Here is a 263100-nt window from a genome sequence, read left to right on the forward strand (position 1 = left end):
ATTTATTAACAACTGAACATTCTCATGCTATTAAAATCCTGTTACAAGCCTGATAACAATGCTAGGGGGGGGAAAGGGTGCCTGTATTTCTGGCAGCAGCTTCCACAGTGACCCTCAAGGTCCGGACTGGCTACCCAGACTGGCAACTGCTCTCCAAAGAGGTTTCACATCACCTACTGCCTGGTTTTTTTCAACTGGAGATACTGGAGATTGAACCTGGGACCTTCTGCATGTCAGGCAGATGCTTCACCTCTGTGTGGAATTGTTTTCTGTGGCCCCAGAAGGTAGGACCAGAACCAATGGGTTGAAATTAACTCTGAATAGTTTCCGGCTCAAAATTAGAAGAACTTCCTGACTGTTAGAATGGTTCCTCAGTGGAACAGGCTTCCTCGGGAGGTGGTGGGCTCTCCTTCCTTGGAGGTTTTTCAACAGAGGCTAGATGGCCATCTGACAGCAATGAAGATCTTGTGAATTTAGGGGGTTGGACTAGATGACCCTGGAGGTCCCTTCCAACTCTCTGATTCTATGCGCCACAGCCTCACCCCTTGTCCACAGCTTCTGCCTCACGCACAAGCAAGCAAGCCAGAAGAACCACAGCACCCTGACAGACGTCCTTGATGAAGAACTCAGAAGGAGGCAAGAGCAGAAGTAACTATAAGCAATAAACTTACTTAAACTCACAGCCCCAAGCAGCCGGCTCATCACAAGGCTTCCTCCAAAGGTAAAGCCAAAACTACCAAAGAGAGGAAGGACTGAACTCCACTTCATTCAGGGTTGCCAACCTCCAGGCGGGGCCTGGAGTGCTCCCAGAATTCCATTAGATCTCCAGCCTACAGAAAGCAGTCACCCTCCCCTTGGTATTTCAGTTACTAAATTTTTAATGGATCCTAGGCCAGCAAAAAGACTTTTTAAAGCTACATTTCTTGTTCAGGCCACAAGAGTTCAGGCAACTTCTGACAAGATATCTTCTCTGATATAGTATAGCCTGTCCTTTCTGGCATGAATTCTTCCTCTTTTCCTTTTCTCCTTAGCTAGGATTGATTGTGCTGTTCAAGACCTGTAGAAGGAAGGGAGGGAGGGAGGGAGGGAGGGATGGAGGAAGGAAGGAAGGAATCAATCAGTTCCTTGGAGAAAATGGCAACTTTCTAGTGTGGAAAAACTCATGTCCATTCCCAAACACTGCCCCCAAATCTCTAGGAATTTCCCAAGCCAAAACAGCCTTTGGCTTGCTTAATCAGCCAGTGGTGCACAGTGGACAGCCAATAGGCAGCAAACAGACTGAGAGGAGAGCTCAGCTGACCTTAGGATACCAGATCCAAGGCAGAACTGGTTTGGATTTAGCAACGTGAGAGTGGAAACATACAGAGACCTGGCACGTTTCTGCTTGTGCAAGATCTTGTGCAACAACTCGCACTTTTCTTCCTGGATCCATAAAAACTACAGAAGATCAAAAAGATATTGGAAGATGAAGATATTGGATTTATATCCCGCTCTCCACTCCGAAGAGTCTCAGAGCGGGTCACAATCTTCTCTACCTTTCTCCCCCACAACAGACACCCTGTGAGGTGGGTGGGGCTGGAGAGGGCTCTCACAGCAGCTGCCCTTTCAAGGACAACCTCTGCCAGAGCTATGGCTGACCCAAGGCCATGCTAGCAGGTGCAAGTGGAGGAGTGGGGAATCAAACCCGGTTCTCCCAGATAAGAGTCCGCACACTTAACCACTACACCAAACTGGCTCTCCCAAGCCAAAAATTTAACCATCAAATTTTCAATTTGGATTACAATATGATATCATTGTTCACCTGGAAGAGATGAGCCATCAACTATACAAGAACATTCTTGGCTTTAAAAATATATGACTATAGGCAAATAAGATTTAGCAGAAGTCCAGTGGGACCTTAAAGCAGATATCAAACTTACTTGTTCCAAGAACCAGATCTGGCATACATGTCACTTTGGCAGCAGAAGAGATACAATCTTTATAAAGGACTCAGGCAAACCCAATTAACGATATATATATTTTTTACTCAAAATACAAACATGTTTACAGTATTTCCTTAAGGTAACTCCATGTTGCCTGCTCTATAACTAAGGTTGCCAATCCCCAGGTGGGGGCAGGAGATCCCCCGGTTTGGAGGCCCTCCCCCCGCTTCAGCGTCATCAGAAAGCGGGGGAAGGAGAGGGAAATGTCTGCTGGGAACTCTATTATTCCCTAGGGAGATTTATTCCCATAGAAAATAATGGAGAATTGATCCGCGGGTATCTGGGGCTCTGGGGGGGGCTATTTTTTGAGGTAGAGGCACCAAATTTCCAGTATAGCATCTAGTGCCGCTCCCCAAAATACCCCCCAAGTTTCAAAAAGATTGGGCCAGGGGGTCCAATTCTATGAGTCCCAAATGAAGGTGCCCCAAAGAAGGAGTCCCAAAAGAAGGTTGAAACGCTTGGGACTCTTTAGCTTGGAGAAACGTCGACTGCGGGGTGACATGATAGAGGTTTACAAGATAATGCATGGGATGGAGAAAGTAGAGAAAGAAGTACTTTTCTCCCTTTCTCACAATACAAGAACTCGTGGGCATTCGATGAAATTGCTGAGCAGACAGGTTAGAACGGATAAAAGGAAGTACTTCTTCACCCAAAGGGTGATTAACATGTGGAATTCACTGCCATAGGAGGTGGTGGCGGCCACAAGTATAGCCACCTTCAAGAGGGGTTTAGATAAAAATATGGAGCACAGGTCCATCAGTGGCTATTAGCCACAGTGTATGTGTGTATATAAAATTTTTTGCCACTGTGTGACACAGAGTGTTGGACTTGATGGGCCGTTGGCCTGATCCAACATGGTTTCTCTTATGTTCTTATGTTCTTATGTGCCCGTATCCTTCATTATTTCGTATGGAAGGAAGGCATTGAAAAGGTGTGCCTTCCCTTTAAATGTGATGGCCCGAACTCCCTTTGGAGTTCAGTTATGCTTGTCGCAGCCTTGATCTTGGCTCCACCCCTAATGTCTCCTGGCTCCACCCCCAAAGTCCCCAGATATTTCTTAAATTGGACTTGGCAACCCTATCTTTAACTTCCACTGCCAATTACTAAATTAGCACTTGGGTAGCAGTATACAGGGACATAAAACACAGCCTCTGTCATTTGGCAACAAAGGTAATGACCCAGGTGCTCTTGGACCGGCTGGTTCTGGCCCATGGGGTGTATGTTTGATACCCTTTCCTTAAAGACATCAAAACACCCGGATCTATAAAAAGGTAGTCCCCTGTGCAAGCACCAGCCATTTCCGACTCTGGGGTGACGTCACATCACAATGTTTTCACGGCAGACTTTTGATGGGGTGGTTTGTCATTGCCTTCCCCTGTCATCTACACTTTCCCCCCAGCAAGCTGGGTCCTCATTTGACCGACCTCGGAAGGATGGAAGGCTGAGTCAACCTGGAGCTGGCTACCTGAACTCAGCTTCTGCTGGGATCGAACTCAGGTTGTGAACAGAACTTGGACTGCAGTACTGCAGCTTTACCACTCTGCGCTCCGGGGCTCTACCAGGATCTATACCTTCTCTTATATATGTAGGTGTGAGTGTATGTGCACATTGCAATTAGGGTTGCCAATCCCCAGGTGGAAGCAGGAGATTCTCCGGTTTGGAGGTCCTCCACCTGTTTCAGAGTCATCAGGAAGTGTGGAGGGGAGGGCAATGTATGCTGGGCACTCCATTATTCCCTATGGAGACCAATTACCATAGGGTAGAATGGAGAATTGATCCACGGCTAACTGGGTCTCTGGGAGGGGCGCTGTTTTTTGAGGTAGAGGCACCAAATTTTCAGCATAGCAGCCAGTGCTGCTCCTCAAAACACCCTCCAAGTTTAAAAAGGATTGGACCAGGGGGTCCGATTCTAAGAGCCTCCAAAGAAGGTGCCCCTATCCTTCATTATTTCTAATGAAGGCATTTAAAAGAAGAAGAAGAAGAAGATATTGGATTTATATCCTGCCCTCCACTCCGAAGAGTCTGAGAGCGGCTCACAATCTCCTTTATCTTCCTCCCCCACAACAGACACCCTGTGAGGTAGATGAAGATGTTGGATTTATATCCCGCCCTCCACTCTGAAGAGTCTCAGAGCTGCTCACAGTCTCCTTTCCCTTCCTCCCCCACAACAGACACCCTGTGAGGTAGATGAAGATATTGGATTTATATCCCGCCCTCCACTCTGAAGAGTCTCAGAGCTGCTCACAGTCTCCTTTCCCTTCCTCCCCCACAACAGACACCCTGTGAGGTAGATGAAGATATTGGATTTATATCCCGCCCTCCACTCCGAAGAATCTCAGAGCGGCTCACAATCTCCTTTCCCTTCCTCCCCCACAACAGACACCCTGTGAGGTAGATGAAGATATTGGATTTATATCCCGCCCTCCACTCCGAAGAGTCTCAGAGCGGCTCACAATCTCCTTTCCCTTCCTCCCCCACAACAGGCACCCTGTGAGGTGGGTGGGGCTGGAGAGGGCTCTCACAGCAGCTGCCCTTTCAAGGACAACCTCTGCCAGAGCTATGGCTGACCCAAGGCCATTCCAGCAGGTGCAAGTGGAGGAGTGGGGAATCAAACCCGGTTCTCCCGGATAAGAGTCCGCACACTTAACCACTACACCAGACTGGCTCTCCCTTTAAATTTGATGGCCAGAACCCCTTTAGAGTGCAATTATGCTTGTCTCAGCCTTGCCCCGAAGTCCCCAGAGATTTCTTGAATTGGACTTGGCAACCCTAATTGTAATAGTGTTACAGTTCTGTTATAAAGCATTCCATCTGGAGTAATGCTACAAAGAAGGCAAGCGAGATCTGGTTTTGGAACTGTTAACCCGCTGCTTTAGATTTTTCTGATCACTTTCAGCTGCGCTATCACTTGAATTTGTAAAGCAGCTATTACAGATTACCCCTGGCAAACAAGTCTTCTCTTATCACCTTGGCCAACTATCTAATGCAGCGTGTAGGGTGGGAAATGATACATTTATCACACTGTTTCTGGTTGAAGGTGAGGGATCTGAGAATAAAAACGTTCGTACTAAATGCACAGCCTTCGCTACGTGTTTTACAAAGAACATGATGATGTCCACGGGTGGAATTCTAGCAGGAGCTCCTTTGCATTTTAGGCCACACACCCCTGATGTAGCCAAAAGAGCCTCGTAAGCTCTTGGAGGATTGGCTACATCAGGGGTGTGTGGCCTAAAATGCAAAGGAGCTCCTGCTAGAATTCCACCCCTGATGACGTCAGTCACTTCCATGTGACGTCATCATGCCGGAGACATCGCTCCGCCCCCCATTCCTGGAAAGCCCCCTTCCACCCCCTGCCACTGAGAGCCAAGGACCTGGCAGCCCCAAGTATACCTTAGAGACCAACAAGAGTTTCAGGGGATGAGCATTCGAGAGTCCAAACTCCCTTCCTCAGGCTACATAAAACCCTGTAGAGCACAATAGTTTTGTTGTGCTCTACAGTTTTGATGGTGGCCCAGCATAGCATCCTGGGCCACCATCAAATACCAGCAGTAAAGAAATCCACCAGCTTCCCATGCAATACGCTAAACATTTATACAGTGGTGATACTTTGCGAGGTTTTGAGCTAAGCTCTTTTTTCCCTTTTGGGGTCCTCCCCTTTGTCTGGGGCTGCCAATTCCCAGGTGGGGGCAGGGGATCCCTCGGTTTGGAGGCCCTCCCCCCGCTTCAGGGTCATTAGAGAGCGGGGGGTGGGGGAGGAAATGTCTGCTGGGCGCTCCATTATTCCCTTTGGAGACCGATTCCCATAGGAATAATTGAGAATTGATCCACGGGTATCTGGGGCTCTGGGGAGGCTGTTGTTTGAGACAGAGGCACCACATTTGCAGCATAACATCTGGTACCTCTCCTCCAAACACCCTCCAAGTTTCAAAATGATTGGACCAGGGGGTCCAATTCTATGAGCCCCAAAAGAAGGTGCCCTTATCCTTCATTATTTCCAACAGAGGGAAGGGATTGAAAAGGTGTGCGGTCCCTTTAAATGTGATGGCCACAACTCCCTTCAGAGTTCAATTATGCTTGCCACACCCTTGCTCCTGGCCCCACCCCCAAAGTCTCCAGATATTTCTTGAATTGGACTCGGCAACCCTACCTTTGCCCAATGCCCACTGGAGCATTGTTGGAGAGATATCCTAGGAAGATCCAGCCAAACATCCAGATTGGTGCATCGCCTCCAATAATGGAAAAGATAATAGAAATATTTATAAGGGAGAAGACTGCAGTTCAGTTAAGGCTGTGATTTAGTGAGGGGCCGGTCAGCACGGAGCAGTTAAATGAAGATCACGTATGATAAATGTATTAGGGTCATTCCGGCGTATTACTGCATGGAAAAAGATGAAACCATCAATATAATTCATCCCGATTTTAGGAAAGCATTTGTTTTTTTAAAAAATGACTGCGCCCCGAGATGGATTTACAAGGTCAGGCTGCCGAAGCGCAGGGACACCGTCCAAAACGGAAAACAAATTGGTCGAGGCACGAGAAGCAGATGGCGTCAGTAAGACGTAACAATTCATGGTACAGAAAGGTAGGCTCCGCATGAATAAAAAACACCCAGCGCCCAATGATTCATCTGTTGTGCTGGGAAAGGGGAAGCAGACAGAGCTTTGCGTAAATGGGACCGAGCACTTTGCAAACGTTTCGCCGGGTGACGGATTGGAAGCTGGGGTGGCGATGCAAATCTGTCAGCCAGGAATCCCAGGTAGTCAACATGCGCTCGCCTTCTGTGGGCAAGAGGAAATTGCCTAAACTTCACAGGTTATTAACCACTTCTTCCTGTTCTTGGGCACCATCTGTGCACCCAAATTACAGACCAAATGGAAACAAATGGATGGAGACGTGGGTCAGGATGAGAGGGTAGAGCTATACCGCAAGGGCAGGTGGCAATAGGCGGCCTATAAATAGTATTGATTGCCTATAAGAAATCTGTGCTCAATTATGGCAGCATCGAATGGAGCAGGGCAGGTCTTCATGACGCTGCATTATGACACATTCCTTACAATAGCCCTGTAAGGCGGGCTACGTGTTAGCTCTGCTGTGAAGATGAGGGAGATCTGGAATCCAGTGCTCCCCATAAGGTAAAAGTAAAGGTAGTCCCCTGTGCAAACACCAAGTTGTTACTGATCCATGGGCTGACGTCACATCACGACATTAAAAAAAAAAAATCTTACTTCAAGAGTGTCAGTGTTCTCGCCTTCCACAGTGGGGGAGGGGGTGGGGGAGAAAGTATGATTTCCCTCACTACAGGGATCCCACTGTTCTACAGTCATTGAAATAAAGCCTTAAATAAGCTCCATAGAATGCCTCTTTGAAAAGGGAGAGAGAAGTTTTAATATAATAAGCCGAAGTTCTCTTGAAGGTGTAGGTGGCTGTCACAGGAGCCCAAAAAAGGTAAAAGTGCAAGCACCAGTCGTTTCCGACTCTGGGGTGACGTCACATCATGACGTTTTCACAGCAGACTTTTTATGGGGCGGTTTGCCATTGGCTTCCCCAGTCCTCTACGCTTTCCCCCCAGCGAGCTGGGTACTCATTTGACCGATCTCAGAAGGATGGAAGGCTGAGTCAACCTCGAGCCGGCTACCTGAACCTAGCTTCCACTCAGGGATCAAACTCAACTCACGAGCAGGCAGAGAGCTCGGACTGCAGTACTGCAGCTTACCGCTCTACTCCACATTGTCGTGAGAATTTTGGATTTGGGTCCTAAAAATTGTATTCTTATGCTCTATACACAATGAATGTATTAGACCAACTTTAAGTGAACCAAATTCCCAAAATGCTTTTCAGGTTTTTGACCTCGCAGTGACTGCAGCTGCCAAAAGTTGTGCGTAATTCTCCGTTCCCAGGAAAAGCTAAGGAATGACATCTAAGGGTAACAAAACGGTAACATTGAGGCATCCCTCGGAAATGCAAGAATTTAAAGTATTCGTGTTACCAAATGGCCTGAACTTGTCAACATGTAAACCACTGAAGGTATGGCAACAAGTGTCTTGTCAGGATGGACCTGTTGTTACCAAAGCAAACAATGGCCAGCAAAATTTACACATGTAACAGGGTTTTCAGATCCTTTGACGGCTTTGATGTTAGACCTATATAAGCTGTGCTTTTCAGAGAATCGGGACCGCTTGGCCAGATCAGCAGAGAGGATTACTCTAGCTCCCTGGTTCGAGAATTCTCATGGAGGGGGAGATTTCTGTTACTTTGTCTCTTGCGTTATTGCCAGTATAGCTAAGAAAGAAGGGCTACTGTATAAGTGTTTTGTTGAATCGGCTGGGCACCAGAGGGCTGCCCACCTCGAAATTCTGTCCTGTGTTAAAGGTTAACTTTATTTCCAAATAAAGTTTACATCATTGCATGAGCTTAGCCTTGCTTGTTGCACAAGCACCAGTGTGACTGTCTGAGTCTGGTAAGGGGCCGTATTAGAGACAAAGGACTGAAACCAAGACTGGTGGAAAGTTGCCAGCATTGGGAACTCCTCCAACACACATAAGGCGCAGACAAAAGGGTAGTGCAGACCAAAGTATGTTTCCTTGATCATAAGAACAGAAGAAGAAGAGCCAGTTTGGTGTAGTGGTTAAGTGCGTGGACTCTTATCTGGGAGAACCGGGCTTGATTCCCCACACCTCCCCTTGCACCTGCTAGCATGGCCTTGGGTCAGCCATAGCTCTGGCAGAGGTTGTCCTTGAAAGGGCAGCTGCTGTGAGAGCCCTCTCAGCCCCACCCACCTCACAGGATGTCTGTTGTGTGGGGGAGGAAGGTAAAGGAGATTGTGAGCCTCTCTGAGACTCTTCGGAGTGGAGGGCGGGATATAAATCCAATATCTTCATCTACCTCACAGGGTGTCTGTTGTGGGGGAGGAAGGTAAAGGAGATTGTGAGTCGCTCTGAGACTCTTCGGAGTGGAGGGCGGGATATAAATCCAATATCTTCATCTACCTCACAGGGTGTCTGTTGTGGGGGAGGAAGGTAAAGGAGATTGTGAGCCGCTCTGAGACTCTTCGGAGTGGAGGGCGGGATATAAATCCAATATCTTCATCTACCTCACAGGGTGTCTGTTGTGGGGGAGGAAGGGAAAGGAGATTGTGAGCCGCTCTGAGACTCTTCGGAGTGGAGGGCGGGATATAAATCCAATATCTTCATCTACCTCACAGGGTGTCTGTTGTGGGGGAGGAAGGGAAAGGAGATTGTGAGCCGCTCTGAGACTCTTCGGAGTGGAGGGCGGGATATAAATCCAATATCTTCATCTACCTCACAGGGTGTCTGTTGTGGGGGAGGAAGGGAAAGGAGATTGTGAGCCGCTCTGAGACTCTTCGGAGTGGAGGGCAGGATATAAATCCAATATCTTCTTCTTCTTCTACCGCCTTTGAACTGGGAGGTTCCATTTAGTCATCATGGCTTGTAGTCATTGCTAGACTATGAATCTGTCTGATCCCCTTTTAAAGCTGCCCATGTATGTGGCCATCACTATATTCCTTGGCACCAAATTCCACCTTTTAATCACTTGTTGTGCAAAGATGTATTCCCTCTTGTCTGTCCTGAATCTGTTGCCCAGCAACTTCACTGGATGCCCTCAAGTTGTAGCATTTCATTCTGCCCCTCCTTCCAGTGGCTCCCTCGGCTCTTGCATGCTCTTCCCCTGCTCTAGGTCTCCAGGTGACCTCTGTGGTGGAGGAATAGAGCTTCAAGCCTGCCTATTTTCTCCTCCTCCCCCACTTCAGACATGGGGAAGAGTAAGCCTGCATTAAGGAGGGGTTGCAAACACAGAAGAAGACAGAAACAGGATCCAGGATGATCTTGACAGGCTGGAAAACGGGGCTAAAGCCAATCAAATGAATTTTAACAGGGAGAAATGTGAAGTTCTGCATTTAGGTAGGAAAAATCCAATGCATTGTTGTAGGATGGGGGAGACTTGTCTTAGCAGTAGTCTGTGTGAAAAGGACCTAGGGGTCTTAGTGGATCGTACGCTGAACGTGAGTCAACAGTGTGGTGCGGTGGCTAAAAAGGTAAGTGCAATTTTGGGCTGTATCAACAAAAGTACAGTGTCCAGATCATGTGAAGTGGTGGTAGTGGTTTACTCTGCACTGGTAAGACCTCACCTGGAGGATTGCGTTCAGCTTTGGCCACCACATTTTAAGAAGGATATAGACAAGCTGGAACGGGTCCAGAGGAGGGTGACAAAGATGGTGAGGAGTGTGGAGACCAAGTCCTATGAAGAAAAGTTGAAAGAGCTGGGGATGTTTAGCCTGGAGAGGTGGCAGCTGAGAGGTGATATGATCACCATCTTCAAGTACTTGAAGGGCTGTCATATAGAAGAGGGTGTGGAATTGTTTTCTGCGGCCCCGGAAGGTAGGACCAGAACCAGTGGGTTGAAATTAAATCAAAAGAGTTTCCGGCTCAACATTAGGAAGAACTTCCTGACCGTTAGAGCGGTTCCTCAGTGGAACAGGCTTCCTCAGGAGGTGGTGGGCTCTCTTTCCTTGGAGGTTTTTCAACAGAGGCTAGATGGCCACCTGACAGCAATGAAGATCCTGTGAATTTAGGGGGAGGTGTTTGTGGGTTTCTTTCATTGTGCAGGGGGTTGGACTAGATGACCCTGGAGGTCCCTTCCAATCCTATGATTCCATGATTCTAAGCTCTTCCTTAGCTTCCTGGAACTGCATAATATGTGTGAAAGAGCCACATGTGGCTCGTGAGCTGCAGTTTACCTGCTGTAAGGTAAGTTTCAAGTGTTCATCAGCTCTCCATCTGTATATTAAGGAGCTTTGAGGTACTTCAGAAGAGAGCTAGTTCAAACACATACACACACGTTTTACTGAACTCTCTCTCTCTCTCTCTCTCTCTCTCTCTCTCTCTCTTTCTCTCTCTCTCTCAGCTACGGAAGTGACAGTGGCTATTAGAACTGTGGCAGTTTCCATGTGGGGCTTCCCTCCACTTCTGGCATCAAACTGGAGCTTCCTAACATACATATAAAGGAGTAGCCGTGGGGTTGCATAAACCTGGCATACATGAATTTAAGATGTGAAGGGCACCAAAGTAGCACAATTGAGGTTGATTGAATGTGTGCAAAAGAGTTGTGTCTCTAGATCCTGAGTGGCTTCTGTGAGTCACTTTGGCAGCTGCTTAGACTACATTACATCTTTTAGGTCTGGGAATGCTACTTGGTGGATGAGTCAACTCAAGTTTTACAGGCTGAAGCGACCCAGGCTTTCTCTCACAAAAGTCCCTCTAAGTAACCTGAAGCATTTACAAGTAATTGTGCACAGGACTGGAGCTTAGATTGATTCATCAAAGATGGGAGGAGGTAGGGCATGAAGGAGGTCCAAGGTTCAGTCTCCAGTATCTCCAGGTACAAGGATGAGGTTGTAGGTGGTGTGGAAGACCTCAGCCTGAGACCCTGGAGCGATGCTGCCAGTTTGTGTAGACAATTGATGGACCGATTCAGCCTAAGATAGCTTCATACATCTTCACGTGGGCCAAAGATCAGTGGATTGCTATGGGCTATGAACCAGTCATTGATTTAACAAAGGATGTTCTTCCAGTATCTCAAAGATCCCTTTCCTTACAAAGGCCTGGCCACCATGGCGAGATAGTTTAAATGAGTTGTGGTGGCTCTTGATTCCCTGAAGGAAAGACCATTAGACAGGCTTCAGAGTTTCACAATGCTCAAGACAAGGCGTGCTTGGCTATTTATGTATTTTCCTGGAAGGATCCATCAGAATCCCCATCACCAGTAAATGCTGTTGTTCCTTCTGAACGAAACTATCTCCTAAACCATCAACTAGACCATCAACCACACACAAGAAGACTATGTTTATCCCTTAGTGCTGATTAATTACCAGGCTCAATTTAAAAACGTTTCTAGCAGACACAAAGCACCTCATGGTCTGGGTTCCCCATATCTGTGAGACTGTCTCTAAGCTCTGAGCAGGGCTTTCTGCAGGTGCCAGTCTGCAAAAGGGGGAAATTAACAACTGCCTGCGCACACTGCCTTCTCTGTTGTGGCCCCCACCTTGTGAAACAGCTTGCCTGAAGAGGTCAGGAATGCTCCCCCTCTCCTGGTTTCCCATGATGACAACCCTCATCTACGGCTCCGAATCGTGGGTTTTATACCGTCATCACCTGCGACTCCTTGAGCGCTTTCATCAGCGCTGCCTTCGCACCATCCTCAACATCCACTGGAGTGACTTTGTGACCAACACTGAAGTCCTCAAGCGGGCAGAGGTTACCAGCATCGAGGCACTGCTGTTGAAGACGCAGCTGCGCTGGGCAGGGCATATTTCTAGGATGGAAAACCACCGCCTTCCCAAGATTGCCCTGTATGGCGAACTCTCCACCGGCCATCGAAATAGAGGGGCACCAAAGAAGAGGTACAAGGACTCCTTGAAGAAATCCCTTAGCACCTGTCACATCAACCATCACCAGTGGTCTGACCTAGCCTCAGATCGCAAAGCATGGAGGCACACCATCCACCAGGCTGTCTCTTCCTTTGAGAACGCACGCATAGCTGGTCTTGAGGACAAAAGGAGATTGAGGAAGAATCGCACTGCTACAGGACCAACCCTAAATCAGACTTTTCCCTGCAGCCGCTGTGGCCGGACCTGCCTGTCCCACATTGGTCTTGTCAGCCACCAGCGAGCCTGCAGCAAACGTGGACTATTGCACCCTTCTTAAATCTTCGTTCGCGAAGCCAAGCCGAGAGGTACTCTATGGTACCTTTTGTACCATAAAGTTTCCCCTCCCAAATCGCTAGAGCGTCCTGGAATACCATGGAGTTTTCCCGCAAACGCCTGGAGCGGCTGGCAAGCGACGTCGGCGACATGATGACGTCACTTCCGGGTGACGTCATCGCGCTGTGCGTGCAAAAAAAAGTCCCCTGCTGGCCCAATGAGGGCCTGCAGATTGGGAACCTCCAGGGTGGGCGAACCCCCGCCTGGCCCGGGGGCTTGGCAGCCCTAAGTAGGAGCTCCTTTGCATATTAGGCCACACACCCCTGATGTAGCCAATCCTCCAAGAGCTTACAGAAAAGAGCCTTGTAAGCTATCAGAGGATTGGCTACATCAGATGGGTGTGGCCTAATATGCAAAGGAGCTCCTGTTAGAATTCCACTCCTGCTCATCACCACCAATGGGCTTAGAGAGGGGCAATGCTGCTTCGGATGACACTGTACACGAGTTTGGTTTGGGCCTCTGCCATCTTCAGGCCAGACTCATGAGCGCTTTCTGCTCCGGGCTCTTCCCTTCCCGATGAAGGATGCCTCCCTTCCGTTGTACATGAAATGCTCAACCAAGTTGCCTGCTGGGAATGGGGGCTCCATTAAGGAATTTTATGCTAATAGCATCTCCATTCTTCATTTGACGGCTGAGCAAACAACGCAGGTCCTGGCAGAATGCTGAGTTCAGCAGCCTCCCTATGCAAATGCCTGGCCATCAATCTCAGGGCTTTAAAATAATCAAAACCAACGACAGGGAAAACTTTGTCACACAACTGTGAGAAGAGTTTTGTTCCAGATCTACTTAATGGGTCTCAGCTGGAATGGATTGATGGGTCCCCAATGAAATCAATGGTGCCGAGAAGCTGCGGGATTTGAAGAACGCCTGCAAAGCCACAGGCAGCCCCCGTATCTGGATTCCAGCTGCTGTTTGCAGAAGTCTTCAACCTTCTGAAGAACTTGAGGACTGCCTGGCTGGATCCGTCCAAAGGTCCATGGCCTAGCCTGCTGCTCTGCTCCTAATGGCAATTGGTCCAACGTCCCTTGGTGATTCACAGGCCTCATTTTGGGCAGGCAGAAATCTGGAACTCTAAATTTTATTGTGCTCTTTCTTTCTTACTCACCTCCACTTGCTTCTGGGCTCCATTGTTTAAACCCCCAGTGAGAATTTTGCTGAACTCTTAAGATTTGACAAACTCTTTAATATCCCCCCCCCCCCCCCAAAAAAAATGGGGAAATCACCAAAACATATAAAACAGACATGGAGATCTTCATCATGTCACTGTGGCCACATAAGAGAAAGTAATTGAAAAAGTATGATGGGAGTAAGGCAGGGGTGTCACACATGCAGCCCGGGGGCCGAATAAGGTCCCTAGGGGGCTCCTATCAAGCCCCCGAGCAACTGGCTGTTCTCTGCTTCCTTGTCCATCTCTCTTGCTTCCTTCTGAATCACAGTTTGCTTTTCAAGGGTTGCTCAATTGCACAGCAGCTACAGAGCAAAGCCGCTGCTTTCTCCATTGGCTGAGGCTCCTCCCTTGGGAAGGAAGGCGGGGGGAAGGCAGAGCTTGCTTTGCTAGGCAATTGCACAGCAGAGCTACTAAGCCAAGCCTCTCTTTCCTCTATTGGTTGAGGCTTCTTCCCCTTCTGGTCCCCTGGGGAAGGAAGGAAAGAGCCAGAGCTTCCTTTGCCCAGTTCCCTGGATCCCATGAGAGAAATACAATGAGAGCACCTTTAAGACCAAGGAATGCTAATGTTTTAAGGATGTTTTAAGGTGTTTTTTTTAATTTGTGCTTGTCTGTGTCCTTTATAAAGTTTATATCTCTGCTACCTAATCATATATAGGGTCACACATGACCGGCCCAACCTGACATGGCCTGGCCCAACAAAGTCTCATTCGTGTCAGATTCAGCCTTCATGACAAATGAGTTCAGCATCCCTGGAGCAAGGTTTTCTGATGGCAATTATAATTCAAGAAGAAGCATTTGAAGGTGGATGGTGAGCTGATCTAATTTAGTGCACCTTCCGGTGATGTCGGGGGTGTGCGGCATATGCAAATGAGTTGTGCTAATGAGCTCCAGCACCTCTTTTTCTATGAAATGACCCCTGTTGATTCAAGAAGGACATTTCCATTTCCCCAGCCTTTTTTTTCAGCCACAACCCCTCCCCCCCTCACAAGAGCCAATATTAAAGCCATCCTACAAACAAAACCCTGAGGAAGCCTGTTCCACTGAGGAATTGCTCTAACGGTCAGGAAGTTCTTCCTAATGTTGAACTTGAAACGCTTCTGATTTAATTTCAACCCACTGGTTCTGGGCCTACTTCTGGGGCCGCAGAAAACAAATCCACACCATCCTCTATGTGACAGCCCTTCAAGTACTTGAAGATGGTGATCATATCACCTCTCAGCTGCCTCCTCTCCAGGCCAAACAGCTCCTTCAACTATTCTTCATAGGACTTGGTCTCCACACCCCTCACCGTCTTTGTTGCCCTCCTCTGGACCCTGGAGTTTAGTCTAGAGACTAATTGGTAGCCAGTAAATTTAATGGAAAACAAAAGTGTTACATTCTCTTTGCTGCTAGCACCAGATAGAAGGCCATGTCTGGTATTCTGGACACAGCTACAGCTTACCTACAGTCTTCAAGGGTTGCCACCATTCATGTTTTATTACAGTAGTCAAGCTGAGAAGCTACCGAAACATGGTGCCATTGGTATACAAGCTTAAGCTTATTGAAACACATTCCTGGCCATAACCAGTGGTTGGATAGCCAAAAGTGGGGTTAAATCTAGGAGTAATCCCAAGCCACAATTCTGATTCCTAAGGGAAACTGTAACCACATCCAGAATATCCATCCCCACCAGATAAGAGCTGAAAGAGTCTTCTACTGTGAGCATCTCAGGATCCAACTTCATTCCTATTCAGTCCATTACTAACCTCAATTTGACATTCATCAGGGAGGGGGGGAGGTGAGGAAAGGAATGGCCTGAAGTATATAGTATGCAGTGGGACACCCCTTCTGAACACAATCGTTCCATTTAGCTGTCATGCCTAATGGCCGCTGATAGATCACCCTTTCTTGATCTGGCAAGAGCCTACCTCAGGAAATGAGTTCACCGCTCTGTTTTTCACAGGATCAATTCGTGCCGTCTGCACCCCGTGCTGTGGTATTTCTTTCCCATTTGCTATTCCGTACCCACTTGACTGCAACCAGCAATCTATACTTTCATCTGTAGACAAATGGTTCGCATCTCTTCCTGCCAAGCAGGGTTTCACTCTAACCCTCATAAACATGGTGTCTCTGTATTCATTCCTCGATGAGATATGATTGCGGGATCAGCCACATAGTCACCGGTCTCCACTTCAGCTAGGACCACTCCCGCACAAAGAGCTTGCATAGGATGTGTTGTCATTCCACATTGTTTTCTTTCCAGGTTCTCTTAATCTTTAATATGCCCATTCCAAACCCTGCTTCACCCTCTCTTTTAAGGAAAGGAAAGGAAAGGGAAGGGAAGGAAGGAAGGAAAAAGAGGAAGGAAGGAAGGAAGGAAGGAAGGAAGGAAGGAAGGAAGGAAGGAAGGAAGGAAGGAAGGAAAAAAGAAAGGAAGGAAGGAAAAAAGAAAGGAAGGAAGGAAAAAAGAAAGAAAGGAAGGAAGGAAAAAAGAAAGAAAGGAAGGAAGGAAAAAAGAAAGAAAGAAAGAAAGAAAGAAAGAAAGAAAGAAAGAAAGAAAGAAAGAAAGAAAGAAAGAAAGAAAGAAAGAAAGAAAGAAAGAAAGCTGTCCAAGGGCATAATCTTGTAGTCTGGGACAAATGGTGCATGATTTCATGCACTGCAAAGGTCCCACACATACCAGTAGCATTTTCCCACTGTCATCTTCTCAGGACTGCCATCTCCCCTGCTGCAATACTGTACGGATTTTTTAAACAGAGTAGTCACTACGGCAAATTAGTGCAATAATGCTATAGCAAACCATTGCCACTCATCTATTTTCATTTCAAACCTTAGTCCCTCATGATTAAAAAAGTGAAAATAAGAGATTCAGATTCTCCAGTCGCTTTTTGTTGTGGAGATATAAGGGGAAAGATGCAGGCAGTTTCCCCCAGACTGTCCAGAAAAGAATGGGAAGGGAAGCTGATTTTGACTTTACCTGCCCGTTTTGCGTTCTCCTCCCCCACACACTATGGACACGTAGTTTTCTTTAACTGTTTGTGTACCCCAGTCAATTTAGCACTTCACAAAAGGGGGACACTGATTGTTGTGTATGTTTTTTGATCAAATGAACCAGTCTTCTTTGGTGGATCCCTTGTTTTCTGTGCCTCTCACATCCTCCCCTTTATGTTGTCCCCCAAACTGCTGTCTCACTGGAGGGTCATACACTCTTAGGTGACTAGGTCGTTCTTCTGGCCTTTGTTATTTATGACACCCATATGCTGTTAACCCTGCATACATAACCAAGCTGATCTTCTGTGCTGTAAACAGCGTATGATGCACAAAGCTCACCTAGTGCATTGTTAACCATGTTAAGTGAAAGAGTTGTTGCAACAGGGTGTGATAATGTAGGCACCTCTCCAGCTTCTTCTGTGCGTGAGTACCATGCCTCAAGCTTGAGCAGTGACTTGGCTAGAAAGTAGGTGAAGAGAAGAAGATTATGGACTTTCACCTGGAAGAAGGCTTACTGCTGGAACCTGATCCTGAAGGATCCTGAATGTTAAACTTGCACAGAATCCATGTTCGAATTGCCTGGGACTCCTTGCTACTCCATACCTTCATGACAGAAATGAACAGATTTGTTTAGAACAGGGGTGTCAAATGTGCGGCCCATGGGCCAGATCAGGCTCTCAGTGGGCTCCTATCAAGCCCATTAGCAACTCACTGTTGCCTGCTTTCTTCTCCCTTTCTCGCTTCCTTCTGCATCACAGCTTGCTTTGCCAGGCTTGTTCAATCGCACAAGAGCTACAGAGCTGTCAAGTCAAGTTTAATACAGTAAGACATCCATCCAAAAAAGAAAGAAAAATAAGTAACAAGTGGCATTTAAAACCCCCCCAGAGTATACAATTCAGAGAAGAGCCCGATGGCGCAGAGTGGTAAAGCTGCAGTACTGCAGTCGGAGCCCTCTGCTCATGACCTGAGTTCAATCCCAGCGGAAGCTGGTTCAGGTAGCCGGCTCCAGGTTGACTCAGCCTTCCCTCCTTCTGAGGTCAGTAAAATGAGTACCCAGCTTGCTGGGGGGAAAGTGTAATGACTGGGAAAGGCAATGGCAAACCACCCCGTAAAAAGTCTGCTGTGAAAACGTTGTGAAAGCAACGTCACCCCAGAGTCGGAAACGACTGGTGCTTGCACATGGGACTACCTTTACCTTTATACAATTCAGCTTGGGCACAATATAAAATACTATACATTTCAATTTCCATTTCTAATTTTAAAACCAAGTAAATTGAAATATTTCATAGACTTTTAAATATTTTTTTCAATTAGGGATGGAATGGGGTGGGAAGAGCGAAACAGGAGGGGAAGGCACTGCTAAGGCAAGGGAAAGAAAAAGTAAGGTAGAAAAGGAGGGGGTGTATCGGGGAGGTGTATGGGGAGGCGGGGAAAAGCAAAGGCTGCCAGGAGGAGAAAGGAGGGTGGATAAAGTGGTTGAAAGGAGGGAGCAGGAGGGATACAAGGGCCACTAGGGGAACACAGGGAAGGAGTGTGGAAGGGGCAACGAGGCCTCCTCTCAATCCCTTCTTAATCCAGCACAAAACAAGGAACAAACCCGTAAAGGCTGCACACCAGAGCAGCAGGACTAGTTATCAAAAATCATTATCCACTCTCCCACAGGAAAACTTCACGCCACCTGCATTGAAAACACACACAAAGGACAACGCCCGAAACCGACAAACAATACAAATATGTGAATGAGAGCAAATCTGAAAGCAGCAATACCAATGTAGAGCCATCTAGCATTCGGGAAGGATCACCAAACGCCTCTATTTTCTCCGCTGGCTGACCGGCACATGAAGCAACTTATGCACAAAAGCTCGCAACGCCCAGCCGTTTCATGTATCAGTTATCAGAGAGTGTTAAATGAACAAAATATTGTAAGAGTGCTAATGTTTTAAGCATGTTTTATTTTTATTTTTTAAATCTTTAATTGTGTTTGTCTGTGTTCTTTATAAAGTTTATATCTCTGCTACCTGGCGTTACATTTCATGACGCACGTGGCCTGGCCCGGCAAGGTCTCCTTTATGTGAAATCCAGCCCTCATAACAAATGAGTTTGACACCCCTGGCTTAGAAGTTGCAGAGGATTGTAGGTTTTCAGTACTATAAAGCACAGCAGGGCCCCAAATGAGACCTGACTACCCTCTGGAGCAGGGGTGTCAAACATGCGGCCTGGGGGGGCCAAATCAGGCCCCCGGAGGGCTCCTATCAGGCCCCCGAGCAACTGGCTGTCATCTCCTTCCTTCTCCCTCTCTCTTCCTTCCTTCTGCATCACAGCTTGCTTTGCAAGGCTCGCTTAATCGCACAGAGCAAAGCCACTATTTTCTCCATTGGCTGAGGCTCCTCCCTTGGGGAGGAAGGGGCAAAGGCAGAGCTTGTTTTTCCAGGCTCTCTCAATTGCACAATAGAGCTACTGAGCTAAGCCTCTCTTCCTTCTATTGGCTGAGGCTCCTCCCCCTCCTGGTCCCCTGGGGAAGGAAGGAAAGAGCCAGAGCTTCCTTTGCCCAGGTCCCTGGATCCCATGGGAGAGATACCAAGAAAACACCTGTAAATTAAGATCAACGAGTGCTAATGTTTAAGGATGTTTTTAAGTTTTTGTTTAAAAAAACCCTTTAATTGTGTTTGTCTGCATCCTTTATAAAGTTTATATCTCTGCTACCTAATCTTAAATAGGTACACAGACGGCCTGGACCAAAATGGCCTGGCCCGACAAGGTTTCATTTATGTCAGATCTGGCCCTCATAGCAAATGAGTTCGACACCCCTGCTCTGGAGGTTTTGGAGAATAATCAGAGCTTGCGGTCAGATGCAAGGCTTTCGTTCCACGCTCTGGCTTTTTGGATGAATGATCCACGGCCTCCTGGAGCTGTCCAAGGTACTGAGGATATATGCTGCGATGGGAGAGGCCTCTGGTTCTGTATTCTCCAACACCGTCCGCCCAATAACACCACCCGAGCTTCCATTCGCTATGTGACTTCTGTGAGTTCATGGAGCCACGCATTCTCAAACATGCAGGTGAGGAAAATAATTTAGGTAAGAGAACATTTACGTTTAATGTAGGTAAGAGAACCAGTTTGGTGTAGTGGTTAAGTGTGTGGACTCTTATCTGGGAGAACCGGGTTTGATTCCCCACTCCTCCACTTGCACCTGCTGGCATGGCCTTGGGTCAGCCATAGCCCTGGCAGAGGTTGTCCTTGAAAGGGCAGCTGCTGTGAGAGCCCTCTCAGCCCCACCCACCTCACAGGGTGTGTGTTGTGGGGGAAGAAGCTATAGGAGATTGTAAGCCGCTCTGAGTCTCTGTTTCAGAGAGAAGGGTGAGGTATAAATCTGCAGTCTTCTTCTTCTTACATATTTATTTACTTCATATAGAGCAGGGGTGGCCAAACTGTGGCTCGGGAGCCACATGTGGTTCTTTCACACATGTTGTGTGGCTCTCAAAGCCCCCACCATCCCGTCAGCCAGCTTGGAGAAGGCATTTATTTCTTTAAATAACTTCTCCCAGCCAAACCAGCCAGCAGCTTGGAGAATGCATTTAAAGCTAAAGTTGCTTTCTTTCCACCTCTCTCTCCCCATCTATTTTCCTTCCTTCCTTCCTTCCTTTGGTGTAGGTGGTTAAGTGTGGGGACTCTTATCTGGGAGAACCGGGTTTGATTCCCCACTCTTCCACTTGCACCTGTTGGAATGACCTTGGGTTAGCCATAGCTCTGGCAGAGGTTGTCCTTGAAAGGGCAGCTGCTGTGACAGCCCTCTCAGCCTCACCCACCTCACAGGGTGTCTGCTGTGGGGGGAGGGGGAGAAAGATATAGGAAATTGTAAGCCACTCTGAGTCTCTGGTTCAGAGAGAAGGGTGGGGTATAAATCTGCAAAATCCTTCCTTCCTTCCTTCCTTCCTTCCTTCCTTCCTTCCTTCCTTCCTTCCTTCCTTCCTTCCTTCCTTCCTTCCTTCCTGCCTGCCTGCCTGCCTTGCGGCTCTTAAACATCTGATGTTTATTCTATGTGGCTCTTCTGTTAAGAAACCCCTTATTTGTTATATTTGTTATGTCAGTTAAGTTTTTCAAAATTCAATAAAATTTAAATGGGTGGAAAAATAAAGGAACAGGCAAGTACATAAATGAACCACAATAGCATCGGATTAGGGAGCACATAAAAAGAAATGTAGATAAAAGGGTGGGAAACAGGAGAATTGCTTAACATTATCACAACCAGCATAGAATACCTTCAGCTGACTGTGGGCCTCATGCTCAGAGAAGCATTTATCTCCTAACAGATTGACAGAAAGTATAGAAGGGCCATAAAAGCACATATATAAACTCCAGCTCCCGGATTGCTATCAATTGTAGGTGATCTCTTCATTGGAACGCTCTTCGTTTCACTTCCGACCAAGTAATGGAATCTTCAGTTGACTGAATGAATCATTCCTTGTCTGAAGCAAACTCAGAATCTATGCTTCCAATGCAATGATAAACCTGATTAAAACTTTGGAATTTACATCCGAAGTTTACCTATTTTCCCCACACATAACTACTGAAGGGCAAAGTCATGTAGCAGATAGTACTACAGATATGAGGAGGGGAGAGAGGAGAAAACTGTAGACTTTTTTTTTTTTAAAAAATACCCAACTGGTAGAAATTTCTCAGTTAATTACTCTTAACATCCCACAAGTAAGAAAGGTACATCTGTCCGTCAATCCCTAATTTTGATATATTTATTTCCTTCTCTAGGTTTTCCCCTGGAATCAAACCCAAACAAACAGTGACCATATAAACTAAACCCATTACTTCAGTTTCGTCTTTGCATCTATCAAACACCTGCATTATGCTGTATGCTGATTTGCTGCTCACCATCTACGTAGGGAGCCAGTTTGATGTAGTGGTTAAGTGCCTGGACTCTTATCTGGGAGAACTGGGTTTGATTCCCCACTCCTCCACTTGCACCTGCTGGAATGGCCTTGGGTCAGCCATAGCTCTCCTAGGAGTTGTCCTTGAACGGGCAGCTTCTGTGAGAGCTCTCTCAGCCTCACCTACCTCACAGGGTGTCTGTTGGGGGTAGGGAGGTAAAGGAGATTGTGACCACTCTGAGACTCAGATGGCCTGTTCAGACGCACAGTATAATCAGATGTCGCTGCTGCTTCCTTCCGGATTTAAAGTGGCTGATCAGACAGCAACATCTGCCTCCCGGTATTAACTCATGGTAGCCCCCCCAATCCTTCTCAGAACCGGATTATTTTGTTACCAGCTCCTTTGCGGTGTTTTTTATGTTCTCCATTCTGCTGCGATATTAACCAACTTCCGGATGTCTGAAGGCTGTCCCAGAGCAAAAGGAGCCTCAGACATCTGGTTTATGGTTGCCATTTTTTTCACTACTTAGCAATATGCGCATAACCACACAATGTTTTAACCTATGCGCATGCGTGCATGTGCGCATATCCATGCATGCACGTAGTGCATGCGTGCACATAGTGAGCACATGCACATAACAGCGGAGAAAAAAAGAACTGCCTGGTGCCATCGTGTGGACAACGGAAGATGGTTTCACTGTGGAGTGATTCGAATTGCAGTATGGCAGTCTGATTGATAATATCCGGAACAAAGATATTCGGAACAGAACCGGGTCAGTTTAACGCGGACTCAACATGCTGTGTGAACAGGGCCAGAATATAGGGAAGGACAGGGTTCTTCTTCTAGCAGGAGTTCCTCTGCCTATTAGGCCACACCCCTTGATTTAGCCAATCCTCCAAGAGCTTAGAGGGCTCTTAGTACAGAGTCTACTGTAAGCTCCAGGAGGATTGGATACATCAGGGAATGTGGCCTAATATGCAGAGAAGTTCCTGCTAGAAAAAGAGCCCTGGGGAGGGATATAAATTCAATATCATCTTCATCATTGTCTTCTTCTTCTTCTTTATGTATGAACTGGTCACTTCCATTTCAATCTATCTGAAGAAGTGCGTGCACACAAAAGCTTATACCTTGAATAAAACTTGGTTGATCTTACAGGTCCCCCAGAGTCACACTTTGTTCTGTTGCTTCAGACCAACATGGCAGGAGTAGAATTCTAGCAGAAGCTCCTTTGCATATTAGGCAAATTACCCCCTGGTGTAGCCAACCCTCCAAGAGCTGACATGGCTCTCTTTTGTAAGCTCTTGGGAGGATTGGCTACATCAGGGGTGTGTGGCCTAATATGCAAAGGAGCTCCTGCTAGAATTCCACCCCTGCCAACATGGCTACTCCACCTGAATGAAGAACTGTAAAAACAAACAGCTACTTACTCTCATGGCCATCTCTCGATATCACACATGAAATTTCTCAAGGGATTATGTTTTATTTCAGAAACACAAACACGCAACAGAACTTGGAGCCAGAGGGGAAGTTGAGAGGAGCAGAGCAGGAGAGGAGATTCAGGAGGCAGGCGAGGGGAGAGGCTGGAATAATCAGGGTGAGACCCAAGAAAAGGTGTCCAGTAGGCAAAACAGAGCAGAAAAAGGGTGGGAAGCCTGTAAAGCGTATGGGAAAGGAGCCTTATTGTCTTTCCTTCCTTCTCCTCTTTCACACATATTGTATGGCTCTTTAAACCTTCATCACCCCACTGGCCAACTTTGAGAAAGCATTTGTTCTTTCAAATCACTTCTCCAAGCCAAGCCAGCTGGAGGCTTGGAGATTATATTTAAAGTTGCTTTCTTTCCCCCTCCCCCCTCTATTTTCCTTCCTTCCTTCCCTTCCTTCCCTCCCTCAAAACATCTGAAGTTCATGTCTTGTGGCTCTCAAACATCTGGCATTTATTCTATGTGGCTCTTACATTAAACAAGTTTGGCCACCCCTGCCATAGATAGGCTGCCAAAATGGCTGCCATAGAGTGAGGCCAATGGCAAAATATTGGGAGTTTTCCACAAAACTTTGGGTGGGGGGTTCCATGCCAAGGATCCTTTAAAGACGGTTGCAACAGCTTTTAAATGGGAGAAGGCAAAAATACCTCCTCCTGGACTTTTCTGAAGCACCTTACGCTCCAAGGAGATGGAAGGAAGCTGGGATAGCCTCTTTGGCTTAGAGAAGAGATTAGGGCCATTGAGTTTGAGTTTCCAGAGGATGTGGAGGATTTACTTCCTGGGAGGCCACAGGAAGTTTTCCAAGTCCAGAGACAAGAAAATCTGTGCCTGTGGCGAAGCTGAGGGCCCATGAGTATAATTCACCTCCCTGGGATGTACCTGCTTTGGCTTTTGAGCCAGTTTGGGGTAGTGGTGAAGTGTGTGGACTCTTAACTGGGAGAACTGGGTTTGATTCCCCACTCCTCCATTTGTTGCTGCTGGAATGGCCTTGAGTTATCCATAGCTTTGGCAGGAGTTGTCCTTGAAAGGGCAGGTTCTGGGAGAGCCCTCTTAGCCCCACCTACCTCACAGGGTGTCTGTTGTGGGGGGAGAAGATATAGGAGATTGTGAGACACAGTTTGGCTCACAAACTGAGCGAGTATCCTATTCCTGATATGCACACAAGGGGCTTTTTTGTTGTAGCAGGAACTGCATTACATATCAGGCCACACACCTCTGAGGTAGCCAGTCCTCCTGGAGCGTCTAGTGCGCCCTGCACAAAGAGCCTTGCAAACCCTTGAAGGATTGGCTATATCTGGGGGATACCCAGTTTGGTGTAGTAGTCAAGTGTGCGGACTCTTATCCGGGAGAACCGGGTTTGATTCCCCACTCCTCCACTTGCAGCTGCTAGAATGGCCTTGGGTCAGCCAGAGCTCTCGCAGAGTTGTCATTGAAAGGGCAGTTTCTGTATGAGCTCTCTCACCCCTGCCCACCTCACAGGGTGTCTGTTGTGGGGGAGGAAGATATAGGAGATTGTAAGTCGCTCTGAGTCTCTGATTCAGAGAGAAGGGTGGGGTACAAATCTGTGGTCTTCTTCTTCTAATATGCAAAAGAGTTCCTGCTACAAAAAAAGCCCTGTGCCCACAAAAAGGAACATTGGAAGCATTCAATTCACGCGAGCACTAGGAAGCACATCGCCGGGTGCCATGTTGGGGGTCACTGAGAAGAAGACGACGAAGATGACTTTGGATTTATATTCCATCCTCCACTCAAGAGTCTCAGAGCGGCTCACAATCTCCTTTATCTTCCTCCCCCACAACAGATGCCCTGTGAGGTGGGTGGGGCAGAGAGGGCTCTCACAGCAGCTGCCCTTTCAAGGACAACCTCTGCCAGAGCTATGGCTGACTCAAGGCCATTACAGCAGGTGCAAGTGGAGGAGTGGGGAATCAAGCCTGGTTCTCCCAGATAAGAGTCCACATACTTAACCACTACACCAAACTGAGCGAAACAAAATATTTGAGATGAGGCCATTTCCATGTTTGAGGGCCTTGATAATATTTGCAGAGGCAGCCTGTGGCTTTCGTTTGAAAAGACACATTTGTAAACAGGAATAACACATTTTTGTCCACATACAGTTCTCTGAGCCAGTTTGGTGTAGTGGTTTTGAGGACTCTTATCTGGGAGAACCGGGTTTGATTCTACACTCATCCACTTGCAGCTGCTGGAATGGCTTTGGGTCAGCCATAGCTCTGGCAGAGGTTGTCCTTGAAAGGGCAGCTTCTGTGAGAGCTCTCTTAGCCCCACCCACCTCACAGGGTGTCTGTTGTGGGGGAGGAAGATAAAGGAGATTGTGAGTCGCTCTGGAGTGGAGGGAGGAACATAAATCCAATGTCGTTGTCTTCTTCTTCCCTGGAGTATCTTACCATAGCAGGCACTATTCTGGGCCCTTCAAGACCAGTATAATTTTTCACAACCCTACACTGCATAGCGTTACGTCAGTAACGCTGTCCAGCCATCGCATCTTTTGCCGTCCCCTTCTTCATTTGCCTTCTGTCTTTCCCGGCATCAGGATCTTCTCCAGGGAGTGCTCCCTTCTCATTGGGTGGCCAAAGTCTTTGAGCTTCAGCTTCAGCATCTGACCTTCCAGGGAACAGTCAGTGCTGATTTCCTTTAGGACTGACTGATTGGATCTTCTTGCAGTCCAAGGGACTCTCAAGATTCTTCTCCAGCACCACAGCTCAAAAGTACTCAGCTTTCCTTATGGTCCTCTTCTGCTTTCCTCCTCTGCACTCAGCTTTCCTTATGGTCCAGCTCTCACAGCCATACATGACTACTGGGAATACCGTCGCTTTGACTATACGGACTTTTATTGGCAGGGTGAGGCTGTCTCTGCTTTTTATTATACTGCCCAGGTTCGCCATAGCTTATCCTATTGAAAAGAATACTCCATGAGAATTCATTGCCAGTGGATGCAATGATAACCACAATCATAGACAACTTTAAAGGGAGATCACATGAACACATGAAACTGCCTTGTATTTCACCAGCCCTGGGTCCAACAAAGTCAGTATTGTCTACTCAGACTGGCAGCAGCTCTCCAGGGTCTCAGGGTGAAGTCTTTCCCATCACCTACTACCTGATCCTTTTACCTGGAGGTGCCGGAGCTAGAACCTGGGACCTTCTGCACGCCAAGCAGATGCTCGGCCAGTGATGGGTCTCTTTGATGGGCCTGCTCATGAAGAGTAGGTCCATCAGTGACTACTAGCCAGGGAGTCTGAAAAGAACCTCCTCCATAGTCAGAGGCAGTAAGCCTCTAAATGCAGTGTTTGGGAATGGCATCAGAGGAAGGCCTTGACCTCTGTGCTTAATTTGGTGACCCTTCCAGAGTGGCTCAGTGGCTTGACAACAGGCTGGCAAAGGCAAACCGTGCCTTTGGCCGACTGCACAAAAGAGTGTGGAGCAACAAGCATCTGAAAAAAGGCACAAAGATCAATGTTTATAAAGCGGTTGTGATGACAACCCTCATCTACGGCTCCGAATCGTGGGTTTTATACCGTCATCACCTGCGACTCCTTGAGCGCTTTCATCAGTGCTGCCTTCGCACCATCCTCAACATCCACTGGAGTGACTTTGTGACCAACACTGAAGTTCTCAAGTGGGCGGAGGTTACCAGCATCGAGGCACTGCTGTTGAAGACGCAGCTGCGCTGGGCAGGGCATATTTCTAGGATGGAAAACCACCGCCTTCCCAAGATTGCTCTGTATGGCGAACTCTCCACCGGCCATCGAAATAGAGGGGCACCAAAGAAGAGGTACAAGGACTCCTTGAAGAAATCCCTTGGCACCTGTCGCATCAACCATCACCAGTGGTCTGACCTAGCCTCAGATCGCAAAGCATGGAGGCACACCGTCCACCAGGCTGTCTTTTCTTTTGAGAACGCACGCATAGCTGGTCTTGAGGACAAAAGGAGATTGAGGAAGAATCGCACTGCTACAGCACCAACCCTAAATCAGACTTTTCCCTGCAGCCACTGTGGCCGGACCTGCCTGCCCCGCATTGGTCTTGTCAGCCACCAGCGAGCCTGCAGCAGACGTGGACTATTGCACCCTTCTTAAATCTTCGTTCACGAAGCCAAGCCGAGAGGGGCTCAGTGGCTGCTGTGTAAGACAGCACACTGGTGGCCCACTGGTCTGATCCAGCAGGTGCTTCCAACATTTTAATGCAATACTAAAACGAATGTAATTGCAAGATATGTTGGGTGCTCCTGTAAGCTATCATTGCATTTTATACTCTTGATCACCAACCCACGAATCCGGGGCTTTTTAAAAAGCAGGAATGCACAGGAATACAGTTCCAGCTGACTTGGCATCAGAGGGTGTGGCCTAATATGCAAAAGCCCTGCGCGAAACAATGGTGACATCGAGGAGGAAAGGAAAGGTCCCCTGTGCAAGCACCAGTTGTTTCCGACTCTGGGGTGACGTTGCTTTCACAACATTTTCACAGCAGACTTTTTACGGGGCAGTTTGCCACTGCCTTCCCCAGTCATCTCCACTCCCCCAACCAGCAAGCTGGGTACTCATTTTACTGATCTCGGAAGGATGGGAGACGGAGTCAACCTAGAGCCGGCTACCTGAACCCAGCTTCCGCCAGGATCGAACTCAGGTCGTGAGCAGAGAGCTCGGACTGCAGTACTGCAGTACTGCTGCTGTGCTGAGGTCCGAACTCTTTGCTCACGACCCGAGTTTGATTCCGGCAGAAGCTGGATTCAAGTAGCCGGCCCAAGGTTGACTCAGCCTTCCATCCTTCTGAGGTCAGTAAAATGAGTACCCAGCTTTCTGGGGGGGGGGAAGTGTAAAAGACTGGGGAAGGCAATGGCAAACCACCCCGTAAAAAAGTCTGCCGTGAAAACGTTGTGAAAGCAACGTCACCCCAGAGTCAGAAACGACTGGTGCTTGCACAGGGGACCGTTCGTTTCCTCCTTGATGTCACCATCGGGTGTGGCCTGATACGTAAATCAGTTCCCTGTGCGAAACAATGAGGACATCAGGGGTGTGGCATAATATGCAAATGAGTTCCTGCCGGGCCTTTTCTACAAAACACGACTCTATCTTTATTTCTCAGGTATACATGTTTAATACTCAAGCAAAGAAGGTCAACAAATTTGTGCGCAGCATAGATAACAGGATTAAAATGAGCTACCTATCTTCAACTGAAGGGTGCTGAGGCGGGAAGGGGAGCCTTAGAGAATAAAGATAATTGAAAGCGATCATAAATCAAGATAACAGGGTAGAAATTACAGCCTCACCAGTAGGCCAGGAAAACAAGGTTAGAGTGTGGTGTGTGGCCTTTAGCAGGGCCGGATCCAGAGAGGGGCAGAGTGGGTTGCTTGCCCCGGAAGAAACCAGAGGGAAGGGGCTCAAATTGGGTATGGAGTCCATTGTATTCTATGAGCCCATAAGATTGAATGGGTCCATAAGGGGGCATCATTTTTTAATTTTGCCCCCCCTCAAAAAACATGTAGATCTGGTTTTGGCCTTTAGAGATGCTATATGCCTTTTGGAAGCTGTGGAGTTAGAGAAACTTCTAGAACCAGAAATCATGGATGCTGAATTCTACATTTTACAATCTGGTCCTGTATCAAAAGAAGAGGAGGAATGTTTTTTTTTACCCTGCTTTTCTCTACTCAAGGAGTCTTGAAGTGGCTTACAATTGCCTTTCTCTTCCTTTTCCCACAACAGATGCTCTGTGAAGTAGGTGGGGCTGAGAGAGTTCAGAGAGAGCTGTGACTGGCCCAAGATCACCCAGCTGTCTGCCTGTGGAGGAGCGGAGAATCAAACCCGGCTCTCCAGCTTAGAGTCCACTGCTCTTAATCACTACACCAGCGGTACCCAACCTTTTTGGCACCAGGGATCGGTTTTGTGGAAGACAGTTTTTCCACGGACTGGGGCTGGGGTGATGGTTTCAGGATGATACAATTGTGCACTTTATTTCTATTAGTTTGGTGTGGTGGTTAAGTGTGAGGACTCTTCTCTGGGAGAACCACTCCTCAACTTGCAGATTCCCCACTCCTCAACTTGCAGCTGCTGGAATGGCCTTGGATCAGCCATAGCTCTCGCAGGAGTTGTCCTTGAAAGGGAAGCTTCTGGGAGAGCTCTCTCAGCCCCACCCACCTCACAGGGTGTCTGTTGTGTGGGGGTGGGGGGGGGAAGGTAAAGGAGATTGTGACCACTCTGAGATTCAGAGCAAAGGGCAGGAAATAAATCCAATATCTTCTTCTACTTCTACACAATTCTTTTTTTCTGTGGGGCAAGAGCATGTGAACACACTAGTGAGAGAATGCAGGACATACATTTTGAGCTGATATTGAGGGGGTTAATTTCATGAGAGAAGAACCCCATGCTGCAAAGTGGTAAGCTTTGCTCATGACCCAAGTTGTATCCCAGCGGAAGCTGGGTTCAGGTAGCCATCTTGAGGTTGACTCAGCCTTCCATCCTTCCGAGGTGGGTAAAATGAGTACCCAGCTTGCTGGAAGTAAAGTGTAGATGACTGGGGAAGGCAAGGGCAAACCACCCCGTAAAAAGTCTGCCGTGAAAACATTGTGATGCGATGTCAACCCAGAGTCAGCAATGACTGGTGCTTGCACAGGGGACTACCTTTACCTTTATTCCATGAGAGTCGGGGTGGGGAATTCAATTGATGATCCTGCACGCCGACTGGAAAGGCATAGCATAACCCGGCTTCATGTGTGAACCATGCACCGTCTTTTAAACCAGCACTGCGGCAATGAAAATGAGCACATTTATAACACTTAAGCATGCAAATATGCTCTCTGGAATGCTGGAAAGGGTAGATTTTTTAAAAAATTAATATCCCTAGCACTTATTTTGGAGAGCACACTTACTGCCAGCACATGGAATTAATTTGCTCGTTTGCTTGCTCTTCTTCAGCCCTCTCTGGTGTGATCTGTAAGAGGGGACTCTCAAAGGCCTGAAGGTTTACTGAGGAGGTTCTGCTGACTGGATTCCATTGGCAGTACAAACCACACCCCGTTTCACCCAGAATAACACTGTTTTACAAAGCTGTTATGGAGAAGGAAGCGAAAGAGAGTGAAAAAGAAGCAAGCGACATATAAGGTTGATATAAGGTTACCAAGTTCCCAGTGTCCCGCAGCGGGGGAGTTTTGCGCACACGCAAAGTGTGCAGGTGACACAATGATGTCACGTGGAAGCGATGTCATCGCAATGGTGATGCACGCGGTGCCACTCTAGGCGTTTCTGGGAAAACTCTATGGTACCTGTTGTACCATAGAGCAGCGGTGGCCAACGGTAGTTCTCCAGATGTTTTTTGCCTACAACTCCCATCAGCCCCAGCCAGCATGGCTGATGGCTGGGGCTGATGGGAGTTGTAGGCAAAAAACATCTGAAGAACTACCGTTGGCCACCCCTGCCATAGAGTTTTCCCTCCCAAATGGCTAGAGTGTCCGAGAAAACGATAGAGTTTTCCCGGAAACGCCTAGAGCGGCTGCTGCACAACGTAGCCGTCGTGACGACATCACTTCCGCATGACATCATCATGCCAGTGACATAGGCCGGTGGGTTGGGAACCCCCCGGGAGGGGAAACCCCTGCCCGGATCGGGAGCTTGACAAAAAAGGGGAAAAAACACGGAAAGCTGGAGACTAGGGGAAAACCGTGTTGGAAGTGTCAAATCTGCCAACACATATAACTGTTACTCACAAGTAATACTAGTTTGCTATAATGCTTATTTTTGTTTACTCCTAAAAACCGATCACTTTGCACTTATATCATGAACGTACATACACAGAAGTATACATTACATGTCTGAAGATACATTCAAATTACAATAAATTCCACGTATAGTCCACTGGTACAAAAATAACAATTTATACATGAAAACTTATATAAAGGTGCCAGAGTTTCTCATCCAGAAAACGAATTGTTTGTGACACGTTTCTGGTAATATACGTGTTTCGAATACGATTCTTCGTCCAACAAAAGAGATTAATTCCTCTGGAACTAAATATGAAAATAAAGCAAAAATACAATTGATGTAATACACTCCAAAAAAGTTGCAACAGCAACCATTTTCAAAAAATCAAGACGCACAGCTTGGCAGTCCTAGCCTGATAGGGGCATTCCAGGGGCCTGATTTGGCCCCCGGGCCACATGTTTGACACCCCTGTGTAGACAATACTGACCCTGATGGACCCAGGATCTGATTCAGTATAAGCCAAGCGGAAGGGGCATTGGCTCAGTGGTAGAGCACCTGCTTGGCACGCAGAAGGTCCCAGGTTCCATCCCTGGCATCTCCAGTTGAAAGGACCAGGCAGGAGATGATGTGGAAGACCCTCCACCTCAGCCTCTAAAGAGCTGCTGCCAGTGCCCCTGAGCATGTGCAAAGCCCATACACACACAGAGCAGACAATTACTGACTTAGGGTCTGACTCAGTAAAGGTAGTCCCCTGTGCAAGCACCATTTGTTTCCAACTGGGATGATGTCCCTTTTCAACGCAGACTTTTTAATGGGATGGTTTGTCATTGCCTTCCCCAGTCATCTACACGTTTTACCGACCTTGGAAGGATGGGTCAACCTTGAGCCGGCTACCTGAACCAGCTTCTGCTGAGATTGAACTCAGGTTGCGAGTAGAGAGCTCAGACTGCAGCCTTATTGCTCTGCACCATGGGGCTACCTACAAGGCAAGTACTATATATGTAGATACACACACACAAAGAAGAACTGCAGATTTATACCCCGCCCTTCTCTCTAAATCAGAGATTAAGAGCGGTTTACAATCTCCTTTCCCTTCTTCCCCCACAACAGACACCCTGTGAGGTGGGTGGGGCTGAGAGGGCTCTCACAGCAGCTACCCTTTCAAGGACTGGCAGAGACTGACCAAGAGAGATCTTGGGGTCGCGGTAGATAACTCACTGAAAATGTCAAGACAATGTGCGATTGCAATAAAAAAGGTCAACGCCATGCTGGGAATTATTAGGAAGGGAATTGAAAACAAATCAGCCAGTATCATAATGTCCCTGTATAAATCGATGGTGCAGTCTCACTTGGAATACTGTGTACAATTCTGGTCACCACACCTCAAAAAGGATATTATAGCATTGGACAAAAGTGCAGAAACGGGCAACTAGAATGATTAAAGGTTTGGAACACTTTCCCTATGAAGAAAGGTTAAAACGCTTGGGGCTCTTTAGCTTGGAGAAACGTTTCTGCTGTGACATGATAGAGGTTTACAAGATCATGCATGGGATGGAGAAAGTAGAGAAAGAAGTACTTTTCTCCCTTTCTCACAATACAAGAACTCGTGGGCATTCAGTGAAATTGCTGAGCAGTTGGGTTAGAACGGATAAAAGGAAGTACTTCTTCACCCAAAGGGTGATTAACATGTGGAATTCACTGCCACAGGAGGTGGTGGCGGCTACAAGCATAGCCAGCTTCCAGAGGGGATTGGATAAAAATATGGAGTAGAGGTCCATCGGTGGCTATTAGCCACAGTATATATGTATGTATGTATATGGGTGTGTGTGTGTGTATGTATATATACACCCACATATTGGCCACTGTGTGACACAGAGTGTTGGACTGGATGGGCCATTGACCTGATCCAACATGGCTTCTCTTATGTTCTTAAGGACAACTCCTGTGAGAGCTATGGCTAACCCAAGGCCATTCCAGCAGGTGCAGGTGGAGGAGTGGGGAATCAAACCCGGTTCTCCCAGATAAGAGTCCACACCCTTAACCACCTACACCATATATACATACATACATAAACACACGGAAGCTACTATATGTATGGGGTTTGCACCTACATAGAGGTATGCATTTGGCACATGTTCGGGGGCACTCCTCGAAGCCATCGTTTCCCTCTGCACCATAGGGCTACCTACAAGGCAAGTACTATATACATACACACATATATGCACACACACACGGCAGCTACTATATGTATGGGGTTTGCACCTACGTGGGTGTATGCACTTTGCACATTCTCAGGTGCGCTCCTCGAAGCAGCCGTTTCCCTCTGCACCATGAGGCTACCTACAAGGCAGATACTATACACCGGGGCTTTTTGGGTAGAAAAACTCTAGCAGGAACTCATTTGCATATTAGGCCACATCCCCTGATATCACCATTGTTTCACATAGGATTTTTTGGTAGAAAAAGCCCAGAAAAACTCATCTGCCTATTAGGCCACACCTCCTGACACCAAGACAGCCGGAACTGCGTTCCTGCTAAAAAAGCCCTGCTACACACACACACATATATACAAGGCTTTTTTGAGCAGGAAAGCACAGGAATGCAACTCCGGCTGGCCTGGCATCAAGGGCTGTGGCCTAGGCTTCCCGATCCCCAGGTCCCAGCGGGGGATCCCCGGTTTTACAGGCTTCCCCCCTCCCCCAGCCAGCTGGCCGGCGGGGGAAGCCCCTCCCCCACAGCCATTATGCACCTCCATGAACAATTCCCATAGGGAATGATGGGGAATTGATCTGCGGGTATCAGGGGCTCTGGGGGGGGGGCTGTTTTTTGAGGTAGAGGTGCCAAATTTTCAGTATAGCATCTAGTGCCTCTCCCCAAAATACCCCCCAAGTTTCAAAAGGATTGGACCAGGGGGTCCAATTCTACGAGCCCCAAAAGAAGGTGCCCCTATCCTTCATTATTTTCTATGGAAGGAAGGCATTTTAAAAAAGTGTGCTGTCCCTTTAAATGTGATGGCCAGAACTCCCTTGGAGTTCAATTCTGCTTATCCCATCCTTGCTCCTAGCTCCGCCTCAACGTCTCCTGGCTCCACCCCCAAAGTCTCCTGGCTCCACCCCCAAAGTCCCCAGATATTTCTTGAATTGGACTTGGCAACCCTAGTGTGGCCTAATATGCAAATGAGTTCCTACTGGGCCTTTTCTACAACAAAAGCCCTCCACACCCACAGCAGCTACTGCACGTCTGCGGTTGGCGCCTGCACGGGTGTCTACGCTTTGCACATGCTCAGGGGCCCTCCTCGACGCGCCTGTTGGGAAGGCCAGGGGCGAGCCAATGCTCCTGGCTTCCGGCGGGGCCGAGGCCGGCCGGCAGCAGGCGCGACAGGTGGCGACGAGGGAGGCCGCGGCTGCTGGGGCTCCGCCTCTGTCTCCTCCTCGGCCGAAGCCCACGTCGCGCCAAGAGCCGCCGGAGAAGGAGGAGCCGCGGCGGCGGCGGCGAGCGGGAGAGGCCGGGGGCTGCGCGCCATGAACGCCAAGCGCACCGAGAGCGACTGGCAGGGGCTGGTGAGCGAGGTGAGCCCCGGCGGCGCCCACCAGGGGGAAGCGGCGCCAGGAGGCCGCAGCCCGGGTGGGGAGGGAGGCTGCGGCCCGGCTCCTCCTCCTCCTCCTCTCCCCCGGGCTTGGCGAGGCGGTGCCGGCCTCTGGTGCGCGCTGGGAGGGAGGGAGCCCGGCCTGCAGCTGGAGAGGCCGGGATGTGCGCTCTGCGGGGAGCCCCTCCTTGCCGGCGTCTCCAGCGCGGGAGCGAGGGGTTGGTGCGCTTTTACGCACGGGCAGGCCCCGCCGGGCGTTCCAGGGGGACCCCGCCGGGCTCCCGTGGCAGTTCTCTGCGCCTTTGCTGCAGCGGGAGGGAAACTCCCGAAGGCTTCGCTGTTGTGTTGCTTCCGAGGCTTCTTTGCTGAGGCCGCTGAATGCAAACGGGGGCTTTAGGGTTGCCAAGTCCAATTCGAGAAACATCTGGGGACTTTGGGGGTGGAGCCAGGAGACTTTGGGGGTGGAGCCAGGAGACTTTGGGGGGGGGTGGAGCCAAGATCAAGGCTGTGACAAGCATCATTGAACTCCAAAGGGAGTTCTGGCCATCACATTTAAAGGGACGGCACACCTTTCCAAGTCCTTCCTTCCATAGGAAATAATGAAGGATAGGGGCACCTTCTTTTGGGGCTCGTAGAATTGGACCCCCTGGTCCAATCTTTTTGAAACTTGGGGGGTATTTTGGGGAGAGGCACTAGATGCTCTACTGAAAATTTGGTGCCTTTACCCCAAAAAACAGCCCCCCCAGAACCCCAGATACCCGCGGGTCAATTCTCCATGATTTTCTATGGGAATAAATCTCCATAGGGAATAATAGAGTTCCCAGCAGACATTTCCTTCCCCTCCCCCCGCTTTCTGATGACCCTGAAGCGGGGGGAGGGCCTCCAAACCGGGGGATCCCCTGCCCCCCCCTGGGGATTGGCAACCCTAGGGGGCTTCCCCAAGTTAGGGCACAGGGGCGGCCAGACTGAGGCTCAGGAGCCCTCTGTGGCTCTTTCGCACGGATCGTGCGGCTTGGCGAAGAAGGCGTTTCTCTTTAAATCGCTTCTCCGAGCCGAGCCAGCCGGTGGCTTGGAGAATGCATTTAAAGTTAGAGTTGCTTTCTTCCCAGCTCTCCCTCCCTCCTCCCTGCCCTCCGTCTATTTCCTCCCTCCCTCCAGCCTCTGATGTTCGTGTCTTGTGGCTCTCAAACATCTGACATTGATTCTGTGGGGCTCTTACGTTAAGCAAGTTTGCCCACCCCTGGCCTAGGGTTTCTTGGCTCAGCATTCAGCTGCACGAACTCCTTGGGCTGGGATGCTCCCTCGAAGCTGGGGGGTCTTGTGAGCAAGAATTCCACTTTGTGAGCGACTGGCATTAAGGTGGCGAGCGGCTGCATCAGTGGGCGTGCTCTGGGGCCTTTCTTCCTGAGCGAAGACAAAAATGTATGAGTTGGAGGCTGAAAAACCATGAGCTAGCTCACACTAACTCGGTTTAGAGCAGGACTGTTGAACATGCAGCCTGGGGGCCGAATCAGGCCCCTGGAGGGCTCCTATCAGGCCCCCAAGCCACTGGCTGTTGTCTACTTTCTTTTCCCTCTCTCTTGCTTCCTTCTGCATCACAGCTTGCTTTGCCAGGCTTAGTCAATCACACAGGAGCTACAGAGCAAAAACTATTTTCTCCATTGGATGAGTCTTCTCCCTTGGGGAGGAAGGGGGAGGGAGAGCTTGCTTTGCCAGGCTCTCTCAATTGCGCAGCAGAGCTACTGAGCCAAGCCTCTCTTCCCTTCTATTGGCTGAGGCTCCTCCCCTCCCGGTCCCTGGGGAAGGAAAGAGCCTTCCTTTGCCCAGTTCCCTGGATCGCATGGGAAAGATACAAAGAAGGCGCCTTTGGGGCCAATGGGTGCTGATGTTTTAAAGTTTTAAAAATCGTTGTGTTTGTGTCCTTTATAAAGTTTATATCACCACTACCTGGCATTATATTTTATAGTGCTCCTGACCTGGCTCAACAAGGTCACATTTATGTTGGATCCGGCCCTCATAACAAATGAGTTCTGGCAGCCCTTTGCCCAGTTCCCTGGATCCCATGGGAGAAATACAAAGAAAGCACCTGTAAATCAAAATCAACGAGTGCTAATGCTTAAGGATGTTTTAAGTTTTTTTTTTAAACCCCCTTTAGTTGTGTTTGTCTGCATCCTTTATAAAGTTTATATCTCTGCTACTAATCTTAAATAGGTACACCTATGGCCCGGACTAAAATGGCCGAGCTCGACAAGGCTTCGTTTATGTCAGATTTGACCCTCATAACAAATGAGTTTGACACCCCTGGCTTAGAGGGGACACTATAGAATCATAGAGTTGGAAGGGACCTCTAGGGTCATCTAGTCCATCCCCCTGCACAATGCAGGAAACTCACAAACACCTCCCCCTAAATTCACAGGATCCTCATTGCTGTCAGATGGCCATCTAGCCTCTGCTTAAAAACCTCCAAGGAAGGAGAGCCCACCACCTCCTGAGGAAGCCTGTTCCACTGAGGGATCACTCTTAATGGTCAGGAAGTTCTTCCTAATGTTGAGCTGGAAACTCTTTTCATTTAATTTCAACCCACTGGTTCTGGTCCTACCTTCTGGGGCCACAGAAAACAATTCCACACCATCCTCTATATGACAGCCCTTCAAGTACTTGAAGATGGTGATCATATCACCTCTCAGCCGCTGCCCCTCCAGGCTAAACATGCCCATCCCCTTTAACCTTTCCTCATAGGACTTGGTCTCCAGACCCCTCATCATCTTCGTCGCCCTCCTCTGGACCCCTTCCAACTCGTCTATATCCTTCTTAAAATGTGGTGCCCAAAACTGAACACAATACTCCAGGCGAGGTCTTACCAGAGCAGAGTAAAGCGATACCATCACGTCACGTGATCTGGACACTATACTTCTGTTGATACAGCCCACAATTGCACTTGCCTTTTTAGCCACCGCATCACACTGCTGACTCATGTTCAGCGTATGATCTACTAAGACCCCTAGATCCTTTTCGCACATACTACTGCTAAGACAAGTCTCCCCCATCCTATAACCATGCATTGGATTTTTCCTACCTAAATGCAGAACTTTACATTTATCCCTGTTAAAATTCATTTTGATTTTAGCCCAGTTTTCCGGCCTGTCAAGGTCATCCTGTATCCTGTTTTTGTCTTCTTCTGTGATTGCAACTCCTCCCAATTTAGTATCATCGGCAAACTTAATAAGCATTCCCTCTGTTCCTTCATCCAAATCATTGATAAAGATGTTGAACAAAACAGGTCCCAGGACAGATCCTTGAGGCACTCCGCTGGTCACTCCTCTCCAAGGGGAACCATTCACAAGCACTCTTTGGGTGCGACCTGTCAACCAGTTACAGATCCACCTAGCGGTAACAGGATCCAAACCACATTTTACCAACTTGTCAACAAGGATAGTATGTGGAACTTTATCAAAGGACTTACTGAAATCAAGATAAACTAGTAGTGAGCACCTGTTGTCTTGTCCGTGACCAAATGCCATCTGTGCAGTGCTAGTGGCAGGATAGACCCGTAAGCCCTGCCCGGGAGCCACACATGTTCTGGAGGAGGTGGCATTTCTGGAGCATATGTTTCAATGTGTCATAGCGAAGTATATGAGTGTTTCTGCTTAGAAGAGCTGACATCTGAAGAGCGAAACGGAGGCCGTGGGGAGGTTGGTGAGGAACATTAGCCAGGCTAGCTGAAGGCTTGCGGAGGCTAGAGTTGGTTCAGTTCAGTTTATTGTTACAGTCATTGACCAGAACATTTTAGTCACCTAGGATAGTGGTCCCCAACCTTTTTGGCACCAGGGACCGGTTTTGTGGAAGACAGTTTTTCCATGGACTGGGGGAGGAGGGGTGATGGTTTTGGGATGATACAATTGTGCACTTTATTTTGTTGTTGTGGCTAAGTGTGCAGATTCTTATCTGGGGAAACCGGGTTTGATTTCCTACTCCTCCACTTGCAGCTGCTGGAATGGCCTTGGGTCAGCCGTAGCTCTCGCAGAGTTGTCCTTGAAAGGGCAGCTTCTCGGAGAACTGTCTCAGCCCCGCCTCACAGGGTGTCTGTTGTGGGGGAGGAAGGTACAGGAGATTGTGAGCCACTCTTGAGATTCGGAGTGGAGGGCAGGATATAAATCCAATGTCGTCTTATTGTTATTATTACTACATTGTAATATATAACAAAATAATTATACAACTCACAGCCCGGTTGCTAACAGGACACAGACCAGTACCGTACCGGTCCACGGACCAGGGGTTGGGGACCTCTGATCTAGAACAACCTTAAAAGTACCTTATAAAAAGTCCCACAAAGAATCTGCATGTTAAAATTTGATGACTTGAGGGTTGTAACTGTAAAAAAAAGAATGTAAAAGATGATTATTTAACCCTTTAAACCATTTTAAAAAGTCATTTTAAAATTTGTTAGAAGATTTACAGTTTGGCCTATTTGTCTTGCTTTTTGCGTTCTTTATAAACCTGGGGACAGAACCTAGCCACCTGTCTAGAGTCACCAGGTCTTCCCTGGTCACAAATGGGGGAGGACCAGGCTGGGAAACTGTTGGGTATTCTTAGAGAAAAATATTATTTATAGCAGAGTTAGAAATGAGTAGCACAGCAGAGAATACACAGAGATCATGTGTGCGTTTAAAAGAATATGATTGCTTTACTTAAAACTACAGAGAAGAGTAAACTGGGGAAAAAATAACAGGCACTAACTTCCTACATGTTCACAGCTTGAGAACAAAGCTAGGAATGGCTTCTCTTCTCCAAACTTAGAGAAAGGGAAGAAGAGATGCCATAAAATGCAGAATAGGCAATACATCGATTTCCGATCACAACACTTAATTACTGGTCATTTAACTAAGATCTCTTATAGACTTGGGGGGGGGGGGCGCTTTCTCTCTAGCTAACAGATAGGTTACAGTAAACACGTGACTTCCTGTTGACTAACAATAACAACAGGATTAACTCTATAATTACTGAAGTGTTGCAGATTTGCTAATCCCAACAGAAACTCCTGGAGATTTGGGGATGGGGCCTGGGGAGGTCAGGGGGGTACAAAACCATATAGGCCACCCTCTAAAACACCAATTATCTCCAGAGAAACTGAGCTCTGTAGTCTGGAGATGAGCTATAAGTCCAGGGGATCTCCACAGCTCCCCCCCAGGTCAGTAATTATTACTAATTATTTTGCTTAGCGGCTGTTCATAGTCTGAGACCCTAAACTGTAGTTTTGCGTGTAACTCAGGCAGAGGAAAGATATGGCAAACAGTGAAACAAAGAAAGTTTGGATTAAGAGTCAAAAGGACCTACAAATTTGCAGTGAAACGGGGGCCATTGTGGATGTGATGTGCGTCTTGTGGGGTGGCCTTTGCTTCACACAGCTAAAAACTTGTAATCTTTTTTGAGTGCGTTGCCATATTGCAGGGCTTGGCCTGAAGCTTTAGGGCAGGGGTGTTGAAATCATTTATTATGAGGGCCGAATCTGACATAAAGGACCAGGCCATGTGTGCACCTATTTAAAATTAGATAGCAGAGACATAAACTTTATATAGGACACAGACGACGAAGACATTGGGTTTATATTCTGCCCTCCACTCAAGAGTCTCAGAGAGGCTCACAATCTCCTTCTTCTTCCTCCCCCACAACAAGCACCCTGCGAGGTAGTTGGAGCTGAGAGAGCTGCCCTGGAAGCTGCCCTTTTAAGGACAACCTCTTTGATAGTTATGGCTAACCCAGGGCCATTCCAGCAGCTGCAAGTGAAGAACTGAGGGATCAAACCAGTTTCTTCCACACACTTAAGCACTACACCAAACTGGCTCTCACAATTATAAGATTTTTTTAAAAAGAAAAACCTTAAAACGTTAGCACTTGGTTTTAAAGGCACTTTCTTTGTATTTCTCCCATGGGATCCAGGGCACTGGGCAAAGAAAGCTCTGGCTCTTTCCTTCCTTCTCCAGGGGAGCAGGAGGGGGAGGAGCCTCAGCCAATAGAAGGAAGAGAGGCCTGGCTCAGTAGCTCTGCTGTGCAATTGAGAGAGCCTGGCAAAGCAAGCTAGTCCTCTCCCCCCCTTCCTCCCTAAGGGAGGAGCCTCAGCCAGTGGAGAAAATAGAGGCTTTGCTCTGCAGCTCCTGTGCAATTGAGCAAGCCTTGCAAAGCAAGCTGTGATACAGAAGGAAGCAAGAGAGAGGGAGAAGGAAGCAGATGACAACCAGTTGCTCGGGAGCCTAATATGAGCCCTTCGGGGGCCTGATTTGGCCCCTGGGTCGCATGTTTGACACCCCTGCTTTAGAAGCTGCATTCCCTTTCTAGGGTCTTCAGGGAACAGTTCAAGTTCAAGTTTATTTATATCCCGCCTTTCCCACCGAAGTGGCTCAGGGCGGCTCACAACACATAAAAATCTAACAGAATTTGAATTTAAAACATCTTACATAATTAAAACAGTAGAATAATAAAACATATAAAACATATAACGCCGGTCTATCAGAACTACACTCAGCTTCCAATGCCAGTTAATTATAAGCCAGCCGGAAGAGGGCTGTCTTACAGGCCCCGCGGAACCGACCAAGGTCTCGCAGGGCCTCACCTCTTCCGGCAGTTGGTTCCACCAGAAAGGAGCCGTTATGGAGAAGGCCCTGTCCCTGGTGGACTGCAGGCAGGCCTCCTTTGGCCCGGGGATAACAAGCAGATTTTGAGATCCCGATCTCAGTACTCTCTGGGGAACATGTGGGGAGAGACGGTCCCTAAGGTAGGCAGGTCCTAGGCCATATAGGGCTTTAAAGGTAATAACCAGCACCTTGTACCGAACTCGGTATATTATTGGCAGCCAGTGCAGAGTCCGGATCCCTATATGGGACAAACCACTCAGAGGAAGTGCAAAAAGGCTTCTCTCTGTGTTTGGGGTCTTGTCTCTCATTTGGCCTCTCAGACCAGCTGATCCCCCCTGCTGCATGGTCCTGGACCCCAAACTCCCCTTGAGTCTTCTGGTGGGGTCTTCCAGAGGCCTGCCAACCCTGTCCCTCCATCTGGCAGCTATGGCCCACCCTTGACCTGATGCTCAGCTTTCCTTGCTAACCTGAGCAGTCTAAAGCCAGAGTGTTCTGCCTTGGGTCCGTATTGAGCTTTTGCGAATGCAAGAAGTCTTCATTTTGATGTCAAAAGATTGAATTTGCAGAATGGCTCTGTGATCAAGCATCTCTGCGAAATGCGACCCATAACGTCGACAGGCACGTCAGGAGAAGAAGGGAGCCTTTGGAGCCGTTACTCTAGGTTAGGGGTGTCAAACATGTGGCCCGGGAACTGAATCAGGCCCCCGGAGGGCTCCTATCAGGCCCACAAGCAACTCACTGTCATTTGCTTCCTTCTCCCTCTCTCTTGCTTCCTTCCACATCTCAGCTTGCTTTTTCAGGCTTTTCAGGCTTGCTCAGTCACACAGGAGGTACAGAGCAAAGCTCCTCTCTTGGGGAAGAAGTGGGCGAAGCTCCTCTCTTGGGGAAGAAGAGAGCTAGCTTTGTTAGGCTCTCTCAATCACACAGCAGAGCTACTGAGCCAAGCCTCTCTTCCGTTGGTTGAGGCTCAGCAAGCCAGTGAGGTGGATTAGGCTCTCTGTGTGTGTTTGTCTGTGTCCTTTAAAAAATGTATATTTCCCTGACCTGGCATTACATTTTATGACACACACGACCCGGCCCGACAAGGTCAAGATCTGGCCCTCATAGCAAATGAGTTCGACACCCCTGCTCTAAACTGCAGAGTCTTCTGAGCGACTTGGTGAGCTCCTGGCATTAAAGTTGTGAGCTACTGCAGAAATTATTGTGCTCTAGGGTTATTCTTCCTGAGCTAAGACAAAAATGTGTGAGCCGGAGGCTAAAAATTTGTGAGCTAGCTCCTGCTAACTCAGCGTAGAGGGAACACTGATGAAGGCCAACCCCCTGCTTCTAGAGGGAACATTGGCCTTCATCCCTTCTGCTTGTTTAGAAAATGCCTGTGTTGCCCACTTCGTTTGTGAAATCACAGATTCAGGACCCTGACAGAATTCCCGTTACCTGCAACTGCCATTCACACCAGCGTTGCTCTTGCCATATTCTGTCTGCGCAGGTGAACTCCTTCTAGGCCTACGGAGCTTTTCAACATGGAAAATTCTGGTTCTCCGCTCCGCTTTTTGTCAGTGGTGAAAGTGAGCGGTCTTGGAGTGACAGCGTATGCTTGTTGACGGAGTTCAGCAGTGTGCTTTGGAGGTTTCCGGATGCCTTTTGTTTGTTTTGGCCTGTGTTCACAGAACGCTTTCACCTCCTGTGAAAGCATTTCTGCGTTTGTTTGCCGTGGGTGGAACCCCCGTCCCTTCATGCTGAGTGCGCAGCAACAGGCTGTAGTTCCTGCGTTATGGATTACAGTAGTTTATTTCTCTGGTTTCCGAGGGTAGCTGGTGTGTATAGAACAGTTAGATTCATGCCCAGGTGCACTTTAGAGACCCACCAGACTCCTGGGGTGTAAGCTTTTTGAGAGTTGCGTAGTTTGAATTCGTGCAACAAAACAGCTTTATCTGCTGATCTGGTTCTTGTCCGACTGGTTTTCTTGAGTATATTGTGTCTGTCGGACGGTGGCAAAGTCAGCTAACAGAGACGGATGCTGAAGTCTTTGAAGGACTTCAAGGTTCAGTGTGACTTTGCTGAGTGTATTGTGTCTGTCGGACGGTGGCAAAGTCAGCTAACAGAGACAGATGCTGAAGTCTTTGAAGGACTTCAAGGTTCAGTAGAACAAAACAGTAGACAAGTTCACCTTTAAGACCAGCTAAGTTTTATTTAGAATGTAAGCTTTCGTATGCTCTTCAGCAGACTTCATCAGACAGAATGGGAATGGAAGCGGCAATACTTAATATAAGTGGGCAGTGTGGAATCATGGGAATGTTTTTAGCAGATTAAAAGAATCCCAAATAGGGATCTGCTAAAAACATTCCCATGATTCCACACTGCCCACTTATATTAAGAATTGCTGCTTGCCATTCTCATTTTGTCTGACGAAGTCTGCTGAAGAGCATACGAAAGCTTACATTCTAAATAAAACTTAGTTGGTCTTAAAGGGGCATTTGTCCACTTCTTTGTTCTGTTGCTTCAAACCAACACGGCTGCCTACGGGGATCTATCTTCAAGTTTCAGTGTGGCTTTGCTGGTCTTTTTTGCACCCACCATCTTTCTGTTTTTAAGTTAATGATTGCCGGGGGGGGGGGGGGGAGTTGTTTGGCAAGCGTTTATTTATTTATTTAGATTTCTAGTCTAAATTTATTTATTTAGATTTCTACCTTTCCCGTAAAACAGGCTCAGGGCGGGTTACATCATAAAAACAATCAAAGTCAAAAAACCAGTTTAAAATATATAAAATCTAAGATTGCAGAGTAACGGTAGAGACTAAGATGGCGTTCTTGTCTGACTGGTTTTCTTGAGCATATTGTGCCTGTCGGACGGTGGCAAAGTCAGCTAACAGAGGCAGATGCTGAAGTCTTCGAAGAACCTCAAGTCTCCGTGTAGCTTTGCTGGTCTTTTTTTTGCACCCACCTTAATCTTTCGGCTTTTGTCAGTGATGGGGCGGGGGGAGTTGTTTGGCAAATGGAGACAGAACTACACCTGGACTTGGGTGCCAACTGCTAGGAGCAGGGTTGTTGGGGTTTTGTGGGTTTTTTTTGACAAATCAAAATTTATAGCCATTTCTCTTTATAACACAGCATTACATCTACCAGAACTGTTTGTACTGTGTGCTCTGCCAAATGACTCCAGAACTCATTGGCCCTGGAAACCGCCGATTTGTTCTTCTGGTACCTGTTTGAGTGGCCCATTTGGTTGAGGGTGGTGGGGAAGGTAAATCAAGGAGAGGAAGGGTGAGGAATAGAAAGGGAGCGGGTTTTCCCCTTCCTCTCCCTGTGCAGTCTTTGTGGGTTCCTGTTTGGAGCAATATAAATTGTATTGCGTGCTCTCTTTCCCACATGCTCAAGTTACCCCTGATTTTCCTGGCAGTTGATCCACAGGCACTGGACTTAGTTTGTGCCAGGGGTGGAATTCTAGCAGGAACTCCTTTGCATATTAGGCCACACACCCCTGATGTAGCCAATCTTCCTGGAGCTTACGAAGAAGAGCCTTGTCAGCTCTTGGAGGATTGGCTACATCAGGGGTGTGTGGCCTAATATGCAAAGGAGCTCCTGCTAGAATTCCACCCCTGCTTTGAGCACAGTTCTTCTGCACCTCTGTCTTCCCCCTGCATTTTCACAATGGTGGAGTCAGTCTGTTTTATTCTGCTTGTACCTTCAATAATGAGGTTTTGCAAGGGAGACTGCTGTTGTCATTGGCGGCATCAGCGTTGTCACAGCACCCTTCCCCTTTTTAATAAAGCAACACAAAAATATTGATATGTCACTAGACTGTTGTAACAGTAGGCTTAGCAGGTTCTCTAAAATTCCCAGGTTTCATATTAAAAAGTCCCTTGCAGAGACATGCCTTTTTCCTTCTGTCTCCAAAAGAGGAGAGGATAGAGACTTACTTTTAAAAAAATGAAATTTGGGAATTCAGAAAACCAACTAAGCCTGTTGTTAAAATGGTCTACTAATACTTTGATATTTTAGCACTTTAAAAAAAATGGAACCAACTTCTGGAAAAAGATCAGAGTAAAAGTGGTATAAAAAGAATCAGAAAAAAACTGCAGGGAAAGGAACAAAATTAAAAACCAAAGGCACCAAAATGTGTGTAGAAATCAGAGGATAAACTGAAGAAGTATAGTGCCATAAAGGGGGGAGAGGGGGGGAGAGAAACATATGCAGAAAAGGTCTTTCTCTCTTGTGCAAACTCCTTGTGCAAAACACCCTAGCTAAACTATAGATCTACAGAATTCTAAATGGTAAACAATTTACCTCTTGCAGTCAGGTAATCAGAGAAAAGTGTAGCTGGGGATGTGGGATGGAAGGCAAGAACTGCATCCTTTGGTTTTCTTTGCTCCTGTAGGCATCTGCAACTAGGGTGGGGATCACGTTCAGATCCTGACCATGTTTTCTTGAAAATATGTTTTGTTGTGTTCACTGGGGCTTACTCCCAAGTAAATGTGCCTAGGCTGCATGTACCTCCTAAAGGCATTTATAAGAACATAAGAGAAGCCAAGTTGGATCAGGCCAGTGGCCCGTACAGTCCAACACTCTGTGTCACACAGTGGCCCAAAAATCCCAGGAACCATCAAGAGGTCAACCAGTGGGGCCAAGACACTGGAAGCCCTCCCACTGTTGTTCCCCCCCGCCCAAGCACCAAGAATACAGAGCATCACTGCCCCAGACATAAGAGCATAAGAGAAGCCATGTTGGATCAGGCCAATGGCCCATCTAATCCAACGCTCTGTGTAACATAGGCCAAAAAACCCCAGGTGCCATCAGGAGGTCCACCGGCGGGGCCAGGACACTAGAAGCCCTCCCACTTTTGCCCCTCCCAAGCACCAAGAATACAGAGCATCACTGCCCCAGACAGAGTTCCAACAGTACGCTGTGGCTAAGAACCCCATGGCGCATAGTGGTAAAGCTGCAGTACTGCAGTCTGAACTCTCTGCTCAACACCTGAGTTTGATCCTGGCAGAAACTGGTTTCAGGTAGCCGGCTCAGATTGACTCAGCCTTCCATCCCTCCGAGGTCGGTAAAATGAGTACCCAGCTTGCTGCGGGGAAAGTGTAGATGACTGGGGAAGGCAATGGCAAACCACTCCGCTAAAAGTCTGCAGTGAAAACATTGTGAAAGCAACATCACTGCAGAGTCAGAAACGACTGGTGCTTGCATGGGGGACTACCTTTACTTTTTTAATAGCCACTGATGGACCTCTGCTCCGTATAGAAACCTAATTTATTGAGATTTACTTCTGAGTGGTGCCTAAGTTGTTCTCTGGGTTTCTTTCCAGTGGTTGCGTTCCTCTAACAGTTCTGCTAGCTTAAAGAGCCGGCACTTGATGTCACTGTGATAAAACTTAACCTCAGAATGCAGGAGCCCTGGTTTCAAACTTGTTTTGCATTAGATGATTTAACTTTATGAGCTCTTCGGGGAAATGGTTCTTGTTTGAAGGCTTGGGTCTGTAGCTGCCGCTTAAGAAAGTTGGCATATAAGTTTTCCTTTTCAATTAATTCACTACAGCGTTAAAACCGAAAGGTCAAGTTATTAAATGTAACAGTAGTTGTGTAACAGCCAGAAAGGTAGTGTGTATTGGAATATTTGGTTAATGAAGCAGAGTTTGCCCAATTATAGAAAAGGGTAAACTTACGTTTATTCAGGTAGATCCAGTTCACATTCAGGTTGTAGTCGAAAGAAGAGAAAGAAACCTAATCGAAAGAATGCTTTGCCTATCTCAACTGGCCAGTTAATCTGGCGTCACGCGTGTGGGATGTTTGTGTCTCCATGGAAGGCCATGTGAATAGAGAGTGAGAAGACAAAGAGAGAAAGGAATGGGCAGCTCCCAGGTTAAGACAAAGAGAGGCATCCTGTTTAGGGAGACAGCACTATACACATAGAACAAAAAGGTAAAGGTGCAAGCACCGGTCGTTTCCAACTCTGGGGTGACGTTGCTTTCACAACGTTTTCACGGCAGACTTTTTACGGGGTGGTTTGCCATTGCCTTCCCCAGTCATCTACACTTTCTCCCCAGCAAGCTGGGGACTCATTTTACTGACTTTGGAAGGATGGAAGGCTGAGTCAACCTGGAGCCGGCTACCTGAACCAGCTTCCGCTGGGATCGAACTCAGGTCATGAGCAGAGGGCTTTGACTGCAGTACTGCAGCTTTACCACTCTGTGCCACGGGGCTCATGCATATAGAACAGGGGTGGCCAAACTTGCTTAGTGTAAGAGTCACATAAAATAAACATCAGATGTTTGAGAACTGAGGGAGGGAGGAAGGAAAATTAATGGAGGGGAGAAGAGGAAAGAAAGCCACTTTAAATGTATTTTCCAGGCTGCCGGCTGGCTTGGCTTGGAGAAGTGATTTAAGGAGACAAAAGTCTTCTCCAAGCAGGCTGACAAGGTGGTGGGGGCTTCGAGAGCTGCACAATATGTGTGAAAGAGCCACATGTGGCTCCCGAGCCACATTTTAGCTGACATAGAGTGATGTAGCACCCCCCAGTGTCCGGGCACGCTGAGCTGCTCACTCCAACATTTATCCCTTCAGCTGAGCTGCATCTTGTAGCAAAAAACTCACGTTTGCCACCAACATCCACAGAACAGGGAGATGCAGCCGGACTCGGCCATCTCTGCTGAGATCCATGTTTGTAATTTTTTGCTTTAGTCAGACTCACGCATTATGTTTCAATATGATGATGTTGATGTAGGTCAGGAGTGTAGAACTCATTTGTTATGAGAGCCGGATCTGACATAAATGAGACCTTGTCGGGCCGGGCCATGTACGTCACAAAATGTAATGCCAGGTAGCGGAGATATAAGCTTTATAAAGGACACAGATAAGCACAAAGATGTTTTTTGAAAGTTTAAAAGAAAACATGCTTCAGATGTTAGCACTCGTTGGCCTTACAGGTGCTTTCTTTGCATCTCTCCCATGGGATCCAGGGAACCGGGCAAAGGAATCTCTGGTTCTTTCCCTCCTTCCGCAGGGGACGGAGCTGCAGCCAATAGAAGGAAGAGAGACTTGGCTCGGTAGCTCTGCTGTGCAACTGAGAGAGCCTGGCAAAGCAAGCTATCCCTCCCTCCCCAAGGGAGGAGCCTCAGCCAATGGAGAAAATAGAGGCTTTGCTCTGTAGCTCCTGTGTGATTGAGGAAGCCTGGCAAGGCAAGTTGAGACACAGAAGGAAGCAAGAGAGAGGGAGAAGGAAGCAGATGACAACAGTTGCTTGGGGGCATAGGAGCCCTCCAAAGGCCTGATTTGGCCCCTGGGCCGCATGTTTGACACTCCTGACAGCCCAAAAAAGGAAGAAAGTTTTGGGACCAAGTTGCTGCCGTACTAGTTCTAAACAGCCTGTGATGCACTTGTCTCTTTCATTTATTACAGGGAAAGCATTTAAAACCTTGACGAATGTCCTGGCTTCATCAGATTATGAGGTCATTTCTACCCGGGAGTTAATGAGTTTTAAGCAGATCTGTCCCTAAAAATAGCCACGGGCAAATAGCGACTGTTTGAACATGGAGAGGAGGGAATTTGCCCTCCTGTAAAAAAACAACAACACTTTCTCACTCTCTGCGGTTTAAAGCAGTTAGTGGCCTGAGAGGCAGTTCAAGCAAGTAGCATAATAAATCTGTCTTTACTGATTATGGGGCTTGTAGCAATTACTGTCTGCTTATTGTTGAGAAAATTGGTGGTGGATGCGAGTTTAGAGGCCGCTGTGGGAAACGATTTCTTTCGCACGGACTGAAAGAAAGCGCGCAACCCTCTGTGTTTAAAAATACAAATAAAAATGATAAACTTGGGTTTGAAAGCTATTTAATGAGCCTCCGGAACTTTTGCTGTTGGTGCGTCCCACAAACAGAATAGGCAGCAGTTAAACCGTGCGTCATTATTTTTGTCCAGGACAAGCGGTCCTCTGCGTTAAGTGCTTGGAGACTGAACATTAGAAAGTAAACAAACTTAAAACCAAAACCCCGACAAAATGCCACAATGTCGCAGTGTGCCATTGTGCGCAATAACGCCTCGCTTGTTCTCGTACCGCTTTCTGAAATATTTAGAGGGCCCCTCTCTGCAACGTTACTCAATCATCTATTTATCAGCAGTGTTAAGTGTCTGCTCATGATGGTTGAAGATGTGAAACTGGGCAGGGCAGGAAAGGATAATATCAATGGTAGAGTCCCTGCTCTTAGAATAAAAAAATCATTCTTCTTGTAAAGCCAGCTCTGAATCAACCAAGAACACTTTATTGCAAGAAGAAGCAGTCACAAACAGCGCAAGCATATAACTCATCATATACACTCTGGCCATGGTTAACCATGCCCCCCTAGCAGGGGACAGTTACTCCTATTGGCTCACTCCAGAATCCTTCATTTACATCTCTTTGTTACAAGTTGTTACATGCCTAGCATCCTGATTGGCCAGTTCTTCCACGCTTCAAGATCCTGGTTTGCAAGGAGTGCCTGTCTCAAGCTCAGGCAACAAGACCCCAGTACAACGCAATACATAACAATTCCAGTCCTGGGGAGTAGCATGATCTTCCTGCCCAGCTCTCCATAGCAATTCCCACTCCGCACTGAACTACTTCTCCTTTTGCAGGCTTCTTGCATACTTTGTCTTGGGGGTATTGGTCCATTCTTGGGGAGCCGAGGTGACTTTACTGCCCTGCTCTCCATGCATATTTAAACCCCCTCCCCCCGTGCTGAGCTGCTTCTCCTTTTGGGGTCATCTCTCTGCCTGACTGCCTGCCATTTTCTGCTTTTGCAACATTCCCAAGACCCTGACCCATTTAGAATCCTAATAGAATCATATGAGTTGGTAGGGACCTCTAGGGTCATCTAGTCCAACCCCCTGCACAATATAGGAAACTCACAAACACCTCCCCCTAAACTCATAGGATCCTCATTGCTGTCCGATGGCCATCTAGCCTCTGTTTAAAAACCTCCAAGGAAGGAGAGCCCACCACCTCCCGAGGAAGCCTGTTTCACTGAGGAACAGCTCTAACTGGCAGGAAGTTCTTCCTGATGTTGAGCCGGAAACTCTTTGGATTTAATTTCAACCTGCTGGTTCTGGTCCTAACTTCACACAATGGCCAAAAAAACCAGGCTCCATAGGAGGTCCGTCAGTGGGGCCAGGACACTAGAAGCTCTCCCACTGTGCCCCCCCCAAGCACCAAAAATACAGAGCATCACTGCCCCAGATCAAGAATTCCAACAATACGCTGTGGCTAATAGCCACTGATGTACCTCTGCTCCATATTTTTATCCAATCCCCTCTTGAAGCTGGCTATGCTTGCAGCTGCCACCGCCTCCTGTGGCAGTGAATTCCATGTGTTAATCACTTTTTGAGTGAAGAAGTACTTCCTTTCATCTGTTCTAACCCGACTGCTCAGGAATTTCATTGAGTGCCCACGAGTTCTTGTATTGTGAGAAAGGGAGAAAAGTCCTTCTTTCTCTGCCGTCTCTATCCCGTGCATCATCTTGTAGACCTCTATCATGTCACCCCTCGTGGCCTTGTTTGGGAGGTTTCTCCTTCCCCTTCTTCCCCAAGGCTTAAGGTTTCGGGGGCTTTGCTTGATGGCTCCCTTGCACCTGCACCGCTGGCACAGTAACTGCAGTGCAGGGTCAGCAAACGTTCCAAGGGGAGTAGTAGAAGAAGATGATATTGGATTTATATCCCGCCCTCCACTCCGAAGAGTCTCAGAGGGGCTCACAATCTCCTTTACCTTCCTCCCCCACAACAGACACCCTGTGAGGTAGATGAAGATATTGGATTTATATCCCACCCTCCACTCCAAAGAGTCTCAGAGCGGCTCACAATCTCCTTTCCCTTCCTCCCCCACAACAGACACCCTGTGAGGTAGATGAAGATATTGGATTTATATCCCGCCCTCCACTCCGAAGAGTCTCAGAGCGGCTCACAGTCTCCTTTCCCTTCCTCCCCCACAACAGACACCCTGTGAGGTAGATGAAGATACTGGATTTATATCACACCCTCAGCTCTGAAGAGTCTCAGAGCAGCTCACAGTCTCCTTTCCCTTCCTCCCCCACAACAGACACCCTGTGAGGTAGATGAAGATACTGGATTTATATCCCACCCTCCACTCCGAAGAGTCTCAGAGCGACTCACAATCTCCTTTACCTTCCTCCCCCACAACAGACACCCTGTGAGGTAGATGAAGATATTGGATTTATATCCCACCCTCCGCTCTGAAGAGTCTCAGAGCAGCTCACAATCTCCTTCATCTTCCTCCCCCACAACAGACACCCTGTGAGGTAGATGAAGTTATTGGATTTATATCCCGCCCTCCACTCCGAAGAGTCTCAGAGGAGCTCACAGTCTCCTTTATCTTCCTCCCCCACAACAGACGCCCTGTGAGGTAGATGAAGGTATTGGATTTATATCCTGCCCTCCACTCCGAAGAGTATCAGAGCGGCTCACAATCTCCTTTACCTTCCTCCCCCACAACAGACACCCTGCGAGGTAGATGAAGATATTGGATTTATATCCTGCCGTCCACTCCGAAGAATCTCAGAGCAGCTCACAATCTCCTTTCCCTTCCTCCCCCACAACAGACACCCTGCGAGGTAGATGAAGATATTGGATTTATATCCTGCCGTCCACTCCGAAGAATCTCAGAGCAGCTCACAATCTCCTTTCCCTTCCTCCCCCACAACAGACACCCTGTGAGGTAGATGAAGATATTGGATTTATATCCTGCCCTCCACTCCGAAGAGTCTCAGAGCGGCTCACAATCTCCTTTCCCTTCCTCCCCCACAACAGACACCTTGTGAGGTAGATGAAGATATTGGATTTATATCCTGCCCTCCACTCCGAAGAGTCTCAGAGCGGCTCACAATCTCCTTTCCCTTCCTTCCCCACAACAGACACCCTGTGAGGTAGATGAAGATATTGGATTTATATCCCGCCCTCCATTCCGAAGAGTCTCAGAGCGGCTCACAATCTCCTTTCCCTTCCTCCCCCACAACAGACACCTTGTGAGGTAGATGAAGATACTGGATTTATATCCCACCCTCCACTCCGAAGAGTCTCAGAGCGGCTCATAATCTCCTTTCTCTTCCTCCCCCACAACAGACACCCTGTGAGGTGGGTCGGGCTGGTGACAGCTCTCCCAGCAGCTGCCCTTTCAAGGACCACCTCTGCTAGAGCTATGGCTGACCCAAGGCCATTCCAGCAGGTGCAAGTGAAGGAGTGGGGAATCAAACCCGGTTCTCCCAGATAAGAGTCCGCGCACTTAACCACTACATTAGACTACACTAGAGTAGTAGCCAGGTCCTTGTTCTCGCAAAGCAGCAAGTCTTTTCCTGGCTCCATTCCGAAGTCCCAGCCGTGGCCTTTCGGTCTGCCTGCTGGCCGAGGTACAGGGTGGGGAGGGTATTGCCAGGAAGGGCTAATCAGAGTCAAGATACAGAAGTAACTGAGCAATAAATATAGCTAAGATTGGATTAAGGCACCGGGTAGGTCCTGTGAATAGAAGCAAATTAGCATACAGCATAATAAGTTGCTTCTGCATCTCGGCTCTAATTAGTGCTTGCTGGCAAGCCCTCCCCATCACTCTGCCTGTATGCAGTGGTTGAGGAAATTCTTTTTCAATGTATCGGAAGAAGTGCACTTCCTCCTGAAAGCTTGCACCCAGAATCGGGGCTTTTTTTTGAGCAGGAACACAAGGGTATGCAGTTCCGGCTGGCTTGGTGTCAGGGGGTGTGGCCTCAGGGGTGGAATTCTAGCAGGAGCTCCTTGGCATATTAGGCCACACACCCCTGATGTAGCCAGTCCTCCGAGAGCTTCCAAAAAAAGAGCTTTGTAATCTCTCGGAGGATTGGCTACATTAGGGGGTGTGGCCTAATATTGCCAAGGAGCTCCTGCTAGAACCTCACCCCTGTGTGACCTGATATGTAAATGAGTTCCTGCTGGGCTTTTTCTACAAAAGAAAAGCCCTGCCCAGAATTAAGCGTTGTCGGTCTTAAAGGCGCTGCTGAACTCGAACTCAGGCCAGCATAGCAACTCAACAGAGACTAGCTTCAGGCAGAACAGCCCTCAGTGGTGATGAGGACTCATAAGCTTGCATTCGGGCAAAGTGTTATCGCCCACCTCCTCTTTTGATGGGGAAGGCAGGAATGCATGGCTCTGCCACTAGGCAAACTAGGTGATTGTCTAGGGCGCCGGCCTTCTGAAGGCACAAGATTGGACGCCCCCTGTGTGACTCAGTGACATTATCAGTATGGGGGGCAGCAGAAGTTAGCCTTGCCTAAGATGCCAGACAGTCTAGGATCAGCCCGGTGGTTCCGGTTTCGTGGCAATTGCTCCGGCTGCCCCCTGCACTTGCTGGTTCTTACCTTTTATTTTCAGGCACATTCAGAGCCCTTGTGCTTTGGAAATCTTTTCCCACAGGTGGTGCCTACAGTGGAGGTCAGGAGCAAGAAGCAAGGCCTTTGCTCAGCTTGTTTTTGGCCTGCGTGACAATCAGGGGTGGAATTCTGGCAGGAGCTCCTTTGCATATTAGGCCACAACCCCCTGATGTAGCCAATCCTCTGGGAGCTTACAAGGCTCTTTTTCTTTTTTTGTAAGCTCCAGGAGGATTGGCTACATCAGGGATGTGTGGCCTAATAGGCAAAGGAGCGCCTGCTAGAATTCCACCCCGGTGACAGAAGGACAAGGTAGGAGTCAAGGGCACCTTTAAGACCAAAGTTTTATTCAGAACTGTACGGCCCCAAAGGGTGTTGTACTTCTGGTTTTCTGGGAGGAGGCAAGCTCTGAAGCTTTCAAGAGGCCTCCAGCTGCTGCGTGGGTGTTTTGTGGTCCTCTAACATTGCAGCTTGGAGTTGCGCTATTTTTAATCCCTGCTGCTTTATACGCTTGATTTATTTTAAAGGAGGCTTTATGGTTTTGGGAATCTTCTTGTTGGCTTTCTTGGAAGCCACCCTGAAGCTTTGGAGGGAGGACCAGAGAGGGAGTGCATAAATACTTTTAAGTAAATTAAATGCGTTCATTACACAGACAGCTCCACCATTTTGTATAGTCCAGGGGAGAAAAAAAGCTTTGCCGCTTGATAATTGCTGATAGCATAAATTGTTTTGGTTGTCTAGAATATGTTTTCAAAGAACGACTCCAGTTATGTGGCATAAAGACAGACAGACGATAGATAGATAGATAGATAGATAGATAGATAGATAGATAGATAGATAGATAGATAGATAGATAGATAGATAGATAGATAGATAGATAGATAGATAGATGATAGATAGATAGATAGATGGCTTTTTTTGTAGCAGGAACTCCTTTACGTATTAGACCATACACCCCTGATGTAGCCAATTCTCCAAGAGCTTAGTACAGGACCTACTGTAAGCTGCAGGATGATTGGTTACACCAGGGGTGTGTGGCCTTTTATGCAAAGGAGTTCATGCTATTAAAAAAGCCCTGGATAGATAGGCTGACAGACATTTCAAATGCTGAAGGATTGGCAGTGGTGTTCCAGAAAAAAATTAAAAATTTGGAAAGCCAGGAGATGTATTATGGCACTTCAACTCTACTGAACCTATGAGTGCAAAAGACGGTCCCTTGAAGAAAGATACTTCCGAAACGAAATTGGACTGGTTCTTTTATCATTTGTTGGACTACAGATAAAAATGGCATGGTTCTTTGGACAGTAGTTGCGTCATGCATAGGATGGTTTATTGTCTGTATCACTGAATTGTTTATGAGTTTACAAAAAACCACTTCTGGTGGATTATACTGAGTATTTTCTACACAGAGTGAAGTGTGTTGTTTTTCTCCCCTTCTGTTTATCTCCATGGTCCTGATCTCTGCTGATGTATAACACAATTCTATTGATGGCGTTATCTCACATCCAGTGATATTAGATGCTCTGTACCAGAGAACCATAAAGGTGAATATTCTGATGTGTGGGTGAAATCTTCAGGGCTACCCAGCTGTGACTCACTTTATATAATTTCAAGTAACCACACATCATATAAGAAGCAACAGTGGGCTTTCTGTCATTTTTATTCCTGGATGTGTGTCTTTGTACATTTTATATATTGACCATTTTATATATTGACCACCTTAGAGGCCGAAACATGTATGGCTATTGTGGTGGTTGGAAGTCCATCAAATGTATATGCGGAATTGTATATGATTTGCAAATTGTATGCAATCTGGTATCCAGACAATATGTTTTAATGTGATACATTTTAATGAATTGTGTTATAGGCAGCTTGATCCTCTATTACTGGGGTGTCGAACATGCAGCCTGGGGGCCAAATAAGGCCCCCGGAGGGCTCCTATCAGGCTCCCGAGCAACTGGCTGTCATCTGCTTCCTTCTCCCTCTCTCTTTCTTCCTTCTGCAGCACAGCTTGCTTTGCCAGGCTTGCTCAATCGCACAGGAGCTACAAAGCAAAGCCTCTATTTTCTCCATTGGCTGAGGCTCCTTTCTTGAGGGGGAAGCAGAGCCGCTTTTGCTAGACTTTCTCAATTACACAGCAGAGCTACTGAGCCAGGCCTCTCTTCCTTCTATTGGCTGAGGCTCCTTCCCCTCCTGGTCCCCTGGGGAGGGAAGGAAAGAAAGAGCCAGAGCTTCCTTTGCCCCGTTCCCTGGATCCCATGGGAGAAATACAAAGAAAACACCTGTATATTAAGATCAACAAGTGCTAACGTTTAAGCAAGTTTTAAGCTTTTTTTAAAAATCCCTTTAATTGTGTTTGTCTGCATCCTTTATAAAGTTTATATCTCTGCTGCCTAATCTTAGATAGGTGCACAGATGGCCCGGACGAATATGGCCTGGCCTGACAAGGTTTCATGGATGTCAGATTGGCCCTCATAACAAATGAGTGTGACACCCCTGCTCTATTACATTATTTAGATTTGGGCTGAATTTTTTCCACTTCCCCCTTTCTTTGTTCCTTGAATGGCAGCAAGGAGACAGCCGCTCGAACCTGTGGTCCCTTTCTTGTCCTGTAAACCGCAGAGCAAAGGTCCTCAACCTTTTGGAGCCTGCGGGCACCTTTGAAATTCTGACAAGCATAGTGGTCACGGCAACAAAATGGCTGCCTCAGGAGGCGGAGCCAGCTGCAGAACGATTGCAACGGCTTAACTTCAGTCACACAGTGTAGGTCAGGGGTGTCAAACATGCGGCCTGGGGGCCGAATCAGGCCCCTGGAGGGCTCCTATCAGGTCCCTGAGCAACTGACAGTCATTTGCTTCCTTCTCTCTCTCTCTCACTTCTTTCTGCATCACAGCTTGCCTTGCCAGGCTTGTTCAATTGCACAGGAGCTACAGAGCTCCTGTTTTCTCCATTGGCTGAGGCTCCTCCCTTGGGGAGGAAGGGGGAGAGAGATAGCTTGCTTTGCCAGGCTCTCTCAATTGCACAGCAGAGCTATAAACCAAGCCTCCCTTCCTCCTATTGGCTGAGGCTCCTCCTCCTCTTGGTCCCCTGGGGAAGGAAGGAAAGAGCCAGAGCTTCCTTTGTCCAGTTCCCTGGATCACATGGGAGAGATACAAGGAAAGCACCTTTAAGACCAACGAGTGCTCATGTTTTAAGCATATCTTTAAGTTTTTTAAATCTTTACTTGTGTTTGTGTCTTTTCTAAAGTGTATATCTCTTCTCCCTGGCATTACATTTGATGATGCTAATGGCCTGGCTCGACAAGGTCATATTTATGTCAGATCCGGCCCTCATAACAAATGAGTTCGACACCCCTGTTGCTGTGGTGGCAGTGGCTGCTAAAGCAACATTTTAAAGAATCTTCCCAGCCACTCAGAAGCCCTGCTGGGCAAGAGCCCTACTTGGCCCCACCCCCTTCCTAAAAATCCCTGGCAAGCTCCAGGAAAGAGTATCAGCTGATGCCATGGTACCAGTGGCTGATATCCCTGCCGCAGAGCGTTGTATGAGATATATTATTCCTCCTCCCTGTGTAACAGATACAGGATATAAGTATAAGAGCAATAGCTTTGCCAAGGCCACTCGGTTAGTGGATATGGTGAAATCTGGACGGGGGGCAAGCCTTGGATTCAGCAGGAGCTCACAGGAGTGCAGCTCCTGAACCTTTCTGAAGGCTCCCTCTCCTCCTCCTCCTCCTCTATCTTGTCCCTTGAATAGTAGGTGCAGCTGCAGAACAATCCCTGGATTAGGAGAGTGGGAAGCCAGCCAGCCACCAGGAGCTTTGCCACGCCCCCAGCAGCCCTCATTAACCTCTGGAGAAGCCCACGCCACCCTTTCTCAAAGTCTTATGTGATTTTGGGCAGCAGGTGGCTTGCTGGCTTTTTGACTGGGGGTGGGGCAGCCCAGGAGAGCCCCAGGTGAGTGAGGCCTGCTTGGGCTGGCTGGATCTCTAAGAAGGCCTCGCTTGCCTGGGGCTCTCCTTTCTTGCGTTGGGTTGCTTTTGGCTGGTGGTGGTGGTATATGCTAATAAGTTATGCTAATGAGCTCCACCACCTATTTTTCTACAGTGGCTCAGTGGTAGAGCATCTGCTTGGGAAGCAGAAGGTTCCAGGTTCAATCCCTGGCATCTCCAAAAAAGGGTCCAGGCAAATAGGTGTGAAAAACCTCAGCTTGAGACCCTGGAGAGCTGCTGCCAGTCTGAGAAGACAATACTGACTTTGATGGACCAAGGGTCTGATTCAGTATAAGGCAGCTTCATATGTTCATATGTTCAAAACGACCCCTGAATGGTGGCATTATAGTTATAATTCTTTCAACATTTTGGTGTGCAGCCTCTTTTTGTCGGCTATGTATTCCAAGTTACAAAGTCGGCTATGTATTCCAAGTTACATGTATTTGTCGGCTATGTATTCCAAGTTACAAAGTCACTTCAATGGCACGTTCATAGGTTCTGCTTCTGGGTTCATTTTTAATCGGAGAGTTGGCCATTCTTAAAGCTGTCACTAAAGAGTCCAGGACAATGGGTGTCACTTTCTTGAGTTTAGTGCCAAGGTATTGTAACTCAGGACATTAATGGCAGGAATTCAACGTTCGCCGCTGCCAGTAATAAAATTAACTCAAGGTGAAAGTCTTCTCTTGGAAGTTCGTTTCCTTAGGATGGATCTGTTTCATAACCTTTTTGCAGCTAGATGTTTGTGACTCTTGGATCACACCGGCATTGCTGTTTCTTTGCGACCGGCTGGAATAAGGAATTTTCTCTGCAGGTTTTGGTAGTGTGGAAATTCCTGTAAAAGGCAACAAGACAAGGGGAATCTTGGCATACTCATTTGCTATGAGGGCCGGATCTGACATAAATGCAGGCTCGGCCCTGCCACTAGACAAACTAGGCGGTTGCCTAGGGCGCCGGGAGTTGGGGTCGCGCCGAATTGGGCTCCCCCCCTCCCTCCCTTGGCAAACGCCAAGTTTGCCTCCTCCTGCCCGCACTCCCCAGCGGGCCATCTAAAGCTGACTTTGAGTGAGTCTTTCGCATTGTTGTTAGCCGCCCTGAGCCTGCTTCGGCGGGGAGGGCGGGATATAAATATGAGGAAGAAATAAATAAATTTGCAGTCTTTATCAGGTGTTCAGCGGTGGCAGCGGAGAGGGGCGGCTTTAGGTGGCCCGCCGGGGAGTGCGGCGCTTGAGCGCCAGTTCCCCGGCACTGAATTTGACCAGGGAGGAAAGGGCGGAAGGAGGAGGCGCGGCCGCAGCGAAAAAAAAAAGCCATGCAAAAAGGCTTTTATATCACGCTGTAACGTTTCTCCACTATCACCATATAGAACAAGGGGAACTGGAGAACACACACAATGCAATGTCACAAGAAGTAAGAGATATTACCACACATTATAGGGAAGGCTGAAGGAAACAATGCGGTGGTGCTGCCCTCACCGCGGCCCCAAGTTGCGCACCATGCAATTCTGCACATTCTGGGGTGGCAAATCCATGTTTGCCACCAAATATAGAATATAATTAAGAGCTGCCGCTTAGCCCCGTCTCTACTTTTATGAAAACTTGCATTTCAAATGCAATCGTCTCATTTACATACCAGCCTGTAATAAAAAGCTCAGTGTAACTAGAACACAAAATATGGGAAGAGTCTCTCCTATTAAATCTCAGGGCTGGAGTATATCTGACGCTGCAAAATGTTATTTCTGCTCGTGCTTCTATTCATGCTTCTTCATATCTCTAAAACACGGGTGTCAAACATGTGGCCCAGAGGCCTGAGGGTTCCTATCAGGCCCCCGAGCAACTGGCTCTTGTCTGCTCCCTTCTCCCTTTCTCTCGCTTCCTTCTGCATCTCAGCTTGCTTTACAAGGCTTGCTCAATCACACAGGAGTTACAGAGCAAAACCTCAATTTTCTCCATTGGTTGAGGCTCCTCCCCCACCTGGTCCCCTGGGGAATGAGGGAAAGAGCCTTTGCCCAGTCCCCTGGATCCCATGGAAGAAATACAAAGAAAGCACCTTTATGACCAACAAGTGCTAATGTTTAAGCATGTTTTTTTAAAAAAAAAATTAGTCACATTTGTCTGTGTCCTTTAAAAAGTTTATATCTCTGCTACCTAACCTTAAATAGCTACACACGTTAAAAATGTTTTTATTGTATTTTATTGTTTTATTATATGTTGTACTCCGCCCTGAGCCATATGGGGAATGGGTGGAATAGAAATTTACTAAAATAGAAATAAAATAAACATGGCCCAGCCCGACATAGCCCAGCCCAACAAGCCAACAAGATTTCATTTATGCAGGGGTGACCCAAGGGCGAATGGTGCCCTAGGCAAACTCCCGCCCCCCCCCCACAGTGCCCTCCCTCAGCGGGGCTGCTGCACCCCGCCTCCCCCCAGCTTGTTGGGCCGGGCTATGTCGGGCTGGGCCATGTTTATTTTATTTCTATTTTAGTAAATTTCTATTCCACCCATTCCCCATAGGACTCAGGGCGGAGTACAACATATAATAAAACAATAAAGTACAATAAAAACATTTTTAACGTGTGTAGCTATTTAAGATTAGGTAGCAGAGATATAAACTTTTTAAAGGACACAGACAAACGTGACTAATTTTTTTTTAAACATGCTTAAACATTAGCACTTGTTAGTCATAAAGGTGCTTTCTTTGTATTTCTTCCATGGGATCCAGGGGACTGGGCAAAGGCTCTTTCCCTCATTCCCCAGGGGACCAGGTGGGGGAGAAGCCTCAACCAATGGAGAAAATTGAGGTTTTGCTCTGTAACTCCTGTGCGATTGAGCAAGCCTTGTAAAGCAAGCTGAGATGCAGAAGGAAGCGAGAGAGAGGGAGAAGGGAGCAGACAAGAGCCAGTTGCTCGGGGGCCTGATAGGAACCCTCAGGCTCTGGGCCGCATGTTTGACACCCGTGTTTTAGAGCTATGAAGAAGCATGAATAGAAGCATGAGCAGAAATAACATTTTGCAGCGTCAGATATACTCTAGCCCTGAGATTTAATAGGAGAGACTCTTCCCATATTTTGTGTTCTAGTTACACTGAGCTTTTTATTACAGGCTGGTATGTAAATGAGACGATTGCATTTGAAATGCAAGTTTTCATAAAAGTAGAGACGGGGCTAAGCGGCAGCTCTTAATTATATTCTATATTTGGTGGCAAACATGGATTTGCCGCCCCAGAATGTGCAGAATTGCATGGTGCGCAACTTGGGGCCGCGGTGAGGGCAGCACCACCGCATTGTTTCCTTCAGCCTTCCCTATAATGTGTGGTAATATCTCTTACTTCTTGTGACATTGCACTGTGTGTGTTCTCCAGTTCCCCTTGTTCTATCTGGTGATAGTGGAGAAACGTTACAGCGTGATATAAAAGCATTTTCGCGTGGCCTTTCTGAACCTGATGGTATTAATTATTGGCCTGTCATCAAGTAAACTGGTACAGGGATGGGGGTTTTCCACAGCGGTTTTCCTTCCAAAAGGAGCCATCTCTGAAGTGCTGTGCCATTTCAAACTGCACCATTTTCTTTTCCCGCCCTTTTTTTGTCCCACGTGTGACCTTAACCACTACACCAGTTTGGTGTAGTGGTTAAGTGTGCGGACTCTTATCTGGGAGAACCGGGTTTGATTCCCCACTCCTCCACTTGCACCTGCTGGGATGGCCTTGGGTCAGCCATAGCTCTGGCAGAGGTTGTCCTTGAAAGGGCAGCTGCTGTGAGAGCCCTCTCTAGCCCCACCCACCTCACAGGGTGTCTGTTGTGGGGGAGGAAGGGAAAGGGGATTGCGGCGCTTGAGCTCTGAGACTCTTCGGCGCTCTGAGACTCTTTGGAGTGGAGGGCGGGATATAAATCCAATATCTTCATCTACCTCACAGGGTGTCTGTTGCGGGGGAGGAAGGGAAAGGAGATTGTGAGCCGCTCTGAGACTCTTTGGAGTGGAGGGCGGGATATAAATCCAATATCTTCATCTACCTCACAGGGTGTCTGTTGTGGGGGAGGAAGGGAAAGGAGATTGTGAGCCGCTCTGAGACTCTTTGGAGTGGAGGGCGGGATATAAATCCAATATCTTCATCTACCTCACAGGGTGTCTGTTGCGGGGGAGGAAGGGAAAGGAGATTGTGAGCCGCTCTGAGACTCTTTGGAGTGGAGGGCGGGATATAAATCCAATATCTTCATCTACCTCACAGGGTGTCTGTTGTGGGGGAGGAAGGGAAAGGAGATTGTGAGCCGCTCTGAGACTCTTTGGAGTGGAGGGCGGGATATAAATCCAATATCTTCATCTACCTCACAGGGTGTCTGTTGCGGGGGAGGAAGGGAAAGGAGATTGTGAGCCGCTCTGAGACTCTTTGGAGTGGAGGGCGGGATATAAATCCAATATCTTCATCTACCTCACAGGGTGTCTGTTGCGGGGGAGGAAGGGAAAGGAGATTGTGAGCCGCTCTGAGACTCTTTGGAGTGGAGGGCGGGATATAAATCCAATATCTTCATCTACCTCACAGGGTGTCTGTTGCGGGGGAGGAAGGGAAAGGAGATTGTGAGCCGCTCTGAGACTCTTCGGAGTGGAGGGCGGGATATAAATCCAATATCATCATCATCATCATCTTCTTCTTCTTCTTCTTCTCCTTCTTCTTCTTCTTCTTTTTTTGACCTTCTATTGGGAGTGTTCTAGGCTGATCCTGCATTGAGCAGGGGTTAGACTAGACAAGGGTGGCCAAACTTGCTTAACAGAAGAGTAGGGTTGCCAAGTCCAATTCAAGAAATATCTGGGGACTTTGGGGGTGGAGCCAGGAGACTTTGGGGGTGGAGCCAGGAGCAAGGTTGTGACAAGCACAATTGAACTCCAAGGGAGTTCTGGCCATCACATTTCAAGGGACTGAACACCTTTTAAATGCCTTCCTTCCATAGGAAATAATGAATAATGATAGGGGCACTTTCTTTTGGGGCTCATAGAATTGGACCCCATGGTCCAATCTTTTTGAAACTTGGGAGGTATTTTGGGGAGCGGCACTAGATGCTATGCTGAAAATTTGGTGCCTCTATCTCAAAAAACAGCTCCCCCAGAGCCCCCGATACCCACGGATCAATTCCCCATCATTCCCTATGGGAATCGTTCATGGAGGTGCATGATGGCTCTGGGGGCGGGGCTTCCCCCGCCGGCCAGCTGGCTGGGGGAGGGAGGAAGTCTGTAAAACCGGGGGATCCCCCTCTGGGACCTGGGGATTGGGAAGCCTACATAAGAGCCACACAGAATAAATGTCAAACGTTTGAGAGCCACAAGGCATGAATGTCAAATGTTTGAGAACCAGGAAGGAAGGAAGGCAAACAGATGGGGGGGGGGAGGTGGAAAGAGAGCAACTTTAATTTTAAATTCATTTCCCAAGCCACCAGTTGGCTTGGCTTTGTGACGTGAGTTAAAGCAAGAAATGCCTTTCCCAAGTCGGCCGATAGGGCAGTGGGGGCTTCGAGAGCCACAATGTGTGTGAAACAGCCACATACAGCTCCACAGCCACAGTTTGGCCACCCCCAGAGCAGGTGGCCTACGTGGTCCTTTATAGCTCTGTGATTCTGTATCCCTCCCTCCCTCATGTGTTATTTGTGTCTCAATTATAAAAATGAGCTTGCCTGTCCCTGTCAGCTGTATTGAACATTCTTAGGTCTGGAAAAAAATATTTTCTAACATCCCTACTGCCTTTAACGATCATCGTAATATTATCCCAGAAGCTGTCTCAGTTCATAGTTTTTTTTAAACCTAATTAAATGCGTCTTCCTCCCTACCCTTCAGCCTTTTTTTTTTAAATGACCTTTTTTGTTTGTTTTTGTGCTTCAAGTGACCTGTACACCAGTTCTGCCTTTTCTTTTTGCAGTACCTAATATGTAAAAGGAAGCTAGAAAGTAAGAAGGAAGCCCTGCTAATCCTTTCCAAGGAACTGGACACGTGTCAACAGGAAAGGGACCAATACAAGCTGATGGCAAATCAACTCCGGGAAAAGCACCAGTCCCTGAAAAAGAAGTACCGGGAACTGATTGTATGTAGCCGGCTTGAAAACGCTGCATTCATTTTTGCCAGTATAAAACCCAGGGAACGTTGTGAAATGGTTCCTCATAGCTCTGTGTTCCTAATACCATTATTGTCCATTTTGATTAAGGATCACTAATCCGGATACTGCGTTGCTTCGCTAAATGTAATTCTTCATGCAAGCCGGGTTTGTTTATGAAGTAGGTCTAGCCGCAGTAATCTGTTCTAATAATAACCTCCATATTAGATTTCTGCGGTGCTTTCTGTGGGGCAGTTTCTTTGAAATCATTTGGGACGCTCCCACAACTTCAGAGCGTGGACTGCCTATTGATGGGATGCGTCCACTTACTGTCACTATATCCCCCCCCCTGAAAAATCATTATTGACTTGTGCCTGGAAACAGACTGGCAGCCAGAGAGCTGGCCTTTGACCTAGGCGTCGTGCTTTGGGATGAGGGTGCTCAGGGGTGGAATTCTAGCAGGAGCTTCTTTGCATATCAGGCCACACCCCTCTGTCGTAGCCAATCCTCCAAGAGCTTACAAAAAAGAGCCTTGTAAGCTCTCGGAGTATTGGCTACATCAGGGGTGTGTGTCCTAATACGCAAAGGAGCTCCTGCTAGAATTCCACCCCTGAGGGTACTTAAAGGACCTCTTCCTCCCATCTGCTAGTTGTCCCCAGCCTGAAGGACATCTGTCTTATCTTGATTAGGGCCAGGGCAGAAAAAGCCTGGTAGAATATGCTTCCGTTAGAGATTAGGGTCCTACCTGATTTACTACCTTTTCGTAGGGCCTGCAAAACGGAGCTGTTCCACCAGGCCTTTGAGTGAGGCAGCAGACACCCATAGTACATCAAGTCTGGCCTCCCTTGTCGTAGCGTTTCACTGTCTGTCGGGCCTACTGAAATATCATCGGTTCCAGCTCTGTTTGCACTCTGGCCTGATCAGTTGTCTTCCACCTGAAATGGAGTCATTTTATTGCTCTGTTTAATTTACTTCTAATTTTGTTGCTTGTTGTTGTTTAAGTTTGTTGTAATCCGCCCTGAGCCTGCTCCCAGGATAGGGTGGACTAGAAATTAACAGTAAATAAATAAATATCCTGTCAGGACACTGAGATTGCCATAGCAGTCTTCCTCATTTTCCTCCTCTGAGGGGAATTGGGGGGGTGGTCATGACAAAAGAGCAGGAGACCTTTCTTTCCTCTCCCTCCCAATTTCTGCAGCACATGTTCATCTGGTCTAATGCATGTCCCCTTCCCTGGTCTAATCAGTATTAGATTATGACAGGGAAGACTCAAGTCAAAATCCCTCTTTGTCATGACCAATACTCCCTCTAAGCTGTGGAGTCTTGTGAGCAAAATTTCTATGTTGTAAGCTACTGACATTAAAAGTTATGAGCTACTGGCAGAAATTAGTGTGCTCTGGGGCTATTTTTTCCTGAGCTAAGACAAAAATGTGTGAGCCAGAGGCTAAAAAACTGTGAGCTAGCTCACACTAACTCAGCTTAGAGGGAACACTAGTCGTGACAGATGACTTTGAATCACCTGTCTCTCTCTCTCTCTGCCTAATTTACATGGTATGAAGAAGAAATATTGTACATTGAACTCCTTGTGAAAAAGGGTGGGGAAAAATATGACAGATAGGTAGACAGCACTGAAGGTTCAATACTCCCTCTAAGCTGTGGGGTCTTGTGAGCAAAAGTTCTACTTTGTGAGTGGCTGGCATTAAAGTTGTGAGCCACTGCATAAATGAGTTTGCTCTGGGGCCATTTTTCCTGTGCTAAGACAAAAATGTGTGAGCCGAAGGCTAAAAAGCTGTGAGCCAGCTCACACTAGCTCAGCTTAGAGGGAACGCCCCTCTCACATCTAGCCCCATTCCAGAGCCATCCACATGCGTATCGTGATTGCCTCCCTGCCACCCTCAGTGGAGCGTCTTGAGTTTCTCTTTGGGTTTTTGCGTGCTGTGAACGTGTGGCACGGCTGAGATCTTTTGCTGATGACTGCGGTTTTGTTGATGGCGTTTTACTGCTTAACTGGATTGTAAGCCTCACTGGGGACGGGCGAGATATCAAGAGTTTAAATAAATGACTACAGGAAATCTTATTATTCTTCTAATGACATGTGCATTTATTCCTTCCTATAGGATGGGGACCCAGCTCTTCCTCCGGAAAAAAGGAAACAGGTAAGCTGCTCCACTTCCTCTTTTTTTGTTGAAATGCATGTGTAAATTAACTACAGATGTGGGTGGGTGCAGGGGGGGGCACAAAATGATTTGACACATTAAGAAGCCTGACCAGGAGCTCACCGGAGCGGAGCTCTGGAACCTCTAAATTTTATTGTGCCCTTTCTTTCTCAACCCCTCTCCCAGATACTTGCTTCTGGGCTCCATTGTTCAAACCGCTTGTAAGAATTTTGCTGAGATTTGACAAACTTTCTAATATTTCCCCCCCACACACACACACAAAAAAAGGGAAAAGAACCAAAACATATCAAGCAGGCTGATGGAAATCTTCATCGTGCCACTATGGCCACATAGGAGAAAGTAATTTTAAAAGTATGATGGGATGGAACGACGGTTTTAGTAGGACAATTCTAATTCAAGAAGCATTTTAAGATAGATGCCAAGCTGGTATAATTGAGTACCACTTCCAGTGCTGTCAGGGGTGTGTGGCGTAGCTAATGAGTTCTGGCACCTCTTTTTCTACAAAATGACCCCTGGTGATGGAAGACCTGCCAATAGCAATTGGGTTAAGGAAGCCGTGCAGTCAACGGCATGATGTTAGCTGGATGAATTCCTGGAAGGCTATTCTTCATGAGGATAAAGGGTCCGGAGTGATCAGTGGATGTTTCATCAATGAGAGCTAATGAGAGCTGTGCTCTTGATTTTGGGGGTGGGGGAGGGTGGAGCTCCTTTTGGAAAGCAACACCCAGACCTCAGATTCAACAGGAGCTCACAGGAGCACAACTCCTGAATCTTTCTGAGGGTTCCCCCTCCTCCTCCCCACCTACCTTGTCCATTGAATAGGAGGTGCAGCTTCAGAACAATCCCTGGATTAGCAGAGCAGGCAGCCAGCCAGCCACCAGGGGCTTGGCCACGCCCCCAGCAGCCCTCATTAACCCCTGGAGAAGCCCACCCCACCCTTTCTCCACTTCTTATGTGATTTTGGGCAGTGGGTGACTTGCTGGCCTTCTGACTAGGTGGGGAGGCCCAGGAGAGCCCCAAGAGAGCAAGGCCTGCTTGGGCTGGCTGGATCTCTAGCCAGCCCAAGCAGGCCTCGCTTGCTCAGGGCTCTCCTTTCTTGCATTGGGTTGCTTTTGGCTAGGGGGGGTGGCAGCATATGCTAATGAGTTATGCTAATGAGCTCCGCCACCTGTTTTTCTACAAAACAAACCCTGGAGAAATCTAAGCCACAACGAGAAAAATCAAGTACATGTAAAGCAGGAGGCCCCAACATTTTTGTAGGGGGCACCTTTGGCGTCTGAGAGAGGATGGTGAGCGCCATCCCAAGATGGCTGCCGCAGGAAGCAGAGCCAAATGCAATATCTCCAGGGCTTTTTTTGTAGCAGGAACTCCTTTGCATATTAGGCCGCACCCCCCTGATGTAGCCAATCCTCCTGGAGCTGACAGTAGGCCCTGTAAGAAGAGCCCTGTAAGGAATTCTAGCAGGACCTCCTTTGCATATTAGGCCACACACCCCTGATGTAGCTAATCCTCCTGGAGCTTACAGCGGGCCCTGTAAGAAGAGCCCTGTAAGGAATTCTAGCAGGACTCCTTTGCCTATTAGGCCACACACCCCTGATGTAGCCAATCCTCCTGGAGCTGACAGCAGGCCCTGTGAGAAGAGCCCTGTAAGGAATTCTAGCAGGACCTCCTTTGCCTATTAGGCCACACACCCCTGATGCAGCCAATCCTCCTGGAGCTTACAGTAGGCCCTGTACGAAGAGCCCTGTAAGGAATTCTAGCAGGACCTCCTTTGCATATTAGGCCGCACCCCCCTGATGTAGCCAATCCTCCTGGAGCTGACAGTAGGCCCTGTAAGAAGAGCCCTGTAAGGAATTCTAGCAGGACCTCCTTTGCATATTAGGCCACACACCCCTGATGTAGCTAATCCTCCTGGAGCTTACAGCGGGCCCTGTAAGAAGAGCCCTGTAAGGAATTCTAGCAGGACTCCTTTGCCTATTAGGCCACACACCCCTGATGTAGCCAATCCTCCTGGAGCTGACAGCAGGCCCTGTGAGAAGAGCCCTGTAAGGAATTCTAGCAGGACCTCCTTTGCCTATTAGGCCACACACCCCTGATGCAGCCAATCCTCCTGGAGCTTACAGTAGGCCCTGTACGAAGAGCCCTGTAAGGAATTCTAGCAGGACCTCCTTTGCATATTAGGCCACACCCCCTGATGCAGCCAATCCTCCTGGAGCTCTCAGTAGGCCCTGTACGAAGAGCCCTGTAAGGAATTCTAGCAGGACCTCCTTTGTCTATTAGGCCACACACCCTTGATGTAGCCAATCCTCCTGGAGCTCTCAGTAGGCCCTGTACGAAGAGCCCTGTAAGGAATTCTAGCAGGACCTCCTTTGCATATTAGGCCGCACCCCCCAGATGTAGCCAATCCTCCTGGAGCTGACAGTAGGCCCTGTACGAAGAGCCCTGTAAGCTCTTGGAGGATTGGCTACATCAGGGGTGTGCGGCCTAGTATGCAAAGGAGTTCCTGCTACAAAAAAAAGCCATGAATATCTCCCTCCTTGTTTTGCAAATGAATCACAGAAGAGGAATAAAAAGAAATGAAGGAAAGGTCAAGGGAGAGCAAGGGGAGGGATTAAAGGAAGGAAAGCCTAAAGGAGGAATGGGACCACACACTGACTAAGGGAAGCAGATGGCTGCTTAGCAGTCCCTCTCTTCCTCCAGTGGCCGAGGCTGCTATTTTTGTGGAACCCCCTTTCATTCTAAAGAGGGCAGCCTTGAAGTAGCCCTGCCCAGTTTGGTGTAGTGGTTAAGTGTGTGGACTCTTATCTGGGAGAACCAGGTTTGATTCCCCACTCCTCCACTTGCACCTGCTGGCGTGGTCTTGGGTCAGCCATACCTCTTGCAGGCGTTGTCCTTGAAAGGGCAGCTGCTGGGAGAGCTCTCTCAGCCCTACCCACCTCACAGGGTGTCTGTTGTGGGGGGAGAAGATATAGGAGATTGTAAGCCACTCTGAGTCTCTGATTCAGAGAAGAAGAAGATATTGGATTTATATCCCACCCTCCACTCCTAAGAGTCTCAGAGCGGCTGAGAAGGGCGGGGTATAAATCTGCAGTCATCGTCTTCTTTTTCTTCCGATAAGGTCAGCAAGTCCTGTCATGTGTCATGGTACCCGCAGGTGCTGTGTTGGGGACTCCCACCCAAATACCTCGTGTAATCTTCTTGCCTTCGCTCCGCTTTGAGCTGTGATCTTTAAATGTCCTCCGAGGGGTTCCGAACAGCCAATTTTAACAGACCTTTAGCTCTGCAAGCCCCGTCTTTCCTTCCTTCCGAGTGGTTGTTAAGGCTCTTTTGTTGGGGAACCTTGTCAAATGAAGGCTTAATACCCCTTTGGAAGCCGAGTTGCGTTTTCATCCGGCATCTGACGATTGCCACGGAGCTTATTTTCGTCTGCGGCACGCATCGCTTTTGATAATGAATTTTGTTGTGAAGATCTCTCTGGCTGGAGCTTGAAGAAGCATATTATTTGTGTGGCAGGACTGTGACAAGCAGCTTTCATCGCTTGAAAATTAATGCAGGGAAGTTTGTTTTGACAACAAAAATGTGGTGCTGGCAGAGATCATCAATTTGGGTGCTTGCCGTCGAGCGCGCGGGTCTCTTACTAAGCAAAGCTGGTTTTACTGTATTAAGTTGGGTGCCACAATCATACAAAACCGTTGAAGTAGAAATTGCAATAAAATTGCTATCAATCACACTTCTCAAATATACTTGATGTTTCATCAGATTTTTCTACCTGTTCTCTTTTATTCCACTTGTTTAACTTGAGATCTGCCGGAAAAATAATTTCAACTTCCATCAGCTTTGATCATAATTCAGACGCTTCTGTATAAATATTTTCCACACTGTCATCTCTCTCATTCCCCCTCTGTTGGCCCTCCTTTTCTGCCACCTGAACCCACTTTACAGGACTCTGGTGAGGTGGGGGCAGGCCTCTTTTTGGGCAGGAGCTCACAGGAGCAGAGCTCCAGAACCTCTAAATTTTATTGTGCGCTTTCTTTCTTACACCCCCCCCTTGTCCCCAATACTTGTTCTGGGCTCCATTGTTCAAACCCCCTGAGAGAATTTTGCTGAACTCAAAGATTTGACAAACTTTCTAATATTTTTCCCCCACAAGAAATGGGGAAATAACCAAAACCTATAAAGCAGACAGATGGAAATCTTCCTCATGCCACTGTGGCCACATAGAAGAAAGTCATTTAAAAAGTATGATGGGAGTAAGGTTTTAGAGAGTAAGGTTGAGAGCCAGTTTGGTGTAGTGCGCGGACTTTTATCTGGGAGAACCGGGTTTCATTCCCCACTCCTCCACTTGCAGCTGCTTGAATGGCCTTGGGTCAGCCATAGCTCTTGCAGAGCTGCCCTTGAAAGGTCTGCTTTTGGGAGAGCTCTCTCAGCCTCACCCACGTCACAGGGTGTCTGTTGTGGGGGGGAGGGGGAAGGTAAAGGAGATTGTGACCACTCAAACTCTGAGATTCAGAGTATAGAGCGGGATATAAATCCAATATCTTCTTCTTAGTAGGACAGTTATTCAAGAAGCATTTAAAGGTAGATGCAAAAATGCCCCCTGGGTTGGGGTGTAGGATGACAACATCTTGTGTGTGCCAGCTGAGATATATGTGCCAGGGACTGAGGGGAGCATTAATTTCGGGTTGCTATCCATCACGCTCACAGGAGTGGAAAGCAAAATAACTTTAGTGGCTCGAGTTCAGAAACCGTGTTAAAGGAATCGAATCTTTGGGTTAGAGATGGGTTTAGAGAGGAAATGTTACCAGGGATACCAGTCTTCTGTTCTCACTGGTTAAGATTCTCCGTGGGTCGCTTAACGAGAGAATGAATCAAATTGTCGTGCGGCAGCTGTACTTTAGCCTGAGCTTCCCCTCCCTTCAAGAGCCAGTTTTCCCTTACAGAAAACAGTTTGGTGTCGTGGTTAAGCGCGCGGACTCATATCTGGGAGAACCGGGTTTGATTCCCCACTCCTCCACTTCGGTCAGCCATAGTTCTCATAGGAGTTGTCCTTGAAAGAGCAGCTGCTGCCAGAGCTCTCTCAGCCCCACATGCCTCACAGGGTGTCTGTTGTGAAGGGGGGGGGGAGGTAAAAGGAGATTGTGGCCGCTCTGAGATTCAGGGTATAGGGTGGGTTATAAATCCAATATCAATCATCATCAGTCAATCATCATCAATCTTCTTCTTCTTCTTTAGTTAAAGACTCCTCCCTTGATGGAACTTGAGGGCCCTTCAGGTCAAGCCACAGAATATTTCTCAGGAGGAATCTGCCACTATTTCGTGTGCAGATGTTTCCAGGAGCAGGGGAAGACTTCAGGCTTTGTCTTTGGCTTTGTAAATCCTGTTCCTTGTGTGTGTGTGTGTGGGGGGGGGGGGGGTGACAACCTTTTTTGTTCATGGTCAGAAAGGAACGTAGGATTTTGCGTGCTTGACAAAGTGAATGGCTCTGCAATTAAAAAAAAAATTAAACATAATTTTTATTATATTTTCAGACAACTATCAAGCTTAATAAGGTAATTCAGCAGTGTTTTCATATACATTGTTGTGATCGGAATCAATTAATACATAGTTATATGTCATGAAATAAAAGATAGGGAAAGTAAAATTATTAACAATCTTATTATTGTACAACCATTGCTTGTACTTCTCGTTACATAAAATAGTACTTATACAAGTTCCTATAATTCTCTAAGCTTATCATTATTAACAATCTTATTTCTCCCGTAACTGTAATGATGTTACAATTTCAGGCATTTCTTTTTGAAGAAAACGTTAATCCCGAATCGGGCACCAAATAGTATAGAAGTCAGAGTTTTCTCTTTCTATATCTGTTTTGGGCTCTGTAATTTTTAGATGGTGCCAAGAAAGGTGCACAGACTTAAGAGCATAGTTGAGCAATTAGACTCACAATAGCCAAACTCCAAGGAAGTGCACTTAAGGGAATTCTGTGTATTGTAGATTCCCCCATGTCTCACCTCCAAATTGTCCTAGTTATTCTTCCAAGCTTCAATAAAGACTTGTTGAGCACTGTTTAAAACCTTAAGTCTATTTGGTGTTTTTCTGATGCGCCGCAAGCTGTCTTGAATGAGCACTGGGCAATTTTTCTTTTTAAAAAAATCAAACAAAAACAGTCACCAAAGTCTTGGGGAAAGCAAGATGTGTTTCAGTTGACACCTGTTCTTTTGCGAGTTATTTTATCAATAATGTGCATGACAAAATAGAGCTGTGAGGAACTCCATTGCTATGGCCTAGAACAGGAGAGTCAAACATGCAGCCTGGGGGGCCAAATCAGGCCCCCAGAAGGCTCCTATCAGGCCCCCAAGCAACTGGCTGTCATCTGCTTCCTCCTCCCTCTCTCTTGCTTCCTCCTGCATCACAGTTTGCTTTGCCAGGCTTGGTCAATTGCGCAGGAGCTACAGAGCAAAGCCTCTATTTTCTCCATTGGCTGAGGCTCCTCCCTTGGGGAGGGAGGGGAGAGGAATAGCATGCTTTGCCAGGCTCTGTCAATCACACAGCCGAGCTACTGAGCAAGCCTCTCTTCCTTCTATTGGCTGAGGATCCTACCCCTCCTGGTCCCCCGGGGAAGGAAGGAAAGAACAAGAGCGTCCTTCACCCAGTTCCCTACATCCCATGGGAGAAATACAAAGAAAGCATCTTTAAAACCAACAAATGCTAATGTTTTAAGCAAGTTTTATTTGAAGCTTTTAAAAAATCTTTGTGTTTGTCTGTGTCCTTGATAAAGTTTCTATCTCTGCTACCTGGCATTACATTTTATGACATAAATGGCCCAGCCTGACAAGGTCTCATTTATGTCAGATCTGGCCCTCCTAACAAATGAGTTTGACACCCCTGGCATAGAGTACTAGTTCCTCAGCAACATAAGGTTGGATCCTTTTGAGTTTTTCTAAAGGCAAAAGATAAAGGTTGCTCTCCTTTTTGATTTGATTTATAGCCTTCCCTCCCCTGCAAGCTGACCCAGGGCGGGTAACAATAGTAACGATAAAAACATTTAAAACAATAAATGCAAATTAACATTGAGGAAAAAATGTCTAATATTGATGGCAGCCAAAACGTTAAAGGTAGTCCCCTGTGCAAGCACCAGTCGTTTCCGGCTCTGGGGTGACGTTGCATCATGTTTTCACGGTAGACTTTCACGGGGCGGTTTGCCATTACCTTCCCCAGTCCTCTACACTTTCCCCCCCAGCAAGCTGGGGACTCATTTGACCGACCCTGGAAGGATGAGTCAACCTCGAGCCGGCTACCTGAACCCAGCTTCCACTGGGATTGAACTCAGGTTGTGAGCAGAGCTTGAACTGCAGTACTTCGGTTTACCACAGGGCTCTCTTGCCAAAACATTAGAACAGATTAATACGCCCCAGAGTTCAACAATAGGTTGATACGGAGGAGCATGATACAGATAGGCAAGGAAGAGAGAGCACAGGGGGAGGCCAGGCCAAATGGTGACCACCGCTTCAACCGTAGGCCTGGTGGAACAGCTCCGTTTTGCAGTCCCTACAGAGCTGCGTGAAGTCCCATAGGGCCAGGATCTCACCTGGAAGATGTTCCACAAGGCCAGTGCTGGAGCTGAAAAGGATCTGGCTCTTGTTGAGCCTGACTGAAGACCGTTTTGAAGACTAAAAAGGCTATGCTGGGGTCGTGGAACCCGCATGAAAGGAACCATACGAGACAGGGGTACTGCAAGGAAGACTCGTGGGTGGGTGAGGCTGAGGAGAAAACCTGGTTGGATCCAATTCATGAATTAATGCCTCTGTCCAGAGGATTGTCTTCTGGATTTGACCTGGCAGGTAGGAGCAGAACCACCAGAGGGCAGCGCTTCCAACTCTAAGTCTTGCTAGGCGATCCAAAAAGATCGTCAGTTGTGAGACTGAAAGGTTTTGAGCGCTCCAAGCAAGTCAACAGTGTTTCTGCTGGTTTTCAGGCACTAGACTTCTACAAAGATAATCAGTCCCCAAAGCAAGCAAGATGGAAAAAATCACACACACACACTAAATAATGCACTTTCAATCCGCTTTCAATGCACTTTCTAACTGTATACACTGCAAAATCCTGTTGGAAAGTGCATTGAAAGTGGGTTGAAAGTGCATTATTTAGTGTGTGTGACCATAGCAACAGGTTCTGTGCCTATATCTGCTACTGTATAAATTATGAAAGGCCTTATCAGTAGCTTCTCTGTAGGGGAGCATAAAGCTTGGGGCTTTCTTACCCTTCTTTGGTTTCTAGATTTTTTTTTTTTTTTTAAAAACATGGTCTGCCAGAAGTTCTTTATGAGTAAAGATGGATGGCTCCTAGGAACCATGAGAATTAGAAAATGGTCGCTAGCCCTGAGCTCTCGTGTGGTACTCTATGGCAAGTGGTATGCACTTGAAGCTGCTTTATATTGAATCAGACTGTCCAGGGCTTTTTTTGAAGCAGGGACTCCTTCGCATATTAGGCCACACACCCCTGATGTAGCCAATCCTCCAGGAGCTTACAGGGCTCTTCGTACGGGGCCTACTGTAAGCTCCAGGAGGATTGGCTGCATCAGGGAGAGCTTTCCATGGGACAGCTTCACAGTGGATTGCATCTACTTATGGGGCATTCTTACACATTAAAGTACTAAAGTCCACATCATTTTCCTCAACTTTCCAGCTTCATTAGGGCCTAACAGATTTATAGTAATTAAAGCAAGGGTGTCAAACATGCGGCCTGGGGGCCGAATCAGGGCCCTGGAGGGCTCCTATCAGACCCCTAAGCAACTGGCTGTCATCTGCTTCCTTCTCCCCCTCTCTTGCTTCCTTCTGCATCACAGCTTGCTTTGCCAGGTTTACTCAATCATGCAGGAGCTACAGAGCAAAAACTATTTTCTCCACTGGCTGAGGCTCCTCTCTTGGGAAGGATGGCGGCGGCGGGGGGGGGGGGGGAGAGCTTGCTTTGCCAGGCTCTCTCAGTCATACTGCTGAGCTACTGAGCCAAGCCTCTCTTCCTTCTGTTGGCTGAGGCTCCTCCCCCTCCTGGTACCCAGGGAAGGAAAGAAACAGCCAGCGTTTCCTTTGCCCAGTTCCCGGGTTCGCACGGGAAAGATACAAAGAAGGCACCTTTAAGACCAATGAGTGCTAATGTTTTAAAGTTTTAAAAATCTTTGTATCCTTCATAAAGTTTGTATTTCCGCTACCTGGCATTACCTTTTATGACGCTCATGGCCCAGCCCAACAAGGTCACATTTATGTTGGATCCGGCCCGCATAACAAATGAGATCCGATACCCCTGAATTAAAGTGTGGCAAGATTCCCCCCTGCCCACACACACCATGGTACCACACAATATTTGTGCTGCCATCTGTCTTTGTTTATGCACAGCCTTCAAGGTTTATATCGCACATGGTTGATTTGTTTTTATTTTTGTAGCTATTTAGTTATAGGAGCGATGCTTTTTTTGGCTTCACGAAGCATGAGGAGTATACTGTCACCACCAGTCAAACGGAATGCAAATGCAGTACTGAATTAAGCTTAATGATGCTTCACAGATAACCATCTACTAATTCACTTTTAGAGTCACTCTTGGCCTTTTTTCCCCCTAGGCCAATCTTGCCCAACTTCTAAGTGATTCGCGGGATCGGAATAAGCATCTGGGAGAAGAAATCAAAGAACTTCAGCAGAGGCTGGGAGAAGTGCAAGGAGACAATAAGGTATTGTACTGATTATCTCCAAAAGAAACCCAGGCATAACTTTTGAATAGGCCAATCTTCTGTCCGGTTTGCCAAATTGTAACAAAGGAAAGATTTGCCCTCAGTTTTCTAGATTGCCATCTTTATTTAGACTAGAGATAGTTGAGGAAAACTGATAATATGAATTCCATCTATGCATTTCTTGTTCCTGACATTTGAATGTTGGGATTTGATTTATGAGGTTTGAAAATGCAGTAATAAAGATAGCGCTGCCTGTACAATCATGATAATAATTCTGCATTCATATTCTTGGATTTTGAATTTGTTAAGGTAGACTGTGCTCCTGTTGAAGGGGAGCATTTACTGTGAGGAAGTCTGAACACATCTTGAAAAGTGAATTAACTTTCTAGAGGTTTATTAGTGACCTCATTAAGAATCAATGTTCACTAATGCAGTTTTGATAAAACAGTTTAGGGCTGTTTGGGCTCTCTAATACTGTGTAAAATTCTCCCCTCAGATTTGAGATATTGTTGTTGGTTGCCATTTTGCAACTGGAGAAATCAAATATTGTACTTTTCTTTTCAATTCCCCCCATGTGTTTTAAAGGATTAAAGAGGAAAAACAGATTTAAATATAATTTACAAGTGGAGTGCCAGAGAAATTTCTGGCAAATTTCACCTTCATTTCATTTCTTTATTTATCACAAACATAAGCAGGGCTTTTTTTTGTAGCAGGAACTGCTTTGCATATTAGGACACACCCCTGTTATATAGCCAATCCTCCAAAAGATTACAGGGCTTTTAGTTCAGGGCCTACTGTAAGATCTTGGAGGATTGGCTTCATTGGAGGGTGTGGCCTAATATGCAAAGGAGTTCCTGCTACAAAAAAAGCCCTGAACATAAGCAATACGAAGTCTTGCTTTAATGTAAATCCTAAAATAATTCTAAGGTGGGCAGTGGTCAGGAAAGCTGAATGTGGTCTGTCTGTTGTGACGTTTGTGAAAGGAACTGGAGACAGGGAGGAAATCTCTCCATGGTTCAGGAACTGGAGGGGCTGAGGACTAGTTTCCGTGTTCGTTATTGCAAGACAACTGGTTTTATTTTAAATATCCTTTTTGTTGATAGTTGTCTCCCTGGTTTTTGTAACCTGGCATGGTGACCCTTATGATTGCACAAAGTATTTCAGTTAATGACTTCCGTGTGTGACCAAGATAAAAGGAAGTACTTCTTCACCCAAAGGGTGATTAGCACGTGGAATTCATTGCCACAGGTGGTGGCAGTGGCTACAAGCAAAGACAGCTTCAAGAGGGGATTGGATAAGCATATGGAGCAGAGGTATAGCAGTGGCTATTAGCCACAGCTTAATGTTGGAACTAGGGGTGTGCATTCGGTAAAGATAAAAAGTGAAAAAAACTGAAAATGTCCTTTTTGGTAATTTTAGGCTTTCATAAAGCCAAGTCAGATTCCCTGATCTGACCTGGTGGCCAAATAAAACATACCAGAGAAAAAGTAAAAAAAATAATTGGCTTTTCCCCCCTGGGAATCAGGAGAATGGCAGGGGGAAGGGGAGAAGAATACTCCTCTTCCTTGAATACTTCAGGGGAATCTTTCATCTTCTTTTGTCTCTACAATTAGAATCCATTAAGAGGTCAAGCTCTCAGGCATCAAGGTAACAACTGTTTTATCAGTGTGAACTCAATCAGGGCAATGCGGGGAGGGATTTGTTGCAGCAAGTTTATTATTTTACTGCAAATAAGAATTAATAACAATAATAATAATAATAAATTTTATTTATATCCCGCCCTCCCCGCCGAAGCAGGCTCAGGGCGGCTAACAACACGTCCATATAATTATACAAGGGTTTAAAATCACATTAATCTTAAAACATTCCAATTTAAAACAAAAACATTTCAGGTGCTAATTCTGTTCACAAAAATAATGGTGGTAGAATTCACCTAGCATCAGTCGCTCAGCCGGCAAAGGCCATTCTGAAAAGAGTGGTCTTGCAGGCCCTGCGGAACTGGTCAAGGCACCGCAGGGCTCGCACTTCTTCCGGGAGCTGGTTCCATAGGTGTGGAGCTGCGATGGAGAAGGCCCGTGTGCGAGTATTTTGTAGTTTTGCCTCCTTTGGTCCGGGAATAGCCAGCTGGTTCTTCCCTGCTGACCTCAGTGCTCTCTGGGGCTCGTATGGGGAAAGACGGTCCCTCAGGTAGGCAGGTCCTCGGCCATATAGGGCTTTGAAGGTAATAACCAGCACTTTGTAACGAACCCGGTAAGTAACCGGCAAATGCTCTAGAATGGTTAATATTTATAATTTCACACATAGGAATGGATTTGCAAAGGAATGGACTTCTGAAATAAACCAATAGCTAAAAGCAAGGCTGGTATGTAATTTATCATGCCTTTGTATTTCCTTTAATTACACAGTATAGTTAAATTGCTTTCCTTTGTAAGGCCTAGCAGCCAGCAGGAAGGGGGGTGGGGAGGGAGACATGGACAATCTGGCCAGTTAGGGCCAAAGAAGTGCATGCCAGTCACAGGGGGTTTTTCACATTTTGAAAATCTTCTGTCCGGGGGCAGAGAGCACTACCCTGCTGCTGAATCCCTCGAACATTTCTGGAGGAGTATCCCGCTCCCTGACTCCTGTGGAAGACATCTCCTGGTTTGCCCAGCAATGCTTAAAAATATTTTCCTCGTGGGTTAAAGGGAGGGCTGTGAAGGGGGGGCGCTACTTTGGGTTGGGGGGGAGGGCTGCCCTTGCCTAAGGATTTTTTAAAAAAGTTTAATTGCTTTGTTGGGGGGGGGCATAGTTTTGACTTCCAGGGGCAAGCCGGTTGGTCTGAGAGTTGTTCAGTGGGAGATTCTGAGTTTTTACAACTCAGTTAGGGCTGTTAGTGGGCTTTTAAAAATAATTAGGGTCTGAGACAGGAAATTCTTTGAGTAACATTGTTGGCATAGAGCTTTTGCACTTCCCTTGTAAGGAGGCCTGATAAGATCTTAAAAGCAAGAGATCTCCAGACCTCACCTGGAGGCTGGGGAGCCTAATTTAAGCAGCTGTTTTCTCCAGGGGAGCTGATCTCTGCCATCTGGAGATTGGCACCAATGGTTTCCAGGAAATCCCTCCTACCAAATTTGATCTTTGTCTTGTTGGGGGTTTTTTTTGGCAATGCCATAGCAGCATTGCCTCTGCTGGGCACATGCACTGGTTCTGCTGCTGACTGAAAAAACACTGTTTTTTAGGCGAGAGATTCTCTTATTTGACTCTAGTCATTTCCCCCCCCACAATTGAAATCAATGGCGTTTTTGCAGCCATTGATTTCAGTTGGGATAGGGGCACCCTCTTTGGGTGCCCATAGGATTGGACCCCCTGGTCCAATCTTTTTAAAATTTGGTGGTTCTTTTAGAGAGAGGCTCCAGCAGGTACCGAACAAATTTGGTGCTTCTCGCTCAAACCCCCTCCCTCCCAGTCCATGGAATGTACTCTGAGGGATTTTGGCATTGACTAAAATGGTCCATAGAGTGTAATGGAGCTGGAAAAAATTGGGAATACCGATTTTTTCAGTTTTTCTTTTCCTTTACCTAATATGAGATTTGGCTTTCAAAGGGAATAACGATTTTTTGTTCTTTAACCAACCCCAAACCGATTTTTAACTAATTTTTTTCCCATGCACACCCCTAGTTGGAACTCTCTGTCTGGGGCAGTGATGCTCTGTATTCTTGCTTCCTGGGGGGGGGGGGCACAGTGGGAGGGCTTCTAGTGTCCTGGCCCCACTGCCGGACCTCCTGATGGCACTTGGGTTTTTTTGGCCACTGTGTAACACAGAGTGTTGGACTGGATGGGCCATGGGCCTGATCCAACATGGCTTCCGTTATGTTCTTATGTGACGCAGAGTGTTGGACTGGATGGGCCATTGGCCTGATCCAACATGACTTCTCTTATGTTCTTATGTGACACAGAGTGTTGGACTTCTCTTATGTTCTTATGTGACACAGAGTGTTGGACTGAATGGGCCATTGGCCTGATCCAGCATGGCTTCTCTTATGTTCTTATGTGACACAGAGTGTTGGACTGAATGGGCCATTGGCCTGACCCAACATGGCTTCTCTTATGTTCTTATGTGACACAGAGTGTTGGAGTGAATGGGCCATTGGCCTGATCCAGCATGGCTTCTCTTATGTGACACGGAGTGTTGGACTGGATGGGCCATTGGCTTGATCCAACATGGCTTCTGTTATATTCTTATGTGACACAGAGTGTTGGACTGAATGGGCCATTGGCCTGATCCAACATGACTTCTCTTATGTTCTTATGTGACACAGAGTGTTGGACTGAATGGGCCATTGGCCTGATCCAACATGGCTTCTCTTATGTTCTTATGTGACACAGAGTGTTGGACTGAATTGGCCATTGGCCTGATCCAGCATGGCTTCTCTTATGTGACACAGAGTGTTGGACTGGATGGGCCATTGGCTTGATCCAACATGGCTTCTCTTATGTTCTTATGTGAAGCAGAGTGTTGGACTGGATGGACCATGGGCCTGATCCAACATGGCTTCCCTTATGTTCTTATGTGACTCAGAGTGTTGGACTGGATGGGCCATGGGCCCGATCCAACATGACTTCTCTTATGTTCTTATGTGACACAGAGTGTTGGACTGAATGGGCCATTGGCCTGATCCAGCATGGCTTCTCTTATGTGACACGGAGTGTTGGACTGGATGGGCCATTGGCTTGATCCAACATGGCTTCTGTTATGTTCTTATGTGACACAGAGTGTTGGACTGAATGGGCCATTGGCCTGATCCAACATGACTTCTCTTATGTTCTTATGTGACACAGAGTGTTGGACTGAATGGGCCATTGGCCTGATCCAACATGGCTTCTCTTATGTTCTTATGTGACACAGAGTGTTGGACTGAATGGGCCATTGGCCTGATCCAGCATGGCTTCTCTTATGTGACACGGAGTGTTGGACTGGATGGGCCATTGGCTTGATCCAACATGGCTTCTCTTATGTTCTTATGTGAAGCAGAGTGTTGGACTGGATGGACCGTGGGCCTGATCCAACATGGCTTCCCTTATGTTCTTATGTGACTCAGAGTGTTGGACTGGATGGGCCATGGGCCTGATCCAGCATGGCTTCTCTTATGTGACACGGAGTGTTGGACTGGATGGGCCATTGGCTTGATCCAACATGGCTTCTGTTATGTTCTTATGTGACACAGAGTGTTGGACTGAATGGGCCATTGGCCTGATCCAACATGGCTTCTCTTATGTTCTTATGTGACACAGAGTGTTGGACTGAATGGGCCATTGGCCTGATCCAACATGGCTTCTCTTATGTTCTTATGTGACACAGAGTGTTGGACTGAATGGGCCATTGGCCTGTTCCAGCATGGCTTCTCTTATGTGACACGGAGTGTTGGACTGGATGGGCCATTGGCTTGATCCAACATGGCTTCTCTAATGTTCTTATGTGACACAGAGTGTTGGACTGAATGGGCCATTGGCCTGATCCAACATGGCTTCTCTTATGTTCTTATGTGACACAGAGTGTTGGACTGAATGGGCCATTGGCCTGATCCAGCATGGCTTCTCTTATGTGACACGGAGTGTTGGACTGGATGGGCCATTGGCTTGATCCAACATGGCTTCTCTTATGTTCTTTTGTGAAGCACAGTGTTGGACTGGATGGACCATGAGCCTGATCCAACATGGCTTCCCTTATGTTCTTATGTGACTCAGGGTGTTGGACTGGATGGGCCATGGGCCTGATCCAACATGACTTCTCTTATGTTCTTATTTGACACAGAGTGTTGGACTGAATGGGCCATTAGCCTGATCCAGCATGGCTTCTCTTATGTGACACGGAGTGTTGGACTGGATGGGCCATTGGCTTGATCCAACATGGCTTCTGTTATGTTCTTATGTGACACAGAGTGTTGGACTGAATGGGCCATTGGCCTGATCCAACATGGCTTCTCTTATGTTCTTATGTGACACAGAGTGTTGGACTGAATGGGCCATTGGCCTGATCCAGTATGGCTTCTCTTATGTGACACGGAGTGTTGGACTGGATAGGCCATTGGCTTGATCCAACATGGCTTCTCTTATGTTCTTATGTGAAGCAGAGTGTTGGACTGGATGGACCATGGGCCTGATCCAACATGGCTTCCCTTATGTTCTTATGTGACTCAGAGTGTTGGACTGGATGGGCCATGGGCCTGATCCAGCATGGCTTCTCTTATGTGACACGGAGTGTTGGACTGGATGGGCCATTGGCTTGATCCAACATGGCTTCTGTTATGTTCTTATGTGACACAGAGTGTTGGACTGAATGGGCCATTGGCCTGATCCAACATGACTTCTCTTATGTTCTTATGTGACACAGAGTGTTGGACTGAATGGGCCATTGGCCTGATCCAACATGGCTTCTCTTATGTTCTTATGTGACACAGAGTGTTGGACTGAATGGGCCATTGGCCTGATCCAGCATGGCTTCTCTTATGTGACACGGAGTGTTGGACTGGATGGGCCATTGGCTTGATCCAACATGGCTTCTCTTATGTTCTTATGTGACACAGAGTGTTGGACTGAATGGGCCATTGGCCTGATCCAACATGGCTTCTCTTATGTTCTTATGTGACACAGAGTGTTGGACTGAATGGGCCATTGGCCTGATCCAGCATGGCTTCTCTTATGTGACACGGAGTGTTGGACTGGATGGGCCATTGGCTTGATCCAACATGGCTTCTGTTATGTTCTTATGTGACACAGAGTGTTGGACTGAATGGGCCATTGGCCTGATCCAACATGACTTCTCTTATGTTCTTATGTGACACAGAGTGTTGGACTGAATGGGCCATTGGCCTGATCCAACATGGCTTCTCTTATGTTCTTATGTGACACAGAGTGTTGGACTGAATGGGCCATTGGCCTGATCCAACATGGCTTCTCTTATGTTCTTATGTGACACAGAGTGTTGGACTGAATGGGCCATTGGCCTGATCCAACATGGCTTCTCTTATGTTCTTATGTGACACAGAGTGTTGGACTGAATGGGCCATTGGCCTGTTCCAGCATGGCTTCTCTTATGTGACACGGAGTGTTGGACTGGATGGGCCATTGGCTTGATCCAACATGGCTTCTCTAATGTTCTTATGTGACACAGAGTGTTGGACTGAATGGGCCATTGGCCTGATCCAACATGGCTTCTCTTATGTTCTTATGTGACACAGAGTGTTGGACTGAATGGGCCATTGGCCTGATCCAGCATGGCTTCTCTTATGTGACACGGAGTGTTGGACTGGATGGGCCATTGGCTTGATCCAACATGGCTTCTCTTATGTTCTTTTGTGAAGCACAGTGTTGGACTGGATGGACCATGAGCCTGATCCAACATGGCTTCCCTTATGTTCTTATGTGACTCAGGGTGTTGGACTGGATGGGCCATGGGCCTGATCCAACATGACTTCTCTTATGTTCTTATTTGACACAGAGTGTTGGACTGAATGGGCCATTAGCCTGATCCAGCATGGCTTCTCTTATGTGACACGGAGTGTTGGACTGGATGGGCCATTGGCTTGATCCAACATGGCTTCTGTTATGTTCTTATGTGACACAGAGTGTTGGACTGAATGGGCCATTGGCCTGATCCAACATGGCTTCTCTTATGTTCTTATGTGACACAGAGTGTTGGACTGAATGGGCCATTGGCCTGATCCAGTATGGCTTCTCTTATGTGACACGGAGTGTTGGACTGGATAGGCCATTGGCTTGATCCAACATGGCTTCTCTTATGTTCTTATGTGAAGCAGAGTGTTGGACTGGATGGACCATGGGCCTGATCCAACATGGCTTCCCTTATGTTCTTATGTGACTCAGAGTGTTGGACTGGATGGGCCATGGGCCTGATCCAGCATGGCTTCTCTTATGTGACACGGAGTGTTGGACTGGATGGGCCATTGGCTTGATCCAACATGGCTTCTGTTATGTTCTTATGTGACACAGAGTGTTGGACTGAATGGGCCATTGGCCTGATCCAACATGACTTCTCTTATGTTCTTATGTGACACAGAGTGTTGGACTGAATGGGCCATTGGCCTGATCCAACATGGCTTCTCTTATGTTCTTATGTGACACAGAGTGTTGGACTGAATGGGCCATTGGCCTGATCCAGCATGGCTTCTCTTATGTGACACGGAGTGTTGGACTGGATGGGCCATTGGCTTGATCCAACATGGCTTCTCTTATGTTCTTATGTGACACAGAGTGTTGGACTGAATGGGCCATTGGCCTGATCCAACATGGCTTCTCTTATGTTCTTATGTGACACAGAGTGTTGGACTGAATGGGCCATTGGCCTGATCCAGCATGGCTTCTCTTATGTGACACGGAGTGTTGGACTGGATGGGCCATTGGCTTGATCCAACATGGCTTCTGTTATGTTCTTATGTGACACAGAGTGTTGGACTGAATGGGCCATTGGCCTGATCCAACATGACTTCTCTTATGTTCTTATGTGACACAGAGTGTTGGACTGAATGGGCCATTGGCCTGATCCAACATGGCTTCTCTTATGTTCTTATGTGACACAGAGTGTTGGACTGAATGGGCCATTGGCCTGATCCAACATGGCTTCTCTTATGTTCTTATGTGACACAGAGTGTTGGACTGAATTGGCCATTGGCCTGATCCAGCATGGCTTCTCTTATGTGACACAGAGTGTTGGACTGGATGGCCCATTGGCTTGATCCAACATGGCTTCTCTTATGTTCTTATGTGAAGCAGAGTGTTGGACTGGATGGACCATGGGCCTGATCCAACATGGCTTCCCTTATGTTCTTATGTGACTCAGAGTGTTGGACTGGATGGGCCATGGGCCCGATCCAACATGACTTCTCTTATGTTCTTATGTGACACAGAGTGTTGGACTGAATGGGCCATTGGCCTGATCCAGCATGGCTTCTCTTATGTGACACGGAGTGTTGGACTGGATGGGCCATTGGCTTGATCCAACATGGCTTCTGTTATGTTCTTATGTGACACAGAGTGTTGGACTGAATGGGCCATTGGCCTGATCCAACATGACTTCTCTTATGTTCTTATGTGACACAGAGTGTTGGACTGAATGGGCCATTGGCCTGATCCAACATGGCTTCTCTTATGTTCTTATGTGACACAGAGTGTTGGACTGAATTGGCCATTGGCCTGATCCAGCATGGCTTCTCTTATGTGACACGGAGTGTTGGACTGGATGGGCCATTGGCTTGATCCAACATGGCTTCTCTTATGTTCTTATGTGAAGCAGAGTGTTGGACTGGATGGACCGTGGGCCTGATCCAACATGGCTTCCCTTATGTTCTTATGTGACTCAGAGTGTTGGACTGGATGGGCCATTGGCCTGATCCAGTATGGCTTCTCTTATGTGACACGGAGTGTTGGACTGGATAGGCCATTGGCTTGATCCAACATGGCTTCTCTTATGTTCTTATGTGAAGCAGAGTGTTGGACTGGATGGACCATGGGCCTGATCCAACATGGCTTCCCTTATGTTCTTATGTGACTCAGAGTGTTGGACTGGATGGGCCATGGGCCTGATCCAGCATGGCTTCTCTTATGTGACACGGAGTGTTGGACTGGATGGGCCATTGGCTTGATCCAACATGGCTTCTGTTATGTTCTTATGTGACACAGAGTGTTGGACTGAATGGGCCATTGGCCTGATCCAACATGACTTCTCTTATGTTCTTATGTGACACAGAGTGTTGGACTGAATGGGCCATTGGCCTGATCCAACATGGCTTCTCTTATGTTCTTATGTGACACAGAGTGTTGGACTGAATGGGCCATTGGCCTGATCCAGCATGGCTTCTCTTATGTGACACGGAGTGTTGGACTGGATGGGCCATTGGCTTGATCCAACATGGCTTCTCTTATGTTCTTCTGTGACACAGAGTGTTGGACTGAATGGGCCATTGGCCTGATCCAACATGGCTTCTCTTATGTTCTTATGTGACACAGAGTGTTGGACTGAATGGGCCATTGGCCTGATCCAGCATGGCTTCTCTTATGTGACACGGAGTGTTGGACTGGATGGGCCATTGGCTTGATCCAACATGGCTTCTGTTATGTTCTTATGTGACACAGAGTGTTGGACTGAATGGGCCATTGGCCTGATCCAACATGACTTCTCTTATGTTCTTATGTGACACAGAGTGTTGGACTGAATGGGCCATTGGCCTGATCCAACATGGCTTCTCTTATGTTCTTATGTGACACAGAGTGTTGGACTGGATGGGCCATGGGCCTGATCCAGCATGGCTTCTCTTATGTGACTCAGAGTGTTGGACTGGATGGGCCATTGGCTTGATCCAACATGGCTTCTGTTATGTTCTTATGTGACACAGAGTGTTGGACTGAATGGGCCATTGGCCTGATCCAACATGGCTTCTGTTATGTGACACGGAGTGTTGGACTGGATGGGCCATTGGCTTGATCCAACATGGCTTCTGTTATGTTCTTATGTGACACAGAGTGTTGGACTGAATGGGCCATTGGCCTGATCCAGCATGGCTTCTCTTATGTTCTATGGTCTAAGTCATAGTCACTGGAAGAACTTGCACTATCACACTAGGGAGCTGGCATAACATAGCAACTAAGAGCCTTCAACGGTTCGGGACTCTCATACCTACAGGGCCCCCTCTTGCATTACAATCCCCTGTGCTGCCTTCAGTCATTGTCTAGGGGCCTCTTGCAGGTGCCTGGCCCCAGGATGGTTTGGTTAGCTGTCAGCAGGGGAAGCGCCTTCTCGGTTGCGGCCCCTACTCTGTGCCACGCACTCTCGGATGTCACCCATGCCCTTCTGGACTTGTCTAGTTTCCGCAGAGCATGTAAAGCTGAATTATTTAGGTTAGCCTTTGAAGGGTCACTAAAGGTTTGAGGTGTTTTAATAGCGGTACAGTGATGGCCACCTAGTTTAACGTCAGTATTACATATTGTGATTCGTTTTCAATGTTGTTTTACCTTACTGTTTTTTAATGTTAAATGTAGAGTTCAGTAGCACCATTAAGATCAGGACATTTTATTGTAGCATAAGATTTCGAGAAACACAGAGAGCTGTATTTCAGCTTATGCTACAATAAAGTTTATTGGTCTTAAAGGTGCTGCTGGACTCCACTGTTTTGCAGCAACAGACTAACATGGCCGACTCTTCTGGATCTAGTTTTAGTGTTGTGGGTCACCATGGCCTTGGGGAAGGACGGTGGCTCAGTGGTAGAGCATCTGCTTGGTAAGCAGATGGTCCCAAGTTCAATCCCTGGCATCTCCAACTAAAAAGGGTCCGGGCAAATAGGCGTGAAAAACCTTCCCCTGAGACCCTGGAGAGCCGCTAAAGGGGAGTGATGGTGGCTCAGTGGTAGAGCATCTGCTTGGTAAGCAGAAGGTCCGAGGTTCAATCCCCGGCATCTGCAACTAAAAAGGGTCCAGGCAAATAGGCGTGAAAAACCTTCCCCTGAGACCCTGGAGAGCCGCTAAAGGGGAGTGATGGTGGCTCAGTGGTAGAGCATCTGCTTGGTAAGCAGAAGGCCCCAGGTTCAATCCCCGGCATCTCCAACTAAGAAGGGTCCAGGCAAATAGGCGTGAAAAACCTTCCCCTGAGACCCTGGAGAGCCGCTAAAGGGGAGTGATGGTGGCTCAGTGGTAGAGCATCTGCTTGGTAAGCAGAAGGCCCCAGGTTCAATCCCCGGCATCTCCAACTAAGAAGGGTCCAGGCAAATAGGCGTGAAAAACCTTCCCCTGAGACCCTGGAGAGCTGCTAAAGGGGAGGGACGGTGGCTCAGTGGTAGAGCATCTGCTTGGTAAGCAGAAGGCCCCAGGTTCAATCCCCGGCATCTCCAACTAAAAATGTCCCAAGCAGGTAGGTGTGAAAAACCTGAGACCCTGGAGAGCTGCTGCCAGTCTGAGTAGACAATACTGACTTTGATGGACCGAGGGGGGTCTGATTCTTATGTTCATATGAGAATTGTTGGCTTATATACTGTGGAGGCTTGCGGGGTGACTTGGGCTAGTTACACTTTCACAGCCTCAGCTACCTCACAGGATTGTTGTGAGTGTAAAATGGAGAAGAGGAAAACGATGTAAGCTGGTTTGGGGAGAAATAGAGCCCCATGGCGCAGAGTGTTAAAGCTGCAGTACTGCAGTCCTAAGCTCTGCTGACAACCTGCGTTCGATCCAAGCGGAAGCTGGGTTCAGGTAGCCGGCTCAAGGTTGACTCAGCCTTCCATCCTTCCGAGGTCAGTAAAATGAGTACCCCGCTTGCTGGGGGGAAAGTGTAGATGACTGAGGAAGGCAATAGCAAATCACCCTATAAAAAGTCTGCCGTGAAAACGTTGTGAAAGCAACGTCCCCCCAGGGTCGGAAACGACTGGTGCTTGCACAGGGGACTACCTTTACCTTTTTATTGGGGAGAAAGGTGAATGCAAATTCATTGAATAAAGTAAATAGGTGACCTGGGCAATACTGAGTGAAAAAAGCTGTCTGGAGCCAGTTCTGTGACTCCTGTTAAGTTAGTTACCGATAAATGGTTAGAAATACATGAAAAAGTATCTGGGAGGCCTGGAGGAGCCCAGTGGTTTAAGGTCTAAATCTTTGGAATTGATTGCAAGCCTGTTACGCAGCACTTCTGTAACATAAAAATAAATGTGTGATATTCAGCGATAAGTTTCGATTAATGAGAGAAGTATATATATCTGTGAGATAAGCAAGATCCGTGCGGATTTGTGGCTTTATTTAAAAGTGCTTCCGAAAGCAGCTCTCGGCACGAGCTAAAACCTGGGTCGTGTTCGTACGCTGGATTTAATTCTCAACCTGAAACACGGTGGGACCCCTGTGAGCGCCCGCAGATCGACGGCCCTTGGAATTGCAGCATTGTTATGTACTGGGAATGGAACTTGCCTTAAAGTTCTACCCGAGACTTTGCTGAGCTGGATTCCCCACTCCTCCACTTGCAGCTGCTGGAATGGCCTTGGATCTGGCAGAGCTGTCCTTGAAAGGGCAGCTGCTGTGAGAGCTATCTCAGCTCAACCCACCTCGCAGGGTGTCTGTTTGGGGGGAGAAGATATAGGAGATTGTAAGCCGCTTTGAGACTCTGATTCAGAGAGAAGGGCAGGGTGTAAACCTGCAGGCTCCTCCTCCTTCTTCCATAACAATAGCCACCTGGACGGGGAGGAGCTATTGGGCCAGCCTGTGTTCCTATAGTTATGTTTGTTGGGTTTGGGGTGGGGTAATTTGCATGTATACAAGCAGGGCCATTTGCCCTGCTTGGGAGTTCAGTTTCCGACGTAATCACGAAATAAAGAGCTGGATTCACTCTCTCATGAGCGTCCTCACGCATCGAACACAGTACTTTCCCAGCATGTACCATGCTCTCTTTTTGGTGAGAACATCCAGGCCTCTCTGCTTCAGAGGAGAAAGCCATGAGCTCTCGTAGCGAGCGGAAATCCGTGCATTTATCTGATTCTAAACCTGAGAGCAAGCAGAGGAAGAAGAACATGTGAGCGCTGGCGAAGGCTAGCCCAAGGGCAAACCCCCGACTCCTTTCAGATCCAGCAGCCTCTAAACCGGCTTGCGTTCAACTTGGCGCTTTGATTGATTGGCTTTTGTTTTCTCTTCCGCTTTAATCCATTGATTTGCAGCCTTTGCAGAATAAATCTTATTCTTAGTGCCCAGATCTGGTATCAGTGGAGAGAAATCCTAGCAGGAGGCCGATTCGGACACTACGGTGGGCCCTTGAGGCAGTGCAGGCAACCTTCCTGAACCCCCAAGAATCTGCCAGTATGTTAAAGTCCTTGTCCGCCTGTGTCATGGGTGCTGGGGGCCCTGCAGAAGAAGCCGAGCCTGCAGAAGAAACTGTGCCCCTGCCCCCTGCACCAGTGCCCCTGCCTCCTGCTGGAGAAGATCCAAGCCCCCCTGCCTCGCCCTTTCGGGTGGCTCGTGTGCGTGACCGCCTTCGTCAGGACCTCAGGGATCGGAGGAGGGCGGCACGCTCACGAGCAAGGCGCTCCCTGAGCCCTGAGTTTTGAAAGGATTCTGGCCCTTCTAGGAATGAGGATGCTGGAGTCTCAGCAGGATCCTGGCCGCCCTCTGAGTCAGCAATTAGCCCAAATGGGCAACAGACAGCAGAGGGCTATATAGCTGTGGGCTTTGAGAGAAGGCTTTGTGGAAGCAACTAGTCACTTACCTGACGTTCTAGCACCCACTTCGGCTTCTGGACCCCCTGACTCTGGCATTGACTTCTGGACCCCCTGACTTCGGCTTCTGAACCTCTGACCTACGATACCTGGACTGTGATTCGGTTTTGGCGCTTTGGACCCTCCTTGCTACCCAGCTACAGACCTTGGACTGCCCCTGGACTTCGCCTGGCCTGGCCCCAGCCCGTGACAGCCTGTTGATCCGAGGAAGGGATGGGGTTGCCAGCCTCCAGGCGGGGGCTGGACATCTCTCAGCGTTGCAGCTGATCTCTGGACTACACAGATCAGTTCACCTGGAGACAATGGCTGTGTGGAGGGCGGGCTCTATGGCAGGGGTGGCCAATGGTAGCTCTCCAGATTATTATTTTTTTGCCTACAACTTCCATCAGCCCCAGCCAGCATGGCCAATGACTGGGGCTGATGGGAGTTGTAGGCAAAAAAAAACATCCGGAGAGCTACTGTTAGCCACCCCTGCTCTGAGGTCCCTCCCCAAACTCCGCCCTCCCCGGGCTCCACCCCCAAAATCACAGGCATCTCTTTTGGGAAGGCTCGTCGGGGCCAGGCTCTAGGATAAGGGTGTCAAACTCATTTGTTATGAGGGCCGAATCTGACATAAGTGAGACCTTGTCAGGCCAGGCCGTGTGTGTACCTATTTAAGATTAGGTAGCAGGGATAAAAGCTTTATAAAGGACCAGACCTCAGGTTCAGCAAGAGCTCACGGGAGCACAGTTCCTGAACTTTTCTGATGAAGGAAGGAAGGAAAGAAGGAGAATAGATGGGGAGGGAGAGAGAGGTGGAAAGAAAGCAACTTTAACTTTCAATGCATTCTCCAAGTCGCTGGCTGGCTTACAATCTCCTCTATCTTCTCCCCTCACAACAGACACCCTGTGAGGTGGGTGGGGCTGAGAGGGCTCTCGCAGCAGCTGCCTTTTCAAGGACAACTCTTGTGATAGCTATGGCTAACCCAAGGCCATTCCAGCAGGTGCAAGTGGAGGAGTGGGGAATCAAACCCGGTTCTCCCAGATAAGAATCCGCACACTTAACCACTGCACCAAACTGGCTCTCACCATTTTGTGTGGTGTCTTCTGCTTGTAAACTACTTGCAGAATGTCAGTTTTTACGGGTTGCAAGATTTTCTGTTTCTAGGATACAACTGACCCTTTGGGTCTATGATTGTAGGTCACAATGTAGGAAACTTTTAAAGACTCGGTTAAGGATGCCTGTTTCCCCTTTCCCCAAAACAGTAACCCCTCTGCGTCTTTATGGGAAGGGAGAGTTGCTTCTGTATTTCTTTTGTTTTTTAAATTAACCATCCTGCTTAACATACATAGTTAATTTTGTGGCTTTCTGGATTGCAATGGAGTATTTATCTTGGAAGCTGTGTTTCTGTGAGCTGCATATGAGGAGACAGTTGCCAAAGACTGTGTGTATAATCATCTGCGATTGCATTCACAGAGAAAGTGAAGATTATCTTGGATTTATATCCCGCCCTCCACTCCGAATTTCAGAGTCTCAGAGTGGCTCACAATCTCCTTTCCCTTCCTCCCCCACAACAGACATCCTGTGAGGTAGATGAAGATATTGGATTTATATCCCACCCCCCACTCCGAAGAGTCTCAGAGCGGCTCACAATCTCCTTTACCTTCCTTCCCCACAACAGACACCCTGTGAGGTAGATGAAGATATTGGATTTATATCCCACCCCCCACTCCGAAGAGTCTCAGAGCGGCTCACAATCTCCTTTCCCTTCCTCCCCCACAACAGACACCCTTTGAGGTAGATGAAGATATTGGATTTATATCCTGCCCCCCACTCCGAAGAGTCTCAGAGCGGCTCACAATCTCCTTTCCCTTCCTCCTCCACAACAGACACCCTGTGAGGTAGATGAAGATATTGGATTTATATCCCGCCCCCCACTCCGAAGAGTCTCAGAGCGGCTCACAATCTCCTTTCCCTTCCTCCCCCACAACAGACACCCTGTGAGGTGGGTGTGGCTGAGAGGGCTCTCACAGCAGCTGCCCTTTCAAGGACAACCTCTGCCAGAGCTATGGCTGACCCAAGGCCATTCCAGCAGATGCAAGTGAAGGAGTGGGGAATCAAACCCAGTTCTCCCAGATAAGAGTCCGCACACTTAACCACTACACCAAACAGTTCTCCATGAATCACTGTTAGGAAATGATACATACTGCAAAATGTTACAGTATTCTCTAAGCCTACAGTTCTGTTCCAAATAGACATGTGTAGAATTTTGTTGAAGGTGTTTTCTTTCCTAACAGCTGGCTCATCCACCATCTCGGACCAGACTGTTATGTTCAACCAACAGCTGCTGCCACCTCATGTAGATCCCGTTTTGCTTTTTCTCCCAGATATATTTGACGGAGGGCTTTTCTGCATTCTCCTTTTTCTTGCTTATATGATCCTGTCGCTTCGGGGATTCCCCCCCCCCCCAATTCTGCAAGGATTTTGCTGCCTTTACTGGTCAATTCAATATTACACTAGTATATGTCTGGCATAAAAACCTTGCAGGGAGATATGCCAGATGCAAACAGATATAATATTGAGTTGATCAGTAGAGGGAGCAAAACATGAGCAGAACGGAGAAAAAAGAAACAACCTGAAAGCAATAGTGAGGAAAATGAGAATATGGAAAAGCCCTGAGTTTTGTTAGCAAGCATTCTAGAATTTTCCCCTTGCACCATTGGGGTTAAGTGAGCCAAACTCTGCTGTGGTGGCAGCTTGTTGATTTTATTGTAGTTGAAGTATTGCAATCCTTAAGAAAAAACCCACACACACACAGAGAATAATTTCTCTGTCCTTCAATAGGGCAGGATGCCCAGATGGTCTCTGCCAGCGTCACCTCTGGCGAGAGATGAACAAGCAGCTGCTTTATGCAGCTCAAGAAGACGCTTTCTGGATGAACTCTGTCTGGATGTGTGTGATTCATACAGTGGTTTCCCCCCTCAGCAAGTCGAAGTAGGAGGAGGGCAGATGGAGGACTGAAGCCTACTCTCAGATTTAAGACACTTCAAGCAATCAGAACGGAAGCTTTGTTTTTTAGAGGCTTTTTAAAAAAGTGGCCTTACTGACTTGTTCCTGCTAATAACTCTCATGCGATCGGAATAAGTTACTGAACTTTGTGGTCATTGCTTTAAAAAAAAAAAGTTAGTTCAAGAGGCTATGCACCAAAACAACTTGATTATATAATGTCATACCATCTGCAGTCCTATTTGGAAGATTTCAGAAGGTACCATATTCAGCTAGATGCTGTCCCTGTAAGCTAACAATTTCACATATCCTCTTCTACTGTCCTTTTTATACAGAAGTTCGTACTAAATATCTAAATCCCTTTTTGGTAAATATCTAAATCCTTTTTTGGCGCGGAGTGTTAAAGCTGCAGTACTGCAGTCCTAAGCTCTGCTCACGACCTGAGTTCAATCCCCAGTGGAAGCTGGGTTTTCAGGTAGCCGGCTCGAGGTTAACTCAGCCTTCCATCCTTCCAAGGTCGGTAAAATGAGTACCCAGTTTGCTGGGGGGAAAGCGTACACGACTGGGGAAGGCAATGGCAAACCTCGTAAAAAGTCTGCCGTGAAAACGTTGTGAAAGCAACATCACTCCAGAGTCGGAAATGCCTGGTGCTTGCACAGGGGACCTTTTCTTTCCTCATACTAAATATCTAAATCCTTTTTTGGTAAATAAGTTGGGGCTCAGAGGAATTTACAAAACAAAGAAAACGTTTTCCGGTGGTCTGTTTTGAACAATTCTTGGTTAAGAGTCCTGGTGACGGATCTGTTTCTTCTTGCATGCAAGAAGAGATCTGAGGCTGTTTATTTTTATTACCGATCCCAAACTCTTCTTGAATCTGACATGTGCCTCCAGAGGTGTTTTTGGATTGCTTTTCCCGTGAAGTTTAAAAGATGTTTTGTTTTGTGTGTTTGTTTCATGCTTGCCATGGTGAGAAAGGGCTTTCTGGGCAAAAAAAGAAAACAGCAAAAACAGTATTACCTTTAAAAAAAGAGAATTTGAAATCATCTAGAAGAACTTTGGGATAACTCTGAGTCACCAGTAGAAAAGTATTGTCTGGGGGTGGACTCAGTACATTGGTTTAACCAGAAGAGATGAGCAACAAGAAGTGACTCTCACTCAGTGAGTAAGACTGTCCAGGGTGTTCCTATTTAAAGATCTGAAAGTGTTGTCTGATGAAACAGGAGCCTTTATTTAGTCCTACCCTCCCTTTGGTCCCCAGTTTGGTGTAGTGGTTAAGTATATGGACTCTTATCTGGGAGAACCGGGTTTGATTCCCCGCTCCTCCACTTACAGCTGCTGGAATGGCCTTGGGTCAGCCATAGCTCTGGCGGAGGCAGCTGCTGTGAGAGCCCTCTCAGCTCCACCCACCTCACAGGGGGCGTTTTCGCACTCACCTTCAAGTGGCGCGACCACCCTCTTCACGCTGGCGGATTTGCAGGGATTTCGCATAAGAAGCGCTGGAGCAGCCAAAAGAGCCGGAAAGTTCCGTCGCGAAACCCGCTCAAACGGAAACCGCCAAGAAGCAGGAAAACGTTTGAGCGGCTTTTGCGACGGAAGTCGCCGGCTCTTTTCGCTGCTCCGGCGCTTCTTATGCGAAATCCCTGCAGATCCGCCGGCGTGAAGAGGGTGGTCGCGCCACTTGAAGGTGAGTGCGAAAACGCCCAGGGTGTCTGTTGTGGGGGGAGAAGATAAAGGAGATTGTGAGCCACTCTGAGTCTCTGATTCAGAGAGAAGGGCAGGGTATAAATCTGCAATTTTCTTCTTCTTCCTCTTTAACCCACTTCAACTTCCAAAGGCCAGCTGTCTCTACAGTCTTACACTAAGGAAGCCAACCTCCAGATGTTACCCTAAGGTAGCCAACCTCCATCAATCCATTTAGTTGATGTTCAGACAACCAAGATCACTTCCCACCAGGAAAAAATTACTGCATTGGAGGTTGGACCCCGAGGCATTGTGCCCCATTGAAGTTCCTAAACAAACCCCATTATCCCCAGGCTCTACCCCCCCCCCAAAAAAAATCTCCAGATATTATCCAACCCAGAGCTGGCAGGCCTGTTTCACACGCCTTTACAATAAAACCTGCATCAGTTTCTCCCCTTCCCAAAGAAGAGCAGGACTCAAAGTGTACTTAAGTCAGATAACTTTGATATTCACAGGTGCGACCTCACACTTTTCACCTTGGCCCGGGAACAGAGGAAGAGTGATGGGTGTTGGACATGGAACTCTCCCCAGTGTTATTCTTTACACTTGGATGGTTGTTGCTTTAAATTGAAAGGGCCAAATGCTGATGCTTAACTTGTCAGGTTGATTGATACTGGGATGCTGTCTCTCTTATCAAAAACCATAAGCCGGGTCTGATGAGAAGAGTGGAGGGGGGGGGGGTGTCCCCAGTGGCCAAGACACAGTTTTGGAAGCTGAAACTGACTAAGCGAAGGCAGAAAGTTCAGTGCCGTGTTAGTGGAGCAGAGTTTTGGGTTCCGGAAAAAGTGAGAGACTCAACTGTGAGGCTGGAGTAACAGGGTATTCCCAGGCTCGCTACAAAAATTGTAAATACCGCAGGAGAAGGGGTTTCAGTGTAAAGTCAAAGCAGATAGAGTACCACTGAAAAACAATGAGTATACTTCAATCCTTATATATGATTTATCCTATATACACAACTTTAAACCAGTGTATACAAATGTCAACATCAATTTTCCAGTTTCTTCCCGCCAGAAAAATTTACAAATTATTAACAAACAACAATTAGTTCCAATACTTTCCGGGAGAGGGATTTTCAGAAATCCTTCCTCCAATAAACAAAGTTCATCACGCAGTCCATCACTTCTTGTGAAATTCTTTCAAGTGGAGGGGCCAAGAAATCCTTGCAGCCTTCATAAGACGTCTCCTCTAGATTTCAAGATGTTTCAATACTGGTCTTCTTCAGTTAATAAGGCTCATACTGCTTTGGAGTCAGTTTGGCGTAGTGGTTAAGTGTGCGGACTCTTTTCTGGGAGAACCGGGTTTGATTCCCCACTCCTCCACTTGCACCTGCTGGCATGGCCTTGAGTCAGCCATAGCTCTGGCAGAGGTTGTCCTTGAAAGGGCAGCTTCTGGGAGAGCCCTCTCAGCCCCACCCACCTCACAGGATGTATGTTGTAGGGGGAGAAGATATAAGAGATTGTAAGGCTCTCTTGAGTCTCTGATTCAGAGAGAAGGGCAGGGTATAAATCTGCAGTCGTCTTCTTTTAACACAATAGTGGTCTTCTTCAGTTAACACAGACTCAAAGTTCAAAGCTACAGCAGAATCATTGGGTTCAATGGAGAACCAAATGATTCTGTTGTAGCTTTGAACTTTGAGTCTGTGTGAGAAATTATTGAAATCAGGTTCCATTTTAACCGCCTGGCCCCTCCGTTTGAAAGAATTTCACGAGAAGTTATGGACTGCATTATGAACTTTGTTTATGGGAGGAAGGGTTTCTGAAAATCCCTCTGAAGAAGATGTAAGAAGATATTGGATTTATATCCCGCTCTCCACTCCGACGAGTCTCAGAGCAGCTCACAATCTCCCTTCCCTTCCTCCCCCACAACAGACACCCTGTGAGGTGGGTGGAGCTGGAGAGGGCTCTCACACCAGCTGCCCTTTCAAGGACAACCTCTGCCAGAGCTATGGATGACCCAAAGCCATGCTAGCAGATGCAAGGGGAAGAGTGGGAAATCAAACCTGGTTCTCCCAGATAAGAGTCCTCACGCTTAACCACTACACCAAACTGGCTCTCCTCTGTTGGAAAGTATTGGAACTAATTGTTCTTTGTTAATAATTTGTAAATTTTTCAGGAGGGAAGAAATTGGAAATTGATGTTGACATTTGTATACACTGGTTTAAAGTTGTATATAGGATAAATCATATGATTTCTATGATTCTATATCCTGTGAATTTAGGGGGAGGTGTTTGTGAGTTTCCTGCATTGTGCAGGGGGTTGGACTAGATGACCCTAGAGGTTCCTTCCAACTCTATGATTCTATATACAGTATAAGGATTGAAGTATACTCATTGTTTTTCAGTGGTATTCTATCTGCTTTGGCTACAAAAATTGGGCCGAGAGGTGACTTTCTACACCCCTTTGCCTGGGTTCTAGAGGAGAAGGAGTGTCTTGGCATTGGAATCTAGTAATAATAAACATGTAATCTTTTGAGCAAAAGAAGAAGGGGATGGCAAAAGATGAGACGGCTGTACAGCGTTACTGATATAACAAACACGAATTTGAGCAGACTTCGGAGGATGGCGGAAGGCTTGGCATGACTTTGTCCATGGGGTCGCAAAGAGTCGGACTCGACTGTGCGACTGAACAACAAAAATCTTTCGGGAGTGTGCAGGCATGCGAAACCTTTGTCCGTGTTGCGTTTCAGGTGTGTTCCTGTGGGGAGGTACAGAAGTCGGATATATTTGCATCTATGGACCAAGCATTTGCTGTGATTCTGGCAGGATTGAAATCTTCCTGTCCCGTCGTTTAGATGGGAAAGAGATTGCTGGGGGTCAGCCTGTGGGCTATTGATTTTGAAACTTGAGTTGTGGATTGTGATCAGATTAGCTGGGAGGAAGCTCTGGGGTCCTTGGGGGAATGGCCCTTGATTGAATCCCTCTCATATGATTGTCAGAGGGGTGGCTGCGCTTTCCTTTCCTCTTTGACACAACACTTTGCTTCTTAATATCAGTTTTATTCAGGCTTCTTCTATCTTTCCTGGGCCAACGCTTTGGTGTACGTGTGTGCAGAAGGGAATCAAAACCGTAAAGGAAAAGAGGGTCCCCTTGACTGAGGGGTCTTGTGGGCATCAACACTCAAAAACACCTGGTAGGCCACAGCAGAATATGGAATTCTGGATGATCACCAAGGTTACAGTTCACCAAGACTGTGGGGTGACATAATAGGGGTTTACAAGATTATGCATGAGATAGAGAAGGTAGAGAAAGAAGTACTTTCTCCCTTTCTCACAATACGAGAACTCATGGGCATTCAATGAAATTGCTGAGTAGTTGGGTTAGATCTAATAAAAGGAAGTACTTCTTCACCCAAAGGGTGATTAACATGTGGAATTCACTGCCACAGAAGGTGGTGGCAGCTACAAGCATAGCCATCTTTAAGAGGGGATTGGATAAAAATATGGAGCAGAGGTCCATCAGTGACTATTAGCCATAGGGTATAGATGGAACTCTCTGTCTGGGGCAGTGATGCTCTGTATTCTTGGTGTTGGGGGGGGCACCGTGGGAGGACTTCTAGCCCCATTGGTGGACCTCCTGATGGCACTTGGGTTTTTTGGCCACTGTGTGACGTAGAGTGTTGGACTGAATCCAACACGGCTTCTCTTATGTTGTTATGTGACACAGAGTGTTGGACTGAATGGGCCATTGGCCTGATCCAACATGGCTTCTCTTATGTTCTTATGTGACACAGAGTGTTGGACTGAATGGGCCATTGGCCTGATCCAACATGGCTTCTCTTATGTTCTTATGTGACACAGAGTGTTGGACTGAATGGGCCATTGGCCTGATCCAACATGACTTCTCTTATGTTCTTATGTGACACAGAGTGTTGGACTGAATGGGCCATTGGCCTGATCCAGCATCGCTTCTCTTATGTTCTTATGTGACACGGAGTGTTGGACTGAATGGGCCATTGGCCTGATCCAGCATGGCTTCTCTTATGTTCTTAAGGGCACCAAAAACATTGAAGTCACCATTCCAAATAAGTTTGGACATCTGGGCAGTGCTCCCTCTAAGCTGAACTAGCTCACAGTTTTTTAGTTTCCGACTCACACATTTTTGTCTCAGGGCAGGAAAAATGGCCCCAGAGCAAACTAATGTATGCAGCAGCTCACAACTTTAATGCTGCAATGTAGAATTTTTGCTCAGGAGACTCCGCAACTTACAGGGAATATTGCTTGTGGGTCACGACACCAAAAAAGGTTGGGAACCACCGTTCTGAACTACAGTTGAGGGGTGACATGATGGAGGTTTACAAAATCCTGCATGGGGTAGAGAAGGCAGAGAAAGAAGTACTCTTCTTCCTTTCTCACAATACAAGAACTCGTGGGCACTCAGTGAAATTGATGCACAGTAGGCTTAAAACAGGTAAAAGGAAATAGTTCTTCATCCAAATTAATTAACTCATTGGATTCACTGCTGCAGGAGGTGGTGGCGGTTATAAGCATAGACAGCTTCAAGAGGGGATTGCATAAACAAACAGAGTAGAGGTCAAGCAGTGGCTATTAGCCACCATCAGTGTTCCCTCTAAGCTGAGTTAGCGTGAGCCAGCTCACAGATTTTTAGCCTCCAGCTCCCACATTTTTGTCTTAGCTCAGGAAGGATGACCCCCCAGAGCACACTCATTGATGCAGCAGCTCACAACTTTAATACCAGTCACTCACAAAGCAGAATTGTTGCTCGCGAGATTCTGCAATTTAGAGGGAACGTTAGCCACAAGGAATAGATGGAACACACTGTCTGGGGCAGGGATGCTCTGTGTTCTTGGTGTTTGGGGGGGCAGACTTCAGAGGATGGTGGAAGACATGGCCTGGCATGACTTGGTCCATGGGGTCGCAAAAAGTCGGACTCGACAGTGCGAGTGAACAACAAAAAAGTGGGAGGGGCTCTGGAGTTCTGGTTTTGCTTGGTGGATCTCCTGATGGCGCCTGGTTTTTGGTCACTGTGTGACACAGAGTGTTGGATTGGGTGGGCCATTGGCCTGATCCAACATGGCTTCTCTGAAGTTCTTATGTGACACAGAGTGTTGGACTGGATGGGCCATTGGCCTGATCCAGCATCACTTCTCTTATGTTCTTATGTGACACAGAGTGTTGGACTGGATGGGCCATTGGCCTGATCCAACATGGCTTCTCGTATGTTCTTATGTGACACAGTGTTGGACTGGATGGGCCATTGGCCTGATCCAACATGGCTTCTCGTATGTTCTTATGTGACACAGAGTGTTGGACTGGATGGGCCATTGGCCTGACCCCACATGGCTTCTCTTATGTTCTTATGTGACACAGAGTGTTGGACTGGATGGGCCATTGGCCTGATCCAACATGGCTTCTCTTATGTTCTTATGTGACACAGAGTGTTGGACTGGATGGGCCATTGGCCTGATCCAACAGGGCTTCTCTTATGTTCTTATGTGACACAGAGTGTTGGATTGGGTGGGCCATTGGCCTGATCCAGCATGGCTTCTCTCATGTTCTTAAATAAATGAGTACATTACAGGCAATTATGTTAAGAGATAACTGCCGTGGTCCAGCAAGGAGATTCACACACGGGAGCAGGCTTCTTTACATATTTTCTCTGATGGACCAGGAGTCCAGTATGGGTGAATATCCAGTTGCCTAGGAATTCCCACCTGAATACGGGATATCCTGTGTGGTCTCCCTGTTTGGGAATAGAGGACCCTGTGTTGTTCTCTCAGGAACTAGTTACATTCAATACCTTTCTTCTTTATTTTTTGAAATAATCTTTATTTTTAATATACACCAAACCAATATGACAGTGCATTAAAACAAAGACAAATACACATTTGCTGCCGAGAAGATACAAATAAGGAATGACCTGTATTCGAAAAATAGCAAGTCCCGATAATAAGCCTTATTAGGAACCACATTTTGCTGAGTCAAGGATGATACTACGGGAAACCATACCGCTGTAAATTTTTCTTGATAATTTTGCAAGTTAGGCATGAGACGACAGCTAGTAGTTTTGCGACGGACAAAACATTCCCACACCTTGTATTGCCAGGATGATAAAGAAGGCGAGCTTTTCTCTCCCCGTTTTGAAGCAATTACAATCCTAGCAATGGCTAGCAGAGTTGCAATCAAAATATTTCTACTTTTGTTTCCAAAGCCCGCTGGCAGCATAGATAACAAAACCTCATTGTGCGCGAGTACAATTCACACAGTTCAGTAACATGTTAAGCATTACGCTGATCCAAAGCGATTACTGCACGGCAAAAGAAGATGGGCAGTGCTTTGGATTTCTTATGCAACGTCTACATATTATTTTAAAATTAGATTTGTAATCTGCCCCCCCCTCCCCCGAAGAGCCAAGGTGACTCGCGAGCAGTGCACAAAAGCGACGTGGAACATAATTCAAACCCAGAAGGTCCTATTAAAACATTCCATTTCCTTTAAAGTAGAAATTAAGCAGCTGCTCCATTACTGGAATGAATGGATAGCAGCCCTTTGTAGTCCCCGCCATCAAGTAAGTCGGATATTTAAATACCGTAATTCAGAATTCTTTTTATCTGTCCACAGATTATGTTGTAGTTCAGCTAATCTCCTGCCTTTTAGCCAACCAATTAAATATGGTTATATTTCAATGTATTTATGTATTACCAAGACCTGTTGTAACTGTGTTAGAGTTATAACTAAGTTTGAATTATAGGTGGTTTTATACCCCGCCCTTCTCTCTGAATCACAGTCGCAGAGCAGTTTACAATCTCCTTTAAGAACATAAGAGAAGCCATGTTGGATCAGGCCAATGGCCCATCCAGTCCAACACTCTGTGTCACACAGTGGCCAAAAAAATTATATATATATCTATATATATCTATATCTCTTTAGCTTGGAGAAACGTCGACTGTGGGGTGACATGATAGAGGTTTACAAGATTATGCATGGGATGGAGAAGGCAGAGAAAGAAGTACTTTTTTCCCTTTCTCACAATACAATTACCTTCTTCCCCCACAACAGACACCCTGTGCGGTGGGTTTGGGCTAACCTCTGTAGTCTGGAGACGAGCTGTAATTCCAGGGGATCCCCAGGTCCCACCTGGAGACTGGCATCCCTCGTTGCTTCCTGACTAGAGGGCAGTGTGGGAGATCTCCTTGGGGGCTTTCGGGGGGGGGGACTGTAAAAACTGCTTTGTTTCAGAGCACATTTGTCTGAACTTGCTTGAGTCAGGTCTCTCTCTGTGTGTGGGATTTGATTGTTTTAAATACACTGTTTTTAATTTGAGTGATTGATTTGCAGAAGGGCAGACGGCAACCACTTTTAAAGGAATGAAACAGAACTGGGAGCATACAAAGTAGCCCTGATGTATTGCTGTCCACTGTTAATATGCGTGCTGATACAACATGGAACTAGAGTTAAGGTGGGGCACAATTCTACTAGCATCTCTGCATTTCTGAACTGTGGTTAAAATAACATCGCTGTCATTCCACACCACCTGCTCAGGGCTTTCTTTTCTTTTTTTTGTAGCAGCAACTCCTTTGCATATTAGGCCACACACCCCTGATGTAGCCAGTCCTCCAAGAGCCAACAAGGCTCTTCTTACAGGGCCTACTGTAAGCTCCAGGAGGATTGGCTACATCGGGGGGGGGCATGGCCTGATATGCAAAGGAGTTCCTGCTACAAAAAAGACCTGCGCCTGCTTGTGAGCTTCCTCCTATCTGCTTACAAGTAAGGGTTGTGATTTTTCCTCCACCCCCCAATACTTTTGTGTCTAGGGTTGCCAAGTCCCTTGCAGCCTCCGGTGGGGAACTTTCTTCGCGTGCACGGTGCGATGACATCACCTGGAAGTGATGCCATCATGCCAGTGATGTCACGCGGCAGCCGCTCTAGGTGTTTCCGGATGCTGTAGCCATTTGGGAGGGGAAAACTCTACGGTACCTATTGTACCATAGAGTTTTTCCCTCCCAAATGGCTAGTGCATCCGGGAAAACCATGGAGTTTCCCCGGAAATGCCTAGAGTGCCCGCCGTGCAACGTCACCAGCACAATGACATCACTTCCGGGTGACGTCATCGTGCTGGTGACATCGGGGGAGGTTCCAGTGTGGGCTAGCGGGCTGGGAACCTCCCAAGCAGGGGGGAACCCCACACGGACCGGGGGCTTGGCAGTCCTATTTGTTTCCTCCCAAGCAGGGGGGAACCCCACCCGGACCAGGGGCTTGGCAGTCCTATTTGTTTCCTCCCATGTCTTAACAGGGTGGTTCAGCTAATTAACAGTGGACAACAATACATCAGGGCTTAGGGTTGCCAAGTCCAATTTAAGAAATATCTGGGGACTTTGGGGGTGGAGCCAGGAGACTTTGGGGGTGGAGCCAGGAGCAAGGAAGTGACATCACTTCCAAGTCAAAGGTCAAGTGATGTCACTTCCTGAACTTCACTCCTCTATATCACTTCCAGCACACTGCATCAAACCCCACCTCTAAAACCCTTCATGGGGGTTTAGGAATCCTAATTTCTACATCACTTAAATTGAATGTGTCCATCTAAAAAATTCAAACCCATGGGCAATGGCTATCCTCCTACACTTCAAAATGGGGTCTCTTCTAATACTAAATGTATATATCCCTCCCCAGCAAAAATGATCAGATATAGCAAGGTGCTGTAATTAATCTGAATTTTTTATTGAAGAACTTTTATTAGATACTCCAGCACACCTGATTCTAAAGGGGGGGGGGGGAGAGAGAGACTTTAGTGCTAGACTCAATTCAAATGATAAGATTCTAATTGACAAATTTGGATGAAAGCTTGCTAAATAATGTCACTTAGAACACCTGAGACTCAGAAGCAATGTTCCCTCTAAGCTGTGGGGTCATGTGAGCAAAAAATCTACTTTGTGAGCTATTGGCATTGAAGTCATGAGGTCCTGCATAAATTAGTTTCATGTGGGGCCATTTTTCCTGAGCTAAGACCAAAATGTGTGAGCTGGAGACTAAAAACTGAACTAGCTCACACTAACTCAGCTTAGAGGAAACATTGCTCAAAAATATGTTTAAAAGTCATCTAGAACCAACATATTCATAATGCAATAAACTATATTGCTTCCTTTTCACAAAAAATACAATTCCTGTCAAACTATCTGATCTTTACCTGGAAAATCCCTCCCCCCAGTCGTTATAGGATTGGTTTGTTTGGTGTGTTTGTTGTGATAAAAAACCTGCTATATCTTAAGGGGGGGGGAGGAGAGCAGGATAATTAACTCAGCAAAACAATGCTAGCAAATAAAAATAGGTTAGTTTTAACACCCATTTTCTCAAGTGAAAATGACTTCTGTAATCTGCAAATCAGTTGAATAAATATGCTTGCATATGAAAAAATATACCTTGAATTAAACTTTGTTGGTCTTAAAGGTGCCACTGGGTTCAAAGTTTTAACAAGGTTTTAAAAATTAAGACAAATTTCTTCAGAATGTTCCAGACACCCGGGCCAGCATATACCAAAGTTAAGCTGAACATGGGGTAGCCAAAGGCAATAAAAGCAGAGGAGGCAATAAATCAGATAAGACAATGAAAAAATAAACAGTCTCCACAAGAACACAAGGCTGGGACTGTGCTTAGCCCAGCCCGGCTGAGAAGCACATAAAACGAAAACTTAAGCACTCTAAACCGATACCTTAAATCATTTAAAATCAAGCTTTAGAAAGCACCTTAGTCGCAGAGCAAAACAGCGTCAGAAGACTACTCCTTGCCTGCACTTCCTGTTCTGGAAGAGAGGCTTTTCTTCTTAAAGGCAAAACAACCCCAAAAGTTCTCAATAAGTATTCTACTGCAAAGTTCTGCAGAAGTTGCTGCTGACAGGTTGAGGGCAAGGCAGTTTATCAGTTCATGCATCATTCAAAATCTCATCAAGAACACCTCATGCCTTTCTGTTCTGCAGTGAAGGCACAGAGCAGGTTTGTGTGACGAGAAAATGTTTGCTAGATCTCCCTCTCTCTGTGCCTGGAAGGAATGTTTATTTACACACCAACCACCTCTACAAATCTTCTTTACTAACAGGACAGGACACACACACACACACCCTCCCTTCCCTTCTTTTTCGGCTCTTGCTTAGCATGCCTGGGTGAGGACTGGACTCCAGTGCCGAGCCTTCGGTGGGTGCAGGGAATCAGGCAGGCTCTCTCCGGAGAGTGGCATGAAGTTCCTCCCCTCCCCCCGCTTCTGGACTTTTGGAGACCGGGGGAGGAGGCTATAAATTCTGGAGTCCCCCGCCAGGGCGGGGGGGTTGGGAAGCCTATCAGGGCTACTTTGTATGCTCCCAGTTCTGTTTCATTCCTTTAAAAGTGGTTGCCGTCTGCCCTTCTGCAAATCAATCACTCAAATTAAAAACAGTGTATTTAAACATTTTCTTTTACAATTTTTCTATATTCAAAAGCAATTGTAAGATTAATTCAGAGCCCCGTGGCGCAGAGTGTTAAGGCTGCAGTACTGCAGTCTTAAGTTCTGCTCACGACCTGAGTTCGATTCCCAGCGGAAGCTGGGTTTTTAGGTAGCCGGCTCGAGGTTGACTCAGCCTTCCATCCTTCCGAGGTCGGTCAAATGAGTCCCCAGCTTGCTGGGGGGAAAGTGTAGATGACTGGGGAAGGCAATGGCAAACCACCCAGTAAAAAGTCTGCCATGAAAATGTTGTGAAAGCAGCGTCACCCCAGAGTCGGAAACGACTGGTGCTTGCACAGGGGACCTTTCCTTTCCTTTCCTAACATTTTTCCTCCCATGTCTTATACATTGGGGGTTTTTTTTACAATTTTTCTATATTCAAAAGCAATTGTGAAATTAATCCCGCCCATCTTTCACCTACCCCCTTGCCGTCTCGGTTTGCAAAAATAACCCAGGTTGCCAAAATGAAAGTAACGTATGTGTGTGCGGGGGGGATGGTCAGTTCCTCACTCAGGGCCAGAGGTCAGTCCCTTCCTCCCTCCCCCACAGAGGAAGAAAAGCCGCCACGCCATCGTGGGCTTAATGGGGCTGAGGCAGAGGATCGTGAGCCATTTACATCAGCCCTATTTTAATTGGCCTGCAGATACTGCGGTGATTGGCATGCTGAAATGGATTTCGGTAGCCTTAGAACACGATCATTTGAGAAGAGGGACCTCCTAATTCGTTGGAATATAATGATCTGCATTAATTCTGAAGCGCAAAAATGTTTAGTCATGGGAGCTTTCGGGGCAGATTTCTCGTGACACTGCGTCTGTTCTGCAAATTGGACCACTGAGATGTTTTTCTCCCAACTACTCCAAGTGTGTATGTCGGAGTGTGTGTGTGTGTGTGTGGGGGGGGTGGAATTAAATAGTTGCATACACCATAGGCCAGGGGTGTCAAACTCATTTATTATGAGGGCCGGATCTAACATAAATGAAACCTTGTTGGGCCAAGCCATGTCAGGCTGGGCCATATGTGTACCTATTTAAGATTAGGTAGCAGAGATATAAGCTTTATAAAGGACACAGACAAACACAATTAAAGGTTTTGTTAAAAAAAAAACCTTAAAACACGCTTAAAACATTAGCACTTCTTGGTCTTAAAGGTGGTTTTTTTGTATTTCTCCCATGGGATCCAGGGAACTGGGCAAAGGAAGCTCTGGCTCTTTCCTTCCTTCCCCAGGGGACTGGGGAGGGGGAGAGCCTCAGCCCATAGAAGGAAGAGTGGCTTGGCTCAGTAGCTCTGCTGTGCAATTGAGAGAGCCTGGCAAAGAAAGCTCTCCCTTTCCCTTTTCTCCCCAAGGGAGGAGCCTCAGCCAATGGAGGGAAAAAAGAGACTTTGCTCTGTAGCTCCTGTGCAATTGAGCGAACCTTGCAAAGCAAGCTGTGATGCAGAAGGAAGCAAGAGGAAAAGGAGAAGGAAGCAGATGACAGCCAGTTGCTCGGGGGCCTGATAGGAGCCCTCCGAGTGCCTGATTCGGCTCCCGGACCACATGTTTGATAACCCTGCCATAGGCTGTTCATTCTGGAAACTTCTCATGTACTTTTATTCCCAGCCCTCAGTAAGGGGTTTTGATAGCAGGTTTGAGCCAGTTTGGTGTAGTGGTTAAGTTTGTGGACTCTTATCTGGAAGAACCAGGTTTGATTCCCCACTCCTTCACATGCGCCTGCTGATGTGATCTTGAGACAATTACAAGTTCTCGTGGAGCTGTTCCTCTTAAGAGCAGTTCTGGGAGAGTTCTCTCAGCTCCACCTGCCTCACAGAGTGTCCTCTTTCAAAGCTGTTTATTCCTATGGCCTTCTTCATCCTCCGGCAGCAAATATTTTAGCCTGGAGAGGGGGTGGCTGAGAGGAGATATGATCACCACCTTCAAGTACTTGAAGGGCTCTCATCTAGAGGATGGTGCGGAATTGTTTTCTGTGGCCCCGGAAGGCAGGACAAGAACCAACGGGTTGAAATTAGAAGAGTTTCCGACTCAAGATTAGGAAGAATTTCCTGACCGTTGGAGCGATTCCTAAGTGGAACAGGCTTCCTTGGGAGGTGGTGCGCTCTCCTTCCTTGGAGGTTTTTCAACAGAGGCTAGATGGCCATCTGACAGCAATGTGCTCAATGTGTCCTGTGGATTTAGGGGGAGGTATTTGTGAGTTTCCTGCATTGTGCAGGGAGTGGGACCCTGGAGGTCCCTTCCAACTCTACGAGTCTATAAATTCCACATTTTAATCACTCTCTGAGTAAAGTAGTATTTCTTTTTGCCTATCCTGAACCTACTGGGATAGTTAAACCGCAATATACTTGTACACATGGGTGCTCCAGATGGCATTCATGGTGAAAGTAACAGGAGAGTCCAGTGGGTATACTTGCCTTTGTAAAATAAATAAAACGTACAAATATTGACATTTGCTGAAGTTCCCCCCTCCCCATACCCACTGCCCAGATTAATTTTTAAAGTATATACTTCAAAAGTGCAAATGCAGCAAGAAAGTCTCTGTGAACATGTGACTTGTGTGGGTATACTAGCGCAAGGACCTATGATTGAACGCAGCTCTCATTAGATGCAAACTTTATAGCAAGCCCAGGTTTGCATCCGTGTAACGTGGAAAAGGGTCCTTATAAACCAGGGGTGGCCAAACTGTAGCTCAGGAGCCGCTTGTGGCTCTTTTGCAAATACCGTGTGGCTCTTGAAGCCCCTACTGCCCAGCTGACTGGTTTGGAGAAGGCATTTGTCTTTTTAAATCACTTCTCCAAGCCAAGTCAGCTGGTGCCTTGAAGAATACAATTAAAGTTGCTTTCTTCCCACCTCTTCCTCCCTCTTCCAGTTTGGTGTAGTGGTTAAGTGTGCGGACTCTTATCTGGGAGAACCGGGTTTGATTCCCCACTCCTCCACTTGCACCTGCTGGAATGGCCTTGGCTCAGCCATAGCTCTCGCAGAAGTTGTCCTTGAAAGGGCAGTTGCTGGGGGAACCCTCTCAGCCCCACCCACCTCATAGGGTGTCTGTTGTGGGGGAGGAAGGTAAAGGAGATTGTGAGCTGCTCTGAGACTCTTCGGAGTGGAGGGCAGGATATAAATCCAATATCATCTTCTTCTTCTTCTTCCCGCCCCCATTTATTTTGCCTGCCTGCTGCCTTGTGGTTCTCAAACCTCTAACATTCATGTCTTGCAGCTCTCAAACATCTGATATTTATTCTGTGCAGCTCTTACATTAAACACATTTGGCGAGCCCTGTCATAGGCTCTCCTAGAACCAGAGCCGGGTTAGTCTGTTGCTGCAAAACAGCAAAGGGTCCAGTAGACCATTAGGGTTTGTAGAATCTTTCGGGATCAAGTGCCGTGTTCTACTGGAGAAAGTTTTCCAGTAGACCCTTTAAGATGAACAAATTTTATTGCAGCGTAAGCTTTCGAGTAACACAGCTCTCTTCCCCAGATGCATCTTGCGCAAACAATAAAATTTGTTTGTCTTAAAGGTGCTACTGGACTCTATCATTCGATAGGCTCTCCTGCGATCCTCACTCCATTGCTCTGGTTTCAGTGCTAACAAAGGGATGCCTGTTGCTTGTTTCAGCTCCTCAGAATGACGATAGCCAAGCAGCGGCTGGGGGATGAGGAAGTCGGAGCGCGTCATTTTGCACCCCATGAGCGGGAAGACCTCGTCCAGCAGTTGGAGAAAGCGCGAGAACAAGTAATAGAACCCAGGGGGGTTGTTGTTCCTAAGCAGCGACTCACAAAAGCTCCTTCCCTGCTGTACAGGTTCCCGGCAGTTCAGCTATCAGCACCAGACCATTGAGGGAACAGGCTTTATTGAAATGCTGACTTCCTTAAGGCAAGATGGTTCTTGCGAAAACTTATTATGGCAGGCTCTTGCCCTATGCCTGTTGTCTTTATCTGAACTGTTATACGTCTGAGTACAATGGCACCAAGAATTGGTGGGATTCTAACAGGAGCTCCTTTGCCTATTAGGCCACACACCCCTGATGAAGCCAATCCTCCGAGAGCTTACAAGGCTACATCAGGAGTGTGTGGCCTAATATGCAAAGGAGCTCCTGCTAGGAATCCACCCCTGGCGCCAAGCAAGCAAGCTTCCCCTCTCACCAGAGATCGGTTCCCATATCTGCTTTTGCAGGTGCACACATAACCATCAGAAGACAGCCCCGTGACCTTGACTGTCTGAGATCAGGCAGAAATATGCTTCAGTTGGTTACTACAGAGTTAGCATCGCATTCGAAGTAAAGACAACGGCAGGTCACGGAATAGAACTGTGAGCATGGCAAGAGAACAAAGTAGGAGTCAAGGTACACCTTTAAGGCCAACAATTTTTTATTCAGCATGTGAGCTTTCATGTGCTAGAAGCACACTTCTATGTGCTAGAAGCTTTCATGTGCTAGAAGCTTTCATGTGCTAGAAGCACACTTCGGGGAGGGACGGTGGCTCAGTGGTAGAGCATCTGCTTGGGAAGCAGAAGGTCCCAGGTTCAATCTCTGGCATCTCCAAAAAAGGGTCCAGGCAAATAGGTGTGAAAAACCTCCGCTTGAGACCCTGGAGAGCCGCTGCCAGTCTGAGAAGACAATACTGACTGATGGACAAAGAGTCTGATTCAGTATAAGGCAGCTTCATATGTTCATATGTTCACTTCATCAGACAATAGGATGGAATGGCAAAGAGTCCTAAATATAGAGAGAGTTGGCCGTGAATTAGTATGCAAAATCGTGGAGATGTTTGTTAGCAGATTAAAAGGAGCACAGTTTGGGGTCTGGCGATTGTTAGTTGATTTATTTAGATTGTTGGTTTACCATAGTCCTTCCTGTTGTCTGATGAAGTGTGCTTCTAGCACACGAAAGCTTACATTCGGAATAAAAAACCGTTGGTCTTAAAGGTGCCACTGGACTCCTGCTTTGTTCTATTTTTCCAGACCAGCACAGCTGCCCACTTGGATCTAATCATGGCAAGAGGCGCTCTTGACACCTGCCACAGATGGTGTTAGTCTTGAAGGCACTCCTGGACCCTTGCTCTTTTCTCTTGCTACAGGCAGACTCACATGGCCACCCCTGCCTTGACCTAATGCTTCCAGTGTTCCTTAACAGCTTGCGAGGGCTTTGTAAGATGGAAAGCAGGGCTTCGTATTTCTTTATTGGGAAAAGTTTTATGCTGCCTCTCTGGGGAACCTTGCCCAAGGTGGCTTATGATATAAAACACGATGAAAATATAAATCACAAAAGTTCTTAAAACCCAGCGTTCAGAAACACAGCCAGAACATAAAATGGCACAAAATACGGAGCAGATTTTAAAAGGGGGTTAACTACTTCTCAGGCTGAACGGGCTACCAGCAGTGCCTTCAAATAAAGAAATAAGCCCATTAAGAGAAAGTAAAAAAGAGAAGGTTATGAGGGAAAGAGAGCAGAATGGGCTCTGCTTTCAGTATCAAAACCATCAAATATATAGGGACAGAAATCAGATCAGCTGTATTTTAATGTCTTCCTTTTTTTCTAATGGCAAACTATAATGGATGTTATAACCTCTTGAGAAACCATGCCCTCTATTTCAACTAACAAAGCCAGAATGTTACCTAGATGTATGGCACTTTGCACCTACAACAGCAGTCTGCTTTTTATCACCCTCCAGTGTTGTTTCAGCCCTGCTTTGTTCAAACACTAACAAACACAGATCCCTATTTGTGATTCTTTTAATCTGCTAAAAACATTCCCACGATTCCACATACCAACTCACTGCCCACTTATGTTAAGAATTGCTCCTTGCCATTCCCATTTTGTCTGACGAAGTCTGCTTAAGAGCATACGAAAGCTGACATTCTGAATAAAACTTTGTTGGTCTTAAAGGTGCACTTGTCTACTGCTTTGTTCTATTGCTTCAGACCAACACGGCTGCCTACTGGGATCTAGTCAGCTCCTGAGTTGTCCTCAATAATCAGGCCTCTTGCTGGTGTTCAGAAAAGGATTTTATTGATAGACGCAATACTGCAGGGATGGCTCTTTGTGATCTATGACCCCTCGAGCCAGATCTATATACCCTCTCCCAGGTCATTGCCAGCCCACTAAAATTCATAGCAAAAAGCCCACACAAAGCAAAGGTAACAGTTTCTCACCCAATCTCCCCCATTGTTTGCCAGCAGTCTCCATTAGGAGATATTGTGTCCTTGAAACCCAGACACCAGCTTCCCTGCCAAAGCGGAGTGGTTATTTCATGAGTCACAGGCAAAAGAAGAAGAATTGCAGATTTATACCTCGCCCTTCTCTCTGAATCAGAGACTCAGAGCGGCTTACAATCTCCCATATCTTCTCCCCCCACAACAGACACCCTGTGAGGTGGGTAGGACTGAGAGGGCTCTCCTAGCAGCTGCCCTTTCAAGGACAACCTCTGCCAGAGCTATGGCTGACCCAAGGCCATTCCAGCAGGTGCAAGTGGAGGAGTGGGGAATCAAACCCGGTTCTCCCAGATAAGAGTTCACGTACTTAACCACTACGCCAAACTGGTGCAGGCAGGCAAAAGCAGCCCCTCGCATCCTCCCACAACGTTCTCATCAGAGTTACAACAAACAATGCGGCCTACAGCCTCAGCAAAACATGGAAAGGCCCCTGGACAGATACACTTTTTAAAAACAGGGATGGCCCAGGATTGTAATAGCTGCAGATTTGCAGAGAAACTGAAGAACTAGAGGGAATCCAGTTCTACTCACTGTTAAGCCCAGGCATGGCATAAATGCTAGACCAGGGGATCCAATTCTATGAGTCCCCTATCCTTCATTATTTCCAATGGAGGGAAGGCATTTAAAAGGTGTGTGGCCCCTGTAAATGTGATAGCCAGAACTCCCTTGGAGTTCAATTCTGCTTGTCACACCCTTGCTCCTGGCTCCACCCCCAAAGTCTCCTGGCTCCACCCCCAAAGTCCCCAGGCATTTCTTGAATTGGACTTGGCAACCCTACTTTCTTTTCAGATTGAGACTTTGCAGCATGATCTTCAAGGAGCCTTGGATGAGCTTCAGGACATAAAAGAGGAGCGTTCTTTCTACCAAGACAAATCCGACAGATTAAACCAAGAGCTGAATCATGTCCTTGGAGGGCACATCAACCGCATCATTGACGTCGATGCCCTCTGCATGGAGAACAGGTGAGTCTGCTGAGAAATCGTCACGGCTTCTCATGAGGCCCAACTGCAAACTTTTCATAATTGTTCCTTCAGAAATTATCCCTTTGTCACAGCTTTCCCCAGAGAAGTCAATCTTCTTTCTACCAGAGAAGTTGGTAGGAGAAGATGCTTCTTCCATTACCACTTTTTGGTCCTGTCAAAAAAACTACAATTCCCATGCTTCCTTGGTTGGGCTTGAAACCGGTTACTGCGTGTTGCCAACACTTGGGAGCAGCTGGCTTGGCTGTGATGGAGGCAGGCCTCAAAGCTGGAGACTTACGTGGATCTTCAGGAGTTTTAATTGCTGTAGAATGTTGGGTAGTTATCGTTTCCTAACACCCCCTGGCCCAATTCCTTGACCCCAGCGGCACTGGATGGTGCTTGAGAGCAGTGGACTCTGATCTAGAGATAGGACTGCTGAGTTCCTGTGATGGGTGGGGTTTCCCCCACCTCGGAGGTTTCTTGCCTGCTGGCCCGCATTGGGCCGTTGGTGGGGGTAGGGGATCCTCTCCCGAAGTCACTGGTGCGATGCCATCGCTCACAGTGACATCATCACGATGTTGCACGTCGGCCAATCTAGGAGCTTCTGGGGAAACTATGGTTTTCCCAGACGCTCTAGCAATTTGGGAGGGAAAACTCTACGGTACTACTGCGGGGGACTTGGCAACCCTATCTGGAGAACCTCCTCCGCATGAAGCCCGCTGGATGACCTTGGGCCCGTCCCAGTTCTCTCTGAACTCTCTCAGGCCCTCCTATCTCCTCACAAGGTTTGAGACTTAAGGTACAGAAAAATGGGATAGAAAATGACCTACAAGGCTGCTATATTGTCTGCAGGAAGGGCCGGCAGATTGTAGAGTAAAATGCTGGGCTGAATTTTAGTAGGGTTGAAGGTTTGGCTTGCAATGGACTGAAGGTGTGTGTGGGGGGGGGCTCCTGAGTTCACCACTGTGACCCCTCACCTTGCATATATCCCTGCTATCTTTGAATTCCTTTCTGTTGTGAACCTTGTAGATAGATCCAAGCGGGCGGCCGTGTTGGTCTGAAGCAATAGAACAAAGTCGGGGACAAGTCACACCTTTAAGACCAACGAAGTTTTATTCAGAATGTCAGCTTTGTCTGATGAAGTGTGCTTCTAGCACATGAAAACTTACACTCTGAGTAAAACTTTGTTGGTCTTAAAGGTGACACTAAAGGTGACACTTGACTCCTACTTTGTTCTGTTGTGATCCTTGTGCAACATTTTTAAGAATGCTTTCAGGAGAAATAAGCCATATTGGAGTAATCTATTAGGGCCTGTTATCTGACTTGCCAGATACCTTCATGAGCGATTAAAGCAAATTCAAGAGGAGGTCAACCTTCTAAAATCAAACATTGTGAAGTATAAGGTAAGGTTTGTTTTTGCACTCCATAATGCCACAATTTTAAAGCAACATAAGTTGTACAAGGGTAGAACTCAATAATTGGTTAGGAAATTATTCTAAACAATTTGTGCTGGTTTCTTGATCTGGCCAAAGCATTGAACCATATTATCAGAGGAAGGGGAAAAATCTCATCTTCCAGTCCTGAAAGCCGCACATTGGGAGGGAGGGACAGTGGCTCAGTGGTAGAGCATCTGCTTGGGAAGCAGAAGGTCCCAGGTTCAATCCCCGGCATCTCCAAAAAAGGGTCCAGGCAAATAGGTGTGAAAAACCTCAGCTTGAGATCCTGGAGAGCCGCTGCCAGTCTGAGAAGACAACACTGACTTTGATGGACCAAGGAGAGTCTGATTCAGTAGAAGGCAGCTTCATATGTTCACATAATGCTGAATATTTTCAAAATGATGCTTGTATTGCTATATTGTGTATCATTTATTTTACATTTATATATACAGTTTCAGAACCAGGCCTCAGATTCTGCAGGAGCTCACAGGAGCACAGCTCCTGAACCTTTCTGACACTCCCCCCGCCTCCTCCCCACTCACCTTGTCCATTGAATAGTAGGTGCAGCTGCATAACAGTCCCTGGATTAGGAGAGCGGGCAGCCAGCCAGCCACCAGGGGCTTTGCCACACCCCCAGCAGCCCTCATGAACCCCTGGAGAAGCCCACACCACCCTTATTTCACTTCTTATGTGTTTTTGGGCAGCAGGTGGCTTGCTGGCCTTTTGACTGTGTGTGAGGGGGGGGCGGGTGGCCAACGAAAGCAACAGGTGAGCGAGGCCTGCTTGGGCTGGCTGGATCTGAGCCCTTAAGGGGTGGACAGGATACAAATCTAATGAAATAAATAAATGAAATTTGACTCTCCCCAAATAAGGTGATTTTTTTTAAAAAAAAAACCTTCTTTGTTTTAGAATGCATTAGAGAGAAGAAAAAATTCCAAGACTAGTAGTAAGTCGAATAGCAGTGCACTAACCGGAGTCCTCTCTGCGAAGCAAGGTACTGTACACGTCTACGTCTTTTAAAACTCTTTCTTTTTAAACTCTTTTTAAACGCTTTGTTTCCAAACCTGTTTCCAAAACTTTTTCAGTTACTCTGAGGCTTAAACAAAAAGAGGGGATATCTTATTCCTAGCGAGAACACTCAAGTCATGTGATTGCCTTCTTCCCACAAATCGGCACAGATTTCAATATTAAGAGAAACGAGGAGCATCGGCCTCTCCATTTCTCTTCCTGGAAATGTCCGGCATAAACAGTATTTCCTCATGATGTCCTCGGACTATGCATTCCCCTGCCTCCCTTCCACATTGTCGGCTAGCAGGGATGGAGAAAAGTCAGAGGGTGGTGATGTCACATCATACCTTGTGCTTATACTAGGTACCTTGCAGTCAAGAAGTGAATTCAGAACATGCTGAGTGTGCCGGAAAGCCAGCGTAGGAACCGCCAGCCTCAGCTGATCACGGGGGTGTGCCTTGAAAGAGCCCCAGGAGCTGGCACTTCACCGGGTGGGTGGGTGGGAGGGGGAGGCGCTGTGGAGGGGGGCAGAGGCTTCCAGAGTGGCGGGGAGATCGGGGGCCGCCAAAGCGGTGGGGAAAAGAGGGGTCATAAAGGTCGAAGGGGGGGTTGGGTGGAGAGGCCATCCCCCCCAAGGCTACGGGCCTGGGTAGTTGGTGATTAGGACCTCCACCTGAAATCTTTGAGTGCCACTCCCATTCAAAATAGACAGCGGTCACCTTGCTGTGTTACTGTTCTGACTCTCTGTAAGACAGCTTCTTGTATTCACAGTTTCTAACTACGGTGGGTCTTGGGGCATCAGCAAGGAGTGGTGGTTTGACCCCACCCCCACCCCCCAAATCTCAAGGGTCGTTTCCAGCTTTCTCCATCCATGAAGTTAAATTTATATGCCTGTGCTTTCTTTTGTATTGAATGCTTCTAGTTCAAGAGTTGTTATCAGAAGATCATGGATGTAGCCTGCCAGCCACACCACAGTCCATTTCGGATCTTAAATCTTTGGCTACTGCTTTATTGGAGACAATTCATGAGAAAAACATGGTCATTCAGCATCAGAGGCAAACCAACAAGTAAGTCCTTTCATTAGCATTTTGCTGAAACACTGGAGTCACATCTGGTTATAGTTCATTCTATTTTTAGTGTGTGGGAGTGTTAAATGAAGGGAAATCCAGTTAATATGTACATGTGTGTCTGCCTCTATTTAATTCTGAAAGGTAAGGTATTTTAAGGAGAACTGCCTGAAATTAGCTGTATAAATCTTAATAAATACTTTGTATTGTATTAGTGTGATGGAGGAAGCAACAGTAAGACAGATTTTTTTCTTAGCAGTGCTTACTGCTATATGTGTGGTTGTATTATAGCTACCAGTCAACATACTCTATATACTCTAAATCGATGGTGCGGTCTCATTTGGAATACTGTGTACAATTCTGGTCACCGCACCTCAAAAAGGATATTATAGCATTGGAAAAAGTGCAGAAAAGGGCAACTAGAATGATTAAAGGGTTGGAACACTTTCCCTGTGAAGAAAGGTTAAAACGCTTGGGGCTCTTTAGCTTGGAGAAATGTCGACTGCGAAGTGACATGATAGAGGTTTACAAGATTATGCATGGGATGGAGAAAGTAGAGAAAGAAGTACTTTTCTCCCTTTCTCACAATACAAGAACTCGTGGGCATTCGATGAAATTGCTGAGCAGTCAGTTTAAAAAGGATAAAAGGAAGTACTTCTTCATGCAAAGGGTGATTAACATGTGGAATTCACTGCCACAGGAGATGGTGGTGGCTACAAGCATAGCCAGCTTCAAGAGGGGGTTAGATAAAAATATGGAGCAGAGGTCCATCAGTGGCTATTAGCCACAGTGTGTATATATTTATGTGTGTGTGTGTGTATGGATATGGATAGACAGGCAGGCAGGCAGACAGACAGACAGATAGATAGATATAATTTTTTTGGCCACTGTGTGACACAGAGTGTTGGACTGGATGGGGCATTGGCCTGATCCAACATGGCTTCTCTTATGTTCCTCTAAAGCAGTGATGTACACACCTCTTTAACAGGTGAGAGAGGAAATGTCCCATATTCAGATATTCCAAGTAATCAGGGTATAGATGATGAAATATATATCAAGTTGCAGTTTCTGTAGGGTTGCCAGGTCCGACTCAAGAAATATCTGGGGACTTTGGGGATGGAGCCAGAAGACATTGGGGGCGAAGCCAGAAGCAACAGTGTGACAAGGACAACTGAACTCCAAAGGGAGTTGTGGCCATCACATTTAAAAGGATTGCACACTTTTTAAATGCCTTCCCTCCATTTGGAAACAGTGAAGGATAGGGGCACCTTCTTTGGGGGCTCATAGAATTGGACCCCCCTGGTCCAGTCTTTTTGAAACTTGGGGGATATTTTGAGGAGATGCACCATATACTATGCTGAAAATTTGGTGCATCTACCTCAAAAAATAGTCCCCCCCGCAATAACTTTGCACATGATTGCATTGTGTATCTCATACACCTACCTCAAGGTAAGTTGCATGGGATCATAGAGGGTTGGATTCTGTTACTACCTTCTGTCAAGTAAGGAGTTTAACTCCAGAGGACAAGATTTCTTCTTCTGGAGGAAGACTTTTCAATTAGTGGAACTGAGCTATAGGATCCAGGCTGTTATCGTTAACAACATTATCTGTGGAAGTATGAACGTATTTTTCATCTGGCATGGAAATGATGCATCTTAGGTATAAGCATTAATAAGTTTAAATCCAGACGAAGTTATGCCCTTTGTTAATGGAATTCAGTGTTTCCATTGTGGGGCATTAGTCAGAACTATAAATGGACTATGTCCTAGCCTTTGTGTGTGTTGATTCTCTCTCCTGAAATGCTGCGTCTTCATTTCAGAATTCTAGGCAACCGTGTAGCAGAACTGGAAAAAAAGTTGAGAACCTTAGAGGTCTCTGGTCTGTGGAGTCTTCCAGGTTAGTAAACATTCGCAGTAGTAGTAATTTAACTTTTATGTGTCAGAGCATAGTGAAAACGTTGTTCGCATCAGAGGAAAAGTGAAAGTTTATGTTTAAAATGCTTTACTTGTGTTATAAGGCTCTGTAGGAACAATGGGGCGAGAATACGGATAAACTGTAATATGCGATATATGCATAGGTGACTTCTTATTGCGCATTTCTGAAGCTGAACCATTGTAGAAGTGCTTTATGCCTTGTGGTTTAAACTGTCAAGTATGCGAGTCAAGTTTGATACAAAACTATGTTTATTGATAGACCGATACTTTCAGTGTAACAGATTCTTGAGAGTGATGCTAAAGATACATTGATGCAATACTTTTAAGGCATACTTCAAAAGGATTCCAAAAGGTGGGGGCGAGGGATGCGCTCTCACACACAAACTATCATAACTGTCTACATTCTCATGGCGTTATCAGGACTCCGTCCTTGCTTCCCCCAGATGTGTCGCACTCCCTAAGAGGAATGTATGGGAAGGTATTAATTACTCTTTCTCAAGTTAGCTTCGTTTCTCTCTACTTCTACTTTGCAAGCAATAAAGTAAGAAGGGGGAGGGGAAAAGAATAACAGAGTTAACAGATCTTGGTCCTCCATGACATTTCACAGGCCAGCTTTATGGAGGACCCTAAAACAATCACCAATGGAATTCTACCATGCTTGACATTAACCAGGGCTGGCCCTAATCTTTCTGGCACCCTAGACAAGGCTAACTTCCAGCACCCCCTCCCCTGCACCAGTAACGTCACTGAGTCACAAGAGTCGCCAAACTGGGCACGCCCAGAAGGCCTGTACTCTAGGCAATCACCTAGTTTGCCTACTGGCAGGGCCAGCCCTGGGTTCAAGTCACAAGTCGCTTTTGAAAGCTTCAACTCTCAGGCCAGCCCCTTACCGTTTTCCCACACAGCTTACCTCAGAGTGAAGTCCCTCTTCACCGCGCAGCGTCTGCTCGAATTTCCCACCATCTGCTCCACAGAAGCAGGAAGAGCCGCGGCTTTTGCGTCACTAACGTAAACTGGGTTTTAGCGATTTACATTTGCGATGCAAAAGGCCCGGCACTTCCTGCTTCTGCGGAGCAGATGGTGGGAAATCCAAGCAGATGCTGCGCGGTGAAGAGGGACTTCACTCCGAGGTAAGCTGTGTGGGAAAACAGTCATTTACTAGAGCTGGCCTACATGTTCAGAAAATTGACGTGGTAGCAGACCTTCTGGATCTATCCTTCTCAAGCAGGGGTCCCCAACCCCCCGGCTGTGGACTGGTACCGGTCCGTGACCTTCACCTACTCCTCATTTAAAAACCCCCATGGGGGGCAGGGATGGGGTGTGGGCATGGGGGCAGCCTGGGGCAGCCAAAACCCCAGCACCCCCACCCTCACCTGTCCGTGAAAAAATTGTCTTCCACAAAACTGGTCCCTGGTGCCAAAAAGGTTGAGGGCCACTGCTCTTGCGGATGCCCGTGGAAGACTGCACAACTGAATGCTATATGAGCAACTGAATGCTATATATACTTTCATAATTGTTGAATTGCTTGGTGAGGTTGTTGGTTGTCCGGAGGCTGGTTTTCGCGGAAAGCCTTGTGCTTTGGATTTCTCTGTCCACCTGGGGATTGGCAGCCCTATTGGGAAGGCAAAGGCGAAAAGAGAGCTGAAGTGCTCAAAGTGAGGGCAGAAGTTCTTCAGTACAGATAGAGTGTGGCCATTTGATTTGGGCCTCTCCGTAGACCTTCAGGTATCTGAACCTTACTCTGATTGGTTTTGGGGTAGGAAAACGTAGGAGGGCTTTTGTTGGTGGAACAGGCACTCTGATGCAAATGTAATGAGGTAAAAAAATATTGTAAAGCTGGGAAGTCACCTGAAACTGGGCTTCTCCATGTCTTTCCCAGAGGTGCCCTGATTTTATCTGTGTAAATAATGGAATTCTGTTCTTTTTTTTTGACAAATGTTTTCTTCAGTGTTCTACTACATGAAGAAAATCTAAAAATCACATCCGGCTCAAAAGCTATTTTCTACTTGCGATAGACCTTGCGCATACTTTGAACATTGGAAAGAACTGGGTTCTTCTGTTCTTAAACAGAGAAAGATCTTTACTCTGAGTGTAGAAATAAATGTTATATGTGTGGTTCCATGATCCTTCCCCGCTCCGAATTTTTTTTTAAAAAAATAATAGAATGCTGTCATTTAAAGGGGGCAACTGATGTGGAGGAGAGGGTCTGTTTAACTCTCTCCACTTGCTCTGCTTCTAGGACCACTAGCCTCTGCCCAAGTTATTTCTGTCCTCTAGGTGGGGTTCAGGAATACAGGACCTGTGAGATTTTTTCCCAAGGGGAAACAGAAGGCCAAGAAAAGGTTAGGTCAGGGGTGTCAAACTCCTTTGTTACGAGGGCCGAATCTGACATAAATGAGTCCGTGTTGGGCCGAGCCATGTCAGGTTGGGCCAGGCCATGTGTGTACCTATACAGATTTAGGATGAGGTAGCAGAGATATAAACTTTAGAAAGGACACAGACAAACACAAAGATTTTTTAAAAACCCTTAAAATATCCTTAAAACATTAGTCTTAAAACTGCTTTCTTTGTAGTTCTCCCATGGGATCCAGGGAACTGGACAAGGGAAGCTCTGGCTCTTTCCTTCCTTCCCCAGGGGACCAGGAGGGGGAGGAGCCTCAGCCAACAGAAGTAAGAGAGGCTTGGTTCAGTAGCTCTGCTGTGCAATTGAGAGAGCCTGGCAAAGCAAGCTGTGATACTGAGGGAAGCGAGAGAGAGGGAGAAGGAAGCAAATGACAGCCAGTTGCTTGGGGGCCTGATAGGAGCTCTCCGAGGGCCTGTTTTGACCCCTGGGCCACATGTTTGACACCTCTGGGTTAGATAGTTCCCCGCCCCTTCGCTGTTTGGGCTCTTCCTTTGAATCACAACCAGGGAGGCAGCCTTCTTTTAAAACAGGGGTGGCCAACGGTAGCTCTCCAGATGTTTTTTTGCCTACAACTCCCATCAGCCCCAGCCATTGGCCATGCTGGCTGGGGCTGATGGGATTTGTAGGCAAAAAAACATCTGGAGAGCTACGGTTGGCCACCCCTGTTTTAAATGATCCAGACAAAGTGGGAAAGAAATAACCCAACATGTGGTTGTACTGTAAGAAATGCTTTTACTAAAGCACGGACTCTTCTGTTGCTCCTAAGTATTTTACCCTGGATTTATCGCATTTTAAGATTGCGGTTCTATGGGACGTCCTTCTGAGTAAGCGTGCGTAGTGCGGTATAGCATGCTCCGTTCACAAGTAAGAATGCCAGAGTATTTATGTTGTCCTTTATTGTATGCCTGAATATCTGTTCTATTTTTTTTTTATCAGTGCTTTTGTTTTGCCTCTGGGCTATTTAGCATCTCCGACACCCATTAATGCCTTCTGCCGCTCGTTTTCCTGCATCCAAAAATGACACGCCCCAGTGACTTGATTCCTTTTACTGAACCGAGTAGCGATTTAAAAATTTCAAGGATGCTTTGAGCCACACTGTCCTCTTCAGAGATGAACAAGGAGGCCTGTGGCCCCTTAATGACTAGCCATTTTTTTTTTATTCCAGCACAAGCATTCACAGACTGCAGCCCACTTCTTCGGATGTAATGAGTGAATCTTCGCTATGCGGGCATTTTATATTGGGAGTATGACCCAGCCCCCCCCCAAAAAAGATGACCCCCCCCCAAAAAAAGATGATGATGAAAAAGATTCAAGGGGGCTATGAAATGCAGATAGGACAGGATGGAACGTTAATTCTGTAAAGCTCTCTTCTTTTGGGATTGATTTTCAGAGGAAAATTAAAATTATTTTATGCTGTTTATTTATTCTTTTGAATACTTTTATGCTGCTGAGAGCCAGTTTGGTGTAGTGGTTAAGTGCGTGGACTCTTATCTGGGAGAACCGGGTTTGATTCCCCACTCCTCCACTTGCACCTGCTGGAATGGCCTTGAGTCAGCCAGAGCTCTGGCAGAGGTTGTCCTTGAAAGGGCAGCTGCTGTGAAAGCCCTCTCAGCCCCACCCACCTCACAGGGTGTCTGTTGTGGGGGGAGAAGACATAGGAGATTGTAAGCTGCTCTGAGTCTCTGATTCAGGGAGAAGGGCGGGGTATAAATCTGCAATTCTTCTTCTTCTTCTTCTTCTTCTTCTTCTTCTTCTTCTTCTTCTTCTTCTTCTTCTTCTTCTTCTTCTTCTTCTTCTTCTTCTTCTTCTTCTTCTCCTTCTCCTTCTCCTTCTCCTTCTCCTCCTTCTCCTCCTTCTCCTCCTTCTCCTCCTTCTCCTTCTCCTTCTCCTTCTCCTTCTCCTTCTCCTCCTCCTCCTCCTCCTCTTCCGGAACACAAAATGCTCAAAGCAGCTTACCAACCTTAAAGTCTCAGACGATCAAAGATAAGAGTCTAAACTTACATTGTCATGCACCTTCAGTTCATTAGAAGAAAGAAAGAAGATTGTAAGAGATCGTGGCAGTAGACTGAAGCATGCTAGTATCATTGAACGCAGACTCAGCTTGCTAGCCACCAGATTGCAAGTTCATTATCATGAGCCGGATATTCAGTCCAAACGGGCTTGAACTCTCTTATATCTTAGACCGGGGTGGCCAAATTAGCTTAACGTAAGAGCCGCATAAGAATAAATATCAAATTAGTTGTAGGTTTTCTGGGCTGTCAGATGTTTGAGAGCCACAAGACGTGAGCATCGGGTGTTGGAGGGAAGGAAGGCAGGAAGATGGAGGAGGAGGGAGAGGTGGAAAGAAAGCCATGTTAAATGCATTTAAATGCATTCTTCTTTAATGCATGGCTTGGCTTGAAGAAACGATTTAAAGAGAGAAATGCCTTCTCCAAGCCAGCCCAACATGGTGGTGGGGGCTTTGAGAGACACCATAATACGTGTGAAAGAGCTGCTGAGCTGCAGTTTGGCTACCCCTTTCTTCCTGAGTTCGATCCCCAACGGAAGCTGGGTTTTCAGGTAGCCGGCTCAAGGTTGACTCAGCCTTCCGTCCTTCCGAGGTCGGTCAAATGAGTCCCCAGCTTGCTGGGGGGAAAGCGTAGATGACTGGGGAAGGCAGTGGCAAACCACCCCGAAAAAGTCTGCCGTGAAAACGTTGTGAAAGCAATGTCACCCCGGAGTCGGAAACGACTGGTGCTTGTACAGGGGACCTTTCCTTTACCTTCTTAGACCTTTCCTTTACCTTTCCTAGACCTTCTTAGATTGCCCCATGGGCAATCATCATTTGAACTTCTCTCACTGCCTTTTGGAGGAGCTTCATATCTGCTGGATCCCTTCATTGGCCATCACTCACACACTTATTTTGATTCATTCTGCTTCTTAATTTTAACCAATACTCATTGGAGTTTTCCCAGTCTTGACAACATAATACCCTGCTCAGAACTCAGTAGAGCTCCAAAAGAGGAGCCCTCCTGTTTAACATTTTCCTTTCTAAAGTGTTCTTGGTGGGCAGGAGCTTTCTGGTGGGTCTTGATAGGTGATAATGAGTGAGGTAATAAAGTTCTCCTGTCATACATTTCGCTCTTGATGCGCTGTATCGGGGAGAGTGGGTAAGATCAATTATCTCCTTCTTCGAAGATGACTGGGGCCCTTGACCTGGAGAGTCCAGGCAAGCCTGATCTCACCAGAACTCGGAAGCTAAGCAGGCGAGCACGTGTATGGGAGACCTCCTTGGAATACCAGAGCTTGGAGACAGGGGCAGGATTTAATCAGCCACCCCTCTGAATGTCCTCCAGGCCCCCAGTAGGTGTCGATCACCAAAGGTCGCCAGGACTTCCAGGTGCACACGCACTCACATACGCATATAAAATACGAAAATATCCAAAAAGAAGATGATGATGATGAAGTTGACGAAGAAGTTGATGATGAAGAATTGCAGATTTATACCCCGCTTTTCTCTCTGAATCAGAGACTCAGAGCGGCTCACCATCTCTCATATCTTCTTCCCCCACATCAGACACCCTGTGAGGTGGGTGGGGCTGAGAGAACTCTCACAGCAGCTGCCCTTTCAAAAACAACTCTTGTGAGAGCTATGGCTGACCCAAGACCATTCCAGCAGCTGCAAGTGGAGGAGTAGGGGAATCAAACCCAGTTCTCCCAGATAAGAGAGCTATGGCTGACCCAAGACCATTCCAGCAGCTGCAAGTGGAGGAGTGGGGAATCAAACCCGGTTCTCCCAGATGAGAGTCCACACACTTCACCACTACACCAAACTGGCTCTCTGATGAAGAAGGTTATGACGACTGGGGAACTTTGATAATTTCCTTATCACAGTTATCATGGACCAAGTTCAGTCCTATGATTCCCTTCTGTCAAGACTTCCTCCCATAGAGGATTTATGCCAAAAGAAGATTTGAGGTGGGGAGGGTCACAGGATCTGATAGCAGAATCAAGATGTAGAATAACCCATTATAAATAGGTCTAACTTGAAAGTTATGCATCCCGCATCTTGGAGCCAGTGTGGTGTAGTGGTTAAGTGTGCGGACTCTTTATCTGGGACAACCAGGTTTGATTCCCCACTCCTCCACTTGCAGCTGCTGGAATGGCCTTGGGTCAGCCATAGCTATTGCAGGAGTTATCCTTGAAAGGAAGCTTCTGTGAGAACTCTCTCAGCCCCACCCACCTCACAGGGTGTCTGTTGCGGGGGGTGGGGAAGGTAAAGGCGATTGTAAGCCTCTCTGAGATTCAAAGTATAGGACGGGGTATAAATCCAATATCATCTTCCTCCTCCTCCTCTTTCTCTGCAGTGTGATTTTTGTGTGTGTGTGACATCACATCATGGCCCTGAACATCTGTTCTATCCCTTCCCTATTTAATTACACTACTTAGAGCCAAAATGTGATCTGAGAAAACACATGCTGAAGCCTTTCTTGAACTGCTCGGTGCCTGCCAGGGAGTGTGGGACTTTGAGATTCCTGTTCTTAAAAAAAAAGTCTCCTCTGTACTTAGTAGATGCACATTTGCAAGAGTTCTAGCCTAACCTCCCCTCTAGAATGTTTGTCTGCTCTTTCCAGGCTTTTGTTTGGGGAGGGGGAAATGCTTGGGAGCATTCATGTAATCTTCTCCAGCGGAACTATGTGCAATGTCATATTTTTAAAGCTCCCCCCCCCCCCCCCACCGAATGCAATCTTAGGGGACTGCTGTTTGAAAGGGAAGACTAACGTGACCGGAAGAGAGTCTTCCCTTGTTATATCCCTGGAAATCCGAGGCATACCTTTTTGTCCCCACTGGGGGAAGAACTACTCTTGTATAGCATCCAAAACCTGCATCAGTCCTTGGGCATTTTCCATAGGAGATGCTTGAACGGAAGGTTTTCTTTGGCAGTGGCTCACTGGGAGCTGAGGACATCGCAGCAAACCATGTTGAGCTAAATGGACCAATAATCTGATTCCGTATAGGTCCAAACTCAAGGGTCGTTTTCGCACTCACCTTAATCAGCAGCGACGACCCTCTTCACCGCGCAGGATCTGCGCGGATTTCGCACTAATTGCCACGGAGCACCCAGAAGAGCCGGAAAGTCCCGGCGCTTTTGGGGGCCAAACGGAAACCGCCAAAAACCAGTTTCCGTTTGCGCCGCAAAAGCGCCGGGACTTTCCGGCTCTTCTGGGTGCTCCGCGGCAATTAGTGCGAAATCCGCGCAGATCCTGCGCGGTGAAGAGGGTCGTCGCTGCTGATTAAGGTGAGTGCGAAAATGACCAAGGTGTCTCTGGGTTTGCCCCTGGGGACACACCGCCATTTTGTAGAGGGAATTCCACTGGAGAACTCCTTTCAGTGGTGCCTCTCCATAAAACAATAAAACCCTAAATACAGACAATACTGGGTGGGGAACGGAAGCCTTCTGGTATTCTCTTTGGTGGTGTCTGCTGGCCACTCCATTATTTCCTATGGAGAATGATTCCCATAGGGTAAAATGGAGAATTGATTCACGGGTATCTGGGGCTCTGGGGGGGGAGCTGTCTTGAGGTAGAGGCATCAAAATTTCAGCATAACATCTGATGCCTCTTCTCAAAGCACCCTCCAAGTTTCAAAAGGATTGGACCGGGGGTCCAATTCTGTGAGTCCCAAAAGAAGGTGCCCGCCCCTATCCTTCATTATTTCCAATGGAGGGAAGGCATTTTAAAAGTGTGCGGTCCCTTTAAATGTGATACCCAGAACTCCCTTTGGAGTTTAGTTGCGCTTTTCACAACCTTGCTCCTGGCCCCACCCCAAATGTCTCCTGGCCCCACCCCCAGTGTCTCCTGGCTCCACCCCCAATGTCTCCTGGCCCCAGCCCAATGTCTCCTGGCCCCACCCCCAATGTCTCCTGGCTCCACCCCAATGCCTCCTGGCTCCACCCCCAATGCCTCCTGGCTCCACCCCAATGTCTCCTGGCCCCACCCCCAATGTCTCCTGGCTCCACCCCCAATGCCTCCTGGCCCCACCCCAATGTCTCCTGGCCCCACCCCAATGTCTCCTGGCTCCACCCCCAATGTCTCCTGGCCCCACCTCCAATGTCTCCTGGCTCCACTCCCGAAGTCCCCAGATGTTTTTTGAATTGGACCCGGCAGCCCTATTTTAACTTGAGCAAAGAGATGGCAGGCACCCCAGCGTGGATGTGGAAACGGCTCCTTTTAAAAGTTTGTCACGTGAACTGAGGGTTTGAAACTTGCTCATTCCCTGCAGTACAGAATCAGGCCCCTGTGGCACAGCTAAAAGGAGTTCTCAGATGGGAACTTCGTCTACAAAAGGGCAAACTCAAAAGGACACCTGTCTCATCTGCTTTGGCCCTAAGATACGTTCAGCAGTGTTGTATATTTATCTGATTTCTGGCAGGGAAACTGGCTGAGAGAAAAGGGTCGAAACGAGTCCCCTTTAAACAGCAAAGCCCTTTTTTGTCCAAAGAAAGAACAAATAAATGTTGGATCGCAGGAATATACGTAATGTGTCGTTTTGCCCAGCAAATGTGCAGCTACATGATGTGACTGTTCTGTTTGAGTGTTTTTGCTCTTTGTTCTGCTCCTTTGTTTGCTACCTCAGATACTTCCTTCTCCTTTCCCAGCTGCAACCAGCCGTTGCCTTGTCCTCTGTATTGGGGGCAAGTGGGGAAATTCTTAAATCAGATTGCGAATAATCTCACGTGGGTAAACCTGAATATCCTGCGTGCAAGAGTGGAATTCTAGCAGGAGCTTCTCTGCATATTAGGCCACACCCCCTGATGTAGCCAATCCTCCAAGAGCTTACAAGGCTCTTTTTTGTAAACTCTTGGAGGATTGGCTACATCAGGGGTGTGTGCCCTAATATGCCAAGGAGCTCCTGCTAGAATTCCACCCCTGCCTTTGTGACAGTTCCATTCGTTTACAGAACGCCATGTCTCCATAACTGTGTATTTTAACCCGGGTCCCTGTGTTAAAATACAAGCCTAATCATGAACTCACAGTTCAGACGTGAACTCCCGGCTCAGTTCAGACAAAGTACCTAACTGCGGTTAGCATTCGCTGTGCTTTGTAGCCTGAACGTTGGTTCAAGCCCTCATACATGTGGATAAATTTTGATTTACCTTTGTCCCCTGGTGTGAATGCAAAGGGAGATGGAAGGGAGATTGGCTTGTTGCTCTGTGTAATATAGTGGGTTCCCTGCAATGAAGAGACGCTGTTGCCGTGATCATAGCTCTTTTAGTAAGTACAGCACGGTAGTGGCTGAACTCTGAGACTGAAGAACGGGGCCAGCTATATACACTTCAAGGTTCCCGTGCAAGGACACCATTGGACCATTCAAACCAGCAGGGGGCCCGTGATTGGAGCAGGGCGGAGGGGATTTGGAGCCTACTGGCCATTGTTCCTGAGTCCCCAAACTCCGTCATGCAGGCTCCAATGAGCCAGGCAGGAACGCATTTAATTATACACAACCTTAGTCCACAAATACAACATTTTGAAGCAGAGGTTGGAGAGGTACGGGAATTTTCTTAATCATATGCGATGCAGACACCACGTACGGTTAAGGCAAACGTCCCTGTCAGATTATTCTTCTAATTCTAGGGGAGCCATCATGTTAGTCATAAGAACATAAGAGAAGCCGTGTTGGCTCAGGCCAATGGCCCATCCAGTCCAACACTCCGTGTCACATAAGAACATAAGAGAAGCCCTGTTGGATCAGGCCAATGGCCCATCCAGTCCAACGCTCTGTGTCACATAAGAACATAAGAGAAGCCATGTTGGATCAGGCCAATGGCCCATCCAGTCCAACGCTCTGTGTCACATAAGAACATAAGAGAAGCCATGTTGGATCAGGCCAATGGCCCATCCAGTCCAACACTCTGTGTCACATAAGAACATAAGAGAAGTCATGTTGGATCAGACCAATGGCCCATCCAGTCCAACACTCTGTGTCACACAGTGGCCAAAAAATGTATGTGAAATACTTCCTTTTATCCATTTTAACCTGACTGCTCAGTCTTTTGCATCAAGAGAAGAGCGAGAATATGCTTTTGTTAATCAGCACTCACTTCACCTGCAGCCAGGGAACACTCCAATGAATCTAGCACAGGATTCACCAATGTGTTGCTATGGGTACATTTTGCCCACTGCTGACACCTTTCCTGATGCCCACGCCACCAGATTTTTTTTTTTAGAAAGTCAGGTGGTGCTTCTGATTGGCCATTGGCTGTGCAAACCAGTTGCTTTGACAGCGACTTCAGTCCTACAAGGATTGTCACTGTATGACTGAGGATAAGCTCTGGGTATTCAAAGAAGTATTTTTGAACATTCATTTTAAAATGCATCCTGTTTGACAGAGCTTCTCAGGCAGCTTTTTTCCTGAAATGTTCAAGTGTCACTATTATAGAATCATAGAATCATAGAGTTGGAAGGGATCTCCAGGGTCATCTAGTCCAACCCCCTGCACAATGCAGGAAACTCACAAATACCTCCCTCTAAATTCACAGGATCTTCATGCATGACTTCACTTCCTGCGATTTTTGTGGTTGGCTCTGCCTCTTCTGGCAGCCATTTTGTGATTACTTCCACCATCCAGTGTCAGAATTCCAAAAGTGCCCACAGGCTCAAAAAGTTTGAGGACCCCTGCTCTAATGAAATGCACAGTAACTCGAAAATTTATGCTGGAATACATTTTGTTAGTCTTTCAGCTCCCACGGCATCCCTTTTTATTTTCCTTCAAATCCTCCAGCCAGTTCTTAGCCAGTTTACATATTCTGACATAACCATTAGTCATGTCTATGCAGTACCTCTAGGAGCTCATGAGATGGCCTTAGAACATTTGTTTCATCTGAGGTAATTTCACCATCCACTAAACTTGAGTTTTGACCATTGAAAACAGAACAATGGTTAAAAAAAGAGAGAGAGGCAATGACAATTCAGACTATCTTGCTCTATTATTTCTCTGTCTAGACATCAAATTAATATTTATATAATAACTGGTTTTTTTCCTTCCTTTTTCCCCCCTCTTGCTGCCCGAAGGCCTGAGCTACAAAGTCTCAGTGGGATTTGGGAGTAGGTTTTTCTTGACATGTGTATTTTTAGTAACTAATCTTAGCGGTGCATTAAATATTGTCACCGCATGTAAATAAATGGAAATGTTATCTGAATGTTTTTGCTCTATCTGTCAGATTAAAATGTTGAGCCGGGTAAGTTAAGATAGCCACAAGAGAAATGTGTTAAAAAATCCTTCTTAATTGGGGAGAATGGTAATAAGGGAGAATGTGAAATCATTCTTGATTTAATAGTTGTAAGTTGTGCACAATGTGGCTTGATTTTATTTATTTATTTATTTAGAGCAGCAGTCAGTCAGGATATTTTGTTCCCTCTGACTTGTTGGTTTTGATTGGGGTTAGCACGTAGAGCGCTTACTTGTGTTTTATTTCTAGGCCACTTTGGCCTGTTTTTTCCCCCATCAATTCACAGCTGACTTCCAGACCAATTCCCCACTAGGCTTGCTCCAGCGTTGGGGCTGGTTTTCCCCCTGACGCTTCCACCTGTGACTTGCCCCGCCTCTTTCCTGTGGCAAGCAGAAACCAGCTTTCAGAGGATCTTGCTTGCCACGGGAAAGAGGCAGGGCAAGTCACAGCTGCATGGCAACTTGTGCGAAATCAGATGGACGCGTAGGGGGGAAGAGAGCTCCCATACTGGAACAAGCTTAGTGAAGAATCAGTCACTGTGATCCAGTAGGGCAGGAGTGTCAAACTCATTTGCTATGAGGGCCAGATTTGACATAAATGAAACCTTCTCGAGCCAGGCTATGCACGTCATAAAATGTAATGCCAGATAATGGAGATATAAACTTTATAAAGGACACAGACAAACACAGTTATTTTTTTTTAAACAAAACCTTAAAATAAAACATGCTTAAAGTATTAGCACTCTTGCAATATTGTGATCAGTATCAAAGCAAGCTCTCCCTGCCCCCCCCACTTCCTCCCCAAGAAAGGAGCCTCAGTCAATTGAGGAAACAGAGGCTTTGCTCTGTAGCTTCTGTGCAATTGAGAAACCCTGGCAAAGCAAGCTGCGGGACAGAAAGAAGCAAGAGAGAGGGAGAAGGAAACAGACTTGCTCACGGGCCTGATAGGAGCCCTCCAGAGACCTGATCCATCCCCTGGGCCGCATGTTTGACACCCCTGCAGGGTTTTCAAGGCAAGAGACACTCAGAGGTGGTTTGCTATTGCCTTCCTCTGCATCCTGACCATGGTATTTATGAATTCATGAAGCTGCCTTATACAGGTCCATCAAGGACAGTCCTCTCTACTCAGATTGGAAGCAGCTCTCCAGGGTTTCAGGCAGAGGTCTGAGACCCTGGAGAACTGCTTCCTGTCTGACCGTGATGGACCAAAGGTGGTCTCCCATCCCAGTACTTAACCGAGGCCAATCCTGCTTAGTTTTCAAGATTCAATGGGATCGGGCTAGCCTGGCTATCCAGATCATACTCCAAAAGCAAGTACGGTCATAGACATTAAATAGAGAATGTAGATCATTGACCTAACTCAGAGCTTTTTTTTGTAGCAGGAACTCCTTTGCATATTAGGCCACAACCCTGTTATGTAGCCAATCCTCCATGAGCTTACAGGGCTCTTAGTACAGGGCCTAGTGTAAGCTCTTGGAGGCAGGGCCGGATCTAGGGGGGGGGGCAGATGGGGGGGTGCTTACCCCAGGCACCGATGGAGGGTATGGAGTCCATTGTATTCCGTGGGACAATAAGATATTTTGCCCCCCCCCTCAAAAAACATGTAGATCCGATCCTGTTTGGAGGATTGGCTACATCAGGGCGTGTGTGGCCTAATATGCAAAGGAGTTCCTGCTACAAAAAAAGTCCTGCCTAAACTAGTTTAATAGTAATGCCACCTTTCCAAAGACCCCCAAGTTTTGTCATAATGAGGGGTCAGAGGAGGGTGATAAGGACCCTCTGCGAGTGCAGTTCTTTGTTGTGACGGAAGCCACGACAGTTATATAAATCCAGCCTCAGTTTATTATTTAGATATGCCATTATAGCAGCCTTGCGTGTTATTCTTGCTGTAAGGCTTAGGGTTGCCAAGTCCAATTCAAGAAATATCTGGGGACTTTGGGGGTGGAGCCAGGAGACATTGGGGCGGAGCCAGGAGCAAGGGTGTGACAACCATAATTGAACTTGGCCATCACATTTAAAGGAGTTCTGGCCATCACATTTAAAGGGACCACACATCTTTTAAATCCCTTCCCTCCATAGGAAATAATGAAGGATAGGGACACCTTCTTTTGGGGCTCATAGAATTGGACCCCCTGGTCCAATCTTTTTGAAACTTGGAGGGTATTTTGGGGGAAGGTCCTGGATGCTATGCTGCAAATCTGGTGCCTCAATCTCAAAAAATAGCCCTCCCCCAGAGCCCCAGATACCCGCAGATCAATTCTCCATTATTTCCTATGAGAATAAGTCTCCATAGGGAATAATAGAATTCTCTCCCTTCCCCCCATTTTCTCTCTCTCTCTCTCACTCACACACACCCTTAACTGTCTCTGGTGCCTCCACAACGAGGTCTGCAAAGTACAGGGGCTAGGCTGCTCTTTTACACCCACTTGTCCGAGAGGAAAGCAAAACGGAGGGGCTGCACTCTCACGAGGTCTGCTGTTGCTAACCCTTCTCCATGAAGTACTTCCTGCTCCATTTTAAAGGCACACACACATTTTAAAACTGGACCTGTTTGCAGGTCCTGCCCAAGATATAGAGGTACAGGGTGGCTGTGGGGGAGGAGCTTCCCCCGCTGGCCAGCTGGCTAGGGGCAGGGGGAAGCCTGTAAAACCGGGGAATCCCCCGCTGGGACCTGGGCTTGGGAAGCCTTGTAAGGCTGTAAACACCAGTGATGTCTGCACAGCACTTTATCTGCACAGCACTTCCCAACATCAGAGTAACACTTGAGGATCACTTTTTCTACAGTGATGGTAGGATATGGGTACTTACTGTGAGGGTTGACTTCATCATTGCGCAGTGATATCACTTCCCTCAGGACCCGGATGGGGGGGGGGATGCTCTAGCACTCCTCCCCAGACTCTATGGAGTTTTCTGGGCAAGTGCTAGAGAGTCACCCCAGTGTGATGTCCATACTTCGGAGTCATTCCAGAAATGACGTCACTGCAGATTCCCCACCCCACCCCCAATTTGCCTGTATGCTTTCACCTGCTCACCAACCAGATGAGCATTGGTGGGCATTGGCAAAAACTACCAGGTGTTTGCCCACCATTAGTAGCCATCTGGTAAGCATAGGTACTCCCCAGTCCAACTTCCTACCCCACAACAGATACGCTGTGAGGCAGGTGGGGCTGGAGAGGGCTCTCCCAGCAGCTGCCCTTTCAAGGACAACTCCTACGAGAGCTATGGCTGACCCGAGGCCATTCCAGCAGGTGCAAGTGGAGGAGTGGGGAATCAAACCCGGTTCTCCCAGATAAGAGAGCTCTGGCTGACCCAAGGCCATTCCAGCAGCTGCAAGTGGAGGAGTGGGGAATCAAACCCGGTTCTCCCAGATAAGAGTCCGCACACCTAACCACTACACCAAACTGCACTAGAAGGGATGCATAATGCTTCAGAATACTTTACAACTAGAAACAGCAGAACAGCTTAAGGTTGCCAGGTCTGTGTTGGAAAATACTTGGAGACTTTGGGGTAGATCTGGGAGAGGGTGGGGTTTGGGAAGGGGAGGAGCCTCAGCATGGTACGATGCCATAGAGTCCACCCTCGAAAGCAGCCATTTTCTCCCGGGGAGCTGATCTCTGTCAGCTGGAGATCAGCTGTAAAAGCAGGAGATCTCTAGGCCCCACCTGGAGGCTGGCAACCCTAGCAGCTATTCTAAGGGTCTAGCTATATGTTACATGATAATGCTTATAACATATTAGCGATCCCCAACATGGCACCTGTGACCTTTGGGGTGGCCACTGATGTATTTGCTGGCATCCACTTGCTGGCTTTCCAAAGCAAAGCGCCAGTCCTGGTTTTCGTCCACCTCAGTGAAGCAGGAGGTACCCCAGAAGACCCAGTCATTGGAGAACGCTTGGCTTAAAATGTCCCAACATTTTGTCAATACCTCCCAGTGGCAGCCATTTTGTCCTAGGTCTTGCCTCTCTTTGGCAGCCATTTTGTGGTAGTGTCCACCCTCTTTTCTCAAGGCTGCAGAAGTTATGGACTCCTGTAACAGAGCCGCAGTATCACTTTGTTCAAAGGGGGAAATAGCAGCTTTGTCAGGGGGTAGTTTGGAGCAGGACAAGGAAGAAGAGGCTCTGAGTCCTTTTCCTGTTGGCTCTTGCCTTCTTCACCCGCTTTCCCCCTCCTTGCCCAGTTTCAGTCATGTTTTGAGTTACAAATACCTCTGGGGCTCTTTTTCCTAAGTTTTGTGTGGTTGGCTCCTCACAAAGCGAAGCTGTGGCCTGCTTGCTTGTTGGTCTCTGAAAACTTTTCTTCTTTTGACAGAAGCTTCCCTCCGTCCCTCCCTTTCCCCCTGCTTCTAACAAAATTTTCTTACGCCAAGGGAAATTTCTCTTGGTCAAACAGCATTTGATAGTGACAGGCCTGTAATTTCTGCCCGTTAGGAAATCCACACGGAATCTTCTCTCTTCCAGTGTGACGTTGTTTTAATTTGATTTTGATAGCAGCAACAAGGGGGAGCTGTTAGATATGAAGTCGGGAAAGGCTATGCTTTTTTTTTTAAAATGCCGCCACAGCCAAAAAGCCATTAGCAACGGCATTCTTGACTTCTCCTCAGCTAGCGCTTACAGAACCATTCTGATCAACAGGCCTGAAGATGCTTAATTGTTTCTCCACCAGAAGGCTTATGGCTATGCTTTCAAAAGTGACTCGTGAAGGTTTTTGAGCTTTCAAAAAGAGACATGCTGAAAGGAGTTGATTCCTCCCCCCCCCCCAGAGGCCAAATGCCAATATCTACTGAAAAAAAGGGCTCCTTAAGGATATCTGAAGCTACAAGCACAGCCTTTTAAATCTTGTGTCAGAAATCTTAGCGCATTGTGTTAAAAAGAGACAAAACCCAAATGCCCTATGTAATGAAGACGACTGCAGATTTATCCCCCGCCCTTCTCTCTGAATCAGAGTCTCAGAGCGGCTTACAATCTCCTTTATCTCCTTCCCCCACAACAGACACCCTGTGAGGTAGGTGGGACTGAGAGGGTTCTCACACCAGCTGCTCTTTCAAGGAAAACTCCTGCAAGAGCTGTGGCTGACCCAAGGCCATTCCAGCAGCTGCAAGTGGAGGAGTGGGGAATCAAACCCGGTTCCCTCAGATAAGAGTCTGTGCATTTAACCACTACACCAAACAGGTAGTCTATATATAATTCTACAGTTCTTTCTCATTATTTGGATGCTGGATGTAAGGGAATGGACTGCGGTTTTCCCTGTAGTTCCATGATTTAAAAATCTTCATAGTGATTCTAAAAGATAGCCTGGCATCATTATTATCAAAAGCTGGGGTGGTGTAGTGGTTAAGAGCGGCAGACTCTAATCCAGAAAACTGGGTTGATTTCCCCACTCGTCCTCCATGTGGAGCCTGCTAGGTGACCTTGGGCTAGTCAAAGTTCTCTCCAAACTCAGCCCCACCTACCTCACAAGGTGGGGAGAGGAAGGGAATGTGAGTGTAAGCTGCTCTGAGACTCCTTGAAGTAGAGAAAACCAGAGTATAAAACCCTTTTTCTTATTGTTTCTGTATCACAGTTGGTGGGAGGAGGTGAAGAGACTGTAGCTTGCCTAAAACAACCCACTGGTTTCGTAGGTCTTGAAATTCCTCATCTATGCTCATATCTCTATGCTCCACAGGTAGCTTCACTTTGCTAATAATGTTTGTTTATTGGGGTGTCCCTTGTCAGTCAAGTGGATTTTTGTAATTCCTGATGTCTAGAATCTTATTCTAGATCAGGGATGGTCAAACTTGATGCAAGAGCCACACAGAATAAACATCAGATTTTTGAGAGCCGCAAGACAGGAAGGAAGGAAGGAAGGAAGGAAGGAAGGAAGGAAGGAAGGAAGGAAGGAAGGAAGGAAAATAGATGGGGAGGGGAGGAAGGTAAAGATGGAAAGAAAGCAATTTTAACTTTAAAGAGACAAATGTCTTCTCCAAGCTGGTTGATGGGGCAGGGGGGGGGGCTTCAAGAGGCACAGTTTGGCCACCCCTGTTCTAGATAGTTATGGTCTACTTAGAGCCTCTTCAGATATTGTTGGTTGTGCTCACTGGCTTCCTAATTTGAGAATGAAATAGAACGTTGGCGTTTCTGCCAACTGAATTATTTTATAGTCAAATTGACCACACAAAATTTCTGTCTCTGGAATATCGGATGCCTTTAAAATGAAACTGGAACGTACATTGGAAGAAGATCTGAGTCTGAATCCAGACTTGATCCAATTCGCTATTTTGTGGCCTCAGCAGGAGGGCTTGGCTACGCAGGCAAAACACAGGCAGTGAAGAGCCCATGGTGGGTCTTTCTCAGGATACAGGGAATTAAAGCATTATCTACATTAATGTTACACATTAGCCTGAAAATGTTTGTTTCATTTTGGTCCAGTGGCAATAGAGTACATCTGGCCACATAATTTTCTTGTGCCAAATGAGGAAACCAGATGTGTCGGTACAAAATGTACTCTTTGGGTTACGACTGTCATACATTTTGGCTCGTAGTCTAACCCCGTTGCCTCGCAGTGCTGTAGAGAATAGCCAATGATGTACTCTTGCCTGTTTGAAATGTCACGTTAGAGAATGTTCCGGGCACGTGCCAATGAGTTAATTATTTCTGTATCCTCCTGAATTGCAGGTGGCAAGGATACGATCACATTCAGCGACACTGCTCTTCCAGTCATCCATAGGTCTCAGTCGCCCTTGTTAACTTTCACCGAGAAGCCCCAAGAGAAGAAAGAAGGTAAACAGCTGGGGTCATGGGGAGATGTAAGTTGGTTCCTCACTTAGGCCATATGCTGGAGACCAGTAGCTCCCAACCATTTTGGCACCAGGGACCAGTTTCATGGAAGATGATTTTTCCATGGACCGGTGTGTGTGTGTGTGGGGGGGGGTGATGGTGCTGGGGTTTTTGCCACCCCAGACTGGCCCCCGCCTATGCCCCATCCCTCCCTCCATGGGGGTCCTTGGGGGGGGGGGGGAGACTGGGGCTGCTTCATTTATCGGTGAATTCAGAAGCACTGCAGGGGATCAGCTCAGATCAGGCAGCAGCAGGTGGGGTTCTTGCATCTGCCCCCCCCCCGCCCCCACTGTTTTCCTGATCCAATTGGGTGTTATTTGCTTACACATGCCTTTTCAGGTGTGAAAATGAGGCAGGGGGAGAAGTAAGACCTTCTCATTTCCCAGCACCATGGTCCCAATCGGCTCGCTGCGGTGCTTCTAAATTGAGCTGGAGAACTTGCCTTTCTGCAAGCAGTAGATGTAACCAGTGTTCCCTCTAAGATGAGTTAGTGGGAGCTAGCTCACAGTTTTTTAGCCTTGAGCTCACACATTTTTGTCCTAGCTCAGCAAAATGGCCCCAGAGCAAACCAATCTCTGCAGTAGCTCAGAGCTTTACTGCTGGTAGCTTGTGAAATAGAATTTTTGCTCACAAGAGCTTAAAGGGAGTATTGGACGTAACTTGTAGTTTGGAGCCATGTCCCTGATGATTGCTAATTGGCTATCTGTAGCAAATTTCCTCAGGGAGAATATTCTGAGGGGGCTCTCCCAGCAGCTGCCCTTTCAGCTCCCGCGAGAGCTACGGCTGACCCAAGGCCATTCCAGCAGCTGCAAGTGGAGGAGTGGGGAATCAAACCCGGTTCTCCCAGATGAGAGAGCTCTGGCTGACCCAAGGCCATTCCAGCAGGTGCAAGTGGAGGAGTGGGGAATCAAACCCGGTTCTCCCAGATGAGAGAGCTCTGGCTGACCCAAGGCCATTTCAGCAGGTGCAAGTGGGGGAGTGGGGAATCAAACCCGGTTCTCCCAGATGAGAGAGCTCTGGCTGACCCAAGGCCATGCCAGCAGCTGCAAGTGGAGGAGTGGGGAATCAAACCCGGTTCTCCCAGATAAGAGAGCTCTGGCTGACCCAAGGCCATTCCAGCAGCTGCAAGTGGAGGAGTGGGGAATCAAACCCGGCTCTCCCAGATAAGAGAGCTCTGGCTGACCCAAGGCCATTCCAGCAGCTGCAAGTGGAGGAGTGGGGAATCAAACCCGGTTCTCCCAGATAAGAGTCCGCGCACTTCACCACTGCACCAGACTGACTGAGGAAGTGTCTGCGGAAGCATGCCGGCACACGGAAGCTCATGCCTTGAATCAATTTTTGTTGGTCTTAGAGGTGCCACTGGACTCAAACTTTGTTCTACTGCTTCAAACCAAACCATAGCTGCCCACCTGGGTCTCTCTGGGTAAATGAGGGATGGTGGCTCAGTGGTAGAGTATCTGCTTGGTAAGCAGAAGGTCCCAGGTTCAATCCCTGGCATCTCCAACTAAAAAGGATCCAAGCAAATAGGTGTGAAAAACCTCAGCTTAAGACCCTGGAGAGCCCATGAATGGGGCTGTGGCTCAGTGGTAGAGCATCTGCTTGGGAAGCAGAAGGTCCCAGGTTCAATCCCTGGCATCTCCAAAAGAGGGTCCAGGCAAATAGGTGTGAAAAACCTCCTCTTGAGACCCTGGAGAGCCGCTGCCAGTCTGAGAAGTCAATACTGACTTTGATGGACCAAGGGTCTGATTCAGTAGAAGGCAGCTTCATATGTTCATATTAGGGGAGGGACGGTGGCTCAGTGGTAGAGCATCTGCTTGGGAAGCAGAAGGTCCCAGGTTCAATCCCTGGCATCTCCAAAAAAGGGTCCAGGCAAATAGGTGTGAAAAACCTCTGCTTGAGACCCTGGAGAGCCGCTGCCAGTCTGAGAAGACAATACTGACTTTGATGGACCAAGGGTCTGATTCAGTAGAAGGCAGCTTCATATGTTCATATTAGGGGAGGGACGGTGGCTCAGTGGTAGAGCATCTGCTTGGGAAGCAGAAGGTCCCAGGTTCAATCCTTGGCATCTCCAAAAAAGGGTCCAGGCAAATAGGTGTGAAAAACCTCTGCTTGAGACCCTGGAGAGCCGCTGCCAGTCTGAGAAGACAATACTGACTTCGATGGACCGAGGGTCTGATTCAGTATAAGGCAGCTTCAGATGGTCATATGTTCAAATGTGAGTTATGGGGTGGATTGATTGGGATTTCTGGTGGGCAGGGCCGGCCCTTTCACTAGGAAAACTAGGCAATTACCTAGGGCGCCAGCTTTCTGGGGGCGCCAAATTGGGCACCCTGCGTGTGATTTGGTGACATCAGTACGGGGGGCACCAGAGATTAGCCTCGCCTAGGGTTTCAGACAGTCTAGGGCCGGCCCTGCCGGTGGAGCCAGTACCCCTCATTTTCACTCTGTGTGTGTGTGTGCGTGCATGCATGCGTGTGTGTATGCACAGGCACATCCCCGGGGTGGGGGGCGTATATTGATTATAATGGTAAAGATAGTCCCCTGTGCAAGCACCAGTTGTTTCCAACTCTGGGATGACATCGCATCACTTTTTACAGGGTGGTTTGTCCTTGCCTTCCCCAGTCATCTACAGTTTACCACCACCACCACCACCCCCCCTAGAGCTGGGTACTCATTTTCCCGACCTCGGAAGGATGGAAGGCTGAGTCAACCTTGAGCTGGGGAGACCAGCGTTCAGATCCCCACTTAGCCATGAGGCACACTTATGTGACCTTATATGGCCAGTTACACGCTTTCAGCCTAAGGTGTGAGGAAAAGAGAGAGGAGGAGGAGATGCATCCTTTCATACACAAATGAAATATTTACTCAGATTGTGCGAGTGAGGGAGTGCATGACATCTTTCCTCTCCTCTTGCAAAGGCCTCTTTCTTTGACTGTGGTTTAGACTGTTAAAGGTAAAGGTCGTCCCCTGTGCAAGCCCCAGTTGTTTCCAACTCTGTGATGACATCGCATCGCTTTTTACAGGGTGGTTTGTCCTTGCCTTCCCCAGTCATCTATAGTTTACCACCACCCCCAGCAAGCTGGGTACTCATTTTACCGACCTCGGAAGGATGGAAGGCTGAGTCAACCTTGAGCCAGCTACCTGAACCCAACTTCCGCCAGGATAGAACTCAGGTCGTAAGCAGAGAGTTCGGACTGCAGGACTACAGCTTTACCACTCTGTGCCACGGGGCTTCTATTATATTGTATTGACTATAAAATAATTTAAACGCAGATTGTTTAAAAACTCAGTATTGATGTTTGGCTTCCACTGCAAGTTGGGTACAAAGTTCACACCCTTTTGATTCTTCCTATTGACTTCTCATTCTGACGGTTGTGATGCATGGCAAAGCCTTTGTACTGGTTCTTCGCGGTTAATTAGACTGTGGTTTTTTTCCCCCTTCGGTTCTTTTCTTTTCTTTTTTTAATGTTATCACATTATTGTCAGATAAAAATCTGACTGCAAGGTTGATTTGGTTCCATGAACTTGGTCAGCTGATTTTCTTTTCTCCCCCTCATCCAAAATCAGCATAGTTTGAAGAAGCCCATTAAGCATTCCGGTCGTAAAATATTGCAGGCAGACTAACCTCAGTCATCTAACAAGACTCTGGGGACAATCAGTCTGTCAAATTAACAAGTAAGCAAACCCCTCTCTCCGTACCTTACTACTGTCACGGAGTCTGTACTGAAAGTCCATCACTTCTCCTGGATACATTTAGATCAGCTTTAATCAAGGCTGTGCTTATATACAGGTCTCGAATTCAGCAGGAGCTCACAGGAGCACAGCTCCTGAACCTTTCTGAGAGTTCCCCCTCTTCCTTCCCACCTACCTTGTCCATGGAATAGAAGGTGCAGCTGCATAACAATCCCTGGATTAGGAGAGTGAGCAGCCAGCCAGCCACCAGGGGCTTTGCCACACCCCCAGCGGCCCTTGTTAACCCCTGGAGAAGCCCGCACCACCCTTTCTCCACTTCTTATGTGATTTTGGGCAGTGGGTTGCTTGCTGGCCCTTTGACTGGGGAGGGGTGGCCAAGGAGAGCCCCAGGTGAACAACACCTGCTTGGGCTGGCTGGATTTCTAGCGAGCCCAAGCGGGCCTCGCTCACCAGGGGCTCTCCTTTCTTGCGTCGGATTGCTTTTGGCTGGTGGGGGCATATCCTAATGAGTTATGCTAATGAGCTCCACCACCTATTTTTCTGCAAAATGACCCCTGCTTTTGTGTGTGTGTGTGTGTGTGTGTGTGTATATATATATATATATATTAGATAAAAATATGGAGCAGAGGTCCATCAGTGGCTATTAGCCACAGTGTGTGTGTGTGTGTGTATATATATATATATTTGGCCGCTGTGTGACACAGAATGTTGGACTGGATGGGCCATTGGCCTGATCTAACATGGCTTCTCTTATGTTCTTATGTTCTTATATATATACACACACACACACACACACACACTCACACAGACATACACACAGAATCAAATTTTGTATTTAAAACATATAAGTTTCTTATCCAAAATCTTAAAAAGTTGCTGTTGATGATGATGATATTGGATTTATATCCTGCCCTCCACCCCAAATCTCAGAGTCTCGTAGCATCTCACAATCTCCTTTATCTCCCTCCCCCACAACAGACACCCTGTGAGGCAGGTGGGGCTGAGAGAGCTCTCCCAGAAGCTGCCCTTTCGAGGACAACTCTGCCAGAGCTATGGCTGACCCAAGGCCATTCCAGCAGGTGTAAGTGGAGAAGTGGGGAATCAAACCCGGTTCTCCCAGATAAGAGAGCTCTGGCTGACCCAAGGCCATTCCAGCAGGTGCAAGTGGGGAATCAAACCCGGTTCTCCCAGATAAGAAAGCTATGGCTGACCCAAGGCCATTCCAGCAGGTGCAAGTGGAGAAGTGGGGAATCAAACCCAGTTCTCCCAGATAAGAGAGCTCTGGCTGACCCAAGGCCATTCCAGCAGGTGCAAGTGGAGAAGTGGGGAATCAAACCCGGTTCTCCCAGATAAGAGAGCTCTGGCTGACCCAAGGCCATTCCAGCAGGTGCAAGTGGAGAAGTGGGGAATCAAACCCAGTTCTCCCAGATAAGAGAGCTCTGGCTGACCCAAGGCCATTCCAGCAGGTGCAAGTGGAGAAGTGGGGAATCAAACCCGGTTCTCCCAGATAAGAGAGCTCTGGCTGACCCAAGGCCATTCCAGCAGCTGCAAGTGGAAGAGTGGGGAATCAAACCTGGTTCTCCCAGATAAGAGAGCTCTGGCTGACCCAAGGCCATTCCAGCAGGTGCAAGTGGAGAAGTGGGGAATCAAACCCGGTTCTCCCAGATAAGAGAGCTCTGGCTGACCCAAGGCCATTCCAGCAGCTGCAAGTGGAGGAGTGGGGAATCAAACCCGGTTCTCCCAGATAAGAGAGCTCTGGCTGACCCAAGGCCATTCCAGCAGGTGCAAGTGGAGAAGTGGGGAATCAAACCCGGTTCTCCCAGATAAGAGAGCTCTGGCTGACCCAAGGCCATTCCAGCAGGTGCAAGTGGAGAAGTGGGGAATCAAACCCGGTTCTCCCAGATAAGAGAGCTCTGGCTGACCCAAGGCCATTCCAGCAGCTGCAAGTGGAAGAGTGGGGAATCAAACCTGGTTCTCCCAGATAAGAGAGCTCTGGCTGACCCAAGGCCATTCCAGCAGGTGTAAGTGGAGAAGTGGGGAATCAAACCCGGTTCTCCCAGATAAGAGTCCACACACTTAACCACTACACCAAACTGGCTGTTGCTTTTCCTGCATATTCAAGCTACTCATTTTGCATCCTGCATTTGAGACCCAATAGCTGTAAATATTGGCACCATAGTGTGATGGGAGAGATTGTAGATAGGTGGAGAATGCATAAAGATACATCCAGCCAAATTTTTCAGTTACCCTCCTTGCTTCAAAGCAGTAGACAAGTGCACTTTTAAGACCAACTATGTTTTATTCAGAATGTAAGCTTTCGTACAAAAGCTTACATTCTGAATAAAACTTAGTTGGTCTTAAAGGTGCGCTTGTCTACTGCTTTGTTCTATTGCTTCAGAGCAACACGGCTGCCCGCTTGGATGTACCTCCTTGCTTCATTCGCCATCCCACATGGCTTTTGGCCCTGCAGATCCCATGATCCTCCCAGCATAGCCTTTTTAGTGGCCACCACTTCCTCCCTTTCTCATCAGTAGAAAAACCGGCAGGCCCAACCTCTGAAGAAGGGGAAGCTCACTAACTTTACACGGCCGATTCAACTGCTGGGATTTCCAGTGAAAGGATTGTCGGTGTTGAAAAAGACAGAGAAAGACTTCTATCTAAGACCCCTAAGAGGCGCCAGTCAGCAGAGGCGGCCCTGCCACGAGGCAAATGAGGTACTTGCCTAGGGTGCCGGACTGGGGGGGGCACCAAATTGGGCCCTCCCATGCCTCCCGGCCCGGCGCCATCCGCCACACTGCCCTCCTCTGTGGTGCCTGCAGCCATGCGGGCAGCAGGGCAGGCGCCACAGAGGAGGAGGGCAATAGGCAGTAACTTTTATTGGCATGATATCGAACATGACACGGAAGCAGTCCGTCGATCAAACGGCAATTTGCAAATACAAGAAGTGCCTTCGGGATGCTAAATATAGAAATTTTGCAACCGTTTCGATTACCAATTGGTTCCGAGTTGACAACAGGAAGGCAATTTTGTATTTGTCGGGCTTCACTGTTTGCTCACTCAGACAGGGGTCAATGAGTATGGAGCGCAGGTCAGAGTAAAAAGGACAGTTTAGGAGCGTACGTTGAGAAGTTTCTCTCTGGATGTGCACGGTCTGTTAGCAAAGGGAGTTTTATGGAATCTTCCAAGAAGTACCGCAGATGGTAGCACATTGAATCGAATAGGCTCTGCGTTGCCAGGGGGGCCGTTAGGCAGGTGAGATATTCAGCCCTATACCCAGGAGGTAAAAAACCCAGGGAAGGGTGCCCAACTGGTTCGAGGCCTCTGGGATGCTTTCTGAGCCCTCCTCCATCCTCCTCCAGCTTGGCCTGCGGCTGGGACGGAAGGGTGCGAGTGGAGGGGGGGGAGGGACGGAAGGGTGCGAGTGGAGCGGGCACCCTAGGGCTGCTCCAGCCAGTCAGATAAGGTGGTACAGTGTCAAACTGACCCAATGTCTGACTTGGTATATTGTGGCTTAATATAGGGCACAATCCAGTCCACTTTAAACATTTTTTTTTCTTTCTAGTGGGAAAGCGGAACACATGGATCTTTAAAAGTTCTTAGCCTGGCCGGTTCATCCAGAGCTAACTGTCGTGGAAGAGTTTGTAGGTAGAAAATGGATCATGCAGCGAGACCAGCTTGTCCGCTCGGCTCTCCCATTAAAATAAAAAATGCTCAGTACTGGCTGGATTGTGCTCATTACGAAGCTGTCTTCTACTGAGCCAGGCTTCTGGTCCGCGGAGTGCAGATGCGCGCTCTGCATTTCCATTTCCCCCATAGTAGCTAATTGCACAGGAAGAGCCTGCTAATAAGCCGGGGGGGGGGGAGCTGGGGGGCTGTGTTGATGCTGCAGCTCAGCAGCAATGAGAGAGGGCAAAAAACCCACCAGATTCATTATCTGGTACAGAATTCAGCTTCCTGGGAATCTCAGCAGCTTCAGGCATCTGGACTTGTTAAAAGGACAGGATGTAGGGTTCCCAAGTCCCCCACTGGCTCAAGAAGTGACGTCATCACACTGGTGACATCGCCGGCCATTCTAGGCGTTTCCGTATTGTACCATAGAGTTTTCCCTCCCAGATCGCTAGATCGTCCGGGAAAACCATAAGAGTTTTCCCGGAAATGCCTAGAGCGGCCAGTGAGCAACGTCTCCAGTGCAATGATGTCACTTCCGGGTGACGTCATCGTGATGGCGAGTTGGGAACATCCAGGGCAGGAGAGCCGCCTCCCGGCCTGGGGGCTTGGGAGGCCTAACAGGAAGTCTAAAGAAAAGCAAATACCAGTTCAGAAGAGGGGGGGGATGGTACTGTTCTCATGAGACTGTTGCACTTGTAGTGCAGATCAGGGGTTGAATTCTAGCAGGAGCTGCTTTGCATATTAGGCCAAACACCCTGATGTAGCCAATCCACCAAGAGCTTACAAGGCTCTTTTTGTAAGCTCTTGGAGGATTGGCTACACCAGGGGTCTGTGGCCTAATACGCAAAGGAGCTCCTGCTAGAATTCCACCCCGTTGCAGATGCATGGTCAAAATTGTTGGAAAGCACCTTTTGCTGCAAAGTGCCCCGCAGTGTGGAAAGCTAGAATTTTCCTCCTGAGGTTGGCTAACTCTCTAACTTTGGAATGGTCTTGTCAGGGCTTGGGAGCTAAGCAGGGTCAGCCACAAACAGTACATGGATGGGAGACTACCATGGAGGACTAAGCAAGAAGGCAGTGGCAAATCTGCTCATCTGTTGCCTTGAGCAGCCCTTAGTTGTCACCATGAGTCAGTTGCAAGCTTAATGGCAATTCTTCTTCTCTTCCTTCTCCTTCTCCTCCTCCTGTAAGAACCACATAATGTAAGAACATAAGAGAAGCCATGTTGGATTAGGCCAATGGCCCATCCAGTCCAACACTCTGTGTCACACAGTGGCCAAAAAATCCAGGTACCGTCAGGAGGTCCACCAGCAGGGCCAGAACTCTGGAAGGCCTTCCTCTGTTCCCCCCACCCCCCAGCACCAAGAATAAAGAGCATCACTGGCACAGATAGAGTGTTCCATCTATAAGAACAGAAGCAAAGCCATATTGGATCAGGCCAGTAGCCCATCCACTCTGTGTGACACAGTGACCAAACAAACCCCAGATCCCATCAGGAGCTTCATCAGTGGGGCCATCAGTGGTGTAGGAGAAGTCTAGATTCTTGGGGTAGGGGGAGGTACGTGCTGTATTTCTGCATGATGAAGTGATTAAGAGTGGCAGATCCTAATCTATTATTATTAATTTTATTTCATTGAATTTCTATCCCGCCCTCCCTGCCAAAGCAGGCTCACGGCGGCTCACAACAGTAAAAACATGTACAGATATTAAACATTAACTAATTAAAACCTTAAACAATATAACAATTAAAACATTTTAAAAAGCAATTTGGTGCTAATAATACATTCCAGTCGTTTCAGTCTTCTTGAGTATCCTCATATGTGGCTATCGATTAAAAGCAAGTGGAAGCAGAGCTGCCTTGCAAGCCTTGCGGAACTGAATAAGGTCCCGCAAGGCTCTTGCTTCTTCCGGCAGTTGGTTCCACCAATAGGGGGCCGCTACAGAGAAGGCTCTCTCCCGAGTAATCTTCAGTCTTGCCTCCCTTGGCCCAGGGACTGATAGCAGGTTCTGTGTCCCTGATCTGAAGAACCGGGTTTGATCCCCCCCTCCCCCTCCACATGAAGCCTGCTGGGTCCAAACCCAGGAATAGCGATGCGCTTCTATTTTAAATGGCTGAAAAATAGCTACAAAGAAACTGTGTTCAATATTGCAGCGAAGTCATGCAAATAATATTTCTACAATATCAGCAACACATAACAAATCAATCACAAGTATCAAAAGTCCAAAAGGCTCGGCTATAAACAATGTCCTTGAAATGTGGCAGAAAACCCTCCTCTAGGTATTTTGCTGGTAATGTTCCCAAATAGGGATAATCTGATGTATAGAAGTCTCCTGAGATATACAAGGCGATTTCCGGATGTCTTGGCGCGTTGCAGAAGCTTCCTGAGCTTGAATGTTGTGAAGCTGCATGGCTGGGAGAATGTATTAATCAGACCCCAAAAAGGAAAATTTTCTTATATTTTTTATTTATTTATTTATTTATTTGATTTATATCCCGCCCTACCCCACCGAAGTGGGCTCAGGGCAGCTTACAACACAAGGATTCTAACATAAAATTCAAATTTTAAATATAATAAGAATATACATAATTAGAAAATTAAAACATTAAAAACATTAAAACAGTGCATCAGTCCAACAGCATACAATCTATACACTTCCTTCAACATTTTGATAATTTGGTGGTTTGATGCCGGTCAGTTATAGGCCAATCGGAAGAGGACTGTCTTACGGGCCCTGCGGAATTGTCCAATATCCCGCAGGGCCCTGACCTCTTCCGGTAACTGGTTCCACCAGCAAGGGGCTGTTATTGAGAAGGCCCTGTCCCTGGTTGACTTCAACCGGGCCTCCTTTGGCCCGGGGATTGCGAGCAGATATATGACTGAATAATTAGACCAATGGAAAGGAAAGGTCTCCTGTGCAAGCACCAGTCGTTTCTGACTCTGGGGTGACATTGCTTTTATGACGTTTTCACAGCAAACTTTTTACGGGGTGGTTTGCCGTTGCCTTCCCCAGTCATCTACACTTTCCCCCCAGCAAGCTGGGTACTCATTTTACTGACCTCAGAAGGATGGAAGGCTGAGTCAACCTCAAGTCGGCTACCTGAAAACCCAGCTTCCACTGGGGATCGAACTCAGGTCGTGAGCAGAGCTTAGGACTGCAGTACTGCAGCTTTACCACTCTGTGCCACGGGGCTCTTAATTAGACTAATAGAATTATCCTTAAGTGGAATAAGACTGCCTGACGAAGGGCTATGCTCTGAATCGCTCCAAGACATCCAGAAATCGCCTTGTAGATCTCAGGAGGCTTCTATACATCTGGTTTTGTTTGTAGTATTTATACTATGTTCTGCTTGTATATTTACTTATCAGCTTGATGAGAGCAGAGGGGAAATGCTTGAGGGCAAAAAATTAGCATCTGTAGTGAGATAAGAATCCTGTGTCCCTATTCAGCCCTGTGGTGTGTGTGTGTGTGTGGGGGGGAATTCATTGTTCTGAACTTGTGAATTAACTCCAGTTCCGCAATCTCACCTTGTAATTTCCCCTTGAAGTATTTTGTTTGAAAATTGAATTCCGTGTTGGAAGCTTAATCCCAGGAATATGAGGTTGATTGGATTGTAGTGTGCCTTGACAAGGAAGAGATTATATAGCGAGGCCCTGAGCATCCTTAAAAAGGATCACTTCCTTGAGAACAAATTACAAACTAATGCGTGTAGGTTTCTTGTTCCCGAGCCAGGTCCTTCAGCTGTACCTTATATCCCCAGAAGTGCGATCCTGTCCCATTTTCTCTCTTTTAGACAGATCAGCCGGGGGACTGGAAGAAATGTGCGCTGTCAAAACAGATTTGTCGTTGCCAAAGAAAACAGCCGCTGCTTCCGATGAACCGCACACCCGCCAAAACAACTGCATCAAGCCCAGCCTTTTTCCACAGTCGTTACCTGGGTTTCCTCCTGACAAAGACAATGCAAATGGGGTCGGGAATGAGATCATTACGCTGACAGAAGTACAGGCAGCTGCGGAGCTGGAAGAGAGCAGAGCGCAGTGCCGGACTGAGAGACAGACGGCAGGTCAGCCAGAGCGCAGCAGCTTCTCTGAAGGAGAGTCCCCCTCTGCCAGCCCTCAGCCTTCCGACTCCACAGAGTCAGGCAACGCAGATGAAAACCAGTCTCTGGAAGAAGAGGACAACGAGAGCTCGGACAGCGACGCCGAGCACCTAAGCGGCAAAAAGGGTGAAACCGGGGGCAGGCCAGATGCCGGAGACAGCCGGAAGTTTGAGGACCTCATTCTTCCAAATCCAGACTTGAGTTACGCCCCGGATGATTCCCCTGAAGCTGAGAGAGAGAGTCCACTCGGGCGGGACTCGTTATGAATATTTCAACCATCATGCCGTTTGCGGAAGGGTTGCATTCCGCGAGTCCTCCAGATTTCCCAATTGCCTCCTTTTGGCTGCTGTTAATATAGAGGCCGAGTAGGCGTTGATATCAGAGCGGGCCTCCCAGGGTTTGTCTGTCGTAAAAGGTTTCCTGACTGACGTTCACGATGGTATGTTTAATATTAAAAAAAAAAATAGATTAACATAAAAAATAGAGCAGGATTAAAAGGATGGCTTTCGAAACTCCAGCCTCTGCTATGCACCGTGATTAACATTGCATAATGAAGAATAGATTCGTCATTCTGGTTTTTTTCCGTATGGGTTCTAGCGCCACCTTTTTAGTAGATGTATTTTTGGCATGGTCCCTGCTTGAATGTATCATAAAGATCCATGAGGAAGAGAGATATTTTTTCATGTTTGCTTAAACAAAGTTGGAGTCCAGCGGCTCCTTTAAGACCAGTCAGTCAGTCACAGTCAGTCACATTTTATTTATATCCCGCCCTCCCCGACCAAGCGGCTCAGGGCGGCCAACAGCAAAAACTCAGTATATACATTATACAATAAATAGCATTTAACTACAATTAATTAAAGTCCATTAAAACTCTAAAAACATTAGTACATTTAGTGCTATTCCGCTGGCAAGTTTACTTGGCAGTTTAGTGGTTTCAGCTGGTGAAGGCCGTTTGGAACAAGATGGTTTTGCAAGCCCTGCGGAACTGTTCAAAGTCCCGCAGGGCCCGCATTTCCTCTGGGAGCTGGTTCCACAGCTGTGGGGCCATAACTGAGAAAGCCCGAGAACGGGTACTCTGGAGCCTTACCTCCTTCGGCCCGGGGATAGTCAGCAGGTTCTTCCCTGCTGACCTCAGTGCTCTCTGGGGTTGCAGCCCCGTGGCACAGCAAAGTTTTATGGAAAGCTTATGCCAGGAATAAAACTTTGCCGGTCTTAAAGGTGCCACTGGGCTCAACCTTTGTTTTGCTGCTTCAGAACATGGCCGCCCACCCGGATTTGTCTTCATAGTGTTTGGTTAAGTTTATGGAATCAGAAAGAATTCGATAGAAAAGCTCGGATAAGTAAGCGTCTTGTTTCCGTATCTCCTCCCCCCCCCCCCACCGAACATACACAAGTTAACACAAAACAAAAACGACAGCTTGATACAAACAGCGCTCAATTCAGGGCTTTTTTTCCGTAGCAGGAACTCCTTTGCATATGAGGCCACACACCTGATGTAGCTAATCCTCCCAAGAGCTTACAGGGCCTACTGTAACCGCTGTGAGGATTGGCTTGCATCAGGGGGGGTGTGGCCTCATATGCGAAGGAGTTCCTGCTACGAAAAGAAAAAGCCCCGGTGCTCACTATGCACAGCGGCTTGCCACCTGTCAAAGTCTAGACTTCCAGAGGCTTTCCTTTGTGCTCCACTTGAATGCGCTTTCCCAGCAAGTACAGAGGCAGACGCTTAAATGTGACAAAGGGGTGTATGCATGTGCGCATTCTGCTTTTTCTCTAGGTGTGGGCAAGGTACCCTTCATGTGTGTGATTCCTGCCCTATCCTCTGTCTTCCTGCCTTTCTTTGCTGCATAACCACTGTTCTGGCAGCTTCAGATCTTGGCTTCCCTGCAGCCGTTTGTTCCCTCAGGCTTGGCTCTTATTTGGATGGTATCGAAGGGAGGTCATGCATGCTAGGAGTGAACCTATTGCTCCTCCCTCTCTTGCCTGTTTCCCTCCAAACCCCTTGCTACCCAATCAGAGGGGATCTTGGGAGATGTAGGCTTTTCCCAGTAACTCCTAAGCAGGCTTCCCTGGGGCCTGCTGACCTCGCTAGGCCCAGGATCATGACAAGGGGCCATACAGTTGGAAGGGGGGGTGGAAAGGATGGGCCTGGGCCCCACTGTAGCTACAGGCGTGGAGGAGAGCCTGTGGAGACCCTCTGGGGCTGCGGAGGGAGCACTTGCGTCGCCCGGTCTCAGTGAACCTGCAGCAGTGCTTGCTCGTTCCCGGTTGTCCAGAAAATTTGCTGCTGCTGTTTTACAGCTGTTAAGCTGAAAAGGGAGGGCTGCTTTCTGGTTGTTGTGGTTTCTCCCTCCCCCCCACCCCTCGAAACGGGAAACAGTTTTAGCAGCTGCGGAGCTGGCCTGGCCCTCCTGCCCGTAGAGCCAATTTCTCTGCTGGCTTGGGAACTTAACTGCCTGTAAATGTTCATTTCTCACTCCCTGAACTTAAAACCCATTTGAAGAGAGGATTAATCCACATTTAACAATGCCGCTTCTAAGAAGGGGGGGGAATCCTTCTTGTGCGGGGGCCCTCCTTTGACAAAATAAAGGTCTGCCAGCTGCGCGGCATTACGGCTGGCTGGTCAGAAACTCCAAAGGGTGCAGGGCTCTCATTGAAAACGGTGGCAGAGCCATCTCCTGTCTGCAAGCCCAGCTAGATCGCAGGGGTCCCTGTGTTGCAAAGGCTGAGTCAACAAACTGGTTGGCCTGAGCAGCAGGTGACGTTCTTGTTCTTTCAAGAGGTGTGAAATAGCCTCTCCGTGGCCGCAGCAGCCATTGGTACTGGCAGGTGCAACGGTTAGACAGAGACGTCAGTATGGGGATTCTTCTTGTCCTACTATAGAGAATCAATGCAATCCAAGTGGACAGAAAACTGAAGTTCTTAGTGGCAACCATCAGAACCAATAGCTGCTCCAGCAAGCCAGGAGCTTCTATGCTAGGCAGTTTCCTTCCTTCCCTCCTTCCTTCCTTCCCTCCCTCCCATTCAAGTGCATTAAGTGATATATAGCCCCTCATATTTTCCCTTCCACCCCCACCTGCAATGCCCCCTTTCCTGTTTGCAAATCTTCCTTCCTTCCTTCCTTCCTTCCTTCCTTCCTTCCTTCCTTCCTTCCTTCCTTCCTTCCTTCCTTCCTTCCTTCCTTCCTTCCTTCCTTCCTCCCTCCCTTCCTCCCTCCCTTCCTTTCCTTTTTTTTTTTTTTTGCCTTCTTAACTGGAATCCAGCCAAAGATTTCTGAGCCAATGATAGTCTCAAAACCAGAAAACATCTGCCCCAGGAACGAAAAGAATTCACTTCAAAACAATCCCCAAACATTCCCTCGCTCTCAGACATTGCACACCCTTCTGCGATTTGCATCCCGCCCGTTTTTGAACATCGGTGGTTTGTTTCAATTTAAAGGCTTCCGTCTCCTGCATTAATAAAAAAAGGAAAGTTGAATCATTGATTAGCTTGCATAATTTCATTTCTCATAGTGGAGTGGGAGAGAAGGAGGGGAGGGGAAGATTGCATAACCCCTTGAATTTGTGGTCCTCTCGGTTTTATTGATAGAGTGGCTGACGACATTATCGGCTCCACACAGCATTCAGGCTTTTATAGGTAAAATAACAGATAGCCTTATTGTCTCGATTTGTTGTTATAGGAGTGACAAAACTGATATAGGAGGAAGAGTAATGAATATGCACCGAACTCATGAATATGAAGTTCAGGAATTTCGCTCATCATAAATAAGGCACTCCACATCCCACTGTTTGTTTCAAGATGTATATTTCTTTCCGGTTTTGTCACGGCCTGATAAGGCCTGTGGCTAATGCTGATGAAGTTGTGGTGTGGGAAAGTACTTAAGAAAGGGGTGTCGCTTTGTGTAAGCACTGCAGTGCTGCAGTGTTAAGAGTAGCCAGGGGTGGATTTCTAGCAGGAGCTCCTTTGCATATTAGGCCACACACCCCTGATGTAGCCAATCCTCCAAGAGCTTACAAAAAAGAGCCTTGTAAGCTCTTGGAGGATTGGCTACGTCAGGGGGTGTGGTCTAATATGCAGAGGAGCTCCTGCTAGAATTCCATCCCTGAGAGTAGCCGTTCACATTTCTGTCTGTGGAGTCTGGTCTAAAGCCCAGAGTTGTCACTGGAATCATTGACATTTGAACTCAGGCGTTTCAGTTGAACTGGAAAGATTGTGGGTTGGATCTAGAGTTGCCAACCTCCAGACAGAACCTGGCGATATCCTGCTATTACAATCGATCACCAGGAAACCAAGATCAGTTTCCCCCGGAGAAAATGGCTGCTTTAGAGGGTAGAGTCTATGACATCACACCCTGCTAAAATCCCTCCCCAAACCCCACCCTTCCCCAGGCTCCCCCCCACAAATTCTCCAGTATAACGGCTCATTGAATTTTCCTTACGGTCATCCAAAACCCACCACAAAAGTTGTTCCCATCTTTCCCTCCCCTACATTATAGCTATGTATTGGTCCGTCTAGCTACATGGAAATATGAATTTGCAAGATTGGAAACCAGAATTGCCTGGACGCTCGGGGTTTTCGGTCAACAACATTCAGAAACGTGTCTTGTCTGCTTGTAGAAACACCATCTCTTCCAGCTTTGCTTTGTAAAAAAAAGAGCAAGGCTCCAAAATTGCTTCAGACCAACACGACTGCCCACCCGGATCAGCCTGAGTTATGTATATCGCAGTCTCTATTCCCTGTTGTCCCTGGAGGTTTGCAAGCCGCTTTGGCTCGTGGAAGTGGTTTCTCTTGCATCAAAGAGTTTATCTGTGTGTTTAGAGAAGGAAAGTCAGTTTGCAGCATTCCAGTACAATCGGGCATGGCCAAAAATAGAAACTGAGATGAGTTCTAAGCAGATCCCACTGTGGGACAGAACAGACAGGCTACAATCTGGAAAACATTTGCGTTGAGAACCTGCCCTCCCCCCTCACCGTGGTTGCTGGGAGGGAACAGTGTCGAAGCGCCATATAAACAGTCTCTGATTTGCATCCTTTTCTTGATGATGAGTGAAAAGCTGCTTTTGTTCTTCTGGGGAAAACAAAAGCACAGATTTTTGTTGTTGTTCAGTCGTACAGTTGAGTCCCACTCTTTGTGACCTCATAGACAAAGTCACGCCAGGCCCTCCTGTCTTCCGCCATCCTCCGAAGTCTGCTCAAATTCGTCTTTGTTACATCAGGAACGCTGTCCAGCCATCTCATCTTCTGCCGTCCCCTTCTTCTTTTGCCTTCTGTCTTTCCCAGCATCCGGGTCTTCTCCAGGGAGTGCTCCCTTCTCATTGGTTGGCCAAAGTCTTTGAGCTTCAGCTTCAGCATCTGACCTTTCAGGAAACAGTCTGGGTTGATTTCCCTTAGGACTGACTGATTGCAGTCCAAAGGGCTCTCAAGATTCTTCTCCAGCACCACATTAGTTGGAGACAAAACCTGCTTCTAGCTACTGCTGATGGACAGCCCAGGGTTCGTATACAGGTCTCCACAGAAGACAGAGTGCATCTCTCTCTCTACATATAAAGCACATAGAAGCCCATCATACCTTAGGACAGGGGTTCCCAGGGTGATGCCCAGGGGCACCTTTTCTGGCAGCAGGAAAGTTTTGAGGAAGTGGGTGGGGCCAGGTAGGAATTTTTTTGTCCAGCAAGGCTTCTGATTGGCCATTGGAGATTTAATAAGGTGCAGATTTTTAAAAAAACGTTGCGTTGACAGCAGCTGCCATAATGTCGCCCCCCCCCACCTGCCCTCTGCTGCTGCCTTCCACTGTTGCCCTTGCAAGCAGCAGGAGCGGCTAGAGGTCATGGGAGGGGAGAGGTTAAATCACCACCATCTGGGGCCTGTCGCTAGGCAAACTAAGGCAGGGGTCCCCAAACCCCGGGCCGTGGACCGGTCCTGGTCCGTGCCTGTTAGCAAGCGGGCCGTGAGTTGTATGATTATTTTATTGTATATTACAATGTAGTAATAATAAGAAGACATTAGATTCCTATCCTGCCCTCCACTCCAAATTTCAGAGTCTCGGAGCAGCTCACAATCTCCTTTCCCTTCCTCTCCCACAACAGACACCCTGTGAGGTGGGTGGGGCTGAGAGGGCCCTCACAGCAGCTGCCCTTTCAAGGACAACCTCTGCCAGGGCTATGGCTGACCCAAGGCCATTCCGGCAGCTGTGGGTGGAGGAGTGGGGAATCAACCCCTGTGAGGTGGGTGGGGCTGAGAGGGCTCTCACAGCAGCTGCCCTTTCAAGGACAACCTCTGCCAGAGCTATGGCTGACCCAAGGCCATTCCGGCAGCTGCGGGTGGAGGAGTGGGGAATCAACCCCTGTGAGGTGGGTGGGGCTGAGAGGGCTCTCACAGCAGCTGCCCTTTCAAGGACAACCTCTTCCAGATTTCTGGCTGACCCAAGGCCATTCCGGCAGCTGCGGGTGAAAGAGTGGGGAATCAAACCCTGTGAGGTGGGTGGGGCTGAGAGGGCTCTCACAGCAGCTGCCCTTTCAAGGACAACCTCTTCCAGATTTCTGGCTGACCCAAGGCCATTCCAGCAGCTGCGGGTGGAGGAGCGGGGAATCAAACCTGGTTCTCCCAGTTAAGAGTCTGCACACTTAACCAACACAGCAAACACTTTAGAAATAAAATGCACAATTGTATCATCCTGAAACCATTCCCCTTCTCCCTCCCTCGCCCCCGGTCCATGGAAAATTTGTCTTCCACAAAACCAGTCCCTGGTGCCAAAAAGGCTGGGGACCGCTGAACTAGGTGATTGCCTAGAGCGTTGGCCTTCTTGGGGTTCCAAGTCGGGTGCCCCCAAGTGACTCAGTGACATCATTAGTGCGGGGGGGGGCGGGGCAGGCGCCAGAATTTAGTCTTGCGTAGGGTGCCAGACAGTCAAGGACCAGCCCCGCTCCTCCTCCTTGCTGAATAGCCAGGGTAGCCTCAGGTACCCAGCTTGCTTCATCCCAACCTCCGCATGATTGTTCCCTTCCATCGGCCCATCCATCTCTAAGCCCCACCTCCCCTCTTCTGCCCTCATCACTTGACCCCATCCGTCGGGGCCGGTCAGCCTCTCGATGCCTTCTCTATCCCGGCCCGTACCTCTCTCTCCTCAGTGGAGGGTGGGCCTGCTGCTAGAGTCTTGGGATGAGGGCGGGACAGAAGTGAGTGGTGTGGTTTCCATTGAACTGCCTTCTCGGCCAGGCCCATCGCCAGGATTTCAAAAGTTGGGGGGCATGTAAAAAGGTCAGGGGGCACTTAGAGGCTTCCTTCCCCTGGCGGCTGCTGTCAGGACTAAGGGTGCCTGACCTTGCCTCCCGCCTCCCCTGCCGCCACTTGTAAAAAAACAAAACAGTAAAGGTAGTCCCCTGTGCAAGCACCAGTCATTTCCAACTCGGGGGTGACGTCGCACCATGACGTTTTCGTGGCAGACTTTTTACGGGGTGGTTTGCCATTGCCTTCCCCAGTCCTCTAGACTTCCCCCCCCCCCAGCAAGCTGGATACTTTTTACTGACCTCAGAAGGATGGAAGGCTGAGTCAACCTTGAGCTGGCTACCTGAACCCAGCTTCCGCTGGGATCGAACTCCGGTTGTGAGCAGAGAGCTCGGACTGCAGCTTTACCACTCTGTGCCACTTGACGACTCTTTAAATGGCATGGGGGGGCCGCAGTGTCCCTGGGTACCCCTCCTGCGCAGTTTAAATCAGGGGGGTGAGAGGGGGCGGCCCGCAGCCTCTCAGCTTTCACCCCCCATGGTGGTGGCAGGGGAAGGGAATGTCGGGGGCACCCCACAGGAAGTCAGGGGGCAGGGCCCCCACAGGCCCCCCCTGGAGCTACAGGCCTGCTCCCAGCTGTGTGCTGCGGTGATGGCTGGCAGGCCTTGGGACTTGTGTCTTGCAGTCCCTGAAACAGCTGGGCCTTCCCCTGCTATGCTGAGCGCCAGCTACCGCACTCATCCTGGGGCTGCCACTGCCATTGGTGGCCTCTGGGGGGGGGGGGTGACCACTGGCCCCTTCATGCTCTTCTCTGCTCCTGGTCCCCGGACAGGTAAAGAGCCACACCAGCTTCTTCCTGCGTGTTGAGGGGGGCAGCCCCCAGCCTAGACACATCACAACCAGTGTTCCCTCTAAGCTGAGTTAGCGCGAGCGAGCTGGCAGATTTTGAGCCTCCAGCTCACACGTTTTTGTCTTCGCTCAGGAAGGAGGACTCCAGGGCACGCCCGTTGATGCAGCAGCTCACAACTTGAATGCCTGTCGCTCACAACGCAGAATTTTTGCTCACAAGACTCTGCAGCTTAGAGGGAACATGGATCACAACCCCAAGAATGTTCAGGGGGAGAGCTAGAGCAATCCTTTTGTGGCTGGCTCCACCTCCCGTGGCAGCCGTTTAGTGTCTGTGACCAAAGGAGAAAAGGAAAGGTCCCCTGTGCAAGCACCAGTCGTTTCCGACTCTGGGGTGATGTTACTTTCACAACGTTTTCACGGCAGACTTTTGACGGGGTGGATTGCCATTGCCTTCCCCAGTCATCTACGCTTTCCCCCCAGCAAGCTGGGTGCTCATTTGACCGACCTCTGAAGGATGAGTCAAGCTTGAGCCAGCTAGCTGAAAACCCAGCTTCCGCCAGGGATCGAACTCAGGTCGTGAGCAAAGCTTAGGACTGCAGTACTGCAGCTTTACCACTCTGTGCCACGGGGAATAAATCCTCTCTCTGTTGTCGCTTGTGGCTATTAACTACCACTTTGATGCTTAATCCAGTACACCCTACTGTCAGAAGTTAATAATTGCTGTCTGGGGGCTCAAAAGACAGTTCAAACAGGGCATAATGTGGGCTAATGTGGGACATAATGTGGGACATGCCGTGTTTGGTTTGATTTTTCTTTTTTTATGCTTGCTTTGACTGGCACTCCTAGTCTTGACTTTATCGGTTGCAGAGGCGGGGGATAGGGCTGCCGAGTCCAATTCAAGAAATATCTGGGGACTTTGGGGGTGGAGCCAGGAGATTTTGGGGGTGGAGCCAGGAGACATTGGGGTGGAGCCAAGATCAAGGCTGTGACAAGCATTATTGAACTCCAAAGGGAGTTCTGGCCATCACATTTAAAGGGACGGCACACCTTTTCAATGCCTTCCTTCCATAGGAAATCATGAAGGATAGAGGCACCTTCTTTTGGGGCTCATAGAATTGGACCCCCTGGTCCAAACTTTTTGAAACTTGGGGGGTATTTTGAGGAGAGGCACTAGATGATATACTGAAAATTTGGTGCCTCTAATCCAAAAAACACCCCCCCCCCAGAGCCCCAGATACCTGCAGATCAATTCTCCATGATTTTCTATGGGAATAAATCTCCACAGGGAATAATAGAGTTCCCAGCAGACATTTCCCTCCCCTCCCCCTGCTTTCTGACGACCCTGAAGCGGGGGGAGGGTCTCCAAATCGGGGGATCCCCTGCCCCCAGCTGGGGACTCTAATTCAGGGCCGTAGCCAGGATTTTACAGGTTGGGGAGGGGCTTTATAAAAAGTCCGGGGGCCCGCTTTTCCATCCACTGCGGGGCTTGCCGCTTCTCAGAAGCTTTCTGGGGTCGGGGCAAAAGCTGGAGGCTCTGGATGTGGCCAAACTTTGGAGTGAAGAAGGGCCTGCGCCTTGCGTGCTAGTGGGATGTGTGTGTGTGTGTGTTTCCTTCCACTCCCTCTCTCCCACTCGGGCACTTTGCAGCCAGCAGCTCCCTCCATCCCCAGCCCGTTCCGTATGGCTTCCTCTGCCTTCCTCCTCTCTACCTGTTGCTTTTGCTGCCACAATGAACTATGCCCTGCTCAGCTCTCCTGGCTCTGGCTGCCAGTTTGGTGTAGCGGTTAAGTGCGCGGGCTCTGATCTGGGAGAACCGGGTTTGATTCCCCACTCCTCCACTTGCACCTGCTGGGATGGGCTTGGGTCAGCCATAGCTCCCGCAGAGCTGTCCTTGAAAGGGCAGCTGCTGTATGAGCTCTCTCAGCCCCACCCACTTCACAAGGTGTCTGTTGGGGGTGGGTGGGAAGGTAAAGGAGATTGTCACCGCTCTGAGACTCTCTTCTTCTTGCCAGTTTGGTGTAGCAGTTAAGTGTGCGGACTCTTATCTGGGAGAACTGGGTTTGATTCCGCACGCCTCCACTTTCACCTGCTGAAATGGCCTTGGGTCAGCCATAGCTCTCGTAGGAGTTGTCCTTGAAAGGGCAGCTTCTGGGAGAGCTCTCTCGGCCCCACCCACCTCACAGGTTGTTTGTTGTGGGGGGAGGGAGATAAAGGAGATGGTGAGCCGCTCTGAGACTCTTGAGTGGAGGGCGGAATATAAATCCAATGTTGTCGTCGTCTTCTTCTGATGACACTTCGCTGGCTCGACCATGGCAGAAAGAAAATAAAAAAGAAGACCGCATGCCGGAGGGGGCCCTGCCTGGAAGTCGGGGGAGTCCCCCTACAGTCCCCGCTGCGGCTATAGGCCTGCTGCAATTCCTTTTGCAAGCCATGTCTTTATTTTGCAGTGCAGTTTCTTTTGTCAGCATTCCCTTGCAGCCTCTTTTGCATCTTTCTGTGGAAGCCGATGTTACGTTCTGAGGATCTCGGGTTGAACGCTTTCAAGAGAGGGTTAGGGATTAGGGAACTGTTCCGTTCTGCACCAACTTGTCAGAAAGAAGTATCTTTTTGTAGGGGGGAAAAAGGTTATTTCTTTTGTAATCGAGACAATTGTTTTGCATAGGGTGATTTGTATAATGAGCTCTTGAACTCTTGTATTTTCAGGAATGTACTTTTATAAATTAGGTGGGAACAGTGTGCGGACGCGTTCATTCCTTAAAGATTTTATTTTTAAAATGCAGCTACTGATTACGAGTTTTCCTTAAATGTCGGTTGCATTGGATTTTCAGGCCTGGCTTTTTGATGCATTCCTTTTGTGAAGTAACGAGTCATGTATATTCCGCTCGAATAAAGAGATTTCCTAATATTTATCTATATTTGGTGTCGCCCTCGTTGATTGGTGGTACATAAGACTCTCTCTCAGAGAGTATCCATTTTGCTCTATCCATTGTCCCTGGTTCACTTCAAAAGATCTCTGGTGCCACAAGGAACATACAGAAAAGTTCTGAACAGACAGAGGCAACTTATTTTTTCTGTCCCCCTCCCACCCCTCCCCCTGAGCAGAATGTTATGTTTGTGGACACGGCTTTGTTGGGTAATAGCTGCACTGTGTGAAGACAGCGGCGGAGTTTGAATTCAGAAAGGCGTTCTCCAGTGCCCTGCTGGATCGAACCAGTGGTCTATTTCAGGGGTGGCCAAACTGTGGCTCTTTCACAGCATGGAGGCGGCATGTCTCTCTTTAAATGGCCTCACCAAGCCAAGCCAGGCAGTGGCTTAGAGCAGTGGTCCCCAACCTTTTTGGCACCAGGAACCAGTTTTGTAGAAGGCAATTTTTCCATGGACCGGGGTGGGGTGGGGGCCTCGCTTCAGGATGATACGGTTGTACACTTTATTTTGGTGTGGTGGTTAAATGGGTGGACTTTTATCTGGGAGAACTGGGTTTGATTCCCCACGCCTCCACTTGCACCTGCTGGAATGGCCTTGGGTCAGCCATAGCTCTCGTAGGAGTTATCCTTGAAAGGGCAGCTGCTGTGAGAACCTCTCCAGCCCCACCTCCCTCACAGAGTGTCTGTTGTGTGGGAAGGAGATTGTGAGCTGCTCCGAGATTCGGAGTGGAGGGCAAGATATAAATCCAATGTCGTCGTCTTATTATTATTACTACATTGTAATATATAATTAAATAATTCTACAACTCATGGCCTGGTTGCTAAGAGGTCATGGACCAGTAGTGGTCCATGGACCCCTGGTTGGGGTTGGGGACCCCTGGCTTAGAGAATGCATTTCCCTACCTCCTCCCTACCTCCACCCCTAATTTCCTTGCTTCCCTCCCTCCCTCTCTCCCTACCTCCCTCCTTTCCCTCCCTCCCTCCTTCTCTCCCTCCCTCCTTCCCTCCTTCCTTCTCTCCCTCCCTCCTCTCCCTACCTCCCTCCTTTCCCTCCCTCCCTCCTTCTCTCCCTCCCTCTCTCCTTCCTTCCTTCCCTCCCTCCTTTCTTCCTTCTCTTCCTCCCTCCCTCTCTCCCTACCTCCTTTCCCTCTCTCCTTCTCTCCCTCCCTCCCTCCTTCCTTCCTTCCCTCCCTCCTTCCTTCCTTCTCTCCCTCCCTCCCTCCTTCTTTCCCTCCCTCTCTCCCTCCCTCCTTCCTTCTCTCCCTATCTCCCTCCTTCTTTCCCTCCCTCCCTCCTTCTTTCCCTCCCTCCCTCCTTCCTTCCTTCCTTCCCTCCCTCCCTCCTCTCCCTACCTCCCTCCTTTCCCTCACTCCCTCCTTCTCTCCCTCCCTCTCTCCTTCCTTCCTTCCTTCCCTCCCTCCTTTCTTCCTTCTCTTCCTCCCTCCCTCTCTCCCTACCTCCTTTCCCTCTCTCCTTCTCTCCCTCCCTCCCTCCTTCCTTCCTTCTCTCCCTCCCTCCCTCCTTCTTTCCCTCCCTCTCTCCCTCCCTCCCTCCTTCTCTCCCTATCTCCCTCCTTCTTTCCCTCCCTCCCTCCTTCTTTCCCTCCCTCCCTCCTTCCTTCCTTCCCTCCCTCCCTCCCTCCTTCCCTTCCTCCCTCCTTCCTTCCTTCTCTTCCTCCCTCCCTCTCTCCGTACCTCCTTTCCCTCTCTCCTTCTCTCCCTCCCTCCCTCCTTCCCTCCCTCCTTCTCTCCCTCCCTCCCTCCTTCTCTCCCTATCTCCTCTCCCTCCCCTCCCTCCCTCCTTCCTTCCTTCCCTCACTCCCTCCCCTCCCTCCTTCCTTCCCTCCCTACCTCCCTCCTTCTATCCCTCCCTCCCTCCTTCCTTCCCTCCCTCCTTCCCTCCCTCCTTCTCTCTCCTCTCCCTCTCCCTCCCCCTTCCCTCCCTCCTTCCTTCCTTCCCTCCCTCCCTCCTTCCTTCCTTCCTTGTGGCTCTCAAACATCTGAAGTTCATGTCTTGCGGCTTTCAAACACCTGACATTTATTCTATGTGGCTCTTACGTGAAGCAAGTTTGGCCACCCCTGGTCTATTGTCCTGCAATCCCGTTTCCTTGGAAGGCTAACAGAGACCGAGGCCTTCACATGATGTTGCCTTCTAGCCTTTGTGCTCCTCTGAATGTGGAGATTCCCTTTAGCCACCGTGGCTAGCAGCCCTTGACAGACCCATCCTTCATGAAGCAACATCCCTTTTAAAGCCGTCTTTGCCGTGGGCCTTTACTGTGCCCACTGGCAGTGAATTCCACAGTTGAATCACGGAGTGTCTGCCTGGACTCCATCGCCCATCAATGCCCTCAAGCAGGGCTTTTTTTGTAGCAAGGCCTCCTTTGCATATTAGGCTACACCCCTCTGATGTAGCCAATCCTCCAAGAACTTACAGGGCTCTTATTACAAGGCCTACTATAAGCTCTTGGAGGATTGGGCTACATTAGGATTGTGTGGCCTAATATGCAAAGGAGGTCCTGCTACAAAAAAAGCCCTGCCCTCAAGTATTAAAGGAGAGGAAGAAAATGTTCACTTTCTCTTCAACCCCATGCATAATTTTAGGAATCTCTATAACCCTCACACCCTGATAACTGCCTTTTTTTCTAAACCAAAAATTTCCAGACGTTTTAGCCAGTTTGGTGTTGTGGTTAAGTGTGCGGACTCTTATCTGGGAGAGCTGGGTTTGATTCCCCACTCTTCCACTTGTACCTGCTGGAATGCCCTTGGGTCAGCCATAGCTCTCCCAGAGCTGTCCTTGAAAGGGCAGCTGCTGTGAGAACTCTCTCAGCTCCGCCCACCTCACAGGGTGTCTGTTGTGGGGGGGGGGGAAGGTAAAGGAGATTGTAAGCCTCTCTGAGATTCAGAGTATAGGGCGAGGTATAAATCCAATATCATCATCTTCTTTCGACATAGGAAAGGTGCTCCAACCGCCTAATTGTCTTGGTTGTCCTCTTCCCTTTTCTCGTCTCTGCAATCTCCATTTTGAGAGATGACAACAAGAACTGTACACAGTATTCCAAATGGGTCTACGTGGGTGTTCGGTATATTGCTCACAGGTCGTTTATGGCCCACCTGGGAGATTTAGCAACACTTTTCAAATCTGTTCCACGTTTAAGACCACTGCAATTACATCATGGAAGTGGGCATTGTGAAGAATTACTGACAAAAGTAAGGAGATTTGTAATTTAAATTTTAATTGCCCTTGAATAATTTAATGCAATCTGTGTTGGATTGATTTTTTTTTTTTTTAACTTTCGTAACTAGGCAGACTTCTGTTCGGGGCTTGACGCACTTAAAGGTTCAAGCTTTCAAATAATGAATGGATGGATTAGGTTCAAATCCTGCAGAAAACACTAACAATTAACCTCAATTAACTCATTATTTGATAGTAGGTCCCTTTGAAGATAGATAAATGGCTAAAGTGGCTAGTACAAACCAGGAATCAGAACTTATATGTGCCCATATAATACGCAACACAGTTTGTGCAAATAGTGTTTTAAATACCAGTATTCTCATTGACTTGATCAGTGGCTAGCAATAAACCTGTAACTGTGCTGTTTTGCACAAATAAAGTTGATTAAATGGAGGGGTTTCTTTTTTACTGCCTTTGCATTCCTAATAAGCAGAGCCTTTTTTGTAGCAGGAACTCCTTTGCATATTAGCCCACACACCCCTGATGTAGCCAATCCTCCAAGAGCTTACAGGGCTCTTCTTACTGGGCCTACTATAAGCTCTTGGAGGACTGGCTACATCAGGGGTGTGTGACCTAATATGCAAAGGAGTTCCTGCTACAAAAAAAAAGCCCTACTAATAAGATTTTTTTTTTAATAGTTAGCAGGCTATACTTCACTGTAATGGATAAAGATTGCATGCAGCCAACTAAAATACAGATTTCTGCTCAGGTGGGAAAATAGTGAATGCCCCGCCATAGATCTATATGGAAGCACTACAACGTTGGTTGTTTTATTTTCAATCCCCTTACAAATAATCCCCAGCGCTGAGTTTCCCTTTTTTTGCTGCTGCCACACGCCAAGCTGGCATTTTAATCAAGCCCGTCCTCTACGACCCCAAGACTTTCCTTTCAGTTCAGATCCCGGGGGTATGTATTTCAATTCAGGATTTTTGTTCCATTTCGTTTAGGTACACTGACCTTCGTTTGTCCCATTGTTGCTGCCAGCTGTTCCAATTCAGAGAGATCCTCTTGTAGCCTTTCGCAATCCAACCTTGGCTTTCACCATTTTGAATAATTTGGTAACATCTTCAAATTTGGCCACTACACTGATGATCCCCAATTCTAGATAGTTTATGAGCAAATTAAATTGCATCGGAACCAATACCAATCCTTGGGGTTATTCCCAGGGGTCATTTTGTAGAAAAATAGGTGGTGGAGCTCATCCAGGGATTGTTAGGCAGCTGCACCTACTATTCCATGGACAAGGAGTGCTTGTGGATGGTTCCTCATCCTCTTGGAGAGGAGTGACAAGTGGAATGCCTCAAGGATCTGTCCTGGGACCTGTTTTGTTCAGCATCTTTAGCCATGATTTGGATGAAGGAATAAAGGGAATACTTATTAAATTTGCAAATAATACTAAATTGGGAGGGGTTGCAAACACAGAAGAAGATAAAAAAGAGGATACTGGATGACCCTGACAAGCTGGAAAATTGGGCTAAAATCAATCAAATGATTTTAACAGGGATAAATGTAAAGTTCTGCATTTAGGTAGGAAAAATCCAATGCATGGTTATAGAATGGGGGAGACTTGTCTTAGCAGTAGTATGTGCAAAAAAGATCTAGGGGTCTTAGTGGATCATACGCTGAACATGAGTCAACAGTGTGATGCGGTGGCTAAAAGGGCAAATGCAATTTTGGGCTGTATCAACAGAAGTATAGTGTCCAGATCACGTGATGTGATGGTATCGCTTTATTCTGCTCTGTTAAGACCTCACCTGGAGTATTGTGTTCAGTTTTGGGCACCATATTTTAAGAAGGATATAGACAAGCTGGAATGGGTCCAGAGGAGGGCGACGAAGATGGTGAGAAGTCTGGAGACCAAGTCCTATGAAGGAGCTGGGGATGTTTAGCTGGAGAAGAGGCAGCTGAGAGGTGATATGATCATCATCTTCAAGTACTTGAAGGGCTGTCATATAGAGAATGGTGTGGATTTGTTTTCTGTGGCCCCAGAAGGTAGGACCAGAACCAATGGGTTGAAATTAAATCAAGAGTTTCCGGCTCAACATTAGGAAGAACTTCCTGACTGTTAGAGCGATTCCTCAGTGGAACAGGCTTCCTCGGGAGGTGGTGGGCTCTCCTTCCTTGGAGGTTTTTAAACAGAGGCTAGGTGGCCATCTGACAGCAATGAAGATCCTGTGAATTTAGGGGGAGGTATTTGTGAGTTTCCTGCATTGTGCAGGAAACCTAGAGGACCCTAGAGGTCCCTTCCAACTCTATGATTCTTAGGTAGTGGAGAGGAAGAGGGGGAACCCTCAGAAAGGTTCAGGAGCTGTGCTCCTGTGAGCTCCTGCTGAATACAAGGCCTGGTTATTCTTAACTTATTCTGGCTTGGTTCATTCCAACCACATTTTAATACATTGCAAATTTTTACAAAACAGATGTACTGGGTTTTTTTAAAAGGTAAAGGTAGTCCCCTGTGCAAGCACCAGTCATTTCCGACTCTTGGATGATGTCGCATCACAACATTTTCACGGCAGACTTTTTTACGGGGTGGTTTGCCATTGCCTTCCCCAGTCATCTACACTTTCCCCCCAGCAAGCTGGGGACTCATTTTACCGACCTCGGAAGGATGGAAGGCTGAGTCAATGAGCCGGCTACCTGAACCCAGCTTCTGCCGGGATCGAACTCAGGTCATGAGAAGAGAGCTCGGATTGCAGTACTGCAGCTTTACCACTCTGCGCTACGGGGCTATGGTTTGTACTGGGTTTACTTCCTTTTAAAAAGCTATGGAAACACATTGCCTTCCGTTGAACTCAATAGCAGTGCTCCTATTGATTTTTTTTTAACAATTCTTTTTTAATTCTTTGGATATTTCCCATCAATTGCGCCTACTATTGGTTTCTTTTTTGTTTTAAAAAAAATTAGAATTGTAAAAGCAAAACAACGTGGAAGTGAAAATCATCTGCCCCCTGAGCCAATGTTCCCTCTAAGCTGTGGAGTCTTGTGAGCAAAGATTCTACTTTGTGAGCAAGTAGGGTTGCCAATCCCCAGGTGGGGGCAGGGGATCCCCTGGTTTGGAGGCCCTCCCCCCGCTTCAGGGTCGTCAGAAAGCGGGGGGAGGGGAGGGAAATGTCTGCTGGGAACTGTTATTCCCTATGGGGATTTATTCCCATAGAAAATCATGGAGAATTGATCCGCGGGTATCTGGGGCTCTGGGGGGGCTGTTTTTGGGGGGAGAGGCACCAAATTTTCAGTATAGCATCTAGTGCCTCTCCCCAAAATACCCCCCAAGTTTCAAAAGGATTGGACAAGGGGATCCAATTCTATGAGCCCCAAAAGAAGGTGCCCCCTATCCTTCATTATTTCCTATGGAAGGAATTGAAAAGGTGTGCCGTCCCTTTAAATGTGATGGCCAGAACTCCCTTTGGAGTTCAATGATGCTTGTCACAGCCTTGATCTTGGCTCCACCCCTAATGTCTCCTGGCTCCACTCCCAAAGTCTCCTGGCTCCACCCCCAAAGTCCCCAGATAATTCTTGAATTGGACTTGGCAACCCTATGAGCAAGTGGCATTGAAGTTGTGAGCTGCTGCATAAATTAGTGTGCTCTGGGGCCATTTTTCCTGAGCTGAGACAAAAAATAGTGAACTGGAAGCTAAAAAATTGTGAGCTAGCTCACACTAACTCAGCTTAGAGGGAACACTAGCCCCCTCTCAGTTTGTCAACAGCTGGGTTAAGCTACAGGAGCTGGCGTGGTTTGTATAATTTTTCTCTCTGAAGGAAGTTTTCCCCCACGCCTGAACTTATCTACATTGTACAAAGGGCATTATGTAATTTGACCCAGATGTGGGTGGAAAGGAAGCGCTTCCAAAACATTTCTCTGTGATGAACAGAAAGCCAGGAATTTTCTTGTAAAGACTCTTTTCAAATGTAAACGGTGTGACTGGACTACATGATTGAGGAGAGCTCAAGCTAGCTAAGAGGCTTAGAAGTGTTAGGAAGCAAAACCCTGCAAATACCTGCAGAACGAAAGAAGGGATCTGAAGTTTTAAAACAGGAATAAAGTCCGAACTCCTACTTGTGCTCTGAGGGGAAGTCTGTTATCGCTGTCAGCCAGCCTGTCCTCAAGACAGTGGAAAGACTGGAAGGAAAAGGAAATACGTGCATTTCAGATATCTAGAAAAACAGTACACCGAGTTGGAAGCCTCTTTATTTTTTTTACCTTTTCACTCCTCCAGCTTTCTCGTTCTTGAGATGGTTTTCAAAAGATAGGATGCAAAACAAACAGGGCTGTTCCAGATCTCTGTAGCTAAATATGCATTTTTTACCTTACCCTGCAACCAGCCACTTAACTTTGAAGGCGAAAAGAAACCTGGATATGAACTTCTGAAGAAAATGCTCCTCCTCCTAACCTGCTTACAGAACGGAAGACTACGGCAGAGCAAAAGGTCTATATTATTCCCCCACCACCACCAAGGACCCCAGAAATATTTCCTATTATTTAGTAGCTGTTGTGGCAAATGTGAAACTGCTGATTGACCTTCATCTAAACCTGGCTGCTGTGTGCTCAATCTTTGAGATCAAGAAGCTCGTTATAGGCCTTCGCCCACAGGTTTTTCTGGGAATATCCGATGACGCAGCAAGCCAAGCGTTTGCCAGCATTTCCATGTTCTAAACTGCCCTTGTTGTTCCCTTTCCCCATATCGTCCGGATTCTCATGGATCACAACAGATCTTCCGACAACGGTTCGGGGGCCGTGGAGAGAAGGCGAGAGGTTGACCCTCAGCGTCCTGATCCTGCCATTTTTGGGGTGGAAGTTTCCAAAGTCCCCTGGGTGGTTGGGGTGATGGACTTGGAAAGGGTTGTAGTGCCCCCCGAGAGAATCACAGCCGTTGCTGAGGTCTCCTAGCTCGTGGATGTGGATAGCTTTACCAGCTGCGTCAGTGTCCATGGGAAACCCATCCAGGTAGAATATGGCCATCAGTTTCCCATGCGGGTAACCTTGCTTGAACAGAACTCGCCCCGTCACCTGGGGCTGGAGTCCTTCTAGGCTTGTGCTAGGCTTCATTTCACAAGCGGTGTATGTCCAGTTAGCGTCGTAAAGGTGCTCGAACATATGCGGGTAGAGGACGGCCAGCCACAGTAGATTCAGCTTTCCCTGAGTCTCCTCGGTAGCCAGCTTGGAGCTTTCTTCTTGTCTTGTTTCATCAGATACACAAAGGACCAAGCCGGTGACTAGAAACAGCAGTAGGGACATACCAGGAGTCTCCAGAAGACTTTCAAGAGATGGTGAGAGACGTCAGCGTTGTCTTTGGAAGGAGAGGGGGGGTGGGGAGGAAAAGTACAAGACTCAGATTCATTAGTGTTAATCAACAGCATCGATTTGGTGCTCGGACGTACACATAACAGCAGCCCAGCAAGATAGTTCAATATGATCTGTTGTAAAGCAGAGTAACGGCCATTTTCGCACTAGACCTTTAATCCTGGTTTAGCCCTGTCCCCAAGCTGGCATTCTATACTAAAATCATAGAATCATAGAGTCACAGAGTTGGTTTATCTGATTCTCCGAATGTGTTGAATGCTAGTTTGGGGACAGGGCTAAACCAGAATTAAAGGTCTAGTGCGAAATTGGTCAACCTGAGGGAACTTTTCTGGTTCTCACCTCCGATACTCTGTCTAAGCTGTGGAGACTTGTGAGCAAAAATTCAACTTCATGAGCTCCTGACATTAAAGCTGCGAGCTCCTGCATCAATTAGTTTGCTCCTTCCTGAGCTAAGACAAAAATGTGTGAGCCGGAGAGTAAAAAGCTGTGAGCAAGCTCACACTAACTCAGCTTAGAGGGAACACCTCATACTACACTACACTAATCGGCCTGCTACCAAACAAGCTTGATTTGCTTCCAAAATCTCTCACAACAATGACGAAACGTTTGGATTGAACAGAACACGCAACATTTTGTGAGAAAGGTAACACAAACATGGCTAGGACGACATCACAAAAATGGATCTGTCCTTTCCCCTCATCCTTTCCCTCAGAAGCCGTGCTGTCTGAAATTCCACACACACCCCCCCTCCGAGGTTTAAGAGGAAAAGACGCTGTGATTCCCCTGTGATATTCAGGGTCGGAGACAAACATTCTGAAGTGAAGCAGAAATGGTCTGCCCTGCGTTCGGAGGCGTTTGTATTCAGAACAAAGGCTGTGTTCAGACTGCATCCACCCTCCCACCCCCCGCCTTGGAATATGTCTTTACCCTCAGTAGGTTCTGTTACTAATTGCTCTCTTCCTACCTTTAATGCAAGATTTATCTCCCAGAAGCACTGTGCAGTTGGTTGTAATTCTTCATGCAAACAGTGGCTGGGAACCAAATCCAGATTCCGGACTTTTCCGTGGAGTTATGAATGCTGCCTCTTGGTAGCAGAGTTAGGCACCACTAGCTCATGGGAGTGGTTAGCAGGAGGCAAAAAAAAAAAAGAACCCGGAGAAAGGAGGGGAGAGCAAGGGAGGGTTACCTGGTTGTTGATCCCAAACCGAACCCAAACTCTTGCTAGCATTCCAATTAAAACAAAGCTGAACATATTTTCCCCTTTATTATTTTGTATACTAAAGCAAATGACTTGGAACATGAAACGACAGGCAAAAACACAAGCCAACACACACACACACACACACACGGGTTACACAACTTATCCTGTTCTGTCAGTTTTTCCATACATCCAGAGTTAGTTAGCTAAGGGATTGTTTTGGGTTGGTTTGTTTTGTTACACTCTGCAAGCCGATTTCAAAGGGCAGTCCAAGAAAAAGAACCACTTGGCAGTTCCAAATTACTTCTGTTGTTTTTTTAAAAAATTGGCCGCGGTAACTAACTTCATGAGAGAAAAACAAAAGTGCGTATTTCATGTCAGTTTTGTACTTTTAAAGGTTTGTCAGAATTGTTTGAGATATTGCTTTTGGTGCTCAAATTGTAACATATGGACATATGAAGCTGCCTTATACTGAATCAGACCCTTGGTCCATCAATATTGTCTACACAGACTGGCAGCAGCTCTCCAGGGTCTCAAGCTGAGGTTTTTCACACCTATTTGCCTGGACCCTTTTTTGGAGATGACAGGGATTGAACCTGGGACCTTCTGCTTCCCAAGCAGATGCTCTACCACTGAGCCACCATCCCTCCTACATATGAAGCTGCCTTCTACTGAATCAGACCCTTGGTCCATCAAAGTCAGTATTGTCTTCTCAGACTGGCAGCGGCTCTCCAGGGTCTCAAGCTGAGGTTTTTCACACCTATTTGCCTGGACCCTTTTTTGGAGATGACAGGGATTGAACCTGGGACCTTCTGCTTCCCAAGCAGATGCTCTACCACTGAGCCACCATCCCTCCTACATATGAAGCTGCCTTCTACTGAATCAGACCCTTGGTCCATCAAAGTCAGTATTGTCTTCTCAGACTGGCAGCGGCTCTCCAGGGTCTCAAGCTGAGGTTTTTCACACCTATTTGCCTGGACCCTTTTTTGGAGATGACAGGGATTGAACCTGGGACCCTCTGCTTCCCAAGCAGATGCTCTACCACTGAGCCACCGTCCCTCCCTAGATTAGAGCCACAAATAGGACCCCCCAGCATAAAAACTGCAATGAATGGGGGGGGGGGTGTTTCTGACTGAAGGAAATTTCCGTTCATCCTTATCATTAAGGCAGAGTGTAAAGTTATATTTTCTAATTTTTTTTAAAAAAAAAATCAACTATCAAGAGGAAAAATAGCTAAGTTATTAAAGAAGGAAAAAGTGTAGTTTATTCCTCCTCTCCCCACTGATTTATAGAAAGCAAGGAGATATTTCTTTGTAGTATGACTGGTGAAGTATTTCCATATTATTTTTTGTAATTTTGATTGCTGTTTTAATTAAAACTCCATCACTGTTGATCTGGAATAAAGAAGGCAGATACAATTTAGTTTAGTTTAGTTTGTGTGTTTCTCTCTGTGTGTATAAATTTCTCTCTCTGTGTATAAATTTTATATAGTGCTAAGAAGTAACTTATTTGAACAGTGATACAGATAGATAGGCAGACAGACAGACAGACCAAATACTAAATATGGCTCTTCAATTGTTGAAAGACAAAAATATTTTGAGTATTCTAATAAACTGCTAAGCTTTTTACAAATGTAGAACAATATGTTTTTTCTTTCAAAAATAATGATGGATATCTAGGTAATACTCCCCAAAGCATTATTTGTTGTGAGAAACTTTATATTTTGTCAATAACTTCACATCCATATGAAAAAGCATCTTATCTAAAATAAGTATTCCAAAATTAGTTCAAGAAGATCTTTTGTTTTTACCCTTCTTTAGAAGCCTCCTAAAGGAAGTAAATTGAAGTCAAGAACAGAGCACCAGGTTCATACAGACTTCCAGGGCTTTTTTTGTAGCAGGAACTCCTTTGCATATTAGGCCACAGACCCCTGATGTAGCCAATCCTCCAAGAGCTTACAGGGCTCTTAGTACGGGCCTACTGTAAGCTCCAGGAGGATTGGTTACATCAGGGGTGTGTGGCCTAATATGCAAAGGAATTCCTGCTACAAAAAAAAGCCCTGCAGATTTCAGGCAGTTACTTCCAGAGATGGGCACAAACCAGTGCAAGAACTGAAGTTTGTCATTAATTTTTGCCAGTTTGTGGTTCCATAAATTTTAAGGAAATTCATGGCTATTCATGGTGGTTCATGAAGAGCTAAAAGCAAGGGTTTAAATGGCCTTTTTTTTAAAGTCCTGCTTTCTGCTCTTCACAAAAAACAGCTGAGCAGGGGGGAGCAGAAAGCAGAGATTAAATGGCTCAGACCCCTGCTTTCTGCTCCCCGCAAAATGTGATGGAGTGCAGAAAGGAGAGTTGCAAATCTATACAAGCCAGTTCAGTTTGTGAACCAGCCTCCCACTTCGTATTGGTTAATGGTTTAGCCCGGGGGGGGGAGGGGTTTGAGCAGGAATGCACAGGAACACAGTTTTGTCTGGCTTGGCATTTTGGGGGTGTGGCCTAATATGCAAATTAGTTCTTGCTGGGCTTTTTCTCCAAAAAAAGCCCTGTGTGAAACAATGGTGATTTTAAAAGTGATAGTTTGATTTGTCTAACCAATAGAATGTAACTCAGAGAACTTCCTTCCTGTTTCTTCTCCTCCTCTTCCCTCTTCTCCCCTGTATGCATCAGGAGGAACAGCGTTCCTCCTCCTGAACTGAACTAAGCAAGTGGCCTACGACAATCCAAAGCCATCCAGTTAGATAGAATAGTTTAGTCACTCTTTCTCTCCACTATACTTATATGTTATGTTTTCTTTGAATAAATCCACCAGTATTGATTTCTTAACTTAAAGCAAGGGCTCTCTGTGCAATTTGTGAGAGAGCGTGGTATCCATTAGACTAGGCCGTGCTGAAGCTCAGAAGGAGCACTTTGCTAAGTGAAGGTGAGGACGGCTACCATTCTAAGTGAAGGTAAGGACAGTTGCCATTCCAGTCCAGCCATAAGAACATAAGAGAAGCCATGTTGGATCAGGCCAACGGCCCATCCAGTCCAACACTCTGTGTCACACAGTGGCAAAAAATTTTATATATACACACACACTGTGGCTAATAGCCACTGATGGACCTGTGCTCCATATTTTTATCTAAACCCCTCTTGAAGGTGGCTATACTTGTGGCTGCCACCACCTCCTGTGGCAGTGAATTCCACATTTTAACCACCCTTTGGGTGAAGAAGTACTTCCTTTTATCCGTTTTAACCATTCTAAACCAGACTCAACACATTGTGCATTGTGGGAGGAAGATGCAAGGGAGAATGGCAACTGATAGAGGAAAGTGTGTGCAAAACTTCCTTCTGGATGTGCATTCAGCAGTACAAATGCCTCTGTATGCGCAGCAGCAATGACAAAGAAACAGAATCCTCACCGTGCGGATGCATCTCTGGCTCCTACACTTTAATGTAAAACACTGTTGACAGTAAAGATCCAAATGTTCTAGACCTTCGTTGCTTTTAATGAATGATCAGAGAGGAAACCACATCGCGAAGTGTGTGCATTCATGTCTGAAGAGACTTCACAGGGAGTTCAGATATCAAAATGATTTTCACCACACATATCTTGCAGGCAATTGTGCAGTGAAAAGGGGCCTTGTTTCCCGTGTGGAAGAAAACAAATTTTCATAGCAAAGTGGCTTCCTACCTTTTTAAACAGTATTCACTCTAATGTGTTGATGTCGCAAGCATAATTTAAACCCTGGGAGACTAATGAAGTTTAGCAGTATGTGTTAATTATTTTTTTGTTGTCTCGGTTAACACGAGGTCCTAAATCCTATTTACAGCTTGCAAACTTCAGAGGTTCCAGAGCTCTTGTACAACCTTCACATCCTTTGATTTCATGCGGCTTTTGCAAGTGTTTCGGCATCTATTTAAACCCCCCGTGTGGGAAGCGCTTTTTCAGATCTGAGGTCGAAGGAGTCTGAATGGGAGAAATTTGCTCTTCACTCGTTTTAACTTTTAAGTAACAAACCAGCCTTTAGAAAGGCCTTGACTGATAAATGAGGCTGTATGGGCAATCTGATAATTGCATTTGTGCTATACAGGCACAGCTGGCTCTAGGGATGGCTCTGTTCTGTAAGAAAAGTTGTTGGGGTGCATTCCAGTTACAGGACTCAGTCTAGGGTTGCCAAGTCCAATTCAAGAAATATCTGGGGACTTTGGGGGTGGAGCCAGGAGACTTTGGGGGTGGAGCCAGGAGACATTGAGGCGGAGCTAGGAGCAAGGATGTGATAAGCAGAATTGAACTCCAAGGGAGTGCTGGCCATCACATTTAAAGGGACAGCACACTTTTTAAAATGCCTTCCTTCCATAGAAAATAATGAAGGAGAGGGGCACCTTCTTTTGGGGCTCGTAGAATTGGACCCCCTGGTCCAATCCTTTTGAAACTTGGGGGGTATTTTGGGGAGAGGCACTAGATGCTATACTGAAAATTTGGTACCTCTACCTCAAAAAACAGCCCCCCCCCAGAGCCCCTGATACCCGCAGATCAATTCCCCATCATTCCCTATGGGAATTGTTCATGGAGGTGCATAATGGCTGTGGGGGAGGGGCTTCCCCCGCCGGCCAGCTGGCTGGGGGAGGGGGGAAGCCTGTAAAACCAGGGATCCCCCGCTGGGACCTGGGGATTGGGAAGCCTAACTCAGTCTCTGGGACAGGGACTTTTTACCCAGAGTAGCATATCCAGCTACTTCACATGTCCTTTCCATTTAACCATGTCCTCAGAAGCAGAGTTATACCCTGAGAGCCAGTTTGGTGTAGTGGTTAAGTGTGCGGACTCTTATCTGGGAGAAATGGGTTTGATTCCCCACTCCTCCACTTGCAGCTGCTGGAATGGCCTTGGGTCAGCCATAGCTTTCATAGGAGTTGTCCTTGAAAGGGCAGCTGCTGGGAGAGCTCTCTCAGCCCCACCTACCTCACAGGGTGTCTGTTGTGGTTGCGGGGGGGGGGGGAGGCAAAGGAGATTGTGACCGCTCTGAGACTCTGAGATTCAGAGTATAGGGTGGGATATAAATCCAATATCATCATCATCTTCTTCTTCTTCTAAATCCATTTAATTCTGCTGGAGGTTTAGTGTAGCCCTGATAAGTGGCCCTCCTGCTATTTTTCTGTCCCATCCGTTGGTCTGTGCATTTTTGTGGTCCTAAACCAGGGGTCTCCGCTCCTTTTCAGCTTCTGGACACCTTTGGAATTCTGATACAGTGTGGTGGATAGAGCCACAAAATGGCTGCCATAGAAGGCAGAGTAGGGTTGCCAAGTCCAACTCAGAAAATTCCTGGGGACTTTGGGGGTGGAGCCAGGAGACTTTCCCAATGTCAAATACTGCAAGGTCTTCTGCATTCAATACACCATTGCCTTGAAAGAAAAGGTTTTATTGAGATAAGAACATGGCAGGCAAGAGGTTCCTTACTAAAACTGCTTTTTGGTGGGCCAAGCCCCCCTAAATATACCTGGGGTCCAGCCATTACAAAGTTAAAAGCTTAAGCACCAAAAATCCACCAATGACAATCCCTCCCCCATAGTTTAGTATAGTATTCCTTGTCCCCGACAACAGTTGTAATGCCAGTAAGTGAAAGTGAACCCACACAGTTTAGGGCAAGGGTCACTGTGTTTAATGTAAAGGGATGGAGAGAGAAGGTTGCTACCCAGAAGTACTGCAAGGTCTTCTGCATTCAATACACCATTGCCTTGAAAGAAAAGGTTTTATTGAGCTAAGAACATGGCAGGCAAGACTGCTTTTTGGTGGGCCAAGCCCCCCTAAATATACCTGGGGTCCAGCCGTTACAAAGTTAAAAGCTTAAGCACCAAAAATCCACCAATGACAATCCCTCCCCCATAGTTTAGTATAGTATTCCTTGTCCCCGACAACAGTTGTAATTCCAGTAAGTGAAAGTGAACCCACACAGTTTAGGGCAGGGGTCACTGTGTTTAATGTAAAGGGATGGAGAGAGAAGGTTGCTACCCAGAAGTACTGCAAGGTCTTCTGCATTCAATACACCATTGCCTTGAAAGAAAAGGTTTTATTGAGCTAAGAACATGGCAGGCAAGAGGTTCCTTACTAAAACTGCTTTTTGGTGGGCCAAGCCCCCCTAAATATACCTGGGGTCCAGCCATTACAAAGTTAAAAGCTTAAGCACCAAAAATCCACCAATGACAATCCCTCCCCCATAGTTTAGTATAGTATTCCTTGTCCCCGACAACAGTTGTATTTCCAGTAAGTGAAAGTGAACCCACACAGTTTAGGGCAGGGGTCACTGTGTTTAATGTAAAGGGATGGAGAGAGAAGGTTGCTACCCAGAAGTACTGCAAGGTCTTCTGCATTCAATACACCATTACCTTGAAAGAAAAGGTTTTATTGAGCTAAGAACATGGCAGGCAAGACTGCTTTTTGGTGGGCCAAGCCCCCCTAAATATACCTGGGGTCCAGCCGTTACAAAGTTAAAAGCTTAAGCACCAAAAATCCACCAATGACAATCCCTCCCCCATAGTTTAGTATAGTATTCCTTGTCCCCGACAACAGTTGTAATTCCAGTAAGTGAAAGTGAACCCACACAGTTTAGGGCAGGGGTCACTGTGTTTAATGTAAAGGGATGGAGAGAGAAGGTTGCTACCCAGAAGTACTGCAAGGTCTTCTGCATTCAATACACCATTGCCTTGAAAGAAAAGGTTTTATTGAGCTAAGAACATGGCAGGCAAGAGGTTCCTTACTAAAACTGCTTTTTGGTGGGCCAAGCCCCCCTAAATATACCTGGGGTCCAGCCGTTACAAAGTTAAAAGCTTAAGCACCAAAAATCCACCAATGACAATCCCTCCCCCATAGTTTAGTATAGTATTCCTTGTCCCCGACAACAGTTGTAATTCCAGTAAGTGAAAGTGAACCCACACAATTTAGGGCAGGGGTCACTGTGTTTAATGTAAAGGGATGGACAGAGAAGGTTGCTACCCAGAAGGTCTTCCAGTTGCCAAACCTTCTTGGCCCCACCACAGTGGTGGTGCCCTGATATCCAGCTTGGAGAATCAATTGTTGGAAGAAATAAAATAGCCTTTCAGAAGATACTCAACCTTTTCCCATTTGAGACCTGCATTGGGACCTTGGCTGCAGTGCTTCTGGGGGACACTGAGAATTTTTGGCAAATCAACATGACTTTTTACAGCCACAGAAGCGACCAAGTCTCAGATTTCCTGGTCTCCACGCCATCCAACTTGAACAGCTGTGATACTGTGGCATATCTGTGGTGGTTGGGATTTCATTTTCTTCCACCTTAATTTGGCTTTAAGTGGCAAGCAACATCGATTTTTCTTGGGGGATATGGATGGGTTGGCTCAAGTATTTCAATGATTCTGAGGCTCGGAAAACAAAAATGTGCAAGCGTGAACCATTGTGGATCCAGACCAATTGGCAGCTGTCAAATGTTTATCAGACAGAGACAAACACAAAGGCTTCTTTTAAACACAAATACACAGCGCCTTGTTTCTGCATGACTGATGATTTTTCTTCATTCTTCGTTTGAACAGTGGGCAGACTGCAGCAAGATGCCGGCAACAGGTGTGACCAATAGGAGGCTGTCCTGGCCCCGACAGGAAAAGCAGCCAATCAGCTGAGCCAACAGGACTGCTGTTCCAGCATCCAATCGCCTTTCAGAAAGGGGATGGAGTGTTGGGAGGGAAGCACTGTGGACGCTGAGTTCAGGTCTGGCTCAAGAAGCCTGCGGAGAGAGAGTTCAGTTCTGCCTCAGGCAGAGAACAGGGAGAGCTCAGGTCTGGCTCAGGAAAAGAGCAAACAGTTTGAAGGGTAGCGCTGCCTGGTAGTGAGGCAGAGCAGTTCGGCTCTACCTGGTTGTGAGCAGGGTTCCCTCTAAGCTGAGTTAGTGTGATCTAGCTCACTTTTTAGCCTCCGGCTCACACATTTTTGTCTTAGCTCAGGAAGGAGGGCCTCAGAACAAACTAATGTATGCAGTGGCCAAATCGCTCGCTCACTACTTTAATGCTGGCTGGCAGCTTCACAAAGTAGAATTTGTGCTCACAAAACTCCACCGCTTAGAGGAAGCACTGGTTGTAGGGTTGCCAAGTCCAATTCAAGAAATATCTGGGGACTTTGGGGGTGGAGCCAGGAAACTTTGGGGGTGGAGCCAGGAGACATCAGGACGGAGCCAGGAACAAGGGTGTGACAAGCATAATTGAACTCCAAGGGAGTTCTGGCCATCACATTTAAAGGAACCGCACACCTTTTTAAATGTCTTCCTTCCATAGGAAATAATGAAGGATAGGGGCACCTTCTTTTGGGGCTCATAGAATGGGACCCTCTGGTCCAATCGTTTTGAAACTTGGGATATACTTTGGGGAGAGTCACTAGATACTATACTGAAACTTTGGTGCCTCTACCTCAAAAAACAGCTCCCCCAGAGCCCCTGAAACCTCCAGATCAATTCCCCACTATACCCTATGAGAATCAATCTCCACATAGAGAATAATGCTCAGCAGACGTGAGAGGATGCAAGGACTACAAGTCCCAGCATGCACCTCGCGAAGGGAGGCCGGACTGGAGCGAATAGCAGGCCGGCGGTGGGCGGGTCTTTGTGAGCCAGAGGAAGGGAGAAGCTTGAAGCCAGGCAGGGAAAGAGACACGACGCTGTTCCACCCCCCCACCCCCACTATCAGATTTTTAGATAGCGGAGGATTAGGCTGCTAATTCAGGGGTCCCCCGGCAGGGCGGGGGGGTTGGGAAGCCTAACGTTGTGAGATCTGACTCTGGTGACGAGCAAGCCTGGTACCTTTTATTTACTGGGAAATTTGGTTAATATTAAAGAGTTTTGCCCAGTCATAGAAGCATGATACTGAATGCAGGAAATAAATCTAAACAAAAAAAAATGGGGAAAAATTGAAAAAAACAACAACAGCAAACCAACCCGACATTTATTCAAGTTGTTGTGTATTGGATACTGTGTGTTAATGTGGGTTGCTAGCTCCTGCCTGGCTCATCGGAGCCTTTTAGGACTGAGTTTGGGGACATGAGGACAGTGGGTAGCGGGATCCAAATCTCGGCTTCCCTTGGACCAATCGCCAGCCCCCTGCTGGTTGAAATGATCCAATGACGTTCTGGCACGGGAACTTTGGAGTGTATATAGTTGGCCCCATTGGCCCAGTTCTTCAGTTTTTAGTTTAACTGTTACCATGCTGTAATCACAAATAAAGAGCCATGATCACTCTACCCAAATCTCCTCATGCATTGAACGCAGTACTTTTCACAAGTAGATCAAGTTCATATTCAGGTTGCTGTCAAAGGAAGAGGAAGAAGCCTGATCTAACGAGTACTTTCCCTATTTCAAACGACCGGCTTGTCTGGCATCATGTGTGTGGGAGTATGAGGGCATTGCTTCTACAGGAGAGACCTACGGAGACATGTGTCTTTATGGAAGGCCATGTGAAGGAAGTAAGAAGACAGAGGGAGAGGAGGGTCAGAAGGCAGCTCCAAGCACTTTCACACAGGGCTTTTTTTTGTAGCAGGAACTCCTTTGCATATTAGGCCCCACACCCCTGGTGTAACCAATCCTCCAAGAGTTTACAGGGCTCTCAGTATAGGGCCTACTGTAAGCTCCGGCTACATCAGGGAGGTGTGGCCTAATATGCAAAGGAGTTCCTGCTACCAAAAAAGCCTTACATACCAAATAAGGTACTTTCAATCCATTTCCGATGCACTTTGCAACTGGATTTTGCTGTGTGAAATAGCAACATCCACTTGCGAATGATCACAAAAATGCATTGGAAGTGGGCCGAAAGTGCATTATTCAGCATGTTGGTGCCTAAAGAGAGTCATCTTATTCAAGGAGTTAACAACTATACACATTTAGAATGATTACACACACACACAATGTCCACGCATGCTGAGTCACTCTCTCCAACATGATTCTGACTTGGAACAGGGCAGGCTGGTGTGGGTGGAATCCTGTGTGCGTGTGAGGATCCAACCTAATGCTTAGTCAGTTTGTGCTTGAAAGCGCTGAAGAAAATTCAAACCACTCTCGGAAGCCATCATTGCCTTAAGTTTCTGTGCCTCGGCCATTTTTCTATAAGCGACACAGATGTATTTATTTACAGGCCGGTTTCAAAGAACAGTTTGCTGGGGGTAAAGCGGAGATGACTGGGGAAGGCAATGCCAAACCACCCTGTAAAGTCGGCCATGAAAACGTCGTGATGCAACTTCCCCTCAGAGTCGGAAACGACTGGTGCTTGCACAGCGAACTACCTTTACCTCCCCCCCCCCTTCAAAGAACAGATCGGCAACCTGTAAATAAATTAATCTTCTGTGTTGTTTCTATACAAATCCTGCCTCAGTGATGTCTGGGTTCCATAAAATTTACCTCATGGCACCAAATCCATTCCTATGCCTGGAAGAACACCTGAAATCGCCATATCCAGAAGAAGAAGAAGATATTGGATTTATATCCCGCCCTCCACTCCGGAGAGTCTCAGAGCGGCTCACAATCTCCTCTACCTTCCTCCCCCACAACAGACACCCTGTGAGGTGGGTGGGGCTGGAGAGGGCTCTCCCAGCAGCTGCCCTTTCAAGGACAACCTCTGCCAGGGCTATGGCTGACCCAAGGCCATGCTAGCAGGTGCAAGTGGAGGAGTGGGGTATCAAACCCGGTTCTCCCAGATAAGAGTCCGCATACTTAACCACTACACCAAACTGGCTCTCCAGAGGAACTAATTGTCTGAATCCCAGAGCCAGGAAGCAACATTAGGGGAAGGCCTCAGCCGCTCTGCCCAGTTGCCGGCCCTCCAGAGGTCACTGTGTGAGACAAGATGTGTGGCTGGCCACTGTGTGAGACAGGACACTGTGTTAGATGGACATTTTTAAAAAAAGCCCTGGCACCATGTATACTTGCCCTGTGTGGAAGTTACTCATATTACTATACATTGAGAGAAGGAGAATTGCCATCAGTACCTGGTTTCTTCAGAGGAGATGCCTGAAAGACACGTTCAGCAGTTATCATCCGGGGCCTAGATTCCTTGTCCCTCATCTGTTTGAATGCCAAGTTTATGCTTCGAACATGAATCCATTTCAGTTGTGCTGATGTTTGTCTTCCCTTCCATGAGGTTTGGCTTCTGGGAGTATAGGCGAGATCTGGTTTTGTCGCTCGCGTTCTGCATACCTTCCAAGAGGCACACAGCGGTTCAGCGGACTTGCCTTCATTTTTCACACCAGAGGTGCCCCATTAATTGTAATGCAGAAACACAAAGGATTCGTGGGCGGGTGTTGCTGCTGACACAGGAGGAGGCAAGAATAGAAACAGAGGGAAACAGCCATGACGCAGTCAAGGCTGGAAGAGCGCTGAAGGCTAAACAGCTCTCGGCGCTTAAACCGACAACAGCAAATTTCAGGGAAGGGGTGGGACGGTGGGCCTGCGGGAGAATGCTGCAGGTCTCTCAGTCTGAACCAGGGCCGGATTAAAAAATAAGCCAAGTAGGCACTGGTCTATGGGTCCCCATGCCTTTAGGGGCCCAGGCTGGCTTTTTCTGCTGATTTCCCCCTCCCAGCCTCCACCCATAGCCAGCAACTGAGCCGTTCTTTGCCCAACTTGCTTGGTGTGCCTGCTGCTGGTGTCATCGCCAAGTTTGCCTCTTAGCCTTCCCAACCCTCCCGCTCTGGCGGGGGATGCCAGGATTTCCACCCTCTTCCCCCGCTCCCCCAAAAAACGGAAGCGGGGGGAGGGGGGGGAAATGGCGGGCACCCCATCCCAGAGTGGGCGTCGCTGCCGCGCTGCTGCCGCCCCCTCCCTCCCCACAGCTGCTCCTCTGAGATGGGCCCAGGCTGAGCCCATCTCGGAGGAGCAGCCGAACCAGAGAAGGGGAGGGTGGAGGCGGGCCAGGAGCATGGCGACCCGCGAATCCGGGCCCTTCTAGGACCCGGACTCGCGGCTTGCCACGCTCCTGGCCCGCCTCCACCCCCCCATTCCAACGCAGAGGTGGAGCGCGCGATGCCGCCGCGACGCCCCCCCCCCCCCCCCCGCAGCTGCTCCTCCGAGATGGGCCCAGCCTGAGCCCATCTCGGAGGAGCAGCCACGGCAGCGCAGCGACGCTCCCCAGCGCCATTTCCCCCCTCCCCCTAGCTCCACCCCAGTGTCTCCTGGCTCCACCCCCAAAGTCTCCTGGCTCCACCCCCAAAGTCCCCAGATATTTTAAAAATGGGACTTGGCAACCCTACTGCCTCTCTCTCCTCTCCCCCGCAGCTTTGTCAAAGGGGCTTTTGAGAAGATGCCTGCAGGCCGCAGTGGGGGCTGTGGGCCGGATGCTCCAACTCTGAAATAATTTGCAAAGGGGGCCCCTGAGATTTTAACTGCTTAGGGGCCTCCACAGCGTTTAACCCGGCACTGGTCTGAGCGTCAGGAGTGGAACAAATCCATTTGCCAGCCATGTCTCCTCACAGGGAAGGAGAGCTCTGTCCCGGATGCAAGGGGGGATTTCTCCTTCCCCATGAAGGGGGTGTCCTCACCTGGGCGGCCCAGGCTAACCTGATCCTGTCAGATCTTGGAAGCGAAGCAGGGTCAGCCCGAGTTAGTACTTGATGGGAGACCAAGGAACTTCGGGGTTGCTTTGTGAAGGCGGGAAACGGCAAACGCATTTAAAGGGACTGCATGCCTTTTTAACGCCTTCCCTGAATTTTGGAAATCATGGATAGGAGCACCTTCTTTGGGGGCTCAGAGAAATAGACCCCCGGTCCAATCTTTTTGAAATCTGGGGGATGCTTTGAGGAAAGGCGCCAGGTGCTAGGCTGAAAATTCGGTGCATCTATCTCAAAAGACAGCCCCCCCCCCCCAAGAGACTCACAGATCAATTCTCCATCATACCCTACAGGACCGGATCTACATGTTTTTTAAGGGGGGGGGGGAATTAAAAAATGGTGCCCCCTTATGGGCCATTCTGTCTTATGGTCCCATAGAATACAATGGACTCCATACAAAATTTGGCACCCCCCCCCCTCCATCTGTGCCCGGAGCAGGCACCCCCCTCTGCCCCCCCTAGATCCGGCCCTGATACCCTATGGGAATTGGTCTCCATAGGGAATAATGGAGTGCCCCGTAGACATTTCTCTCCCCCGCCCCATCCCGCTTTCTGATAACTCCGAAGTGGGGGGAGGGCCTCCAAACTGAGGGATCCCCTGCTCCTACCTGGGGATTTCACAGTATTGCTGGGACCACGGAGGAGCTGCTAAACCACAACAAAGACAAAATTATCTGTGTTAAAACACAATTCTGCCTGTTTTGCTGACAAGGAATGTGTTAACTACGGCGTTCCCGCTATTGTGCGTGAAAACTAGAGAAAGCTAGGACTTCTGAACTGACACGGATGATGATTGCATAATTTGTGGCACGACTGGACCTAGAAAATTGCACATCATCTACAAGACTGGTCCCCAGAGGAAGGATTTGAGATCCGAAACGGCTTGTCAATCTGAGTCAGATTGAGGTGACAAGAGAGGAGGTCCTACAACTGATAGACGAATTAAAAACTAATAAGTCACCGGGTCCGGATGGCATACATCCAAGAGTTCTGAAAGAACTCAAAGTTGAACTTGTGGATCTCATGACAAAAATATGTAATCTTTCATTGAAATCTGCCTCCGTTCCTGAGGACTGGAAGGTAGCAAATGTCACCCCCATCTTAAAAAAGGGTTCCTGAGGAGATTCAGGAAATTACAGGCCAGTCAGTCTGACTTCAATACCGGGAAAGTTGGTAGAAAGCATTATCAAGGACAGAATGAGTAGGCACATTGATGAACACGGGTTATTGAGGAAGACTCAGCATGGGTTCTGTAAGGGAAGATCTCGCCTCACTAACCTGTTACATTTCTTTGAGGGGGTGAACAAACATGTGGACAAAGGAGACCCGATAGATGTTGTTTACCTTGACTTCCAGGAAGCTTTTGATAAAGTTCCTGATCAAAGGCTCCTTAGAAAGCTTGAGAGTCATGGAGTAAAAGGACAGGTCCTCTTGTGGATCAAAAACTGGCTGAGTAATAGGAAGCAGAGAGTGTAGTGGTTTGGTGTAGTGGTTAAGTGTGCGGACTCTTATCTGGGAGAACCGGGTTTGATTCCCCACTCCTCCACTTGCACCTGCTAGCTTGGCCTTGGGTCAGCCATAGCTCTGGCAGAGGTTGTCCTTGAAAGGGCAGCTGCTATGAGAGCCCTCTCCAGCCCCACCCACCTCACAGGGTGACTGTTGTGGGGGAGGAAGGTTAAGGAGATTGTGAGCCGCTCTGAGACTCTTCGGAGTGGAGGGCGGGCTATAAATCCAATATCATCATCTTCTTCTAAATGGGCAGTCTTCGCAGTGGAGGACGGCAAGCAGTGGGGTGCCGCAGGGCTTGGTACTGGGTCCCATGCTCTTTAACTTGTTCATAAATGATTTAGAGTTGGGAGTGAGCAGTGAAGTGGCCAGGTTTGCGGATGACACTAAATTGTTCAGGGTGGTGAGAACCAGAGAGGATTGTGAGGAACTCCAAAGGGATCTGTTGAGGCTGGATGAGTGGGCGTCAACGTGGCAGATGCGATTCAATGTGGCCAAGTGCAAAGTAATGCACATTGGGGCCAAGAATCCCAGCTACAAATACAAGTGGATGGGATGTGAACTGGCAGAGACTGACCAAGAGAGAGATCTTGGGGTTGTGGTAGATTACTCACTGAAAATGTCAAGACAGTGTGCGTTTGCAATAAAAAAGGCCAACGCCATGCTGGGAATTATTAGGAAGGGAACTGAAAACAAATCATCCAGTATCATAATGCCCCTGTATAAATCGGTGGTGCGGTCTCATTTGGAGTACTGTGTGCAGTTCTGGTTGCCGCACCTCAAGAAGAATATTATAGCATTGGAGAAAGTCCAGAAAAGGGCAACTAGAATGATTAAAGGGCTGGAACACTCTCCCTATGAAGAAGGTTAAAACGCTTGGGACTCTTTAGCTTGGAGAAGCGTCGACTGCGGGGTGACATGATAGAGGTTTACAAGATAATGCATGGGATGGAGAAAGTAGAGAAAGAAGTACTTTTCTCCCTTTCTCACAATACAAGAACTCGTGGGCATTCGATGAAATTGCTGAGCAGACAGGTTAAAATGAATAAAAGGAAGTACTTCTTCACCCAAAGGGTGATTAACATGTGGAATTCACTGCCACAGGAGGTGGTGGCGGCCACAAGCATAGCCACCTTCAAGAAGGGTTTAGATAAAAATATGGAGCAGAGGTCCATCAGTGGCGATTAACCACAGTGTGTATATACATATATATAAATTTATTTTGGCCACTGTGTGACACAGAGTGTTGGACTGGATGGGCCATTGGCCTGATCCAACATGGCTTCTCTTATGTTCTTATGTTAAGTGCACCGGTTCTTCTTTGGACCTTGTCTCCAATAGAGCACTGGAATATAATATAGTGGCTTTGTGCCATGTAAGGACAGAAGTAGCATTGTGGAACTAATGAAGTTTTAACTTTCTGTATGACTGATACATTTTGTATTGATGATACTCTTTTTGTGTTTTGATACTATCACCCTCCTGGGGATTAGCAATCCTACCAGTTAAAAGATCAGGCAGTAAGTAATATGAAAAACCTCTACTTGAGATTCTGGAGAGCCACTACCGTCTTGAATAGACAATACGGATGTTGATAGACCAATGGTCTGATTCAATTTACAGAAGCTTCATGTGTTACAAATTATGCTGAAGAGGCCCATAAAGAAATGACACAGCATTTCCTCTGGGCAAATCTGCACCATGCAAACTCCATCCAAAACGCTCATTCTGAGTCACAGCCATCTTGTTGGCAGCTAGGGTTCCCAACACTGCTTTCGTAAAATGCTGGGAGATTGGGTGGGGCAGTGCCTGAGAACTGTGGAGGCATGACGTCACTTCTGGATAATGCCATAGTTTGCCTTCCCTTGTCTCTATGGCATTTACCATAGAGACTTGGAGGAATTCCTGGAGCACTACTATGTGAAGGTCATTTTTCTCCTTCCCACTCTTCATAAGAACATAAGAGAAGCCATGTTAGATCAGGCCAAAGGCCCATCCAGTCCAACACTCTGTGGACCTCTGCTCCATATTTTTATCTTCAGTTCCTCAGATGCAGAAAACTGGGACTGGGAGCTGGTAATTCCCCACCGTAGGTGGGTCAGTGGGAGGCCTTTGGACAGCTCCAAGGAAACGTTCAAGATCTAAAGTCGCCATCGTGACAAACCCCTTTCTGAACTGCCTCAAAAAGGGACAGAGTCCCAGCATTTGCAAACCTTATCAGAGACGGTGTCTCATTAGAGGTTGGAGGAGCATGACACTCCGCTGCAGTTGAACAGGTATACTTTTCAAAATTAAACTCATGCTGAGGTTTCTGTAAAGTCAGGCCTTTTTTGCAGTTCTGGTTAACGATGTTAACATTAGCTGTTCTGGAGGGCGCACAGGAAAAAGAGAGGCAGGGCATCTGCTCCCTTGCTCTTTTTTCCTGGTATTCTTGTGCCAAGGGAACTGGTGAACTGGGAGAGCAGGTGATTGCACTAGAGCAGGGGTGTCAAACATTTATTTACTTCTTAGATTTATATCCTACCCTCCCTGCCAAAGCAGGCTCAGGGTGTGGAAGATGGGATATAAATCTAATAACATGCAGCCCTGGGCCGGATCAGGCCCCCAGAGGGCTCCTATCAGGCTCGCAAGCAACTCACCGTTGTCTGCTTCTTCCTTCTTCCTCTCTTGCTTCCTTCTGCATCACAGCTTGCTTTGCTAGGCTTGCTCAATCAAGCTAAAGAACAAAGCCTCTATGTCCTCCAGTGGCTGACCAGCACATGAAGAAACTTATGTACCAAAGCTTGCAATGCCCGGTCGTTTCATATTTCCCCCCAGGTTTTAGGCTCAAAGCACTGACCATGAGATTTCCGTAATGAATGTCAGTCAATCAAAGGGAGGATTGCAGTTTACAGATACACACCTGAACAACGCCTGAGCAGCACACTCAGGATTGCTACAGCACAGACATTGTGTCCTGATTTTGATGCAATAATTCAGAGCAAGAGGTGTCAGGTATCAGAAACTGTTAAAAAAAACCCAAAATATTGCAAGAGCGTTAATCTTATAAGAATGTTTTAATTTTGTTTTGTTTTTTTAAAAATATCTTTGATTGTGTTTGTTTGTGTCCTTTATAAAATTTATATCTCCACTGCATTACATTTTATGACACACGTGGCCCGGTTGGACAAGGTCTCATTTATGTCAGATCTGGCCCTCATAACAAAGGAGCTTGACATCCCTGCGCTAGCACGAGGCAAGCAATATGCAAATGATTCTATAGAAGTGAAGGCCTTGGCCTTAGAATAGGGATGGCCAAACTGCGGCTCGGGAGCCCCATGTGGCTCTTTCACACACATTGTGTTGCTCTTGAAGCCCCCACCACGCCGTCAGCTGACTTGGAGAAGGCATTTCCCTCTTTAAATCACTTGTCCACGCCAAGCCAGCTGGTGGCTTGGAAAATGCATTTAGAGTTAAAGTTGCTTTCTTTCCACCTCCATCTTCCTCCCCATCTCCCCATCTCCCTTCCTCCCTTCCTCCCTTCCTCCCTTCCTCCCTTCCTCCCTTCCTCCCTTCCTTCCTTCCTTCCTTCCTTCCTTCCTTCCTTCCTTCCTTCCTTCCTTCCTTCCTTCCTTCCTTCCTTCCTTCCTCCCTCCCTCCCTCCCTCCCTCGCAGCTCTCAAATATCTGATGCTTATTCTATGTGGCTCTTACATTAAGCAAGTTTGGCCATCCCTGCCTTAGAATATGGCATGAAAATAAGGATTTTTAAAACCTATCTTTTGCCACTGGCCTCTTGTCAGTGAGCAGCAAAGAGTTATTCAGTTTCTGACGTGCAAAATTCCTGCCCACGAGCTGTCATCTATTTGTCTGATACCTCAAAGCCTACTGATATTATTAAAACTGCGGATTAGGAGGTTACAAAGTGCTTTGTAGAAGCTAGATAGGGATTGGATGTTTTTATTAGAGGATTATCTCCTCCTCTTTTTTTTGTCAACAGGAATGCGACTGAATAATACCTGCTGCAGGTTTTACCTTTGCAAGTTATGATGCTAAGGCGGTTTTGAGCAGGCCCTTAAGAAGAATCGATTCCTTAGCTGCGCTACTGAATGGTTCCGGTTTCTGCCAAGCCTTACAGTTTCCTCTGGTTTGACTGGAGAAAAGATTATTGGTCAGATTAAGACAGAGCAGTCAAGAAGCACTGAACAGTCTTTCTGCATTTTAGAATCTCTTTCCTGTTGTGTGTGTGTGTGTCGGGGGGAGGGAATGGATTGCTGAAAAGAGAGTACCAACAGCATAGGAAAGGGCGGAGGGTTCACTGGTGGGAGTGGGATTGTGGGAACATGGCTGCCAGCTAGGATTGAGTTTTGGTATGGGAAATCCCGGAGCAGTGCCTGTGGATGAGAAGGAATTTGGGGAAGGAGAAGAGAAGATATTGGATTTATATCCCACCCTCCACTCCAAATTTCAGAGTCTCAGAGTGGCTCACAATCTCCTTTCCCTTCCTCCTTCACAACAGACACCCTGTGAGGTGGGTGGGGCTGAGAGGACTTTCACAGCAGCTGCCCTTTCAAGGACAACCTCTGCCAGAGCTATGGCTGACTCAAGGCCATTCCGGCAGCTGCGGGTGGAGGAGTGGGGAATCAAACCCTGTGAGGTGGGTGGGGCTGAGAGGACTTTCACAGCAGCTGCCCTTTCAAGGACAACCTCTGCCAGAGCTCTGGCTGACCCAAGGCCATTCCGGCAGCTGCGGGTGGAGGAGTGGGGAATCAAACCCTGTGAGGTGGGTGGGGCTGAGAGGACTTTCACAGCAGCTGCCCTTTCAAGGACAACCTCTGCTAGAGCTCTGGCTGACCCAAGGCCATTCCAGCAGGTGCAGGTGGAGGAGTGGGGAATCAAACCCAGATAAGACTCCATGCACTGAACCACGACACCAAACTGGGAGGGTTTTCACCCAGGGTTTGGGAACCTCCGGTCCGGGCCCAGCTGGCCTGCGGGGATCTCCAGGCCGTGCCAGCCTCCCGGGCCCAGCAGGGCGGCGGCTATTGCAGGACTGCACACTGGCCTCCCTATTCCCAGCTGGCCAGTGGTGATCCCGGTGCTGGGCGCTCTGCGATTCCCTCTGGCCAGCTGAGCCCGGGGAGTAGGCTTCCCAATCCCCAGATCCCAGAGGGGGATCCCCCGGTTTTACAGGCTTCCCCCCTCCCCCAGCCAGCTGGCCAGCGGGGAAAGCCCCACCCCCACAGCCATCATGCACCACCATGAACAATTCTCATAAGGAATGATGGGGAATTGATCCGCGGGTATCAGGGGCTCTGGGGGGGCTGTTTTTTGAGATAGAGGCACCAAATTTTCAGTACGGCATCCAGTACCTCTTCCCAAAATACCTCCTAAGTTTCAAAAAGATTGGACCAGGGGGTCCAATTCTATGAGCCCCCCAAAAAGGTGCCCCTATCCTTCATTATTTCCTATGGAAGGAAGGCATTTAAAAAGATGTGCAGTCCCTTTAAATGTGGTGGCCAGAACTCCCTTGAAGTTCAATTATGCTTGTCACACCCTTGATCTTGGCTCCGCCCCAATGTCTCCTGGCTCCACCCCCAAAGTCTCCTGGCTCCATCCCCAAAGTCCCCAGATATTTCTTGAATTGGACTTGGCAACCCTACCGGGGAGGCTGGCACGTAGCCTGGAGATCGCTGCCGGCTGGGCGGGGAGGCTGGCGCACAGCCCGGCCCAGAGATCGCCACTGGCTGGGTGGGGAGGTCGGCCTCCCTGCCCAGCCGGTGGCGATCTCCGGGTTGCGCGCTGGCCTCCCTCCCAGCCGGTGGGGGTTGCTGAGCTGTGCAGACCACGCTGCATAGCAGCCTCCCAGGGTGGTTGGCTGGCGGGGTGGTCGTGGTCATGTTTTTGTTCCCCCTTTTTGTTTCCCTTTCTTCTCCCCCTTTCTTTATTTCCATTTCTCCCCCCCCTTTCTTTATTTCCTTTAATTCCTTTTCTTCCCTCTCATTTCTTTATCTCCCTTTATTTCTCTGTCTCTGGAGCCTGAGTGGTGGGTGTTGTGAAGGACAGTTGGTGGGTCATTTGGGTGCCTTGGGTCTGGTGGGAGCAGCTGCAGTTTCTGCATGAAGGGAGGGAAAGAGGGGTGGCAGGGGTGAGGGGCCAGCTTCCATCAATTCAACTTCCACTCGATTATCCCAGGTGGCGGGGCCTAATATGCTAATATCAGGGGCATGTGTAGGGTTGCCAAGTCCAATTCAAGAAATATCTGGGGGCTTTGGGGGTGGAGCCAGGAGACTTTGGGGGGTGGAGCCAGGAGCAAGGTTGTGAGAAGCATAATTGAACTCCAAAGGGAGTTCTGGCCATCTCATTTATAGGGACCACACACCTTTTACATGCCTTTCCTCCATTGCAAATAGTGAAGGATAGGGACACCTCCTTTGGGGGCTCGTAGAAATGGACCCCCTGGTCCAATCCTTTTGAAACTTGGAGGGTGTTTCGAGAAGAGGCAATGGATGATATGCTGAAAATTCAGTGTCTCTACCTCAAAAAAAACAGCCCCCCCCAGCCCCAGATACCTGCAGATCAATTCTCCATAGGGAATCATGGAGTGCCCAGCAGACATTTCCCTCCCCCTCTCCCGCTTTCTGATGACCCTGAAGCGGGGGGGGGGGGCTCCAAATCGGGGGATCCCCTGCCCCCACCTGGGGATTGGCAACCCTAGGTGTGTGGCCTAATATGCTAATGAGTTCCTGCTGGCCCATGAATGATATTATAAGTTTCTAAGTGGCCCTTGGCAGAAAAAAGGTTCCCCAGCTCTGACCTAGACTCTATGGTATACCAGACAGTCTACCCTTCAAAGCTCCCATTTTCTCCAGGGAAAGTAACCTCTGTAATCCAAAGATCAGTTGTAATTGCCAGAGAACTTCAGGCCCCCCCCTGTAGGGCTTTTTTTTTACTAGCAGGAACTCCTTTGCATATTCGGCCACACCCCCATGATGTAGCCAATCCTCCAAGAGCTTACAGGGCTCTTCTTACACGGCCTACTGTAAGTTCTAGGAAGATTGGTTACATCAGGGGGTGTGGCCTAATATGCAAAGGAGTTCCTGCTACCAAAAAAAAGCCCTGCGGCCCTCTGGAGGTTCATTATCCTACTGCCAGCTTTCGGCTGAGCATTTCTCTCCATTCCGGCTTCAGTTATTTAAAAGCTTGTGTATGGCAACCGAAGCTAAAAGGATCCTTGGTCTTTGACTCTCGGCCCATGGCTTTGAGTGGATCCACACAATGGATCCAGGAACAGCCTTGGCGTTAACTGATTTGTTCCCATTTGTATTTTGTGTTTGAGTTCTTCATCAGAAGAAAATAGGGGCACCAAGCTCCCACCAGGGAGACTCTAGGATTTGCTGTAAAACTTTATGGTATGTCTCCTAGGATGTCTCCTAGGATTTATCGTGATTCCTGGCGTGATGCTCTAGGGTTCACAGTCAAAACTCTATGGTACCATTCCCTCCAATTTATTCTCATGGCCTACTTTAGCAGTCCCCAACCTTTTTGGCACCAGGGACTGGTTTTGTGGAAGACAATTTTTCCAGGGATCAGGGTGGGGTGTGTGTGCGGAATGGTTTTGGGATGATATAATCGTGCACTATTAGTTTAGTGTGATGGTTAAGTGCACAGACTCTTATCTGGGAGAGCCAGGTTTGATTCTGCACTCCTCCACTTGCAGCTTCCGGAATGGCCTTGGGTCAGCCAGAGTTATCGCAGGAGTTGTCCTTGAAAGGGCAGCTGCTGTGAGAGCACTCCCAGCCCCACCCACCTCACAGGGTGTCTGTTGCAGGGGGAGAAGATATAGGAGATTGTGAGCCGCTCTGAGACTCCGAAATTCAGAGTGGAGGGCAGGATATAAATCCAATGTCGTCGTCGTCGTCGTCTTCTTACTACTACTACATTGTAATATATAATGAAATAATTACACAACTCATGGCCTGGTTGCTAACTGGCCGCGGACCAGTACCGGGTTGGGAACCCCTGGCCGACGACACTTTAACATACTCTTTTGGCCTTACTCTTCAACCTGTCCAGAGGGCCGATACGAAAAGTCAGTTTGCCTTGCCGTAAAGTACTAAACCATCACACCCACCGTCCCTGCAATTACAGCCATCTGGGCTCGCTGTTAGTTGGCAGCCTGTTATTTTCTCCTGCTTTTAATGGCACCGGCGCTGGGCCTCCAGTCCTTTCATATACGCCACCCAGCAGGTATTTAGCATTCATCGAGGGTTTCGCTGCCATTTTGCTCGGGGGCGAGTTGTTTCAACCTCGTCGGGACACCGAAGTTTCCAGACTTGCTGAATATAACGGCACAGGCTGTCTTAGCTTCCACCTGGATAGCCACTAGAGGCAAATAGAAAGGACCTTGGGGTTTAATGTCTCTTCCGAGGGAATGTTACAATGTGTTGGTCTCATTATTCATCGCAGAAAAGGCCTTTGTCTCGGTCAAGCAGGTTTTATGTGTTTTCTATGCTACATAAATTCAAACTGGATGGTCCATTTATTTGTTGGATTGCAGCTTTTATGCAGTCCAGACGAAGCCCTGGGATTTACTAATAACTGATTCTCTGTCCCTCTCTGGCGTGATTGAGAAAGTCAGGAGCCTGGCTTCCCCGCTAGCATTTGCATTGTCTCTTGTCGAAATTTGGGCTCTTGTGTTTCAGGGGTCAAAACTGTCAGAGCGGAGCAAGAAAAAGACCACTGATGATCTGGATAATTTTCATTTTTTTACTTGTCCACAAAGGCTCAGTCTTTAGGTTACCAACTCCAGGTTGGGAAATTCTTGGAGAATTAGGGGCAGAGCCTGTGGAAAGCACAGTCTGGGAAGGTTAGAGCTCAGCAGGAATTTGATGCCTTAGATACAGTCAGAACTTTTTTTTTGTAGCAGGAACTCCTTTGCATATTAGGCCACACCCCCTGATGGAGCCAATCCTCCAAAAGCTTACAGGGCTCTTATTCCAGGGCCTACTGTAAGCTCCAGGAGGATTGGCTCCATCAGTACGTGGCCTAATATGCAAAGGAGCTCCTGCTACAAAAAGAGTCCTGGAAGTCGCCATTTTCTCTGGGGAACTCATCACAGTCTTCTGAAAATCAGTTGTAATCCCAGGAAATCTCCAGTCACCACCTGGAGGTTGGCAACCCTATGGTAGTCTCTTTGCGTTTAGGAACTGCGTCATGCTGATCTAATGGGGTCGCCAGATCTGTGTTGGAAAATACCTGGAGACTTTGGGGGTGGAGCGAGGAGAGAGTCGGGTTTGAGGAGGGAGGGGGCCTCAGCATGGAACAATGCCATAGAGTCCACCCTTCAAAGTCATTATCAAATGTCATTACCAGGGGTTGTTCTGTAGAAAAACAGGTGGTGGAGCTCATTAGCATAACTCATTAGCATATGCCACTACCCACCACCAGCCAAAAGCAACCCGACGCAAGAAAGGAGAGCCCCAAGCGAGCGAGGCTTGCTTGGGCTGGCTAGAGATCCAGCCAGCCCAGGCAGGCCTCGCTCGCCTGGGGCTCACTTTGCCTCCCCCCACAGTCAAAAAGCCAGCAAGCCACCCGCTGCCCAAAATCACCTAAGAAGTGGAGAAAGGGTGGTGTGGGTTTCTCCAGGGGTTAACGAGGGCTGCTGGGGGCGTGGCCAAGCCCCTGGTGGCTGGCTGGCTGGCTGCCCGCTCTCCTAATCCAGGGATTGTTATGCAGCTGCACCTCCTATTCCATGGACAAGGTAGCTAGGTGGGGGGCGGAGGGGGGCTGTCAGAAAGGTTCAGGAGCTGCGCTTCTGTGAGCTCCTGCTCAATTCGAGGCCTGGGCATGACCAGGGAGTGGCCAGCCTCAAGGCAAAAAGCGGCCCTAAGCAGGCCATGTCGCAGCCTGCGGAACCCACCCGGAGAAAACCCACTTGGGGCAGGAGCTGCGATGAGGAAGGGAACAGGGGGCCATGCCGTCAAGCAGAAAATAGTCATTAGGAGCAAAACTGGGATTTTTTTAAAAAAAAAATTCTTTTCTAAGGGGGAAGAAAAAGTCCCATTCATTAAACAGAAACGACAATGTCACCAATTGAAACTTTTTTTTTTTAAGCCTTCGGTCTGGTCAGCTGTGCTCTAGATCAGGGGTGGCCAATGGTAGCTCTCCAGAGGTTTCCCCCCCCCTACAACTCCCATCAGCCCCAGCCAGCATGGCCAATGGCTGGGGCTGATGGGAGTTGTAGGCAAAAAACATCTGGAGAGCTACCTTTGGCCACCCCTGCTCTAGATGGACCAGTGTACCCGTGGGTCCCAGCTCGGCCTGTATGGATGTGGATTTGAGATGGGTTTTTTTTAGCAGGAATGCAAAGGAATGCTGTTTTGGCTGGCTTGGCACCGGGCTGTGTGGCCTGATATGCAACTGAGTTCCAGCCGGGCTCTCTCTACAAAGAAGCCCTGTGTGAAACAATTATGATGTCAGGGGTGTGTGGCCTAATACGCAAATGGTGACGATGATTGATAACATTGGATTTAAACCCTGACCTTCACTCTGAATCTCGGAGTCTCAGAGCGGCCTACAATCTCCTTGACCTTCTCCCCTCCCCTCCTCCCCAGCCACAACAGACACCCTGTAAGGTAGGTGGGACTGAGAGAGCTCTCACGGAACCTGCCCATTCAAGGACAACTCCTGAAATAGCTCTGGCTGACCCGAGGCCATTCCAGCAGGTACATGTGGAGGAGTGGGGAATCAAACCCGGTTTTCCCAGATAAGAGAGCTCTGGCTGACCCAAGGTCATTCCAGCAGCTGCAAGTGGAGGAGTGGGGAATCGAACCCGGTTCTCCCAGATAAGAGAGCTTTGGCTGACCCGAGGCCATTCCAGCAGGTACATGTGGAGGAGTGGGGAATCAAACCCGGTTTTCCCAGATAAGAGTCTGCACTCTCAGCTTAAAGATGATGGATAGAAGATGGCGAAAGCATGGTACTTTTAAAAAGGATTATACATTTTATTAATGCCTATTACCCATCACAGCTAAATGCTGGGGGGGGGGCAGTTGCCAAGGGCTAGCAGTGGCTCTGTGGCACAATTGGCCTTGCCAGATGTAAATATGGTCAGGCCAGAAATGACAGAAGACTGCTGGTGATGTAGAAGCTGCCTTTCCTTGCCCAGTTGCTCCAGAGTGCAAAAGACCTAAAGGTAAAGGTAAAGGTAGCTCCCCTGTGCAAGCACCAGTCGTTTTCGACTCTGGGGTGACGTTGCTTTCACAACGTTTTCATGGCAGACTTTTTACGGGGTGGTTTGCCATTGCCTTCCCCAGTCATCTACACTTTTCCCCCAGCAAGCTGGGGACTCATTTGACCGGCCTCGGAAGGATGGAAGGCTGAGTCAACCTCGAGCCGGCTACCTGAACCAGCTTCCGCCGGAATCGAACTCAGGTCGTGAGCAGAGGCTTTCCCGCATTCTCGCTTTGCTTGCTTTTAAATTCTTGTTTCTTTTGGAGGAGGGGGTGTTTCTGTTGCGCTAGTGGTAGATTCGATATTACACTGGTTTATGTCGAGCATAAACCTGCAAGGACTACGGCTTGCCAAGTCCATTTCACGAAATATCTGGGGACTTTGTGGGTGGAGCCAGGAGACCTTGGGGTGGAGCCAGTAGAAAGGTCATGACAAGCATAACTGAACTCCAAAGGGAGTTCTGACCATCACATTTAAAGGGACCACACACCTTTTAAATGCATTCCCTCCATTGCAAATAATGAAGGACAGGGACACCTTCTTTTGGGGCTCATAGAACTGGACCTTCAGTGCAATCTTTTTGAAACTTGGAGGGTCTTTTGAGGAGAGGTGTTGGATGCTATGCTGCAAATTTGGTGCCTCTAACTAAAAAAACAACCCCCCCTCAGAGCCCCAGATACCCACAGATCACTTCTCCATTATACCCATGGGAATCGGTCTCCATAGGGAATAATGGGGTGCCCAGCAGACATTTCCTCCCCCCCCCCTGCTTTCTGATGACCCTGAACTGGGGGGATCCCCTGCTCCTACCTGGGGATCGACAACCCTAGCGGGGACATAAGCTAAACATAAATCAGTGCAATACCGAATTGACCACTAGAGGGAGAAAAACACACGCAGAATGGAATACACACACAGAGTGAGTAAATAGTAACTTACAAGTGAGGAAAATGAGAACGTGGAAAAGCCCTAACACTGGCGGAGATCAAGAATAAAGCAGTGGTAGCCAAAAGCCAAGCCAAAAGCAAAGCCCTGGGTCTACAAAGGTGCAGGTTCAACAGCGAAGACAAGTGGAATTGGAAGTTCACTCAAAGCTCTCCTGTGCTGCAGAGGGCACAGCCCTGTAAGACCTCCAAAGCTGACAGTCCTTCCTAACCTGTGGAAAGAGAGAAATCAGATTTAAGAGCAAGGGCCAGGCCTCAGATTCAGTGGGAGCTCACAGGAGTGCAGCTCCTGAACCTTTCTGAGAGTTCCACCTCCTTGTCCATTGAATAGCATGTGCAGCTGCATAACGATCCCTGGATGAGCTCCACCACCTATTTTTCTACAAAATGACCCCTAGCAAGGGCAATTCCTCTATCCCAGGGGTGGCCAAACTGCAGCTAAGGAGCCACATGTGGCTCTTTCACACATATTGTGTGACTCTCAAAGCCCCCACAGAGCCAGTTTGGTGTAGTGGTTAAATGCGGGGACTCTTATCTGGGAAAAGTGGGTTTGACTCCACACTCCTCCACTTGCACCTGCTGGAATTGCCTTGAGTTAGCCATAGCTCTTGTAGGAGTTGTCCTTGAAAGGGCAGTTTCTGGGAGAGCTCTCTCAGCCTCACCTACCTCACAGGGTGTCTATTGTGGGGGGAGAAGATAAAGGAAATTGTAAGCCGTTCTGAGTCCCTGATTCAGAGAGAAGGGTGGGGTACAAATCTGCAATTCTTCTTCTTCTTCACAGCCCCCTCAGCCAGCTTGGAAAATGCATTTAAAGTTGCTTTCTTTTCACCCCTCCCTTCCTATCTTCCTTTTTTCCTTCTCTCAAACTTCTGATGTTTATTCTATATGGCCTCTTACATTAAGCAAGTTTGGCCACTCCTGGTCTATCCCAACTGGGATAATAGACCCTTAAAGCCCATGATGATTGGGGAGGTTTTTCCCCCCAATGAGATTTAAGAGAGAAAATAAAAGGTGGTCTAGTTGAGTGTCATTCCCCCCCTTTTTTCCCCCAAGACCAATTTTTCCTAGGAATTGGGATACATGTTCCTAAGAGCAGGGGGCGTTTTTTGTAGCAGGAACTCTTTTGCATATGAGGCCACACATCCTTAGTGTAGCCAATCATCCAAGAGCTTACGGGGCTCTTAGTACAGGGCCTACTGTAAGCTCCAGGAGGATTGGCTACATCAGGGGTGTGTGGCCTAATAGGCAAAGGAGTTCCTGCTACAAAAAAAGCCTTGCCTAGGAGCAGGGGTTGTTTTGTAGTAAAAGAGGTGGTGGAGCTCATCCAGGAATTGTTATGCAGCTGCACCTACTATTCAATGGACAAGGCGGGGGGGAGGAGGGGGAACCCTCAGAAAGGTTTAGGAGCTGCCCTCCTGTGAGCTCCTGCTGAACCCGAGGCCTGCCTAGGAGTACACCGCTGAGTACCAGATGATGCGTGAGGACAAGTTTCCAAAGACATCTGTTGCTGATGGAAACAGAATGTGGGACTAAATGGATATGAAGACCGTTCTGACATTCTTAGACAACTCAAATTAGAAATCAAGCTCGATTTTTTACAGAAATGCCATCACAAGCGCAAAACGTCTCAAGCTCCCCATCCATTCAGTACTGCAGATCTAATCTACGCGAAAGAATACGAAACAACTTCAAACAGAAGTTCTGGACTTGCTACAGTAATTGCAGGCAATGAGACTGTGGACTGCGTTATGTGGCAGGTCATGCTAGGTTTTCATAATGGCCCCTTCTGGCTTCAAAGGAAAAAAAAAATCTATAAAAATCTTTTATCGAAACCGCTAATGGTAGCTTTCAAAAATACGAGAGCGACATACCAAACGATAAACATTCAGAACACATTACACACCTTGTTTAGCTTGTCTGGAAGATATTATATGCTGATAATAAGGGAATGTATAATGAATGCACCTGAAGAATAGATCATGTCTAATGCGAACTCTTATTTCGTTCCAGTTGGCATGTTTTCAGGGGCGCTGAGTAAGATGATGATTTATTTTCCACTCTGTGCAAATTTTACACTAATTCCAGTCTCATATTCCCCATCCCTGGCAACTCGAAAGAGAAGAAAGTGGCAAGGTTGCCGGTAGACTGATACAGGTGCCAGCAATACATGGCTGTACATCTCGCCCCATGTTGCATTCCTACTGGTGCCGTCATCCCCAATTCTTTATTAACATCCTGTGCACAGACAGGGACCGTGTGGACTTTCATTTTTAACAAAATCTGCCCTCCATTTTCGATCCAGTCTCAGATACGTCTGAAGGGAAGTCTCTGAACTTAAAATACGCTAAGGGCACTAAAAAGGTACAAGATAGTCCCCTGTGCAAGCGCCACTCGTTTCTGACTCTGGGGTGACGTCGCATCGCGACGTTTTCACAGCAGACTTTTTTACGGGGTGGTTTGCCCTTGCCTTCCCCACAGTCATTTACACCAGTGGTCCCCAGCCTTTTTTAGCACCAGGGACCAGTTTTGTTGAAGACAATTTTTCCACGGACTGGGGTGGGGTTGGGGGGATGGTACAATTGTGCACTTTATTTTGGTGTGGTGGTTAAGTGTGCAGACTCTAATCTGGGGAACCGGGTTTGATTCCCCACTCTTCCACTTGCAGCTGCTGGAATTGCCTTGGATCAGCCATAGCTCTCGCAGGAGTTGTCCTTGAAAAGGCAACTTCTGGGGAGAGCTCTCTCAGCCCCACCCACCTCACAGGGTGTCTGTTGTGAGGGGAGAAGATAAAAGAGATTGTGAGCCACTCTGAGATTCGGAGTGGAGGGCAGGATATAAATCCAATGTATTATTATTATTACTACTGCTACTAGTACATTGTAATATATAATGAAATAATTATACAACTCACAGCCCGGTTGTTAACAAGACATGAACCGATACCGGTCCACGGACTGGGGGTTGGGGACCCCTGATCTAGACTGGTGGACCTCCTGATGCTGCCTGGTTTTTTTTGGCCACAGTGTGACTCGGCGTGTTGGACTGGATGGGCCATTGGCCTGATCCAACATGGCTTCTCTTATGTTGTTATGTAACACAGAGTGTTGGACTGGATGGGCCATTGGCCTGATCCAACATGGCTTCTCTTATGTTCTTATGTGACACAGAATGTTGGACTGGATGGGCCATTGGCCTGATCCAACACGGCTTCTCTTATGTTCTTATGTGACACAGAGTGTTGGACTGGATGGGCCATTGGCCTGATCCAACATGGCTTCTCTTATGTGACACAGAGTGTTGGACTGGATGGGCCATTGGCCTGATCCAACATGGCTTCTCTTATGTTCTTATGTGACACAGAATGTTGGACTGGATGGGCCATTGGCCTGATCCAACACGGCTTCTCTTATGTTCTTATGTGACAGAGAGTGTTGGACTGGATGGGCCATTGGCCTGATCCAACACGGCTTCTCTTATGTTCTTATGTGACAGAGAGTGTTGGACTGGATGGGCCATTGGCCTGATCCAACATGGCTTCTCTTATGTTCTTATGTGACAGAGAGTGTTGGACTGGAGGGGCCATTGGCCTGATCCAACACGGCTTCTCTTCTGTTCTTATGTGACACAGAGTGTTGGACTGGATGGGCCATTGGCCTGATCCAACATGGCTTCTCTTACGTTCTTACATTCTAAATACCTTCCAAGTTTCAAAACGATTGGACCAGGGGGCCAAGAGAGCCAGTTTGGTGTAGTGGTTAAGTGTGTGGACTCTCATCTGGGAGAACCGGGTTTGATTCCCCACTCCTCCACTTGCACCTGCTGGAATGGCCTTGGGTTAGCCATAGCTCCTGTAGGAGTTGTCCTTGAAAAGGCAGCTGCTGTGAGAGCCCTCTCAGCCCCACCCACCTCACAGGGTGTCTGTTGTGGGTAGAGAAGATTTAACTTGTGAGCTACTGGCATTCAAGTCGTGAGCTCCTGCATCAGTTAGTGTGCTCTGGAGTCATCCTTTCTGAGCTAAGACAAAAATGTGTGAGCTGGAGGCTAAAAATGTGTGAGCTAGCCAGGGGCCATTTTGTAGAAAAATAGGTGGTGGAGCTCATCCAGGGATTGTTATGCAGCTGCACCTACTATTCAAAGGACAAGGAGGTGGAACTCTCATAAAGGTTCAGGAGCTGTGCTCCTGTGAGCTCCCACTGAATCTGAGGTCTGGAGCTAGCTCATGCTAACTCACCTTAGAGGGAACACAGATTGGAGGCAGAGAAAGGGAGATTCGACAGCACCGAGGGTCGCTGCGCAGGTTTAAATGCTTTAAACATAAACTTTATTCTCTACGAAAATTAATTGCCAGAGATCTCAGGGGGTGGGGGAAGGACAGGGTTCTTCTGCGACTGGCCCCAACGTGTGGAAATTGATAGATGGTTTTGGAGGAACGGGATGACAAAGGGAAGAAGGATGACTCCCCCTAAATGGGGACAGCTGGCTCCTCAGACAAGGACATTCAACGGTCACGTTGGTCTGCCAACCAAAAAGACTGATGTAACAGCATCCAGGGTGGAGAGCACACTTTCCCACTCACCTTAATTACAAACTAATATGTAGGCTAATTATGGACACTTTGTTGATGTTAACTGCTTCGTGGCTGAAGAGAGACGGCTCGCCGGCACCAGTCCGCTGCTTTATCCTGGCAGTGCTGGGCCTCTTCGATGGTCACGTTGATCCAGCTCCTACGCAGGACTGAGCCATTGGCCTTATATTAATACACCTTTCCCAAGCAGAGAAACCCGATTATGGCAGCCAGCCTCTGCAGTGGAGAATTTAAATCCATGGTAGTGAAGTACAGTGTGTTTTCTCTTCTCTCTCTCTCTCAATTAAAAAAGGGGAAATGTTGGTTTGCAAATGGGGAGGGAATGCAGTATGGCTACAGACAGATATCGATCCCGAGGGCTGGTATGATGGACCTCTGTCCACTTCCCACCCTCAGAGGGGAGATTTTCCCTCCATTTTTCTGGCCCCTCACAGACTGAGCAGCCCCGGGAACATGTTTTCTTCTCTCCTGAAGAAACTGTTGGCTGTTCTACCCTGCATCAGCAAGATATAGTGGCTATTTGCGCAGCCCAGGAACCTGGGGAAAGGGGTAGGATCACCCTTTTACCTAAGCCACTGAAAGTGGCACTTGAGATGCTTTTAAAATTTTAAAAAAATATATTTTATTTTGCATCAAAGGGAAAGGTCAGATGAAATCAGTGTTGAAAACACTGAGGGAAAATCAGTACAAGCACAGGCTTTGGTTCTTATGTACCAGACTAAGAAGAGCTTCTTAAATCATTTCACAGATCTTTATATTGAGAGGCTTTTGTTCCAGTGTTTCCCCAAATACACTTTATTTGTATAATTGCTGACTCTTTTGGTGCCCAGAAGGCTGGAACTCTCTTCCCAGTATCCAAACCCCTTCTCTTGAGACACCTGTACATGTCTAGAGCAGGGCTTTTTTTCTGGAGGAACGGAGCAGAATGGAGTTCCAGAACCACTTTGTGGATACAAAATTCTAAAAAAAAAAGTTTAAAAGTACATGAGGGGCACCCATGAGTTTCACAATCATTTCCCTCTTGAGAGTTCTGGCACCTCTTTTTCCAGAAAAAGAAAGCCCTGGACTTGAGTTGTTAATAGACTTTTAGGTCTCTTCGGGCAGTTTCTAATCACACCAGACCAGGGATCTCTGTACTCCTCAGAGATAACACTCCCTGTTTGACTGAGTAGGAATTCTTCTCTCTCTAGAAGATCTATCCCCTTTCCTTTTGCTTGAATGGGAGTCTTCTTTAACTACCCACTTCTCCTTACCAAACTTTCTCCCAGTTCTCTGTCTTCAAACACCTCTTAGCTGATGCTGAATTCAGACTGTATTCAGTCATGGCTGAAATCTGACTTTGTCAGCACTAAACTCTTTTCTGTCAGGGTTATTCCCAGATGGTCTCTACTCCATTAAGGCAGGAGTCTGACTGACTCTCCTCAACATCCAGCTCTCTCAAGACTTTTCCTGCACAACTGATGCTGACCAATCAGATTGCCTAGAGCAGCCTGTCACTCAAGGCTCTCTGGCATTGAGATCAGGTCACCAGCAGCAGACTTTGGGGGGCATTACAGGAGGGGACATGGACACCCCCAATGTGATGACATCATGCAGAAGTAATGTTATGTTGGGGAGGACGCCTGTGTTCCAAGCTGTGAATTTGGGGCTTGAATTGCAGGCATGCAAACACCCCATCCCCACTTCTTCCCTAAAGCATCTAGAACAGGGGTGTCAAACATGCGGTCGGGGGGCCAAATCAGGCCCCCTGAGAGCTCCTATCAGGCCCCCGAGCTGTCATCTGCTTCCTCCTCCCTCTCTCTTGCTCCCTTCTGCATCACAGCTTGCTTTGCCAGACTTGCTCAATCACACAGGAGCTATAGAGCAAAGCCTCTGTTTTCTTCATTGGCTGAGGCTCCTCTCTTAAGGAGGAAAGGGGGGAGGCAGAGCTTGCTTTGCCAGACTCTGAATCGCAAAGCAGAGCTACTGAGCCAAGCTTCTATTGTGTTTGTCTTTGTCCTTTATAAATTTCTATCTCTGCTACCTAATCTTAAATAGGAACACACATGTACCCACCCGACAAGGTCTCATTTATTTCAGATCCGCCTCTTATAACAAATGAGTTTGACACCCCTGATCTAGAATGTGTCTAAACTGCTAATTTTGTCACTACATTGTTGAAGGACACCAGCAAATAAAAGGATACTTTGGGCTTGTCCCTCCCCACTGCCACCTCATTTTCCTGTTCCATCTAGGGAAAAGTAACAGTGCACCTTCCAGTCCCGCACGTCAGATAAGCATCTTCCCATCTCAGATGCCCACCTGCAACAAGCCTTGTTAATTTTTAACAGTCCGAATGAGACGGGGAAAGTAGGTAGGATTCGTATACTCATCCGCCTACTTACGCTGGAAACGAGTTTTTAACGTAACAAACCTCTTGCTGTATTATGTCTTCCCTCCTTCTGTTGAGGAGCCTTTGTGAGGAGGTCGGGTTGTCTAGCCAAATGCCCTACAAGTTCCAAGACCGTTCTCTGAAGAGCAGTGTAGCATCCGAAATGGGTAGGGTTGCCAGCCTCCAGATGGGGGCTGGAGATCTCTCACTTTTACAACTGATATCCAGCTGGCAGAGATCAGCTCCCCTGGAGAAAACAGTAAAGAAAAACAACAGGTACCGATGTCAGTAAAATATCTCAATACCAATCACTGGATAATAATAATTCCTTTATACATGCAACTCTATCATACATCAATATCCACTTCATATATATATAAAATAAATGACCACTCATAATTCAAAAACCAGAATTCAAAATACAAGGTTCAAAACTGGAAACAGTCCCTTCTACTCCCCCAATCAGTCCCAAGGCATCAGAACCCTTTTGATCTATTGACTTGTATCCAGTGACTTGGGTGCAGTCCTTCAGTTTCCAGTGAAGCTTGTCACTGAGAGAGTAAGGAACCGTATGCCCAGGGTTCCTCACGGTTTCACAGAGGCGGTCCTTCGTCAGCCTTTTCTCTCATGAATTTTATCTCCTGGAGCCATAGTTCATATGTTTAAACGCACGGATCAATGCATGTCAGTAACACTTCCTGTTCCCAGCTCTCCAGGTATTTTCCAACCCAGACCTGGCAACCCTAGAAGTGAGACATCTTTCCATGATGCACTCCACAGCAGGGGACCCCAATCTTATTGAACCTGTGGTCGCCTTGGGAATTTTGAGGAGAGGTACCTTAAATGGCTGCCTCACAGGGCAGTAACAAAATGGCTGTGATGGGGTGCTGAGGCCAAACACAAAAGCTTCAGAGGTTACAGTGGGAAATGGCGGAAAGAGTCAGGAAATCCAGTAGTGGGTGCCATGGTGGAAATCACTGGTCTACAGTGAGAGGGGGGAAAGGTGGCCAGAAAATGGCCTCCATAGTGACACTCTAGGAATTTCCTTGTGTCTCTATGGTCTAATTGTTGAAATAATTAAGGCCAGGTCTGACTCACTCAGGAGGGCTTCAAGTGGAAAGGCCACTGTTTGTGTTACTCATATTATTCCTATGTATTGGAATTCTTGTACGTTGTTTTATATATTGCCTATCTGTGCACGTAGGGTCTTTAAGCCAAGGACAGGGAATGCAGTTATGGTATTACAGGAGGAAAAGCCTCAGGTTGAATATATGATTAAGACAGACTAGAGAAACAATGTTAAAGCATCCCGTCCCAGCACCCCCTCCCCTCGCATTCCTGTACTTTCCCTTATCTATTTCACTTAATGGTTTCTAGCCTCTCTTTATGACGGGACGCTTTAGGATGCCTTTGGGCATGCGTATCTAATTACTAGGCAGATTGTGAAGAGGCCTACCAATTGGTGAGTCCCACGAGGGGAGAACCACAGAGTTAGAGCTTAGGCGCAGGCGCTCCACATGGTAGTAGAGATAAGGAAATGGAGTAATACTCATATATGTACAATGCTTCCATATAAGGGGGAAAGTGTTGCCTTGCGGCCGTGGTTGGCTTAGCTTGTACGCCCTGCGCCGATGACCTGTTTGGTCACAGGGACAGATAGGGCTGAGCGTCGGGAAGTTTTAAAAGGCAATAGCTTGGGCGGAAACGGTAGAGAGACTGCCTCTAGCCGTGACGCCTCTCTCTCTCACTGCTGCAGCGTGAAATAAACTCCTTTTTGGCTTTGAGCAACTTGTCTCTGCCTGGTAAATTGTTTGGGGTTCAGGGCTATGCCCAAAACCGGTTAACATACATCACATCCCACCCAAACTCCACTCTTCCTACACACTACTCTCAGAGTTCCCTAGCATTTGCAGAGGCAGTACTTGTGTCCCTAAACAGAGTGGTTTCTGGGTAGATACGTTCCAGATTCAGTTTTCAGCGACAGTTGTTAGAAGATTGCAGATAGCAGGGCTAGACTTCTGGGGAAAGCCCAGCAAGAACTCATTTGCATATTAGGCCACACCCCTTATGCCAAACCAGCCGGAACTGTGTTCCTGTGCGTTCCTGCTCAAAAACGCCCTGGTTCTGGAAGAGCCGCTGCCTACCAGAATAGGTAAGGTGGATTTAGAAGGACCAATAGCTAGCCCCCATATGAATATGAAACTATATAGTCTTCATACGAAGCCGCAAGGGGCGTTCTTGTGTTCTGAACTGATGAGTCAAGGAACGCGATAAAACCTTCCCATGTCTCAACAGCGCCAAGCCGTGCATGTCTCCATTCGGCACAGCAGTGTCGTGTGGAAATACGTCTTTGGTAGCAGCTCAACAACAGGCAGAGCCTTTAGATCTACTCTAAGAACGTAAAGGAAGCCATGTTGGATCCGACCAATGGCCCATCCAGTCCAACACTCTTACAGTGGCCAAAAAACCAGGTGCATTCAGGAGGTCCACCAGTGGGGCCAGGACACTAGAAGCCCTCCCACTGTTGCTCCCCCTCCCCAACGCAAACACCAAGAATACAGAGCATCACAGCCCCAGACAGAGTGTTCCATCAATTCCATCAGAGAGCCAGTTTGGCACAGACTCTTATCTGGGAGAACCAAGTTTGATTCCCCACTCCTCCACTTGCAGCTGCTGGAATGGCCTTGGGTCAGCCATAGCTCTCGTAGGAGGTGTCCTTGAAAGGGTAGCTTCTGGGAGAGCTCTCTCAGCCCCACCCACCTCACAGGGTGTCTGTTGTGGGGGGAGAAGATATAGGAGATTGTAAGTCGCTCTGAGTCTCTGATTCAGAGAGAAGGGCGGAGTATAAATCTGCAGTCTTCTTCTTCTTCAGTATCTTGCGGCTAATAGCCACTGATGGACCTCTGCTCCATAGGTTTATCCAATCCCCTCTTGAAGCCACCTATGCTTGCTGCTGCCACCACCTCCTGAAATTTAGGCAGCATCCTAACTTCATGTGAGTTAGGCGTGCTTAAGCTCCATTGATTTCCATCAGGTGTATGCATGTGTAAGTGTGTGCAACAATGTGACCACTGTGAGTGTGTGGGGAAAGCAGTGTGTTGTCGAGGGCTTCAGTCAATATTTTATTTTTCATGGGTGTTGATGAAAAGGCAGAGACAATACTTGGGGGGGGGAGAAGAAACACCCCCCCAACCCTGCCTGTGCAGTCAAAATAACTTTGATCAATGGGCTTCTTCGCGGCATCGCTTTATTTTGTTAGCTACTTCGGAACAAATAAAGGATTGCTCTGCGATTTCTTTCCAGAGCCGAAATCCAGCTTCCCAGAGCAAAATGAAAAGCTAATTTTCTTGACGTTTAACATATATGGGTAAGGACGTCAGGTGAAATAAATGACATTGATATTCCGCGTGGAAGTCGGTGGCACCGGCTCCCAACCTCTCTCTTTTTTCATCTTATGGGAACATTAACTTATGCTCCCAGGGGCTGTGCAGCGCGCAAGGGAACGTAAGAACCTTAGAGATGATTTATCACTGCTTGTGTCCCATGTATCACATTCCTTGCCCCAAAAAAATCCCATGCAAGGGAATGAATAAAAATAAGTTCCTTTTCTCTTCAAAACTTTGGCCAACTCTGGCCAAAGTGGGCTTACTCGCAGATCTTTATTCACCATTACTGTATGCACCTTTCCCAGCTTGGCTTCCTTTCTTGAACCATCTCAGACTACTTGCCCTGGAGGCGCTGCCCTTTCCTTATTGTGGTACACAGGAGTGGAATTCTAGCAGGAGCTCCTTTGCATATTAGGCCACACACCCCTGATGTAGCCAGTCCTCCCAAGAGCTTTCCAAAAAGAGCCTTGTCAGCTCTTGGAGGACTGGCTACATCAGGGGTGTGGTCTAATATGCAAAGAAGCTCCTGCTAGAATTGCACCCTTGGTGGTACGTGTCCATTTGGGTTAAACTGGTGGGTAAGATGGCTCTCAGGGCCCCATTTCAGGTTCCAGTACAGAGAAGCAGGGTAAGAGTCACAGATAGTTTAAGCTTGGATACATTCAGGGGTGGAATTCTATCAGGAGCTCCTTTGCATATTAGGCCACACACCCCTGATGTAGCCAATCCTCCAAGAGCTTACAAAAGAGAGCCATGTCAGCTTTTGGAGGACTGGCTTCATCAGGGGTGTGTGGCCTAATATGCAAAGGAGCTCCTGCTAGAATTCCACCCCTGGATACATTCAAGATTAAATTGCCTACATTCAAGATTAAAACGCATCCAAATGATCATATTTTATCTTCTTTTATTTTGAAATGTGCCGGACATTCTTCCCAGACCCTCGAGATGATTTACAACGACAATCAAAAGATCGTTGCTGCAGACTGAAAATATATTAAAACTATTGTTAACCTTCTTATAACTTGTAACGTTCTTCAGCTCTGAATAGGCTTCGGTTCTAAATGTTATCATTTCAGGGTGAGAGAAATTGTTCCGATAGAGTTGCCAGCCTCCAGGAAGCACCTGGGTATCTCCTGCTATTACAACTTATATCAAGGCAGTAGAGATTGGTTCCCTTGAAGAAAATGGCCGCTTTGAAAGATGGACGCAGCGGCATTGTAGAAGAAGAAGATATTGGATTTATATCCCACCCTCCACTCCGAAGAGTCTCAGAGTGGCTCACAATCTCCTTTACCTTCCTCCCCCACAACAAACACCCTGTGAGGTGGGTGGGGCTGGAGAGGACTCTCACAGCAGCTTCCCTTTCAAGGACAACCTCTGCCAGAGCTATGGCTGACCCAAGGCCATTCCAGCAGGTGCAAGTGGAGGAGTGGGGAATCAAACCCGGTTCTCCCAGATAAGAGTCTGCACACTTAACCACTACACCAAACTGGCTCTCCTTGTACCCTGCAGAGGCCCCTCCCCTAACTCTACTCACCTTAGGCTCCATCCTTAAAATCTGCAGGTATTTCTGAACCCAGGGCTGGCAAACCTATCAAACATCAAGATTCACATTTTCCCCCTGTCCAATTCAGGGCTCTTGTTGCTTCCTGTTGCACCTACACTATTTTTGCTCTTGCTGTTGCATCATTCTCTCCCCCCACCTCTCTCTTTTGCATTTGGCTGTGGCCCCTTCATCCTTGACTAGGCACATGCTTGAGACCAACCAATCATGGATCACGCAGTCCGGGCTGGTCCTAGACTGCTCGGCGCTCTACATGGCTAACTACATGGGCTAGGGCTTCTCGGTGGCGGCACCAGCAATGTGGAACGCCCTCCTGGAGGCCACAAGGGCCCTGTTGAATCTCTCCCAATTCCGCAGGGCCTGTAAAACCAAACCATTTCCGCAGGCCTTTAACATTTAAGTGGGAGAGGACTGCCACCCTACACTGCTGAGCGATATTACTCATAAAGAATTACAACCATCATAAGATCACCGTCAGACAGAAAGTTACGATCCTGCCTATTGAAGCTGTTAACAGCGCCATGAAATGCACTTTATGTACTTAATTGTTGCTTTAATCGTTTTAAAGTATTTCTGAATTGTTTTAAACAGACTGTTAGCCACCCTGAGTCTGCTTGCAAAGATGGCGGGACAACAACAATAACAACAACTACTACTACTTCTGAAGAAGAAGAAGAAGATGAAGATATTGGATTTATATCCCGCCCTCCACTCCGAAGAGTCTCAGAGCGGCTCACAATCTCCTTTCCCTTCCTCCCCCACAACAGACACCCTGTGAGGTGGATGAAGATATTGGATTTATATCCTGCCCTCCACTCCGAAGAGTCTCAGAGCAGCTCACAATCTCCTTTCCCTTCCTCCCCCACAACAGACACCCTGTGAGGTAGATGAAGATATTGGATTTATATCCCGCCCTCCACTCCAAAGAGTCTCAGAGTGGCTCACAATCTCCTCTACCTTCCTCCCCCACAACAGACACCCTGTGAGGTAGATGAAGATATTGGATTTATATCCCGCCCTCCACTCCGAAGACTCTCAGAGTGGCTCACAATCTCCTCTACCTTCCTCCCCCACAACAGACACCCTGTGAGGTAGATGAAGATATTGGATTTATATCCCGCCCTCCACTCCTAAGAGTCTCAGAGTGGCTCACAATCTCCTTTATCTTCCTCCCCCACAACAAACACCCTGTGAGGTGGGTGGGGCTGGAGAGGGCTCTCACAGCAGCTGCCCTTTCAAGGACAACCTCTGCCAGAGCTATGGCTGACCCAAGGCCATTCCAGCAGGTGCAAGTGGAGGAGTGGGGAATCAAACCCGGTTCTCCCAGATGAGAGTCCACACACTTAACCACTACACCAAACTGGCTCTGGTGCCCCCCCCCCTCCCCAGCACAGATAATGTCACCAAGTTACATGGGGGATCCCAATTCGGTGCCCCCAGAAGGCCTGCACCCTAGGTGATCACCTAGTTGCCTCGTGGTGGAGCCGGCCCTGCACACAGAAAATACCATAACCAAATTCCATTGTGTGTCTAATCAGGGTGGGCTGTACAATGAAACGACTGCCGGCAATGATGGCAATATAAGCAAACCGGTGGACTTTTCCAAAGGGATGCTGAGAAGAATGCAGGAAAAGGAGGTCTTCTTTGCACCGATGAAAACATAACGAATCCAGACGGGGGGGGGGGGGAATGTTTTATGCAAACGGCATATAGTTCTGGCTCAGCTCGGAGATAACGCACCCGCATCCTCCTTTAAAGGCCGAGAGACCTGTACGCTTGACATGCATACCTATCCCTCGGGCCATTTCATTGTTTATTTAAAAAGTCACCGAGTGGGTAGAACCAGTGAGCTGGCCGGAGATTGAAGTTTTTTCCGAAGAATAGCTGCATGGGAGCTGAAAAACAGGAGGCTGCCCACCTGAAAGGATGCTCGTGGGGTGTGCGAGTTAGGCTTCACGGCTGTTCTGAGTCTTCTAGATCTTTAGTTCTCTGAAATATTAAAAAGTATTTTTATATCCCCCGTGCTCAATGCATGACTGGGCATCTTTCCCCATAAAAGAGTAGGTGGAGAGTTCTTAATAAATAGATTTCGGAGCGGCGTTGAGCTGCAAAATGGAACGGAACAATGTCTCCCAGCAGAAAGACATTTGACCTGGCAAACACCCAGCATCGCCGATTTAATTATTCACCGGAAGGCAGAAGCACAGAGTCAAAACCTGAGCTTTAAAAAAAAACCAGGCAGGCAACATTTATATTGGCTATGATCCCCACAACGCTTATATTTCAGAGGACCGCTATTAACGTCCATGGGACTGCTGTGAAGTAGAAAGCCAATTCCTCTCAAATGACACAATTGGTTTCTTTTTTTCTTGCAAGGGTAATCATATTTTGCCCTCGTGTAGCACTTTTCACCTAAACATCGGAAATCGCTCTAATTTGTTTAAGCCGTGTAATTTCCCTGCTTCCGAAGCACAACTTCTGCCCAGGGAGAAAAAGTGAACAGCCGAAGTCAGTAGGTAAGAGCTTGTCTTTCCTTGGACAGCAGTGCGCTGTACTTTTCATTTTTGCCCTCCAGTGACTGTAGCCATGAAATTAAAAGACGTTTGCTCCTTGGGAGGACAGCTATGGCAAACCTGGGCAGTATAATAAAAAGCAGAGACATCACCCTACCAACAAAAGTCCGTATTGCCAAAGCGATGGCATTCCCAGTAGTAATGTATGGCTGTGAGAGCTGGACCATAAGGAAGGCCGAGCGCAGAAGAATAGATGCTTTTGAGCTGTGATGCTGGAGAAGAAGCTTGAGAGTCCCTTGGACTGCAAGAAGATCCAATCAGTCAGTCCTAAGGGAAATCAACCCAGACTGTTCCCTGGAAGGTCAAATGGTGAAGCTGAAGCTCAAATACTTTGGCCACCCAATGAGAAGGGAGCACTCCCTGGAGAAGATCCTGATGTTGGGAAAGACAGAAGGCAAAAGAAGAAGGGGGCAGCAAAAGATGAGATGGCTGGACAGCGTTACTGATATAACCCACCTGAATTTGAGCAGACTTCAGAGGATGGTGGAAGACAGGAGGGCCTGGCGTGACTTTGTCCATGGGGTGGCAAAGAGTCGGACTTGACTGTGCGACTGAACAACAACACAAGCAATTTCATGTGCTCAGCTGAGCTCTTAGCTTATTTGTTTTCTAAAGTAGCAGGCTCCTGCTCCCGGGGCAAGACAGCATGCCCAGCTACTACTGAGGCGGACAGTGGCCCACCTCAGCTCTTTAAAAGACCTGCTGATCTGGGAGAACCGGGTTTGATCTTCCCTCCTTGAAATGCAGCTGCTGGGTGCCCTTGAGTCAGTCAGAGTTCTTTCAGAACGGTTCTCTCAAGAGCAGTCCTCTCAGAGCTCTCTCAGCCCTACCTATCTCACGGGGTGTTTGTTATGGGGAGGGGAAAGGAAGGCAATTGTAAGCTGCTCTGAGACTTCAAGTGAAGGGTGGGGTATAAATCCAGTCTCCTCCTCTTCATCATCCTATTGTCAGCTCTGGGACTATCCTCAAGTAAAGCAGACTTCCATGATGTCCAGGAAACTGTCTTTATTAATAGACAGATCAGTAGCATCCATGTCGGTCAGAACTGGTTCACCTGTGAGTCTTATATACCTTATCAAGAGCTGTTAGGAGAGCCAGTTTTGTGTAGTGGTTAAGTGTGCAGACTCTTATCTGGGAGAACTGGGTTTGATTCCCCACTCCTCCACTTGCACCTGCTGGAATGGCCTTGGGTCAGCCAGAGCTCTCTTCTCTGGGAGAACCGGGTTTGATTCCCCACTCCTCCACTTGCAGCTGCTGGAATGGCTTTGGGTCAGCAAGAGCTCTCTTCTCTGGGAGAACCGGGTTTGATTCCCCACTCCTCCACTTGCAGCTGCTGGAATGGCCTTGGGTCAGCCAGAGCTCTCTTCTCTGGGAGAACTGGGTTTGATTCCCCACTCCTCCACTTGCACCTGCTGGAATGGCCTTGGGTCAGCCAGAGCTCTCTTCTCTGGGAGAACCGGGTTTGATTCCCCACTCCTCCACTTGCACCTGCTGGAATGGCCTTGGGTCAGCCAGAGCTCTCTTCTCTTGGAGAACCGGATTTGATTCCCCACTCCTCCACTTGCAGCTGCTGGAATGCCCTTGGGTCAGCCAGAGCTCTCTTCTCTGGGAGAACCGGGTTTGATTCCCCACTCCTCCACTTGCAGCTGCTGGAATGGCCTTGGGTCAGCTAGAGCTCTCTTATCTGGGAGAAACGGGTTTGATTCCCCACTCCTCCACTTGCAGCTGCTGGAATGGCCTTGGGTCAGCCAGAGCTCTCTTCTCTGGGAGAACCGGGCTTGATTCCCCACTCCTCCACTTGCACCTGCTGGAATGGCCTTGGGTCAGCCAGAGCTCTCTTCTCTGGGAGAACCGGGTTTGATTCCCCACTCCTCCACTTGCAGCTGCTGGAATGGCCTTGGGTCAGCTAGAGCTCTCTTATCTGGGAGAACCGGGTTTGATTCCGCACTCCTCCACTTGCAGCTGCTGGAATGGCCTTGGGTCAGCCAGAGCTCTCTTCTCTGGGAGAACTGGGTTTGATTCCCCACTCCTCCACTTGCACCTGCTGGAATGGCCTTGGGTCAGCCAGAGCTCTCTTCTCTGGGAGAACCGGGTTTGATTCCCCACTCCTCCACTTGCACCTGCTGGAATGGCCTTGGGTCAGCCAGAGCTCTCTTCTCTTGGAGAACCGGATTTGATTCCCCACTCCTCCACTTGCAGCTGCTGGAATGCCCTTGGGTCAGCCAGAGCTCTCTTCTCTGGGAGAACCGGGTTTGATTCCCCACTCCTCCACTTGCAGCTGCTGGAATGGCCTTGGGTCAGCTAGAGCTCTCTTATCTGGGAGAACCGGGTTTGATTCCCCACTCCTCCACTTGCAGCTGCTGGAATGGCCTTGGGTCAGCCAGAGCTCTCTTCTCTGGGAGAACCGGGTTTGATTCCCCACTCCTCCACTTGCAGCTGCTGGAATGGCCTTGGGTCAGCCATAGCTCTCTTATCTGGGAGAACCGGGTTTGATTCCCCACTCCTCCACTTGCAGCTGCTGGAATTGCCTTGGGTCAACCAGAGCTCTCTTATCTGGGAGAACCGGGTTTGATTCCCCACTCCTCCACTTGCACCTGCTGGAATGGCCTTGGGTCAGCCAGAGCTCTCTTCTCTGGGAGAACCGGGTTTGATTCCCCACTCCTCCACTTGCACCTGCTGGAATGGCCTTGGGTCAGCCAGAGCTCTCTTCTCTTGGAGAACCGGATTTGATTCCCCACTCCTCCACTTGCAGCTGCTGGAATGCCCTTGGGTCAGCCAGAGCTCTCTTCTCTGGGAGAACCGGGTTTGATTCCCCACTCCTCCACTTGCAGCTGCTGGAATGGCCTTGGGTCAGCTAGAGCTCTCTTATCTGGGAGAAACGGGTTTGATTCCCCACTCCTCCACTTGCAGCTGCTGGAATGGCCTTGGGTCAGCCAGAGCTCTCTTCTCTGGGAGAACCGGGCTTGATTCCCCACTCCTCCACTTGCACCTGCTGGAATGGCCTTGGGTCAGCCAGAGCTCTCTTCTCTGGGAGAACCGGGTTTGATTCCCCACTCCTCCACTTGCAGCTGCTGGAATGGCCTTGGGTCAGCTAGAGCTCTCTTATCTGGGAGAACCGGGTTTGATTCCCCACTCCTCCACTTGCAGCTGCTGGAATGGCCTTGGGTCAGCCAGAGCTCTCTTCTCTGGGAGAACTGGGTTTGATTCCCCACTCCTCCACTTGCACCTGCTGGAATGGCCTTGGGTCAGCCAGAGCTCTCTTCTCTGGGAGAACCGGGTTTGATTCCCCACTCCTCCACTTGCACCTGCTGGAATGGCCTTGGGTCAGCCAGAGCTCTCTTCTCTTGGAGAACCGGATTTGATTCCCCACTCCTCCACTTGCAGCTGCTGGAATGCCCTTGGGTCAGCCAGAGCTCTCTTCTCTGGGAGAACCGGGTTTGATTCCCCACTCCTCCACTTGCAGCTGCTGGAATGGCCTTGGGTCAGCTAGAGCTCTCTTATCTGGGAGAACCGGGTTTGATTCCCCACTCCTCCACTTGCAGCTGCTGGAATGGCCTTGGGTCAGCCAGAGCTCTCTTCTCTGGGAGAACCGGGTTTGATTCCCCACTCCTCCACTTGCAGCTGCTGGAATGGCCTTGGGTCAGCCATAGCTCTCTTATCTGGGAGAACCGGGTTTGATTCCCCACTCCTCCACTTGCAGCTGCTGGAATTGCCTTGGGTCAACCAGAGCTCTCTTATCTGGGAGAACCGGGTTTGATTCCCCACTCCTGCACTTGCAGCTGCTGGAATTGCCTTGGGTCAACCAGAGCTCTCTTATCTGGGAGAACTGGGTTTGATTCCCCACTCCTCCACTTGCAGCTGCTGGAATTGCCTTGGTTCAACCAGAGCTCTCTTATCTGGGAGAACCGGGTTTGATTCCCCACTCATCCACTTGCAGCTGCTGGAATGGCCTTGGGTCAGCCAGAGCTCTCTTATCTGGGAGAACCGGGTTTGATTCCCCACTCCTCCACTTGCAGCTGCTGGAATGGCCATGGGTCAGCCAGAGCTCTCTTATCTGGGAGAACCGGGTTTGATTCCCCACTCCTCCACTTGCAGCTGCTGGAATGCCCTTGGGTCAGCCAGAGCTCTCTTATCTGGGAGAACCGGGTTTGATTCCCCACTCCTCCACTAGCAGCTGCTGGAATGGCCTTGGGTCAGCCATAGCCTTCACAGGAGTTGTCCTTAAAAGAGTAGCTTCTGGGAGAGCTCTCTCAACCCCGCCTACCTCACAGGGTGTCTGTTGTGGCCGGGGGTGTGTGGGGGGGAGGTAAAGGAGATGGTGACCGCTCTGAAACTCTGAGATTCAGGGTGGAGGGCGGGATATAAATCCAATGTCATCGTTGTTAAGCAGCCCACCTAAAATGCAATGCAAAAAGCCAGTGTGAATGATACAAATAGTTTTCCCACCATCTCCTCTCACATAGCAGACAGTGGGCAGAAAAGCTGGCTCTGCAAACAGATAAAATGACCTTGAAGCTTCGGCCATACACCTCTGCAGGTTAGAAATGGATACTTGTGTGTGATACAAAGTGAAAGGCACAATACAAGAGCCCTGGAAGCTCTTGGAGGAATTGCTACATCAGTAGGGTTGCCAAGTCCCTCGCAGCCTCCATAGAGTTTCCCCATAGAGTTTTCCCTCCCAAATAGCTAGAGCATCCAGGAAAACCATAGAGTTTTCCTGGGAACACCTATAGTGGCCGCCGCACGACATCATCGGTGCGATGACGTCACTTCCGGGTGACGTCATCGCTCCAGCAACGCCGGGGGTGGTTCCCCTCACTGGCCCAATGTGGGCCGGCAAGTTGAGAACTTCCTGGGTGGGGGAACCTCAGCCCGGTCCAAGGACTTGACAGCCCTATACATCAGTGGTGTGTGGCCTAATATGCAAAGGAGTTCCTGCAACAACAAAAAAAAGCCCTGCATATACCCAGAATTAAACTAGTTTGGTCTTTAAAGTTCTCCTGGATTCAAACTTTGTTCTATTGCTTCAAACCAACACAGTGGCCTCCCTGAATGTCATCTAAGCTATATGTAAAGAAGAAGAAGAAGAAGATATTGGATTTATATCCCGCCCTCCACTCTGAAGAGTCTCAGAGCGGCTCACAATCTCCTTTACCTTCCTCCCCCACAACAGACACCCTGTGAGGTAGATGAAGATATTGGATTTATATCCCGCCCTCCACTCCGAAGAGTCTGAGAGTGGTCACAATCTCCTTTACCTTCCTCCCCCACAACAGTCACCCTGTGAGGTGGGTGGGGCTGAGAGGGCTCTCACAGCAGCTGCCCTTTCAAAGACAACTTCTGCCAGAGCTATGGCTGACCCAAGGCCATGCTAGCAGGTGCAAGTGGAGGAGTGGGGAATCAAACCCGGTTCTCCCAGATAAGAGTCTGCACACTTAACCACTACACCAAACCGGAAGATATTAAACTATGTGCCACTGCCTATTGGAAATGTTAACACATAAGTTTCCTATCATTCATTACTTCACAAGTTTAGCGCAGAACATCTTTTCTAAACATAATGCTTTGAGACAGGAGACTGATCAGCAAATCAGAGGTTACACGCAAATAAAACTCCAACAGTAGGTGTTTTACAGCAAAGGAAATTCAAGAACAGAACGGAGAGAGAAATTGCTGAATTACAAATTATTATGAAACTTGGAACAAACACCTCCCCAGGACTGAACAGGGATATTGGCTTTTTGTCTCATTACAGATGCTAAACCCACTTTCACCAAGTATAGCTATATATCCACAGTATTCCAGTGTATTTCTCTTTTAGGATAGTGTATCAGTTTTCGTTGTTTTGTTAAGTGGAAAGCCACTTGGGAGGCTCTGGTTCTGAGCAGAAGAAGGGCTGCTTTCTGGCTCAAAATTGTCCATTTCTCCCCCCTCTCCCGCAGGGTTCCAGATGCAGATTCACCATGCTAAACACAGCTCTGGGACACCATGGGATGGGAAAGCAGCTGAGATGAGTCATTTGAAGCAGACTAGTGGCTATCAGGGAAACCATTAAGCCCTCCTCGACCTGCTTCTGGGGCCATTTCCTTTAACAGCAGTAATAAAACCAAACTGAATATGCCTGGTGTGCAATTTCCTCCAAATTGACTGGTTGTGGAACATGGAAGCAAGAGGCGGTTTAAATGGAAAACAAACCCTCCACACCCTTTTCACAGTCAAAGTCTCGGATCTAGAAATGCACAAGCAGACACATGAACGGACTTAGGGCAATTGTACTTACCCAAAATCTTATGCTAAACCACAGTTCATTCTTCCCTATATATTAATGAGCCCAGAAATTACTTGCACAGTATGTTGTGAAACCAAGAAACAGAAGTGGGGATGGCTAAGAAAGGTTTTGTTTGTGGTAGCCAGTACTTTAAACTGAGAACATAACATAAGAGAAGCCATGTTGGATCAGGCCAATGGCCCATCCAGCCCAGTACTCTGTGTCACATAAGAACATAAGAGAAGCCATGTTGGATCAGGCCAATGGCCCATCCAGCCCAACACTCTGTGTCACATAAGAACATAAGAGAAGCCATGTTGGATCAGGCCAATGGCCCATCCAGTCCAACACCCTGTGTCACATAAGAACATAAGAGAAGCCATGTTGGATCAGGCCAATGGCCCATCCAGCCCAACACCCTGTGTCACATAAGAACATAAGAGAAGCCATGTTGGATCAGGCCAATGGCCCATCCAGTCCAACACTCTGTGTCACACAGTGGCAAAAAAACCAAAACACCAGGTGCCATCAGGAGGTCCACCAGTGGGGCCAGGACACTAGAAGCCCTCCCAAGCACCAAGAATACAGAGCATCACTGCCTCAGACAGAGAGTTCCAACAATACTCTGTGGCTAATAGCCATTGATGGACCTCTGCTCCTGTTATGATCCTAGGCCTAGAGAGGCCTGCAGGCCCCAGGAAAACCTGCTTAGGAGTTACTGGAAAAAGCCTACATCTCCCAGGATCCCCTCTATCTGATTGGGTGGCCAAGTTTTGGAGGGAAACTGGCCCAGAGAGGGGTGGGGCCTGGGAGGAGGACATAAAAGGGCCAAGCCCAGGAAGTGGGTGTTCTTTCCCTGGAAGGCTGAGCGGGAGGTAGGTTGTGCCTGGAGAGCTTGAGCAGGGGAAAGATCCCTCATCCAAGGCAAGGGGTGAACGTTGGTATTAGGTAGGGACTGTATAAGAGACACATCAGGGCATTTGTTTATTTTCCCTTCACCCTGTTACTGGTTAATGCATCTTGCTAATTTATATTGCACTAAAATAAACCTTTTTGTTGTTGTTGTTCACTCTGCCTGGTCCTCAAGCCTATTATTTGGCCTAAGCTACAGGAGGCCTGAAGGGCTTGGGAGGATACTCTGGGCCTTCTCAAGGGGAACCCTTAACCCGGAGTGGTGGGGGCAATTGGTAAGACCCCCCTGATTTGTGACAGCTCCATATACTTATCCAACCCCTCTTGAAGCTGGCTATACTTGTAGCCACCACCACCTCCTGTGGCAGTGAATTCCATGTGTTAATCTCACTTTGGGTGAAGAAATACTTCCTTTTATCCATTCTAACCCAACTGCTCAGCAATTTCATTGAATGCCACGAGTTCTTGTATTGTGAGAAAGGGAGAAAAGCACTTCTTTCTCTACTTTCTCCATCCCATGCATAATCTTGTCAACCTCTATCATGTCACCCCGCAGTCGACATTTCTCCAAGCTAAAGAGCCCCAAGCGTTTCAACCTTTCTTCATAGGGAAAGTGTTCCAAACCTTGGAATCATTCTAGTTGCCCTTTTCTGCACTTTTTCCAATGCTATAATTTCTTTTTTTGTGGTGCAGTGACCAGAATTGCACACAGGACTCCAAATGAGGCTGCACCATCGATTTATAGGCTGGTAACAAATGGCGTGCCTGCAGGAAGTGAGCAATACGCATGTTCCATCTAGATCCCACTAATAGCTGAACCTGTGGCATCCTGAACCCGTTGGAGTTTGCAAGCTAGTTTAGAGGGGAGACCAATGTACAGTGCATGACAGTCAAGTCTCAAGGCTACTGTGGCATGGATCCAAGAAGAAGAAGATGATGATGAAGAAGAAGATACTGGATTTATATCCCACCCTATACTCTGAATCTCAGAGTCTCAGAGCGGTCACAATCTCCTTTGCCTCCCCCCCCCTCCACACATACAGCAGACACTCTGTGAGGTAGGTGGGGCTGAGAGAGCTCTTCCAGAAGCTGCCCTTTCAAGGACAACTCTGCGAGAGCTGTGGCTGACCCAAGGCCATTCCAGCAGCTGCAAGTGGAGGAGAGAGGAATCAAACCCGGTTCTCCCAGATAAAGAGTCTGCACACTTCACCACTACACCAAACTGGCAAGTCAACCATATCAAGTGAAGGGGCCATCTTAAGAGCTAGGCTGAGTAGGTAGAAACCATCTGGTTGAAGCTAACTTATAATGACCGCATAGGGTTTCAGAGGGATAGGTGGCTTGCCATTGCTCTCCTCTACGTAGAACACTAGAGTCTGGCACTAGAGTTTCATCCAGGGCTTTTTTTGTAGCAGGAACTCCTTTGCATATTAGGCCATGCACCCCTGATGTGACCAATCCTCCAAGAGCTTACTGTAGGCCCTGTAAGAAGAGTCCTGTAAGCTCTTGGAGGATTGGCTACATAAGAGGGGCGTGGCCTAATATGCAAAGGAGTTCCTGCTACAAAAAAATCCCCCACTCCCATCCAAATCCTAATCCAGGCCAACCCTGCTTAGTTTATAAAATCTGAGATCAGGCTAGCCTGGGCTGTTCAGATCAGGGCAAAAGAAAGATCTAGGAGAGGTGATTTTGAGCTGTGAAACAGCATGTGGGGAAACATTTCAGCATCCCTTCCCACGGCTCCAAGAAAGGGAAACCATAGCGTAGCCAACTCATGAGCAGGAAAAGCTGGGCTGATCCAGCAAGTGATCTGGGTCACTGTAATCCCTTCAGTAGATGCAAGCTATTCTTAAGCCAGGAACTGAAGAGTACGTGTGAGTGTCCTCATAAAGCAGGAAATAAGGCTGGTTCGAAGACCGACATTGCAGCACCTTGGACAGTTCTCAGGGAGCAGACACTTGACTCCCAAGTCAAACTGAGCTTCTGTCTCTTACCAGCTTTCCAGTCCCTTCTTTGGGGTGTGGGGATGGGGAACTTGAAAGGGACAGTTTCAGAGGGGAAGAAGAAGAAGAAGAAGAAGAAGAAGAAGAAGAAGAAGAAGAAGAAGAAGAAGAAGAAGAAGAAGGAGAAGAAGAAGAAGAAGAAGAAGAAGAAGAAGAAGAAGAAGAAGAAGAAGAAGAAGAGGAGGAGGAGGAGGAAGAGGAAGAGGAAGAGGAAGAAGAAGACATTGGATTTATATTCCACCCTCCGCTCTGAACCTCAGAGTCTCAGAGCGGCTTACAATCTCCTTTACCTTCCTCCCCCACAACAGACATCCTGTGAGGCAGATTGGGCTGAGAGAGCTCTCCCAGAAGCTGCCCTTTTGTACCATTTGTATTTGCAGCAATAAATGCCAAGGCATTAAACTCTGATTGTTCAAGATACATTTAAAAAATAACAATTAAAGGAAGCCAGGACACTGAGAAAGGTCATGGAAGGAAGAAGTCACCCTGTGAGGTGGGTGGGGCTGAGAGGGCTCTCCCAGCAGCTGCCCTTTCAAGGACAAGCTCTGCCAGAGCTCTGGCTGACCCAAGGCCATTCCAGCAGCTGCAAGTGGAGAAGTGGGGAATCAAACCCTGTGGGGTGGGTGGGGCTGAGAGGGCTCTCCCAGCAGCTGCCCTTTCAAGGACAACCTCTGCCAGAGCTATGGCTGACCCAAGGCCATTCCAGCAGGTGCAAGTGGAGGAGTGGGGAATCAAACCCGGTTCTCCCAGATAAAAGTCTGCGCACTTAACCACTACACCAAACCGGCGCAGTTAGATCTGAGTCCTGTGGCACTTTGATGACCAACAACAGTTCCAGGGTATTTCCTTTCAAGAGTCAAAGCACCCTTCGGCAGACAGTTCCCTTGGCTCTAGCCTTGCACTTCTTTTCCTTCTTTGCCAGCTCAATTCAAGTCCATGAAATATTTGAGCATTTGCCTGCAGCAAATTTGAGCCATTGCCTACAAGGCTATCTGACAGTGGTCTGTAAACACTCTATACACCTACCAACGATGCACACCTTAAGGCAAGGGTGTCAAACATGCAGCCTGAGGGCTGAATCAGGACTCTGGAGGGCTCCCATCAGGCCCTCAAGCAACTGGCTGTCATCTGCTTCCTTCTCCCTCTCTCTTGCTTCCTTCTGCATCATAACTTGCTTTGCCAGGCTTGCTCAATCGCACAGAAACGACAGAGCGAAATCTTTATTTTCTCCATTGGCTGAGGCATCTTCCTTGGGGAGGAAGGGGGAGGAAAGGAGACCTTGCTTTGCCAGGCTCTCTCAATCACACAGCAGAGCTACTGCGCCAAGCCTCTCTTCCTTCTATTGGCTGAGGCTCCTCCCCTTCCTGGTCCCCTGAGGGAGGAAGGAAAGAGCCAGAGCTTCCTTTGCCCAGTTCCATGGATCCCATGGGAGAGATACAAAGAAAACACCGTTAAGACCAATGAGTGCTAATGTTTTAAACCTATTTTAATTTTTTTTAGAAGTTAATAGTGTTTGTCTGTTTCCTTTATAAAGTTTATATCTCCGCTTCCTGGCATTACGTTTTATGGCACTCACGGCCCAGCCCAACAAGGTCTCATTTGTGTCAGATCCGGCCCTCATAACAAATGAGATCGACACCACCACCCTAAGGGTATGTTAAACATTGCTACCATAGAGAAGTGCTTGTCATAATGCAACCGGGGCAACAAGCAATGTTGAAATTAGGGTCAGCCATAGCTTTCGCAGAGCTGTCCTTGAAAGGGAGAACTCTCTCAGCCCCACCTACCTCACAGGGTGTCTGCTGTGGAGGGATGTGGGTGGGGGGGAAAGGTAAAGAAGATTGTAAGCCACTCTGAGACTCTGCGATTCAGAGAACAGGGCAAGGTATAAATCCAATATCTTCTTCTTCTTCTACTTCTTCTGTCTGTCTGGCTCTTCACTTGATAGCTGCCTGTTAGCAGAACTGCTTTCCTCTTCAGATGCAATTACTTAACTCAGACCATCCCAATCAAAGTGTGGAAGTATTTATCCGCTCCTTGGCTCCTGCTAGTATCTGACTTCATTGAGAAGGCAAGGCCTTGCCAGAATGGGGGGGAGTGGGGAGGAGAAAGAATTGGCCCATGGGAAACGACATCCTTTCTGTAAGCAGAAGGCCACTGGCAATATTTGTGTCAGGGAGACAGATGACTTTAAGCACGGCTTCGAAGTGATGACGAGGGATATGGGTGAAGATCCAAAAATCGGCCATTTCCATCTGGAACGTTTTGGGAAGGGCTCCTCTTGCCAGCTTGCTTATTAACGGCACAAAAAATTAGCCAACCTACCTGTGGACAGTAAGATGGAGAACTGCTGTTGTGTATTTGCACGTAGCTGTAAAGAGCCCTGGTTATTTAAAATAACCTTCAGCATTAAAGGTCAAGGTAGTCCCCCGTGCAAGCACCAGACGTTTTCGACTCTGGGTGACGCTGCTTTCACAACGTTTACTCGGCAGACTAGAAGCTTGCAATTTTGAGCAACGGAGCGCAGGAGAGCACAGCTTAAGGGTTGACTGGTGAATGGTTTATCCTGGGTGTCTAAGAGCCTAAAAAGCTCTTAGGTTGTAGAAGCAGCCCCTTGGAATCATAGAGATTGACGGGCCACCTAGTTCAATGGAGCATCCATTACAAGTGTTTGTCCAGTCCAGGGTTGGCCAAACTTGTTTAACATAAGAGCTACATAGAATAAATATCAGATGTCTGAGAGCTATGAGATGATGATGTTATTGGATTTATACCCCTCCCTCCACTCTGAATCTCAGAGTCCCAGAGCGGGTCACAATCTCCTTTATCATTCTCCTCCACAACAGACACCCTGGAGGTAGGTGGGACTGAGAGAGCTCTGACAGAAGCTGCCCTTTCAAGGACAACTCCTACAAGAGCTATGGCTGACCGAAGGCCACTCCAGCAGCTGTGGGGAGGAGTGGGGAATCAAACCAGGTTCCCCCAGATAAGAGTCTGTGCGCTTAACCGCTAAATGAAATAGAAATAATTGATAGGGGCACCTTCTTCTGGGGCTCATAGAACTGGACCCCCTGGTCCAATCGTTTTGAAACTTGGAGGATGTTTTGAGGAGAGGCACTGGATGCGGTGCTGAAAAATTGGTGCCTCTACCTCAAAAAACAGCCCCGCCCTGAGCCCTAGGTACCCACAGTTCAATTCTTCATTATACCCTAGGAATCGGTCTCCATAGGGAATAATGGAGTCTCCAGCAGACATCCCCCCCCCCCTGCCGCTTTCTGATGACCCTGAAGTGGGGGGAGGGCCTCCAAACCGAGAGATCCCCTGCCCCCATCTGGGGATTAGTATCAACTGAAATAAACCACTGTGTTACTTAGGATCCAGGAGGTAGGGTTGAATCCAAGTCCATTACAATCATAATTAAATTTGCAATATAGCACCAGAAATGTTAATTTTAAATAGAAATGTTTAAATGTTGGTTTTATAATGTAATAACTATCGTATGATATTGTATATTGGATTAAGGTGTTGTGAGCCGCCCTGAGCCTGCTCCGGCGGGGAGGGCGGGATATAAATAAAATGTATTATTATTATTATTATTATTATTATTATTATTATTATTATTATTATTATTATTATTATTATTATTATTATTATTATTATTATTATTATTATTATCGCTCCACAGATACTTCTTATATCCTATTCATGTATTCTTCACCGGAATTCTTACAAATGTCCATGAATACAGCACAACTCAAAATACAAATTAGTTTCCAATTGCTGTAATGGTACCAAAGTCCACTGTCTGTATCCTTTTGTTGATAGACGTGTGCAGTACCAATAAATGTGCTACTTCTTGCTTGGGTAGCAGTCTGAAATCCAACAGGTACAGCGTGTGCTACTTGGATAGCAGCCCGAAATCCAACAGGTGCGGTGACACGGGTCCTAGGTTCAGTCCATGCTTCATTCACCCTTCTACTGGCCGCTTTTCTTATGTTCTGGAACCCGTGCTTAAGGCAAAAGCGCACATGACACATTATGCAGGAACGGTTCCCAAGAAATAGCACATTTATTGGTACTGCACACGTCTATCAATGAAAGGATACAGACAGTGGACTTTGGTACCATTACACCAATTGGAAATTAATTTGTATTTTGAGTTGTGTGGTATTCGTGGACTTTTGTAAGAATTTTGGTGAAGAATACATGAATAGGTTATAAGAAATATCTGTGGAGCAATTGCAATTATTTGCAATATATAAGTAGGAAAGGAAAGGTCCCCTGTGCAAGCACCAGTCGTTTCCGACTCTGGGCTGACGTTGCTTTCACAACGTTTTCACAGCAGACTTTTTACGGGGTGGCTTGCCATCGCCTTCTCCAGTCATCTACGCTTTCCCCCCAAGCAAACTGGGTACTCCTTTGACCGACCTTGGAAGGATGGAAGGCTGAGTCAACCTCGAGCCGGCTACCTGAAAACCCAGCTTCCGCCGGGGATTGAACTCAGGTCGTGAGCAGAGCTTAGGACTGTGGTATTGCAGCTTTAACACTCGGCGCCATGGGGCTCTTAATATATATGAAGTAACGCCGTGGTTTATTTCAGTTCTTACTAATCAGTACACTGTGGTTTCCGGTTTTGCCTAGCTGGGGACTGACAGCCCCCTCTCTGCCCCATCCCTCTCTGCCCCTCCTCTTCAGTCTCCGTAGCTTCAGATGCCAGCGGTCAATATGATGGGGGGGGGGGCAGAGTGATACAGATGTCTGGGCCTGGAATCTTTACAGCCCGGCGGCGGTGTGTGTGTGTGTGGGGGGGGGACGCTGTAAGAGGCTCACACTTGTCAAGCCTGAAGTGGATTGGAGCTTTAAAGCCTCTGCCCTCTCGGAAGTGCTGAGGCAGCCCTCGTTATAGCTCTGCAAATAACATTGATATAATATCTAAAATAAATGGAGACAGCAAAAAAAAGAAGCAGAAGAAAAGCCCTGAGATCTGTATTTCCTTACAGCCATGTGATCAGAAGCAAGCTGCTTCCAGGAGGGTGTTTTGGGGGGGGGGGGAAGAGGAGAGGAGAGGCCGGCCTATGAGGCCTGTGGTGGCGGGGAAGTCTTTGCTGACATGGGCAGAGTCGATTGTGTTGCACCAGCATTGTTAGGGAGAGAAGCGTCTGCGTGGGGGGGAACATTGCAAAGTAATGAACTTTGGAGGGGCCGTGGCATGGAAAGGATTACACGCATGCAGGCCTTAAGAGCGGAAGGTGGAAGGAGGCTTAGCGAGGCGCGCTTTTGAGATTGGTGCATGTTCAATGAAAAGGAACGCTGTTTCTAATGCGATTGGATGCGCTTTCGGCACAGCAGCTGGGAAGGCATAGGATTGCGCCTGCTTACGCTAGTGCTGAGAGCCAGTTTGGTGTAGTGGTTAAGTGCGCGGACTCTTATCTGGGAGAACTGGGTTTGATTCCCCACTCCTCCGCTTGCACCTGCTGGAATGGCCTTGGGTTAGCCATAGCTCTGGCAGAGGTTGTCCTTGAAAGGGCAGCTGCTGTGAGAGCTCTCTCAGCCCCACCCACCTCACAGGGTGTCTGTTGTGGGGGGAGAAGATATAGGAGATTGTAAGCCACTCTGAGTCTCTGATTCAGAGAGAAAGGCAGGGTATAAATCTGCAATTCTTCTTCTGTTTGCGATCGGGGAGACGGTCTGATGCAGCAAGGGTTCAAGATTGTCCCGTAGGTTAAGGGTCCCCAACCCCTGGAACGTAGACTGGTTCCAGACCATGGCCTATTAGTAAGTTGTATAATTATTTTATTATATATTACAATGTAATAATAATAATAATAAGACGATGACACTGGATTTATATCCTGTCCTCCACTTGGAATCTCAGAGTCTCAGAGCAGCTTACAATCTCCTTTATCTTCCTCCCCCACAACAGACACCCTGTGAGGTGGGTGAGGCTGAAAGAGCTCTTCCAGAAGCTGCCCTTTCAAGGACAACTCTGTGAGAGTTATGCCTGACCCGAGGCCATTCCAGCAGCTGCAAGTGGAAGAATGGGGAATCAAACCCGGTTCTCCCAGATAAGAGTCTGCACACTTAACCACTACACCAAACTAATGGAAATAAAGTGCACAATTGTATCATCCAGAAACCATCACCCTCCCCACCCCCAGTCTGTGGAAAAATTGTCTTCCACAAAACCAGTCCCTGGTTACAAAAAGGTTGGGGACCACTGCTGTAGATATTTGCTGATTGATTGTTGTTGTTCAGTCGCACAGTCGAGTCTGACTCTTTGTGACCCCACGGACCACATCACGCCAGGCCTTTCTATCTTCCGCCATCCTCCTAAGTTCTCTCAAATTCATGTTCATTGCATCAATAACACCAGGGCCTTTTTTTGTAGCAGGAACTCCTTTGCATATTAGGCCACACCCCTCTGATGTAGCCATTCCTCCAAGAGCTTGCCGTAGGCCCTGTACAAAGAACCCTGTAAGCTCCTGGAGGATTGGCTACATCAGGGATGTGCTGCCTAATATGCAAAGGAGTTCCTGCTACAAAAAAACCCCTGGATAACACAGTCTGATCATCTCATCCTTTGCCGCCCCCGTCTTCTTTTGCCTTCTGTCTTTCCCAGCATCAGGGGCTTCTCCAGGGAGTGCTCCCTTCTCATTGGATAGCCAAAGTATTTGAGCTTCAGTTTCAGTTTCCAGGGAATAGTCTGGGTTGATTCCTTTAGGATTGCTGATTGATAGATGAGCCCTGTTAATATTATCTGAATATCTATTTGCGATCAAAGTCACTGTTTGGATTCTTTCCTGCGGCAATCGTCAGGGCCTTTTTTTGAGCTGGAACGCACAGGAACACAGTTCCGGCAGGCTTGGCATCAGGGGGTGTGGCCTAATATGCAAATGAGTTCTGCTGGGCCTTTTGCACAAAAAACCCTGTGTGGAACAATGGTGATGTCAGGGGGCATGGCCTACTATGTAAATGAGTTCCCGCTTGGATTTTTCTAAAAAAAAAAAAAAAAGCTCTGTCAATAGTTACGGCTGAAGAGAAATGATCAGCGATACTTGATATGGAAATAGATTTCGGCAGGATTCTTTTTCTAGCAGGAGCTCCTCTGCATATTAGGCCACGCCCCCCTGATGTAGCCAGTCGTCTTGGAGCTTACAGTAGGCTTGATACTAAGAGCCCTGTAAGCTCTTGGAGAATTGGCTACATCAGGGGGCGTGGCCTAATATGCAGAGAAGCTTTCCCCAGTTTATCTAAGAACAAAGAAAGAAACTGGATGCAACCTGCCATAAAAGCAATCTGAAGTCTTTCAGGCCTCCATAGCTATTTGCAGCAAAACTACTTCATCGCTAGATAAAGATGTGCACATACTATCCATTGGTTCTGGCATGAACAGCTATGGAATGTTTATGAACATTCCACTCAGAGGTCTGAAAACCTAGCAGCACACATTTCCTAAGGACAGATGGTGATACATTGAGTGAGAATGAGTTTAGCCAAGAAGGCAGTAGGTATTAATATAGTGATATTTAACTCTATATGACAGAGAGAGAGAGGTTTACAAGATTATGCATGGGATAGAGAAGGCAGAGAAAGAAGTACTTTTCTCCCTTTCTCACAATACGAGAACTCATGGATATTCAATGAAATTGCTGAGCAGTCAGGTTAGAACTGATAAAAGGAAATACTTCTTCACCCAAATAGTGATTAACACATGGAATTCCCTGCCACAGGAGGTGGCGGCAGCTACAAGCATAGACAGCTTCAAGAGGGGATTGGATAAGCTTATGGAGCAGAGGTCCATCAGGGGCTATTAGCCATAGCTTATCACTGGAACTTTCTGTCTGGGGCAGTGATGCTCTGTATTCTTAGCGCTTGGGTGGCACAGTGGGGAGGGCTTCTAGTGTCCTGGCCCCGCTGATGGACCTCCCGATGGCACTTGGGTTTTTTTTAGGCCACTGTGTGACACAGAGTGTTGGACTGGATGGGTCATTGGCCTGATACAACATGGCTTCTCTTATGTTCTTAGAGAGAGAAAGAGAGAGAGAGAGTGCAAGTCTGAAGTCTGTGAATGGTGTGTGCGCAAGTACTATGTTTAGATGAACTTTGTGTATGAGTAGCGGGAATGAATGTGTGTGTGAGCACACATGTGAATGGGGAAACATGCAGAAGAGCTAAGAGGGCAACGGCCACAGCTGAGACATCGCATGGACTCATCAGTACATCCATTCTGTGGATATTATGTGTTGGAATCCTTATCTGGCTTCCACAGACCTTCACGGAGGGCAACTTTACACTGATACAGCGGATGATAAATGCAAAAAAGAGAAGGGACTAACGGAGTGTGTGTTTTATGCATAATAAAATACTCCCTTTATGATGCTAATAGATCTTTTAAAAAATGAATAGCTTCGAAGATCCAGCGCTTTAATACACATATACAAAATTATGTCCTCAAAATGTATAAATCACCACCACGCTGGAGCACAATTAATTTTCATTGCTGCGTTTGTGACCTACTTAGTCAGACCATAAACACTAATCTTGCCGAGTAATTAAAAGAGAGTAAATATCATTTGTCCAGTCCTCCAATGATTTGTTTTAGATGCTGAACAAATTCTCCGCTGTAAGTTTGCCGATAAGAAATCCTCAGCCACGTCCCGGCTTTAATTTGCAGTTAACGCTAATGAACCTTAATATCTGGTTCTTCCGCGCACATCTGGAAGATAACTAACTGTACTTAATGTGCAAGGGGAATCTTTTACTCAGCTGTGGTTCTCGGGTTTCCTTTTACGAATGCATTATTCTGGTTGCAACAAGGCTTGGATGTATTGTCCCCCCCCCCAAAAAAAAAAATTGTAACCCGTTTTATTGATAATTAGACTTGAGAAACTATGAGGGGTCTTTTTTAAATGTAGATAATAATCATTCATCCACCCATGCCAGAAGATATCTGATTTCAGTGAGAACCTTGGTAAAGGGAAGTAAGGCGAGGGGAGGGAATACCCATGCTACGAAGGACGTAGTACCCAGGGGTGGAATTCCAGCAAGAGCTCCTTTGCATATTAGACCACACACCCCTGATGTAGCCAATCCTCCAAGAGCTTACAGGGCTCTTCTTACAGAGCCTACTGTGAGCTCTTGGAGAATTGGCTACATGAGGGGTGTGTGGCCTAATATGCAAAGGAGCTCCTGCTAGAATTCCATCCCAATAGTATCTATCCACCCACTCTCCTTAGTAGAAGTATGTTAAGGAAATCCCCTCTCACAGTTTGTCCGGTCTCCTCTTACAAGAATAGAGATATCTTCCTTTTAAAGGTATACCTTTTCTGAAAGAGAAGGATCATGGCTCAGTGGACAGATAGCCTATTTTCATTTTCAGGCTCAACTCTGGCACCTCTAGTTAGAGAATCTCTTGAGCCAGTTTGGTGTAGGGCAGGGGTGGCCAATGGTAGCTCTCCAGATGTTTTTTGCCCACAACTCCCATCAGCCCCAGCCAGCATGGCTAATGGCTGGGGCTGATGGGAGTTGTAGGCAAAAAACATCTGGAGAGCTACCGTTGGCCACCACTGGTGTAGGGGTTAAGTGCACGGACTCTTATCTGGAAGAACAGGGTTTGATTCCCCACTCCTCCACATACACCCGCTGATGGGATCTCGGGTCAGCCACAAGTTCTCTCAAGGCTGTTCTGTTCAAGAGCAATTCTGGGAGAGCTCTCTCAGCCCCATCTGTTGTTGTTCAGTCGCACAGTCAAGTCCGACTCTTTGTGACCCAATGGACCAAGTCACGCCAGGCCCTCCTGTCTTCCACCATCCTCCAAAGTCTGCTCAAATTCGTGTTAGTTACATCAGTAATGCTGTCCAGCCATCTCATCTTTTGCCGTCCCCTTCTTCTTTTGCCTTCTGTCTTTCCCAGCGTCGGGGTCTTCTCCAGTGAGTGCTCCCTTCTCATTGGGTGGCCAAAGTCTTTGAGCTTCGGCCCCACCTACCTCACAGGAAATAGAGGAGCTGACAGGCAGGGTAACTACTGAGGCAGAGCTGATTTGGGAAGAACTACACGCCTTCCAGAAATATTCATTAAATTAAAAGCATGCAGTGTTCTGCAGAACTCTTTTAGAGCTTCCTCAGAAATCCACCTCATAGTGCCATATCTTTCATGGTGTGTGAGCAAGGGAACTATGTATCCAAAAAGGTGGCAATCACGTCTAGGTTTTGAGAATGCAGAACAAGATTGTGTGTGTGTGTGTGTGTGTGTGTTACCAGGTTAATTGTAATCTGCGCACCACAAAAAACCTATCTGGAAAACTTGCAGTATGCTAGAAGTCAGAGTAGATGTTGCTTTAATGTTAGTGGCAGGACTTTTTTTTTGAAATATTTTGCCTGTTAAATATGCAGATCCAGAACTATGGATTTGCACACAACCTTTATTGCATCCATAAATATATTTACACATTAAAGGTGCACGGAGGTAGCACTGAGATGGTGGAGGAGGCGGGGAGGGGAGACACAATAAAAGCGGGGAAATGCAAATTTCTGGGTCGACAGCACCATGGGCCTTTAATATGTAGTCGCCGTGGGAGCGTTAAGACAGCAGTTAACGTGGGATCCTTCCATGCTGAGATTAGTTATTGAAAGACATGGAACACTTTTTAGTCCTTACTGTAGCAGTTCACTCATTATAACAAGTGAAACCACAAAATTAGTGGGGGTGGGAACCAAATTGAGGTTTGCAACAACAACAGGAAGAAGACTGCAGATTTATACCCCGCCCTTCTCTCTGAATCAGAGACTCAGAGCGGCTTACAATCTCCTATATCTTCTCCCCCCACAACAGACTCCCTGTGAGGTGGGTGGGGCTGAGAGGGCTCTCACAGCAGCTGCCCTTTCAAGGACAGAGTCTCAGAGCGGCCTACAATTTCCTTTCCCTTCCTCCCCCACAACAGACACCCTGCGAGGTGGGTGGGGCTGAGAGGGCTCTCACAGCAGCTGCTCTTTCAAGGACAGAGTCTCAGAGTGGCCTACAATTTCCTTTCCCTTCCTCCCCCACAACAGACACCCTGTGAGGTGGGTGGGGCTGAGAGGGCTCTCACAGCAGCTGCCCCTTCAAGGACAGAGTCTCAGAGTGGCCTACAATCTCCTTTACCTTCCTCCCCCACAACAGACACCCTGTGAGGTGGGTGGGGCTGGAGAGGGCTCTCACAGCAGCTGCCCTTTCAAGGACAGAGTCTCAGAGTGGCCTACAATCTCCTTTACCTTCCTCCCCCACAACAGACACCCTGTGAGGCGGGTGGGGCTGGGAGAGGGCTCTCACAGCAGCTGCCCTTTCAAGGACAGAGTCTCAGAGCAGCCTACAATCTCCTTTACCTTCCTCCCCCACAAAAGACACCCTGTGAGGTAGATGAAGATATTGGATTTATATCCTGCCCTCCACTCCGAAGAGTCTCAGAGCGGTTCACAATCTCCTTTCCCTTCCTCCCCCACAACAGACACCCTGTGAGGTGGGTGGGGCTGGAGAGGGCTCTCCCAGCAGCTGCCCTTTCAAGGACAACCTCTGCCAGAGCTATGGCTGACCCAAGGCCATTGCAGCAGGTGCAAGTGGAGGAGTGGGGAATCAAGGTTCTCCCAGATAAGAGTCTGCACACTTAACCACTGCACCAAACTGGCTCTCAGAAGACAGACACCCTGTGAGGTGGGTGGGGCTGGAGAGGACTCTCACAGCAGCTGCCCTTTCAAGGACAACTTCTGCCAGAGCTATGGTTAACCCAAAGCCATTCCAGCAGCTGCAAGTGGAGGAGTGGAGAATCAAACCTGGTTCTCCCAGATAAGAGTCCACACGCTTAACCACTACAACAACAAACCAGTGTTATTTGAAGGAGGCTGGAGGAAAACTGTACTGAGCCATGGCCCGCTGCAGCCCCTACTGAAGTTGCTAGGGTCAGAGTGGATTCTTCTCATTTAGAAGGGAATCGATGAAAAGATTTGCAAACTTCCCACCCGATGAGTCACTGCGCCAAATACTCATGAAGCCTGCATCCACACTAGGGTGCCAACCTCCAGGCGCCAGCTAGAGATCTCCTGAGATTGCAAGCGGTCTCCATGTGACAAAGATCGCCGGGAGAAGATAGCCACTTTGGAAGGTGGACTCTATAGTGTATTATTCCACGGAAGTCCCTCCCCTCCCCAAATAGGCTTCTCAAGCTCCTGTTGGGCGGTGAGGTTTCCCCCAGCGTTGAGGCCCCCAACCCGCCAGCACAGAGTGGGCAGCTAGGGGGATCTCCACCCGCAAACAGCCCCATCACGCGTGGCAGCGCACAGCATGATGATGTCACCCAGAAGCGATGTATTGCACCAGGCATGTCACACGGGGACTCTTTAGCACTTTGGGGGGAAACTCTATGGTGCCATAGAGTCTCCCCCCCCCAAATTGCTAGAGCGTCCCCATGTGAAACCATAAAGTTTTCCCTTGATTGCTAGAGCTTTGCGTGCACGAAAAAAATTCCCCCGCTGGCAGTCGGTGGGGACTTGGCAACCCTATCCCCAAACCACGCCTTCCTCAGGCACCCCCACCCAATCAGATTTCTCCCAACTTGGAGCTTTCAGCTCTAGCCCACACAGAGATGCTTTCCCACAATGGTTTCCAAATTTTTCTTTGGAACACCGACCAGCTGTTGTGTTCTGATCATGTGCTAATTGTCCTTTCTCTGTCCCTAATACACTGTTTCCCAAATATTGCTTGCGCCACTCTCTTTGGAAAGAGCACAGCCTAAGCACATTATCATACTGAAAAGGTAAAGGTAGTCCCCTGTGCAAGCACCAGTCGTTTCCGACTCTGAGGTGACGTCGCATCACGACATTTTCACGGCAGACTTTTTATGGGGTGGTTTGCCATTGCCTGCCCAAGTCATCTACACTTTCCCCCCAGCAAGCTGGGGACTCATTTGACCGACCTCGTAAGGATGGAAGGCTGAGTCAACCTGGAGCCAGCTACCTGAACCCAGCTTCCGCCGGGATCGAACTCAGGTCGTGAGCAGAGAACTCGGACTGCAGTACTGCAGCTTTACCACTCTGCGCCACAGGGCTGCTACATTATCATACTATCTGGATGGGAAAACGCACATTTTGTTGCCCTGCAAAGCCCAAAGCAGCTCCATTTCCCTGCTGATCTGTCTTTTCCTTGGGTTTTGGCCACAGAGTCTTGGACTGGATGGGCCACTGGCCTGATCCAACATGGCTTCTCTTCTTTTATTCCATTCTTAGGATGGCAGCTGGACAGATAGAGGAAGGCTCCACAGAGAGCCATTTTGGATGTAGTGGTTAAGTGCACGGACTCTTATCTGGGAGAACCAGATTTGATTGCCCCACACCTCCACATGTACCTGTTGATGTGACCTGGGGTCAGCTACAAGTTCTCTCAAGGCTGTTCTTCTCAAGACCAGTTCTGGGAGAGCTCTCTCAGCCCCACCTACCTCACAGGGTGTCTGTTGTGGGGAGGGGAAGGGAAAGGAGATTGTAAGCTGCTCTGAGACTCCATTGGCTAGTGAAGGGTAGGGGATAAATCCAAAGTCCTCCTCCTCCACCACCACCACCTCCTCCTCCTCTTCTTCGTTTTCCTCCTCCTCCTTCTGTGTGAAATCTGTGTTGCCAATGCATATGTGTCTGCGTTCACCATGCCCAATGATGGCAAAACCAATAACCTTCACTCTGTGAAAGCAACTTTATGTTCAAATAGGGTAGCCAAATGCCCCCTGGCCGCCAGCGGGGGATGAGAGGTAGAACTGCTATATCCAAGTTGGGAAACCCCTCAAGATTTGGGGACGGGCCCTAGGGAGGGGAGGGACCTCAGGGGAGTACAATGCAGTTGTGTATGTGGACCCCTGCTTACGTTCCTTGACCAGCGTTCCTGCCTGGCTCATTGGAGCCTCGAGGACAATGGGCAGGAGGATCCAAATCCCTGCTGCCCTGGTCCAATCAGAAGCCCCCTGCTGGTTCAAACCATCCAATGGCGTTCTAGCGCAGGAACCAGGACTGTATATAGTTGACCCCGTTGGCCCAGTCAGTAGTTTAGCTACTAGGTACCATGCTGTAATCACAATAAAGAAGAGCCCCGTGGCACAGAGTGGTGAAGCTGCAGAGTTCGATCCCAGCAGAAGCTGGTTCAGGTAGCCGGCTCCAGGTTGACTCAGCCTTCCATCCTTCCAAAGTCAGTAAAATGAGGACCCAGCTTGCTGGGGGGAAAGTGTAGATAACTGGGGAAGGCAATGGCAAGCCACCCCATATGCACCTTTCCCAGCTTGGCTTCCTTTCTTGAGACTATTTGCCCTTTCCTTATTGTGAGTTCGATTCCGGCGGAAGCTGGATTCAGGTAGCCAGCCCAAGGTTGACTCAGCCTTCAAATGAGTCCCCAGCTTGCTGGGGGGAAAGCGTAGATGACTGGGGAAGGCAATGGCAAACCACCCCGTAAAAATTCTGCTGTGAAAACGTTGTGAAAGCAACGTCACCCCAGAGTCTAAAATGACTCTTTCTTATGTGTGTGTATATAAGTGTGTATATGTGTGTGTGTATACACACACACACATATATGGGCCACTGTGTGACACAGAGTGTTGGACTGGATGGGCCATTGGCCTGAACCAACATGGCTTCTCTTATGTTCTTATGTGACACAGAGTGTTGGACTGGATGGGCCATTGGCCTGATCCAACATGGCTTCTCTTATGTTCTTATGTGACACAGAGTGTTGGACTGGATGAGTCATTGGCCTGATCCAACATGGCTTCTCTTATGTGACACAGAGTGTTGGACTGGATGGGCCATTGGCCTGATCCAACATGGCTTCTCTTATGTTCTTATGTGACACAGAGTGTTGGACTGGATGGGCTATTGGCCTGATCCAACATGGCTTCTCTTATGTTCTTATCTCTGGGGCAGTGATGCTCTGTATTCTTGGTGTTGGGGGTGGGGGGACAGTGGGAAGGCTTCTGGTGTCCTGGCCCCACTGGTGGATCTCCTGATGGCGCCTGGTTTTTTGGCCACTGTGTGACCCACAGTGTTGGACTGGATGGGCCATTGGCCTGATCCAACATGGCTTCTCTTATGTTCTTATGACTGGTGCTTTCACAGGGGACTACCTTAACCTTTACCTTTAATCACAATAAAGAGCTATGATCACTGCAACCGGGTCTCCTCTATGCATTGAACCCACTATATTACAAATGCCATAGTGGCCACCTCCAAAGCAGCCATTTTCTCCAGGGGAGCTGAGCTCTGTGGTCTGGAGACAAGCTGTGATTCCAGGGGATCCCCAGGTCCCACCCGAGGTTGGGATCTCTGTGTTCAAATCAACATAGTCAGAGCAGCAAAATGAACTCTCCAAGGGCATCGGTCAACAAACATTTGCACGGACGGCGGAACCTTTTTGCTTCCATGGCTGCTGGTTCTTCTCGCTGCATTCTTCCTCTTTCCCTTCATTCCTATAGGATGCGTTTACCCTTGGCTGCCATTAGATTTGACTGACAGGCCCGTCCCGTCTGATTTCTGTGCCACGTCCGACATCAGCGGTGCCTTGAAACCAAATCCCATGGGCTCCCGCAGCCAATCAGTGAAGCAGCAGTGAGGGCGAATGAGGCCAAGGACAGCGAAGGCAGAAAAAGTAGCGGCATCAGCAGCCAGGGGACCCCCAAAGTGCTGAAAAGCACTCCAACAATGCAAATAACATTTGCAACGAGTGTTGAAGGGCATCTCCTAGTTTGGGTGATTTTTCATTTATAAAAAAAAAGCACACACGACGAAACGAACGAGTCAGCCCTGCCTTTGACCGTACGGGTGCAGAGGTGTTCGTTTGTTTTGGAAATTGATACGCTGCCATTCGACATTTGAAAGGTAGCTCTGGAGATACCACTCTGTCTCCCGTTTCATTCCCCCCGCCCTCCCCACCTCTCCTGCTTGTGACTGAGGAGAGCTGAAAAGTCCCTTTGCCTTCATGCGTGGTAAATAGCAGAACAAAGGCAGGAATGGGGCAGGAGGCTCAGAGCTCACTCAGTGCGTTTCTCTCTTTTGCCGCCTGCCTGAGACTTTGATAGTTTTTGATTGCGAGCTTTGATTTGATATTTGAATTACATTTTTTTGTAAATGTGAGCCACCTTCAGGGCCCTTTCCGGAGTGAAAAAGCAGAACCGAAATATAAAAACAACAACAAAACAGCTAATAGATCGGTATTGTGACAAAGCAATCGTGCCTATTGGGAGATTTGGTTAATCTAGCAGAGTTTTGCCTGGTCACAGAAGTGTGATACTGAGTGCAGAAAATAAATCTCCCAAGAAGTATATTGCAAAACAGGTTAGCTTGCATTTACCCAAGTAGATTCTGTTCACATTCGGGTTGCAGTTGAAAGCCGAGAGAGAGAGAGAGAGAGAGAGAGGGGCTTAGTCTAAAGCAGGGGTGTCAAACTCATTTGTTATGAGGGCCAGATCTGACATAAATGAGACGTTGCTGGGCCAGACCATGTGTGTACCTATTTAAGATCAGGTAGCAGAGATATAAACTTTTAAAATGACACAGACAAACATGACGAATTTTTTTTTAAAAAAAAACCTTAACATAAATCATGCTTAAAACATTAGCACTTGTGGTCTTAAAGGTGCTTTCTTTGTATTTCTCCCATGGGATCCCAGGAACTGGGCAAAGGAAGCTCTGGCTCTTTCCCTCCCTCCCCAGGGGACTGGGTGGGGGGGGGGAAGGGACCTCAACCAATGGAGAATATAGATGTTTTGCTCTGTAGCTCCTGTGTGATTAAGCAAGCCTTGCAAAGCAAACTGAGATACACAAAGCAGCAAGAGAGAGGGAGAAGGAAGCAGACAAGAACCAGTTGCTCGGGGGCCTGATAGGAGCCCTCCAACGGCCTGATTTGGCTCCCGGGCCACATGTTTGACACCCCTGGTCTAAAGGATACTTTCCCTATTGCAAGTGGCCAGCTAAATCTGGCATCATGCGTGTAAGAGGGCATTGGTTTAACAGGAGAGAGCTGCAGAGACGCGTCTCCAGTTTGGTGTAATGGTTAAGTGCGCAGACTCTTATCTGGGAGAACTGTGTTTGATTCCCTACTCCTCTAGTTGCAGCTGCTGGAATGGCCTTGGGTCAGCCATAGCTCTGGCAGAGTTGTCCTTGAAAGGGCAGCTTCTGGGAGAACTCTCTCAGCCCCACCCACCTCACAAGGGTGTCTGTTGTGGGGGGAAGGAGATCATGAGCTGCTCTGAGACTCTGAATAGAGGGCAGGGTGTAAATCCAATGTCTTTTTCTTCTTCCTCCTCCTCCTTCATGAAAGGCCATGTAGAATGAGTGAGATGACGAAGTGAGAGAGGAGGGGGCAGGGGCAACTCCCAGGTTAAGACAAAGAGAGGCATCCTATTCAAGGAGATAAGACTTATACACACTTAGAATGATGTAGTGCCCCCCCAGTGTCCAGGCATGCTAAGTCATCCACTCCAACAGTGTAATGGCTAAGAGCGGCAGACTCAAATTTGGAGAACAGCTTTGATCCCCCACTCCTCCTTCACAGGACACCATGGTTTGAAGGCCCTCCCCCCCGCTTCAAGGTCATCAGAAAGTGGAGGGGGAGGGAAATGTCTGCTGGGCACTCCATTATACCCTATGGAGAACAATGTCCATGGAGTATAATGAAGAATCGATCTGTGTGTATCAAGGGCTCTGGGGGAGGGGCTGTTTTTTGAGGCAGAGGCACCAAATTTTCAGTGTTGCATCCAGTGCCTCTGCTCAAAAAACCCCCAAATTTCAAAAAGATTAGACCAGGGGCCAATTCTATGAGCCCCAAAGGAAGGTGCCCCTATCCTCCATTATTTTTAGTAGAGGGAAGGCATTTAAAAGGAATGCGGCCCCTTTAAATGTGATGGCCAGAACTCACTTAGGAGTTCAATTGTGCTTGTCACATCCTTGTTCCTGGCTCCACCTCCAAAAGTCCCCAGATATTTCCTGTCGGACCTGACAATCCTAGTCTCGGGCCAGCCACAGTTCTCTCAGGACTCTCTCAGCCCCACCTACTCCTCGCTCCTGTTGCGGGGAGCGAAAGCGAAGGCAATTGTAAGCTGCTTTGAGACTCCTGTAGGTAGAGAAAAGCAAGGTATAAAAACCTTCTCCTCCTCCTCTTCTTCTACCCAACAATCATATTGCCAAGCACTTTACTCGATAACGATCATTCCTCTTCTGTACTTGCCCCAGATTCCCTCAGCAGCCCAGCCTGAGTTGGATTTTGCCTTCCCTAAGTTGAGTGAGCGTGAGCTAGCTCACAGTTTTTTTAGCCTCCAGCTCACACGTTGTTGTCTTAGCTCAGGGAAAAATGCCCCCAAAGCAAACTAATTTATGTGGCAGCTCACAATTTTAATGCCAGCAGCTCCTGATGCAGAATTTTTGCTCACAGCACTCCACGGCTTAGAGGGAGTATTGTTCCCTAGTCTCTGACTTTTTCTCCCATCACAGTCAGTCCCCAGCCCCACCCGGCTACATCATGATGTTGTTGTCTGCTGTCTCTTTCCTCTTCTCACATTACAAAGAGCCCCTTCCTGAAGGAAAGCTTTTCAGCGGGTGCCTGGGCCTTTCATCCCCATCAAAGGGCCCTTGTTCAGTGGAGCCCAGAGCGGTGTGTCTAGAGACCTCACCTGTCAGCAGGTGAAGGAGGGTGACGGTGAGCGATTTCTCTGGTTTCTAACCACGTGGGAGTCAAACTGCCGGGCCTTCTTTTAAGATGGCTGGGTGATCTGTAGGTGAATGACTGGCTTCTGCAGAGAACATCGTTTGGCGCAGTCTCGAGAGACTAGGTTTGCCAGGTCCGACTCAAGAAATATCTGGGGACTTTGGAGGTGGAGCCAGGAGACTTTGGGGTTGGAGCTGGGAGCAAGGGTGTGACGAGGATGATTGAACTCCAAAGGGAGTTCTGGAAATCACATTTAAAGGGACCGTGCTCCGTTGAAATGCCTTCCTTTCCGTGGAAATAATGGAGGATGAGGGCACCTTCTTTTGGAGCTCATAGAATTGGGCCCCCTGGGCCAGTCTTTTTGAAACTTAGAATCACAGAATCACAGTTGGAAGGGACCTCCAGGGTCATCTAATCCAACCCCCTGCACAATGCAGGAAACTCACAAATACCTCCCCCTAAATTCACAGGATCTTCATTGGTGTCAGAGGGCCACCTAGCCTCTTGGGTGGGTTGAGGAGAGGCACCAGATGCTATGCTGAAAAACAAAGCATCAAAAAACAGCTGCCCAAAGCCTCAGATACACACACATCAATTCTTCATTATACCCTTCGGGGAAATTGTTCTCCATAGGGTATTATGGAGTGCCCAGCAGACATCCCCCCTCACTTTCTGATAACTCTGAAGTGGGGGGAAGGGCCTCCAAACTGGGGGTCCCCCTGCCCCCACCTGGGGATTGACAGCCTAAAACCTCATACCAACCTTGTGAGGGGTATGTTGTTCTGAGAGTGTGCAATTGGCCCAGCGTCATCAAGCATACCTCCCTGGCATAGCGGGGATTCGAACTTCGGTCTCCCAGATCAAACACTTTAACCGCTAACCCACACTGGCATGCCTTTAAGGCATATCTGCCCTACAGAGTGAAACCAGGGTAACAATTATCCCACTCAGATAAAGGCCTTTTTTTTTGTAGAAAAAGCCCAGCAGGAACTCATTTGCACATTAGGCCACACCCCCTGACAGCACCATTGTTTTGTGAAGGGCTTTTTTTTGTAGAAAAGACCCAGCAGGAACTTTTGCATATCAGGCCACACCCCCTGGTGCCAAGCCAGCTGAAACTGCGTTCCTGTGTATTCTGCTCCAAAAAAGCCATGGCTCAGAGACTTGGGAATTGGATCTGGGGGTTTCCCCCCCCTTTTTTCCTGTATTTTATATTATAAAATTTACCTTTACTGGAATTGTCAAATTATTAGATAATAACAAAAGACTTATACTATAAAATTTGAAAATGGATCATTATATAGCTTAGATAAAATAATATGGGACAATTTATGTAAAGAAAATATTGTAGGATTATCCTTGTGTTTTTGGAAAGTATTCTATGTAGAACAAGGCCAGAAAGTATTGTGCTTTCATTTTTCTTCCCCCCCCATCCCTATCCCCCAACCTTTTCTGAAACTAATAAAACTTTTGAAAATTACAAAAAGCGAATACTTTGGGGGAAATCATCCAACAAATATAAAGTTGAGAGAAGCTGATAGCACCCCCTGTCTATAGTTGGGGTAATTTGGTGAGAGCCAGTTTGGTGTAGTGGTTAAGTGCACGAACTCTTATCTGGGAGAACCGGGTTTGATTCCCCACTCCTCCACTTACAGCTGCTGGAATGGCCTTGGGTCAGCCAGAGCTCTCTTATCTGGGAGAATCGGGTTTTATTCCCCACTCCTCCACTTGCAGCTGCTGGAATGGCCTTGGGTCAGCCAGAGCTCTCTTATCTGGGAGAACCGGGTTTGATTCCCCACTCCTCCACTTGCACCTGCTGGAATGGCCTTGGGTCAGCCAGAGCTCTCTTATCTGGGAGAATTGGGTTTGATTCCCCACTCCTCCACTTGCAGCTGCTGGAATGGCCTTGGGTCAGCCAGAGCTCTCTTATCTGGGAGAATCGGGTTTGATTCCCCACTCCTCCACTTGCAGCTGCTGGAATGGCCTTGGGTCAGCCATAGCTTTCGTAGGAGTTATCCTTGAAAGGGCAGCTGCTGTGAGAGCCCTCTCAGTCCCACCCACCTCACAGGGAGAAGATATAGGAGAATGTAAGCCTGAGTCTCTGATTCAGAGAGAAGGGTGGGGTATAAATCTGCAGTCTTCTTCTTCTTAATGCCCAAGTTGAAGAAACTTATTGTCCTCAAGTGTAGTGAGAGGTGGAAAGCCTGTTTTGACCATTGTAGTAGTGAAATGGAGCAGGGATGCAGGTGCGAAGTTCCTTTTCAACAAAACCATCACACATTCGAGTTCCGAATGTGGGACTAAGACTCCTTCTTCCCAAGTTCACCTTGTTGATATTGATTGCAGGCAAGACGTATGCATATTTGATGCCGGAGCAGGGTTTTTTTAAATGTATGTGTTTGCAGTCAATGTATCTTGCCGCACGGTGGTTTATGGACTTTAATACGCTGTATATATCCACATAAAAAGTCACAGGCGTTGCTGCAATCGTGTGATAAGTTTGCTTCTAAACGTTCCAGAGATTAGCATGGATAGGATTGTTTACAGTTCGGCGGCGGGAATGTTGTAATTCATATTATATATAGTGAACAGTTTCCCCATAATTTTAAATTGCAGACTTCAGTACAGTATTTCCATATACTGGGATTCCACCTCAAAACCCCCACTTCCCCGCCTCTTGCCGCTGCCAGATGGTAGAAAGCAAATTATTCTGGCACTCCGAGCGCCGGAATTTTAAGCAGACAAATATAACAGTCTGCAGATATTATGGTGCTTTGCTCGCTTTTTATCAATGGCAGCCGAGCTGGGCCCTATTTGATCACAGGCAACAGAACAAACCCGGCTCATTAATCAGCACCTTCCCCTTTTCCATTCAGGGGCCCTCTGCAAATTTCTTTGGCACGGGCCTCACTGCGGAAAGAATGAAAATGCATCTAGCTGGGGGGTGGGATGGGGTGGAGAATGATTTCCTGTAATTTAAGATAAGTTTGCTCTAGTAAAATGTGGCACACAGATATTGTAGGGGGGGGGGAGGAAGGAGTGAGCGGTCTGTCTTTCGGGACTTACGCTGGCGCATGGCGCATGCATTGCATGACACTTCGGCTTGCCACTAAGAAAACCTTTTGTATTGGTTTGACTGAGGAAGCCGCATTCCGTCAGGTAGCCGGAGCAGGAGGCTGAAAAGCGGCTCATAAAATCTTTTCATGAGCCCTAAAACGGCCCTTGAAATAATGCTGTAAAGTGAACTGAAAGTTCAGCAAATGTTCAGGGGGGGGGGGGGGACATGTTCCTATGGGGGGGAACAGCTGAGGGGGGATGGGGATGTTAAAGTGGCAGGCCTGAGATTATGTGAACATTTCTTTCTTTCTTTCTACTTGCGTTCTCCCTGATGGGGGACTCAAGGCAGTGTAAAGGTAAAGGTTGTCCCCTGTGTGAGTGCCGAGTCATTACAGACCCACGGGTGACGTCACAGCACAATGTTTTCTTGGCAGACTTTTTGTTATGGGGTGGTTTGCCATTGCCTTCCCCAGTCCTCTACACTTCCCCCCAGCAAGCTGGGGACTCATTTTACCAACCTCAGAAGGATGGAAAGCTGAGTCTACCTTGAGGCTACTACCTGAACCCAGCTTCCGCCAGAATCAAACTCAGGTCATGAGCAGAGCTTGGAATGCAGTACTGCAGCTTACCGAGCCAGGGCCAGTGCGTGGGAGTAGGCCAAGTAGGCGACCACCTAGGGCGCCACCTGGCCTAGGGGGCACCACCAGGTGCCTCCTATCCCCAAGTGCGGTGTGTGTGCTCCTTGGAGCCTGCCTTCCCCAATGGAAAGCAGGTTCCACGGAGCACAGACACTGCCTGGCTGGTTTTGCATTCCCCAAATCTGTTACAGACCCGGGAAATGCGAAAGCAGACAGTTCCTGGGCAGTGTGTTCCTTGGAGCCCAGCAGGGATAAATTAACCAATTGTAAAAGCTGAAGAAGAGCCAATTACAGTTTCTAAAAACTGGCTCCTATTAAAGTTGTCTGCTGCCACTCATCCTTCCTATTCTACTTTAACAGAGCCATGGGGTGGGAGCCATAGCTTAGTAGCAGAGCATCTTTCTCACGTGCACAAGGTCTTGCCCCTGGCACCTCCAACTAAAAGGATCAAGTAGAAATGGTCATGTGAAGGTCTTGTCCCTGGCACCTCCAGCTAAAAGCATCAAGCAGAAATTGTCATGTGAAGGTCTTGTCCCTGGCACCTCCAGCTAAAAGGATCAAGTAGAAATGGTCATGTGAAGGTCTTGTCCCTGACACCTCCAGCTAAAAGGATCAAGTAGAAATGGTCATGTGAAGGTCTTGTCCCTGGCACCTCCAGGTAAAAGGATCAAGTAGAAATGGTCATGTGAAGATCTTGTCCCTGGCACCTCCAGCTAAAAGGACCAAGTAGAAATGGTCATGTGAAGGTCTTGTCCCTGGCACCTCCAGCTAAAAGGACCAAGTAGAAATGGTCATGTGAAGGTCTTGTCCCTGGCACCTCCAGCTAAAAGGACCAAGTAGAAATGGTCATGTGAAAGTCTTGTCCCTGGTACCTCCAGCTAAAAGGATCAAGTAGAAATGGTCATGTGAAGGTCTTGTCCCTGGCACCTCCAGCTAAAAGGACCAAGTAGAAATGGGCATGTGATGGTCTTGTCCCTGGCACCTCCAGCAAAAAGGATCAAGTAGAAATGGTCATGTGAAGGTCTTGTCCCTGGCACCTCCAGCTAAAAGGACCAAGTAGAAATGGTCATGTGAAGGTCTTGTCCCTGGCACCTCCAGCTAAAAGGACCAAGTAGAAATGGTCATGTGGGGGTCTTGTCCCTGGCACCTCCAGCTAAAAGGACCAAGTAGAAATGGTCATGTGAAGGTCTTGTCCCTGGCACCTCCAGCTAAAAGGATCAAGTAGAAATGGTCATGTGAAAGTCTTGTCCCTGGCACCTCCAGCTAAAAGGACCAAGTAGAAATGGTCATGTGAAGGTCTTGTCCCTGGCACCTCCAGCAAAAAGGACCAAGTAGAAATGGTCATGTGAAGGTCTTGTCCCTGGCACCTCCAACTAAAAGGACCAAGTAGAAATGGTCATGTGAAGGTCTTGTCCCTGGCACCTCCAGCTAAAAGGATCAAGTAGAAATGGTCATGTGACGGTCTTGTCCCTGGCACCTCCAGCTAAAAGGATCAAGTAGAAATGGTCATGTGAAGGTCTTGTCCCTGGCACCTCCAGCTAAAAGGACCAAGTAGAAATGGTCATGTGAAGGTCTTGTCCCTGGTACCTCCAGCTAAAAGGATCAAGTAGTATTGTCACAATTTTTATTGTTTAATCTCACAATGTAAAAGAATAAATAAAATTTAAAATTAAAAACTGTACATTAAAAATGTAAATATTTTCAAGTTTCTTCATTTCTCCTACAATTCTCTGTTTTTAAAAAAAAAAACCCGGGGGCAGGGTTGCTAGTGGGCAGCTTGCCTAGGGCACCAAAAACCCTTGCACCAGCCCTATCCTGAGCCACAGTTTGGGCTCCCCTGATCCAGAGGCTTTGGGGCAAGATCCCTAAGGGGCAAGCTTCTACAAAAAGGCTTGATCCTTGGCCCTAACCTGTAAGAGAGGAGTAACAGAAACTCTGCCCCATCTCAGAGAGCCAATTCCTGGTCAAGACGGGGAAAGTTTCTTGGCCAGCAATTAGAAGCAAAGGCTTGTTCCTGCTCAAAATGAAGAATGGCTTTCTCTTCTATAAGAATTTTTGAAAAGATTTGTCTCATTGCTGCATAGCTTGCAACTTGAGAGCATTATGCCAATATTAAAATTGAAGGTTTGGAATCAGATAAAGAGGCTTGCTCCTTATAGACAAGTACATTGCAACAATGGATGGTTCCTAGGAAGCCTCAGTGCTTGCATGGGAAGTATTTTGGCCAGCAATAAATTGGAAGACTTTGCACATGCTTTGAGTAAAAGGAACGGGCTTACTCCATCATATACAGCAGGGGTGGCCAACGGCAGCTCTCCAGATGTTTTTTGCCTACAACTCCCATCAGCCCCAGCCAGCATGGCCAATGGCTGGGGCTGATGGGAGTTGTAGGCAAAAAAAAACAATCTGGAGAGCTACCGTCGGCCACCCCTGATATATATATTAAAAAGTAGGGTAGCCTATTTATATTTGTTGTTTGTTTTTCGAAACCCAGCTGGAGAGTGGCAACCCTAGCAATGACATATCTCGCCGGGGAGACATTCCTTTCCTTCTACAGACCCCTCCCCTGTCCTCCCCAAATCCAGTTTGTTAATCCCTGGATCTGCCTTTTCCATCACTTGACGTTTCCATCACTTGAAGTTTGTTTATAAAATTTCTGAGCCTCCCCCACTCCTAACATATCATGGGCTCTTCCTAGCCGAAGCTGCGAAGCCTGGTTAAAATATTTCCAGCCGACGTGTCTTTCCTCGGCGGTTTGCCATTTGTCTTTCTGCAAAGAAGGATATTTTTCATTTTTCTTTTTTTCTTTTTTGCCAGGGCAGAAGTAAACCCAGCTCTGCTCTGTTGACACTTCTTATTTATGCTCCGCAGCAGCATTATCAATGAGGTTGTCAGCCTGGCTTTAGCATAAGGAGTTGTTGAAAACTGGGCTGATGTTACTGACGGAACGGTAAACGCTGTCGGACGCAATGGCTTTCGATGAAGAAGCTCCAAGGTTGTTTTTTTTAAAGCCCTGATTTTTCTGACAGCTCGAGGCAGTGGGAGATGAAGGAGGCATTTTTAAATATGATATACGCATTAAAAATACCTCTGCTCCAAGCCACAACGTGTCTGAAAATCATTCTTTTTTAAGTGTTGGAGCATCTTCATCCAAAGGGGAGGGATGGTGGCTCAGTGGTACAGCGGAAGGTCCCAGGTTCAATCCCCGGCATCTCCAACTAAAAAGGTTCCAGGCAAATAGGCGTGAAAAACCTCCGCTTGAGACCCTGGAGAGCCGCTGCCAGTCTGAGTAGACAAGACTGACCTTGACGGACCTCGGGCAGCTTCATATGTTCAAAGCTGTGGCGGTTGGCATATATCAGGGGTGGCCAAACTGAGACTCAGGAGCCACACGTGGCTCTTTCCCACGTATTGTGTGGCTCTTGAAGCCCCCACTGCCTTGTCAGCTTGGAGAAGGCATTTATCGCTATAAATCACTTCTCCAAGCAAAGCCATGGCTTGGAGGAAGCATTTAACCTCTCCCTCACTTCCTCCCTCCTTCCTTCCTTCCTCCCTCCCTCCCTTTCTCCCCCTTCTTTCCTCCCTCTTTCCCTTCCTTCCTCCCTCCCTCCCTTCTCTCCCTTCCTCCCTTCCTTCCTCCCTCCCTCCCCCTTCTTTCCTCCCTCCCTCCCTCCCTTTCTCCCTCCCTTCCTCCCTCTTTCCCTCCCTCCCTCCCTCCCTTCCTTCCTTCCTTCCTTCCTTCCTTCCTTCCTTCCTTCCTTCCTTCCTTCCTTCCTCCCTCCCTCCCTCCCTCCTCCCTCCCTCCTTCCCTCTCTCCCTCCCTCTCTCCCTTCCTTCCTGTGACTTGGGAGCGACATGTGGCTCCTCGATACATATAGTTTGGCTCTCTAAACCCCCACCCCCAATGGCTGGCTTGAAGATGGCATTTTCTCTTTAAATCACTTCTCCAAGACAAAATGCATTTAAAATTAAGAACATAAAAGCATAAGAGAAGCCATGTTGGATCAGGTCAATGGCCCATCCAGTCCAACAGTCTTTCCACCTCCCTCCCCTCCCCATCTTCCTTCCTTCCTTCCTTCCTTCCTTCCTTCCTTCCTTCCTTCCTTCCTTCCTTCCTTCCTTCCTTCCTTCCTTCCTTCCTTCCTTCCTTCCTTCCTTCCTTCCTTCCTTCCTTCCCCTCCCCTCCCCTCCCCTCCCCTCCCCTTCCCTTCCCTTCCCTTCCTTTCTGTGGCTTGGGAGCCACATGCGGCTCTTCCATACATATTGTGTGGCTCTCTAAGTCCCCACCCCCAATGGCTGGCTCAGAGAAGGCATTTGTCTCTTTAAATCACTTTACCAAGACAAAATGCATTTAAAATTAAAGTTGCTTTCTTTCCACATCTCTCCCTCTCTTCCCCCATCTTCCTCCCTCCCTCCCTCCCTTCCATCTCTCAAACATCTAATGGGATAACATCTTATCATCATGTGAGATGGCCAGGCTGGGCAATAGGTGATGATATGGAGAATTTTCTGAGTGCTGTTGAGTTGTCTCTTTATAAAAAATGTTTTTATCATATTTTATTGTTTTATCATATGTCGCGCTCTGCCCTGAGCCCTACGGGGAATGGGCGGAATAGAAATAGACTAAAATAAAATAAATGAAATAAATAATGTTCATGTCTTGTGGCTCTCAAACATCCGACATTTATTCTGTGTGGCTCTGACATTAGGCAAGTTTGACCACCCCTGGTATATATAGTATACAAATGATGACCCTGACCCGGATAGCCAGGCAAGCTGACCTTGTAAGATCTCGGAAACTAAGCTGGGTTGGCCTTGGCCAGGATTTGGATGGGAGACCTCCAAGGAAAACAGGGGTCACGGTGCAGAGGCAACCCACCTCTGAACATCTCCAGCTTTGAAAACCCTACGGGGTTCTCAGAAGTCAGTTGTGACTTGACAGCAAAAAGAAATGTTGGTTATGATATATAAGTTCCTCCTCCACCACCCCGGGTTGTTGAACTGAAAAGTTCACCTCTTTTTAAAAAGCCCTTTGCTCTTCTTGCTGCTTCTTACAGCTGGGCCAAAGTCCAGAATACATTCTTTTAAGCCCGTCAGGTCCAGGAAATCTGGTTTCCTCACAGCCCCGCAGCAACTTTTGACTCTGGTTCTCCCCTGAATTCAACAAAAAGGACAAATCTTCCTGGACACAGCAGAAATGGATATACTAACAGAAAATGAGCAAGTACAATATGAAGGAACTCTGGCTGCCATTTTATGAACGGATGGATGGAAATGGTTGAAGAGAGAGGATATGTGTGCACTTTTCACCCTTTGGAGTAAACGACTGTTAAGAAGTAGAGCTAATAATGTTTAAGGTAATAAGTGATTCAAAATTTATTCCGATAGCTAACTTTCAGAGATGCTTTAAGCAAATGATGGAAAATATGGAGATAGATTAAGTATGAAACAATGTAGGAATTGAACGATATACATTTTGATTGTTAATTTATCCCCTTTCCCCACATCCGTATCCTTTAAAACCAATAAAATATTGTTATATATTTAAAACAACAACAACAACAAAAAAGGATAAATCTGATGGAAGCTCAAAAGGCTGCATTATTGAACAAAGAGTATAATCAGGAATTTTCTCCTGCAGGGCTGGAGAGGCTCTCTTTTGCTTGCAAATCAGGGACGGAGGACGCAGCAGAGAAGATGAGGGTGTTAAAACAAGGGACGTTGATTAGCAAGAAGACAGAGGGGCGGAAGTGACTGCTTTCAGGTCAGGACAAGGGGGCTCGTGCAGTCTTCCATTCCAGCTAATGAATACTGAGTCAAAGGAACTCCACCCACTGAGACTAAACCAGCACACACAAATATCAGGCCGTTCCATTCTAGGGTTTCAAGTCCAATTCAAGTAATATCTGGGAACTTTCGGGGTGGAGCCAGGAGACTTTGGGGGTGGAGCCAAGAGCAAGGTCGTTACAAGCATAATTGAACTCCAAAGGGAGTTCTGGCCATCCCATTTAAAAGGACCGCACACCTTTTAAATTTATTCGGTTCTTAACTGTGCAAGGGTATTGACTGCTTTAATGTTTTGTTTCTTTTTTAATGCTTTAATTTCTATTTGGAAGATACCGTAGAAAAGGGAAGTTTGATCCTAATGAAAAAAAGGGGGGGGTGCTTTCTAGATTTTTCCTATTAAGCCTCAGATCCATCAACTAAATGTTAATGCCTCGGTCCAGTTAGGGCCCAAGGGCCAGATCAGGCCCCCGGAAGGCTTCTATCAGGCCCTCAAGCAACTCACTGCTTCCTTCTTCCTCTCTCATTTCCTTCTGCAGCACAGCTTGCTTTGCCATGCTTGCTCAATCACACAGGAGCTACAGAGCAAAGCCTCTGTTTTCTCCATTGGCTGGCCAGCATGTGAAGCAATTTAGGTAAAAAAAAAACCTCACCATGCCCAGCCATTCCATGCTTTCCTTTGGGTCTTAGGCTTAAAGCATTGACCATGAGATTTCTGTAATGGCCGTCAATAAATCAAACACCTGAACAGCATACTCGAGATTGCTACAGCGCAGACATTGTCTCTAGATTTCGATGCAATAATTCAGAGCAAGAGGTGTCGCTGACAGTTATTAAAACATTGCAAGTTTTTTTTAAAAAAATCTTTAATGCAGTTTGTCTGTGTGCTTTATACTTTATATCTCTGCTATCTGGCATTACATTTTATGACATAAGTGGCCCGGCCCAACAAGGTCTCATTTATGCCAGATCCAGCCCTCATAACAAATGAGTTTGACACCCCTGAGTTGGGGAGATTCACATACTTGCTGGGTGGGTAACTGTGCATACCATGGAGTGGAACTTTGCTTTCAGTGAAGCATACATCCAAATGCATGTCAGTCCTCTTTCCAGCACAATTTATCACATGCCACTTATTTTTTTCTCAGAGCAATTAGCCTCGCCTTGGATACAAATCTGTCCAATCCCCCTCCAGTCACTCTGAGATTTGGAGTGGAGGGCAGGATATAAATCCAATATCTTCTTCCTTGCCAAACCTTCTTTAGTGGTTGAGGGAGGTGTGCCATGTTCAGGCTCCCCAGCCATGGCGTCTAGGAGTCAAGGGTAGTGGTACCCTTCCAGAGGTTTGTCCCCCAGGTCCATGAAGGCACCACACAGCCAGGCTTCTAGTCTGAGGGTTACCCCTTCATCTTCCAAACAGATGCCTCAGGGTGCTCACCTGAGTTGTACAGGATACCATGAAACCAACCAGGGGTGGAATTCTAGCAGGAGCTCCTTTGCGCATACCCCTGACGGAGCCAAGCCACCAAGAGCTTACAAGGCTCTTTTTTTGTCAGCTCTTAGAGGATTGGCTACATCAGCGGGGTGTGGCCTAATATGCAAAGGAGCTCCTACTGAAATTCCACCCCTGGAACCAGCATTTTCACCCCCTGCTCCCACCACAGGAGGGGATCACCCAAGACTGGCCCTGCCACAAGGCAATTGCCTAGGGCACTGGCCTTCTGGGGGCGCTAAACTGGGTGCTCCCATGTGACTCAGTGGCATTATCCGTGCAGAGGGGGTGCCAGAGGTTAGCCTTGCCTAGGTTGCCAGACAGACTAGGGCCGGCCCTGGAATCACCAATCAGGAAGCTGCTTTAGACAGAGGCAAGTTAAAAACCACCTTAGACCTCCCCCCGGTACTTACTGCACATGGTCCTGTTAGGGTTGCCAAGTCCAATTCAAGAAATGTCTGGGGACTTTGGGGGTGGAGCCAGGAGACTTTGGGGGTGGAGCCAAGATCAAGGCTATGACAAGCATAATTGAACTCCATAAGGGAGTTCTGGCCATCACATTTAAAGGGACGGCACACCTTTTCAATGCCTTCCTTCCATAAGAAATAATGAAGGATAGGGGCACCTTCTTTTGGGGCTCATAGAATTGGACCCCCTGGTCCAATCTTTTTGAAACTTGGGGGGTATTTTGGGGAGAGGCCCTAGATGCTATACTGAAAATTTGGTGCCTCTACCCCAAATAACAGCCCCCCCCAGAGCCCCAGATACCTGCAGATCAATTCTCCATGATTTTCTATGGGAATAAATCTCCATAGGGAATAACAGAGTTCCCAGCAGACATTTCCCTCCCCTCCCCCCGCTTTCTCCCCACCTGGGGATTGGCAACCCTAGGTCCTGTTGATGATCTTCTCTGCCTGCACGGGCGTCTCCTTTGTTTGCTGTAGCACAAGATGGAGAACCGACCTGAAGCAGGTCCATATATTCCTCCTCCTCAAGCTGCCCATACATCCTCCATCAGGCCCCTGGCATGAATGTAAACCAGCTCTTTTTTTCCTGCCAGCCAGAGGCCCAACTCCACCCGTTTCTCCCCACTTTGTTCCAAGGAGGGATGGAGTGGTGAAATGAGTGTCCTTTTAAAGTGATGCTCGCTTACTTGAAATCTTTGCAGCAGGGGAATGAGTTTTCGTGAGTCGATCCTCACTTCTTCAGCTATCTGACGATTAGGGATCTGAAGAAGTGAGCAGTGACTCATACAGGGCTTTTTTTGTAGCAGGAACTCCTTTGCATATTAGGCCACCCACCCCTGATGTAGCCAATCTTCCAAAAACTTACAGTAGGCCCTATACGAAGAGCCCTGTCAGCTCCAGGAGGATTGGCTACATCAGGAGGATGTGGCCTAATATGCAAAGGAGTTCCTGCAACAAAAAAGGCCCTGACCAAAAGATGGCAAAAAACCCCAAACCCTCCAATATTTTGCCAAACTGGCCTGGAGAAAAATTACTGCCTGACCTCAAAAGTGGTGATCGACATTTCTCTGGACATGTAAGAATGGGCCACAAGAACTGCGCTGATGTTGCCCTTCCTGCCTTCCCTCTCATGACCTGCCAAAGTTCACGGAATCAGCAATGCTGTGTCAGGCTGAATAATGCACTTTCATTCCACTTCCAATGCACTTTCATTCCACTTCCAATGCACTTTCATTCCACTTCCAATGCACTTCCATTCCGCTTCCAATGCACTTCCATTCCGCTTCCAATGCACTTTCATTTCACTTCCATTGCACTTTCATTCCTCTTCCAATGCACTTTCATTCCTCTTCCAATGCACTTTCATTCCGCTTCCAATGCACTTTCATTCCGCTTCCAATGCACTTTCATTCCGCTTCCATTGCACTTTCATTCCGCTTGCATTGCACTTTCATTCCGCTTGCATTGCACTTTCATTCCGCTTGCATTGCACTTTCATTCCGCTTCCAATGCACTTTCATTCCACTTCCAATGCACTTTCATTCCACTTCCAATGCACTTTCATTCCACTTCCAATGCACTTTCATTCCACTTCCATTGCACTTTCATTCCACTTCCAATGCACTTTCATTCCACTTCCAATGCACTTTCATTCCGCTTCCAATGCACTTTCATTCCCCTTCCAATGCACTTTCATTCCACTTCCAATGCACTTTCATTCCACTTCCAATGCACTTTCATTCCACTTCCATTGCACTTTCATTCCACTTCCAATGCACTTTCATTCCACTTCCATTGCACTTTAAGCAGTCATCGGCAAGTGGATGGTGTGTGAAAGTGCCCCTAACCCAGCCACGAAGCAACCGGGCTGTGTCAGTTTGTGTTGTTCTTCTGTCTTCTCAAAGACAGTTCCCAGAAGAATGTTTCCGCAGGCCCAAATCTGAGACAGAAGAGAAGACTGCCCCTTCCAGGAGGTTGAAGGCCCTGTAAGAAAGTCAACGTGTCACCGGTGGCATGTCATTTCATACAACGATTGCCTTGAATGCCCAGGGTTTTGTGGCGCTTTGTTGGAACGGAGATGTGAGCAGGACAAAAGAAATTAGGCTGCACACCACCGCTAACAATAGCTCCACAAACAGGCAGATGGGAATGGGCCTTGAAAAGGAATCGATATCACCAATAAAAGAATAAGCATAAAGGATGAAAGCGGCAATTGCCGAGGCTTGACAGGGTCACGGTGCTTCTTCCTGAAATCAGTACTTTTAAAAAAACCCATGACAGTTCAGTTTTGATGATTTAGTCTCCCTTCCTGAGAGGACTGCATTTGTTTTGATTAAACAAAGACTTGTAGATATTGAAATGCAAGAACTCAGAACCTTTCCCTCTGGCAGATGTTCCCCTTTCAGGTCAGCAGGGGTGGAATTCTAGGAGGAGCTTCTTTGCATATTAGCCCTGCCCCCCCCCCCAGTGTAGCTAGGGTTGTCAAGTCCAATTCAAGAAATGTCTGGGGACATTGGGGGTGGAGCCAGGAGACTTTGGGGGTGGAGCCAGGAGACATTGGGGGCGGAGCCAGGAACAAGGGTGTGACAAGCATAATTGAATTCTAAGGGAGTTCTGGCCATCACATTTAAAGGGACAGCATATCTTTTTAAATGTCTTCCTTCCATAGGAAATAATGAAGGATAGGGGCACCTTCTTTTGGGGCTCATAGAATTGGACCCCCTGGTCCAATTGTTTTGGGGGTACTTTGGGGAGAGGCACTAGATACTATACTGAAAATTCAGTGCCTCTACCTCAAAAAACAGCTCTCCCAGAGCCCTTGAAACCTCCAGATCAATTCCCCATTATACCCTATGAGAATCGATCTCCACATAGGGAATAATGAAGTGCTCAGCAGACGTCCTCCCCCCCCACCGCCCCCCCCATTTCTGGCGACTCTGAAGTGAGTCACGAGTTGCAGCCAGTACATGTCAAAAGCAAAAGCCTACTCACGAGTTGCAGCCAACTTCTTCAAAGTAACACAGACACCATCCCAAGAGGAAGCCTTTCTAAGCGGAGACTGGAGCCTCCGGAGGGGGTAAGTCACATGGTGGCTTTGGGGGCGGGGCTTCCCCCGCCGGCCAGCTGATTGGGGGCGGGAAGCAGCCTGAGAAAGCGGAAAACCCCCCCCTGGGACCTGGGGATTGGCAGGCCTAAGTGTAGCCAATCCTCCAAGAGCTTACAAGGCTCTTTTTTGTAAGCTCTTGGAGGACTGGCTACATTAGCGGGGTGTGGTCTAATATGCAAAGGAGCTTCTGCTAGAATTCGACCCCTGGAGGTGGGGGATCTCCTCTAGTGGAACTTTGGCAACATATCTTTTTTGCTTGACTTCCCCTAACCTTCATAGAGCCTTCATGTTAGCTTGCTTTAATGTCCTTCCTTCTGCTGTGTTGTATGGGAGGTTTAAGAAAATTCCATATTCCAACAGGTTTTGTGTTTGTGGTTTGAGGCATATAGAAAGTCCTGCACTGTACATTTTACTGTGATATTCATGCCATTTACTTAGATCCTCTTCTTCAAAATCACAAGGGACAATCTGACGGTGGTAAGATTCTCTTCCCATCGTCCACTCATAACCAGGCCTCAGATTCAGCAGGAGCTCACAGGAGAACAGCTCCTGAACCTTTCTGATCGTTCCCTCTCTTCTTCCCCACCTACCTTGTCCATTGAATAGTAGGTGCAGCTGCATAACAATCCCTGGATTAGGAGAGCAGGCAGACAGCCAGCCACCAGGAGCTTTGCCACACCCCCAGCAGCCCTCATTAACCCCTGGAGAAGTCCATGCCACCCTTTCTCCACTTCTTATATGATCTGGGGCAGTGGGTGGCTTGCTGGCCTTTTGATTATGGGGGGATTGCCCAGGAGAGCCCCAGGCAAGTGAGACCTGCTTGGGCTGGCTGGATTTCTAGCCAGCCCAAGCAGGGCTCACTCACCTGGGGCTCTCCTTTCTAGCATTGGGTTGCTTTTGGCTGGGGGGCGGCATATGCTAATGAGCTATGCTAATAAGCTCCGCCACCTATTTTTCTACAAAACGACCCCTGCTCATAACCCTGAGATTATTGAGACTGTGGCTAAATATCTGTGCTGTGCTTCCAAGGGGAGAGGAATGTTTCAGATGTTGGGGTAATGTATGTTTTCTCCCTTGCTGATTGTGCACAAGTACGCTGTTTTGCCGATAAAAGTTGTTGTTAAAAAAAAAAGCGGGGGTCAGCTACCTGTTACCTTTCTTAATTGATTTACACTCATTTCTCCCTGCTTCCTGCATCCAACTCAGCTAAGCTTCCCAATCCCCAGGTCCCGGCAGGGGATCCCCCGGTTTTACAGGCTTCTCCCCGCCCCCAGCCAGCTGGCCAGAGGGGGAAGCCCCGCCCCCACAGCCACCATGCAGCTTTAGATCTCCAGCAGGTTTAGAAACCTGCAAACAGGTCCATTTCAAAATGTGTGTGTGTCTGTGTGCCTTTAAAGTTTAGCAGGAAGTAATTCATGGGAAGGGTCAGCAATACAGTCCCTTGGTTTGTTTTGCTTTCGTTTCAGTGGAACTAAGTGTGTGTGTGTGTGTGTGTGAGAGAGAGAGAGGGAGAGAGAGAGAACAGCGCAGCTCCTGTTCTTTTCAGATGTTCTTGTGGAGGAACCAACCGGCAAGTGTGTGTGTGTATGTGAGAGAGAGAGGGTTGCCAATCCCCAGGTTTGGAGGCCCTCCCCCCGCTTTAGGGTCATCAGAAAGCGGCGGGGGGGGTGGAGAGAAATGTCTACTGGGCAATTATTCCCTATGGAGAATGATTCCTATAGGGAATGATGGGAAATTAATCTGTGGGTATCGGGGACTCTGGGAGGGCTGTTTTTTGAGCTAGAGGCACCAAATTTTCAGTATAGCATCTAATGCCTCCAAGTTTCAAAACGATTGGACCAGGCGGTCCAGTTCTATGAGCCCCGAAAGAAGGTGTCTCTATCCTTCATTATTTCCAATGGAAGGAAGGCATTTAAAAAGGTGTGCTGGCCCTTTAAATGTGATGGCCAGAACTCCCTTGGCGTTCAATTATGCTTGTCACACCCTTGCTCCTGGCTCCGCCCCCAATGTCTCCTGGCTCCACCCCCAAAGTCCCCAGATATTTCTTGAATTGGACTTGGCAACCCTAGACTCAGCAGCTGCGGGGAACTGTTTTGTTTTGAGGTGTTTTTTTTTTTAAGGAAACCCCAAATAAGATACACGGGAGAATCACAGGGAGATAGCAAACCAAACAAGATTAATACTAAATTAATCCAAAGTTCATATTTGGAGATTCCACAGGTCCACCTCCGACGGAGCCCGAAGCCGGCTGACACTTGCTGCGCCGTTTCAAAATCCTTTGTCAAAGAGGGGAAACAGAAGTTCTTCCAAGCTTTCACATTCACAAAGTGTTCAACAGCACATGCAAGCGCTCGCAAACCTTCCCAAGGAGGTGGTGGATCTGTGGAGATGGACCTGCGGAGTCTCTGAATATGAACTTTGGATTAATTTAGTATGCAAGCGCTTTCTGCAGTCAGCCCTTGATTGTGGGAATTTGATTCTCCTTAAGTATTGAATGTGCTCAGTTATTGTGAATAGCCTTATGTGGCTGTGTGAATTACTGACCTTGTTGTAAAAATGTAAATTGTGATAACATTACTATATTTAAGGGGGAAAAAACTTTTTGATAAAGTGGGTTTATTAGAGTTTAATGCTTTTCGTTATTATATCACGGTATCTTGTTTAGTTTGCTATCCCCAGGTGGGGGCAGGGGATCCGCCGGTTTGGAGGCCCTCCCCCCACTTCAGGGTCATCAGAAAACAGAGGGGGGGGGAGGGAAATGTCTGCTGGGCACTCTATTATTCCTTATCGAAACTGATTCCCATAGGGTATAATGTAGAATTGGTCTGTGGGTATCTGGATCTCGGGGGGGGGCTGTTTTTTGAGATAGAGGCACCAAATTTGCAGCATAGCATCCTGTGCCTCTCCCCAAAATACCCCCCAAGTTTCAAAAGAATTGGACCAAGGGGTCCAATTCTATGAGCCCCAAAAGAAGGTGCCCCTATCCTTCATTATTTCCAATAGAGCGAAGGCATTTAAAAGGTGTGCAAGACCCTTTAAATGTGATGGCCAGAACTCCCTTTGGAGTTCAATTTTGCTTGTCACAACCTTGCTCCTGGTGCCACCCCCAATGTCTCCTGGCTCCACCCTCAAAGACCCCAGATATTTCTTCAATTGAACTGGCAACCCTAACCTAAATAGATGAAGAAATACCAGGAGGTGACTTTTTCATGTTAGGTTGAAATAAGGTTTGAACCTAGATCCGTCTCATTCAAGTCTCATATTCTGCTCACCTAAGGTTGTCAATCCCCTATCTTGGCAACCAGTGGGAGTCTCTGGGGGGGGGGCACAAACATACCAATGGCAACAGCGTAACGTCACTTCCGGGGCAAATGGAAGTGATGTCACGCCTCTCTAGGAATCGCCAGAAACTTTATGGCACAACCACAGAGTTTCCAGTGATTCCTAGAGAGGAGTGTCATCACTTCCAGGGTTTGCCAAGAAGTGATGTCGTACCATTAGCCAAACAACCATTTTTTTTTTTAAATCATCCTGTTGCCACTACAAATGGCAGTGGGAAACAAGAGACAGCCCTATCTCAATGCCATCTTAGGTTCTCATCCCCTTCTCCTCTTGGCTTTAATTGTGAGGTTTTCCCTGCTGCTAATGAGTGGAACTAGACCCAAGCAGAGGGCATCTTACCAAGAATGTTGCTCTAATTTTCAGGCTCTGAGAAGGAAGGCGATATTTCAGCGGCCTCATTTTCACAGGTGCTGCGTACCCAAACCTTCACCAGGAGCGTCAATGGGAGCTGCAAGTGCTCAGGTTTAGCATTTTTGAAAGCCCCAACTACTCAGGTCAGCAGAAAAGACTGAGCTCTCATTCTCTGGTCTCCCGTAGCTCAGCTCCCAGCTGAGAATTGCCTGTCTGTAAATAAAGTCACTCTTTTGTGTGTGTGTGTATGTGGTTTGTTATAATTACAGACCATAAAGCCCATGCACCCCTAAGCGGGGCAGCGGGAGTTCTCTGTGCCGGCTTCCACTGCAGATCTGACAATGTTCATGCTGCATGGTAGAAGAAGAAGAGGAGGAGGAGGAGGAGTTGAATTTATACTCTGTCCTTCACTCAGTCTCTTCTAAAAAAGGTAAAGGTAGTCCCCTGTGCAAGCACCAGTCGTTTCCGACTCTGGAGTGACGCTGCTTTCACAACCTTTTCAAGGCAGACTTTTGACGGGGTGGTTTGCCATTGCCTTCCCCAGTCATCTCCACTTTCCCCCCAGCAAGCTGGGTCCTCATTTTACTGACCTCGGAAGGATGGAAGGCTGAGTCAACCTGGAGCTTCCGTTGGGATCGAACTCAGGTCGTGAGCAGAGGTCTCCGACTGCAGTACTGCAGCTTTACTACTCTGCGCCACGGGGCTCTTCAGAGTCTCCTAGCAGCTTACAATCTCCTTCTCTTCCTCTCCCCACAACAGACACCCTGTGAAGTAGGTAGGCTTGAGAAAGCTCTGAGGCAGGGGTGGCCAAACTGCGGCTCAGAAGCCGCATGTGGCTCTTTCACACATATTGTGTGACTCTCGAGGCCCCCCCCCACTCCGTCAGCCAGCTTGGAGAATGCATTTAAAGTTGCTTTCTTCCCACCTCTCATCTTCCCCCATCTGTCTGCAGCTCTCAAACATCTGTCATTCATGCCTTGCAGCTCTCAAACATCAGGTGTTTATTCTATGTGGCTCTTGCGTTAAGCCTCTGAGGGAACAGTGACTGAACCAAGGTCACCCAGCAGGTGCATGCGGAGGAGCGGGGAATCAAACCCAAATCTCTAGACTAGAGTTTGCCACTCTTAACCACTGCCCCAAACTGGCTCTCCACAAAACATGCCATTCTGTTCTTCAAAAATGGCTTTGGCTTTGCTACTAAAAATGAGTTCATGGGCTATTAAGGCTAGCTAGGAGTGCGGGCCACATGGCCCCGGCAGGCAGTGCCAGATTAAACCCCGTGGAGGCCCCTAGGCAGTCAAAATCTTGGGAGGGGGGCCTTGCAAATTACCTCAGAGTTCCCACCCTACCACCCGTAGCACCCACTGCAGCCTGCAAGCACCTTCTCAAAAGCCCCTTTGACAAAGCTGCAGGGAAGAGGCAGAGAGAGGCAAACTTGGTGATGACGTCAACCACAGCCACACCAGGCGAGTTGGGCAAAGAGCAGCTCAGTTGCTGGCTGCAAATGCAGGCTGGGAGGGCTGCAAGCAGAGGGGGAACCATGGGGGGAGCCAGTCTGGGGCCCCTAAATCATGGGGGCCCTTAGGCCAGTGCCTACTTGGCCTAATTGTTAATCCAGCCCTGCTGGAGTCAAGACAAATATTTGGCAAACGTCCAGTCAATGCCAACTTCTTCATGGATCGGTTCAACAAGGTAGCAGTGAGCCAGCCCTGGCCAATGCCTGAGTCCCAGCAGGTTGCTAAGCCAGGCTGGAATATGCCCTGCAGGGAGGCCGACATACAAGTTAAGACATGCGCTTCATCCTCATAGCACAGGAGAGTCGCTCCAGAGAGAGAGAGAGAGGCAATTACAGCAATGGACTGAAAAGCGGACTAAAGAAGTCGAGCACAGAAGCACATAGGAAGGAAAGGGGTAGACAAGAGTTGCCAGCTCTGGGTTGGGGAATACCTGGAGATTTTGGAGGTGGAGTCTGAGGGGGTGGGGCTTGGAGAGGGGAGGGGCCTCAGCAGGGCACAGTGCCATAGAATCTATCCTCCAAAGTTGCCATTTTCTCCAGAACTGGTCTCCATTGCCTGAAGGTCAGTTGTAATCCTGGGAGATCTCCAGGCCCCACCTGGAGTTTGGCACCCCTAGGCTAGGTGGTTGGACTACCTGGGGCTTAGTCAGCAGTCCAAGGGTCCAGGAGCAAGCCAGTTAGATTAACGCCAGGCAGTTCTCCAGATACAAATCCAAGGGCCACATAAGAACATAAGAGAAGCCATGTTGGAGCAGGCCAATGGTCCATCCAGTCCAACACTGTGTCACACAGTGGCCAAAAAAACCCAGGTGCTATCAGAAGGTCCATCAGTGGGGCTAGGACTCTAGAAGTCCTCACTTGGAAAAGTTAGGAATATGGAGCAGAGGTCCATCAGTGGCTATTAGCCATAGTGTATTGTTGGAACTCTCTGCCTGGGGCGGTGATGCTCTGTATTCTTGGTGCTTGGGGGGAGGGGGCACAGTGGAAGGGCTTCTTGTGTCCTGGCCCCACTGGTGGACCTCCTAATGGCAGTTGGGTTTTTTGGCCACTGCGTGACACAGAGTATTGGACTCGATGGGCCATTGGCTTGATCCAACATGGCTTCTCTTATGTTCTTATGTTCACTGTTACCCCTCCCAAGCACCAAGAATACAGAGCATCACTGCCACAGACAGAGAGTTCCAACAATACACTGTGGCTAATAGCCACTGATGGACCTCTGCTCCATATGTTTATCCAATTCCCTCTTGAAGCTGTCTATGCTTGTAGCCGCCACCACCTCCTGTGGCAGTGAATTCCACATGTTAATCACCCTTTGGGTGAAGAAGGACTTCCTTTTATCTACATGGAACAGGTGATGGGAAAGAATAGGCAAAGTCAGGTTTCGAGTAGGAGAGGGCAGACAAGAAGTCTCTTTAAGAGTCTAGCCTCCTTCTCAGTGTCTTCATGGCCACAGACTGGGATCAAGGGGATAAGCTATTTTCCTCTTTCTCTCAGAGGTCTCCGGGAGTCACAGCCAGGTTCTTCTTTCCCTGGGCTGCCCTATACCCAGCCTAGAGGTTCTGTCTTCTGATAGTCTCAGTCCTTTGCATCTCAAGGCCTGGTCTTCAAGAGACCTGGGAACTCTACTGCCCAGTTTTAAGGCTTTGGGAGCTGTGTGTGTGTGGTGGGGGGATTGTGATGTTTTACCAGTACATTAAAAACCCTGAGATTTGCCCTGTATGTCGTCGTTTCTGCTCTCCAGCCCCAATCACACTTGGAAAGGCAACAGACCAACCGCAATGGCAGAATCTTCATGTTTCCCTCTGGGTCTTAGGCTCACAGCACTGACCATGAGATTTCTGTAATGAATGTCAATAAATCAAAAGTAGGCTTGCAACTTACAGATACACATCTGAACAGCACCTGAACAGCATACTCGAGATTGCTACAGCACAGACACCGTCTCCAGATTTTGATCCAATAATTCAGAGTAAAAGCTGTCAGTTATCAGAGACTGCTAAATGAAATATTGCAGGAGTGCTAATCTTTTAAGTATTTTTTTATGTTTTAAAATTTTTAAATTGTGTTTGTCTGGATCCTTTATAAATTTCATCTCTCTGCTATCTGGCATTACATTTTATGACATATGGCCCAACCCGACGAGGTCTCATTTATGTCACATCCAGCCCTCATAACAAACAAGTTCAACACCCCTGGTCGAGATGGCTGAGTACCCAGAGACAGCTTTGCAACCTGGTTCCAGCACTCCTGTAAGGTGGATTTCTTCTTCCAAAAACGTTCTTGCCAGCATCAGCTAATTATTTGCTCTACCCTCATCAGAAAGGTATGCACTATCCTCTAGTTCTTTTGGCTTCATTAACCTAGCAGGTGTTGTTGTTTTTTTAATTAGGTCACCTATTTGGCATTGCATTCCTCTAACAATGTCCACACTGTTGTTGCTGCCCGAGAAAAGAGCTAAAGAATAATTTGTTCGAAGCTCAACGCATGTTTAGCATGCCGACAGGCTTAATATTGTGGTACTGAAGCGCGTTCAAACAGGAATAGCTCGAGCAGCTGAAAACACGGACTGTGGTACAGCATCCTAGATGGCAGGGCCTTTTTTTTTTTGAGCAGGAGTGCACAGGAACGCAGTTCCGGCTGGCTTGGTGTCAGGGGTGTGTGGCCTAATATGCAAATGAGTTCCTGCTGGGCTTTTTCTACAAAAAAAGCCCGGTGCAAAACAATGGTGATGTCAGGGCTGTGTGGCCTAATATGCAAATGACTTCCTGCTGGGCTTTTTCTACAAAAAAGCCCTGTGGAAAACAATGGCGATGCCAGGGGGTGTGGCCTAATATGCAAATGAGCCCTGCTGGGCTTTTCCCTCAAAAAAGCCAGTGCGAAACAATGGTGATGTCAGTGGGTGTGGCCTAATATGCAAATTAGTCCCTGCTGGACTTTTTCTACCTGGATGGTAATATGAGAACCCCGAAGTCTGTGGCACGCATTGAGGATGCTAGTCCTCTCCTGGGTTTTGATTTCCTATTTTAGAACAGTGGCTCCCAGCTTTTTTGATATGGTGACCCAGTAGGGTTGCCAAGTCCAATTCAAGAAATATCTGGGGACTTTGGGGATGGAACCAGGAGACATTGGGGGCAGAGCCAGGAACAAGGGTGCGACAAGCATAATTGAACTCCAAAGGGAGTTCTCGCCATCACATTTAAAGGGTCAGCACACCTTTTCAATGCCTCCCTTCCATAGGGAGTAATGGATAGGGGCACCTTCTTTTGGGGCTCATAGAATTAGACCCCCTGGTCCAATCGTTTTGAAACTTGGGGGGGTACTTTGGGGAGAGGCACTAGACACTATACTGAAAATGTGATGCCTCTATCTCAAAAAACAGCCCCCCCCAGAAACTCCAAAACCTCCAGATCAATTCCCCGTTATACCATATGAGAATCGATGTCCACATAGGGAATAATGAAGTGCTCAGCAGACGGTTCCTCCCCCCCCTCCCCCCCCCGTTTCTGGTGACTCTGAAGTGAGGGATTGGCCTCTCTACTCATGAGTTGCTGCCAACTTCTTCAAAGTAACACAGACACACCATCCCAAGAGGAAGCCTTTCAGTCGGAGACTGAAGCCTCCAAAGGCACATGGTCCTCTGGGGGCAGGGCTTCCCCCCTCCAGCCAGCTGACTGGAGGCGGGAAGTAGCCTGGGAAAGTGAAAGAACCCCTGCTGGGACCTGGGGATTGGCAAGCCTATGACCCAGAAGTCCAAATTTCCTTGGTATGGTGACCCCCCCCTCCAGGGCTGACCAGTAATTTGGCACTAGAGTTGCCAGGTCCTCCCAGCCAGTGGTGGGAGTTTGGTGGGGGTAGGGCTGCCAGATCCAAGTTGGGAAACTCCCAGAGCTTTGCGGAAGGAGCCTGGAGAGGACAAGGACCTCAGTGGGGTTCACTGCCAGAGAGTCCACCCTCCAGAACAGCCATTTTCTTCGGGGGAACTGACGTCTGGAAAGGTGCTGAAATTCCAGGGGATCACCAGCTCACACCTGCATGCTGGCACCCCTATTTGGCATTAAGAACCTGGGAGGTTAAATAAATAAATAAAGGCAGTGCTTTTTTTCTGCCGGAGCCCACCGGAGCAGAGCTCTGCCTGGGCTCTGGCTGGTCCGACCCACCATGCGGCAGCTACATGCTCCCTTGAGGTTCCAATGTGATAGTGGAGAAAACCAGGGAAGGTGGGTGCCACTAGTGGGCACACTGGGGAAGGCACAGGGAGGTGTTTGAACTTTCCTAGTAGCTCACAGAGGCCCCTCCCCCAGGTCCCATCCCCCAAAATCTCCAGGTATTTCCCAACCCAGAGCTGACAACCCGAGGCATTAGGCTCCTTACCTTAAGGGTTGAAAACTCTTCCCTCACAAAAACCAAGTTGTTTGAATTATGAAACTACATACTGTAGATTCCCAAAAAATACCAGCCTTTGCTTTAACGATAACACCCACCATGAGAGTCCTACAAGTTTGCCAATTTTTTTTTTAACTTTTTGGTTGTTATCCTGTCAATCCTCTCTCTCTCTTTTAAATTCTGATGCACCAATGTGGCCGCAACACATCGGACCAATTAATTTTTAAGCTTTATTTTTCTGGCCTTTTTCATGATTTATCTCCCCCTCCCCCCCAAGTCAATTTCTTTTGCAAGCTCGAAGTCAACAGAAAAGATGGCTAGGCGGCTTAGCTGGCCGTTTCCAACTGCAGAATTCATTCCGTTTTTGATGAGTGCTAACTTGCTGAAGACCCTGACCTAGATAGCACAGCCTAAACTCTAGCCGAATCTTGTCAGATCTCAGAAGCTCAGCAAGGTCAGACCACGGTTAGGACTTGGATGGGAGACCTTCCAGGAAGCCAAGGGAGAGGTAGGCACTGGCAAACAACCTCTGAAAACCCTACACTGCAGGGGTGTCAAGCTCATTTATTATGAGGGCCGGATCTGATATAAATGAGACCTTGTTGGGCTGGGCGATGTCAGGTTGGGCCGAGCCATGTCGGGCCAGGCCTTGTGTGTACCTATTTAAGATTATGTAGCAAAGAGATAAACTTTATAAAGGACACAGACCAACACAAATATAAATATAAATATATATATATATATATATATAAACTTAAAACATCCTTAAAAGGTTAGAACGCATTGCTTTTAAAGATGCTTTCTTTGTATTTCTATATATATATTTAAACTTAAAACATCCTTAAAAGGTTAGAACGCATTGCTTTCAAAGATGCTTTCTTTGTATTTCTCCCATGGGATCCAGGGAACTGGGCAAAGGAAGCTCTGGCTCCTTCCTTCCTTCCCCAGGGGACTGGGGAGGGAAGAGCCTCAGGCAATAAAAGGAAGAGAGGCTTGGCTCAATAGCTCTGCTGTGCAATTGAGAGAACCTGGCAAAGCAAGCGCTCTCTCCCCCACTTCCTCCCCAAGGGAAGAGCCTCAGCCAATGGAGAAAATAGAGGTTTTGCTCTGCAGCTCCTGTGCAATTGAGAAAGCCTTGCAAAGCAAGCTGTGATGCAGAAGGAAGCAAGAGATGGAGAAGGAAGTAGATGACAGCCAATTGCTTGGGGGCCTTATAGGAGTCCTCTGAGGGCCTGATTTGGTCCCCGAATTGCATGTTTGACACCCCTGTCCTGCCCTACAGGGTTGCCAAAGGAATCTGTAGGGCTATGCGCACTTCACTGAAAATTGGTTGCAGTTGTTTCTTGAAAAACTCATTTAATAATATCAGCAGGGACAACTCAGATTCTTTCTCAAAAGTTGACTTAAATACTTTTTTTTTTACAGGTGCAACATTTCATTAGAAAAATGGTCAGAAGGATCTGTGGGATACTTGTAAAATATGGATTTATAAACTTCTTCCAGTTCCCCATTCTCTAGTGTCACATATTTTAGGACTGAATTGAATGGAGGGGTCTTGGCTCAGTGGCAGAGCATCTCTTTTGCATGCAGAAGGTCCCAAGTTCAATCCCCAGCACCTCTAGTTTCAAGGATGTGTGCTGTGCTGGCTAAAAAGGCAAATGCAATTTTGGGCTGTATCAACAGAAGTATAGTGTCCAGATCACGTGAAGTGATGGTTTCACTTCACTCTGCTCGGGTAAGACCTCACCTGGAGTATTATGTTTAGTTTTGGGCACCACATTTTAAGAAGGATATAGACAAGCTGGAACGGGTCCAGAGGAGGGTGACGAAGATGGTGAAGAGTCTGGAGACCAAGTCCTGTGAGGAAAGGTTGAAGGAGCTGGAGATGTTTAGCCTGGAGAGGAGATGGCTGGGAGGTGATGTGATCACCATCTTCAAGTACTTGAAGAGCTGTCATATAGAAAATGGTGTGGAATTCTTTTCTGTGGTCCCAGAAGGTTGGACCAGAACCAATGGGTTGAAATTAAATCAAGAGTTTCCGGCTCAACAATAGGAAGAACGTCCTGACCATAAGAACGATTCTTCAGTGGAACAGGCTTCCTCGGGAGGTGGTGGGCTCTCCTTCCTTGGAGGTTTTTAAACATAGGCTAGCTGGCCATCTGACAGCAATGAAGATCCTGTGAATTTAGGGGGAGGTGTTTGTGAGTTTCCTGCATTGTGCAGGGGGTTGGACTAGATGACCCTGGAGGGCCCTTCCAAC

General features: G+C 47.8%; 2 protein-coding genes and 1 non-coding gene across 4 annotated transcripts; 2 read left to right on the plus strand and 1 right to left on the minus strand.

Annotated features, from left to right (window-relative positions):
* Positions 1 to 34337: 34337 nt before the first annotated feature.
* On the plus strand, positions 34338 to 147937 carry CCDC149 (coiled-coil domain containing 149). 2 transcript variants are annotated; one of them, XM_060246220.1, is made up of 13 exons: positions 34338 to 34537; positions 63441 to 63602; positions 65729 to 65767; positions 75402 to 75509; positions 108486 to 108602; positions 111870 to 112042; positions 113373 to 113445; positions 114388 to 114472; positions 115409 to 115553; positions 117373 to 117449; positions 128942 to 128974; positions 135749 to 135853; positions 147063 to 147937. In XM_060246220.1, exons 1-13 carry the CDS (start codon positions 34490 to 34492, stop codon positions 147632 to 147634), a joined length of 1737 nt encoding a protein of 578 aa, XP_060102203.1. In that variant the 5' UTR covers positions 34338 to 34489; the 3' UTR covers positions 147635 to 147937. The 2 variants fall into 2 exon arrangements, with proteins under 2 accessions (XP_060102203.1, XP_060102204.1); XM_060246221.1 differs by lacking the exon at positions 128942 to 128974.
* On the plus strand, positions 137480 to 137551 carry TRNAP-GGG (transfer RNA proline (anticodon GGG)). The gene has a single exon. It is a non-coding gene; the product is annotated as a tRNA-Pro (tRNA).
* Positions 147938 to 165798: 17861 nt separating the features above from the next.
* Positions 165799 to 168019, minus strand: SOD3 (superoxide dismutase 3). Its single transcript, XM_060247294.1, has 2 exons — positions 167856 to 168019; positions 165799 to 166877 (listed from the first exon to the last, which is right to left on the minus strand). Exon 2 carries the CDS (start codon positions 166823 to 166825, stop codon positions 166136 to 166138), a length of 690 nt encoding a protein of 229 aa, XP_060103277.1. The 5' UTR covers positions 166826 to 166877; positions 167856 to 168019; the 3' UTR covers positions 165799 to 166135.
* Between the last annotated feature and the right edge of the window lie 95081 nt (positions 168020 to 263100).

Source organism: Heteronotia binoei, chromosome 9 (genome assembly GCF_032191835.1).
Source record: "Heteronotia binoei isolate CCM8104 ecotype False Entrance Well chromosome 9, APGP_CSIRO_Hbin_v1, whole genome shotgun sequence".
Lineage (NCBI taxonomy): Eukaryota > Metazoa > Chordata > Lepidosauria > Squamata > Gekkonidae > Heteronotia > Heteronotia binoei.

Excerpts from the sequence above, each read along its gene's own strand:
- CCDC149 (XM_060246220.1), top strand. The coding sequence starts at position 34,490 with ATGAACGCCAAGCGCACCGAGAGCGACTGGCAGGGGCTGGTGAGCGAG. Across the intron at positions 113,446-114,387 it reads CAAACATTGTGAAGTATAAG|AATGCATTAGAGAGAAGAAA; the intron begins GTAAGGTTTGTT and ends TCTTTGTTTTAG. Across the intron at positions 114,473-115,408 it reads AGTCCTCTCTGCGAAGCAAG|TTCAAGAGTTGTTATCAGAA; the intron begins GTACTGTACACG and ends GAATGCTTCTAG.
- SOD3 (XM_060247294.1), bottom strand. The coding sequence starts at position 166,825 with ATGTCCCTACTGCTGTTTCTAGTCACCGGCTTGGTCCTTTGTGTATCT.